Below are 282,580 nucleotides of genomic sequence, written 5' to 3' on the forward strand. Positions count from 1 at the left end.
ATCCGTAACGACTGAGGGAACGACTCCAGTAGTATTGAGTCGGTGCTTTAATGAGTTTTAGGAGCATTTTATTGGCGACACAATAGGAGTTAGGCAATTTTGCCAGTTTTTCATGTGTATTAGCCCACGGATTTTTTAGGTGTCGGGGATTGGGTCAAATTTTCTTGGTTTTTCCATAGTAGCATCTGTAGCGACCTAGGGAATGACTTTAGTAGCCCCGGAGGTGATTTAGAGGGTTTAGGAACATTTTATTGGTGATGAAAATAGGAATTAGGCGATTTTGACTCTTTTTCGTGTGGGTTAGCCCAGGATTTTTAAGGTGCTTGAGGTCCAGGTCGCATTTTCTTGGATTTTTCCATAGTAGCATTCGTAACGACCTTGGGAACGACTATAGTAGCCCTGTCGGTGCTTTAGAGGAGTTTAGGAACATTTTATTGGTGATGAAATAGGAATTAGACGATTTTGTCAGTTTTTCGTTTATGTTAGCCCATGAATGTTTTAGGTGCCGAGGGTCCAAGTCAAATTTTCTTTAATTCTTCCATAGAATCGTCTGTATCGACCTGGGGAACGACTCCAGTAGCCTCGGTGGTGCTTTAGAGTAGTTTAAGAGTATTTTATTGGCGACGCAATAGGAATTAGGAAATTTTGCCAGTTTTTCGTGTGTGTTAGCCCACGGATTTTTTAGGTGCCGTGGGTTTGGGTTGAATTTTCTTAGATTCTTCCATAGTAGCATCCGTAATGACTTAGGGAACGACTCTAGTAGCACTGAGTCGGTGCTTTAAAGAGTTTTAGGAGCATTTTATTGGCGACGCAATAGGAGTTAGGCGATTTTGCTAGTTTTTCGTGTGTAGTAGCCCACAGATTTTTTAGGTGCTGGGGTCTGGGTTGAATTTTCTTGGTTCTTCTATAGTATCATCCGTAACGACCTAGGGAACGACTTCAGTAGCCACGACGAAGCTTTATAGGGGTTTAGGAGTATTTTATTAATGACGAAATAGGAATTATGTGATTTTTCCACTTTTTCGTTTGTGTTAGCCCACAGATTTTATAGGTGCCGAGGGTCTAAGTCGAATTTTCTTGGATTCTCCCATAATATCATACGTAATGACCTGGGTAATGACTCTAGTAGACCTGACGGCGCTTTAGAGGGGTTTAGTAGCATTTTATTGGCGACACAATAGGAATTAGGCAATTTTGCTAGTTTTTCGTGTGTGTTAGCCCATAGAGTTTTTAGGTGCCGGAGGTACGGGTTGAATTTTCTTGGATTCTTCCATACTAGTGTCCGTAACGACCTAGGGAACAACTCCTGTAGCCCTGACGGTGCTTTAAAGGGGTTTAGGAGCATTTTATTGGCGACGCAATAGGAATTAGGCGATTTTGCCAGTTTTTCATGTGTTAGCCCACAGATATTTTAGGTGCCGGGAGTCCGGGTCAAATTTTCATGGATTCTTCCATAGTAGCATCTGTAACACTTGGGGAACGACTCCAGTAGCCCTGGCGGTGCTTTAGAGGGATTTAGGAGCATTTTATTGGTGACAAAATAGGAATTAGGTAATTTTGCCAGTTTTTCGTGTATGTTAGCCAACAGATATTTTAGGTGCCAGGAGGTCAGGGTTGAATTTTCTTGGATTCATCCATAGTAGCATCCTTAATGACCTGGAGAATGACTCCAGTAGCTCCGGCGGTGCTTTAGAGGGGTTTAGGAGTATTTTATTAGCAACGCAATAGGATTAGACGATTTTGCCAATTTTTCATGTGTGTTAGCACACGAATATTTTGGGTGCCAGGGGTCCAGATCTAATTTTCTTGGATTCTTTAATAGTAGCGTCTGTAACCAACTAGGAAATGACTCCAGTTTCCCCGGCAGTGCTTTAGAGGGGTTTAGGGTCATTTTATTAGGGACGCAATGGGAATTAGGCAATTTTGCCAGTTTTTTGTGTGTGTTAGCCCATGAATTTTTTAGGTTCCAGGGGGTCTGGGTCGAATTTTCTTGGTTCTTCTATAGTAGCATCCGTAACGACCTAGGGAATAACTCCAGTAGCCTCGGCGAAGCTTTAGAGGGGTTTAGGAGTATTTTATTAGTGACGAAATAGGAATTATGTGATTTTGCTAGTTTTTCGTTTGTGTTAGCCCACAAATTTTATAGGTGCCGAGGTTCCAGGTCGAATTTTCTTAGATTCTCCCATAGTATCGTACGTAACGACCTGGGTAACAACTCCATTAGCCCTGACGGCACTTTAGAGGGGTTTAGGAGCATTTTATTGGCGACGCAATAGGAGTTAGGCAATTTTGCAAATTTTTCGTGTGTGTTAGCCCATAGATTTTTTAGAGGCCGGGAGTCCGGATCAAATTTTTATAGATTCTTCCATAGTAACGTCCGTAAAAACCTGGGGAGCGACTCCAGGAGCCCTGGCGGTGCTTTAAAGGGGTTTAGGAGCATTTTATTGGTGAATAAATAGGAATTAGGCGATTTTGCTAGTTTTTCATTTGTGTTAGCCCACAGATTTTTTTGGTGTCGGGGGTCCAGGTCGAATTTTTTTGGATTCTTGCATAATATCATACGTAACAACCTGGGGAATGACTCCAGTAGCCCCGATGGCGCTTTAGAGGAGTTTAGGAATATTTTATTGGCGACGCAATAGAAATTAGAAAATTTTGTCAGTTTGTCGTGTGTGCTAGCCTACGGATTTTTTAGGTAACGGGGGTCCGGGTTGAATTTTCTTGGATTCTTACATAGTAGTATCCGTAATGACCTGGGAGTGGTTCCAGTAACTCTAGCGGTGCCCCATAAGGATTTAGGATCATTTGATTGGCGACGCAATAGGTATTAGGCGATTTTGTCAATTTTTCATGTGTGTTAGCCCATAGATTTTTTAGGTTCCCCGGGTCCGGTTCGATTTTTTTTGGATTCTTCCATAGTAGCGTCCGTAACGACCTAGGAAATGGATCCAGTTGCCCTTGCAGCGCTTGAAAGGGGTTTAGGAGCATTTTATTGGCGACACAATAGGAATTAGGAGATTTTGCCAGTTTTTCGTGTGTGTTATCCCACAGATTTTTTAGTTGCCAGGGGTCTGGGTAAACATTTCTAGTATTCTTCCATAGTAGTATCCGTAATGACCTAAGGAACGACTCCAGTAGCCCCGGTGGTGCTTTAGAAAGATTTAGGAGCATTTTATTGGCGACGCAATAGGAATGAGGCAATTTTGCCAGTTTTTTGTGTATGTTAGCCCACAAATATTTTAGGTGCCGGAGGTTCGGGTCAAATTTTCGTGGATTCTTCCATAGTAGCATCCGTAACGACCAAGGGAATGACTCCTGTAGCTCCGGTGGCGCTTTAGAGGGGTTTAGAAACATTTTATTGGCGACGCAATAGGAATTAAGCAATTTTGCCAGTTTTTCGTGTGTGTTAGCTTACGGATTTTTTAGGTGCCGGGGTCTAGGTCGAATTTTCATGGATTATTTCATAATATAGTACGTAACGACCTAGGAAAGACTCTAGTAGTTCCGACGGTGCTTTAGAGGGGTTTAAGAGCATTTTATTGCCGACGCAATAGAAATTAGACAATTTTGCCAATTTTTCGTGTGTGTTAGATTTTTTAGGTGCCAAGGGTCAGTGTAAAATTTTCTTGGATTCTTCTACATTAGCATCGGTAACGACCTGGGGAACGACTCTCGTATCCCCGGCGGTGCTTTACAGGGGTTTAGGAGAATTTTATTGGCAACGCAATAGAAATTAGACAATTTTGTCAGTCTTTCATGTATGTTAGCCAATAAATATTTAAGGAGCCAAGGGGTCCGGGTCGAATTTTCTTGGATTCTTCCATAGTAGCATCCGTAAAGAATTAGGGAATGACTCCAGTTGCCCCGGCGGTGCTTTAGAGGGGTTTAGGATCATTTTATTGGCGACACAATAGAAATTAAGGGATTTTGCTAGTTTTTTGTGTGTATTAACCCACCGATTTTTTAAATGCAGGGGTTTTAGGTTGAATTTTCTTGGATTCTACCATTGTAGCATCCGTAACAACCTAGGAATGAATGAAGTAGCCCTGACGTCACTTTAGTGGGGTTTAAGACCATTTTATTGGCGATGCAATAGGAATTATTTGATTTTTCTAGTTTTTCGTGTGTGTGAGCCCACAGATTTTTTAGATACTAGAAATTTGAGTCAAATTTTCTTGGATTCTTGCATAATAGCATCCGTAACGACCTAGGGACAACTTTTGTAGCCTTGATGGCGCTTTAGAGGGGTTTAGGAGCATTTTATTGGCGACGCAATTAGAATTATGAGATTTTGCCAGTTTTTCGTGTGTGTTAGCCACAGATTTTTTAGGTGCCGGAGATCCAGGTCGAATGTTCTTGGATTTTTCTATAGTAGCCCCGACATCGCTTTAGAGGGGTTTAGGTGTATTTTATTGGCGACGCAATAGAAATTAGGCGATTTTGCCAGTTTTTCGTATGTGTTAGCCCACAGATTTTTTATGTGCTAGGGGTCCGGATAAAAGTTTCTAGTATTCTTCCATAGTAGCATCCGTAACACCTAAGGAACGACTCCAGTAGCTCCGACGGTGCTTTAGAGGGGTTTAGGAGCATTTTATTGGTGACGGAATAGGAATTAAGCAATTTTGCCAGTTTTTCGGGTGTTAACGCCCAAAGCATTTTTTGGTGCCGGGGGTTCGGGTCGAATTTTTTTAGATTTTTCCATTGTAGCATCCGTAATCACCTTGGGAATGACTCCAGTAGACCAGAGGCACTTTAGAGGGGTTTAGGAACATTTTATTGGTGACGAAATAGAAATTAGGCAATTTTGCTAGTTTTTCGTGTATGTTAGCCAACAGATATTTTAGATGCTGGTGGTCAGGATCGAATTTTCTTGGATTCTTCCATAGTAGAATCCGTAACGACCTGGGTAATGAATCCAGTAGCCTTGGCGGTGCTTTAGAGGGATGTAGGAGTATTTTATTAGGGATGTAATAGGAATTAGGTGATATTGCCAGTTTTTCGTGTGTGTTAGCCCACGGATTTTTTAGGTGCCGGGGATCCGAGTCGAATTTTCTAGGATTCTTCTATAGTAGCATCCGTAACGACCTAGGGAATGACTTCAGTATACACGGCGGCGCTTTAGAGGGGTTTAGAAGCATTTTATTGGGGACGCAATAGGAATTAGCCAATTTTGCCAATTTTTAGTGTGTTTTATCCCACGGATTTTTTAGGTGCCAGGGGTTTGGGTCGAATTTTCTTGGATTCTTCTATTCTAGCATCTGTAACGACCTAGGGAACGACTCCAGTAGCCCCGGTGGTGTATTAGAGGGGTTTAGGAGTATTTTATTGGCGATGCAATAGGAACTAGAACTAGGCGAGTTTTCTTGTTTTTTGTGTGTGTTAGCCCACAGATATTTTAAGGGCCGGGGGTTCGGGTCGAATTTTCTTGGATTCTTCCATAGTAGCGTATGTAACGACCTAGGGAATGACTCTACTAACCCTCACGACGCTTTAAAGGGGCTTAGAAGGATTTTATTGGCGACACAATTGGAATTAGGTAATTTTGCCAGTTTTTTAGATGTGTTAGCTCACGGATTTTTTAGGTGCCAGGGGTCCAGGTCAAATTTTCTTGGATTATTTCATAATAGTATCCGTAACGATCTAGAAAATGACTCCAATAGCCCCGGTGGTACTTTAGAGGGGTTTAGGAGCATTTTATTGGCGACGCAATAGGAATTAGACGATTTTGCCTGTTTTTCGTGTGTCTTAGCCCACGGATATTTTAGGAGCCGGGGGTACGGGTCGAATTTTCTTGGATTCTTCCATAGTAGCGTCCGTAACGACCTAGGGAACGATTCTAGTAGCTCCGGCGGTGCTTTAGAGGGGTTTTGGGGCATTTTATTGATGATGCAATAGGAATTAGGCGTTTTGCTAGTTTTTCGTATGTTTTAGCCCACGTATTTTTTAGGTGCCAGAGGTTCGGGTCGAATTTTCTTGGATTCTTCCATAGTAGCATTCATAACAACCTGGGGAATGACTCCAATAGCCCCGGTGGTGCTTTAAAGGGTTTTAGGAGAATTTTATTGTCGATGCAATTGGAGTGAGGCGATTTTACCAGTTTTTCATGTGTGTTTGCCCATGGATTTTTTAGCTGCCGGGGGTCTAGGTTAAATTTTCTTGAACTCTTCCATAGTAGCATCCGTAACGACCTAGGAAACGACTCTTGTAGCCCTGGTGGCACTTTAGAGGGGTTTTGGAGCATTTTATTGGCGACGCAATAGGAATTAGTCAATTTTGCCAGTTTTTCAGATGTGTTAGCCCACGGATTTTTTGGGTGTCAGGGGGTCCGGGTCGAATTTTCTTGGATTCTTCTATAGTAGCATCCGTAACGACCTGGGGAACGACTCCAGTAGCACTGGCGCTGCTTTAGAGTGATGTAGGAGCATTTTATTGGCGACGCAATAGGAATTAGGCAATTTTGCCTATTTTTCGTGTGTGTTAGCCCACAGATTTTTTAGGTGCCGGGGGTCTAGGTCGAAATTTCTTGGATTATTTCATAATATAGTACATAACGACCTAAGGAACAACTCCAGTAGCCCCGATGGTGCTTTAAAGGGGTTTAGAAGCATTTTATTAACGACGCAATAGGAATTAGGCAATTTTGCTATTTTTTCGTGTGTGTTAGCTCACAAATTTTTTAGATGTCGGGGGTCTGGGTCAAATTTCTTGAATTATTCCATAGAGAATCCGTAATGAAATAGAGAATGACTCCAGTTGCCCCGGCGGCACTTTAGAAGGGTTTATGATCATTTTATTGGCGACACAATAGAAATTAAGGGATTTTGCTAGTTTTTCGTGTGTGTTAGCTCATGGATTTTTTTGGATTCTTCAAAAGTAGCGTCCGTAACTACCTGAGGAACGACTTCAGTAGCTCTGGCGGTGCTTTAGAGGCGTTTAGGAGAATTTTTTTGCGATGCAATATGAATTAGAAGATTTTGCCAGGTTTTCGTGTATGTTAGCCCACGGATCTTTTAGGAGCCGTGGGTCCGGGTCGAAGTTTTTTGGTTCTTCCATATTAGAATCCGTAACGACTTGGAAAACAACTCCAGTAGCCCCAACGGCAATTTAGAGGGGTTTAGAAGCATTTTATTAGTGACGCATATAAGTTAGTCGATTTTGCCAATTTTTGGTGTGTGTTAGCCTACGGATATTTTAGGTGCCGGGGGTTCGGGTCGAATTTTCTTAGTTCTTCCATAGTAGTGTCCGTAACGATCTGTAGAATGACTCCAGTAGCACCGGCGGTGCTTTAGAGGGGTTTAGGAGCATTTTATTGGCGATGCAATAGGAATTAGGCAATTTTGCCAGTTTTTCGTATGTGTTAGCCCACGAATTTTTTAGGTGCAAGGGCTTCAAGTTGAATTTTCTTGGATTCTTCCATAGTAGCATGCGTAACAACCTAGGGAATGACTCCAGTAGCCCTGACGACACTTTAGAGGGGTTTAGGAGCATTTTATTGGCGACGCAATAGGAATTAGGCAATTTTGCCAGTTTTTCATATGTGTTAGCCCACAGATTTTTTAGGTGCCGGAGGTTTAGGTCGAATTTTCTTTTATTCTTCCATAGTAACGTCCATAACGACCTAGGAAATGACTTCAGTTGCCATGGAGGCGTTTTACAAGGGTTTAAGAGCATTTTATTGGTGACAAAATAGGAATTAGGCAATTTTGCCAATTTTTTGTGTATGTTAGCCAACACATATTTTTTGTGTCGGGGTACGGGTTGAATTTTCTTGTATTTTTCAATAATAGCATCCGTAATAACCTGGAAAATGACTGCAGTAGCCCCGGAGGTGTTTTGAGGGGTTTAGGAGCATTTTATTGGTGATGAAATAGGAATTAGGCAATTTTGCGAGTTTTTCGTGTGTGTTATCCCACAGATTTTTTAGGTGTTGGTGGTCCAGGTCGAATTTTCTTGGATTCTTCCATAGTAGCGTCCGTAACGACCTGTGGAACGACTCCAGTAGCCCCGGCAGCGCTTTAGAGATATTTAGGAGTATTTTAATGGTGACGAAATAGGAATTAGGCAATTTTGCTAGTTTTTTGTGTGTGTTAACCCACAAATTTTTGAGGTGCCGGGGGTCCGGGTCGAATTTTCTAGAATTCTTCTATAGTAGCATCCGTAACAACCTAGGCAACGACTTCAGTATCCACGGCGGTACTTTAGAGAAGTTTAGAAGCATTTTATTGGAGACGCAATAGGAACTAGGCAATTTTTCCAGTTTTTCGTGTGTGTTAGCCTAGAAATTTTTTAGGTGCCAGGGGTTCGGGTTGAATTTTCTTGGTTCTTCCATAGTAGCATTCGTAACGACCTAGAGAATAACTCCAGTAGCCCTAGCAGCGATTTAGGGGGGTTAGGAGCATTTTGTTGGTGACGAAATAGGAATTAGGTGATTTTGACTGTTTTTCATGTGTGTTAGCCCACGAATTTTATAGGTGATGGGGTACAGGTCAAATTCTCTTTTATTATTCCATAGAATCGTGTGTATTTACCTTTAGACTGCAGTAGCCTCAGTGGTACTTTAGAGGGGTTTAGGAGCATGTTATTGGCGACGTAATAGGAATTAGGCGATTTTGCCAGTTTTTCGTGTGTGTTAGCCCTCAGATTTTTTAAGTGTTGGGGGTATGGGTCGAATTTTCTTTGATTCTTCTATAGTAGCATCCGTAATGACCTGGAGAACGACTTCAGTAGCCCGGCGGCACTTTAGAAGGGTTTAGGAGCATTTTGTTGGTGACAAAATAGGAATTAGGCAATTTTACCAGTTTTTCTTGTGTGTTAGCCCACAGATTTTTTAGGTGCCAGGGGTCTGGGTCGAATTTTATTGGTTCTTCTATAGTAGCATTTGTAACGACCTAGAGAATAATCCAGTAGCCCCGGAAGTGATTTAGAGGGGTTTAGGAGCATTTTATTGGTGATGAAATGGGAAGTAGGCGATTTTGATTGTTTTTCGTGTGTGTTAGCCCAGAATTTTTAAGGTGCTGGACGTCCAGGTCGAATTTTCTTAGATTCTTCCATTGTAATGTTCGTAACGACCTGGGGAACGACTACAGTAGCTCCAGCGGTGCTTTAGAGGGGTTTAGAAGCATTTTATTGGTGACGAAATAGGAATAAGGTGATTTTACCAGTTTTTGGTGTGTGTTAGCCCACGAATTTTTTAGGTGATAGGGTCCAGGTCAAATATTCTTTTATTCTTCCATAGAATCGTCTGTATCGACTTGGGGAATGACTCCAATATCCCCGTTGGGGCTTTAGAGGGGTTTAGGAGCATGTTATTGGTGACGCAATAGAAATTAGGCAATTTTGCAAGTTTTTCATGTGTGTTAGCCCACGGATTTTTTAGGTGTCGGGGGTCTGGGTCGAATTTTCTCTGATTTTTCAATAGTAGTGTCCGTAACGACTTGGGAAATGACTCTAGTAGCCCCGGCGGCGCTTTAGAGGGGTTTAGAAGCATTTTATTGGCGATGAAATAGGGAATTAAGCGAAGTTACCAGTTTGTTTTGTGTTTTAGCCCACAGATTTTTTAGGTACTGGGAGTACGGGTCAAATTTTCATGGATTCTTCTATAGTAGCATCCGTAACGACCTGGGGAACGACTCCAGTATCCCTGACGGTGCTTTAGAGGAGTTTAGGAACATTTTATTGGCGACAAAATAGGAATTAGGGAATTTTGCCAGTTTTTCGTGTGTGTTAGCCCACGGATTTTTAGGTGCCGGGGGTCTGAGTCGAATTTTCTCTGATTCTTCAATAGTAGTGTCCGTAAAAACTTGGGGAATGACTCCAGTAGCTCCGGTGGCGCTTTAAAGGGGTTTAGGAGCATTTTATTGGAGACGCAATAGGAATTAGGCGATTTTGTCAGTTTTTCGTGTGTGTTAGCCCATAGATTTTTTAGGTGCCGGGAGTATGGGTCAAATTTTTATGGAGTCTTCCATAGTAGCGTCTATAACGACCTAGGGGACGACTTCTGTAGCCTCGGCGATGCTTTAGAGGGTTTTAAGAGAATTTTATTGGTAACACAATAGGAATTAGGCAATTTTGCTAATTTTTCGTGTGTATTAGCCCACGGATTTTTTAGGTGCCGGGGGTCCGGGTCGAATTTTCTTGGATTCTTCCATAGAGCGTCCGTAATGAATTAGGGAATGACTCCAGTTGCCACGGCGGTGCTTTAGAGGTATTTAGGATTATTTTTTGGCGACACAATAGGAATTAGGGGATTTTGCTAGTTTTTCGTGTGCGTGTCCCCATTGAATTTTTTAGGTGTCGGGGTTTCGGGTCGAATTCTCTTGGATTCTACCATTTTAGCATTCGTAACAACCTAGGGAATGACTGCAGTAGCCCTGACGTCGTTTTAGTTGGGTTTAAGAGCATTTTATTTGCGATGCAATAGGAATTAGTTCATTTTTTCTAGTTTTTCGTGTATGTTAGCCCATAAATTTTTTAGGTACCGTGAATTGGGTCAAATTTTCTTGGATTCCACTATAATAGCATCCGTAACAACCTAGAGAATGACTTCTGTAGCCCCGGTGGTGCTTTAGAGGGGTTTAGGAGCATTTTATTGGTTACACAATAGGAATTAGGCAATTTTGCCAGTTTTTTGTGTGTTAGACCACAAAGTTTTTAAGTGCCGGGGGTCTGGGTCAAATTTTTCTTGGATTCTTCCATAGAGCGTCCATAATGAACTAAGGAATGACTCTAGTTGCTGAGGCGACGCTTTAGAGGGTTTAGGATCATTTTATTGGCGACATAATAGGAATTAGGGTATTTTGCTAGTTTTTTGTGTGTGTTAGTGCACATATATTTTTTGGATTCTTCCATAGTAGCATCCGTAACGACCTAGGAAACGGATCCAGTTGCCCTGGTGGCGCTTTAAAGGGGTTTAGGAGCATTTTATTGGCGATGTAATAGGAATTAGGAGATTTTGCCAGTTTTTCGTGTGTGTTAGCCCACGGATTTTTTAGGTGCCAGGCCTCTGGGTTGAATTTTCTTGGTTCTTCCATAGTTGCGTCCGTAACTACCTGGAGAACAACTCCAGTAGCTCCGGCGGCGATTTTGCCAGTTTTTCATTTGTGTTACCCCACAGATTTTTTAGGTGTCGGGGGTCGAGGTCGAATTTTCTTGGATTCTTCCATAATATCGTACGTAACGACCTGGTAAATGACTCCAGTAGCCCCGGTGGCGCTTTAGAGGAGTTTAGGAGTATTTTATTAGCGACGCAATAGGAATTAGGAAATTTTGCCAGTTTTTCGTGTGTTAGCCCACGGATTTTTTAGGTTCGGGGGGTCCAGGTCGAATTTTCTTGGATTCTTCCATAGTAGCGTCCGTAATGACATAGGGAATGGATCCAGTTGCCCCGACGGCTCTTTAAAGGGGTTTAAGAGCATTTTATTGGCGACGCAATAGAAGTTAGGCGATTTTGCTAGTTTTCATGTGTGTTAGCCAATGGAACTTTTAGGTTCCAAGGGTCCGGTTTGAATTTTCTTAGATTCTTCCATAGTAGAGTCCGTAATGACCTAGGGAACGGATTTAGTTGCCCCGACGGATCTTTAAAGGGGTTTAGGAGTATTTTATTGGCAAAGCAATAGAAATTAGGAGATTTGCCCAGTTTTTCGTGTGTGTTAGCCTACGGATTTTTTAGGTGCTGGGGATCTGGGTCAAATATTCTTGGATTCTACCATAGTAGCGTCTGTAACGACCTGGGGAACCACTCCAGTAGACCCGACGGCACTTTAGAGGGGTTTAGGAGCATTTTATTGGCGATGCAATAGGAATTAGGCAATTTTGCCAGTTTATCGTGTGTGTTAGCCCACAGATTTTTTAGGTGCTGGGGTTTGGGTCAAATTTTCTTGAATTCTTCCATAGAGCGTCCGTAATGAACTAGGGAATGAATTCGGTTGCCTCGGCGGCGATTTAGAGAGGTTTAGGATTATTTTATTAGTGACACAATAGGAATTAAGGGATTTTTCTAGTTTTTCGTGTGTCTTAGCCCATTGATTTCTTTTGGATTCTTCCATAGTGCATCCGTAACAACCTAGGGAATGGATCTAGTTGCCCTGGCGGCACTTTAACGGGGTTTAGGAGCATTTTATTGGCGACGCAATAGGAATTAGGAGATTTTGCTAGTTTTTCGTGTATGTTAGCCCACGGAGTTTTTAGGTGCCGGGGGTCCGGGTTGAATTTTCTTTATTCTTCCATAGTAGCATCTATAACGACCTGTAAAACAACTCCAGTAGCACCGGCGGCAATTTAGAGGGGTTTAGGAGCATTTTATTGGCGATGCAATAGGAATTAGGCGATTTTGCCAGTTTTTCGTGTGTGTTAGCCCACAGAATATTTAGTTGCTAGGGGTTCAAGTCGAATTTTCTTGGATTCTTCCATAGTAGCATGCGTAAAAACCTAGGGAATGACTCCAGTAGCCCTGACTGCACTTTAGAGGGGTTTAGGAGCATTTTATTGGCGACGCAATAGGAATTAGGCAATTTTACCAGTTTTTCGTGTGTGTTAGCCCACAGATTTTTTAAGTGCCGGAGTTTCGGGTCGAATTTTCTTTGATTCTTCAATTGTAGCATCCATAACGACCTAGGGAATGACTTCAGCAGCCATGGAGGTGCTTTACAAGGGTTTATGAGCATTTTATTAGCTATGTAATAGGAATTAGGCGATTTTGCCAGATTTCCGTATGTGTTAGCCCATGGATTTTTTAGGTGTCGGGGGTCCGGGTCGAATTTTCTTGGATTCTATAATAGAAGCATCTGTAATGACCTAGGAAATGACTCCAATAGCCCCGGCGGCGTTTACAGAAGTTTAGGAGTATTTTATTGGTGATGAAATAGGAATTAGGCGACTTTGCGAGTTTTTCGTGTGTGTTAGCCCACAGATTTTTTAGGTGTTGGTGGTCTAGGTTGAATTTTCTTGAATTCTTCCATAGTAGCGTTTGTAATGACCTAGGGAACGACTCCAGTAACCACGGCAGTGCTTTAGAGATATTTAGGAGTATTTTATTGGTGTCGAAATAGGAATTAGGCAATTTTGCCAATTTTTTGTGTGTGTTAGCCCACAGATGTTTTAGGTGCCGGGGGTCTAGGTTGAATTTTCTAGGATTCTTTAATAGTAGCATCTGTAACAACCTAGGGAACGACTTTAGTAGCCACAGAAGCACTTTAGATGGGGTTTAGAAAAATTTTATTGGAGACGCAATAGGAATTAGGCGATTTTTCCAGTTTTTTGTGTGTGTTAACCATAGATTTTTTAGGTGCCAGGGGTCTATGTCGCATTTTCTTGGTTCTTTCATAGTAGCGTCCGTAATGACTTGTAAAACAACTCCAATAGCCCTGGCGGCGATTTAGAGGGGTTTAGGAGCATTTTATTGGTGGTGAAATAGGAATTAGGCGATTTTGACTATTTTTCGTGTGTTAGCCCAGGATTTTTAAGATGTTGGAGGTCCAGGTCAAATTTTCTTAGATTCTTCCATCGTAACATTGGTAACGACCTTGGGAATAACTACAGTAGCCCCGACGACACTTTAGAAGGGTTTAGGAGCATTTTATTGGTGACGAAATAGAAATTAGGTGATTTTGCCAGTTTTTTGTGTATGTTAGCCCACAAAATTTTTAAGTGATGGGGTCCAGGTCAAATTTTCTTTTATTCTTCCATAGAATCGTCTGTATCGACCTGGGGAATAACTGCAGTAGCCCCGGCGGTGCTTTAGAGGGGTTTAGGAGCATGTTATTGGCGACGCAATAGGAATTAGGCGATTTTGCCAATTTTTCGTATGTGTTAGCCAACAGAATTTTTAAGTGTTGGGGGTCCGGGTCGAATTTTCTCTGATTCTTCAATAGTAGCATCCGTAACGACCAGAGAAATGACTCTAGTAGCCCCGGGGGCATTTTAGAGGGGTTTAGGAGATTTTGTTGGTGACGAAATAGGAATTAGGCGATTTTACCAGTTTTTCGTGTGTGTTAGCCCGCGGACTTTTTAGGTTCTACGGTTCCAAGTCGAATTTTCTTGGATTATTCAATAGTATCGTATGTAACGACCTGGGTAACAACTCTAGTAGCCCCGACAGCGCTTTAGAGGGATTTAGGAGCACTTTATTTGCGACACAATAGGAGTTAGGCAATTTTGCCAGTTTTTCGTGTGTGTTAGCCCACGGATTTTTTAGGTGCCGGGGGTCCGGGTCGAATTTTCTTGGTTCTTCCATAGTAGCGTCCGTAACGACCTGGAGAACAACTCCAGTAGCCCCAGAGGTTATATAGAGGGGTTTAGGAGCATTTTATTGGTGACGAAATAGGAATTAGGCGATTTTGACTATTTTTTCATGTGTGTAAGCCAAAAGATATTTTAGGTGCTTGGAGTCCGGGTCAAATTTTCTTGGATTCTTCTATAGTAGCATCCGTAACGACCTGGGGAACAACTCCAGTAGCCCCGGCGATGCTTTAAAGGGGTTTTGGGAGCATTTTATTGGCGATGCAATAAGAATTAGGCAATTTTGCCAGTTTTTCGTGTGTATTAGCCTAGGGAGTTTTTAGGTGCCAGGGGTTCAGGACGAATTTTCTTAGATTCTTCTATAGTAGAATCTGTAACGACCTAGGGAACGACTCCAGTAGCCCTGACGGTGCTTTAGAAGGGTTTAAGAGTATTTTATTGGCGACGAAATAGGAATTAGGCAATTTTGCTAGTTTTACCTGTGTGTTAGCTCACAGATTTTTTAGGTACCGAAGATTAGGATCAAATTTTCTTGGATTCTTCCATAATAGCATCCGTAACGACCTATGGAACGACTCTTGTAGCCCCGGTGGTGATTTAGAGGGGTTTTGGAGCATTTTATTGGCGACACAATAGGAATTAGGCAATTTTGCCAGTTTTTCGTATATGTTAGCCACAGATTTTTTAGATGCCGAAGGTCTAGGTAAAATTTTCTTGGATTCTTCCATAGAGCGTCCGTAATGAACTAGGGAATGACTCTAGTTGGCCCGACGATGCTTTAGAGAAGTTTAGGAATTATTTTATTAGCGACACAATAGGAATTAGGGGATTTTGCTAGTTTTTCGTTTGTGTTAGCCTATGGATATTTTTTGGATTCTTCCATAGTAGCGTCCGTAAAGACCTAGGGAACGGATCCAATTGCCCTAGAGGCGCTTTAAAGGAATTTAGGAGCATTTTATTGGCGAGCAATAGGAATTAGGAGATTTTACCAATTTTTCATGTTTGTTAACCCACGGATTTTTTAGGTGTCGGGGGTCCAGGTCGAATTTTTTTGGTTCTTCCATAGTAGCGTCCGTAATGACCTGGAGAACAACTACAGTAGCCCCGGCGACGATTTAGAGGGGTTTAGGAGCATTTTATTGGTGATGCATAGTAGTTAGTCAATTTTGCCAGTTTTCGTGTGTATTAGCCCACGAATTTTCTTGGTTATTCCATAATAGTGTCCGTAATGATCTGGAGAATGACTACAGTAGCACCGGCGGTGCTTTAGAGGGATTTACGAGCATTTTATTGGTGATACAATAGGAATTAGACGATTTTGCTAGTTTTTCGTGTGTGATAACCCACGGATTTTTTAGATGCCGGAGCTCCGGGTCGAATTTTCATGGATTATTCAATAGTAGCATCGGTAACCACCTTGGGAATGACTCCAATAGCCCCGGCGGCGCTTTAGAGGGTTTAGGAGCATTTTACTGGCGACGTAACACGAATTAGGCTATATTGCCAGTTTTTCGTGTGTGTTAGCCCACAGATTTTTTAGGTGCCGAGGGTCTAGGTCAAATTTTCTTAGATTATTTTATAATATAGTACGTAAAGACCTAAGGAACGATTCTAGTAGCCCCAGTGGTGCTTTAGAGGGGTTTAGGATAATTTTATTGGCGACGCAATAGGAATTATGCAATTTTGCCAGTTTTTCGTATGTGTTAGCCCACATATTTTTTAGGTGCCAGGGGTTCAGGTTAAATTTTCATGGATTCTTCCATAGTAGCGTCTGTAACGACTTGGGGAACGACTTTAGTAACCTCGACGACTTCAGAGGGGTTTAGGAGCATTTTATTGGCGATGCAATAGAAGTTAGACGATTTTGCTAGTTTTTCATGTGTGTTAGCCCACAGATTGTTTAGGTGCCGAGGGTATGAGTTGAATTTTCGTATAATCTTCCATAGTAGCGTCCGTAAAAATATGGAAAACAACTCCAGTAGCTCCAGCGGTGCTTTGGAGGGGTTTAGGAGCATTTTACTAGCAACCCAATAGGCATTATGAGATTTTGCCAGTTTTTCGTGTGTGTTAGCCCACAGATTTTTTAGGTGCCGGGGATTCGAGTCAAATTTTCTTGGATTCTACCATTGTAGAGTCCGTAACGACCTGGGGAACGACTCCAATAGCCCCGACAGCACTTTCGAGGGGTTTAGAAGCATTTTATTAGCGACACAATAGGAATTAGGCAATTTTGCCAGTTTTTCATGTGTGTTAGCCCACAGATTTTTTAGGTGCCGGGGGTGCGAGTTGCATTTTCTTATATTCTTCCATAGTATCACCCGTAACAACCTGGGAATGACTCAACTAGCTCCGGCAGTGCTTTAGAAGGGTTTAGAAGCATTTTATTGGCGACACAATAGGAATTAGGCGATTTTGACAGTTTTTCATGTGTGTTAGCCCACGGAATTTTTAGGTATCGGGGGTCCGAGTTGAATTTTCTTGTATTCTTCCATAGTTTCGTCCTTAACTACTTGGGGAACGACTCAAGTAGCTCCGACTATGCTTTAGAGGGGTTTAGGAGCATTTTATTGGCGACACAATAGGAATTAGACGATTTTGACAGTTTTTCGTGTGTGTTAGCCCACGGATTTTTTAGGTGCCAGGGGTCTGGGTTGAATTTTCTTGGTTCTTCCATAGTAGCATCCGTAACGACCTAGAGAACGACTTTAGTAGCAATGGAGGCGCTTTACAAGGGTTTAGGAGCATTTTATTAGCGACGCAATAAGAATTAGGTGATTTTGCCAGATTTTCGTGTGTGTTAGCCCATGGTTTTTTTAGGTGCCAGGGGTCCGTGTCGAATATTCCTGGATTCTTCAATAGTAGAATCCGTAATGATCTGGGGAACGACTCTAGTAGCGCAGCAGCGTTTAGAGGGGTTTAGGAGCATTTTATTGGTGATGAAATAGGAATTATGCAATTTTGCGAGTTTTTTATGTGTGTTAGCCCACAGAATTTTTAGGTGTTGGTGGTCCAGCTCGAATTTTCTTGGATTCTTCTATAGTAGCATCCGTAACAACCTAGGGACTGACTCTAGTAGCCCTGGCAGTGCGTTAGAGATATTTAGGAGTATTTTATTGGTGACGAAATGTGAATTAGGCAATATTGCCAGTTTTTCGTGTGTATTAGCCCACAGATTTTTTAGGTGCCGAGGGTTTGGGTCGAAGTTTTTTGGATTTTTCCATAGTAATGTCTGTAACGACTTAGGGAATGGCTCCAATAACCCCGGAGGTGCATTAGAGGGGTTTAGAAGTATTTTATTAGCCACACAATAGGAATTAGGCAATTTTGCAAGTTTTTCGTGTGTGTTAGCCCATAGATTTTTTAGGTATCAAAAATTCGGGTCGAATTTCCTTGGATTCTTCAATAGTAGCAGCCGTAACGACCTAGAAATCGATTTTTGTATCCCCGGTGGCGCTTTAGAGGGGTTTAGGATTATTTTATTGGCGACACAATAGCAATTATGCAATTTTGCCAATTTTTCGTGTGTGTTAGCCCACAAATTTTTTAGGTTCCAGAGATTTGGGTCGTATTTTCTTGGATTCTTCCATGGAGCGTCCATAATGAACTAAGGAATGACTCCAGTTGCCCCGGCGGCGCTTTAGAGGTGTTTAGGATAATTTTATGGACGACACAATAGGAATTAGGGGATTTTGCTAGTTTTTCGTGTTTGTTAGCGCACGGATATTTTTTGGATTCTTCCATAGTAGCGTCTGTAACGACCTAGGGAACAAATCCAGTTACCCTGGCGGCACTTTAAAGGGATTTAGGAGCGTTTTATTGACGACGCAATAGTAATTAGGAGATTTTGCTAGTTTTTAGTGTGTGTTAGCCCACGGATTTTTTAGGTGCCGGGGTTCGGGTCAAATTTTTATGATTCTTCTATAGTAGCATCCGTAACGATCTAGGGAACGACTTCAGTTGCACTGATGGCACTTTAGAGGGTTTTAGGAGCATTTTATTGGCGACGCAATAGGAATTAGGCAATTTTGCCAGTTGTTCGTGTGTGTTAGCCTACAGATTTTTTAGGTGCCGGGAGTTCGGTTCAAATTTTCTTGGATTCTTCCATAGTAGCGTCCGTAACAACCTGAGGAACGACTCCAGTAGCCCCACGTTGCTTTAGAGGGATTTATGAGCATTTTTTTGATGATAAAATAGGAATTAAGCGATTTTGTCAGTTTTTCGTTTGTGTTAGCCTACAGAGTTTTTAGCTGCCAGGGGTCCAGGTCGAATTTTCTTGGATTCTTCCATAGTATCGTATGTAACGACCTGGGGAAGGACTCCAGTAGCCCCTGTGGCACTTTAGAGAAGTTTAGGAGTATTTTATTGGCGACGCAATAGGAATTAGGAATTTTTGCCAGTTTTTCGTGTGTTAGCCCACGGATTTTTTAGGTTCCGGGGGTCCGGGTCGAATTTTCTTGGATTCTTCCATAGTAGCGTCCGTAATGACCTAGGGAACGGATCCAGTTGCCCCGGTGGGTCTTTAAAGGGGTTTATGAGCATTTTATTGGAAACGCAATAGAAAATAGGAGATTTGCCTAATTTTTCGTGTGTGTTAGCCCATGGATTTTTTAGGTGCCAGGGGTCCGTGTCGAATATTCTTGGATTCTTCAATAGTAGCATCCGTAATGACCTGGGGAACGACTCCAGTAGCCCCAGCGGCGTTTAGAGGGGTTTAGGAGCATTTTATTGGTGATGAAATAGGAATTACAGAATTTTACGAGTTTGTTGTGTATGTTAGCCCACAGAGTTTTTAGGTGTTGGTGGTCCAGGTGGAATTTTTTTGGATTCTTTCATAGTAGAGTCCGTAACGACCTAGGGAATGACTCTAGTTGCCTCGGCAGTGCTTTAGAGATATTTAGGAGTATTTTATTGGTGACGAAATAGGAATTAGACAATTTTACCAGTTTTTCGTGTGTATTAGCCCATAGATTTTTTAGGTGCTGGGGATTTAGGTAAAAGTTTCTTGAATTCTTCCATAGTAGTATCCGTAACGACCTGGGAACGACTTCAGTTTTCACGGTGGCGCTTTAGAGGGGTTTAGAAGCATTTTATTGGCGACGCAATTGTAATCAGGCGATATTTCCAATTTTTCGTGTGTGTTAGCCATGGATTTTTTAGATGCCAGGGGTCCGGGTTGAATTTTCTAGGAGTTTTCCATAATAGCATCCATAACAACCTAGGGAACGATTTCAGTAGCCACGGCGGCGCTTTATAGGGGTTTAGAAGCATTTTATTGGCACCGCAATAGGAATTACGCAATTTTTCCAGTTTTTTGTGTGTGTTAGCCCACGGATTTTTTAGGTGCTGGGGTTCCGGGTCGAATTTTCTAGGATTATTCCATAGTAGCATTCGTAACAACCTAGGGAAAAATTTCAGTAGCCACGGCGGTGCTTTAGAGGGGTTTAGAAGCATTTTATTGGTGACGCAATAGGAATTAGGCGATTTTTCCAGTTTTTCGTGTGTGTTAGCCCACAGATTTTTTAGGTTCTAGGGGTCCGGGTCGAATTTTATTGGTTATTCCATAGTATCATCCGTAACGACCTGGGAAATGACTCCAATAACCCCGGAGGTGCATTAGAGGGGTTTAGAAGCATTTTATTGGCCACACAATAGGAAATAGGCAATTTTGCAAGTTTTTCGTGTGTGTTAGCTCATAGATTTTTTAGGTGCTGGGGGTCCAGGTAAAATTTTCTTGGATTCTTCAATAGTAGTATCCGTAACGACTTGGGAATTACTTCAGTTGCCACGGTGGCGCTTTAGAAGGGTTTAGAAGCATTTTATTAGCGACGCAATAGGAATTAGTTGATTTTTCCAATTCTTTTTGTGTGTTAGCCACAAATTTTTTTGGTACCGAAAATTCAGGTCGAATTTCCCTGGATTCTTCCATAGTAGCAGCCATAACGACCTAGGGATCAACTCTTGTATCCCCGACGGCGCTTTAGAGGGGTTTAGGAGCATTTTATTGGCGACACAATAGCAATTGGGCAATTTTGCCAGTTTTTCGTGTGTGTTAGCCCACAGATTTTTTAGTTGCCGGGGATTTGGGTCGAATTTTCTTGGATTCTTCCATAGAGCGTCCGTAATGAACTAAAGAATGACTCCAGTTGCCCCGATTGCGCTTTAGAGGGGTTTAGGATTATTTTATTGACGACACAATAGGAATTAGGGGATTTTGCTAGTTTTTCATTTTTGTTAGCGCATGGATTTTTTTTGTATTCTTCTATAGTAGCGTCTGTAACGACCTAGGGAACAGATCCAGTTGCCCTGGCGGCACTTTAAAGAGATTTAGGAGCATTTTATTGGCGACGCAATAGTAATTAGGAGATTTTGCCAATTTTTAGTGTGTGTTAGCCCACGGATTTTTTAGGTGCCGGGGTTCGGGTCAAATTTTCATGATTCTTCCATAGTAGCATCCGTAACGACCTAGGGAACGACTCCAGTAGCACTGATGGCACTTTAGAGGGGTTTAGGAGCATTTTATTGGCGAAGCAATAGGAATTAGGCGATTTTGCCAGTTTTTCGTGTGTGTTAGCCCACAGATTTTTTAGGTGCCAGGGGTCTATGTCGAATTTTCTTGGTTCTTTCATAATAGCGTCCGTAATGACTTGGAAAACAACTCCAATAGCCCTGGCGGCGATTTAGAGGGGTTTAGGAGCATTTTATTAGTGATGAAATAGGAATTAGGCGATTTTGACTGTTTTTCGTGTGTTAACGCCCAGGATTCTTAAGGTGTTGGAGGTCCAGGTCAAATTTTCTTGGATTCTTTCATAGTATCGTACGTAACGACCTGGGGAACGACTCTAGTAGCTCGGTGGCAATTTATAGGAGTTTAAGAGTATTTTATTGGCGACGCAATAGGAATTAGGAAATTTTGCTAGTTTTTCGTGTGTTAGCCCACGGACTTTTTAGGTTCCGGGGGTCCGGGTCGAATTTTCTTGGATTCTTCTATAATAGCATCCGTAATGACCTAGGAAACGGATCTAGTTGCCCCGGCGGGTCTTTAAAGGGATTTAGAAGCATTTTATTGGCAACGCAGTAGGAATTAGGAGATTTGCCTAGTTTTTCGTGTGTATTAGCCCACAGATTTTTTAGGTGATGGGGATCTGGGTCGAATTTTCTTGAATTATTCCATAGTAGCATCCGTAATGACCTAGGGAACGGATCCAGTTGCCCTGGCGGCCATTTAAAGGGGATTAGGAGCATTTTATTGGCAACACAATAGAACTTAGGAGATTTGCCCAGTTTTTCGTGTGTGTTAGCCCACAGATTTTTTAGGTGCCGGGGATCTGGGTCGAATTTTCTTGGATTCTTCCATAGTAGCATCTGTAACGACCTGTGGAACGACTCCAGTAACCCGTACGACGCTTTATAGGGGTTTAGGAGCATTTTATTGGCGACACAATAGAAATTAGGCGATTTTGACAGTTTTTCGTATGTGTTAGCCCACGGATTTTTTAAGTGCCGGGGGTTCGAGTCGAATTTTTTTGGATTTTCCGGTAATAGCGTCTGTAGCGAACTAGGGAACGACTCTAATAGCTTTGGCGGTGCTTTAGAGGGGTTTAGGAGCATTTTATTGGCGACACAATAGAAATTAGGCGATTTTGACAGTTTTTCGTATGTGTTAGCCCACGGATTTTTTAAGTGCCGGGGGTTCGAGTCGAATTTTTTTGGATTTTTCCGTAATAGCGTCTGTAGCGAACTAGGGAATTACTCCAGTTGCCCCAGCAGCGCTTTAGAGGGGTTTAGGAGCATTTTATTAGCAATACAATAGGAATAAGGCAATTTTGGCAGTTTTTCGTGTGTTAGCCCACAGTTTTTTTAGGTGCAAGGAGTTCGGGTTAAATTTTCTTGGATTTTTCCATAGTAGCATCTGTAACGACCTAGGGAATGACTCCAGTAGCCCCAGTGGCGCTTTAGAGGGATTTAGGAGCATTTTATTAGCAACGCAATAAGAATTAGGCAATTTTACCAGTTTTTCGTATGTGTTAGCCCATGGATTTTTTAGATTCGGGGGGTCTGGGTTGAATTTTCTTGGATTCTTCTATAGTAGCATCCGTAACAACATGGGGAACGACTCTAGTTGCCCCGGCGCTGCTTTAGAGGGTTTTAGGAGCATTTTATTAGCGACGCAATAAAAATTAGGCGATTTTACTAGTTTTTCGTATATGTTAGCCCACGGATTTTTTAGGTGTCGGGGGGTCGGGTCGAATTTTATTGGAATCTTCCATATTAGCATCCATAAAAACCTAGGAATTGACTCCAATAGCCCTGACAAAAATTTAGAGGGGTTTAGGACCATTCTATTGGCGATGCAATAGGAATTAGGCAATTTTGTCAGTTTTTCGTGTGTGTTAGCTCACGGATTTTTTAGGTGTCAGAGGTTCGGGTTGAATTTTCTTGGATTCTTCCATAGTAGCATCCGTAACGACCTAAGGAATTACTCCAGCAGCCCCGGTGGTGCTTTAGAAGGGTAAAGGAGCATGTTCTTGGCGACACAATAGAAATTAGGCGATTTTGCCAGTTTTTTATGCATGTTAGCCCACAGATTTTTAGGTGCCAGAGGTTCGGGACGAATTTTCTTGGATTCTTCCCTTGTAGCATCCGTAACGATCTAGGGATTGACTCCAGTAGCCCCGGCGGCGCTTTAGAGGGGTTTAGGAGCATTTTATTGGTGATGCAATAGAAATTAGGCAATTTTGCCAGTTTTTCGTGTGTGTTAGCTCACGGATTTTTTAGGTGTCAGAGGTTCGGGTTGAATTTTCTTGGATTCTTCCATAGTAGCATCCGTAACGACCTAAGGAATTACTCCAGCAGCCCCGGTGGTGCTTTAGAAGGGTAAAGGAGCATGTTCTTGGCGACACAATAGAAATTAGGCGATTTTGCCAGTTTTTTATGTATGTTAGCCCACAGATTTTTAGGTGCCAGAGGTTCGGGACGAATTTTCTTGGATTCTTCCCTTGTAGCATCCGTAACGATCTAGGGATTGACTCCAGTAGCCCCGGCGGCGCTTTAGAGGGGTTTAGGAGCATTTTATTGGTGATGCAATAGAAATTAGGCAATTTTGCCAGTTTTTCGTGTGTGTTAGCCCACGGATTTTTTAGGTGTCGGGGGTCCAGGTCAAATTTTATTGTATTCTTCCTTAGTATAGTACGTAACAACCTCGGAACGACTCTAGTAGTCTCGAAGATGCTTTAGAGGGGTTTTGGAGCATTTTATTGGTGACGCACTAGGAATTATGCAATTTTGCCAGTTTTTTCATGTGTATTAGATTTTTTAGGTGCCGGGGGTCCGGGTTAAATTTTTTTGGATTCTTCAATAGTAGCATACGTAACGACGTAGGGAACGACTTTAGTAGCCATACCGGCGCTTTAGAAGGGTTTAAGAGCATTTTATTAGCGATGCAATAGAAATTAGAGAATTTTACAAGTTTTTCGTGTGTGTTAGCCTACGGATTTTTTAGGTGCCGGGGTCTGGGTCGAATTTTCTTAGATTCTTCCATATTAGCATCCGTAATGACCTGGGGAACGAGTCCAGTAGCCCAGAGGCACTTTAGAGGGGTTTAGGAGCATTTTATTGATGATGAAATAGGAATTAGGTCGAATTTTCTTGGATTCTTCCTTAGTAGCATCCGTAACGACCTAGGAAACAACTTCAGTTGCCCCGGCGGCGCTTTAGAGCGGTTTAGGAGCATTTTATTGGCAATACAATAGGAATTAGGTGATTTTGCCAATTTTTCGTGTGTGTTAGCCCACGGATTTTTTAGGTGCCGGGGGTCCGGGTCAAATTTTCATGATTCTTCCATAGTAGCATCCGTAATGATCTAGGGAACGACTCCAGTAGAACTGATGGCGCTTTAGAGGATTTTGGAGCATTTTATTGGCGACGCAATAGGAATTAGGCAATTTTGCCAATTTTTTGTGTGTGTTAGCCCACAGATTTTTTAGGTGTCGGGAGTTCGGTTCAAATTTTCTTGTATTCTTCCATAGTAGCATCTGGAACAACCTAGGGAACGACTCCAGCAGCCCCGGCGACGATTTAGAGGGGTTATGATCATTTTATTTGTGACGAAATAGGAATTAGGCGATTTTGCTAGTTTTTCGTGTATGTAAGCCAAAAGATATTTTGGGTGCCTGGGGTCCAGGTTAAAGTTTCTTGGATTCTTTCATAGTAGCGTCCGTAAAGACCTGGGGAACGACTCTAGTAGCCCCGGTGGTCCTTTAGAGGGGTTTAGGAGTATTTTATTGGCGATGCAATAGTAATTAGACAATTTTACCAGTTTTTCGTGTGTGCTAGCCTAGGGATTTTTTAGGTGCCAGGGGTTCAGGACGAATTTTCTTGAATACTTCTATAGTAGCATCCGTAATAACCTAGGGAACGACTTCAGTAGCCCTAACAGCGCTTTAGAGGGGTTTAGTAGCATTTTATTGACGACCAAATAGGAATTAGGCAATTTTGCAAGTTTTTCGTGTGTGTTAGCCCACAGATTTTTTAGGTACCAGAGATTCGGATCAAATTTTCTTAGATTCTTCCATAATAGCATCCGTAATGACCTAGGGAACAACTCCTATAGCCTCGGCAGTGCTTTAGAGAGGTTTAGGAGCATTTTATTTGCGACACAATAGAAATTAGGCAATTTTGCCAATTTTTCGTGTGTGTTAGCCCACAGATTTTTTAGATGCTGGAGGTCTAGGTAAAAGTTTCTTGGATTCTTCCATAGAGCGTCCGTAATGAACTAGGGAATGACACCAGTTGCCCCAACGGTGCTTTAGAGAGGTTTAGGATTATTTTATTAGCGATACAATAGGAATTAGGGGCTTTTGCTAGTTTTTCGTGTGTGTTAGCCCATGGATCTTTTTTGGATTCTTCCATAGTAGCGTCCATAACGACCTAGGGAACGGATCTAGTTGCCCTGGCGGTGCTTTAAAGGAGTTTAGGAGCATTTTATTGGCGACGCAATAGGAATTAAGAGATTTTGCCAGTTTTTTGTGTTTGTTAGCCCACGGATTTTTTAGGTGCCGGGCATCCAGGTCGATTTTTTTTGTTTCTTCCACAGTAACATCCGTAACGACCTGGAGAACAACTCCAGTAGCCCCAGCGACGATTTAGAGGGGTTTAGGAGCATTTTATTGGTGACGCATAGTAGTTAGTCGATTTTGCCAATTTTTCATGTGTGTTAGCCCCCAAATTTTCTTGGTTCTTCCATAGTAGCATCCGTAATGATCTGGAGAACGACTCCAGTATTACCAGCGGTGCTTTAGAGGGATTTACGAGCATTTTATTAGCGATGCAATAGGAATTAGGCGATTTTGCCAGTTTTTTGTGTCTGTTAGCCCACGGATTTTTTAGATACCGAAGCTCCGGGTCGAATTTTCATGGATTATTCAATAGTAGCATCGGTAACCACCTTGGGAACGACTCTAGTAGACCCGGTGGCACTTTAGAGAAGTGTAGGAGCATTTTATTAGCAACGCAATTATAATTAGGCAATTTTGCCAATTTTTCGTGTGTTTTAGCCCACAGATTTTTTAGATGCCGGAGGTTCGGGTCGAATTTTCTTGGATTCTTCCATATTAGCATCCGTAACGACCTAGGGAACGACTCTTATAGCCCCGGCGGTGCTTTAGAGGGGTTTAGGCTATATTGCCAGTTTTTCGTGTGTGTTAGCCCACGGATTTTTTAGGTGCCGGGGGTCTAGGTCGAATTTTCTTGGATTATTTTATAATATAGTACGTAACGATCTAAGGAACGATTCCAGTAACCCCGATGGCTTTAGAGGAGTTTAGGAGCATTTTATTGGCGACGCAATAGAAGTTAGACGATTTTTCCAATTTTTCATGTGTGTTAGCCCACGGATTTTTTAGGTGCTGGGGGTCTGAGTTGAATTTTCGTGTATTCTTTAATAGTAGCGTCCGTAACAACATGGGGAACGACTCTAGTAGCTCCAGCGGTGCTTTAGAGGGGTTTAGGAGCATTTTACTGGGAATGCAATAGGCATTATGAGATTTTGCCAGTTTTTCGTGTGTGTTAGCCACAGATATTTTAGGTGCCGGAGATCCGAGTCAAATTTTCCTGGATTTTACCATAGTAACATCCGTAACGACCTGGGGAATGACTCTAGTAGCCCCGACGGCACTTTTGAGGGATTTAGAAGCATTTTATTAGCGACTCAATAAGAATTAGGCAATTTTGCCAGTTTTTCGTGTGTGTTAGCCCACAGATTTTTTAGGTGCCGGGGTCTGAGTTGAATTTTCTTATATTCTTCCATAGTAGCATCCGTAACAACTTGGGAAACGACTCAAGTAGCTCCTGTGGTGCTTTAGAGGGGTTTAGGAGCATTTTATTGGCGACACAATAGGAATTAGGCGATTTTGATAGTTTTTCGTGTGTGTTAGCCCACGGATTTTTTAGGTGTCAGGGGTCCGGGTTGAATTTTCTTCGTTCTTTCATAGTAGAGTCGGTAACAACCTAGGGAACGACTTCAGTAGCCATGGAGGCACTTTACAAGGGTTTATGAGCATTTTATTAGCGATGCAATAGAAATTAGGTGATTTTGTCAGATATTTGTGTGTGTTAGCCCATGGATTTTTTTGGTGCCATGGGTCTGGGTCCAATTTGTTTGGATTCTTCAATAGTAGCATCCGTAATGAACTGGGGAATGACTCCAGCAGCCCCAACGGCGTTTAGAGGTATTTAGAAGTATTTTATTGGTGATGAAATAGAAATTACGCAATTTTGTGGGTTTTTTTTGTGTGTTAACCGACAGACTTTTTAGGTGTTGGTGGTCCAGGTAAAATGACTCTAGTAGCCCTGGCAGTGCTTTAGAGATATTTATGAGTATTTTATTGGTGACGAAATAGGAATTAGGCAATTTTGCCAGTTTTTCGTATGTGTTAGCCCACAGAATTTTTAGGTGCCAGGGGTTCAAGTTTAATTTTCTTGGATTCTTCCATAGTAGCATGCATAACAACCTAGGGAATGACTCCAGTAGCCCTGACGACACTTTAGAGGGGTTTAGGAGCATTTTATTGGCCACACAATGGAAATTAGGCAATTTTGCAAGTTTTTCGTGTGTGTTAGCCCATAGATTTTTTAGGTGCTGGGGGTCAAGGTAAAATATTCTTGGATTCTTCCATAGTAGTATCCGTAATGACCTGGGGAATGACTTCAGTTGCCACGGTGGCGCTTTAGAGGGGTTTAGAAGCATTTTATTGGCGACACAATAGGAATTAGTTGATTTTTCCAGTTTTTCGTGTGTGTTAGCCCACAGATTTTTTAGGTATCGAAAATTCAAGTCGAATTTCCTTGGATTCTTCCATAGTAGCAGCCGTAACGACCTAGGGATTGACTTTTGTATCTCCGGTGGCGCTTTAGAGAGGTTTAGGAGCATTTTATTGGCGACACAATAGCAATTAGGCAATTTTGCTAATTTTTCGTGTGTGTTAGCCCACAGATTTTTTAGGTACCGGAGATTTGGGTCGAATTTTCTTGGATTCTTCCATAGAGCGTCCGTAATGAACTAAGGAATGACTCCAGTTGCCTCGGCGGCGCTTTAGAGGGGTTTAGGATCAGTTTATTGACGACACAATAGGAATTAGGGGATTTAGCTAGTTTTTCGTGTTTGTTAGCGCACGGATTGTTTTTGGATTCTTCCATAGTAGGGTCTTTAACGACCTAGGGAACAGATCCAGTTGCCTTGGCGGCACTTTAAAGGGATTTAGGAGCATTTTATTGGCGACGCAATAGTAATTAGGAGATTTTGCCAGTTTTTAGTGTGTGTTAGCCCACTGATCTTTTAGGTGCCGAGGTCCGGGTCAAATTTTCATGATTCTTCCATAGTAGTATCCGTAACAACCTAGGGAACGACTCCAGTAGCACTAATGGCACTTTAGAGGGGTTTAGAAGCATTTTATTGGCGATGCAATAGGAATTAGGCGATTTTGCCAGTTTCTCGTGTGTGTTAGCCCACAAATTTTTTAGGTGCCGGGAGTTTGGTTCAAATTTTCTTGCATTCATCCATAGTAGCGTCCGTAACAACCTGGGGAACGACTCTAGTAGCCCTGGCGTTGCATTAGAGAGATTTATGAGCATTTTATTGATGATAAAATGGGAATTAAGCGATTTTGCCAATTTTTCATTTGTGTTAGCCTACAGATTTTTTAGGTGCCGGGGGTCCAGGTTGAATTTTCTTGGATTCTTGCATAGTAGCATCCGTAACGACCTAGGGAACGACTCTAGTAGCCCCTATGGCGCTTTAGAGGAGTTTAGAAGTATTTTATTGGCGACGCAATAGGAATTAGGAAATTTTGCTAGTTTTTCGTGTGTTAGCCCACAGATTTTTTAGGTTCCAGGGGTCCGGGTCGAGTTTTCTTGGATTCTTCCATAGTAGCGTCCGTAATGACCTAGGGAACAAATCCAGTTGCCCCGGCGGCTCTTTAAAGGCGTTTAGGAGCATTTTATTGGCAACGCAATAGAACTTAGGAAATTTGCCCAATTTTTCGTATGTGTTAGCCCACGGATTTTTTAGGTGCAGGGGATCTGGGTTGAATTTTCTTGGATTCTACCATAGTAGCATCCGTAACCACTTGGGGAACGACTCTAGTAACCCGGACGGCACTTTAGAGGGGCTTAGGAGCATTTTATTGGCGACGTAACAGGAATTAGGCAATTTTGCCGATTTTCATGTGTGTTAGCCCACAAATATTTTAGGTGCCGGAGGTCCGAGTGAAATTTTCTTATATTCTTCAATAGTAGCATCCGTAACTACCTGGTAAACGACTCTAATAGCTGTGGAGGTGCTTTAGAGGGGTTTAGGAGTATTTTATTAGCGACGCAATAGGAATTAGGCGATTTTGACAGTTTTTCGTATGTGTTAGCCCACGGATTTTTTAGGTGCCGGGGGTCCGGGTCGAATTTTCTTGGATTCTTCCATAATAGCTACTGTAACAAACTAGGGAATTACTCCAGTTGCCCCGGCAGCGCTTTAGAGGGGTTTAGGAGCATTTTATTGGTGACACAATAGGAATTAGGCAATTTTGGTAGTTTTTCGTGTGTTAGACCACAGATTTTTTAGGTGCCAGGGGTTCAGGTTAAATTTTCTTAGATTCTTCCATAGTAGCATCCGTAACGACCTAGGAAATGACTCTAGTAGCCCCAGTGGCGCTTTAGAGGAATTTAGCAGTATTTTATTGGCGACGCAATAAAAATTAGGTGATTTTGCTAGTTTTTCGTGTATGTTAGCCCATTGATTTTTTAGATACAGGGGATCTGGGTCGAATTTTCTTGGATTCTTCCATAGTAGCGTCCGTAACAACCTTGCAAATGACTCTGGTAGCCCCGGCGCTGCTTTAGAGGGTTTTAGGAGCATTTTATTGGCGACGCAATAAAAATTAGGTGATTTTGCCAGTTTTTCGTGTATGTTAGCCCACAGATTTTTTAGGTGTTGGGGGTTTGGGTCGAATTTTATTGGATTCTTCCTTAGTAGCGTCCGTAACGACCTAGGGAACAACTTCAGTTGCCTCGGCGGCACTTTAGAGCGGTTTAGGAGCATTTTATTAACGACACAATAGGAATTAGGTGATTTTGCCAATTTTTCGTCTGTGTTAGCCCATGGATTTTTTTGGTGCCGGGGGTCCGGGTCGAATTTTCTAGGATTCTTCAATAGTATCATCCGTAACGACCTACATAACGACTTCAGTAGCCACGGCAGCGCTTTAGAGGATTTTAGAATTATTTTATTGGCGACGCAATAGGAATTAGGCAATTTTTCCAGTTTTTCGTGTGTGTTAGCCCACAGATTTTTAGGTGCCGGGGGTCCGGGTCGAATTTTCTTGGTTCTTCCATAGTAGCATCCGTAACGACCATGAGAACAACTCCAGTAGCTCCGGCGGCGATTTAGAGGGGTTTAGGATCATTTTATTGTTGACGAAATAGGAATTAGGCGATTTTGCCAGTTTTTCGGGTATGTAAGTCAAAAGATATTTTAGGTGCCTGGGGTCCAGTTCGAATTTTCTTGGATTCTTCCATAATAGCGTCCGCAACGACTTGGGAAACGAATCCAGTAGCCTCGGCCATGCTTTAGAGGGGTTTAGGAACATTTTATTGGCGATGCAATAGGAATTAGGCAATTTTGCCAGTTTTTCATGTGTGTTAGCCCACATTTATTTTAGGTGCCAGGGGTTCAGGACGAATTTTTTTGGATTCTTCTATAGTAGCATCCGTAACGACCTAGGGAATGACTCCAGTAGCCCTGACGGCGCTTTAGAGTGGTTTAGGAGCATTTTATTGGCGACGAAATAGGAATTAGGCAATTTTGCGATTTTTTCATGTATGTTAGCCCACATATTTTTTAGGTACCAGAGATTCGGATCAAAATTTCTTGGATTATTCAATAATAGCATTTGTAACGATCTAGGGAATGACTCATTTAGCCTCGGTAGTGGTTTAGAGAGGTTAAGGAGCATTTTATTAGCGATACATTAGGAATTAGGCAATTTTACCAGTTTTTCGTGTGTGTTAGCCCACAGATTTTTTAGATACCGGAGGTCTAGGTAACATTTTCTTGGATTCTTCTATAGAGTGTCCGTAATGAACTAGGGATTAACTCCAGTTGACCCGATGGCGCATTAGAGGTTTAGGATTATTTTATTAGCAACACAATAGGAATTAGGGGATTTTGCTAGTTTTTCGTGTGTCTTAGCCCATGAATTGTTTTTGAATTCTTCCATAGTAGCGTCCGTAACGACCTAGGGAACAGATCCAGTTGCCCTGGCGGCGCTTTAAAGGAGTTTAGGAGCATTTTATTGGCGATTCAATAGGAATTAGGAGATTTTGCCAGTTTTTCGTTTGTGTTAGCCTACAGATTTTTTAGGTGCCGGGGTCCAGGTTGAATTTTTTTGGATTCTTCTATAGTATCGTAAGTAACGACCTGGGGAACGACTCCAGTAGCCCCGATGGTGCTTTAGAGGAGCTTAGGAGTATTTTATTGGCGACGCAATAGGAATTACGAAATTTTGCCAGTTTTTCATGTGTTAGCCCAGGGATTTTTTAGGTTCTGGGGTCCAGGTCGAATTTTCTTGGATTCTTCGAAAGTAGCATTCATAATGACATAGGGAATGGATCTAGTTGCCCCGGCGGCTCTTTAAAGGGATTTAGGAGAATTTTTTGGCGACGCAATAGAAATTAGGCAATTTTACCAGTTTTTTATGTATGTTAGCCCACGGATTTTTTAGGTGTCGAGGGTTCGGGTTGAATTTTCTTGGATTCTTCCTTTGTATCATCTATAACGACTTAGGGATTGACTCTAGTAGCCCCGGTGGCACTTTAGAGGGGTTTAGGAGTATTTTATTGGTGACGCAATAGAAATTAGGCGATTTTGCCAATTTTTTATGTATGTTAACCCACGAATTTTTTAGGTGCCGGGGGTTCGGGTCGAATTTTCTTGGATTCTTCCCTTGTAGCATCTATAATGACCTAAGTATTGACTCCAATAGCCCGACGGCACTTTAGAGGGGTTTAGGAGCATTTTATTGGCGATGCAATAGAAATTAGGCGATTTTGCCAGTTTTTTATGTATGTTAGCCCACGGATTTTTTAGGTGCCGGGGGTTCGGGTCGAATTTTCTTGGATTCTTCCCTTGTAGCATTTGTAACGACCTAGGGATTGACTCTAGTAGCCCGACGGCACTTTATAGGGGTTTAGGAGCATTTTATTGGCGATGCAATAGAAATTAGGCAATTTTGCAAGTTTTTTGTGTGTGTTAGCCCACGGATTTTTTGGGTGTCGAGGGTCCAGGTCAAATTTTCTTGGATTCTTCCTTAGTATAGTACGTAACGACCTGGGGAATGACTCTAGTAATCCCAGCGACGCTTTAGATGGGTTTTGGAGCATTTTATTGGCGACGCACTAGCATTTATGCAATTTTGCCAGTTTTTTCATGTGTGTTAGATATTTTAGGTGCCGGGGTTCCGGGTTAAATTTTTTTGGATTCTTCCATAGTAGCGTCCGTAACGACGTAGGAAATGACTTCAGTAGCCATATCAGCGCTTTATAGGGGTTTAGGTGCATTTTATTAGCGACACAATAGAAATTAGACAATTTTAAAAGTTTTTCGTGTGTGTTAGCCTACGAAATTTTTAGGTGCCGGGGATCTGGGTCGAAGTTTTTGGATTCTTCCATACTAGCATCCGTAATGACCTGGGGAACGAGTCCAGTAGCCCAGAGGCACTTTAGAGGGGTTTAGGAGCATTTTATTGGTGATGAAATAAGAATTAGGCAATTTTGCCAATTTTTCGTGTATGTTAGCCCACGGATTTTTTAGGTGTCGGAGGTCCAGGTCGAATTTTTTTGGATTCTTCCTTAGTAGTGTCCGTAACGACCTAGGGAACAACTTCAGTTTCCCAGGGGCTTTAGAATGGTTTAGGATCATTTTATTGGCAACACAATAGGAATTAGGTGATTTTGCCAATTTTTCGTGTGTTAGCCCACGGATGTTTTAGGTACCGGGGGTTCGGGTCGAATTTTCTAGGATTCTTCAATAGTATAATACATAACGATCTACAGAATGACTTAAGTAGTCACAACAGTGCTTTAGAGGTGTTTAGAATCATTTTATTGGCGACGCAATAGGAATTAGGCAATTTTCAGTAGTCACAGCAGTGCTCTAGGTCGAATTTTCTTGGATTATTTTATAATATAGTACGTAAAGACGAAAGGAATGATTCCAGTATCCCTGGTGGTGCTTTAGATGGGTTTAGGAGAATATTATTGGCGACGCAATAGGAATTATGTAATTTTTCCAGTTTTTCGTGTGTGTTAGCCCACATATTTTTTAGGTGCCGGGAGTTCGGGTTGAATTTTGTTGGATTCTTCCATAGTAGCGTCCGTAACGACCTGGGGAATGACTTCAGTAACTCCGACGGTTTTAGAGGGGTTTAGGAGCATTTTATTAGTGATACAATAGAAGTTAGACGATTTTGCCAGTTTTTCATGTGTGTTAGCACACGGATTTTTTAGGTGTCGGAAGGTATGAGTTGAATTTTCTTATATTCTTCCATAGTAGCGTCCGTAACAACATGGGGAATGACTCCAGTAGCTCCAGCGGTGCTCTAGAGGGGTTTAGGAGCATTTTACTAGCAACGCAATAGGCATTATGAGATTTTGCCAGTTTTTCGTGTGTGTTAGCCCACAGATTTTTTAGGTGCCAAGGATTAGAGTCAAATTTTCCTGGATTCTACTATAGTAGCATTCGTAACAACCTGAGGAACAACTCTAGTAGCCCCGACGGCACTTTAGAGGGTTTTAGAAGAATTTTATTGGCGACGCAATAGGAATTAGGCAATTTTGCCAGTTTTTCGTGTGTGTTAGCCCACAGATTTTTTAGGTGTCGGGGGTCTGAGTTGAATTTTCTTGTATTCTTCTATAGTAGCATCCGTAACAACCTGAGGAACGACTCAAGTAGCTCCGGCGGTGCTTTAGAGGGGTTTGGGAGCATTTTATTGGCGACACAATAGGAATTAGGCGATTTTGACAGTTTTTCGTGTGTGTTAGCCCACGGATTTTTTAGGTGCTAGGGTTCCAGGTTGAATTTTCTTGGTTCTTCCATAGTAGCGTCCGTAACGCCCTAGGGAACGACTTCAGTAGCCATGGAGGCGCTTTACAAGGGTTTAGGAGCATTTTATTAGTGACGCAATAAGAATTAGATGATTTTGCTAGATTTTCGTGTGTGTTAGCCCATGGATTTTTTAGGTGCCAGGGGTACGGGTCGAATTTTCTTAGATTCTTCAATAGTAGCATCCGTAATGACCTAGGGAACGACTCCAGTAGCCCCAGTGGCGTTTAGGGGGGTTTAGGAGTAGTTTATTGGTGATGAAATAGGAATTACGCAATTTTACGAGTTTTGTGTGTTAGCTTATAGATTTTTTAGGTGTTGGTGGTCCAGGTCAAATTTTCTTGGATTCGTCCATAGTAGCGTCCGTAACGACCTAGGGAATGACTCTAGTAGCCCCGACAGTGCTTTACAGAATTTTATGAGTATTTTATTGGTGACAAAATAGGAATTAGGCAATTTTGCCAGTTTTTTGTGTGTGTTAGCCCACAGATGTTTTAGGTGCCGAGGGTCCGGGTCGAATTTTCTTGGATTTTTCTATAGTAGCGTCTGTAACGACTTAGGGAATAGCTCCAATAACCCTGGAGGTGCATTAGAGGGGTTTAGAAGCATTTTATTGGCCAAACAATAGGAATTAGGCAATTTTGCAAGTTTTTTGTGTGTGTTAGCCAATAGATTTTTTAGGTGCTGGGAGTCCAGGTAAAATTTTCTTGGATTCTTCCATAGTAGTATCCGTAACGACCTGGGGAACGACTTCAGTTGCCACGGTGGCGCTTTAGAGGGGTTTGGAAGCATTTTATTGGCGACGCAATAGGAATTAGTTGATTTTTCCAATTTTTTGTGTGTGTTAGCCACAGATTTTTTTGGTACCGGAAATTTAGGTCGACTTTCCTTGGATTCTTCTATAGTAGCAGCTATAACGACCTAGAGATCAACTCTTGTATCCTCGACAGCGTTTTAGAAGGGTTTAGGAGCATTTTATTGGCGACACAATAGCAATTAGGCAATTTTGCCAGTTTTTCGTGTGTGTTAAATCACGGATTTTCTAGGTCCCGAGGGTCCGATTTGAATTTTCTTGGATTCTTCAATAGTAGCATCCGTAATGACCTGGGGAACGATTTCAGTAGCCACGACAGCGCTTTAAGGGGGTTTAGAAGCATTTTATTGGCAACACAATAGGAATTAGGCGATTTTGCCAGTTTTTCGTGTGTGTTAGCCCACGGATTTTTTAGGTGCCGGAGGTTCGGGTCGAATTTTCTTGGATTCTTCCATACTAGCATCCGTAACAACCTAGGGAAAAATTTCAGTAGCCACGGCGCCCTTTAGAGGGGTTTAGAAGCATTTTATTAGCGATGCAATAGGAATTAAGCCATTTTTCTAGTTTTTCGTCTGTGTTACCCCATGGATTTTTTAGGTGTCAGGGGTCCGGGTCGAATTTTGTTGGTTCTTCCATAGTAGCGTTCGTAACATCTGGGGAACGACTCTTGTAGCCCCGGGGACGCTTTAGATGGATTTAGGAGCATTTTATTTGTGACACAATAGAAGTTAGGCAATTTTGCTAGTTTTTCATGTGTGTTAGCCCACAGATTTTTAAGGTGCCGAGGGTTTGGGTCGAATTTTCTTGTATTTTTCTATAGTAACGTCTGTAACGACTTAGGGAATGGCTCCAATAGCCCCGGAGGTGCATTAGAGGGGTTTAGGAGCATTTTATTGGCCACACAATAGGAATTAGGATATTTTGCCTGTTTTTCGTATGTGTTAGCCCATAGATTTTTTAGCTGCCGGAGGTCTAGGTTGAATTTTCTTGGATTCTTCGATAGTAGTATCTGTAAAGACCTGGGGAACGACTTTAGTTGCCACAACGACGCTTTAGAGGGGTTTAGAAGCATTTTATTGGCGACGCAATAGGAATTAGGCGACTTTTCCAATTTTTCGTGTGTGTTAGCCCATAGATTTTTTAGGTGCCGGAGGTCCAGGTTGAATTTTCTTGGATTCTTCGATAGTAGTATCCGTAACGACCTGGGGAACGACTTTAGTTGCCACAGCGGCGCTTTAGAGGGGTTTAGAAGCATTTTATTGGTGACGCAATAGGAATTAGGTAATTTTTCCTGTTTTTCGTGTGTGTTAGCCCACGGATTTTTTAGGTGCCAGGGGTCTGGGTCGAATTTTCTTGGTTCTTCCATAGTAGCGTCCATAACGAATTGGAGGATAACTCCAGTAGCCTCGGCGGCGATTTAGAGGAGTTTAGGAGCATTTTATTGGTGACGAAATAGGAATTAGGCGATTTTGCAAGTTTTTCATGTGTGTTATCCACGGATTTTTAAGGTGCTGGAGGTCCTAGTCAAATTTTGTTGGATTCTTGCATTGTAACGTTCGTAACGACCTGGTGAGCGACTACAGTAGCCCTGGTGGCGCTTTAGAGGGGTTTAGAAGCATTTTATTGGTGGGGAAATAGGAATTAAGCGATTTTGCCAGTTTTTTATTTGTGTTAGCCCATGAATTTTTTAGGTACCGGGGTCCAGGTAAAATTTTCTTTGATTCTTCCATAGAATCGTCTTTATTGACCTGGGGAATGACTCCAATAGCCCCGGCGGCGCTTTAGGGCAGTTTAGGAGCATGTTATTGGCGACGCAATAGGAATTAGGCAATTGTTTTCCAGTTTTTCATGTGTGTTAGCCCACAGATATTTTAGGTCTCAGAGGTTCGGGTCGAATTTTCTTTGATTCTTCCAAAGTTGCGTCCGTAATGACCTAGAGAACGACTCCAGTAGCTTTGACGGTGCTATAGAGGGGTTTAGGAGATTTTTATTGGCGATGCAATAGGAATTAGGTGATTTTGCTAGATTTTCGTATGTGTTAGACCACAGATATTTTTAGGTGCAGGGGGTCCGGGTCGAATTTTCTTAGATTCTTCCATAGTAGAGTCCGTAACGACCTAGGGAACTACTCTAGTAGCCCCGACGATGCTTTTGAGGGGTTTAAGAGTATTATATTGGCGATGCAATAGAAATTAGGAAATTTTGCCAGTTTTTTGTGTGTTTGCCTATAGGTTTTTTTTATTCTTCCATAATAGCATCCGTAACGACCTAGAGAATAACTCCAGTAGCCCCGGAGGTGCATTAGAGGGTTTTAGAAGTATTTTATTGGCAACACAATAGGAATTAGAAAATTTTGCTAGTTTTTTTATGTGTTAGCCCACAGATTTTTTAGGTGTCGGAGGTCTAGGTCAAATTTTCTTGGATTATTCTATTGTAGCATCCGCAACGACCTAGGGAATGACTCCAGTAGCCTTGGCGGCGCTTTGGAGGGGTTTAAGAGTATTTTATTAGCAACGCAATAGCAATTAGGCAATTTTGTCAATTTTGTGTGTGTTAGCCCACGGATTTTTTAGGTGCCGGAGGTTCGGCTCGAATTTTCTTAAATTCTTCCATAGTAGCGTCTGTAACGACTTAGAGAACGACTCCAATAGCCTCGGCGACGCTTTAGAGGGATTTAGGAGCATTTTATTGGCGACGCAATAGGAATTAGGTGATTTTACCAGTTTTTCGTGTGTGTTAAATCACGGATTTTCTAGGTCCCGATGGTCTGGTTTGAAATTTCTTGGATTCTTCAATAGTAGCATCCGTAACGACCTGGGGAACAACTCCAGTAGCTTCGGCGGTGCTTTAGAAGGGGTTTAGAAGCATTTTATAGGTGACGAAATAGGAATTTGACGATTTTGCCAGATTTTCAAGTGTGTTAGCCCATGGATTTTTTAGGTGCCGGGGGTCCAGGTCGAATTTTCTTATATTCTTCCATAGTATCATACGTAACAACCAGGGAACGACTCTAGTAGCCCCGGCGGTGCTTTAGAGGGGTTTTGGAGCATTTTAGTGGAGACGCAATAGGAGTTAGTTGATTTTGCTAGTTTTTCGTGTGTGTTAGCTCATGTATTTTTAAGGCGTCGTGGGTCCGGGTCGAATTTTCTTGGATTAATGTATAGAAGCGTCTGTAATGACCCGTGCAACGACTCCAGTAGCCTCGGAGGCGCATTAGAGGGGTTTAGGAGCATATTATTGACGACGCAACTAGAATGAGGCAATTTTGTCAGTTTTTTGTGTGTGTTAGCCCACAGATTTTTTATGTATCGGGGGTCCAGGTCGAATTTTCTTAGATTATTCTATAATAGCATCCGTAACGACCTGAGAATAATTCCAGTAGCCCAGTGGCGCTTTCGAGGGGTTTAGGAGCATTTTATTAGCAACGCAATAGGAATTAGACGATTTTGCCAGTTTTCGTGTGTGTTAACCAACAGAATTTTTAGGTGCTAGGGTTCGGGTCAAATTTTCTTAGATTTTTCTGTAGTAGAATCTGTAATGACCTGAGAACGACTCCAGTAGCCTTAACGACGCTTTAGAGGGGTTTAGGAGCATTTTATTGGTAACGAAATAGGAATTAGGCGATTTTGCCAGTTTTCGTGTGTGTTAGCCAACAGATTTTTTTGATGCAGGGGGTCTGGGTTGAATTTTCTCGGATTCTTCAATACTAGCATCCGTAATAACCTAGAGAATGACACCAATAGCCCCGGAGGCGCATTAGAGGGGTTTAGAAGTATTTTATTGGCGATACAATAGGAATTAAGATGTTTTTGCAGTTTTTCGTGTGTGTTAGCCGACAGATTTTTTAGGTGTCGGGGTCTAGATCGAATTTTCTTAAATTCTTTCATTGTAGCATCTGTAATGACCTAGGGAACAATACCAGTAGCCTCGGTGGCACTTTAGAGAGGTTTAAGAGCATTTTATTGGCGACGCAACAGGAATGAGGCGATTTTGTCAGTTTTTCGTGTGTGTTAGCCCACAGATTTTTTACGTACCGGGGGTCTAGTTCTAATTTTCTTGGATTATTCTATAGTAGCATCCGCAATGACCTGGGGAACAATTCCAGTAGCCCAGTGGCACTTTCGAGGGATTTAGGAGCATTTTATTAGCAATGCAATAGGAATTAGATGATTTTGCCAGTTTTTCGTTTGTGTTAGCCCACAGATTTTTTAGGTGCAAGTGGTCCGTGTCAAACTTTCTTGAATTTTTCCATAGTAGAATCTGTAATGACCTGGGAACGACTCCAGTAGCCACGGCAGCGCTTTAGAGGGGTTTAGGAGTATTTTATTGGTGACGAAATAGGAATTAGGTGATTTTGCCAGTTTTTCGTGTGTGTTAGCCCACAAATTTTTTTGATGCAGGGGGTCCGGGTCGAATATTCTCGGATTCTTCAATACTAGCGTCCGTAATGACCTAGATAACAACTCCAGTAGCCCTGGAGGTACATTAGAGGGGTTAAGGAGTATTTTATTAGCGATGCAACAGAAATTAGGCAATTTTGTCAATTTTTCGTGTGTGTTAGCCCACAGATTTTTTAAGTGCCGGGGGTCCAGGTCGAATTTTCTTGGATTATTCAATAGTAGCATCGGTAACCACCTTGGTAATGACTCCAATAGCCCCAGCGGTGCTTTAGAGGGGTTCTTGAGCATTTTAGTGGCGACGCAATAGGAATTAGTCAATTTTGCCAGTTTTTCGTGTGTGTTAGCCCACAGATTTTTTAGGTGTCGGTGGTCCAGATTGAATTATCTTGAATTCTTCCATTATAGAATCTGTAACGACGTAGGGAACAATACCAGTAGCCTCGGTGGCACTTTAGAGAGGTTTAGAAGCATTTTATTGGCGACGCAACAGGAATGAGGCGATTTTGTCAGTTTTTCGTGTGTGTTAGCCCACAGATTTTTTCGTACCGGGGGTCTAGGTCTAATTTTCTTGGATTATTCTATAGTAGCATCCGTAATGACCTGGGTAACAATTCCAGTAGCCTAGTGGCACTTTCGAGGGATTTAGGAGCATTTTATTAGCAATGCAATAGGAATTAGACGATTTTGCCAGTTTTTCATGTGTGTTAGCCCACAGCTTTTTTAGATGTCAGGGGTCCGTGTCAAAATTTCTTGAATTTTTCCATAGTAGAATTTGTAATGACCTGGGAACGACTCCAGTAGCCACGGCGGCGCTTTAGAGGGGTTTAGGAGCATTTTATTGTTGACGAAATAGGAATTGGGCGATTTTGCCAGTTTTTCGTGTGTGTCAGCCCACAGATTTTTTTGATGTAGGAGGTCCGGGTCGAATATTCTCGGATTCTTCAATACTAGCGTCCGTAATGACCTAGAGAACGACTCCAGTAGCCCTGGAGGTGCATTAGAGGAGTTTAGGAGTATTTTATTAGCGACGCAATAGAAATTAGACAATTTTGCCAATTTTTCGTGTGTGTTAGCCCACAGATTTTTTAGGTGTCGGGGGTCCAGGTCGAATTTTCTTGGATTATTCAATAGTAGCATCGGTAACCACCTTGGTAATGACTCCAATAGCCCCAACGGTGCTTTAGAGGGGTTCTTGAGCATTTTAGTGGCGACGCAATAGGAATTAGTCAATTTTTCGTGTGTTAGCCCACGGATTTTTTAGATGCCGGGGGTACGGGTCAAAGTTTCTTGGATTCTTCCATAATAGCGTCTGTAACAACCTAGGGAACAACTTTAATATCCCCGGTGGTGCATTAGAAGAGTTTAGGAGCATTTTGTTGGCGACGCAGCAGGAATTAGGCGATTTTGCTAGTTTTTTGTGTGTGTTAGACCACAGATTTTTTAGATGCCGGAGCTCCGGGTCGTATTTTCTTGGATTATTCAATAGTAGCATCGGTAACCACCTTGGGATTGACTCCAATAGCCCCAGCGGTGCTTTAGAGGGGTTCTTGAGCATTTTAGTGGCGACGCAATAGGAATTAGTCAATTTTACCAGTTTTTCGTGTGTGTTAGCCCATGTATTTTTTAGACGCCGGGGGTCCGAGTCGAATTTTCTTGGATTATTCTATAGAAGCATCCGTAACGACCTGGGGAACGACTCTAGTAGCCCCGGAGGCGCATTAGAAGAGTTTAGGAGCATTTTATTGGCAACGCAACTATAATTAGGCAATTTTGACAGTTTTTCGTGTGTGTTAGCCCATAGATTTTTTAGTTGCCAAGGGTCCATGTCGAATTTTCTTGGATTCTTCCATAGTAGCATCTTTAATGACCTAGAGAACAATATCAGTAGCCCAGTGGCACTTTAGAGGGGTTTAGAAGTATTTTATTGGCGACGCAACAGAAATTAGGCGATTTTGCCAGTTTTTCGTGTGTGTTAGCCCATAGATTTTTTAGATGCCGGGGTTCTAGGTCAAATTTTCTTGGATTCATCTATAGTAGCGTCCGTAATGACCTGGTAAATGACTCCAGTAGCAACGACGGCACTTTAGAGGGGTTTGGAGCATTTTATTGGTGACGAAATAGGAATTAGGTGATTTTGTGAGTTTTTCATGTGTGTTAGCCCAAAGATTTTTTTGATACAGGGGGTCCGTGTTGAATATTCTCGGATTCTTCAATACTAGAGTCCGTAATGACCTAGAGAATGACTCCAGTATCCCCGGAGGTGTATTAGAGGGGTTTAGGAGTATTTTATTAGCGACGTAACAAGAATTAGGCAATTTTGTTAGTTTTTCGTGTGTGTTAGCCCACAGATTTTTTAGGTGTCGGGGTCCAAGTCGCATTTTCTTGGATTATTCTATAAATTGATCCATAACGACCTGGGAACGAATCCAATAGCCCCGGCGGCACTTTAGAGTGGTTTAGGAGTATTTTATTGGTGACACAATAGAAATTAGATAATTTTGCCAGTTTTTTGTGTGTGTTAGCGCACGAATTTCTTAGGTGCCGGAGGTTCGGGTCAAATTTTCTTGGATTCTTCCATAATAGCGTTCGTAACAACCTAGGAAAAGACTCCAGTAGCCCCGACGGCGATTTAGAGGGGTTTAGGAGCATTTTATTGGAGACGCAATAGGAATTAGGAGATTTTGCCAGTTTTTCGTATGTGTTAGCCCATGAATTTTTTAGGTGCCGGGGATCCGGGTCGAATATTTTTGGATTATTCCATAGTAGCATCCGTAATGACCTGGGGAACGACTCCAGTAGCCACGGCGGCGCTTTAGAGGTATTTAGGAGCATTTTATTTGTGATGAAATAGGAATTAGGCAATTTTGCGAGTTTTTAGTGTGTGTTAGCCCGCGGATTTTTTTGGTGCAGGGGTCGGGGTCGAATTTTATTGGATTCTTCAATAGTAGAATCCGTAACGACTTAGGCAACGGCTCTAGTAGCCCCGGAGGCGCATTAGAGGGGTTTAGGAGCATTTTATTGGCGATGCAATAGGAATTAGACAATTTGGCCAATTTTTCGTATGTGTTAGCCCACAGATTTTTTAGGTGCCGGGGGTCTAGGTTGGATTTACTATAATTCTTCGATAGTAGCATCTGTAATGACCTAGTGAACAACTTTAGTAGTCCCAGCGGCACTTTGGAAGGGTTTAGGAGTATTTTATTAGCGACGCAACAATAATTTGGCAATTTTACCAGTTTTTAGTGTGTCTTAGCCCACAGATTTTTTAGGTGCTGGGTTTAGGTCAAATTTTCTTCGATTCTTCCATAGTAGCGTTCGCAACAAACTAGAGAACGAATCCAGTAGCCATTGTGGCGCTTTAGAGGGGTTTGGAGTATTTTATTGATGATGAAATAGGAATTAGCTAATTTTGACAGTTTTTCGTGTGTGTTAGCCCACAAAATTTTTTGGTGCAGGGGTTTCGGGTTGAATTTTCTTAGATTCTTCAATACTAGCGTCTGTAACGATCTGGAGAACAAATCCAGTAGCCCCGGAGGCGCATTAGAGGGGTTTAAGAGTCATTTTATTAGCGATGCAATAGAAATTAGGACGTTTTGACAGTTTTTCGTGTGTGTTAGCCCATAGATTTTTTAGTTGCCAAGGGTCCATGTCGAATTTTCTTGGATTCTTCCATAGTAGCATCTTTAATGACCTAGAGAACAATATCAGTAGCCCAGTGGCACTTTAGAGGGGTTTAGAAGTATTTTATTGGCGACGCAACAGAAATTAGGCGATTTTGCCAGTTTTTCGTGTGTGTTAGCCCATAGATTTTTTAGATGCCGGGGTTCTAGGTCAAATTTTCTTGGATTCATCTATAGTAGCGTCCGTAATGACCTGGTAAATGACTCCAGTAGCAACGACGGCACTTTAGAGGGGTTTGGAGCATTTTATTGGTGACGAAATAGGAATTAGGTGATTTTGTGAGTTTTTCATGTGTGTTAGCCCAAAGATTTTTTTGATACAGGGGGTCCGTGTTGAATATTCTCGGATTCTTCAATACTAGAGTCCGTAATGACCTAGAGAATGACTCCAGTATCCCCGGAGGTGTATTAGAGGGGTTTAGGAGTATTTTATTAGCGACGTAACAAGAATTAGGCAATTTTGTTAGTTTTTCGTGTGTGTTAGCCCACAGATTTTTTAGGTGTCGGGGTCCAAGTCGCATTTTCTTGGATTATTCTATAAATTGATCCATAACGACCTGGGAACGAATCCAATAGCCCCGGCGGCACTTTAGAGTGGTTTAGGAGTATTTTATTGGTGACACAATAGAAATTAGATAATTTTGCCAGTTTTTTGTGTGTGTTAGCGCACGAATTTCTTAGGTGCCGGAGGTTCGGGTCAAATTTTCTTGGATTCTTCCATAATAGCGTTCGTAACAACCTAGGAAAAGACTCCAGTAGCCCCGACGGCGATTTAGAGGGGTTTAGGAGCATTTTATTGGAGACGCAATAGGAATTAGGAGATTTTGCCAGTTTTTCGTATGTGTTAGCCCATGAATTTTTTAGGTGCCGGGGATCCGGGTCGAATATTTTTGGATTATTCCATAGTAGCATCCGTAATGACCTGGGGAACGACTCCAGTAGCCACGGCGGCGCTTTAGAGGTATTTAGGAGCATTTTATTTGTGATGAAATAGGAATTAGGCAATTTTGCGAGTTTTTAGTGTGTGTTAGCCCGCGGATTTTTTTGGTGCAGGGGTCGGGGTCGAATTTTATTGGATTCTTCAATAGTAGAATCCGTAACGACTTAGGCAACGGCTCTAGTAGCCCCGGAGGCGCATTAGAGGAGTTTAGGAGCATTTTATTGGCGACGCAATAGGAATTAGACAATTTGGCCAATTTTTCGTATGTGTTAGCCCACAGATTTTTTAGGTGCCGGGGGTCTAGGTTGGATTTACTATAATTCTTCGATAGTAGCATCTGTAATGACCTAGTGAACAACTTTAGTAGTCCCAGCGGCACTTTGGAAGGGTTTAGGAGTATTTTATTAGCGACGCAACAATAATTTGGCAATTTTACCAGTTTTTAGTGTGTCTTAGCCCACAGATTTTTTAGGTGCTGGGTTTAGGTCAAATTTTCTTCGATTCTTCCATAGTAGCGTTCGCAACAAACTAGAGAACGAATCCAGTAGCCATTGTGGCGCTTTAGAGGGGTTTGGAGTATTTTATTGATGATGAAATAGGAATTAGCTAATTTTGACAGTTTTTCGTGTGTGTTAGCCCACAAAATTTTTTGGTGCAGGGGTTTCGGGTTGAATTTTCTTAGATTCTTCAATACTAGCGTCTGTAACGATCTGGAGAACAAATCCAGTAGCCCCGGAGGCGCATTAGAGGGGTTTAAGAGTCATTTTATTAGCGATGCAATAGAAATTAGGACGTTTTGACAGTTTTTCGTGTGTGTTAGCCCATAGATTTTTTAGTTGCCAAGGGTCCATGTCGAATTTTCTTGGATTCTTCCATAGTAGCATCTTTAATGACCTAGAGAACAATATCAGTAGCCCAGTGGCACTTTAGAGGGGTTTAGAAGTATTTTATTGGCGACGCAACAGAAATTAGGCGATTTTGCCAGTTTTTCGTGTGTGTTAGCCCATAGATTTTTTAGATGCCGGGGTTCTAGGTCAAATTTTCTTGGATTCATCTATAGTAGCGTCCGTAATGACCTGGTAAATGACTCCAGTAGCAACGACGGCACTTTAGAGGGGTTTGGAGCATTTTATTGGTGACGAAATAGGAATTAGGTGATTTTGTGAGTTTTTCATGTGTGTTAGCCCAAAGATTTTTTTGATACAGGGGGTCCGTGTTGAATATTCTCGGATTCTTCAATACTAGAGTCCGTAATGACCTAGAGAATGACTCCAGTATCCCCGGAGGTGTATTAGAGGGGTTTAGGAGTATTTTATTAGCGACGTAACAAGAATTAGGCAATTTTGTTAGTTTTTCGTGTGTGTTAGCCCACAGATTTTTTAGGTGTCGGGGTCCAAGTCGCATTTTCTTGGATTATTCTATAAATTGATCCATAACGACCTGGGAACGAATCCAATAGCCCCGGCGGCACTTTAGAGTGGTTTAGGAGTATTTTATTGGTGACACAATAGAAATTAGATAATTTTGCCAGTTTTTTGTGTGTGTTAGCGCACGAATTTCTTAGGTGCCGGAGGTTCGGGTCAAATTTTCTTGGATTCTTCCATAATAGCGTTCGTAACAACCTAGGAAAAGACTCCAGTAGCCCCGACGGCGATTTAGAGGGGTTTAGGAGCATTTTATTGGAGACGCAATAGGAATTAGGAGATTTTGCCAGTTTTTCGTATGTGTTAGCCCATGAATTTTTTAGGTGCCGGGGATCCGGGTCGAATATTTTTGGATTATTCCATAGTAGCATCCGTAATGACCTGGGGAACGACTCCAGTAGCCACGGCGGCGCTTTAGAGGTATTTAGGAGCATTTTATTTGTGATGAAATAGGAATTAGGCAATTTTGCGAGTTTTTAGTGTGTGTTAGCCCGCGGATTTTTTTGGTGCAGGGGTCGGGGTCGAATTTTATTGGATTCTTCAATAGTAGAATCCGTAACGACTTAGGCAACGGCTCTAGTAGCCCCGGAGGCGCATTAGAGGAGTTTAGGAGCATTTTATTGGCGACGCAATAGGAATTAGACAATTTGGCCAATTTTTCGTATGTGTTAGCCCACAGATTTTTTAGGTGCCGGGGGTCTAGGTTGGATTTACTATAATTCTTCGATAGTAGCATCTGTAATGACCTAGTGAACAACTTTAGTAGTCCCAGCGGCACTTTGGAAGGGTTTAGGAGTATTTTATTAGCGACGCAACAATAATTTGGCAATTTTACCAGTTTTTAGTGTGTCTTAGCCCACAGATTTTTTAGGTGCTGGGTTTAGGTCAAATTTTCTTCGATTCTTCCATAGTAGCGTTCGCAACAAACTAGAGAACGAATCCAGTAGCCATTGTGGCGCTTTAGAGGGGTTTGGAGTATTTTATTGATGATGAAATAGGAATTAGCTAATTTTGACAGTTTTTCGTGTGTGTTAGCCCACAAAATTTTTTGGTGCAGGGGTTTCGGGTTGAATTTTCTTAGATTCTTCAATACTAGCGTCTGTAACGATCTGGAGAACAAATCCAGTAGCCCCGGAGGCGCATTAGAGGGGTTTAAGAGTCATTTTATTAGCGATGCAATAGAAATTAGGACGTTTTGACAGTTTTTCGTGTGTGTTAGCCCATAGATTTTTTAGTTGCCAAGGGTCCATGTCGAATTTTCTTGGATTCTTCCATAGTAGCATCTTTAATGACCTAGAGAACAATATCAGTAGCCCAGTGGCACTTTAGAGGGGTTTAGAAGTATTTTATTGGCGACGCAACAGAAATTAGGCGATTTTGCCAGTTTTTCGTGTGTGTTAGCCCATAGATTTTTTAGATGCCGGGGTTCTAGGTCAAATTTTCTTGGATTCATCTATAGTAGCGTCCGTAATGACCTGGTAAATGACTCCAGTAGCAACGACGGCACTTTAGAGGGGTTTGGAGCATTTTATTGGTGACGAAATAGGAATTAGGTGATTTTGTGAGTTTTTCATGTGTGTTAGCCCAAAGATTTTTTTTGTGTGGGTGGTCCGGGTTGCATTTTCTTGGATAATTCTATAGAATCATCCATAACGACCTGGGGAACGACTCTAGTAGCCCCAGCGGCACTTTAGAGGGGTTTAGGAGTGTTTTATTGGCGACAAAACAGGAATTAGGCAATTTTGATACTTTTTCGTGTGTGTTAGCCCACGGATTTCTTAGGTGCTAGAGGTTCGGGTCGAATTTTTTTGAATTCTTCCATAGTAGCATCCGTAACAACCTAGATAAGACTCTAGTAGCCCCGATGGTACTTTAGAGGAGATTAGGAGCATTTTATTGGCGACACAATAGGAATTAGGAGATTTTGCCAGTTTTTCATGTGTGTTAGCCCATGGATGTTTTAGGTACCGGGGTCCGGGTTCAATTTTCTTGGAATCTTTCATAGTAGCATCCGTAAGACCTAGGGAATGACTTCAGTAGCCACGGCGGTGCTTTAGAGGGGTTTAGGAGTATTTTATTTGTGACAAAATAGGAATTAGGCCTTTTTGTGAGTTTTTAGTGTGTGTTTGCCAATGGATTTTTTTGGTGCAGGGGTCTAGGTCGAATTTTCTTGCATTCTTCAATAGTAGAGTCCGTAACGATCTAGGGAATGACTCTAGTAGCCCCGGAGGTGCATTAGAGAGGTTTAAAAATATTTTATTGGCGACGCAATAAGAATTAAACAATTTTGCCAGTTTTTCGTACGTGTTAGCCCACAGATTGTTTAGGTGCCGGAGATCCAGGTCGAATTTTCTTGGATTCTTCGATATTGGCATCTGTAATGACCTAGTGAAAAACTCCAGTAGTCCCGGTGGCACTTAGAAGGATTTAGGAGCATTTTATTGGCGATGCAATAATAATTTGGCGATTTTGCCAATTTTTCGTGTGTGTTAGCCCACTGATTTTTTAAGTGCCGGGGGTTCAGGTCAAATTTTCTTGGATTCGTCTATAGTAGCATTCGTAATAAACTAGGGAACGACTCCAGTAGCCACGGCGGCCCTTTAGAGGGGTTTAGGAACATTTTATTAGTGACGAAATAGGAATTAGGCGATTTTGCGAGTTTTTTGTGTGTGTTAGCCCACAGATTTTTTTGGTGCAGGGGGTCCGGGTTGAATTTTCTTAGATTCTTCAATACTAGCGTCCATAATAACTTAGGAAACGACTCTAGTAGCCTCGGAGGCGCATTAGAGGGGTTTAGGAGCATTTTATTGGCGACGCAACAAGAATTAGGACATTTTGGCAGTTTTTCGTGTGTGTTAGCCCATAGATTTTTTAGGTGCCGGGGGTCTAGGTCGAATTTTCTTAGATTCTTCCAATCGCATCTATAACGACCTAAGGAACAATACCAGTAGCCCCGGCGGCCCTTTAGAAGGGTTTAGGAATATTTTATTGGCGACGCAACAGGAATTAGGCGATTTTGCGAGTTTTTCGTGTGTGTTAGCCACAGATGTTTTTGATGCAGGGGGTCCGGATTGAATTTTCTTAGATTCTTCAATACTAGCGTCCGTAATAACCTAGGGAATGACTCTAGTAGCCCCGGAGGCGCATTAGAGCTGTTTATGAGCATTTTATTGGCTACGCAACAAGAATTAGGACATTTTGGCAGTTTTTCGTGTGTGTTAGCCCATAGATGTTTTAGGTGCCGGGAGTCCAGGTCGAATTTTCTTGGATTCTTCCTGTAGCATCTATAACGACCTAAGGAACAATACCAGTAGCCCCGGTGGCATTTTAGAGGGGTTTAGGAACATTTTATTGGCAACGCAACAGGAATTAGGCGATTTTACCAGTTTTTCGTGTGTGTTAGCTCACAGATTTTTTTGGTGCAGAGGGTCCGGGTTGAATTTTCTTAGATTCTTCAATAGTAGCATCCGTAATGACCTAGGGAACGACTCCAGTAGCCCCGGAGGCGCAATAGAGGGGTTTAAGAGCATTTTATTAGCGACGCAACAGGAATTAGGACATTTTGACAGTTTTTCGTATGTGTTAGCCCACAGATTTTTTAGGTGTCGGGGGTCCAGGTCGAATTTTTTTGGATTCTTCCATAGTAGCATCTGTAACTACCTAAGAAACAATAACAGTAGCTCCGGTGGCATTTTAGAGGGGTTTAGGAGCATTTTATTAGCGACGCAATAGGAATTAGGCGATTTTGCCAATTTTTCGTGTATGTTAGACCACAGATTTTTTACATGTCGGGGGTCCGAGTCAAATTTTCTTGGATTCATCTATAGTAGCATCCTTAATGACCTGGAGAATGACTCCAGTAGCTATGGCGGCACTTTAGAGGGGTTTAGAAGCATTTTATTGGTGACGAAATAGGAATTAGGCGATTTAGTGAGTTTTTCGTGTGTGTTAGCCCACATATTTTTTTGGTGCAGGGGGGCCTGGTTGAATTTTCTTGGATTTTTCAATACTAGCGTCCGTAATTTCCTAAGGAACGACTCCAATAGCCCCAGAGGCACATTAAAGGGGTTTAGGAGCATTTTATTGGCGACGCAACAGGAATTAGATAATTTTGACGATTTTTCGTGTGTGTTAGCCCATAGATTTTTTAGGTGCCAGTGGTCCAGGTCGAATTTTCGTAGATTCTTCCATAGTAGCGTCTGTAATGACCTAGACAACAATACCAGGAGTCTTGGTGGCACTTTATAAGGGTTTAGGAGCATTTTATTGGCGACGCAACTATAATTAGGCTATTTTGCCAGTTTTTCGTGTGTGTTAGCCCACATATTTTTTAGGTGCCGGGGGTCCAGGTCGAATTTTCTTGGATGATTCTATAGTAGTATCCGTAACGAACTGGAAAACAATTCCAGTAGCCCAGTAGCTCTTTTGAGGGGTTTAGGAGCATTTTATTGGCAACGCAATAGGACTTAAGCGATTTTGCCAGTTTTTCGTGTGTGTTAGCCCACGACTTTTTTAGGTATCGGGGGTTCGAGTCGAATTTTATTGGATTTTTCCATAATAGCATCCGTAAAGACCTGGGGAACGACTCCAGTAGCCCCGGCGGCGCTTTAGAGGGGTTTAGAAGCATTCTATTGGTGACACAATAGAAATTAGGAGATTTTGCCAATTTTTCGTGAGTGTTAGCCGACATAATTTTTAGGTGTCGGGGCTCCGGGTCGAATTTTCTTGGATTCTTCCATAGTAGCGTCCATAACGACCTTGGGAACGATTCCAGTAGCCTCGGCGTCGCTTTAGAGGGATTTTGGAGTATTTTATTGGCGAAGCAATTGGAGTTAGTCAATTTTGCCAGTTTTTCGTGTGTGTTAGCCCACAGATATTTTAGGCATCGGTGGTCTGGGTCGCATTTTCTTGGATTATTCTATAGAATCATCGATTACGACCTGAGGAACGACTCTAATAGCTCTGGCGGCACTTTAGACGGTTTTAGGAGTATTTTATTGGCGACACAATAGGAATTAAGCAATTTTGCTAGTTTTTGTGTGTGTTAGCCCACAAATTTCTTAGGTGTCGAAGGTTCGGGTTGAATTTTCTTAAATTCTTCCATAGTAGCATCCGTAACGACCTAGAAAAAGACTCCAGTAGCCCCGATGGTGCTTTAGAGGGGTTTAGGAGCATTTTATTGGCGACGCAATAGGTATTATGAGATTTTGCTAATTTTTTGTGTGTGTTAGCTCATGGATTTTTTAGGTGTCAGGGGTCCGGGTCGAATTTTCTTGAATTCTTCCATAGTAGCGTCCGTAACGACCTGGGGAACGACTCCAGTAGCAAAGAGGCACTTTAGAGGGGTTTAGGAGCATTTTATTTGTGATGAAATAGGAATTAGGTGATTTTGCGAGTTTTTAGTGTGTTAGCTCACGGATTTTTTTGGTGCAGGGGTCTGGATCGAATTTTATTGGATTCTTCAATAGTAGAGTCCGTAACAACCTAGGGAACGACTCTAGTAGCCCCGGAGGCGCATTAGAGGGGTTTAGGGGAATTTTATTGGCGACGCAATAGGAATTAGGTAATTTTGCTAGTTTTTCGTGTGTGTTAGCTAGCCCACAGATGTTTTAGGTGTCGGGGGTGCGAGTTGAATTTTCTTGGATTCTTCCATAGTAGCATCCGTAACGACCTGACAAACTACTCCAGTAGCCCCGGCGGTGCTTTAGAGAGGTTTAGGAGAATTTTTTGTGCGACGCAACAGGAATTAGGCAATTTTGTCAGTTTTTTGTGTGTGTTAGCCCACAGATTTTTTAGATGCCGGGGGTCCGGGCTGAATTTTCTTGGATTCTTCCATAGTAGCGTCCGTAACAAGCTAGGAAAGGACTCTAGTATCCCCGATGGTTCTTTAGAGAGGTTATAGGGAATTTTATTGGCAATGCAATAGGAATTAGGCGACTTTTCCAGTTTTTCGTGTGTGATAGCCCACAAAATTTTTAGGTGCCGGGGGTCCGTGTTGAATTTTATTTGATTCTTTCATCGTAGCGTCCATAACGACCTGGGAATAACTCCAATAGCCCCGGCGATGCTTCAGAGAGGTTTAGGAGCATTTTATAAGCGACGCAACAAGAAGAATATTTTTGGTGAATATCACTTCCTTATGTAATTTGATTATTTGTTTGAATTTTCTTTGATAAAAAATTACATTATTTATATTTCATTAAAAACGATTCAAATTTGATGGCAACCTTATTGCATGGAATATTAGAATCCATTAAAGAAACAAAAGTAATATAGGGGGAAAAAGGCGCCAAATTTAACTAACTCTTGAGCAAGTTTAGATAGGAGTTGTTCATTTCATTCTTTTAATTAGAGTATAAGGTAACAAAAGGTTCTAATCCAATTCAACTCATAATAAAGTATTTCAATTAGATGCTTTTGAGTTAAATTTCAAAAAAAAAAAAACTTTTAATCGTAGTTTATTCACTTATCAGGTAGTTAAGATAATCACATCAAATATATCATCCCTTTTAATTATATATACACATCAACCTTAAGTTGAAAATGTCACGATCCAAATACGGGTGTGATGGCACTTATCTCAACCCACCGAGATAAGTCAGCCTAAAACACAACGGAAAGTGAATGCGGAAGTAATTGAGATAAAACGAGGTTTAACTTATTCAAAGACAAATAAATAATATCAAATTCTCCAAGACTGGTTGTCACGTATACAAGCCACTAATACATTATCGAAGTATGAAAGAAAATATAGTCTCAATGTCTTTGTCTCTAGAATAGGACTAAAACATAATAAAAGAGTAAGAGGTGTCCGCTAGATGGATGTAATAGCTACCTCAACACTCGGAATGATAGCCTCGGATGTAGTAGAAAACAGTAGGAGATCACGTAGGTCCGGGCTCACAACCTACACAAGTGTAGAAGTAAGGGGTGAGTACCAAACAACACGGTACTCAGCAAGTGGACAACTAAAACTAAGAAAAGCTCAATAGATACAAGTACTCCTGTCCTCCCAACCGAACCTCCTTAACTACAACCTACATAAAACCAGCTCAACTCTACACTTGTACAATAATAACAGTAATACAGTCCACGAATACTCATCAATAGTCTCATCAATGAATCATATCAAGTCAAGTTCAGCATATATAGAGAGCAATAAAGGGGTAAACACGAATTCACAAATATCAACAAAATGTGATGCAATGCAATGAGATGATGCATGTATGTCCTATCGGTACACATCCACTGAATTACAGTTCGGAACCCATGGGGGACATTTCTGTCCATGTAACCTGCCACGAAGCGTGTGGCCCATCCCCTCAATATATATATATCCTGCCACAGAGCGTATGGACCAACCCCTTTATTTTATAAAATCTGTCACAGAGCGTGTGCCCGGCCCCTTTGTTTCATAATACCTGCCACGAAGTGTGTGACCCGACTCCTTTATTTCATAATACCTGCCACGGAGCGTGTGGCCCGACCCTTTTTATTTCATATCATTTTTAGTCTCAATACAATATGTCAGAATCAATACAATCAATTCATGTTCATATAATTCACGATAATAACATGACAACAATAATAATTTTCCTATCTCACATCAACATAGTCATTTCACATGTCCAAAATAAATTCATAATCACAACATGTCAATTCCACCAATACATGTCATTAGATCACCATTTTATACCCCTCATCTCCATTTTTAAGGCCAATCATACAGCCAATAACCCAGTCCAATTCTCATTACTCCCCAGTACACATAACATGGAAATACAAGCATCTGCAAGCTTAAACTGAGGTTTAGAAATTCACTTGCCTCCAATAATCAAGCAATTACTCGGGACTTGAGCCTTCCCTTTTCGTTAGGCCTCCAAATAAGTATAATCTAATCAAATAAATAACCACAATAAAATTTTGAAACTAACAATACCCATGTCCAGCCTAGACCCAAAACTCACACAAATCTACAATCAAGTTTTCAAATCTTGATGTCAATTAATAAATCAAATATTATATTTTCTAAATTTTAAGCCTAGGATTAAGTCTCAAATTCTCTAAATACACCAATATATATATATATATATATTCACCATGGATAAATAAATTCGGAGTACCTACACAATTTATATATATATATATATATATATATTCACCATGGATAAATAAATTCGGAGTACCTACACAATTTTGACCCCATTCCAAATTATGAGAGAAAAATAAAGAGATTTCAAAACCAATAACCTGTATAAATTTGCATAAACCTAAAATTTCTCCAATTCTTTGTTTGGGGTGGCATAGCATTAGGAGAAAGTAATCCCAATATTTAATTTAAAATGAGTAGGGAACAAAGAAGTGAAAAAGAAAGACTCAAAACTTATAATTTTCCTATAAGAATGTCAACTTTATCAATCATTACCTACACGGATTGCCTAGTCATGAAACTTCTACCCATTAATATACCACTACTAATTTCTAAAAAAAAATTATAGGAAGAGATATCCTAGGTACCTGAAGCTATTTTCTCAACGAAACCCTTATGGCTTTGCTTCCGTAACTGTTTCTATCGGTTTCTTACTCATTTTTTTTCTCAAATTATATTCTAAATCAATGTTAAATTCACCAACTTAACTTAGTTTATATGAGCAAAATAGAATAGGGTCTTAAAAAAAATTATCAATTTAGCCCATCAACTAAATTAATTATCTAAAATCACTCATCAACTAATTAACTATAATAAAAAAAAACAAATATTCCCAATTTAAATTTACAGAAAGGTATTTTATTAAAGTTTGAGGACTCGTTCTCAAAATGACCTAACGGGTCATTACAAAAAATTCTGGGGTTCTACAACTTATTGAGACGAATGTGTATAATTAAAGAAGATGATATATTTTATGTGGATATAACTACATAATAGACGAATAAAAATACACACAAAAAATCTAAACTTTGAAACAAAAGTGTCTAATTGAAACATTTTATTAGGAATTAAGATATTCAATTGAAACAAACTTAGTTAGAATATCTAAATTAAATATCCGGACAAGTTAAAAGGGGATTAGATTAAATCTACAAAATACTTATCACCATTTTATTTAAACTTATTTGATTGAGCACAAGTTTAAAAAATAAATAAAAGAAAAACTTTCGAAATTTATGATTTTAAATAAATCATTACATCCTTGTGTTTAGAAAATATATATTAAAATTATTTTTAAAAAAAACTAAAAAATATTTTTCAGGTAAAATGGAAGAAAGAGAATGAAAATGCAATAGGGGTTTAGGGTTTAAGGCTGTCAATAATCCATTGGTTGTCCCCAAATCAAGAATTGTGAAAATCAGTATGTGGGCGCTTCGTCGATCATCTTCTTCCCTCAAGTAATCTTTCTCCTTTTACATATTTTGCTGCATTTTGGGGTTTGTTCCAATAGTTTTTTTTTGTTAGTTTTTTTATCTCGATGGATCCAATACTTGTGTTGGTTAAAAAAGAAAGATGTTCTTTGTGCTTTTTTTAATTGCATTGTAGATTCCGTCTGTTCTCCAAGTGATCTTTCTCCTTTTCTCCATTTACATATTTTGCTGCATTTTGGGGTTCTATACAATTTTTGTTCCTTGTGATTAAAAGCCTCTATCTTTCACTACTAGAAACGTTATTTGTGCTTCCCATTTGTCCGAGCATTGGTGGATAGTACTTGTGCTCGTGGGAGCTAGCAGGTCGGGCAAGCTGCCCCGACACCATAACTGTGGGAAAAAAAGGTTCTTTGTACTTTATTTTATTGGAGATTCTTTTGGAGAATCACATTAACATATGCAATCACCTTTTCGGGTAACTATTTATATGGGAGGGGAGAGGATTTTTATGGAAGTATTTAGAATGCTCTACTTGAAGTGTCCTGTAAGAAAATGTAGGTTGGAATTGGTGAAATGAATTTGTATTCTAAGTAGGAAATGCAAGTTACAGTGTCTAGGGAAAGTGAATCGTCTTGTTTCATTAGTGTCATAATTTGGTGATACAAACAGGAAAGAAATTCTTGTGTATTTTCCACTTTTAATTGGAAATTTCATCGCAGAAACATGTCGTAAGAAAGCTATAACATATTAAAATTTGTGTAGGACATAAATTGGCCTCGAGATTTTATATTTGCTCGGTTCTGTGATCTGTATGTATTTTTTGTCTCTCAATAGAAAGCTTTTCTGACTTAAATTATGGAAAAGTAATGGATGAATTGTTCATGTATTCCAGGAAACAAGGATTTATATCAAGATCTTCTCGAATTAGTTGTACGACGAACAAAGTAACTGATAGATATTCAGAAGGAAACAGTGAAGGGATTTCAAATGAAATATCGAATCGATATCTTTCTTTTAGGGGATTCCGCAAGACGGCACATGATTCTTCCAAATTGTTCTTGGGTTGTCAAAAACTTCTCTCTTCTTTGGTTGGCAGAAAGAGCAGTAGTGAGAAAGATAGTAACTTGGACGATGAGTTCTCAGAGCTCATGGGTCCTACTGTAACCGAAGGCATGCTAGAGACAAATGTAGAGGCTGAGCTCTCTGAGGCTGACGTTGATGGTGAAGATGTGGAAATGCCTCACGACAAATTAGAGTTGTCTGACAGCGAGTCTGATGATAGACAAGCAGAATCTCTGAGAAAAAAAGTTACCATGGAATTGTTAAAAGCTATTACAGCTGCACCTGCTCTATCTCTTGATAGAGTTATGGATGAATGGATTGAAAAGGGAGATGATTTGACAAGAACAGAAATAAGTTTCATGATGAGATATCTTCGTAGAGGACACATGTATAAGAGGGCGTTGCAGGTATTCTTTTTGGTTTTATGTTTGATCAGACATGTCATTTGACCTTTATTTCCTGTTCATTTATAGTGTCACTATTTACAAGTTCACTTGTATTCCAGTTTGAACAATGCTTAGGCAAATAAAATTAATGAAGCTTGGAGACTTGACAACATAAATGGTTATCCTATAATTCAGTATATGGCACAAGCTGCATCTCCCTTTAGATAGAGATATTACAACTAGTTTGAGGTGGTACATATAAGCAAATCTTCCCTAATTACTACTGGCATTCTATCCTGAATCATTCTGTTTTAATTAATGGTTTTAAATCTTTTTTGGTCATAATAAGATCTGAAACCTTTTTTTGATGGTCTTCTTTCTTGAGAAGCCTGGAGACAGAAGGATCTTTACAAACTACATGCTAAATGAACAAAATTGCTCCAGAACTCTTTGCTGGTTGTGTTTTTTTTTTTTGGTTTTGGGCGTCTTATTTATCAAATCACGTTTCATTGTGAGTCTTTTCTCTTTGGACTAGATTCTTTGGATACGATATGGAAAATTAAAATGTTGATTTTAACTATTTGTTGTTACATCAGACGAGTGAATCATTCACTTGCCTTGACGTACCCTGTAGAACGGGTGAGATAAAGGTGTGGGTAATTCATGTGGGTCTTTCAAATTCACTAAAAAATAGCTTAAAGCACGACCACCTGCTTTGGATACTTATACACCTAAGTACCTTGTAAATAGACAACAACATACCGAGTATGATCCCACAAGTGGGGTCTGGAGAGGGTGGGGTATACATATACCTTTTCCTCCACCTTTGTGGGGTTGAGAGGTTGTTTCCGATAAGACCCTCAGCTCAAGAAAATTGTTTTTCAGAACAGGTTTGAAAGAAATGCAAGAGTCAAAAGCTATGACTTCAATATTTTCATCATAACTTCTTTTTTTTTAATTTTCTTTCTCAAAGGAAAACGCTATGATGAAAATATTGAAGATAAGAAAAGTACTGATAATAAAAACAGTAAAGCTAACCAAAGTACAAGACACAGCAGTATCAATACAATTGAAAAATAGGATAATGCTAGCATGATAATACTAATATCGGTAAGGGCCGTAAGTACCTGTAAATGAGTTGACATTATGTTTTCTTGTCTTTTTAAAGGACAGAGTCGAGAAAGATGAGAGATATAGTCATTTGGACGATTTTTTAAAAACGTTTTGTGAAAACTATTTGGGAAAAACTTTGTGCAAGAAGAAAGCGTGTTTGGGTAATTGTAAGTTTTTTGAAAGATTTTTGCAAGTGTGTCGAGAGTGGAAGAAGAGTTTTTCTTGAAAATAATTGAATTTCTTTTGGAAAGCCTGTTTGGGAGATCGAAAAATATTTTCATGGTAAAAGCCACTTACTGGTTTCTACTTAGTTCTTACTTCTTTATTGCATCTGCTGATAGTTTTATATCTGGCCTCTTTGTTGGATACTTCCTGGTCTATGCACTTTAACATAGGTTGTTTTGGGCTTTTCCTTCTTGTCCTCTTGGCTATATTGAAGATTTTGTGTAGTAGATCTTTTGTTTCTTTTGAGTTGCCATTTCGGTTTATGTTTGCAAATGAATTTGTTAGAAATGACTTATATGAGAAAGATTAAGTATTATGGTTAGGAGAGCAAAATTTCCAATAACTCATGTTTATTACTCATCGGATTTGGTTTTGGAGTGATGCACTTGTTTGAGCTTCATGTAACAATAATTCAATAAGAGCTGTAGCATTTGATTAGTCTATTGATTTGCTATGTCGCTGTTAACTATGTTAATTTCCTTCTCTTGGCAGCTCTCTGAGTGGTTGGAGTTGAAAGGCAATTTTACTGATAAAGAATATGCTTCTCGTGTTGATTTAATTGCCAAAGTCCATGGTCTACACAAGGCAGAAACTTATGTGGAGAGAGTACCGAAGTCTTTCAGATCTGAAATTGTTTATCTAAGTCTATTGGCCAATTGTGCTTCTAAAGGTTACATGAAGAAATCTGAGGAGATATTTAACAAAATGAGGGACCTTGGATTCCCACTCACAAGCTTTGCTTGCAGTCACTTGCTCCTTCTATATAATAAGCAGAATGATAAAAAGAAGATTGCGGATGTTCTCTTGCTAATGGAAAAAGAAAACGTTAAGCCAACTGACTTCATTTACCAAATACTTATAGATGCTAAGGGTCAATCTAACGATATTGCTGGAATGGAGCAAATTGTTGAGACCATGAAGGCTGAAGGGATGGAACCTAAAATGTATACAAAAAGCATCATTGCAAAGCATTATATCTTTGGTGGTCTTGTAGGAAAGGCGGAAAATGTACTCAAACAAATGGAAGGAGAGATAGAGGAAAACCATATGGTCTGTCGTCATGTGCTTGCTCTTTATGCAGATCTTAAAAAGGTTGATGATGTGCGCAGAATCTGGCAACTATGTGAGCCTAATGCACGGACTGTTGATTGCATGACTGCTATTGAAGCTTTTGGAAAGCTGCATAAAATTGAGGAAGCAGAAGCTGTCTTTGATAAGATGTTAAAAGAAGGAAAATATCTTACATCGAAGCATTATTATCCTCTATTGTGTATTTATGCAAGTCATAAGATGTTGGCCAAAGGAAAAGATCTCGTCAAGCGGATGTCAGAGAGTGGCTGCCCGGTCGGGCCATTAACTTGGGATGGCCTTATAAGACTTTATATTAAAGCAGGAGAAGTGGAGAAAGCAGACTCCACTTTGCAAATAGCTACACAACATACTTACTTGAAACCAAAATTTACTTCTTATATGGTTGTGATGGAAGAATATGCAAAGAGAGGGGACGTTCATAATTCTGAGAAGATATTTTACAAAATGAGACAAGCTAGATATGTTTGTCGAAGTCGCCAGTTCGAGTGTCTTATTCAAGCCTATATCAATGCCAAAGCTCCTTGTTATGGAATTGTTGATAGAATGAAAGCTGACAATGTATTTCCAAATAGAACATTGGAAAACATGTTGTTAATGTCTGATCCATTTCGGAAGACATTTCTGTCTGACTTGTTAGAGTAGATGATATCTTTATTCTTCAAGCATTCAAATTATGCATTAGTTGCAGGATGAATACTTGACAGATATCATCAATTTCCTCTCTTTAACTGGGTTTTCCATGATGCTATTCTTGCTCTTCATGGATTTAAGGTGTATCAATGTCATTATTGTAACTTGGTGTAAACTGTGTTTCGAAAAAAAGGGGTTTATATGAACCCAATTTTTCGGAAATTTCCTTAGCTTCTTTATATGCTGAAATCCCTTTTAGGATCCATCACTATATCTGTGTCAAGTGCAATTTCCATCACAAAACCAACGACGACATACTCGGTGTAATCCCCCTAGTGGGGCCTGAGGAAGGTAATGTGTACGTGGCCTTACCCATACCTTGAGAAATACCTTCAGAAATAGAGAGGTTGTTTACAATTTATCAAAGATCAATATGAACTTTATGCAATATTTTTCATATGGATAAGAAATCTTCTAACTTTATCTGTTACAGAGAAAGATAAAGTGGAAACTAGATTGGCACCCAGGTTCAACACATCTCTTTTACTAATCAGAAAAAAGAGTAAAAACGAAATTGTGATTAAACTAAAATGAAGAGGGTTATGCTAAGTATGAAAGCCTTCCAATTTCTTGTAAGATTAATAAGTACAATGAACGTTGTCAATAGCCTTGCATCAAAGCAAAAGAGCACTAATCAGTCTCGAAAACGATCTAGCACTATGCTCTACGCCTCTAAATACATGGTAAGCATCAAGATTAAGAAATGTGGAACAACCCAAGATCTTTCAGTTCTCTTACTTCCAAATTCAGACAGCCAAACACTCACCAATATAGATGGAACAACAATGGTTTCCTCAAAAAAAAAAAAAAAAAAAGTATGCTAGTAAGATGCATAGTCTTGATCTTTCTTTCATAAGCCAGCTCAATACTTGCTCAACTTGAAATTGTGACTCCATATGAACTAGGGGAAACACAAAAACTTGTGTGCAGCAAAAAACCCAGAAGCACGTGTAGGGCTCCAACTTAACTTCCTCCGTTTCTTTAAATACTTTATCTTAATATAAGTCGGTTTTCTCCCGTGACCAAGTTAAATTAAGATAATCTGCTATACAGAATCTCCGACCTTGATATCAGACTCAAGCAGATGTTGAACTTCTCAAAGCTGCTTCACGTTCCTGACGCCGATGCTCTCTCTGAAATAGATTTAGAAAATAAGTTATCAGTAATATGGGAGAAAGAGGACAAAGACAAAGTAAAACACTGAAATTAGAGCATTTAATTTGAATTAGAGTTCAGGTAGTGAGGAAAAGTTCAGAGAAATTGAAATCTACTTCAAATTATCAAATCTTAAAGAGAACCCTCTGCTAAACCTACTCACACTCAAAGGTGTTGGTTTACTAAAAGCAACTTAATCAGTAACATAATCAACTGCTGCACTAAAGCTGCAGCAACTTGGAACATGTAGATGATAATTGTATGATTCATGCAAAGAAGGCAAAAATACTTACGAGTGCTATGAACATTTACACCAATAAATGTCTCATCACGGGAAATAACTTGGCCAGAGAATTATAAACAAGGAAGAAACGGAAAAGCACTAATACAAGCCTATGAGTGCTGAAACAAAGAATAGTTTTCAGTTTGATTGTCGATATGATGATAACAAGTCTTACTCTTCTTTCCCAATATGGATGGAAGCATACGAAATCATAGACAGGAGTTATTGTTGAGACCAAAACAACATTAAGTCCAGTAAACAGCAGGAGACCTGTCATAGGCCGAGCTCTGTGAGGCATTGCTGATATATGATGACTTTGAACTCTGTAAGACACAAAAGCCCACATTCAGCATACAAAACTGAAACTCAAGTCCGAAAAATGAAGCTATCTAAATCACATTTCACAAATAAATGCATCTATATACAAAAGTGGACAGGGCATTGAATATTATAGGAGCTTAAGCACATTAATCAAGATGTACCAAATGAAATATCTATACACAAACAACTTTCAAAAGAAACAAAGTAAGAACAAAAGATAAAATATAAAAAAACAACGGATGTCAACAAAAGTGCCTCCATAGATTTTATAGTTTATATCCAATTAAGTTCTTACAGATAGGGCTCGGAGTTCGGTCGGTTTGGTTTACAAAATTCGGTTCGGCTTTTCGATTTTCGGTCCGAACCAAACTAATAGGGCTGGGCATTCGGTATTCGGTTCGGTATTTTCAAAGTTTGAGTTCGATAATTCGGTAATTGATAATTCAAAGTATATACCAAATACCGAACTTTCAAACTTCGGTTCGGTAATTCGGTAATCAAATCAAAATTCGGTTCGGTACGTTATTCGGTAATCCCATATTGAAGTTGAAGTCCACACGGAATATGTTACTACATCATATTCACATTAGCAACAATAAAAGATGTGAAGATTTTATTTAAAAGCATGAGAAAAATTGTAATGTACCAACTTTTAGCTACTGGAATGTACCAACTTTTAGCTACTTTTAGCTATTGTAATGTACCAAATTGTAATTGCAATGTACCAACTAAGTGAAAGCTAAAGAGAGTAGAGCCTAAGAGTTGATACAGTGATCTCTGCTTCAACATAACTCCAGAGTGGAAGTTCCAAAGATTGGCTTGTCAAATGCACCAACTTTTAGCTACTGGAAACATACAACTTACTTTTACAAAAACTCAATACACGATGTCCACTGTAGTTGATGTATGGGAAGGAATACAACAGGACAGCAAATATGTCAATACAACAAATATGTGTCTTGGTTCAGAAAATGTCAATACAACAAATATGTGAGTCTTGGTTCAGAACACACAAGTCAGTGTGGTATTTTGCTGAGTGAGAAGCAATTCGTATATGGGTTCAGATTTCAGAACACACAAGTCAGAAATCGTGGTGTATAGATATATTTGTCCACTTTTTTCAACTAAACTCAAAAAAGGACAAATTTTTCATAATCTATTTGAAATGGAATTTAGGGTACGCGTATTATTTGGGGGGAAAATAGAGACAGAATGTGAAGGAAGACTGGAAGAGGAAGAGGAAGAGAAGAAGAAAAGAGAACTTACCTTCAAGTGAAGCGGATGGCGGCGTGAAGCGGTGAAGGTGAAGGCGGCGTGAAGCAGTGAAGCATGATTGAGGCGTGAAGCGGTGAAGGCGTGAAGCTGAAGGGCTGAGTTGGAAAGTCACCGTGCTGTTACTCTTAACTTGCAATGGAAGCAACTTGAAGAACACTTTCATGGGCTTCAGAAGTCCTTGAAGAGGCGTTTCACTGAACTGGAAGACCAAGAGAAGGAGTTTGAGACAAAAATTGTTCAATCTACAGAGATGTTGGAGAAGCGTCAAGCAGCTGTTATTGCTAAAGAGCAAGCTTCACTTCAGAGGCTCCAGGAGAAAAGAGATGCAGCAGTTTCTGCCATTTCTATTGCTCTAGAGAAGCATAGGAACCCTTGTTCAATTGGGCTTACTGAAATTGGATGTAGTGAATGAAAAACATACTAAATTACAGGAATGGGCCAATAGCGCTTTTATGTTTAAAAGTCATAAGGCCCAACAGAAATAATTTTGGTATTTGGTAAATACCGAATATCGAACGAAAAAATTATAAATATTGAAATCGAAACCAAAATACCAAAATGTTAAATTTCGATATTGAATACTGAATCGAAGTATCGAATATCGAAATACCGAAATAGCCGATTCGATTCGATAATTCCGTATTTTATGCCCACCCCTATAAAACACTACAATAATAACACAAAAGCACTAACAAAAGCCTGTTGAAATGCTTACAAACAAAGAAAGGAAAAAGCTAATTCGTTGTTTCTCACACAACGATGGATGACATGCAATGGATATGTTGAGATTAAGTAAACTATCAGAAGACATACAATTTAAATGACATCAATAAATCAACCATTTCTTAAATGATTAAAACAGTCACGTCGAAATCATGATTTTTCTAATATATAGTTTAAATTTACTAAAATGCCTCAATAGCAACATAAAAACACTTCTGATACGTAGAAATGGAAGAAACACTTCTTCAAAAGTACAAATAAACAAAGAAAAACTAATGTGTTGTTTGTACAAAACGCTGAATGACATGCAATGGACACATAGAAATACAAGTAAACTATTAAAAGACACGCAATGTAACCAATATCGATAAATCAATCATTTCTTAAATAACTTAAGCAGTCACGTGAAAATCATAATTTTTCTAATATATAGAAAAATAAACAACAACAATAAATGCATACCCAATGAATTTTCATAGATGAAATCCTGAAAATGCTAGAGCGTATACAAATTCTATTCTTACATGATAGAAATAGAAAAGTTATTTCTAAAAAACTTTTTGACTCAAATAACACATAACAAGTGCTGAAAAATATATCTTGAATTTATTTATTTTTTGAAAAAGCCAAAACTTTAAATGGAAAAATAATAAATTCTTCAGAAGACCTGGACTTAATTCCCTCCTTCCTCAAGCTCGAAACAAACTATTCTCCCTGCCGCCTTTGTATGATCAAGAATCCTGCTAAACCTTCAAAAACAAAAACAAAAACAAAATCCATTCATGAAAGCCTCAGATATTAAATTTTTAGCTTAATTTTCATTGGGTTTCTGTCAAATTTGTTAATTTTTCATGTGCTTGGAAAACCCAGAATTCTCTTTTTGTCAGGTTTCTCATTTGGGTTATCAAGATTCAAGTTTTTCTTGTAAATTTTTTCACTTTTTGCTAGGATTGTTAGTAATTCAAGCAAATTCCATCTGGGTCAAGTGTAGATTGGCCATTTATTGGCAATGTTGAATAATTTCGAGGATGGGGGAAAGAATCCTTCAGAGGTTTCAAGAGGGGGTAATGGTAGAGGGGGTGGGGGTACAAGGTCATGGGGAACTACTGTTTCGGGTCAATCGGTTTCTACTAGTAGCAGTATTGGGTCTCCATCGAGCAGAAGTGAAGCAGCCATGGCGACTCCTGCCAGTGACAACACTTTTCTTAGGCTAAACAATCTTGATATTCATGCTGATGATGCAGGATCTCAAGGGACAGCTGGGTGAGTCTTTTGTTGATGTTTTAATGGTATCTGTTTGGTTTCATAAAAGGGCAGCCCGGTGCACTAAGCTCCCGCTATGCGCGGGTCCGGGAAGTGCCTGACCACAAGGGTTATTTTACGCAGTCTTGCCTTGCATTTCTGCCAGAGGCTGTTTCCAAGGCTTGAACCGTGACCTCCTGGTCACGTGGCAGCAACTCTACCAGTTACTCCAACGCTCCCCTTCTATCTGTTTGGTTTCATAATGAAAGAAAAATGATATCTTTATTGCTTGAACTTTTTGAAGATGGGAACTCTATTTTGTGTAGAAGTTGATTCAGGATATATGTATCCGACGGTATATGTGTGCATGATGAAAATTTGAAGAGAAATGCTAAGAATATGGATAGGCAATAAGTGGCACGCAGACTAAATCATGGATTAGCCTAATATTCTGTTGTTTTTACTAGTCTATCCGATAAGTAAATGAAATGCTAGTCTAGAGGAATGACGGTGAATTGCTAAACCGTGAGATAATGGAACTTGGATTAGCTAGTTATCTTGAGTTTAAGAAGCGTTGACATGGCGTAAAGACCTATGTTGCTTGGACTCTTCAAAATTGCAACGGATGTGTGTCGGATTCTCTAAAAGTAGTGTATTTTTGAACAATCCGACACGTGTGTGGCATCAGTTTTGGAGGGCCTGAGCAACATAGTTAAAGACTGAGCTAATGGATAACATGGACTCGTGGAAATTGATAATGCTAGAACATTAGGAGAAATACACTAGAAGAAGTAAGTGCAAAAAGCTTATAGGAATGCAGTGCTATAGTGACACACGATATGTCTTTTCAACTCCACAGCAATTTGATCTGTGACTATGCAAGCTTCATGTTACTGGATCAGGGTGTGCAGACATTTTTTATGTAAACCTGTTAGAATATTTGCTATCAAGGTGATGGTCCTACTGAGTTATGGAAGGACCCTTTAATATTGTCTAAGAAACAATAAGTGTTCATTGTTGTGGTTTAGACATCATAGGCGGTGATGTTACACTGTTCTTCACATTTGATGATTTGCTAGATTACAATGTCATTATGCTGTTTAACATGGAGCTCACAATGGAGTTGTTAAAAGTGTATGTCAATAGTTTCTCTTACAGTAATGTTTCCTTACATATACTTACCTAAGTTCCTGTCAGTAACAGGAAAAAGAAAAGAGCTCAGCGCGCTACTGGAGGGGATAAGAGTGGTAGAGGACTCAGACAGTTTAGCATGAAAGGTTTTTTCTCTTAATCAGTTTTCATCTTCTTTTGAGTATTATACGTTGGAGAAATGTTTAAACTTTTGCCACAGGGGTTGCTTTTATTTCACATATCATTTATTTCTTTTGTGTTGCAACTTGCAAGTATCTCTTATTTATTTGAGCTCTGGTATCACACAGCTTCCTACTAATTACTAAGCTATTGTTTTCTATCTACAGTTTGTGAAAAAGTGGAAAGCAAAGGACGAACTACGTATAATGAGGTAAGCTGGCTTGAGAAAATTCATAATGTTCTCAACATTAGGTGATTTATAAATTTCTGGTGTTTTCTTTATCTGTATCTCTGTTTCACAAATAGATGCTATGATTCAGCGAACTCAATTTAATAGTTGTGCCTTTAACTTGTCCAATTTCTATTATATATTCAAAACCCTTTCTCGTCTGTACAATGTATTTGTGGGCGTCTCACTTAGATTTTTTCTATTATGATGACTCTGTATAATGATGATTTTTTATTTTGATGACTTGATGTTTGGTATCTGGTTCTGACAACACCTAGCGAGCAAACTACAAAGGAATATGCTAACTTCTATATATATTTTGAGATAACATTTTTATTCTGATTCTTCCATCTAACATTTTTTATCTGACCCTCCCATCCTTTCTAACTCGTGTCATGCTAGTATTGTTTTCCTTATGTAATACCACACTATCAGCATTGAAAATCAAACTTAGAGTTGATTCCATTTTTCACGTCTTATACAAACACATAGGTGTACACATTTTGACCTTTAGGATGAATTTATGGTATCAAAAGCTCCCATTCAATAGGATTTCTCATCTGAGAAATGTGTCATGTTAAGTGGAGGTATTGTATGTCAAGTTTTGTTTTTCCTTCAGTGGATATATTTAGGGTAATTTGGAGGTTCCATGGTCATGCGTTTTTAACCCTTGAAACATTGTGCATATTCCCTTGTTTGCTGTTTGGCACTTCACTTTTCTCTTACGGTAAGGCATTTCATTATGCTAGAGCTACAGATAGGAGACGTTAACTTTGTAATTCTTATTTAATGTACAAAAAAATTGATAGTAACTTCTACTACATTTTGGGAAGGGGAGCAAGGAGCGAAGTCTTAGTCGTTGAGAAGTCGACTAAGTTGTGAATAATTGGGTGGATGGCTGTTTTATTGATAGCTTGTCACTTTGAGATGAGTTTGGTTCCTTTTTCTGGCATTCAGTTATATCTACATAACTTGTCTTGGGTGTGGCTACTTGTTACGGGTGTTGATTTAGATGTCGGATTCTTTATCACATAAATTTAGGCTTCGGGGCTATAGATCCAAGTGCCTATATAGGTTCTCAGATACAACAAATAAATTTATATTTTCACGAGATATATAAGTATATATGTCGATAATTAATGCTATTGAACTAAAATTAATAAAATTTAATTCTTTATAAGCATCTGAAATTTTATTCATAAGATATCTCGTATGTATATATGACATAAACCAAATGATCGAATCAATAAAATACTTCTTGGTCATAGATGTAGTCGAAGCACCCAAGGTAAACTTACAAAATTCGGTGGTGATCCTGCACCCACGCCGAAATCCTTTCGGTCGATATAGGCTGGTTTGCAAGAGTTTTGGCTTTCCCAATTGAACATAACTTCCAAGGGATATAAATCATTTAGAATCCCCTAGTATATTTACATGTGGTCCCAGGCGCAACAAGGACTATGAAGGGTCCGAGCCTCATAGGATTTCCTAACTAATACTTTTAACCGTTCTCCAATTGCCTTTCCCTCTCTATGGTAAGAAAATTTTAGAGGTAAATGTATGTAATAGTTACTCCCTCCGTTTCATTTTGTTTTTCCTGCTTTGGCTTAACATGTAGTTTAAGAAAGTAAAGACTACTTTTGAATCTTGTGGTTTTAAATTAAAGATATGTCAACTGTACCAAAATCCCTTTAATCTTGTGGTTTAAACATGTCATGTGGATAGTTGGAATTAAAGAGTTGCCAAAAAAAAGTAGGAAAGAGGCATTCTTTTTTACACAGAGCTACAAAAGAAAGTAGGACAAACAAATTGAAATGGAGGGGGTATTAATTATGTGATGATTCACTAAATGGCTTTTGGGTATCAAAGTAATGTCTCACAAGGGCATAGAATTTATAGTCTTTCTTCCTTAGAACTAGTAATGAGGTTTAGAACTAGTTATGAAGTTGTTTTCTGTCTTCAGGATATATATTGTTATTAATAATATCCATGACATGGGCATTGAGATGTGGATTATATAATTAATAGATTTATGATCAAACCTATAGTTATTGTTCAAGAAATTGGTGTATCGATTTTCTGTAACTTAATCTCAGGAAAAAAATAATCTTAAGGACATCCTTATACACAAAAAGCTGAAATACTTCAACCGTGATTCTTTAAGCAAGTGCATCACTCAATATAGCCTCATATTGCATATTCAAAGTAGAAGAGGGTATTTTAATGAATGCCCACCTTACTTTAACATATTATATCAGTTAAGAAACTCTTTGAGCAGGGTTCTTGTTTTTAGCTTGTAAACTCCAGACTCATTGGACTGTTATCTATTTTTGGCCCGAAATTCTGTAGATGTTAGGGAATGTAATTTTCAAAGAGTTATCCCCGTACGACCTATAGGAGTGACCTTCGTGGTGGAAGATGATGGAAGCGAGACTGTGATAGTTTGGGCATGTGAAGAGGAGATACGCAGATGCTCCAGTGAAGAGGTGCGAGAGGTTGGATATAGTGGGTATAGGAGAGGTAGAGGTAGGTCGAAGAAGTATTGGGAGAGGTGATTAGATAGGATATGATGCAACTTCAGCTCACCAAGGACATGATCTTAGATAGGAGGGCATGGAGGTCGCAGATGAGAGTAGAAGGTTAGTAGGTAGTTGAGTTTTGTCTCACTTTTCGGTGGGATTAGGCTTGGTGAGAGTCTGCCGTCTGAAAGCACCGTGATGGTCGTAGTATTAGCCTTATACATCTAGTATCTTGCTTTTGATATCTGTTACCATCTAGTTTCTATTGTATTTCAATTATCACATTATTTTGTTGTTATTGTTCTTTTTTCTAAATCCTTTGTACTGTTTTCTTGACTGTCGTATTTCCTTTTTATAACTATTTTGATTTGTTGCACTTTAGTCAAGGGTCTTTCGAAAGCCTATGTTGCTCGGACTATCCAAAATTGATGCCACACTCATGTTGGATTCTTCAAATATACACTATTTTTGGAAAATCCGACACACACACACAATTTATAGAGAGTCCGAGCAACATAGCCGGAAACAGCTTCTCCACCTCCATGAGGTAGGGGTTTACACCACTTGTGGGATTACATTGAGTATGTTGTTGTTATCCCCACATCACCTGTCCCCAGAGACTTGACTATACAAGGGTAGTTGTACTTCTGTTGTTGGCTTCTAAGGATTTATTTTGCACTTTAATTATACTCCAGCATTTTTTGTAGTTTTCTGCGGTTGATTTCTGCTTGCTACATTCTCCTGTGTTGAACAATATGCTTTTCAAGGGATTTCTGATCTCAGAAGTTAATGTCTTGCTTAGGTTGCAGATGAACTTGTAGCTGAGTTTTCTGATGCTACCAATAGTGTTGCATGCCCAGATCAGGTTTTTCTCCATCCTCGTGGTTCATAAATTTTGAACTTCCTTGTTTTCAACAATAACATCAGTTTGAACCTTTTATTATGACAGAAACAATATGATGAGAAGAACATCAGACGACGAGTATATGATGCTCTGAACGTACTTATGGCTATGGATATCATATCTAAAGATAAAAAGGAAATACAGTGGAAGGGTTTACCACGAACTGATGCAAATGATATTGAGGAGCTAAAGGTTTGATTTTAAAATTTTCAATTTCATATTTACCCCTCTCTCTGTCTTTCTGTTTCCTCTTATTTTATTGCATTCAATGAGCCATCAAATTTGGCACACATCAGTTGATCTATGTTTAATCTAATCTCATGTTTATTTTAACTGCAGACTGAGCGTCTTAGCTTGAGAAATAGGATTGAAAAGAAAGCAGCCTATTTAGAAGAACTAGAAGATCAAGTGTGAATTCTCTCTAAGCACCATCTTTAGTTCAATGTTGATAATAAGTTTGATAGTCTTTCACAATGCTGATATGCATGATACCATGGTCCTGTAATCCTTGTTCTTCTTTTTACTGAAGTATTTTCTTTTCCATAGTATGTAGGGCTTCAAAACCTCATAAAACGCAATGAACAGTTGTATGGCTCAGGCAATGCTCCTAGTGGTGGGGTGGCTTTACCGTTTATTTTAGTGCAGGTAAATGCTCAACAATCATCAATTGTTATTGGTATTGTTTAGCAAATTACTAAATATCTGATACAAGTCATTACATTCTTTAATATGTCATCTCATGATTCTTTTGTTGGAATTAGTTAAGCTACAAGCGAGGCAAGTAAGCTTGGGGCAATATGCTTTCCTCAACTTGTCTTAGCTGTACTTGAGCTCGAGTGAATTTTTTGACCTTGCTCAGGTCAAACAAATTTGATATTAATTAAAGCTGATTGCTTTTCACCTACATTTGAGCATAACCCTTCTTTCTAATAAAAATCAGAAGGATAACTTTTTTATAAGAATGAGAAGACAGATACAGAATAACTTTCTCTGAATGAGGAGAAGAGTGGAGGTTTTCCCTATTTGTAATTTCTTTTCACAAGATCATATTCGTACAGAAGAGAACATGTAAAATACTCTTTTTCAAAATCAATTTCACAATACCATTTTTATCAACTTAAATGAAATATTGTCCTGCAATGAAGAGGTGTGAGGTGTGAAAGGTTGGCTATGGTGGGCGTGAGGAGAGGGAGAGGGAGAGGTAGGCTGAAGGAGTGACACACTTGCAACTTACCAAGGACATGACCCTAGATAGGAAGATATGGGGGTCGAGGATTAGGGTAGAAGGTTAGTATGTAGTTTAGCGTTGCCTAGTTTCCTTATCAATATTATTATTATTATTCTCCTAATATCTTAGTCTTTGATTTTATAATTACCCGTCGTTTCCTTTGTTCCAGTTATCGTATTATATGTTGTTGCTACTGTTTTTTTCCCCATTATTTTCGACATGGCATCTTCCTTACTGTGTTTCCTTTTCATTCCAATTCTGATATGCTTTACTTGAGCCGAGGGTCTATTGGAAACAACCTCTCTACCTTCACAAGGTAGGGGTAAGGCTGTATACACACTAACTCCCCACTTGTGAGATTACACTGGGTATGTTGGTCTTGTTCAACGAAATATTGTCCCAACGCCTACTCAAGATTAGCTTAGTTACTGAAAATGTTATAACATGTGAATTTTTACCTGAATAGTTTTTTGTTTTGTTTTGTTTTGTTTTTACTAGTGTTGGATTTTATAGTATCAGTAAAACTCCAAGATAAGATGCAAGAGTAGTGCTAGTCTTAGGTGAGTAGAGCTTTTGTGCATCTAAAAGAATAGAACCTATCAAGAATTTTGATTGAAGCTTGAAACGAAGATGAATTTCTGTATATATTCTCACATATTGAGTTTATAGCCACACAATATTTCTTAAAGAAAAAACTTTTGTGGTTAAGTTAGATTCCTTATGTCCATATTCTATTAGTTTCTTTTCCTCCATATCTGCATGCCTTGTTTTCACTTGGCGCTAACCTTAGCAGGGCTTATGGGGTTCTACTATTGAATTAGTACAAAAGGAGGCATCTGTCCATGACATTTAGCTTTTCCTCTTTGCATATTTTGGTTTAAGCCTTATCTCCGTTATATTTTTTCTTGAGCTGAGGGACTATCAAAAACAACCTCTTTACCTCTCAAGGTAGGGGTAAGGTCTGCGTACGCACTACCCTCATCAGACCCCACTTGTGGCATTATACTGTGTATGTTGTTATTGTTGTTGCTCATAAGGAATCATCTGTTGGGAGTGTGGATCATTGCTTTTTCGTTAATGTCCTCTTGCGGCATTTTATAATTTGTGTGCATCTGCAAATTTCAGCAATAGAATTGAATAGAAAATAGAGATTGTAATGCTGTTGTCGTAGCATTTTGTTGTTATAATGCCCCTTATGTTTCTTGTGGTGCTTTAGACCCGTCCTCATGCTACAGTCGAAGTGGAAATATCAGAAGATATGCAGCTGGTGCATTTCGATTTCAACAGGTTAGTGGCCTTGGAACGTCTATACTCTTTTTGGTTCAATGGAAGTGTGGATTGACTCGGCTGAGTCCTATATATTGGTTATACATACTTCTGTCTCTCCCACTGTTTCTTGCAATGTCAAATCATGTTTTTAACCTATGACATTCCAAGAACATCATTGACATTCATTAACTCATTCAATTGTGGTTTGCCAATTCCCAGCACTCCGTTTGAGCTTCATGACGATAATTATATCCTGAAAGCAATGAATTTTTGCGGAAGACCAAATGACGGTGCTGTTCCACAGAATGTATCTGCTGATGGAGGTGAAGGTCCGAGTTCCAGTATGGCCAACATGTTTCAGCATCAAATCCCTCATCCATCGGTGCCAAACTCATCAGGCAGGTTGCCGACCTCACCTCCTCTCCCCGGAATACTAAAGGCTCGCGTCAAGCATGAGCATTAGTGTACTGGTTTCTTTCTAGATCAATTACTGTACTCGTTAAGGCATAGTATGTCTGTACATTATGTAAAGTATTTTTACTGGAAGCAGCCTCCTCTGTTGACTAAATACTTCTTTTGATCCTTTTGTCTCAATTGGAAGGAGGATAGTAGTTGAGCTTTTGATTTTTTGCTAAGTATCAATTGTTTCATCAAATTGGTATCTGTTTTGGCAAATGAAAAACTATTAGACTGTTTGGGCATACAACTTTTTTTTTTTTTTTTGCTTTTTCTCTCAGAATATTGTTTAGTTATACGTTATTGTTGATTTTTTCACTCCAACTAGAAGTTGAATTTTTCAAGTTTGAAAAGCTAGTTCTAACCACTTTATCAAAATAAGTTTACTTTGCAACATTTTTTCAGGTGAAGCACATCTCTCCATTTTCAAAATATCTTTTTTTTCCAGATATCACCAAATTCATGTCCAAACGATATGGATTGTTTGAGTGAGTTTTGGGAAGTAACTAATCGTTGTGCGACAAGTGATCATGCTATTGGGTTACACACCGGCCTATAATCATAGCATTATCTTATAGAGGGTTTTTAATGATTTGATTTATTGATAATGCTTATGATTGCACGAATATTGAATAGATTTCCAAACACATATTAGTCAATTGATTGATTGATTTATATTATATTATATATAATAAGTTAAGGCTTACGTGAAAACCTTTTCTTTTCCATAATTCCATCGTTACTGGATCTTGCTTCCTTGATAGTATAATAATATATTGGAAATTGAAAGCACCCTATCAGTATAAGGATGTGTCGGGGATTCAAAATTTGAAATTTAAGATTTTTTATAACTCAAAATCCATGGTACATGTTGTCCGCTTTGACCCAATAAATCTCATAAATTTGTCTTTTGGTATACGAACATATATTATGTCTCATAACAGTATTTTCTTTCTTCTCTCATTTCCATATCAGAAACTTATTAGCCCAAAAAAGCCTATCAATCTTTCTATGTGATCAGTCCTCTTTCATAAGCGTCACAGCAGTCAATTATTTATAAATATCCAATGAATTTCTTATTACAATTTTAACAAAACTTCTCAACTCATAGAAGGGGGGCCATATATACGCAGTAGTATATATTCTTGTTGAGTTGTTCCACAAATGTGGGGCCTCCCAGCACTAAGGTCAATATCGTGTCTGAACAAAATCCTTTTATTTTTTCTAAAATGTCAAAGCACGTGCGATGTAATAGTTTCTTTCTATATCAGTCGTGTTTCAATACAATAATCACGTAGATAATTAATTAAGTATGTCTTGTTTTTTAATTATACATATTAGTCTCAATTAAAATAAGTGTGGAGTTTTTATTATAACTTATTGAGACTAATATATATATAATTAAATAATGCAATATATTTTACGTGATTAACTTATTTACGTAATGAAGAACATTTTATCATGTGTTCAATTAGAATAGACCATAGTTTGAGTATCTAAGTGATATATATATATATTAGCATGTTTAAGAGATCGTCGATGTATTCCCTGAAAGTTTAAATATAAACTTGAATACGTTACTTTATTTGAGTCCTTGTTTATTCTTAAGTAGGGGTGTACAAAAATCGAACCGACCAATAAATTGAACTAAAAAAAAATGTTATTGGGTTATTTCTATTGGGTTATTGGATTAATAGGTTCTTCGTGATTTTATAAAAAAAATAATTATTGGGTTATCAGTTCATTATCGATTTTTAGTATTGGATTATTGGATAAATTGATAACTCATTAAGACAGTAGTATTATACTACTTTACTCTTCATAAATATTAAATATTAGTAATAATTTAACATAATAGTATGCTTACAGTCTTCACAGTACTTCTACTTTACACTAGGCTGCTTTAGTCTTTACACAAAACCTAAAAATTAAAATAAGAACTAAGATTGTTCAAGATTGTCTTGTTTGACTGTTTGGTTTTAATTTTAGTTTTACTTTGTAATTGTAACTTTTGCAAGTTCGCAAACGTATGTAATTTGATTAACATCAGAAATTCCATATTATGTTTTGGTTGTAACATGTAGTTATAGCCTTCGTACTACATGTGCTCTTATTGATGCAATTTCTCATTATCTTTTTTGTTTCAGTATATCAAAGCATTTACTGGCTTACCGAAAAATATTAGAGAAGTGTGAAGTCATATATTTATTTTATGAGCATTTTCTTATTGGGTAAACCGAAAACCGAACCATTAACGACCGAAAATCGAAAATCGATAAAAAATATCTTATTGATTTGTTATTGGTTTAGCCTATTTAAAAACCAAAAACCGATAAACCGAATCGATAATACATAATGTCAAATAGTATATTTTTTGCCAAGAATAACTTTGCATATATACTAATAATAAAACAATATAATTACAGATAATTTACAATATTATTGGCATAAAAAATATATCTAATTGAATTTTTATCGAATATAGGTATAAAAAATAACTCCAAAGTTTTTTGATGTATCTAAATCTTGCTATTCTAGTAGAATACGATAAGCTCTTATTGAAGTTGATTGAATAGAAATATCCAAAAATATCAAACAGATTCTGTTACTGCGATCATTGTTGTTAATTTTATTCTATTTATTGACAAAAAATCAAGTGATTGAAAACTTTTCTAGTGAATTACGTGACCAAAATGACTAAAGTTATGGAATTTTTTTCCTCATAAAAAATTGACAGTTTTTCACTATTGAATTGCAAGCCGTTGTGGGAAAAAAAGAAGTCAAGTACTATATAATGTTACCTTCTTTTTTTTTTTTTTTTTTAGGTAGTTTGGTATTTGAAATTTACTAGTTCGGTTCTCAAAAATTATAAACTTTAAATTATGAATCCATAAATTTATTCAAACGTGTTGATCATACTTAATTATCTGAATTTTCATTCAAAGTCTTCGAGTAATATACTTCCTTCGTCCCATATTAGATGGACACTTTCAACTTTGCACGGTGATTAAGAAATCATTAATACATTGGAAGACTTTACTATTTTGCCCTTTGTTTATATCAATGTAATATACATAGAGTATAGAAATAACTAGTATTGAGAATTGTTTACATTCAAAAAGCCATATTAATTGTAGGGGTAAAATAGGAAAAAATTAATTAATTCTATCTTGATTTAATAAGTGATCAAGTACCCTTAACCAGAGGTCTCGGGTTCGATTCCTGAGAATGGAAAAAATCCAGTTGGGAGCGTCACCATCAAATGGGCCTTGCAGTGCGCGATCCCAATTTAGTCGGGACTCCACGGACTCCGGACACCGGATGGGAAACCAAAAAAAAGAAGTGATCAAGTAAATATGGGACAAATATTTTTAATAAGATACAACAACAACAACAACAACAACAACAACAACAACAACAACCCAGTGAAATTCCACAACATGGGGTCTGGGGAGGGTAGAATGTACGCAGACCTTACTCCTACCAAGGTAGGACGGCTGTTTCCTGGAGACCCTCGGCTCAGTAAAAGCATAAGTGCATAAAAAAATATTAGATAAGAATAGAAAATTAAAAGCTTTATGAGAAAAACAACAAACAAATAACGAATAGATAACAAATAAATACAAATAAATAAATACAAATAACAAATAACGATTAAATAAATAATGAAAGCGTCACAGGTAAAAATGAGTAATCAAAGCATAGAAAGCAATAAATAATAATAGAAATAACAGAAATTAGAAGTCAAAGCGCAAGAGATCGTAATGCACTACTACGCCTATGAATAGAGAAGAATAAAGAGACTATGAACTAGCCTTCTACCCTAATGTGGGTCCTCCACACCCTCCTATCTAAGGTCATGTCCTCCGTAAGTTGTAACTGCGCCATGTCCTGTCTAATCACCTCTCCCCAATACTTCTTCGGCCTACCCCTACCTCTTCTGTAACCATCCATGGCCAGGCTCTCACACCTCCGCACTGGGGCATCTGTGTCTCTCCTCTTCACATGTCCATACCAACTCAGTCGCATTTCCCGCATCTTGTCTTCCACCGAGGCCACTCCTACCTTGTCCCGAATAGCCTCATTTCTAATCCTGTCTCTCCTGGTGTGCCCACACATCCATCTCAGCATTCTCATCTCAGCAACTTTTATCTTTTGAATGTGAGAAGTCTTAACTGGCCAACACTCCGCCCCATACAGCATAGCCGGTCTAACCACCACTATGTAGAACTTGCCCTTAAGTTTTGGTGGCACATTCTTGTCACATAGCACTCCGGAAGCGAGTCTCCATTTCATCCACCCTACCCCAATACGATGTGTGACATCATCGTCAATCTCCCCGTTGCCTTGCATGATAGACCCAAGATACTTGCAACTACTTCTCTTTTGGATGGCCTGAGCACCAAGCCTAACTTCAACGCCAACCTCCTGAGGTGTCTCACTGAACTTGCACTCTAAGTACTCTGTCTTTGTCCTACTCAACTTAAACCCTTTAGACTCCAAGGTATGTCTCCAATCCTCCAGCTTAGCGTTAACTCCGCGGCGAGTCTCATCGATCAGTACTATGTCATCCGCGAAAAGCATACACCATGGCACCGCACCTTGAATTTGTCGCGTCAATCCATCTATCACCAAGGCAAATAAAAAAGGACTAAGAGCTGATCCTTGATGCAACCCCATCACCACTGGAAATTGCTGTGAGTCCCCTCCTACTGTCCTTACCCTGGTTTTGGCTCCCTCGTACATGTCCTTGATCACCCTAATGTATGCCATAGGTACACCTTTAGCCTCCAAACATGTCCATAGTATTTCTCTTGGGACTTTGTCATAAGCCTTTTCTAGGTCGATGAATACCATATGCAAGTCCCTCTTCCTCTCCCTATGCTGCTCCACGAGTCTCCTCATAAGATGGATGGCTTCTGTAGTTGAGCGTCCCGGCATAAATCCAAACTGGTTCTCTGAAATAGACACGTCTCTCCTCACCCTCATCTCTACCACTCTTTCCCACAGCTTCATAGTATGGCTTAGTAGCTTAATACCTCTATAGTTGTTGCAACTCTGGATATCCCCTTTGTTTTTGTATAGAGGGATCATTATGCTCGACCTCCATTCTTCGGGCATCGTTGCCATTTTAAAGATGACATTAAATAACCTAGTCAACCACTCCAAACCTACCGAGCTCGTGCTCTTCCAAAATTCCCCAGGAACCTCGTCAGGTCCTGTTGCTCTTCCCCAGCGCATCCTACGAACGACACTCTTAACCTCTTCGACCTTAATACTCCTGCAATACCCAAAATCGCAATGTCTCCCTGTATGTTCTAAATCTCCCAACACAAAGTCTCTGTCCCCTTCCTCATTCAAGAGTTTATGGAAATAGGACTGCCATCTCTGTTTAATGAGGGTCTCGTCTACCAATACTTTTCCATGCTCGTCCTTAATGCACTTCACTTGGTCCACATCACGTGCCCTTCTCTCCCGCGCCCTGGCTAGCCTAAACAATTTTCTATCCCCACCTTTCTCTTCTAGTTCAGCATAAAAGCGTTCAAAAGCTGTTGTTTTTGCCGTCGAAACCGCCGACTTCGCCTCCTTTCTCGCTATCTTATAAAGTTCCCTATTCGTCCACTTCTCCACCTCATCTGTGCTTTCTATCAACTTTGCGTACGCCATCTTCTTTGCTTCCACCTTTTCTTGCACTTCTCCATTCCACCACCAGTCTCCTCGATGCCGACTACGACTACCAATCGAGACTCCCAACACTTTCCTTGCCACAGTCCTAATACAACTAGCCGTCCTATCCCACATACTAGTCGCATCCCCATTACTATCCCAGGCCCCCATGGCCTTCAATTTCTCTCCCATCTCCAGGGCATTTGCAGTGGTCAAACTCCTCCATCTGATCTTAGATCGATCATCCCCGACCCTCTTGTTCCTCATCATCTTGATCCCTAAATCCATCACCAAAAGCTTATGTCGGGTCGTAAGATTGTCTATCGGAATGACCTTACAGTCTTTGCACAGACCTCTATCGACCTTCCTCAGGAGTAAAAAGTCTATCTGAGTCTTAGCCACCGAACTATGGAATGTTACCAAGTGGTCTTCCTTCTTTGGGAAACTCGAATTGGCTATGACCAACCCAAAAGCTCTTGCGAATTCCAAAAGTGAAAGGCCTCCTACATTTCTGACCCCGTAGCCAAAGCCTCCATGCACATCACCATACCCTCCTGAAATAGACCCGATGTGCCCATTGAAATCCCCTCCCACGAAAAGCTTCTCAGTAGGTGGTATACCTCCCACTAACTCGTCCAAATCCTCCCAAAAGCGCCTCTTATCCTCCTCTCTTAAGCCCGCTTGTGGCGCATAAGCACTAATAATGTTGAATGTGCTCCCTTCAACGACCACCTTAATTGACATCATCCTATCGTTGACTCTCCTAACCTCCACTACCTGATCCCTTAGATCATTGTCTACTAAAATGCCTACCCCATTCCTATATTTCGATCTACCTGAAAACCAAAGCTTATACCCGTCTACCTCCCTAGCTTTAGAACCTACCCATTTGGTCTCTTGGACACAAGCTATATTAATCTTTCTCTTCTTTAGAATTTTAACTAGCTCTATGGATTTGCCCTAATATGGGACAGAGGGAGTACCATTAAAGCAATGTTTGTTTTTTTAAAATAATGAGGGTTGGGACGGAGAAATAAGGGAAGAGACTACAATGTGAAAAATTAAACTATCATCAGCAATGTGAAAGTTCAGGTAGTCAATCAACTAAGCAATTAAATTTTTTCACTAAAGCTATGATTCAAATCTCAATAGAAATAAATACAGTAGCTGATTTTTATGTCTCATCTATCCAAGCGTTAATCATACACTGCATTACTCCATATTTGTATTGACAAAAATTATAACAAATATTCCGTAAAATAAATTAAGGTGAGAAATCAATTATAGCATCTATATCCTGGCCAACTAAGCTAGTAAATTAGGGGTCCCTTGGTGCCGCATATCATTAACTCCCTCAACTTGGTACTTACGTGTTGTGAACAGTAGGATTCACGAAAATGATTAATTCCTTTTCAATGTCAAAGATATTTTAAAAACAAAAAGTATGTTACTTGTTATTTAATTGTTATTATTACCTTGAGTATATACTATATTATATAATATAATATAATATAATATAATCATACAAGGTTGATTTGCGAACACGTTGCCAACTGCTTTTCTAGTGTAGAAAATATTAAATATGGCAAGAACGTAACTTCCATTTTTGTATTAAATTTGTTTTTATATAATTTTGTCTAAACATGATTATCATACCATAAAAATCATTATATATTATCCAAAATATATTACGTAAACTAAAACTTAAATATTTTAGAAGTTTATTACCTAACATATTTTGAATCATCAACATAAATTATGATGAGATGATTGAGATCTCTCCATTCTTAATTAATGATTTTGAATTCGTTATTGTCACACTACAACGAAACATGCTTTTTACATACGTTTTTTGAGGAATTTCGCAGCAGCTTACACACCATGTACACGATAGATTTAATCTTTAAAATTATTAGTATTGAACTAATTATCACTGACAAGTGGCAAAGTCTAATTAGTTGAAGAAGAAAAAAATGTTAACAAATGATTTAGGTAAAAGATGGAGTAAATTGTATGGCAATATAATCATACTGTTTTACTGGTTAATTTTTTTTTTGGCTCTAAAAGAAAAAAAATGATATATATATATATAGTAATCTTTCGTTATGTACGAGATTTGGAGAAAGCTCGAATTGCGAGGATTTATTATGCATAGCTTTATTTTACATTACTTTAAGAATTATTTAAATTTGTGACTTCTTTATAAAAAAAAAGCAATAAGTTTATTAGTTACTCTCAAACTATACCCTCCAAATGGTTACTAATTAACTTTAGATATCAATATCTAGATGTTTGAATTAATTAATAGTAATATAATAATGCTAACACTTTTGAACTTGACTTTGAACCATATAACGTTGCTATCAGTGGTGGATTAATTATCTGTGTTAAAACACAGATTCAACTTTTTATATTATGCGACAAATCATCAAGTTGATGTAAAGTGATGCCGGTGGCTGGCTAGCTAGTACTTGACGGATTTAAAGAAAATAAAAAAATTGATTAATTTTAAATTTTAAATTTTAAATATATTAAATATATAAAATATCATTTAATTTTATGATTTTAAATATATTATATGAAAATTGAAATTAAAAAATTATCAATATATATATATACTATTCCGTTCTTAATTAAAAATTTTCAATTCAAGTTTTTAATATGAAGTTATTTTTATTAAGAAATACTTTATTCTTTAATATAGGACCATTCAACATGAATTTTAATTCTTTAAGTTAAATTTAAAATTAATAATTTATACATATCACATAATATGTTTAAAATGGACAGGCTAGTCATGTTAAGGAAGAAAATAGAATTTAGGACATTTCTGCGAATATCTCCAATTTGCTTGACATATAGCAATTCATGCATTTGGGACCATCACAATAAGTTGTATTACGAGATGATAAATATTTCTTCATTTTTAATCAAATATGTTAAATTTAAATGTTTGATATGAAGTCGATTTTGAATAAGAAGAGTAAACCAACAAATATGAATTCAAATCAATCCGACCTCGACAGAAATATCAAATACCAAGTGAAAAATAATAATAATAAATATATATATATATAGGACCATTTGTTGTTGTATCTTGAACCGTGGACTTAAAACCCGACCCGAATAGTGAAGTCGTGATCGATACTTGAGTCAGTGACGCCAGCTATTGGCTAACGTATGACGTCATAGACATTGCGTACGCCACGTGTCAGAATATTGGGGCCTGATGGCTGTTCTACTACAACTACGGTCCACGCTCCTTCCAAATGCGGGGGTGACAAACTGCACAAATATTTTTATTTTCCCCAATTAATTTTTTTTTTCAACTAAGTCGAAATCTATTATATGAATTTCACTTTTTCATTTAAGCATTGACTTAAAGGTCCAAATTTGTTTCCATTACTCATTTGGTTTTATGCCGTTAATTAGTCATTTCATATTTGAGTAAAAGAAGACTCAAATGATTTTAACACGTGAAAAGTAAATATTTGAATGTCTCAATAAGGTGAGGTTAAATATAGTGGGCTCGAGCAGAGTTAAAAGTAGGCCGAAAAAATATCCAAGAGAAGTGATTTATAAGCAGGATATGACCTGAACTTAAGGGCATGACCTTAAATATAAGGATATGAAGGTCGCGAATAAGAATGGTTATAGGTAGTTGAGAGTTATCTTATTACTAGTCTATTCATGTTTTTGGCTGGGTAGAAGTATAGATCTCTATGTCGGTTATAGTATTAACATATTCATATTATTTTTGACTTGTAATATCTGATATCATCTGTGGTTTACTATGTTTAGATAACCTCATCATCTGCACTACAAAAAATTAAAACAATTGCAACGGTTTTAATACGTAGATTATTTTTTTCGTGCCTATGTAGTGAACACAACGCTCTATAAAATGAGCTTGGGGATAATTTAGTTTTCCTTTTCTCTCTTTAACTCCCTCTCTATCTACTACTTGTACTACACTTCCGTGTCCATTTACCATCCACTTGGCTCTTTCCCTTTCTTTACTCCAATTTTTCTCTTTTCCTTTCCATCTTCCTAGAAAAAACCCCACTTCTCCAGTTCCCTAAATAGCCCAAAACCAAGCACAAAAAAAAAGGAAAAAAAAAGCAAGCAATGGATAAAATGATTAGTGTACATTCAAAAAAGGCAAAGAAACATCCCAAAAACACCAAGAAAAAACCAGTTAAAGTTGTTTATATTTCAAATCCAATGAAGGTCAACACAAGTGCTGAAGAATTCAGATCTTTAGTCCAACAACTCACTGGCCAACACGCGAACTACCCGATAACAGAAACTGTCGGTAGTACTGAAAGAGAGAAAAAAGAATTTTATTATTCAGAGTCGCCACCATCTGGCGATGATCAACAAGTTGTTGAAGGAGATAGTACTACTCATCAACTAGTAGTGAATAATACTCATCATGAAGCAACGATGACCGATAATTCAGATCTATCGTTTGAAGATTATGTCGGAGAAGATTATGTTCCAGAGTTGTTGGAGAATTTGCCTACATATATGTGGTATGACTAAATGAATTTTATTAATTTTACTTTTGTTTAAATCTAGTTATATAACTTCAACAAAAAACGGCCTTGAAGGCAAATGTAAATTACAAATTAGCTATATCTATTGGTGTATGCCTTCATATATATTAACTGTAATATAGTTTTTGGCATATATATACTACTACTAGGTGATATTATGTAGTAGTATTATGAGTAGCTAGCTAGCCATGTCGAACTTGCTTTAATTTGATACTTTTGTATTTAGTGGCTAGTGTTGCAACTTGGAGATACAAAAATAAAATTGATTTGGGTACTAGTTAACTATTCATTCAAGATTTACTTTGAATTAGCAAAAAGGATTATCTTATTCTTCTATTCAATTATTATTATTATTTATCATTATTAGCTGTTGTTGTTACTGTTCACTCCATTAATTTCTATATGGTTCGGTTACTACTGTATTTCTTTTTCTTACTGATAATTATTATGTTTTACTTAAAGCGGTCTATTAAAAATAATATTTTTAACTTTGTTAGATAAAGATAAAACTGCATACACATTATATTGCCCTTTCCTGACTTAACTTGTAAAATTAATATGCAGTTGTTGTTTAACATAATGAATGGAGTAGTATCTCATTGTTTCTTTTTCATTCTCATCCTGTTCTTGCCAAAATTAGGGGAGCTTTGATGTAATTGCTGAAGTTATTGTCATATGATTAAGAAGTAACGGATTCGAGCCGTGAAAACAATATCTTGAATAAATGTAGGGTAAGACTACGTGTAATAGACCCTTATATATTGTTCGACTTTTTTCCGAATCCTGCACATAGAGGAAGCTTAATGCATTGGGCTAAAGTTGTTGTAATTGCTAAAGTTGTTGTCATATGATTAAAAAGTAACGAGTTCGAGCTGTGAAAATAATTTCTTGCATAAATGTAGGGTAAGACTACGTGCAATAAACTCTTATATATAGTTCGACTTTTCCCTAGATCCTGCACATAGAGGAAGCTTAATGCATTGGGCTGTCCTTTTATTCTTCCGAGGAAAATTCACTACGAAAAGATGAAAATTAACTATACAATTCGGTGTTAATCTATTGCTAAATAACTTAGCTTATAGCTTTAGATAATCCGTTGTTAAATAAAATTAGCATTAACTCTTTTATGTTTAGCGTTAAAAATTATTCGTTGTTAATTCCTGTTTTTTCTTGTAGCGTCCATCAAAATAATCTTGGTGAGAAACTTCAGAAAGAAAAGAAAATGGATAACCTTGTAGATGAATATTGCTTTATAAGACATTGCATATATATGGCGTTTGTTTCATTTTTCTGCTTATTAAAAATTATAGTGAAGAAATCTATTTCATTGTTTGAAACATTAGTAATTAAATACTAATAACTTAATTTACCAACAGAAAAACAAAATAGTTAGATGATCGCCTAACAAAATATGAGCCAAGGATTTATTGAAAACAACAACAGCAACATACCCAATGAAACAATCTCTTTATTCTGTAAAGGTAGATATAAGGTTTGCATACACCTTATTTTCTCCGGACTTTACTTGTAAAATTACACTGAATATGTTGTTATTGATCACATAACAAATACAAATTAAAAAATAAGAGAAAATGGATAACAATAAAATGATTTCTCGAGTTATAAATCTTATTAAACTGAGAACTTCTAATTTCAGCCTTGATATACTAACAGAAGCTAAATAATTAGCATCACTGTTCATTACATTACAAACTTCTTGAATTTTCATTATTATATAATAGTGATGCTTTCCTGTTTGCTGTTCCCCTTTAGAGTATTACTTCTTTCTTTTTTTTTTCTAATTTAATCCGTCCTTCTAGGCTTTCACCTCTCGTGGTGAGGGGGTTTGGCCTGAATCCCTACCTAACCTATTCCTTTCTTGTGTGTTCTATCACTATTATTATTTGTTAATATGGTAAAAAGAAATATCTTCACATATTGATCAAGGTTCGTGTAATTTGAACTTCCAAAAGCAAAACATAACAAATATATTTTGAGACTGGGAGAGTTTATTTTAAAGAATTGTGAGTAAATTTCTACAAGTTGATAAAAATTAGGCAAGTGTAGAATTATTGTAGTGTAGGGTGGATTTTCAATTTTCAGTAAAGGTGTGCTGAAGGGATCTGAGGACCAAAATCATTTCTGCAAAAAGTACTTGGTACTAACTCTAATTACTATATCTACCTATTTAATTATCTATTACCTATGTTACTTGGATTATAAATTTCTTTTGTTATGTGTATGGATGAATATTTTAAAAATAGTGCATTTTTAGAGGAAATATTTTCTCTGGAGACTTTAAACGTTGAATTCACTTGACTTTGACTAGAAGAAAAAGTGTAGTAAAATTATAACAGGGTTTCAAAATTATTTTAGGTCATAAATTCAAATTGGAAGGAAGACTGAAACAAACAGTAACATCCATTATTCACATATTTGTCACTTCAACTTGCATCAGGTTCGTGCTCCAAGTCATGGGTTAATGTGTTAGAAATGGAGGATTATCTTATCTGAAAATTTAAGTCGTTAGCGACATTATTAGAAAAAAGAGCATTCTCACTAAAACAAATAATAGAAATTAGCTTTCTAATTTTTTCCAAATGAAAGCACTATGATTTTTATTTTTTATCACCAATTCAATTAATATATTTGTGGGATTAATCATTGAACATATTTCAGTGAAAAATTTCAGTGAAAAAATAATAATCTTGTAGTGATGGGAGAGATATTCTTATTTACTTAATTATGTTCCCATCAACACACCGTCTCGTATGAGGAATGCTTGATTCATTTTTATGAGTCAAGCACGTGAAAATTGAATGATGGCTTAGAATAATCTAAAGCAAAACCCTTTATTTGCTCCGCATATACCATATTAAAATATACGATCAACTCATATAAAAATTTAAATAGTGAAAAGGAGCACATATTTATTTATTTAAATATGTTATTAACATGATTCATTCCATAATTTCGATATAATAGCACTTGGAACCCTTATAATATTCACTGCCATAGCTTTAACAAACAATATTTACAGTTGTTATTACAAGCAACATATTATACCATTACATTTTTAAAAAATAAGAAAAATTACGAAAGTTGCTCTTTTCTTACCACTTGATGTCAGAGATATTTGTATGAAAATCTGATTAATCCGAATTTATGGATTGTAAAGCTCATTTTTAAAGTGGCGCCTTCAAATTAAGGGTGAAAAGATTCCAATTATTCCACCACAATTGGATAAATTATTCATATAATAATCTTATTTGAAAAATCACAAAGATAAGTAATTGGTGTACGTATTATTCTCACATTAATAACCATAGCATATAGTAAAGTATTGTCAAAATCAAAAGAGGTACACACGTTTAGTTCAAGTAGCTATTGTGATCTGTACAGTTGACAACTTGTTGCTTGGATAATAGCCAAGAAGATAAGTTTATATATAACAACTAACAAAATAATAATATATTTAAAGTAATTTTATAAGTGGAATTTAAATACGCTAGAGTGTATGTAGTCCTATTTTATCTTATGAAGGTAAAAAAAATGTTTTTGAGAAATCTTTGACTTCAGTAAAATATATTAAAAATTAAATATATAAAACAAATACAATGTGTATATATATAAAATTTATTTTTTCTCTCCAGTTGGGAATATTCATTTGCTAGGGTTTTGTCATTTATGATGATGAGAGAAAATCTGATGGCTAAGCCTTACCCTACTGGACGATAAATAAATGCCTGTCCTGTTGTTTGTAAATAAATTATGGGCTTAACTCATGTGCGGCCATTTAAAATTATCCACGTAATTTTATTCAGACACCTCAATTAATACTGATACTTAATGAACACTTGAAGCATTTCAAATTTAAACCATTTAAATATTTTTTGCCTACATGGCATATTGATTGCAATTCACGCTGAAGGGGCGCGTGAGAGTATTTTTTTAAAACAAAAAAATCCATTCTTCTTCCTTATCTCTTTGCCATAATTTCCTTCGCCGTCGCTACTACATGCCTTATCTTCCTCTTATTTTTACAGTCACTTCACCTCCTCTATTACCATTTTTTTTCAGATCCGTCATTATTGCTGCTAACACGCCCTTTTCTGCCTCCTCTTTCAAACAACGCCACCATTAATGCTCCGCCTTATTTTTTTTCTCCTCAAGAGTTAGAACACTGGTTAACTATTAAAATTTTCTTTCTTTTTTATTTTTGAATCTAAATCTGCCATTGTTGATTTATGATAAAGAAGAAGCAAAAAAAAAAAAGGGAAAGAGATACATCGATTTCGATGAATACCAGGGAAGGATTTGGGTTGTGGGTGAGTTGGGTTAGATTGCTACTATTAATGTTTTCTTTCTTTTTCTATCTTTAATCTAATCTTCCATTGTTTATGGTAAAGAAAAAAAAAGAAGAGAAAGAGTAGTGGCGGACGATGGGTAGCAAGCAAGGGAAGGGTTGGGGTAGGGTAGCGTAGGGGTTGCATGATTTTTATTTTTTTAATTTAAAATATTTTTTATCTTCACTCATATTATAATATATATTTTTAATATAATTATATGGACCTAAATGATACATTCATAATATAATTCGTTATTATGCCATGTCATTGTAAGTATATCTCACACTTAATATTTTTGGTTGATTGTCAAATAGATATCAATTTGAAGTGTTTGAGGTGTTCAATAGTTACAAGTCTTAGTTATGATGTCTAAGTGAAATATGCGAATAATTTTAAGTGGCGATCAATAACTTAAGCCTAAATTATGAGCTAGTTGATGCCCATATCTATGTGCATGATCGACAATATACCCATTTTTATCATTATAGAATGTTTATATATATTAGAATTTGGATGCAAATGACATTTTTAATTATCAATAGATTTTGCATAAAACTAATGCCTGATTAAAACATATCATAGATAATAAAGTGAAAATTTAATAATCATAAAAAACCTGAGACTTGAGAGGCGATGAGGTTCATATGGTGTTTGGTTTACAATTTAAAAAATCGTATTACTAATACTTCATGTATAAGTTATGAAGCTCTAACCAGCCACTAAATGACTCCTAAAGAATGGGGTAAATAATACCAAAAAAATTACATTATCACTCACCTAAAAGAATTACTACTAATAAAAAGTGAGATTATAAATGTAAAAATGAATAAAAGTCTATTTCGATTGGCTTATTTTTAGTGCTTTTAAGTCAAAATACCCTTTAAGTATTTTTTAAAATGTTTAGATAAATTAAAAAATATTTGTAAGTACTTAAATTTAAGCTAAAATGATAAAAATAAGTCAAAAGTCATAAGTTAACATTGCTAACTTACAACGTTTGACTGATAAATCAAAGTCAATCCAACAGGCTTTAAATAAGTTACTTGCTACATTATATTAAAATGCACCGATTGTACAAATTCACGGTATATATCAAAATATATTATATAATTTTGACTTAGAATGGAAAATTTTAAAAAAACGTGAATTATCATATTTTACATGAAATTCACAAGTAAAATTTTGTTTGCCATTATAACAGTACTATTTTTTTCCCAATAAAAGTACCGACATTGCCTTTTAAATTATGGAAGCTCTCGAAACTGAGCTTTCAAAAATCAAATCAATATATCCACTTGCTCGATCATTGTATGATATTTATAAATAGTTGGTCATTTTACTTTTATTTATCACACTTTAAATTTAATGTAATTATTAAGAAAATAATAATTGACATAACTATTTTATGATATTATTATTATTAAAGAATTACTTAATATAATGTCTGATATTTAAACAATGACTCGAAATATTATCTTTTATCTCTTCTTAGTTAGAAAATGTATATATACCTTAGGACAAAGTTTCATCTTCTTTAGATGATAATGGAAAAGCTAAACGTTGAATTTCGAAATTATCATAAAAATGAGATAATACTATTCTACTTTAAATTATAACTCAAACAAAGATGCACAACACTTTTAACCCTTTGAAACGAAGTGTTCAGTTTGATTCTGACGGAGCATTATAGTAAACACTCATTTAATATGATTCAAATGCAGATACATTTGCGTACAAAAATAAATATTTATATTTATACCATTTTTTATATTATAGAAATTCCACATATATGTCTAGTTTTTTTTTTAAAATTTAAACACTTAACATGCTAGTAAAATGAAAAATTATTCAAATTAATATTTGTTTTAACATTTTCATAATATAATGAGCGTAAGTGTCTGATTTTGAAATACATGAAGTGGAGTATCTTTTTTGTAATTTCGATGTCCAGACTATATAGCGCGCACCTAAGCTAATTTTATAGATATCTACTATTTCTCACTAGCAAATACATGTACCAAAATAACTCTATTCATCGAAATTTGCGTAGATAAAAAGATTTACGAGCTATAGTTAAAGTTGAATAATATTATAAAACTATTTAGATATTGAGAATTCATACAATCAATCTCAAGCTAACTTAGGATTAATGAATCGTAGTTGTTGTTTGACTATGTTTATAAAGAAATACATTAAAATATTTATCGTAATAATCAAGTTCAAATCTCAACAATAAAAATAACATTTCATCGGTCCTATCCGTGAAATCAATTGAGGTGTGAATAAATTTGATATGAACATGACAAACAACACCCAAAAGTTTAGGGGTCAATTATACAATACTCAAATCTTTTTAGACTGTAAAGAGTCTTCAATAAAACCCCTCATATATAGACCCAATAACAAATCACTACTCACCAGGAAAACAAGAATTCAAAACCCTAGTTCCGCATAGAATCCCTCCTCTCTTCAAAGTTTCTCTATTCTGTAACGTTTTCACCTTTGCTAAGAATCATTCTTTGAGGTATGTTTTCGATAAGATTTGTTTTAGTTCTTTTGATGTGTATAAATATGTTTCTTTTTTCTCTTAACTTTACCCAATTGTGATGTTTTTCTTGCACTTGTTCTCTTCCGATTGCTGTAATATGCTTCAATATACAAAACCCATGTTGCAATCTGTGTTTCTGATTTGGGTTTCGTGTTCCATATTTTTTACTTAAGTAAAAACACAAGAATTCTTTGTTTATTGCTCTTTTTTTTTTAAAAAAAAAATGAAGCTTTGTTAATTTTCACAGAAATGGAGGGTTAATTGAGCTGGGTTTACTCTGTTTTTATAGAATATGGTTAACAATACAAAACCCATATTGCATTAGGAGCTTCTAATTTGGGTAAGAAAGTTGGACTTTGCAAGTTTGGCGCAACGTTAAAAAGAACGACTTCTACACGAAAGTGCTAAATCTTGGTTCTTGACAGTTTGAAAAATGCAAATCCTGCTTTGCAATACGAGCCTTTTTCTCAGTTAAAGGAATGTTTTATTTTAATTGAGGAGAAATCCTGGTTTGAAGTATTGATTTGTGACTGATGGGAGGACAAAAAATTGAATTTAGAGATACATGAGCTGAGAAAACTCACAACCAATTATGAAGATATTTTTTTAAGGTCAAGGATGGTCATAAATTGTACTCCTATGACTTGATGTTTGGAAAACCCTGTTTATCATATGTAGAAAAAAAAGGTTTATCGAACATCAGATTCTTTTGTAGTGATTTTTATGTTGTATTTACTTCTGAAGCTGCAACTTATTTATTTATATTACTAGTATTCCAGTAGTCGAGGTATGTATATGTGCAACCTCCTAATGTGCTATCTTTGTATAATTTTTTTTTTATTTGGACAAATCGGTTGGAGTTCATATGGTTTGAATTTACTTGTAGTTCTGGTGGTTCAAGTTTTCAATTATAATGACTGTTGTGATTTGATGTTCCAGGGGCAATTTTTTTTCCCCATGATGCATTTATTTGAGTTTTGTGATTAAATTGATGAATTCTGTGATGCTAAGATTTGGCAATATGTGCCATTATTTGTTATGTTTCTTTAACTACCTCAAGTATTTTTTTCTTCTAATTGGACTTATATTTGTTTACAAGATTTGAAATGACATTGTTTATACCTATCTGGCCTTGAGTTTAGGTTAAGGCTCTCTCTAGATGATTATCATTTGGTTTACACACTTGAAAGTTATTTGTGCTCCTGTTTTAGGCTGATGTTGTCATCATATAAAGTATGTCCTAAGACTATTTTGAGCTAGTTTGAGCCTTATTAGATCTAAGTTGTTGGGATCTTATGAAATGACTTTCCTACAATTAATCTCCCTGCAACGTTAATTGAGTTGTTATCGACCCGAAAATTCAAAGCCTTGTAACTGGGAAGTCTTTGTATTGTGACATATCCACTCCAAGATGGTATATGCCTTTAGGTCTCACTTTAAGTCACTTTGAGTTACTGGTCAGAAGATAAGTCCATTTCTAAATATTATCTTCTTGTTAACATGGGTTTGTAAAGTCGTTTGAAGTCCATAGTCCCTACCTATATAAAGTGCTTTTTTGTTTCTTTGTAATGAGTAGCGGAACACATTTAGAGTTTTCATAGGAAAAAACGCTCGTTCCATACCTCATGATCTACTAAAGTAGATCTTTAGTTCCTTGGAAATCTCTTAGAGCCTTGTTAGATTTATCTACTACTTCCTTCTTCAGTCATTAGCTGTGCTCTAGAGTTGTCTCTTAGTGAGATATGTATATCAGAAAAATGCAAGCTCATGAAGCTTTGATCTTCTGCTACGGTATTTGTAGTTGTTTAAAATATAACATGTCTTGAAACTACTAAAAACGAAAAGACTTGTCCAGAATTTGCTGATGTGCAGCAGGGACTTTGGGTTTTGATGGCTGAGCTTGAACAGATTTTAGATTCCAAAAAAATCTTAAAGTCTAGGGCTTACATCCTTTCTTGCAAAAGTTAAACAACTCCAAATCTGGAGCATGATGGATAGGCCTGACAAGGACGTAGCCAGTAAATCAGTTTATGGTCTATTACTGAACATAATACTCACCACACTTCGCATGTGAAGTATTTTTAACTCTCGTGAGTTCAGATTTGAACTCTGAATAACATGATATCTTTGTGGCTCTGATACCGATCAAGTTGAAAAGTATATCTTATCAAAGTAATGTGCCCGAAGCCCATTTATGTACTCAATGGCAGGCCTTAAAAAATGCTTTGAAATGCAATTATCTTAATAGTTGAATTACAACACCTATAAACTGAAAAGTAAATGTGTGTCTCTAGGAAACAATTGGAATGTGTCAATTTGTTGCGATCAGATTTCAGTTTTGAGCCCTTCCTTAAATCATGAAAATGTATTCCCCCCTTTAAAATAATTGCAGGGGAAAAAAACTGGTGGCAGGTGCCTAGGTGGTGGCTGCATTCTGATGCATCAATTTTCTTTACAATGCATACACTGTAAACTGCAGTCCTTTATGTCAAACTTCCTACTGTTGCTTGCGCTGTATGGTTGTATACTGGTTTTGTAAGTTGTATCCTGATAATTAGCTGCTTTTGAGATGCTACAGAGTAAGTAATTGAAAATGAGTGGAGCAGGAGAGAAAGGATCAACAACCACCAAGACGCCAGCAGATTTTCTCAAGTCTATTCGTGGACGACCTGTTGTTGTTAAATTGAACTCTGGTGTTGACTATCGAGGTTAGTACTCTGATTTGCATTTTCTTTCTTTTGGTTCTTTTAAACATACTGTTCTCTTGCCTTATGCATTTTGTGTTTATATAGTTTTGTATTCAGTAACCAGACAAAACTCTAGTTTCATGTATTCGAGTGACAAATGTACTGACCAATGCCTATTTTCTCACCTCAAGCTTGATTGTTTGTTGTGTGCATATATATTGACTAAAGTAAGCACTCCTCAGACCAATCTAAATGTGTAATAGACATCTAAATGCTGGTCTTGATTTAGTTATACATGCTTTATGGGAGATAAATTAAGAGTGTTTTTTCATCTGACGTTCTCTTATTCTTGGAGCAAAAAAAAAGCGGGCATTGCCAAGCGATAACTGTTCTTGGGAAACCAAAAGGGCTACCCAAGGGCTTGTTGCCCTGAAATCAATGCATGTATAATATGAAATTTAATCCACCTATTTATCCAAGCCACCACTGCCATAAAACTTGCTCATGACCCACAACTTCTTTTTTTACCTGCATGCCTGCATCTGTAGGTGGAAGTTTTTGTGAGAAAGTAAATGCACTCTACCTAAAACCTCTGTACTAGCCTTCAATTTCTTTGCAATTCGGTTATGATTTTGTTAAAGTGGTAGTAGTTGATTTTTAAAAAATGCAGGAGGAAAATCAGCTCAATTACATTCTAAGTTTGTTATTGCACGGTGCAGGTATCCTTGCCTGTTTAGATGGATACATGAATATAGCAATGGAGCAAACCGAAGAATATGTTAATGGGCAGTTGAAGAACAAATATGGTGACGCCTTCATACGAGGAAATAACGGTAAAGCAAACAAACTAGTTGCCAGACAACTATTAATTAGTGTGTCTATGTCTATATAATGATCAGAATGTAATATTAAGAGTTTCTCTGCTTGCAGTGCTTTACATCAGCACTTCGAAGAGAACACTAGGGGAGGGAGCTTAAATCGCGCACAAGTGACTGGCCCTAGTTATCCTGGCTGCTTTGATTATGTAACTGGCCTTTCTTCAACATGCCCATGAAGTTTCCTCTTAGTGTTGTAATTTGTGTAGGTTTTGGTAGATCATGGATGTTACATTAAGTGCTATTTCTTTAGTGAGTCAATGACATTTTTTGCATTGCCAAGATTAAGAAATAGCAAATTTTCATGGTGGATTTCAGTTTTTGTTAAGCAATTTGATGCTTACTTTATTTTGGATAATAGATGCATATAAAATTCACTTGTCTTGAGTTCTGCAAGAGTTAAATTCTTCTTCTCTACCATGAGATATCTCAAGGGCAATACATTTTAGCAAATTGGAATATTTACATTCTATATAGAATTTAGAATGTAGGATAGTTGCTACATCAAGATATTATATTCTTTCTTTTTAGAAATAAAAAAGTATCAAAATGGTTCTCTTTGTATAAGAGGAAAGTATTTACATTGTTTAATTCCTCAAGTTTATTGATGGTGGTTTAACTTGCACCTAAGTACACAATTCTACTAATCCATTGACCAATAATAGATCTCTTTAAATTGTTTTGGATTATTTTTTTGTTGATGATCTATCGAAAACATCTCTCTAATCTACGTTCCCGGACCTCACTTTTTGAAAAGTTTTACCCATAGCTTAAGGAATATATCTATACTATTCCTAACTTCCAAGTCTCATTTCACATCCAAATAGATCTCTTTCTAACTATAAATCTATTATAATACATGAAGCTTTTCCTCTTGAGCTTTCTCCGCCATTGTTACCTTATTTTTTCATTATCTTCAAATTATGGTGTTCAAGAAAATTGGTCAAGGAGTTCTCCATATTTTGGGTGGAGCCATTAACATAATTGGTCAACCTTTCCATGGTCTGGTCTTTATTTCCTTTATTAATACAAACAATCAAGATTTCTTGTAATGTATTCATCATGTTATGTAGAGTTATCATATATAATATGTTATTATTATAATTTTTTCTATTTTTTTTGTAATTTATTCGCAGGAAAAGACGAGGAAATTGAACATAAAATAATAGAAGTATGTTATGACAAGTATTTTAGAACGACAGTGGCTGATTTTTACCATTCGCTTTGCGATGCGGTCCAGTAAATATAGTTATTCATATTACTTAAATTCAATTTAATGTGATTTATTATTGTCTAATATTGTTTTTAACCAATCACAAGGTTAAATAAACTAACTTTTTATTTTATTTTTTAGAGAAATTAATAGAATGAAGGGACGTACACAACTCAAGATTCCAAGCACTGCAGCTATAAAACGAGTATATTGGGTAAGTTATTTTGTGATTTTACTGTTATAGAGGATAAACTTCAATTATTTTAATGGCATGAAAAATAATAGTGATTAACAGTAGTAGAAACAATTATCATTACTCAAAAATAATTCATAAACCATAACTTAATTAATTAGAATCCATTTGGTGACTCTTTTTTTATAAATTTTTTTTGGCAGAAGTACAAAGTGGAAGGAAGAAAAATGTCAAAGGAAGAATTTGGAAAATGTTTGAATGAACTATATGGTGAAAGTGGAATTACTGGATTTGGAGCAACAGATACATTATTTTATTTATTTGGAGTACCAGCCACAGCATTATTTATAAAGAATAGAATAAAACCACAAGCAATTTCTGATAATGATTTTATTCCTGCTGTTACTTCTGCTACTGTACTTATTCTTTCTAAATTCAATAAGATCTAAGAAATTAATTAATTCAAGAAAACAATTAATTTCTTGAAATTTTTAATGATCCAAAATGTGTAGATACAATTGCAATGAATTAATTTGACTCTTGTTAGTTCTTGTTATTCGATCTGACTGATTATCCGTTTAAGTTGTATGCACTGACGATATACGTAAATCATATTTCACACAATCATGTTATATATACTATAGTTAAAGGTAAATATCTATGATATTACCAAGAGTCGTAGAGGCGGATCAAGAATTTTTAGTTTATGTGTTTTGAATTTTAGAAAATGCAGCTTATGACAAAGTTCTTTTAATAAATTATTTATACAATTAAGTGGATTTTTAAATACAAATTTGATCCAAAGGCGCTGCTGAAACTCTAGTCCCGCCCTTGCCAAGAAATGTGGAGAGATAGATAGGAATATGATCACTCCATCCTTAATTAGAATTTTCAGATTTAAATCGTTATGGCAGAAAAAGCTTTTTAATGGACCTTACACGATACAAATTTGGATTAGTCGAAATGCTATTGCGATTTGCGAGTATTAAACACCGAATAAGAAATTAAAAAAACAAATCTGTATAATAAATATAAATTGGTAACTTTATAAAATCTGCTATTATAGGTTAAACCAAAAACCTTTATAATACAATATATATAACTTAAATCTTAGCCTGTTTGATAAAGGGTTAATTAGATAGTTTCAAGAGAAGTTAATGATCTTCAAATATGGAAAAATTAGATAACACTAAACTCTCTCATCCCTCCAAATGTCATAAAGCCTCAATTTCTTAGCTGTTTTAACGTTAATTTTAGCTGAAAAAGTCTTACATTTGAACCATCGAAATAATACAAAAAATGAAAATAATAATAATAATAATAATATTGTTGACCCAAAATTTATACAAAAAAAAATTGTTCATACATACATGTATATGATGTCCAACTTTTTTTATTTTTCTTCTCGGTGTTCGATGTCTGCATTGGAATCTGTCTAAATCCAAATCGCCCATTGCAGGGCCCATTATGGAGTGACACGTCCATATTTAGAATTCAAACCTGAAACGCAGATAACGCAACGGATGATCCGTACTTGAAAATAAGCATATCATAAATAAGGTTTTTCATGCCTCGACACTCCCACGGTTCGTTCGGATCTGATTATGATGTCCAACTTATTCTTATAATTTTTTCAATCCATCCACTAGTTGATTGTTCTTCCAATTACATAGTATTTTTTCTAATTAATTAGACTATACTAGGCCCCATTTTGACCTGCATTCTCACATGTTTAAGTCCTCATTATCCCAAGTAGACTATTTTCTATTCCATGAATCATAATTATTAAACACCACCCCCCACCCCCCCCACCCCAAAAAAAAGAAGACATAAAACTATATTTCTTTGTTTGGGAAAAAATGGTCAAAATATGGACAAAGAATGTGAATGTAATTTCTAATTTTGTTGTCTCCTTCATTACATCAAAAACTAGGAACATAGAAAGAGAGCTAACAAATAGGAGCAAATAGAGAGAAAGAAAGAAAAAAAAAGAGATTAATTTTCTATCTAATTTGCATGACCTTGCATGATTATAAACAACATAACATTTTTTCAATGAAAAAAACAGATCAAATCAATCAATTATTTCACTAGTTCTTAATTAATCACACGGAAAAAAAATGTCGAAAACCATGTCAAGATCAAGAAGAAATTGAAAAGGGAGATACATTATATATATATATGTATATATCATGAAGGCTTGGGAGGCAACTATAAGGATAACACAAGCTGCAACAAGGAAACGTGCCAACACGATTTTCGGTACACAAGGTCCATCACCAACAGAGGAAGAAAATGAGCCAGAGGAACAAGAACAGGTAGATGATCACGCGAATGGTGAAATCTTTCATGCTGAGAGGTTTCTTCCGAATGGTGATTACTATAGTGGTTATTGGCTTGACAATTTCCCTCATGGACAAGGGAAATATTGGTGGACGGATGGATGTATGTACGTTGGAGATTGGTTTGGTGGCAAAACAATGGGGAAAGGTATGTTTAGTTGGCCCTCGGGGGCAATGTACGAGGGGAATTTCAAGAGTGGATTTATGGATGGAGAGGGTACCTATACGGGGCCTAATGGTGATACGTATAGGGGTTGTTGGGTGATGAATTTGAAACATGGACACGGGGTTAAGGAGTACGTAAATGGGGATTGTTATGATGGTGAATGGTGTAGGGGATTACAAGAAGGGAAGGGGAGGTATACATGGAAAAATGGGAATTATTATGCTGGTGAATGGAAAAATGGAACAATGTTTGGTAAAGGGAAAATGTATTGGACTAATGGGAATGTTTATGAAGGGAATTGGGAAGATGGATTTCCTAAAGGAAATGGTATATTTAGATGGACTGATGGAAGTTTTTATGTTGGAAATTGGAGTAAAGATCCAAATGAACAAAATGGTACATTTTATCCATCTGGTTCATTGTTACAAGGTGGAAATCTTGAATGGGATCCTCAACAAGTTTTCAACGTCGATTTGGTAGAATGTACTATATGTCCACCTGAAAAAGTTCCAATTTTGCCGTCACAGAAGAAACTCGCGTTGTGGAGGTCATCTAAGGCTGTGGACAGCAATATTAAGCCTAGGAGAATGTCGTTGGATGGGAGAATAGATGCACCACCTGTTGATAGGGAGTTTGGTAGAAGTCGTTTATCAGATGTTGCAGGAACTTCTGCCAGTACTTCTTATTATTTGGACGATTCCATCGTTGGCTTGCAGGATCCTGCTGGATATTTAAGAGGAAGTCCTATAAGAATTCCTAAAGTTGTTAAGAGACAAGGCCAAACTATTTCCAAAGGGCATAAGAATTATGAGCTTATGCTTAATTTGCAATTGGGAATCAGGTAGTAAATTTAACTCGTTTTTCGTCTAATTTTCTTGTATATATAGAAAATGTACAAGTTACTTTGTGTTTGTTGTGCATTTTCAGAGCTCAAAGTTGTGACTTTTCTTGTCTGATTTTGTAAATTTATCGATAGGGTATCAGTGGGACGGCCTGGTCCTCCACCATCACTAGATCTCAAGCCATCAGCATTTGATCCTCGAGAGAAGTATTGGACTAGATTTCCAACTGAAGGATCCAAGATCACGCCTCCTCATCCGTCTTGTGAATTCAGATGGAAAGATTATTGTCCAAAAGTTTTCAGGTAAGACTTCATTTCTCTTACTTGTTGAAAATGATGATTTTAGAACACGTTGACACTAGTGATGATCGATTGTAATGTTCCTCAGGGCATTACGGATGTTATTCAAAGTGGATGCAGCTGATTATATGATATCAATTTGTGGTAATGATGCCCTCCGGGAGCTTTGTTCCCCTGGAAAAAGTGGAAGTTTTTTCTACTTGACAAACGATGATCGATATATGATCAAGACAATGAAGAAGGCAGAAACAAAAGTAAGTCTCTAAATAACTGCAATTTGTTTTCTGCAAAGATTAGTATTTTCCCTTCTGATTTTACTTGCCAATGGATTTGTTAGGTGCTATTAAGGATGCTTAGCGCGTATTTCAATCATGTTCGCGCTTTTGAGAACACCCTGGTGACTAAGTACTATGGCCTGCATTGTGTGAAGCTAAGTGGACCAGCACAGAAGAAGGTATTAGACATAAAGTACCATAACAAAAGTCTAATACAGTGAAATCTCTCTATAACGACGTCATTTATCTTAGCATTTTTTGGCTGCTATAGCGAAATGTTGGGATATGAAAAACGGTTGGTCATTATTATGAAATAGAAGATGACTGTTATAGGGAGGTCTAACTGTAGTAGTTCAATATGAACAATTTTAATATCTTTATCAATGGTTTTAGGTACGTTTCGTTATCATGGGGAACCTCTTTTGCACAAATTACTCAATTCATAGACGATTCGACTTGAAAGGATCAACATTCGGGAGAATGACGGATAAACCAGAATCCGAGATTGAAGCAACAACAACCCTTAAAGATCTTGATCTCAACTTCATCCTCAGGTTACAAAAGACATGGTTTCAAGAATTCCAAAGGTAAAATTTTGCCTTGGCATTTTCATGTCGAATAATATCACTATTCTCTGACATTTGAAACTCTGAACGTTTCATTTCAAGCGTAAAACAGATGTCATTTAATGATTTTCGCGACATTTTGCAGGCAAGTTGATAGAGATTGTGATTTCTTGGAACAAGAGGGAGTGATGGACTACAGCCTTTTAGTTGGTATTCATTTTAGAGAAGCAGATAGTACTGAAGATCAGACACCTTCTGGTTCTGGAACACCAATTGGTTGGTTCTAATTTTATAAAATACTTGAATTTTTACCTTATTAACTGAATTATGGTGATAACTTGAGGTTATCATTTATGGTCAAAAATACACCTAAAGTATCCTGGTTATCCGAGTGTCATACCTGAACTATCGGGTATGCGAGTTTCCTACCTGAACTATCACCAACTATTTATCAAAACACACTTTCCTACTTGAATGAGGGTTGATGTGTGTTTTGATAAATATTCGGCAATAGTTCCGGCAGGAAACTCAGTTATGAAACTCGAAAACAGAGATACTCTATGTATGTTTTTGATCCTTCACTAGTGATAACTTCATTTCAATCACGACAACTAGTATGTCCTAGCTAGTCATAGAAGAACATTCATTTTGGTGAATTCGCGTCTTTTTGTTGCATTTACTGTCAACTCCCCTCAAAATTTACACTTGACCAGTTTCAGATCAATCAATCAAGCATCACTTCTCTTTGTTGCAGATAATGGAAGCTCGGAAAATGAAACAGTTGCTCGCCTCTCTCGAGCTGATATGGATCAATTGCTTCTTGATCAAGCAGGGTAAGTCCTAGACTTGCTCTTTGTAACACTCTTAAGTCACAAAAACTGTATTTTTTGAAACAGTAAAGTCACTAAAGTAACTATTTGTAACACTATTCGCTGTTTGTTGATCTTTGTGTCGAAAATTGCAGGTGGGCTAGCATAAAACTAGGAATAAACATGCCTGCAAGAGTCGAAAGGACAGAGAGGAAAGTTACTGAAGGGGAAATTCAGCTAATCGGAGAACCAACAGGAGAGTTGTATGATGTGATACTGTTTTTCGGGGTCATAGACATACTTCAAGACTATGACATTACAAAGAAGCTAGAGCACGCGTACAAGTCTATGCAGTGTGATCCAAACTCGATATCAGCAGTTGATCCAAAGGCATACTCAAGGCGTTTTCGCGATTACATATTCAAAGTTTTTATACAAGATACTTAATTCACATGAAATTTATAAAGAGGACTTCAAGCTACCATAGGACTAAACTACTATTTGTTTGTTGTTTTCGGAAATTATTTGCAGTTGAAGCTTACAAGGAGAGAAGAACATACATCTATATATACTCTTCCTTCACTGCATTTTATAGGTATACACAATATACAGGATGAGTTACTATTGTATAGAAAAAGTTGTAACAGATATGTTGCTCGGAGTGTCCGGAAATGTTGTCGGATCCTTCAAAAATGCACTTTTTTTAACATAGGTAACAGAAGCAACACAAATGTGACTTATAAGTTACAGTACATACATATATGAAAATTGTTGTTTCAAGGTATTTGCAGGGAATTAAGGATGGATTTTAATGTAGAATATATTTGAATTTATCAAAGTTCCATTTACTAATTCATTTGGGCTCCTTAACCCTTCAGGTTTAGTATGATTCATGAACAGGTTTTGCTGGTATTATTATTATCCTCTACAAATGTGTGAAGATATGCCCATTTACAGTTTGATTAGGAAAAAAAAACATTGTAAGATCATATCCCATGTGTCATTTTTCACTAAGTTCGTGTTGATAGATATAGCACCTGGGCCTAACTCCATATAAGGAGACCAAAGGACCCCATCGCCCACCGATGTGGGAGACTTAACACGTGTCGGGTTGCCAGGGTCATAATCTCCATACTTACAAAGCCACAATTTGACTTTTCGAAGGTTGATATTTCATACTGCTGACACCCACGTGATATACAGAGTCGTCTCCTCGTAAGATGTGCATAGCTAGCTCAAATATGTTGCCTTACTAGGGCAAACTAACATAATGGGCAACCCAATGTAGCCACCATGATCCAGCATGTAGTGGCAAGAGCCAAGATGCATCTGTTACAACAAAAGAATGAGAACTATACAAGCTTTCTTGATTCAAATCTTTCAAATTTACTTAGTAGTCTCCATAGAACCTTCAAGAATCAGGAAAATTACATGCATATCAATGGTGCAAGTCTAGCAGAGAAGTACAATATCTAATGCCAAATGGCTAGAATAATAGCAATGACGAAAAGTAGTAGCAGCGCGCCAGCTCCTCCTGGTAAGATGCCTAACCTGTAGAAAAATTAACACAAGATATAATGTTAGTAGAATTTCATGCTATTGTTTTGCAGTTTATTAGACAACATCATAATTGGTTTCTTATTTCTTTACCATAAGTCTCTTATCTTTGTATAATTACTAGTGGTACTATTGGCTTACCTGAGCTTTCTCCTGGACTGATAAATGTACGTCATCACCGGAGGAAGGATGCCAAACAGAAAACAGTTGGCGTAAATCCCAGCAAAATCAAGAGCTCTTGAAAATGTAGAGGGAAAGAAAGAGCCAATGAGAACTGGCAAAGCTAGAACAAAAGGAATCACAAGGCTTTGCAAAGATTTGAAACCAGAGTCCACTCTATTTTCTGAAGCATTATCATTCTTGATTCCCTTATAAGAAACTTTCCCTGCATTTCCAAAATTTTTCCTCAACCTAAATGCGGCTGAACCAACGTTGCCTACTTCATCACGAGTTGTTACTCCTCTAGATGGACTGGGACTGGAACTACTAAAGATCAAATCCAAGGTATCGACAACCTGTTTCGGAAAGCTAACAGCATATCCTATCAAGCTAGTGGCTAGTGCTGAAAATGCAAAACCTTGAACTGCTGGTAGAGCAGAGGAATTGACAGAGAGCAAGAGTGAGATCGGATCGCTTGAGACAGATGAAGCATTGTGACCAGAAAGTCCCAAAACAATCAAATTCCATGATACTACCATGACTAGAGGAATGGTCCCACCTACAATTATTGCTTTTCTAGCATCATGTACAGTGTTTCCAGCAATTTTACAAATGAAAGGTGTGATTACATGGAACCCCATTGTAAGCACAGCCACAGGAATAGCAGGCAAAACTGATGAAAATCTCCAAGAAGCAAATCCAAAAGAATCAAGAATACTCATTCTCCCAACAATTATTCCAATTACAACTAATGCTGTAATGGAGAAAAGCATTGTAATGCATAGACACCTATTGGCTACATCAATAACCTTAAAAGGCAACAAACATAGAACTATCCCCACTAGTGATGGAAACAGCCCATTAGCAAGAACATGATTAATCTTGGGAAACCACTGAGAAATAATTGAACCAATACCTGAAACACAGGCTACCAACAAAGCAAAAGTTAGTGAACCATAAACCAAAGCAACAAAAGACCCAAGTTTACTTCCTAATGCCTTGGTTGCAAGACTAGTGAAACTAACTTCATCTACCCCATCTTCCTCCATAGCTGCAAAACTAAGCTCTGCTACAAGAATGATAGAGGAAATAACATAAACCCAAGTCAACAAAAGAGATATGGTTGATGGAATTGGACCAGATTTTACAGTTGCTGCAGGTAATCCCAACATTCCTGGACCTACAGCAGTACCAACAATCAACCCCACAGCACCCCAAAAGCTTTTTTCTTGAACCACTTCAATCTTTTCTTCAAGATTGCAACTTTCATCTGAAACACTAGGTTCATCTACATCCAAAGAAACAGCTAAAGATTTGTGCTTTACACATAGAATGGGCTTATAGAGTACTTGCTTAAAGGTTGGAACTTTTAAGCTTTTACCATGAGCTAGAAACTTAGTATGAGAACTAGGGTGGCTGAAAAATTGAACCTTGAACTGCTGTGAAAGAAGCATTTTCAGATACCAAAATATTCTTTTTTTCAAGATTCCTTAAAAGTCTCCTCTACATTGGGTTAAAAAAGAACAATCTTATCCCTTATTTATCAGTGTAAAAATGAGTTCTTGTTGGCATTTGACAAGACCATAGAAAGAAGAAGAAATTTCAATGGATTTTTTTTTCTCAGTTACAAAATACAACAAATGAGGTTGTTAAAAAGAGGGATAAGAATTGAAAAGTTTGCAGAAAATGAAAAAGTGTTAGAACTGAATACTGACGAATTTACAGCTTCCAGAAGCAGCAAGGGGCCCTTGAGCTGAATATTCAGGCGGCCGTGACAAATCTATGTGAGGGTTTCATTCTTGCCTTACCACGTGCCTAACATTACTTGGAGAATCTTGTATGATTCCTAGACCCTACCAAACTACTCCCCAATTCGTTTTTATTTGTCAAATTTTGATTTGATATATTTATTAAAAAATCAATGATTGGTATAATAGATTTACCATTTTATTCCTATTAATTGATAAAATTTTAAACATACTTACTCACTGCATTTTTCAAAGATATTAACTCAATGTTAATAAATTGAGGGTATAATAGAAAGAAAAAAATTGTCCTTTCTTGATTTATCAAAATTGACAAGTAAAAAGAGAAATCAAATTAGGAAATATTTGACAAGTAAATAGGAACGGAGGGAGTACTAAACAAATTCAATGATTGGTCGAACTTCTAAAGGATAATTTAGTAAAATCAACCATTTTATATATGATTTTTGAACTCTGCATAAAATGGAAAGTGATCAACTAATATGGGATCGAGGAAATACTGTTTACTCTCTCTATTTTGCAAATAGTGAACAAGTAAAAATGATGGGAGAAAATATTTACTCGTTGCTTCTTTTGGACATGTCATTCCTACTCAATCATTTGGAGTTCTCTTTGTAATTGTTTCTATGAAATGACAAATCCTTAAACATCACTGGGTTTGTTGACAAATCCTTACAGAAACTAAGAAGGCTACTGGAACTTTATTAGAAGTATACCAATATTAAATTTTAATTAATTTCAACTAGTTGATGTCGCCTATATCGACCGTATAAGTCCGTTATGTTTTAATTATTGTTATTCTGCTTGAATTGTGAGACATTATACGATATCTATAACTTATGGTTAAGTGTTCAAATCTGTTATTTCTCTCCTTTTTTGGTTCAAACAACACAAAAACGTCGTAAAGCAACCCCCCAATGTATATCGTTGTTAAACTACTAAGAGAGGTAAAAGGCAAGTGAAACCTCAATAGTGTTACGGCCACTTCTAAAGCTGTACAACTTCAGTTCTCAGAAAACCCAAATCAGAAATCTGTGACTAATGATCCTAATAGAGCCGCAAAAATTGGTTTCTCTGTGGAGCCTGGGAGGGGGAAGGGGAGGAGGAGAGTAGCAGGGACCCCCGGCTTGCAGTGTGACACAAGGTGAGCATATAATTTCCAAAATTCCTCAGATCTGTGAGGTAGTTGACATCGGAGTTCTGAGACCTTTGCTTCAAAATCAGCTCGAGTTGTCAAAAATAACCTGCATAATGCATGGCGTGTTTAGATGCTATCTAAATACATGATATCCAAAAAAGGCATTTGCAACACAACGAAAAAGACATCTTACTTAGAAGAAGGGAAAAAAGAGATGCAGAAAGCTACTTGCCTTGGATATTAAGGGTTTGGCGTTTGCTTCCCACTCTGTTGCCCAATTAACAGAAGATCTGCTTGCCAATACTCCCTGTCTCAGCGACTTCAACTCATCACATTCACCTGGGAATCCCTTAAACAGCATCTGTCCAGGTTTCCACAGTTCAGAAAATAAGATAGAATATTCTTAGGAAGTAAGCTCACCGGTTAACTCTAAGGAATTGCTAATTGCTAGAATAAGGTATATAACAAGTTCAGACATGCAAGTATGAAGCATAAAGTGTTCGAGGAGATTGATTCTTGATAATGGTTATTATGGCAATATTATGAACTACTGAATCTAATAAAATCTATAATGTAAAACAAACATAAAAGAACAAAGAAAGAGGAGATAAAAGGTCCATTTTTGTCAAATTTGGAGTTTACCATAAATTGATCAGCCAGTTCTGATGATGAAGAGAAGAGTAGGCCATTCTTGTCAACTTCGACCAGTTCATTGATACTTGACAAAGGGCAGTGAAGAAGGGTCAACATGCAACTTCTCATAGTATGTAATTTTTTAAGACATTCAAATGTTGAGGCCATGGGAAATGAAAATGAAAAGGGGGAATACATGCATCTCACCAAGAGTAGGAAACAGCACAGACCGGTAATCCACAGCCAAACATATCCACAACCTAAAAGGCATTTACAAGAATGAAGCCTAATAAGAAGTTTTAAACATACATGGGAAAAAAATGACTTGTGCTCTTTAAGAATGTAGAAACAAAACCTTCATAGGAAGATCCAACCCTGAAGAGGACGTGTGCAAGCAAACACCAAGATCTGCTGATCCTATACAAGGGAAGAAAGGATTTGAGACAATTTTAAGGTGAACACAAGAAGATGACAACAGATAGGTAGCTCATACCAAGAAGCAATGGGTAATCCTCTGGCTCTAACCACATAGTACGAAATGCTACACGTTTAAGGTTGAGCTTTGCTATCTTCTGTTCATATTTTTCCTTTTCAGGCCCTTTGCCTTCAAAAGAATCCAAAGTAAGAAAAACATATGTCTGTCAAAGTTAACCAACAAAATAAGAAGTAAAATCCCTCTTTGACACATGTGCAGCAGTTACCTGTAATTATAAATAATAATCTCGGGTATTGCTTCCCACCCTTGATTTCTTGCCAGAAAACATCCTCCCTCTTCAAGTCATCCTCATTCAGCAATGCAGAAACCCTTCTATCATACATTAGTGCTGCTTCTAAAAGAATGCTAAAATCTTCGTCCGGAGTCCTAAAAATACAGTACTATAATGTCATGTAGCTGTCACCGAAGCCAAAACTGTTTTACCATCTTTGCATTTTAAATAGGAGCATGAACACATGATTCAAATAAGACACAGAACTTTTTCGGCACATGGTGCAAATAAGAGAGAACTCTTCCATTGTTCGTTTGATTTTTGTTTTGTCCAATCATCTTTTGCCCATAGTTTCTTGATATTCACAAACACTGAACCGATAGTGATAAGTTTACAGTATTTAAAGAAATGGACCTTGGGCCTAATTCAATCCCAAAAGCTAGCTCATGAGGTGAGGATTGCCCATGACCATATAAGAAGGCCAACTCCACATCCCATAACTGATGTGAGACAACTTAACACTAGAGATCACCACTACCAAGTTTGGAATTTCTGAAAACCAGGATGAAGATTACGGCAAAAGATATCAGAGAAGAATGGTTATGCTCGCGATATATGAGGATAAAATGTGTGATGAAAAAAATGTTCACTGTGCCAGAACACAATAGAATGTTAAGTTAAGTTTGCAAACAACTCACCAGCTTGTACTGCTTACAATGAGCGCTGGTCTGTTCCACTTCAAGGAAATATCTGTGCCAGTCTGAGTTGTAAATAGAGTTACATTAGGATTGTCATCGTCTGTTGTTGGTACCTCTGCAAATATGCCATATTCATATCAATTCTTCATCTGAAACAGTTCATCACATGTAAATGCTCATTATAGTACCATTGCTAAGACAGTCTTGAAGGCTGTAAGGCGTTCTCAGACTCTTATCAATCCCACAAAACAACTGCAATTGACACTTGAAGGTTAAAATTATTTAGTAAATTAGGTAAGCTTTGTCGTAGACTAGAAAATTCACCTTGTGCTTCTCCTCAAGGGAAGCAGGTTGAAAAAATTCAGGAGGTTGATCATATAGAACAGCGGCACTGAGAATCCAGAAAGTATACAGGATGATGCACCAGTCAGTAAACAAAGAAAATCAGATTGTTAGATATTCCAAGTAGCTCAATGGCTTACCTAATTCCCCAGTTTTGAGCCAATTCATGTTGCATTGCCCTTGTCACACATAAGGAACCATTAGCCATTTTCCCAAAATGCTTCTCGATCCTATCCAAATTTTGTTTTACTTGCACAGTCACAAACCAGATGCTAAACCCAAATGGAGGTTTATAACTTACGAGGATGAACAAATTACCAATGATACAATGCCACAAACCGACTATTTCTCCCGAGAGACAATGCTAGAAGAGTATATCCGAAGTTATGCCAATCTATAATGAATGCGGAACGTCTAATCCAGCTGGCCAATTTTACTGCAACCAGTGTAGGAACAGATGGTGGATTCTGGCAAAGGAGTAATACTACCATTAGTTGATATCATTAAAGCTCAAGCATACCAAATCAAGCGACAAAACATCTCACTGAACAAAACGGTCATGAAGACTTTAGTTTTGTGCCCGATGAATCCTTGACTACTTCAAACAAGCAAGAAAGGGCCTTTCTATCTTATTAGTTAAGTGTGCTAGCTGCAATCAAAAAACAGCGCTAACGAGCAAGAAAAGGGATGCGCGACTTTCATCAATCATAACTCAATTCTCGTCTTCTCTAGTGGAAATTCTGATCCCAAATAACTAAATAGCGCCAGTGAGGATGCCCTAATTGGACATGCCTTAAGTACTTGGGTGACTCATAACAAAAATCCAAGTTCAGCACCCACTAGATAGAACATGTTAGAGAAATATGGAAGAACCAGCAGTTCAAGCACCAATGAGAAAGCAACCTCAGTGTTGACAGGGGTTCTGGTTAATTTTGAGGAGAAAAAAAAAAGGCTTGTCCTAATGCATGGCTCTCAAAAATATCAAAAAAAAAATAAGTAGAAACATATGCTCACTTGCAAAACGTAGAATGGAAAATATGAAACATGCATGGATTTATGGCAAGTCAAATACATAAAAGAATTAACTGGTAGCTTTTACTTCAAAAACAGTATGCGTCAAGGTTGTTATGAGGAGATTGTTTCCTAATCCACTATTTTGCTTCAAGGACACATGCATACACGCATACAGAACTCTCCGAGTAATAGTAACAATTTGGAACTCCAACCTATTCATTATTCTCTTTAGTTTTCCTTTTCGTTCCTTTTTCTTCTTCTTTTTTGTATTTTTAAATATAAAATACACTAGATGATGACCAGCAGTTATCACTAAGATCTACATATTTAATAGTTGTAAGAAGATACGTAAAAGTAGCTAACTACAGATTCATAGCTCACCTGAACAATGAAAACATCCGGTGCTGGAATTTTAACACACAGATAGCATAGAAGCATAAAAAACTGAACCAATGGCTTAAGTATGAGCAAAAAAGGGTGGAGTATCTTTGGAAAACTTCTAGGGTTTGATGGCCACTGTGTCTGCATGATGGCAAAATAGTCGAAGTCAAATAACACAAACTCAACCAAAGAGGATGACTTTGAGCTTTCCACTCCAGAAAGACAGCTAGATCATCCAGTAATTACCATTTCATGGATGTGAACAGACTTATGCTCTTTTACAGCAGAATGAGGGTCCGAACCTACTCAAGATTAAAAACTGAAAATCAGAACGACCAGACAGAATAAAGTTAAAAGAAAAATTAGAACATTTAGATGGGATTATTACACCAAGAACTTATGCCAAGTGGTACAAAATTACTATGCACAAAGTCTGGAATTTAAGTTTCACGTCTTTTCAAACTGTTCTAGATGCCAATGATAGAAGAATAGTAAATCTGAAGAAAGATTGAACAGGTAGAGTCAGTGATGTTACAATATTTAGGACAGTAATATGGAAGAAAAATAAACATATAATTCATTCATCTTCTCTAATAAAGCCTCTAATAGTTCTTCTTTACTTCCCTAGATCCTGCATGAAGATGCTTCGTGCACCGGGCTAGCCTTTTTTCCTTGAAAATCTTCTGAATTGGAGGTGTGGTTGCCCCAACGGAGGGAAGGGTGTGTGGAGATTAACAATTGTGGAATCTTACAGGAAGGCTTCAAATCAAATAGAGTATGAATTAAATACTCAACCTCTCCCACCCAAATTGTGCCTCCCTCCACTTCCATCCTTAAGTCCTTAACTAACGACGCACAACCTCTGCCTCCATTTTACCCCCACCGTTCTATCTGCAGACTCCCTACCCTTGTCTTTTCTCCCTCTCACAGTCACAGCCATTTCCTTTAAACCTACCGAAGTCTATCTTTGTCCCCGTCTCACCCCTTTTCCCCACTGTCGAAGTGCCTGAGTTGTATCCCCTTCAACCTTCATCATCATCTTATTCCGCTCCATTCAACCATGTTCCACAAACAGATTTAACCCATTAACTTGTTTCAAATTTGTTGACAATTTTTTCCTGTATCTAAAAATTGACACAAAATGTTGGTATCATGCTCTTTTATTTCATTTTAAAAATTGAAACGTAAACAGAAACAATCTTGTGTTCTTCCCAAAATAGACGTGAAACATGGTTTGGTTATTAGAAACATTCATATATTCAATGCTTATCAATATCCAGACATACACAGCTAAAAACATTTTTTTAACTGGGTTGTTACATGATACTTACCTCCATATGCAACAATGTCGACCTCTAGATGAGCCTGCATAAGGTATAAGCATAAACATAAGAATATAAAGGGTCTGGATCAATGAAAAGTATCAACCACAAATTTTGAAACATTAAAGTGGTTTTCTCATCATCACTTGTATATATAATCACTTAAAATAGAAAAGATATATTACTATTCTCTCTTACAAATAACAAATATGCATCCATCATACTAAATAACAATAGTAATTAATGGTAACATATACGACAGCACAATTTTAGTCTACAAATAAATAAGATTAGAAGTCTGAAACAAAAAACAAATGTCAACACAGAAGATTTTTACAACTCTCACTAATGACATGTTCTAGAGTATGTCAAAGATAGTCTTTTTAAGACCAAAAAGAAATCATCAACCAAAATACAGCTCAAATCAATGGCCGCACATTCAACTAAAGAAAATTCACATCTTTACACATTTCTTCTGATCTATCTATTTCCAAGATTAACAACCTAATAAGGTCATCAAACAGATAGCAAACCATGTTGCGACAAGGAATAGCACTGAAAGTTTATTTAAAATAGTAGAATCTGACATTTTTTCTTTAATCTAAAAATGCTGTTCCTATATCATAATTCAAATGAACAGTTATCATTCTAGCTAACTACACTGTGAACCTAGCCACAAGCCAGAAACGATTAACCTCCCTTACAGAGATTAATGCTAAAACTTATACCCAGATTATTCATAACAGAACCTCAAAAATGTGTAAAAATGCACTAATTTGGATGGATCATCTGCATAGACTCCACCACTATCTCAAATTCTGACTCAAACAAAAAAAAAAAAGGTAGAAGTATGTGTGTGTATATTGAAAGGTTCATCCACTTCCTTTAATTCATGGATTCGGGAAAATCTCATTAGCTAAGTTGGTTGTCTATCTAAACTTTTACCTTGTTCGTGAGTGTTCATTCCCACCTTGTACTCCCCAGTCCCCTCCCCCATTTCACCTTCCCCTACCCCTACCCCTGTCTAATAATAATTACAAAATATTTAAAATATGAACTTTCACCTAATTGGTGAGAGTTCGATTCTCCACCTTATAACCCCCTACCCCTATGTAACTAAAAATAATCATGGATTGGGGTACCTGACGAGCAAGGGAAAGAGCATGGTATTGCATACGAGGGCTACGTCCAATATCGCCGAGAACCACTACAGCTGCTCTACCGCTGGGACGGATCCTCGATTCATTTTGTCCTAAATTCATCAAATTTGATCAGTTTCAATGCATCAAAAAAATTGGGAAATTGTCGAAAATTAATTGAATATCGTACCTGACATGATTGCAAAACAAAAATTCTTACTTCAGAAACAGAATTGAATTAAAAAATCATTCCAGTGATAGTGAGAGTACTCGGTTAAATACAGCAAAAATCCACAGAGATGAAGGAGATCCGAAGAGAGAGATGAAGAAATTAGGGACGTGTTTGGTAAAATGGGAGCTGAAAAGTCAATTTTTATTCTTTTTTCAATGAAACGCTAGTTTGATTTGTTAATATTGTTATTAAGTTCTAATATATATTTCTCAAAACATATTTTTCACTCACTAATTAAACCTATTAAACGAGAGATGATTCGATATGACATAGTGTAATTGTAGCTTATCGAGAATATGACGTTAAATAGAAGATTGTGAAGAACACAAATAAAAGTTAAAGAATAATAGGTAGTAAAACGTTGTCTCGCTTATCTTATCATACTAGTAGTCGTACTATTTCTTCGGTAGAATTTCTTGTCCATCATTTCTATCGCTATTTACTGTCTCTTGTGCTTTAATATATATTATTTTGAGCCGAAAGTCTATCGAAAACAACATATCTACCTCTCAAGTAGAGATAATATTTGTGTGTATTCTACCCTTTTCAAACTCCACTTGTGGAATTACATCCGATATGTTGTTGCTGTAGTACTTGGTAAAGCGATTGAGTATATGCTTCCCAAGACCTAGGTGATATGTGTATATTAGATCATCTTTTGCCACCTTATGAATAATACAACGTTACTCTTCTTCCCATTTGCCATTTCCTTTTAAAGCTGTTCATTCTTCAACCCAAGATGTGATGACCTGTTCTATCTTAACTTTAGCTACTCAGAAACTTAAACAATGGATTTTTTTTCCGTCCTCCCAAACCAATTACCTATTTGAGATGTCTCTGTGTGGCGTAATTAGATAACAACCACTAAGGGCAAAATTTTGGATATATTGTTCCAACTATCACCAGACTGAACTTAGTCCAAGGCCAAAAGGCCAGATCACATGATCATTGTTAGACTTGACAAAATATGCTGAGTACTAATAAAAGAATCAACCAATTTAATTCACAAGCACCATTAAAACAGCACAAAGGAAGCATCTAAAGAAGCATATAAGAACATATTCAAGGGCATCCAACTTTGGACAACTAAATTTTTTGCACTAATAGTTGGTTGAATTTGGATCAATGTTGAAAGGGGGTTTATTAACAATTCCAACAAATGGCAAAGGGAATCTGTTATGATCCCGTATTTGAAGTTAAGAATTGCTTTCAACTTTATCAGGTTACTTCAACCACAGCGCAACCTAGATTAATGAAGTAATTGAAGCACAACAGTCTATCTCAATTTCGCTTTTTCTTCTGAGGCTGCTTCTTCTTCACTGGAGCTGGAAAGATAGCACGAAAAGTCCATGCAGCCATTATTGCTCCTATGAAGGGACAGATCCAGTAGACGTAAAACTGCTCCCATGTGTTGTGCATGTTGTTTATGTAAGCCCAACCAAATGCCTGCAAATGTATAGCAGACAATCAGCTCACTTGTGGAGTCATTAAGAACTTGTGCAGGCAAGAAAGGAAAACAAAAAAATTGCTACAGCAGTGTGTATATATATAGTAGCATGCATTCAATAAGAAAATATCACTATCCTAAGGACTTGACAGAAATAGTCTCCGTTTTGGGATACTCCAAAATATTTGACAACACTTTGAATTCCTTTTCAAGAATTCAATTTCTCGTTTGATATATAATTACACAAAAAGTTTCAGAATTGGGTATAATTACGCCCCGTCTGAGAAACTAAATTTGCTACGAATATGGATAGCAGTCTGTTTATTAAGGAATTAAGCCAACACGGTTTTGATCCTTAACATAAAAGCTATATTGCCACTGCCCACGTACCACCTTTTCTGCTCATAGAATAGACTTGTTACCAGGTCCTCTCTGTAATCAAGAGGGCAACGTCTAGTCCTCCTTCATATGTATCTTTTGGCAGTGGCAATAGAATCATTCATGACTCAGTTTGAATTAAAAAAAAAAAAAGTAAACTAACAAGTGACAGCATTTCATCAGACAGACACCAAGTGTTATCGTGTTTAGAGTACCAAAATTAGTACAAAAAGGATATTTTTTATGTTTGCTTTCATATGACATTAATGTTGAGGAAAAGAGAAACCTCATACCTTGTGAAAGCCAATCTCTACAAATCCAGTCCCCTACAACTAGTCGTCAAGCTACACAATTTAACATGCAAAATACTATGCGCAAGGAGAACTATGTTAGGTTGAAGGTGAGACATAAAGTACCCTATAAGAAAACTAGCAGTTAATAACAGAAAATACAGGGATATGCTTGGCTTGGTTGATCATCTTAATTAGATTCTTGATATGAAACTCATTTCCAATCTGACACCCAAAGAGAGAAGTGTCATTTGGGAATTGCAACTGCAGATATGACTGCAACTAGTTGTTACCCGGTAGAATTAATGCAAATACAGATCTATGATTCGTGTGACACAGCTAACTATGAAAGGCAACAGCAACTCACTGTGAAGGTACAGCCAAGAAATATGATTTCTTTTTTCTTACAAGTAAAATCCAAGAAATATGATTTGCTCAGATTGGCAGATGTCATAGTTTGAATTTAAGGACAGATGGAATATAATGTTTGTCTAAAACCATTTTGTCGTTATCTTATTCCATTTTGCCATTATCTTATTCCATTTTGCCGTTATCTTATTCCATTTCACTGTTATCTTATTCCATTTTTGTCATTTTCTTATTCCATTAGATGAGGGAAAATATCAGGGTTCAAATAGGTAATGTTCCATAAATTAAAATAGTTCAGATTGAAAGGCATATATTCCTAATATGTCGTAGTTTGGGACTACAACCAAAGAAGCCATTCTTGTCAATGTAAAAGAATTTATTTTTCATGTGACTGGTCATCTTAAGCCTCTCTTTGTAAGACTAAGAATTACAGCAATTAAGAAAGGCATAATGGAAAGAGCAAGTTACATTATAGTTGAGTTAAATGATTGCATCTTAAAGACGACTTTCTGCTCTAGTTGAAGGCTATTCAACCAAATAGGGGGAGATAAACCTGAAGAAAATAGAAAGCAACTTTACTACTATGCAAAAAAATCAATGCATCACTCTCTAACCAAAGGATAAGGAAACCATTACTAAATCCAATGGAGTAAATCTCCACAAATCATCCCATTGTTAGGTATAACTCGCATTCTCAGTGTTAAGATAACGAAAGTTCACCAAATATAGATGCTAAAATGGTGTGTTATTCAGATAACAAAGCAAATCAAAAACCCGAGTTTACACCAAGAAATGAATTTAAGTGGTTGAACTATATATTAAGCTCCAAGATCTAAGAACAGTAAGAAAAGCTAGTACTTACATTGGCTGGATTCATAGAAGGTCCAGTGTACTTTGAACCTGCAACTACCATGGTAACAGTTGACATTGCAAGTAACCAATTCTTGAGAAGTGCACTTTTAGGACCCTTCAGTACAATCATAAAGACCAGAAACGTCATTACGAAAGTTAAGATGCCCTCAGCAATGGCCCCATTGTGCAAGTCAACTTTCAACAAAGGCCCACCTAGCATGTGCTTGTACTGTGTAGGAATAACCTCCAATATTGCTACTGCACCAGCAACTGCGCCAGCGGCCTGTGCAGTTTGAAGACGATATAGAAATATTTTCAAGATATAAAGACTTAGAGATTATTGAATTGTAAGTTCTAGCAATTATTTTGAGGAACTCTTCAACTTTACTTCTTTTGATAACCAGAAAAACCATGTAAAACTTGCCATGAAAATTGAACTTTAGGTGATCTATCTTGGATTTTATAGATAAATTTGTGTCTTATGGGAAAAAGAGAACAGCTAATGTGAGCTTAGGATGGTTGGTCTACAGCCTGGAGAAAAGAGGAGGGAAGGCGTAGTTTAACGTCAACTTAAAATAATTACGAGATAATGAACTTTCTAAACAAACAGATTTTTTGGCATCATCTATTTGTCCAATAGCACACTGCCATAATAATAGTCATCCCACCATGACAAATGTAAGCAAAATGTATAGACAGCGGGCTACACCTCGCTTAGCCTATCCGATATCAGATTCAACAAGAGTTATTTCTGCTGATATTCTCCTCTCTTCTAAAAGGAATTTTTCACTCCATACGGTATGGCAAGTTAACAGGCGACAACCAAAATGAAGCAGTCCGAAGCAGCTCATATTGCCTATTTCTATCTGTCGAGAAAAATGGACTCAGCCTCTAAACACAAACCAAAAACAAAAAGGGAATCAACTAGAAAAGACAGAAGCATATCTTTTTACAGTTTCATATAGCCAAACCCAACTAATTTCGGACTTTGGGATTAAAACTCTACTTCCATTAAACCCAAAATTCAACCAAACTAAACAACAGCCGCGCCTCAGTCCCAAACAAGTTGAGGTCCCCTATATGAATATTCACTAACCATAATTCTCCATTTAAGCTCGACTCAAAATTCACGCAAGATCAACCATATAAATACCTAACAACTGGACCCAGAAAAGGTTTTAAAAAGTCACTTTAAAAAGTGGAAATACCACAAATGCTATTATGATAGGTTGATTTTTCAGAAAATTAAAACTCTACTTCCATTATTCCTCAAAATTCAAGGAAAAAAAAAACAACAGCTACACCTCAGTCATAAACAAGCTAAGATCGACTATATGAATCCTCACTCACTGATCATATTTCTCCATTCAAGAAAAATTGAACTGGACCCAGAAAGGGTTTTTCTTTTTTTTTTAAAAGTGTAAAACCGCAATTCATCGAAAAATATGAAACGAAATCAAAAACCTGAGCAGGAAATCGTGTGGCAACGGAAAAAAGAGAATCTTTTCCAACCCCAGCAGCATAAAACGCCGCCGTACCAGCAGGATTAAAAGCGGCACCACCCAAAGCATCTCCGATAATCCCAAACACAAAGAAGAGCATAAAAAGAAGGACAGTAGTAATAAATAGCGAAGCCATTCCTTGAGCAATCCCAAAAGCAGTAGCAATAAGGTAAGTGAAAATCCCAAGAGTCGAAGAACAGAAAACCCACATCAATGTCAAAACAAAATCACCCACAGCTGCTTTTACAGCACCCATTTTCAACCAAAACGAAGATTGAATACAAAATCTTTGGAATTTCTACTGAAAAATGAAAATCTCTCCCACTGGCTGAAAGAGAGGAAGGAGAAGAATGATAGTGAGATGATCAACCTAATAGAGATTGATTAGAAGTATATTTGGTTGGGAATTTGGAATTAATTATTGGTTGTCATAAAAATAATTAATTACTGACTTGTAAATAATTAGTTGTGATGTATTAAAATTAAAATTACTCCACTTTTCCTTTTTACTTGTTAAAAAAAATTTAATTTGATTTTTCTTTTTATTTGTCAAATTTAACAAATCAAGAAAGTACAATTTTTTTTTTTACCTATTATACCCTCAATTTATTGAGAGAGTTAATATCTTTGGTATCAAAATGTTTTGAAATTTGAATTATGACTTTAGTGATTAATAAGAGTAAAATGGTAAACTCATCATATCAATAATTAATTTTTTAATATATGTGTCAAGTCAAAAATTAATAAGTAAAAGGGAATGAAAGAAGTATTATTTTATTTAGAGATAAAAAAATAACACGTGAAGCTAAAAAAAATCGCAAATTTTACACTTTAATTATCAATTATTTACTTAAAATGTCAATGTGTAGTGTTAGAATGGGGTGAAGCACAACTTAATTAGCTAAAATTTTGATTTGTCTGAATTTCTAATAAATATATTATAATAGGCCTAATCAATATGAATCAACTAATATAAATCGAAGTAAGTATACATATAAATGAATAAGAGTAACTAAAGATAAAATTGAATATCGAATGATACGTATACAAATTTGGATCTGAACATGTCTTCTCCAAGATCTCAGGAAAATGAAAATAATTTCTCAAAGATTCATAAACATATCTGTAAAGTTGTCTATAAATGTAAAATCATAAATAATCCCTTATTTTGAGGCAACTATTCCGTAGCCTTTTAGACTGGCTTGACCTTGAGCCCCTATTGTAAGAGGCTGGTGAAAGGTGTGAGATCCAAATCACTGTTTTAGCTTGCTTCTTGTTCGAATGTATCACCGACTTTATTGGAAGAGTTCTATTCGTCAACGGGAGCAAGGAAAGACTTTCTTATTTCCTATTGGACTCTTATTTTATGAGGTTTAGATGTTTAATTAATTGTGAAATATAGTGAATGAATCTGTGACTATGTAAACTATAAGGGATCGTTTGGTTGGAAACAAGTTTTTTAGGATTAATTATTTTAAGATTAATTATTTCACGATAAGTTATCCCATCATGTATATGAGATAACTTATCCCAAATTATTTTATCACTATGATATAAATTGTGAGATAAGTTATTCCAAATATAACAATCAAATAAGTCACCAAAATTTTATTCTTATATTATTTTTTTTATTTTATGACTATTTATTTTTATTCATCAGCCAAACAACACCTAAATAGGTGAGTATTTGGTAAGGATCAGGACAATAGCATGGGATTGGCTGCTTTTAGTTGTTTAATAGACTATTCTTTGAATTCTAATTTGTTTGGTGATGTTCATTATATTCGTTGACTTGACGCCATCAACCATCTTATCATCTTAGTGGGACTTTCTCTACGTATAAAAAAAAGTAATGGTTTTTCATTACCCATATGAATTGTGCTTTAGTGATCGGTAGATATTTTGGATTTGAATTTTGAATATGGAAAAAAATCTATTGAGAGCACCACTTCCGAATGAATTCTGCAATGCGAGATTCGAATTTAGTCGAACCTCCACAGATATCGGACATAGAGTGGAAAAAAAAATCCATTGGAAGTTGTTATTTATTTTGAGGTCTCATTAGTTTGAATTTGCCTTAGAAAGTTTCTAAATAAAGTGTGCACTATTAAAAACGATTTATAGCCAAAACTTGAATGAAAAAAATCTGATTAAAATTAAAAATAAATAAATTATTTTATCACAATCTTTGATGATATCTATTTCTTACATACACATATATGTTTATCTCGAGTTTTGACCCCTAGTATTTTTTTTCATTGACTATTAAGTCACCTCTAATATACAACATTGTTCTATTAACAATTAAGCCGCTCCCGAATACTACATTGTTCAGGAAATTAAAACTCTAAGAGTTCGTCTGATTGGAGAAACAAGTTATCTCCGAACTATTACAACTTCAAAATAATTAATCTATGAATAAGTTATCTAACAATTTTATTCAAAACACTTTAAAATTAATTTTAAAATTAGTTATCCCTCGTACCAATCGAGGCTAACTATAATTACGAAGTAGTACTTAAAATTCAAGCAAAAATCAATACCTGAGCAGGAAATCTGGCGGCAACAGAGAAGAGCGAGTCCTTTCCGACACCGGCAGCATAAAACGCCGCCGTATCAGCAGGATTAAAGGCGGCGCCACCCAAAGCTTCAGCTATGACACCAAACACTAAGAACAACAGGAAAACAATGACAATAGTGATGAACAGAGAGGCCGATCCATGAGCAATTCCAAATACAGATCCAATGATGTAAGTGAGAACTCCAATCGTTGAAGTAGAAAATATCACAATAAATGTCATAACAAAATCAGCTACTGCTGCTTTTACAACACCCATCTTCTTCCTCAATTGAAACGTGAACAATTCAGATCGATGCCAATCAATGGAGTTTATGAATTATGCGTATATATAAGGGAAGTGAAAATTGGGATAGAAATTAGAAGTATTGTTAGTAGGAAATTGGGATTATATTGTTGTTAATTGGGGAAGGTGTGCTCCAGGAAGAAAACATGTTAATTTGGGAATTTTGTGATTGAGTTTGTTAAAATAATACAGTATCATACAAATTACAAAAAAATACAATATACATTATAAAATAATACGTAATAATCATCTAAATGGAGTGTCAGTATGTTTATAAGCCACAGATTTCAGGTATTTTGAATCTTTAAACGGCTTGGTAATTTAGAAAATTCAAATTTCGAGGTTGCAAAAACTTATATTGTATGTATATATGTATATATTTTAGGGGAAAGATATAAATTCTCATATGAGGTTGTACCGAAAAATCAGTTACACACTTAAATTATCATGGCTATCTATTATATATTTAAACTATCTAAAAGTAAATTTATTACCTCTCTAAACGCATAACACCACTTTCATACTGTGTGGTGTATTACACTCTTTGCCATGTTGCGAAATTATAATTTTTATATTCTTTTCTTTTCTTTTCTTTATTAATTAAATTTTCTTTTATTAATTATATTCTATACTAATTAACTTCTAATTGATTATTAATTATTCATCTGATTTTTTATATTTTTTTTCTTTTCTTTTCTTTATTAGTTAATTTTTCTTTTATTAACTATATTTTATACTAATTAGCTCCTAATTAATTATTAACCATTCATCCAATTTTTTATATTTATTTCTTTATTAGTTAACTTTTCTTTTATTAACTATTTTTTATACTAATTAAATCCTAATTAATTATTAACTACCCATTCGATTTTTTATATATTTTTTTCTTTATTAATTAACTTTTCTTTTATTAACTATATTTTATACTAATTAACTCCTAATTAATTATTAACCACCCATCCGATCTCCTCCCAAACCCCAATCGTCTTCTCCACCAAAATGGGAGAATAATTCTTCTTCTTCTAAATAGGTTTTGAAAGAAAAAAAAATCAAGATTCAAAATAATGATTAAATAAAGGTGAGTGTAAAGAAGAGGAGGATAGGTTGTGTGAAGAAGAAAGGACGTGGGGTGGGGTGATTTTGTTTTTTAAAATTTTTTTACTTTAATGGGTTTTAAAAGAAAAAAAATTAAGATTCAAAATGGAAGTAAATGGAAGTGGATGTGAAGAAGAAGAGAGTAGATGAGTGTGAAGAAGAAAGGATATAGGGATGGAGTAATTTTATTTTTTTAACTTTTTTTTACTTTGCAAAATTTCAGACGCGCTACTCTTTTTTTTTTTGGGTAGGTCAACTTGTCATATATATATCGCGACGACACGAGCAAGTATTAGAGGGTCGTGCAAGAAGAGCACATATGCAAGGGATGACCAATAATATTGAATAGTTAAAATAGCTTTTCTTAAATATCTATTCTCATATTTTTTTATAGCTGTCATCCTTCATAATAATATTATTTTATTATACTGGTTAAAAAAATTAAAATTTATTTTCTTATACTAATATTTTTTAGAGTGGAAGGTCTAGGATTGAAAGAAGAGAAGAACAAAACTAGTGAAATACAAATGTTTCACTGGGATTGACGACTTTTGGATTGAAAAAAAAAACATATAAAAAAGTCAAAAAAAAATTAATATCTAATATATATATACGTAAAAAATAATTTTCATCTTAAATAAATAATATAATTTTTTTGAAATTCCGATGAACTCCTCAAGTCCTATTTGGCTTAAGTCCCTATTTGATACTATACATGAAATAAGAATAAAATCACAAGATAAATTTTGGGTTGACTTGATCTCATCATGTTAAGATTACTATACCATAAAAAGTGGGATAAAATAATCTCATAAAATATCTCAGCCTATAAAATATCATAATTTATCCAATCCCAAGCAAACGACCCCTAAAAGCTAGCTAGGCGCCTCATACAAATGTACTCCCTTGATCTCAATTTATATGACATATTTTCCTTTCGGTCTGTCCCAAAAATAAATTTCACTTTTTCTATAATTAAAAATAATCTAATTTTAAATTTTTTCTTTTGTTCTTAATGATATGATTTATAACCACAGAGCTTAACATACGAATAAGTGGGAACTGGGGAGAGACTGACTTTGGTGCAGGACGAACCTTAAGCTTTATATATACTCCTTCCGTTTCAATTTGATTGTCTTACTCTTTTTTTTAGTTCGTTTTAAAAAGAATCTCTTTTCTTAGTTGGCAATTCCTTGATTCTAAAATCACAAGACTAAGAGCCCATTTGGATTGACTTATAAGTTATTTATAAGTTGTTTTCAATTTTTTTGAGTGTTTGGCTGGCCAACTTAAAGTCATTGTATGCTTTAAATTAGCCCCAGTAAATAATTGGGTTTGGTTGGATGGATTTTATTTTAAGCAGCTTATAAGTTAAAAAATAGCTTATAAGTCAAAAAAAAAAGTTAGGCTGCATCTACTTATTTTTTTTAAAACTTATAAGCAATTTTCAACTTATAAACTGTTTAAAATAAAATCCATCCAAACAAGCTCTAAAGAGAACTTAGATATACTCTACGTATCTTTAATTTAATATCACAAAATTTAAAAAATATATTATTTTCTTAAATTCTGTGCTAATATAAAATGAGACGAACAAATGAAAACGATAGAGTATATAATAATGACAAATATAGTGAGGTCGGCTACCGACTTGCTATTTCCCATAATTTTGCACCTTCTGTTTGAGGTGATGTGATCCATTATGGGCGCCTTCAAACTCGTTACTCTTCTTCATCACTACCCTACTCCTTTTGACTCTACTTCAGATACTTTAGCCATCAATTTCACAAGAGGTGTCCTTTCATCTCTCTCAAAATGACCACTAATCAAAGAGTTTAATATCTCTAATTATGAATTCAAGCGGTAAAATCATCTACTTATAATTATGTTGGGATGTAACAATCTACATTATATCTCTTTGGAGAGTCTGACCCTTTTTCGAATCATGTATAAGTGTGGACACGAATTATAATAAAATGTTTGGAATTGTAATTGTATCAATAATTAGATCATTAAGATAAGTTGCCTATGTCACATTGTCTTGATATACAACCTTTGGGTATAAAAACGAGATATTTATGCCGACTCTTCAAATATGGTAATGAGAAAACAGCAACCACTCTATTTCCACCCACTTTCACATATACTCAAATCACCTCTTATTTATTGATTCTTATATACCCTTTTTAATTTATCATCATCTCAATTCCCTTATCAAAATTCCTATCTTTTTTCTTTCTTCTCTTTGATCAGAACATCATTTTTTTGCATCAATAGGTCACTTGAATTTCCAAGATTCTGCTTACCCATCAACCAAATTTTCTATCTTTTTCAATAAAGATCTTTTTTTTAGTGAAAAGATTGAAACTTTGCACTCTGAAAACATCTTTTTTTCCTCACTTTGTTCAAATTACCATCTTTTTTCAACAATAAGTCATTTTGTATTTCCAAGAATACACTGATCATCACCCAAAATCCATTTTTTTTCCATAAAAAATCTTTCTTTTAGTGAAAACATTGAATCTTTTTCTTGTGAGAATATTGACAAACATGTTGAAACATGGGGTTTTAGTAGTATTAGTTTTTGTGGGGTATTGGGTTCATCATACTATATGTGTTGAAGGCTTTGGAGTAAATTGGGGAACGATGGCAACACACAAGTTGGAGCCTAAAATAGTTGTGCAAATGTTGAAGGACAATGGTATTAAGAAAGTGAAGTTGTTTGATGCAGATAAATCCATCATGGATGCACTTGCAGGTACTGTAGTACAAACAACTCTGTCAACGAGTTCGGTAAAATCCAATAGCTTTATTAAATTCAGAATCTATAAACTCCAAATTCTTACTCCGCTACTGTCCACAGGTAATGGTATGGAAGTTATGGTTGCGATTCCCAATGATCAACTTCTTAGTATGACTGTTTATGATCGAGCTAAAGATTGGGTCAGACGCAATGTCACTCGTTACAATTTCAAAAATGGTGTCAACATCAAGTAAAGATTACATCTTTCTTTATTTTATCGAACATTTTTTAATTTCTATCAACACAGGTATATTAACATGTGACAGAATGCAGTAATTTTAACTCAAATCTTGTATTTATGTCAAAGTTTTATTTAATACGTATAAAATAATTCAGAACCCAGTAAGTAAAAAAAAATTGATTCAAATCCTGGCTCCGTCTAATTTGTCCGGCAAGACTAAGGCAAATAAGAAGATATTATGTAGTGTCTTTTATATCTATTGAGATTTGAATTTTGCTCTCATATGATTTTTATTAACTTCGTTAACTACTAGGATACACCGGTAACTAACATTTTACCATTCATTTTACTTGCATGATTGCAATTACATATCCTTCAAGTCAAATTACTTCATCTTTTGATCTTGCAATCCTGTTATTAATGCTATGTTTATTTTGATATTGTAACTTTGTTCTTGTTCTGCGCTACTTTCATGTGATCTATGCTGACAGTTTATTTAGAGTCAGCGATTCAAAATGCACGTGATCTTATTATATTGTCTTCTTTTTCCACTCTCTAGAAGTATCTCCATGTGCTGTGTTCCAGCTTGCTTAGCGTTTGAAAAGTAAATGCAAGATACTTGGATCTGTGCATAGAGTTGGAGTCTTTTTTTTTAACTTGGTCCAGCTCTTTAATTTATTATTCCAATGGTCCAATTTGCCTTAAATGCCGTGTCTGTAGTTTAAACCCCACTCGTGTGATTACATTGGGTATGTTGTTGTTGTTGAGTCGTCAGTTGACAAAATGTATTAAAGAAGCTCAATCATTGTTTGCATATGCTGAAGTCTGAACTTCCATATTCGAAATAGTGATGAAATATTGAAAAAACTTTATTTGAAGAGCTATTTCTAGTGAAATCATAGTTTTCGTTCAACTTATTTTAACGTGAAATTAATGTCCAAATACTTGTTGTTTCAACTTCAACCAAATATTGGCTGAACGCGTACTGAGTCTCGTGCATTTTACTCTGTCTGCAGATATGTGGCAGTTGGTAATGAGCCTTTTTTGACAGCTTACAACAACTCCTTTTTGAACATAACCTTCCCAGCTCTACAAAACATCCAAAATGCACTGAACGAAGCCGGAGTTGGGGAATTCGTAAAAGCAACTGTGCCGCTGAATGCTGATGTCTATTTCTCACCAGAGTCTAATCCCGTACCTTCTGCTGGTAGATTCCGGACCGATATTGCTGAACTAATGACACAGATTGTTCAATTCATGAGCAAGAATCAAGCACCCTTTACAGTGAACATTTACCCCTTTCTAAGCCTTTATGCCAATGAACATTTTCCAATGGACTTTGCTTTCTTTGATGGTACTCCCAACCCTGTTCTTGATAATGGGGTTGAGTACACCAATGTATTCGATGCCAACTTTGATACCCTGTACTCAGCCTTAAAAGCAGTTGGTTATGGGAACATGGCCATTCTAGTCGGAGAAGTCGGTTGGCCTACGGATGGGGACAAGAACGCTAACTTAAACAACGCATATCGGTTCTACAAAGGACTATTCGCGAAACTTGCATCCAACAGAGGTAGGTTGTTTCTCTCAATATTTTATAGGCGTAATACATAAACAGACGCTCAAACTTCGTCTCAGCTAGCAAAGTAAGCACTCCAACTATGAGAATACACATCTAGACAACTCAACTTGGTATCAACTGCAACTAAACACTATTAACTCGTCCTCACTGTATTTTGTGGATACTTGAAGCTGACATGATACATAAATTTTGGAGGTCTCTAGATGATCATTTTATAAGTTGGAGTGTTCAACTGACATAGTGAAGACCAGTTGAAGTGTCTAGATTTGCATACTCAAAGTCGGAGTGTTTGCTTACCAACTGAAGCCAAGTTTGAGTGTATGTTTATGTATTATGCCTATTTTATACTCTCTTTAAATAGTGGATTGTTCATCCACGTTAAATTATTGTGTCCTTTTGTTGTCTGATTTAGCGTCTATCATGAAACCTGATTATTTTGATCTTAACAGGAACGCCCCTTAGACCGGGATACATTGAAGTGTACTTGTTTGGTCTCATTGATGAGGATGCTAAAAGCATTGCTCCTGGTAGTTTCGAACGACACTGGGGAATTTTTCGATACGATGGACAACCAAAATTTCCTATGGTTATTTCAGGACAAGGACAAGAAAAACATCTTGCTGCTGCTAAAAATGTGCAATATCTACCCAAAAGATGGTGTGTGTTGAATCCAAATGCTAAAAATTTGAGCAAACTTGCTGACAATATTGATTATGCTTGTACACATTCAGATTGTACATCATTAGGATATGGTTCTTCTTGCAATAATTTGGATGCTAATGGAAATGCATCATATGCATTTAATATGTATTATCAAGTTCAAAATCAATTGGATTTGAGTTGTGATTTTGAAGGACTTGCAATGGTGACCGACAAGAATTTATCTCAAGGGACTTGTAATTTTATTATTCAGACAGGTGAATACTCTTTTTCTCACGAGGTTTTGCCTGAAATTATTGTATTATTAAGTGGCTTCATGTTTCTTTTAATGTAGATATATATGTGTATACGGAATTGTATCTTAAGACTATTATTGGGTATTTCACCGTTCAATAAAAGTTTCATCGAATTTGTGTTTTTTTGTTCCATTTCCCAAGTTTGAGACTCTACCATTCAGAAAAAAGGGAAATTTTGTCCTCCGTTGTACTATCGGGACAAAAGAGGCATTCAACATTTACCTAAAGGATCCAAAAAACTCCTCTCTAAATCACTCTTGACAAGTTTTTCACATGGCATGCTACTTTGTCAAATGTTCGCCAAAATTTACTTTGCTTTTTGATAGTCGAAAATAGAGTCAGGTTCGTGTGATTCAATTGAAATTGATATAATAAGAATATTTTTATTTATTAAGGAGAATTCCCCGATCACTAAAGATCAAACATGTTACTATTGAAATATCGTTTTTAGTGTTTACACTAAGAGTCCGTTTGGATTGGGTTAAAAGTTGGTCAAATTTATTTTTTAAGTCAGCTTTTAACTTCTGAAAGTGTTTGAATATAAATAACTTAAAATAAATTTAAAAGGATTTTAAAAAGTTATAAATCAAAAGTAGACCTCCCCCTACTTTTTTATTATTTTGACTAAAAAGTCATTTAAGTTTGACTTAAAAACTATTTTTTTAAGTCAATCTAAACGGGCTCTAAATCAAATAATTTAACCTAAGAGTTACAAATCAAATTAAAATATAGTATATGATAGTGCTTGATATCGAAAATTGGTAACAAATGATATATAATATTAACAAATAAAATATAGTAACTTTTTTTTACTTAAACTATAATTCATCATAAATTCACAGCATTAACAAAATTTTAAAATTGGCGGACTTTTTTTCTAACTATAAATTTCATTATTAATGATATTTACGATGTAAAACGGGACATCAAAAAATATGAGCAGGTTGCATGACGCAAATTGACATTCGGCACTACCTCATTTGGACAGAAATAATATAACAGGCCATAAAATAAATACTATATAATAAACGGTGTCGTAATTCAATATCCGAAATTATCTTCCCTCTTCTTCTTCCTTAGCGCTCTGTGAAACCCTAGATCGTAATTCAATTTCCGACGACCATGGCGATCGCCAGAACCGGAGTTTTTGTCGATGATTACTTGGAATGTAATTTTAGTTTTTGGAATTAATCCTTTTTTCGATTTAATTTTGCTTCTTTTTTTTTTTTACCATGTGAAGTTTTGTAATTTGAATTTCAACGTTACATCATTAGATTCGAGCACTTTGCCTGCTGAGCTTCAGAGGCTTCTTAACACTATTAGAGAGCTCGATGAGCGTTCACAAGGTATTTCCTTTTTTTTTCATAACTATTTTGATTTGTTGCATTTGAGTTGAGGATCCTTCAGAAACAGTCTCTTTATCTCCACGAGGTAAGTGTAAGGTTTACATACGCTCTACACTCTCGAGACTTGATGGGAGGGATTACCAACTTATAGGGAATTATGTATTGCCTGTCAATAATATACGATAAACCCAAATGGATGAATACTCCCATTTTCTCAATTTTGCTTAGCGAATTTTGACTGGACATAGAGGTTAATGCAGAAGGAAGAATAATGATAGCTTAATATGCATAAAATGCTAAAAAAGTATCCTTTTTGTATGAAATGTTTTGTTTGTTTCTGTGAGGCTAACAACAGTCAACAAGTTATGTTAGTTCCTATAAGAGTATCTCAGGGAAGGGTAAAATGGGATTGTAAGAATTACTCCCTTTGTTCACTTTTACTTGTCCACAATGGACTTTGCACACCTCGTAAAGAATAATAAATGAAGTGCATATTTTATCATGATATATAGTCTTTATTGGACTTGAGAAATGATTTGGAATGAGTAGTTAATGCTAAGGGCAAAACATGAAAAAAAAATTGTCTTTCTCTTGATATGCTAAAGTGGACATGTAAAAGTGGAAATTTATTTTTAGTATAGTGGGCAAGTAAATTCTAAAATTAGAATGTGTTGATCTTTTTGGGACAGGAAAAACAAAGAAAGAATCCTTATATGATTTCTTAGTTGGAGTTTTTTTTTTTTTTGAAGTTTCTAAGTTTAGTAGTGTATGGGTGTACAATCTGTAATATGAAATGGAAAATGAAGGAATAATAAATCAGACTAGGCAGCAGACCAATTACTGCCTAGGATTAGCATCTCAGAGTCAGGGATCAAGGAAATATAATTATGATGATGATGAGGCTTTTGAGAAGTTGAGGAAGGAGATTGAAGGAAACCAGGACAATGCCTTAAGCCTTTGCACTGAAAAGGTTTTACTTGCTCGTCAAGCTCATGATATTGTAAGCTTCTTATCTTATTCGGCTTCTCACTGATCTGTTTAATTCCTCAAAGTTTTCTTGTCCCTGTTTCTTTTATCTTGCAGTTTTACTGCACTTCATAGTGATTCTGTAACTATCGTGCTCATCTTTTTGCTTTTCTATGATGAATCTTCTTGAACTCTCTGCTAACAAGCACCAAGCAAGCATAATAGGAATTTTTTCTCCTTAGTTTTATTCGTGCTATTTGGCATGTTCAAGTCTATCTTCATTTTGCAGATGTATAAAAAATATTGTGATGGTTTAGTTGAAGGTTACGACTTCTAGCATTTTAGCTATGATTGTTTTTCTTCTTCTTTCTCTGGCATAATTAAGAATCAAGTTATCTTGAAAAGAAAAATGATAACCTCTTGCTGGCTCAGTAGCTTGTCATTGTGAAATTTATTATGATTGTATTGACATTTGTTTCAGTTTTCATTGCTAAACTTAATAGTTGAATAATTTGATCATCCTTTTAACCAAAATTCTTTCTTTTGGATGGTAAGACTGCTCATAACTTCTTCTGGTTTCTTATTTCAGATAGATAGCCACATCAAGCGCTTAGATGAAGATCTTACTAACTTCTCTGAAGATCTTAAGCAAGGTGCACTAAATGTTCTGGACTATTAGCATGTGCTCCAATATTCTTAGGAAGTAATCGATGCATTTCATCAAAATTTGATGCGTCTCTGAAGCTTTACTTTAATAAAGGACTCTTCATAAAGAAAACTTTTGCTCTAATAATGCACTCTTCATTAGGGCAAAGCTTCGCAGACTCATCAATTTTGCTCTATGGGTTTCATTAAAATTCGATGCGTCGCAGCTTTGCTGTATTAAAGCACTCTTCATTAGAGTAAGCACTTCTTCTTTTTTTTTGTGCCTCAGACAGCACCATGGATTTACCTTCCATGCTCTTAAACATAGTAAATGTAATGTTTGGTATAATAACTGATAACCTCTTAGAATTTTGATTTCCTAGCAATACAAGGTTCATTCCTTCTTTATTAATAGTTGAATGTAAGGCTCAACATCTCTTTCTTTTTTGATTTAGTTTTTCTTTTGACTTTTGGACTTTTGCAGAGGGAAAGCTACCTGCTGATGAACCTCCTATCCTTCCTCCATTACCTTTGGTCCTTAAGACAGAGAAGCGCAAAGCACCATATGTAACACCCCAATCAAAGAAGTTTGAGTACAGGGACTGGGATTGGGACCGAGAACGTGACAGAGATTATGATCTTATGCCGCCTCCTGGAAGTCATAAGAAAGATTTTGCTTCTCCTGTTGATGTTGAACAACCCATTGATCCAAATGAACCCACCTACTGTGTGTGCCATCAGGTCTCAATTTGCTTTTATGTGCTAAATTAGCTGATGTATGATTATATATCTTCAATTATCAGTCATTGTATTATTGTGGACAAATGTTTGCTCACTTTTGACTTGTTGATTCAGGTATCATTTGGAGATATGATTGCCTGCGACAATGAAAATGTAGGTCCCCTTTGTGCAATGGTTATTGTTTGTTTTCTTTCAATGGAAACATTTTGCTTTTCTTCCCTACACACCTCTATCATTATGGATTATGATGAACCTTATTACTTTTTTACTCGAAGACAAAGCTAGTTAATGCCTGTTGGCTCATTTCAAAATATAACGAACATGACTAGTATCTCAGAACTAGTATTGCTGATGAAATTATTTGAAGACAAGTAGAGCAGATGATAAAAAAGAAGATTTTATGTAATGACATTAAGAGACTGTTTTAATGGCAAGTAAGAATAATCTTACACCTCAGGATCAATTCATGTTTTGGCCTCTATGAATTCCGTCATGAACAAGTTTAGGTCAGCGTCAATGTCATGTTACCCAAATCCTAGTCTACTGTAACCTGGAGCATTTCCCTGTAAACATGCTTCAAAAGGCCTTTTCATGAGTGTGATTAATGCACTGTATGTATAGGTTTCATAGACCTGCATTATATAGAAAGTTATTACATAGTATACAATTGCAGAACCTTACATTTGAAGTAGATCCCTGTTCAATTTCCTTATAGGGGACGTCTGTTGATTTGCAAATTCATAAATTTAACACTGGTGGTGCTAAATGCTATGCTTGTTCATGTTATTGGATGAGTTACTTCTTGCTTTAACTATAACACTTACCTTTGCATTTACGACATCTGAGTTTGGTTTTTTTTCGACAGTGCCAAGGAGGTGAATGGTTTCATTATACATGTGTTGGACTCACACCAGAGACGAGATTTAAAGGGAAGTGGTACTGTCCGACATGTAGACAATTACCACATTGATTACTACAAGTACACCGCCTTCTATTTGTGCTGCAACTCCTTCCACATACATTTTTTGAAGGGATCTTTTGTATGTTAAGCACCCTTGGTGTCATGTTTCGATTAAGAAATGTACCATGTACCTATTTGGGTACTGGTCATTTTTGGTGCCTTAGATATGTGAAAAAGGAGAGAGCAGAAAAAAAGGGTGGTCGGAGAAATGTGTTGTCTGTTTGGTAATATCTCATGATCCCTGTTTTGTATTTACAGGATGAAACTGTTTTGTACATGTACAAGTATATATCAGAGGGATCATATTTTCTAGAAACTGCATAACGAACCATTTACAAGTTTTAATTCTATGTTGCTTGGACTATTAAAAATATTGTCACATTTCGGCATGCACCCATAGGCATATTTTTAAGAGTGCGGGCAATACTTTGGTGATATCACTTAACAATGGTTAATGATATGTTTTTTAGCCATAATATGTTACAGAAATATAGGAAAATGACTTGGTTTATAACATGTATCTGGTTCTGTTCGTATCACTCGATAAATCCATTCACAGACAGACTCAAGGAGCCACCTCCATTATCAATTTAATGGATTTCCAGTGCCTTATGGAAGACAGATGATAATGTACGAACGCGTTTAATACTGCTGAAAAAAATACCAAGTGTTGTAATATGGAAGAAGACATTTGAAAGGTCGACCAACTATCTTATAGGCATTCTGGTGATAAAATGGATGACTACACAACTATAATATCAAGCCATAAGCTATATAAAAGCAAACCCGCCATCTATACAAGAAGGGAGGAATGCATAGCCATGTTATAGCAGATAAAACCATACTGATAATATAAAAATTTCTTATATATCAACGCATATAAGTTAATTCATCTAGAAAAGGCCAAATATATAGACGGCCAGACTTTAGTTGAGGTGTCTGAATGGAAATTGAAGCCAACTTTAAGAGGCTATACATGTATTTGACCTCTAGAAAATGTGATCTTAAATTTAGCAGGATTTGTCTAGATCAATTAAATATCTATAAATATATGATTGTGTACTATATATTAATTTGAGATCGTTATAGGAATTTATAAACTTTAGATCCTGAATTTATCAATTGAAAACGTATTAGAAAAATCCCACTATATATAAGTGTATGTATATGGACAACACGAGTGGGGGTTGGCTTCAACTCTGGAGTGCCAAATATTGGTCCACTGTGAAAAAATGGTGGCCAATTTTTCAAATTCAATGCCTCATTGATTCATGAAGAAGCAATATATATAATATATTTTATTATTATTATTATTATTATTATTTTGAGAGTTGTGACCACTCTCTTTTTTTTTACCTTAATTTAAAATCGATAATATAAATGAAGTCACCTATACAAATTATGTTACATACATAATTAATATATGTACAAAATATCACATCTACTAGTGCCCCCACCCAAATTGAGAAAGTGAATTGAAGTAAATTTACAAAACACCGACAGAAAAACTTAAATTGAACATGTGGAGACACATATCAATTCTAAATATTAATAAAGCTGACCCATTTCTCTTTGCACTGTCAACTTCCATCTCCTTTTTTTTTCACAAAATCTGTACATTTGTAATTTTCTGTCCACACATATTTTTCTCTTCTGTCTGCACTCTCCGTCCTGGGGCGGACCTAGCTTAGACATTGATCAATTCACGTAAATTCAATAATTTAAATTTAATTTTTTAATTTATACGTCTATCTATTTCTTTTTAATTGGTTGAAGAAAGCGATTTTGATAAAACTGTTCCGCAAAGAGTATGGCTAAATACTTCTTCACCTTTCGGTTTAAAGTTTTTCTCATCTTTTGGAAATAAAGACAGCGTAAATCAAGCAATTATATATTGGATTCAAGCATGTCAACACAAAATTTCCGTTAAATCAGGTAAGTCGTGCGTGTAATTAACTTTTTTCCACCTAGAAGCATGAGACAATTAGTCAAAGTGTCATGATATTAAATTAATTGATCAATTGTGGATAGTAAGAGATAATTAGTCAAAGTGTCATTTTAAACTTGTGGAGTGATTAAAGTTAATAATTCACCAAGTTTCACGCTTCAACATCAGGAACACTCTGTGTTAAGAAAATTTCAATAATTTTTGTTCTTTCTAACCTTTAGACACATCAAATACAAGATGGTCAATTATAATTATGTGTAGCAATAATAAAATTACCACGCCACAGAATCCGGTGACATGGATAGGATTCCTCTAGCTTGATTTATATGTTTGAGTCTTGAAAATAAAGAAATTGTTAGTATAAAATACATTTTTATTAATTGAATTTTATATAAATTAATCGAGCCACTAAATTCTGAATATTGAATGGTTAAACTGAAAAATAAAAACTCGGTTAGTTACAATTAAATCCCTCTCATGTCTCGAATGAGCAATCCATTCTATATAAATAAATCTAAATTAATCGAGCAGTAAATTTTTAATATTGAATGGTTAAACTGAAAAACAAAAACTCGATTAGGAGCCCGTTTGGATGGGCTTGAAGTTGATCAAAACCAACTTAAAACCTCTTTTTAACTTTTGGACGTGTTTGTCTAGCTAACTTTAAGCCATAAAGTTCTTAAAATCAGTCAAAAATGAAAAGTTAGGATTCCTAACTTTTTTTTTCTAAGTGCTTAAAGTCATTTTCTTTGACCATGAAAATTACTTTTATATCCCTTATATTTTAACTAAATTCCCAAACTACCCTTTTTATTCTTTTAACCCTAAAATTCACATCATTTTTCTCATTTAAGCACTTTTATCCAAACACTCAACTGCTTATTTATAAAAATAACTTTCAGCACTTCAAAGTTTTAAAAACACTTCATACATAAAAATTACTTTTTTTAAGCCCATCCAAACGGGCTCTAGTTAACAATTAAATCCCTTTCATGTCTCGGATGAACAATCCATTCTATATAAATAAATCTAAATTAATCGAGCGAATATTGAAGGGTTAAATTGAAAAACAAAAACTCAGTTATAAGTTAACAATTAAATCCCTCTCGTGTCATGTCTAGAATGAGCAATCCATTCATATTACTAGAATACATTCATCATCAAGATTCATTTCTAAATATACATTTTAACTACAAATCAAGCCAAGAATCAAAACAAAAATAAATAAAAAATAGAAAAGGATAAACAAAAAAAATTGTTGGGCTATTTTAGCAGCTCAGCTCGATCAAACTCGAACATATGAGTACATCACGAGTGGCATCAAGCCCATATTTCACATCTAATTTAACTCAACTCAAACTCAAACTCTGACTCAACTAAACTTAATTCCCATTTCCCTACGCTAATAATCACTAGTCCTTTTTTTTTCAAGACTAATATGTGCACACTTTAACTATTTCATCAGATAATTACTGATACTTTTGAATTTAACACGATGAAACTGAGGACAAAGTTGTTGCGGACGATGTTCTAGGGGATGGTGATGCATGTTTCAAAACCACAGGGGACAAAATGTTAGTTTTTCTCCTTTCTTGTTCTTTGATCAATTCACATGCAATTATCTTCAATTTGTCCAAATTTGAATTGTCAACCAATTTCTTCCCTTGAAATAATACACATTCAACATTTTTTTGCCCTAACATTTCCTCAGCAACTACCACCATTTTCTTCATTCTCTCAATTTTGTTCATATTTTCATCTTTAAATAATTGGTATTTTTTCCCAACAATACCATTTCCTTGAATTCTTACATAGTTATTACCCCTTGTTGGTCCAAATGCCATTGATACAGCTTGATCTACCTGCATTTATTGAAGATTAAAAAAAAACATTAATCTTTGTCCATATATAGAATATCATGTCAAGACAAAAAATAATTTATTAAAAGATTCTAAATTAAAGTTCCTAGTTTGATAATATATATAGATAGGTGACTGTATCTTCATTATTTACCACTTATTAAATAATAAAAGACCTTGTTGGAACATTTAATGTGTGCTACTACTTTTCTTCTAATAACACTAAATAAATATGAGGAGGTCCCATTTAAAAAAGAAAGGTTTCTTATTAATAAATCTCATTAACTCTAAGTACCAACTACTCTAATTAGGAAATAATTTAAAATCAACAATTATTATTACGACTCCTTCAATCTATCTTTAATTAAAATACAATAACAATTAGAAGGTTAATCAAATATGTATTCACATTGCATATTCTGAATCAAATAATTAAGTGATAGTTATGCATATTTAAACACATATCATAAGTCTATTGATTTAATACTAAGGAACCAAGTGTACGTACCATGTCAGCAGTTCCATCACCGGCAATCTTAACGAACGCCGCCGGCGATGACGTCACATTTCCGGTGCCGGAATCTGAATCTCCATTTCCTAATGAAACAACCAATAAATCTTCAACTCCATTAGCAAATGGGAACTCTTGTTTATTATTGAGGACATGTGTAATCGCCGCAGCCGTTGGATTAGCCATCGCTACTCCACCACCAACGGCTGTGATCTTCGAACGACCATCAATTGACTTCAAATCAACCGCACGATCAGCCATCGTGGCACCACAGACATCCGACATGGAGAAATCACAGCCGTCCATTTCCCACGCATCAGCGCGGGAAAAAACAAACGGTGCACCTGTTGTGAGGTCGTAGCAGGGGATCAAAACCGCTTTAATCGTATCTTTTAACGTTAAATCCCCGAAAACTTTCTTAAACACCTTCGCCGGTCGGAAAACTTGCCGGAAAAATCCAGTCTTGAAACTCCGGGAAATTTTCTGACCATTCTCAACGATGAATTTCAGAGCTTCCTCGGATGTAAACATAGGAACCCCATCACTGCCACGTGTGAAAAGAAGACCGGCGAGAACACCTCCGGCGCCGGAGCCGGCGACAACATCGAAGAAATCAGCGATATGGGCATCGGATTTTCCTGATTTCCGGCGAAGGGTGGATTCCAAATGGGTTAAAGATTTTGCTGCAAGGACACCATCAGTAGACCCACCAGCATCAATTGACAAAATTCTGACTTTTCCGGCGCCGATATTCTTGTTTCCGGCGTATTGAGCTGATAAGTTGTTCTCTTTTCCGGTGACAGATTTTTTTGGGTCATCGTAACCGAAGAGGAATTTGTTTTCAAGAATTGAGAAGATTTCATTTGTTAGCTTATCAACTTCCATGTTGGAATCAAGCATTGAGATTGTATTAACTGAAGTAGCTGCCATTTCTTGATTTTGGGTGTTATAAAAATCGTTTCTTTGAGCTTAAAATATGATTTTTTTTTTGCAAATTTGGAAAGATTGTTATGAACAGAGAGTAAATTGGGAAGAGAAGAATGAGGAATAGAGTAGATATACATGTGTATATATAGAGATATACAGACGAATGTAAGCGTGGGGGTATGTGGGGTATACTTGGGGGGGTGTACTTATGAGTATCGAAGAACATTCCTTGAGGCTAGTGACTAGGAGATTAAATTATATAATGGGGTTAGTTTGAAATAAAATAACTATAACGTATGCGTCAATTTCATATAGAACTCTCAGATTATTAAGATTGATTTTTGTTCAAGTAGAATTTAAGTTTTAGTTTGCCACCTAGGTATGTGTTAGGAGGCACTCTCTTAGATAAACTATCCATATCGGAGTGTCGTATCTTCACTCTAATGATTGGTGCGGTAATTAGGCACCCTGAGACGAAAGAGTGATCTTTTAAAATTGATCATGTGTATTGTCCATATTAATTCTTATTTTTTTAGCCTCCTACTTAACTATTTAAACTAAAAATAGTTTGTGAATTATAAAAGGCACATAAAATATATGTATATCAATTAAAAAAAAGCGAGTAAACAGTAGATTCCCCTAGTTATTTAGGTAAAGATATCCATCTTTAACCTTTAAGTAAGTTTGAAAAATGATTCGTTGGTTTGAAAGAGAAGAGAGGGGAGAATGGAATTTGGCGGCGAAATGTTTTAAAGATTAAAGAAAGGCTTTTTTGATTGCATATTTAACTATAGTCTAAAATATACTGGCTAGTAATAGTACTAGTTTTGTTTAAACTATAGGTGTAGTATGGACCATATGTTATAACCTTTTCTAACCTTCAATTCAAATTTCTCAACACCTTTACTAGACTTTAAGTGAGATAAAGAATAATAAGTAGAGTTCCACAAAGATTGAATAATAATATAGTATGGGGAAAAGTTTAAATTTGCCTCTATATTATGTTCAAATTTATCTTTAACAGTTTGGATCCATTTATATTTTTGCAATTACTAAATCAACTCGTATTTACTGTTAACACTGTTGGAGCTTTAACATATGTGAAATAAATTTATGTGTCAAAAATAGCCGCTCTATCTCTTAAGCTTACGTATGTCATTATACCTTCTTAAAGTTCTAGATTATTATTGTTGTTTTTAAGTAAATGAGGAAAAGGAAATAGTAGTTATTTTTCACACACTAATTGGTCAAAGTTTTAAAAAGACGGTAAATAAGGTGTAATCATTAGAAATGGAATGATTCAAGATTTAGCAAGACTAATAATTTTACCTTGGAAAATTTTACTAGTTTAATTTACTAGAAGTAAAAGGAAATAAACAGAGAAGGGTGAAAAATATACTAGTCAATGCAAAATCTAGTGGTAGGGACTTAAAAGATGTTGTGGGTCGTGGCAAGATGTATCCTCTTTTAGAATTCGATCTATTTAGATTCACGTTGAAGAATTTAATTTGGGAAGTCAAGACACTTCTTAATAAAAATAGCTTCATTATGAAGATTCAAACTCGAGATTTTGTAGTCAAGAATAAAAGAATATTTGTCATTCCATCATAATCTTTCGAAGGCACATTATAAATATTTTTTATTAATTTTTTATCTAATATCCGATATTTATAATAAGGTCCAATTAAATTCAAATTCATTTCAGAAAGTACCACATAAACAAAAAAAAAATTATCTAAGAAAACTAGATAATATATAATTTTAAGGTTCTTAAACATTTTCAGTACTTGGTCTTCGTTACTGCTCGTTTCTCTACCCCATAAAGATAAATATATGATCTATGTATACTTCTTTTTTTCTAGTCAATCTTTTACTAGTAGTGATTATTATTTATTTTATTTTTAATTTTAAAAAATTGCCTGGATGTTAGTTGTACGGTTCATGTACCGACATGTGTATCTGTTTATATACTCCAATTACTGCTCTACATATATTTTGTCGATTTATAGTACTTATATACTGTACGTTTATTTTATTTTTTTTTGTTTTTATTCTGCAATTGTACAGCTAGCTAAGTTAAAGCTAAATTAGTCTAAGATTCGACCTTACTTCATTGAATGTTTTTTGATATTTTCCCAACAATAATAGTACACCTTCCATAAATATATAAATGACCTAGGACCCCGTCAATTAATGTCCACCAGATATTGTACTTCAACATTCTTTCACTGTTTCTATGTCAAAAATAAAACTGATCTCGAAATTTTAACGGGTAAAACATCCGTTGATGTTGACATCTTCTTCTGAATTCCTTATTTTACAAACCAGAACTCGAAGAAGGAGAGATAAGATGAGGGCTCTATGAAGAATGTGATAGATTACAACATAGTCGGTCAGGGGCGGCTCAATGGATCTCGAAATTTTGTGTTCATGCACTTTCAAAGAAGATTGAAAAGAAAATTCATTATGTTATCGATGTATTATGTATATAACTCAGTTTCTGTATAAAAATAATAACCATTAAAATTGAAGGGTGAAACAAATATATCAAGTAATGTGTTAAAGAAAATTATCATGATTTGTAAACTTATTGGTATAAAAAAATCTCAAAGAAATAACAATAATAAAATATTATAACAATTTTATTTATATACATTATATGATATATAATAATAATAATTTAGGTAAATTTGGGGCCTCCAATTTTTTAGGGGTCTCAGGCAATGGCCTCAGGCTAAGCCTTAGAGCCACCCTTGATGCCAGTCTAATTGAGCTAATTGTGTCGTAAAATGCTCCTTGTGAGAGATTTTATCGTTCTTCATAAGAAATGACTGCATTCTCAAGACTCAATTAAAAAAAAAGGCATTATGTTATGGGTGGAGGAATGTTAACGGAATATTTACTATTTTATCGCACCTTTTTATATGCTACTTTTAACAAATATAGTCTATAGTCGATCGAATTGAACTGATTATGCCAATGAATCAAAGGTGTCTATTTATGAATACAAAACATAAACAACAAGAGAACAATCGTTTTGAGCTCTATTATCCACGTCGAGTTTCTTTCGTTCGTCTTTACTAAATTTTTATATTAACTTGGTATCGTTGGAAAAATAAATAAAGATAAATATTTTGAGACGGATATGAAAGGAATAAGAAAATTATCTTTTATGATGTTTAGTAGGAAAAAAACAAACTCTATGCATTAATATTGTAATGTCCACGTAGATAATAAACTCAGTTCGGAATTTATTTGAGCCAAAAAAAATAAAATTAACGCAAATAAGCCATATTTTATGATGTAACTAAAATAAGCTTAGTGTAGATTTTTTTTCCGTTTTATAAAAAGAAATTAGCTGCAGACGTTAAATTTTAACAACTAGATTTTATTGTAAAACGGAACTTTTTCTTACACTTTATAAAGTGTAACTATTTCTTACACTTTATAAAAGAAATTTCAATTTACCAAAAACTTTACACTTGCCTTTTTCACAGGTTTATTTTATTTATTTTGAAATATTTTTATATTTTTATTATTTATTAACGCTTTAAGTTTATATTAAAATAACTTTTATTTTTACTTTTAGATTCAGGGGCCTTCATTCACCGTGGACACTAGCCCCACGACGATTATAGAAGATGCCGTTTTGGCATTTACCGAGGATCCCTATGTGACACAAATTTATTTTATTTGTTTTAAAATATTTTTATTATTTATTAATGGTTTAAGTTAATATTAAATTAACTTTTAAATCTATTTTTAGATTCATACTACGGGGCCTTCATCCACCGCGAACACTAGCCCCACGACGATCATACAGGATGCCGTTTTGGCACTTACTGAGGATCCCGATGTGACACAAATTTATTTTAATTTTTAAAAATATTTTTATATTTTTATTATTTATTAATGTTTTAAGTTTATATTAAATTAACTTTTAAATCTATTTTTAGATTCATACTACGGGGCCTTCATCCACCGCGAACACTAGCCCCACGACGATCATACAGGATGCCGTTTTGACATTTACTGAGGATTCCGAAAGTGAAAAAAGCAAGTGTAAAGTTTTTAGTAAAGTTTTTGGTAAAGTCAAATTTCTTTTATAAAGTGTAAGAAATAGTCACATTTCATAAAGTGTAAGAAAAAATTACACTTTTTAAAATGTAAGAATAAAATCGAAGAAAAATTTACATTAAACCTATTTTAATTATATTTTGTAAATATGGTTTATTAATTATTCATGTCAATTTTATCTTTTTGTAGCTCAAATAGGTTCCGAACTCATAGTAAACTAATGGTACGTGCATGGGGACCAGAGACAGTCATAACTAAAGTACTGCCCAGGCGAACGACCAAATATAACTATCCATCATAATTTAATTGTCATATTTTATTTTCCGTGTTAAATTATATGAATTTTGATTAACACTTCAAAGTATATTTTTTCACAACACTAACATGAGAAAAATTACAATTTGTAATATACACTTTTTATATATATTTTTAAATATTTATAAGTAGATTTAATCAAATTTTAAATTTAAATATTAATCAAATTAATTTTGGGAAAGCAAATTATGTCAATTAATTTGAAGGGAGGGATCAAAAAGTAAGTTGGAGAAATTGTGACCTTTCGTCTTCTTCTTGAAAGAAAAACGACTAATGCATTGACTATGATTTGTGAGCCCATATATATGTGTATATATTTGCCCATCTTTGATCTATAGATATTCTCTATATATATTTTTTGGTTAAATATTCTATACATTTTGTACTTTTAGTTGATTTTTTTCTTTAGTAATCCCTTGTGATATCGACTTAACTTAATTTAGTACATATCTTGCACATGTTCTTTAGAACACAGCTTTGAGTTAGGGACTGAGCTATAATATTAGATGCATAATCAGAAGAATTTAATAACTTTTTTTACGGTCATTATATTTGTAGAGTTAGAAGAAGATATTTCAAGGAGACAAGGACGATATATGCATGTCATATACAATTAGTTTTGAGTTTACTAACATGTGGTATATATGGTGTTTGTCTATATGAATATCTTTTTCTTCTATTATTGTGTGTTATTTTACTCTAAATTTGCATGCATTGCGAGATATAGGGCTATAGGCATTGCAAGACAATTTATTTTCATGTAATTTTTTGTCTACATCAACATTTTTTAATATCATTATGTATCTGTTGATGTTGGATTGAAGCATCTGTAGGCTGTCAAATGTCGGATAAGATCAAACTATCTCAAACGCCCTAATATTTAATCTTTGCTGTGTCTAACCATATAGAATGTGCTTGTATGAGCTTACTCATATCATTAACTTCAACTTCGAATAAAAGAATAAGAATATGATAAAACGATTATCATAAAATTAATCAAGATACAGCAATAGTAGCTAGCTTTAGTACTCATATCATTTAGATCACCGACGGTTTCACACACAATTGGTCAAATAAGCCAAAAGCATAAAAATCCAAAATGGACACTTACATAAATTATAAAAAAGAAAAGAGAACAAATCAAAGATGATATTTTATGTTGTACCAAATGGGGACACCGCCAAATTAGGAATTGATAAGCTAAGAGACCTACGATATAATAATTTAACTCTAGAATATATCAAAACATTTTAATATACTATTTCTTTATTACTACTATTCATTCACTTTTTCTTAAATTAGTTAAAAAAAATAAACGGATACACGAATCAATTGATTTTGATTGAATAAAGAAGAGAACAAAATTTCGTACATCAAAAAAATATGCCATCCACACATTGCTGTCGGACCACGACAATTTGATTATATTAAAAGAGGTGGTGAAGATTAATTAAGTTAATAATATTAATAACTTTGAAAAAAATATTTTCTTTACAATATATTTCATCCATCTTATATCGTCCAAAACTTTTAAAACTTATATATGATATTAAACATATCATGATATTTATGTGATTATAAAATTGTGTCACTAATTAGGTACAATGAAAAAATTAAGTTAAATTATTTTAAAATATATTAAAGTATCATTCTTTTCGTAATAAAGCTGCTATAAAGATGATTGAAGTGAGCGATGGATAATTGTTATGGTTAAATAATTAAAATTCGTTGTTGATTTTGTTTAATGATGCATTATCGAATAAAATTTTAACAAAAAAATCAACAACAAATTCGTAGCTAATTCATGTTTTTTGAAGTGAACATACTAAAAACTAAATAACTGTCACATAATTAAAATGAAACAGATAAAATTATATATTTTTAACAAATGTATACCACTAAATAGAGTGTCTAGCAATTTTTATTAAAAACACAAAAATCCTCAATCGAGATAAATACTGGGAAGGGGGGCGACTTTATCTTACCAATTTTAACGAGGAGCAGAGAAAGTAATATATATAATACTGGTGTATTTTTATTTTCATATTAAAAAATTCAGACTAACCATTTTTCAGAGGTCAACATGCCAAATTTCCGACAATAAAACTTATACTAAAGTAAAAAAATTATCTCACATCTAACACCCCCTTTTACTCAACAAATTGGTATCTTAATAATGTCTTTAGCTCTTTAATAATGATTAGTGTCTGTTAGTTAAATTGATCATTAATTTAATTAATTTTTTTTGTCCAAAACAGTTTAGATTTTAATCATACTAAATAGTCATCTTTGTCCGATCACTAATGGCGTGTTCAACTAATGGATAGAAGGGAATAATCCTCTTGTAGTCTTGCTTAATGATTGCTAATTAAATTTTCTTTTCTTTCATTTTTACAATATTTAATTCTTGTATGAGGACATAAATTGTTACGCTTTTAGTGGACATGAAATTACTTAAATAAGAATCTAGTGGTTTGTCTTTGGCTCTATCCTCTCGCATAAAGTCTTACGCTCATGCATTGTTAATCTTCTTGACTTTTTAATTGGCTCATTTGATCTTACTATTTTAGACGCTCAGAATTTAATTTTTATAAATTGATCTATTTTAAAGATTTTCTTGTACTGAATTTAGATGCAGATTTAAAAATTTTGATTTAATGAGTTTACTTTTTATGGTTTCCAATACTAAGCTCATTGTGCTATTAAAATTATAAGTTTAAATCTATTTTTTGTTAAGATTTTAGTCAAGCATATATTCCAAAGAAAGTTATGTGTTGAGATGAACCTGTAGCCAAAAGATACATCCGCCATGATTGAATTTAATTATTACTATATTTTAAGAGTAATTACTTTATTTTTTTATTACTTAAATATCATTTTAATAAATTTTTATATATAAATTTTATGCTTCACGTAGAAATTATTGAACACGATAAGTTAAAGCCGCATCCGCCTCTGGTTGGATGGTGACATGAAATTTCCTACGATGAACAAAAATTGTTGTAAATTACACGTGTGATGAATTTAAAAGTCAAAATATATACGACATATACATTCACTAAAAAAAAAATTAATTGGAGGGTGGGGGGGGGGGTAACGAGGGGTGGGGTGTTGATTGTTAGCGTGATTTGTGGTTGTGGGGGTGTTGGTGACGGAGGAGGTCCACCACCCGCCGGACATGAGTAGGTATAACACCTAGCCGACAATAATATATGTATTAACGATATAATTTCACGAGTGGAATTTGGGGATAATAGAATATATGTAGATTTTATTTTTATTTTTGTGAGTAAAGAAACTGTTTTCGAAAAAATCTCCACCTTAAAACAAACGAGGGTAGGAAAGTAAGGAAGAAAAAGAAAGAACAAGAAGATAATCAGCAAAACATGAATAGCAATAAATATCAATGCACATTGAAGAAAAAGAAAATACTCGATACCCAAATTATACTATAAATAAACTAATAATATTCTACTATCTACTAACCTTCTGTATTAATGCGAGTGTCCATATTTTTTTTATCTGACGTCATATCCTCATTTAGGTAATACCATTTTGGCAATAATTAGCGCAATTATGTTATGATGGAAGAAATATTGTACTCGTGATGTGAGGTAAAAAAATAAATTAGGAAAGGTTAATAGTGTTTTCTGTTCCTTGATTATTGGTAAAATTAGATGTTAGTCCTTGTGATAGTTTATAAATATATTCGATTAATTGAAATATGTATTTTAAATCCATTTACTTGTGAATATTCAAAAATTAAATAGTTACTAAATTTTATTATTTAATTATCGTGTTAAATTTATGAGTAAAGTATCAAAAATACGCCTAAGCTATCTCATTTTTTGAAGTGATAGTTTAAATATGAAATTCAAAAATAAAAATAATTTAAATGTGTTTTTAATACTTTATTCCAAATTTATATTATTATATCGATTTGAGCGTGATAGTTTTCAAAAGTAACCAAAATATACCATAATTTTTACATTTAATGACCAAAACACACATTTTATTTAATTAAAATTAATAATACTGAGTCATAAAATTACAAACAAAACAAAAAAAAAAGGATTATGTACCTGTGTCAAAATATAATATACATCCACACTGACCATAATATAATTATCCTGTTTGTTACATTGCACTTTTAAAAAAATTAAAAAATTCTCGTTATCTTTTTTTTCTTTTTTAATTTAACTAATGTTGTACGGTAAAGGCAACCCACAAACACAATATTTATTTATTATATCATAAATTATGAAATGACTTGGTGGCTGAAGCTCATTTTGTCGTCTTCCTTTTTTGTATTTGGATAAATTGAATTCTAAGAATTAAGTTTGACAAAAGAATTATTAGAATACGATTATACTAACGCTTAATTAGTTATAAATTATAAGCCAGGTGGAGGTTGATTTTTTTTTAAAAAAAAAAATAAATAATTAATTAGTAGATTATCTTTAAATAGCAAAGCAAAAAAAGGCGCAATTCAAGTTTGACAAAGCTTAGAAGCTATTAAATCATCATTTATTATTATGCATATTGTATCGCTTTCTTCTAAAGTCATATTTTTGTGTAATCATATAATCAATAGTTGATTAATGTAATCCTAGTCTAGGTAGTTAGATTTCTGTATATTCAAATTCTATTGGCACGATTAATTTAAATTTTCAACATGTCAGACTTTCTAAGAGGATACTTTTTACAAGAGATTTCTCCATTCTCAAAAGTTTAAAGCTACGATCAATGAATATCATCTATTACGTCACTTATAATCAATCATTTAAACAACAAATCAAGAAAATAATATTTTTCCCTCTCACATTGAGCTTGCATAGTAAGAGAAGAATGAAAACGACAATATTGACCATACATCTTAATTCTAAATTATTTGAAATGGAGATTATTTAATACTGTTTTCTGGAGAAATTTTAGAACATCCTTAGAATAATGCGGTGGATGTCATAGCTAATTAAGAATTTGAGGTAAATAATTGAGTAGCTCTAAAAGCATATGTACAAACTCGTGATCTTACTCAAAAAGATAATTACATTATTCACCAGGCTAGCGAATGGAGAATAAAACCTAGATTATATGAATCATTATTGACCATTTTGGTGATCTATTTGAACCTGCTTCATAGGTTAAAAATAATTGTGACAAAATATTGATTAGGCTTAAAAACAACAAGGCTTTAACACATTGGGATATAAATTAAAAAATATTTATAATTTTTCTCCTCTATATTATCCCTTTGACTCCAAGGGGATACCAAGAACTTTAAAAGACATGATCTTTTAGTGGTGCAAAAGAAATTAATAAGAAAGAGTAACAAGAAAGAATTAAAAAGCAAACAAAATATTCTTTAAGCGTGCAATCACGACAATGAAGCATTTCAATATTGGTGTTCAAAATTGTGTCCACAATTAAAGTGACTAATAAAAAGTACTTTCTTAACGTGCAACTAATCTCATCTTCTTGTTAGCTTCCTAATAAAAAAGGTCTTGGCTATAAACTAGTTAGTATTAGTTTCATTGTATAAATGTATTATATATATTATTCAACTACCTTATAATATTACGCAAAAACTACTTATGTTCGATGTTTTTTGTCGAAATTTGGTTTAATGGATTTTACTGTGTTTTTTAAAATAGAAAATTTCATACTGATCAGCCAAATTTTAATGAAAATCTATCAAATATTAGCGATTCGATTTTCTGAGATTGCAATATTCTACTCATGGTAAGTCCACATTATGTAACCTAGCTAGTTATTATAGGAGAGAGCCAAAGGAGTTTTCCGTTGACCGTACATGCTTCGTTTAAATATTTTTAATTGTTAATTTTTATAATTTTAATAATATTTTTTTTATATAATTTTAAATATGAAATTTGTTTTTTACATAATTGTTTTTAAATAACTTGACCCTCGTAGGCGGAATCAAATCAATTAGAAAACGTAGAAACGCCAAAAATGAGTTGTATAATATTTGTCTCAATCAAATGAAAATGGCTTGAGAATCCTCTCGTTTAATTTGACTATAATTTTTTGTTTTATGTTAATCTAAAGTCCAAAATTTGATCGTTAAGTTGTACTTAGTATATATTATCCACATGATTCTTATCCTCAAAATAGAGAAACTAAACATTTGACATAAAATAGGTCTAATCAATCCTTGTTATAAACCAATTATTTGTTTAGTGATGTTAGTCACTACTCACTAAGCCCACTAATTAATGGGAAGTCACATTGACATCATTTAATTTCCAATTAATAAGATGCCTTTCGTTTTCTTATTAATTTTTTTCTATTTAAACATTATAAAACAAGCTGGAATAATTAGTTAATTACTGACATATATCATTATCGCATATTTAAAATAAGTGTGACAGCTTAACCATAAGTACATTTCGTCACTAAAAATCTATGTGAAAAGACTATCATGATTTCTTTATATATATATTTATAATGATAGTGTTCGAGTTAATTTTTTTTTTCATATTTGATTTTATTATATTTTATTTGAGTCAAGAGTTTATCAAAAATAATTTTTTAATCTACACAACATGATACCGCTTTATTTTGTTTTTTTTACTAAATATGTTAATATAGATAATAAGCAAATTAACAATTAAAATGTAAAAATTATGATATTTTTTCACTTTTTAAAATATTCATACAGTTCGCAAAATATTTTTGCACATCCTAAATTCCTAATAAATCCTTGAAATTTCACACTACTGATTAAATAATCTTTATGTTATTGTCATATATCATGCACGCACGAAGGCATATTCTTATGACAAAAAATTTAAAAAATCTTTAATGAATATCTTGGAAAGCGTGCAATTTTGCATTCAAGAATCATCGAGATATTTGTTTTTGTAAAAAACAAAAACTTAGTTGTCATGGAGCCAGAATTTTTATTAAGAGATTTAAAATATAAAAAATAAATATAATTTTTTTTTAATATTTATTATATATACGTAAAAGATAGATTTAATTAATTATATATAAATTATCAAAAAAAAATTGAATGAACTCCTTAATCTTATCTGACTCCGCCCATTATTATGAAAAAACATTAGGACAGAGAAATATGGGCAGACACTATTGGGATGTCAACAATGTGGGCCGACAGTTAATAGACACTGTATTTTGAGCCCACGTTTGGTATCCTTCGCTTTGCTGTCCTATATTGCACCAATAACTACGTGGTAAATGCTTCCATATATATGTCTATTGATATGCGAGTAAAATAAATTAAAAATTGGATTTAATTAGTTTATTATGTAAAAATTGTCTAAAATTATATAAAAAGATAAAATTCTTCTTCCACAATCCATGTGTAAATCTAATACCCATTGCTCGTTCATGATCGTCAATTAAAGTGTGAATAACATAACATGAGATCTAATGTCGAGTGAACCAATAATTGAGATAAATCTGATAAGAAAATGAATATTAAATTTACTTAATCTTAAAAGCTAACTCATGATATAAAAAGATTGAATTTTTCATTCACAATCGATGTAAGAAATCTGACACGCCTCGAAGCAAAATAAGCCAACTTTAACGAAATTCTTGATTTCACTGTTGCGATCCATGGGGCTCCTATTAAATCAGTCTCGATCCAATATTACATTAGAATAAGTGAAAATATATTTTTTCTAACACTAGTGATTTTTATTTATAATAATATATTCAATGTAATCTCAAATATGAAGAGAGTGGTATGTATGCAAATCTTACAACTTACTCTATGTATATTTTGGAGATATAAAAGTTGTTTCCGCTAGTAAATATTGAACATATATACAGTAAAAATAAATCAATATTTCAGTAGGTACAGAAGTTTATAACATATATATTACAACTGTCCAATAATGAATTTATCTATCTATATTCCAGTACGTACTGAAGTTCTGTTGTTCTCTTTCTATCTTATATATTTAATAATTTCTCTCTGTCTGTTGGGGATAGAACTATTCTGACTTTGCTGAGTTGTTCTTCATCAAACTTATTCAACAAATATTGGCTACCATTATATTTTTAATTTTTTTAAAAATATCTATCAATATAAATTCCATGAAAATCATGAGATTGATACAAAAATAAAATAATAAAGTTTTGGAGGATTCTAGGAAGAGGGGTCATGTACTCTTGTTTCCTTATTTTGGTAAGGAAGCAGTACAATATGTCAATATAATATAGATATTTTAATTTTGACAGCTAAGAGAAAATGTTTATTTTAGAATGTTACAAATTATGCTTAAGCGAACGCACGAAAAGTTGGGACTTTTGGGATAGTGGAACATTTTTTTTTAGAGAATTAATAATTAATTAGCATGTGTAATATTGCAATTCTTATGATTTGATTAATGAGATGCATGCTTTTTTTTCAATAATGGTTAAGTTCCCCTACAAATCAAGCTCACATCTTTGTATAAGTTGTCAAATAAGAATTTTTTGCCGTTTGTCCCTTATTGGTGTAACTATTTGTAAATGATCATTTTTTTTCCTTGCATCTTATAAGCAACGTTTAAGACCATTATCTATAATCTGGTAGACGTTAGACAATAATCTAATATTTTATCAGTCTAATAACTATATTTACATAACTTTTATAAGTATGGATATAATCTAAACGGTAACCTAAAAAGGAGACATTAGCGTAAATCGGGCTTACCAAAGCTTACAAATTTGATTGGGTTGGGGTTAGGGGGCTTAGACATAACCCATGAAGATTTTGAGCGTAGTATTTCAGGCCCTATAGTACCTTCAAGGCTTCAATTCCTGTAAAGCCCATTACTTCAGAAGAGTGAACTATAGCCTAAATATAGAGAAAGCCCAAAATCTGGCCCAAATTGCCATCCCTTCCTGGACTCTGGTGTTATAAATCTGAGCCCAAAATAAAAAGAACATGGACTCTCCTCTAATCATTTGCACCTTTAATTTTTGTCCTTGAGATAAGTAATTTTCTTGCAGGGTATAAAGTTCTATTTTTGCATTAATATCTAATAAGTTATGCCTCCATCCCTTAAATAACTTATGTTCCACTAGACATAAGTTCGATATCTAAAGATAAATATTTGATGAAGGATTACACAAATTCTATAGTGCTAAGAGCTACTTACATCATATTTCAATTTGTTTTCAAATTACAAAACAATCTTAATTTTAGTAGAATTCAGATACATCTCAAAACGTCCTGATACATCGCGTAAAGTGATGTATTTGACCGATACATCGTATAAAGTGATGTATTCGATATCACTACACATCACGTAAAGTGATGTATCAGATAGATACGATGCGTAAAGTGATGTATTTAAGAATATGAGAGAGTAAAGATTTTTGTAATTTTTTCAAATGGTATGAAATTTTAAAGAATATGATACAATAAGTTGTGTATTTAATTAATTTTTCCAAAATTTAAAATTAGCTTATTTGAAAATCAAATTGTGCAATTAACTACTCTCCTCTTTCTAGACAAATGGATCAAATATATGCTATATTAGTATTAATAAATACTCCCCATTTTTTTAAATTTAAAATAAAATAATTGGAAAAGAAATTAGTGTATGACTAGGGTCAAAATTGGAAAAGCAAAATACTTGTCTCCTTCTTAAAACCCTTAAAACCCTAAACCCATTTTCATAAAGGCCGCTTAAGAGTATTGAAGCATGAGACCTCCAAGAGGACGTGGTGGTGGCGGATTTAGGGGCGGCAGAGATGGCGGCGGCCGTGGTTTCCGAGGTGGCGGTGGTGGCCGTGGCGGTGGTCGCTTTCCTCCTCGCGATGAAGGTCCCCCTCCAGAAGTAGTTGGTATGTTGAATGCCCTTCGGCTTCTTGGCGTGTTTACTTTTTCATATTTTGAATCATTAGTGAAATTTCGAGCTCCGCGATTTGATATAACATAAAATTAAAATAGATTTCAAAGAAAACTTGGCCGTTGCAGTGAAATATTGTTACAGAGATGTCTGACTGTATAAGCTATTATCTAAGTTGCTCGGACTCTTCAAAATTGTTGCTGCAGCTGTGTCTGATCCTTCAAAAATGCATTACTTTTGGAGGGCCCGTACACATTTTTGAAGAGTTTGAGCATTATAGGATATAATTTGTATGGGTAAAGATATGATTTTGATTGGTAATATTTTGCAGAGGTGTCTTCTTTTGTGCACGCATGTGAAGGAGATGCAGTGACAAAGCTGACAAATGAAAAAATCCCTTATTTTAATGCACCAATTTATCTTCAGAACAAGACACAGATTGGGAAAGTTGATGAGATTTTTGGTCCTATTAATGAATCCGTAAGTAATCTCATTTCGTGCTGTAATTTTGTTTACTTTTTACTGATGCTATATGTAGCTTTTAATTGTTGTGGTGGTTTTTCGATTAAAATGCTGGAGGGGGATTTTAGGTACTTTAGCCTTTTGGTAAAGGTTTAATATGCTAATTTGACTTAAATATTGGTGTTAGTGGAAGATATATTTGAAATGAATGGTTGAAAAGTTAAGCTGATTGAGAAATCATCACATCATTGTTTAAAAATTGAATATTTAGTGAATTTGAAATCTTTGATAGTTGTGCAGTTGTATAGAAGTGAAATGATGTCAAACGTTTCGGAACATTACAAAATATGAAGTGTCACAAGTAGTTTCCTTCTTCGTAATGCTTCAGGAGTTAAAGAGGAAACATGGAAATGAATTTCTTGTTGAAAAGAAAGGAAAGTTGTTACCTTTTTAACTAAATAGTGAGCTGTAACTAGAGAGACTTTTTTAGTGGTGTCATGAACTTGTTTCTGACATGTACAATAGAACAGGTTCTCGTAGTTTTATGCTACATTTTACCTCTTGAGCAGCACCTTGATAAAAAAAGTTGGGGACTTTGGTCCTACCTTGTTGCTTTCTTTGGGATCGAATTGGTTGTTTTTAAATGCTGAATGTGATGATATTTGGCTATGATTCGTGCAGCTTTTTTCAATTAAAATGATGGAGGGAATCATTGCAACTTCATATTCAGCTGGAGATAAGTTCTACATCGACCCAGCTAAGCTTTTGCCACTGGCCAGATTTCTTCCACAGCCTAAGTATGTTTTCTTTGCTTTACTTCATGCTTCGTTCCTCTGGCTATTCTTGTATGCCACATGTTCTAAACTATTGATTAACAATGACGATGGTTTATGTTCAAGAACAACTTGTAAAAGAAAAGTGTGTGAGATAAAGATGGTAAGTAACTTGGTGATACCTTTTAGCTAAGAGAGGAGATGCAACTTGTATAATTTTTGGAATCAAATGCCTTTACATACAAATACTGTGTTGTGATTCCAAATAGCCGCGAACTCAAGGATGTACCTGCACTATAACTGCAGTTTCATTTAGATAGCAAGATAACAAACTATCCCTTTAAATCCTAAAGTAAAGTTGTGTAACTGTTAAAATGTTGAAGTTTGGACTTGTGCTCAAGAAATGAATTGATTTTCGGGGGCATTGATCTATAACACTTCCCGCACCCTTCCATATATATATATATTTTTGATGTTTGATCAAATGCTAAACAGTTTTGTGTTTACTTTGCAGGGGAGCACAACAAGCTTTTAGAGGTGGTGGACGGGGTGGAGGAAGAGGTGGGAGAGGTGGACGTGGAGGTGGTGGTGGTTTTCGTGGTGGTAGAGGTGGAGGTGGTGGTTTTCGTGGGGGTAGAGGACCGCCACGAGGTGGTCGTGGAGGCGGTTTTAGGGGTAGAGGGAGATTTTAAAAAGAAATATGATGTACTTTTGATTTCTCTATTTTAGTTTGTAATTCTCTATGCTCTGAACTCAATTGGGAGAATGCTATCATTAGTTTCTTTTTCGTTGATAATGAAATTAGCCCTCCTTTATCTTCATCTTTTTTCAATTTAGAAGGGAATTTTGTTTGTTTTTCAATTTATTACTGCATCATGATTTAAATGCTAACTATTACTTTAATTAACGGCATTCCTCCATTTGTTCTTGTTGAGTAAAGTTGGCCTTTGTTTGTATGTGAATTTTATTTTGTGTTTGATCTTTTTGGAGTAATTGTTTCATGATTAAAAGTAGCAGTTATGTGGGAAATCATTCAATTTGTCCTTTTGATATGTAATGTCGAGGATCGGGACCTGGTAGATATGTTGTACGGGTAGAGTGTTGTCTGGTTAAGAACTCGTACATTCAGAATTTATGAGAGTAGAGTAAATGAAGATATTGAAATGGATGTGCAAGTAAACCAGGAGAGATAGGATCCTGAAAGAAGTTATCAGGGACAAGGTGGGAGTGACTTTCGTTATGAACAAGATGAGGGGGCAAGGTTGAGATGGTACATGCATGTGAAGAGACCATGCATATATGTCTAGGAGGTGTGAGAGGTAGGCTATAGTGGGTATTAGGAGAATAGAGGTAGGCCGAAATATTGGAGAGAGGTGATTAGATATGAAATGACACACGTACAATTTATCGAGGATATGACTTTAGATAAAAAGATATAAGGGTCAGATTAGTTTTAGGTAGTCAAGCTTTTTCTAGTTTCCTTCCCAATATTCTTTTTACTTCCTTGCTAGTTTATTTTTCGATGTTAGTGCTACTTCTTGTTTCCCTTGCCTCAGTTATTATTTTATTTATTATTATTACTGTTTTCTTCTTCATTGCTTTCAACATGACTTATTCACTATTGTAATTTCTTTACGCACCTATTTTTTATGTCTTAACTAATGGCCTACTGAAAACAACTTCTACCTTTATGAGGTAGAAGTAAGGCGGCTATTGCCACCCTCATCAGTCCTTACTTGTGATATGACATGAGTATATTGCTATTGTTACAATGAGTTGTCTAAAGTGACAAAAGTATTCTTAGGAAAAGTATGTTTTACTGCTTACAACACCTTCATTAACTCGTCCTTTGGATATATGGAGTCCAGGGGCGGAGCTATCCTTGGCCGAGGGTGTCATTGTATTATTAGTTATTATATATTACACCCAGTCTCGATTAACCAAAAACAACCAGCACAAAATGTAATAATATTCAGAGACAGTTAAAGACAAGTACACAGAAAACAAGTTTAACTGATAAATATGGAAAAGATTATATTAAGTAAAGTGCCTCTTTCAATGCTTTGTATTACAAGAACTATTTAGAAGCCACTTTGTCCATGGGCATACCTTTCAGTTCACAAGATTTAGAAGAAAAAAAAACCGAAAAACGAATATTTAGGTCCATGCCAGAACATCAAATGGATAAACCTTCTGCCAAAATGTGTTGAGTGCAGAAAGTAATATGGAGAAGTGAGGGAACTCCATGCTTTTCATAGTTTTATTTGGAAAAAACAACAACAAAGATATCAGGCGTCTCATTCTCAGGCCTCCCATCCCCGAAGAACGGTTGCTCTAGCTACACGGTTAACACCTAAGGTGAAGGCGCCCATTCGGAGATCACAGTTATGAGTCTTGCACATTTCCTTGACATCTTTAAAACCTCTTGTCATGTATGTCTTCAACTCAGCATTCACTTTCTTCTCATCCCACATAAAGCCTTGGATGTTCTAGCATTACAAAATTTATCGTATAAGTTGATTAGCTAACTGAATAATATGAGCTCTTGGAATTTTAACATGTTCTTCTAGTGCATAACAGAGAAAACAACAGAACAAAAAACACGCAGAGGTATTATACCTGGACCCACTCAAAATAACTGACGGTCACACCACCTGAGTTAGCGTATATATCTGGTAGAATGGTAACTCCTTTCTTTGATAAAATCTGCATAGGATTAGAATTAGTTAAGATGCTGCAGGTATCTTGCGCGTCTCAAATAACTAATCCACTAGCTTATACTCGTTTTTTAGCTTTTGCTTAGGAAGCAAACCTTACCTGAGAGGCTGTTTCCAAAGGACCCTCAACTCAAGTCCAACAAATTAAGGTAGTTATGAAAAGGAAAAACGCCAAGCAATTAATAAGGAAAGGAAAGAATTATTGCACTGACCTCATCGGCTTCTGGATCAGTTGGATGGTTAGCAGCCTCAATAATATATTTGGCTTTGATTTCATTTGCATTATCCCTTCAAAAAGAAGTTCAAAGATATCACAAATATGACACAAAATGGCCTCTCAATAACTAGTAATTCTATGCAAAATCATGAAACGTACTTGTTGATTACTCCACCGAGGGCAGCTGGGATAAGAACATCACAGTCTTCTACCAGTATTGAATTTGCATCAATTGAGTGTGCATCATGGAAACCTTTAACTCCACGATTTTCCTTCACGTGTTTGAATAGGCTTTCTATGTCGATTCCCTTCTCATTCTTTATGGCACCTGTTATGTCACTCACTGCAATAACTTTCCCACCTTGCTCATGGATGAGTTTTGCAGCCCAAGAACCAACATTCCCGAATCCCTGAGATGAAGAAAACGGTTATCAAAATTCGTCTGCTTGTCCACAGACAACTAACAACAGAACTTTCTCAACCAACCAATCTAACAGCCTAGAAGTAGTCGTTATTTAAAACAAAAATGTGTGCTTTTGTGGTATGGACTTTATCCATGCTTGGATATATAATCATCGTAGAAGAAAAGTGAACATTTTGACTGTTCTAACCTGTATAACAAAACGCTGACCAGCAATACTCTTGCCGTGCTCATTAAGCAGGGCTTCTGCAGCAAAGAGAGCACCCCTTCCGGTAGCTGCATCTCTGCCTAGCGATCCACCGAGATCCTGTCATAAAGTATTATATCATACTCCTCTCTTACTACAACCTTTGTGCATATCTAAACTAGGACCAAAATATGCAACGGACACAAAAATTAGAAGTCCGGTTCACCTAATGAACATTCAACACCAATTGGATCGTGTAAAATGAATTATAAGATTGTAGAAACACGTAAATTGAAAAAGGGAAATACAAACTCCATTTTTCAGCATACTTACAATAGGTTTTCCAGTTACCACGGCAGGTGAATAACCATGAAATTTTGAGTACTCGTCTAGAATCCATGCCATTGTCTGCATAAATCAATTAGCAGTCTAGTTAGATGAATGACATCTTTTTCCATCAACTGAAATGCTAGTCCCCCGAAATAATTTTTCCACGTACCTGAGGATTTGTTCCCATATCTGGTGCAGGAACATCGGTGTGAATTCCGATTAGGTCATGTATTTTTTGAGTAAATACTCGAGTAAGTCGTTCCAACTCAGAGATACTCAGGTCACTAGGACTACATCCTATGCCTCCTTTAGCCCCACCATATGGTATATTGGCAACTGCTGTCTTCCATGTCATTAGCTGTGCTAAGGCATTTACCTCATCCGGATCAACCTACATTAGACACCAATGATTAAGATAAGCTATATCAATCAACTATGTTGCTTGGATCCACCCGGGTTAGATCCTCCAAAAGGAAGTAACTTTTGGAGGATCTGACACACACGTGGCGGCAATTTTTGAAGGATCCGCACAACAGTCGATAAATGGATAACATCATAAATACAATATTGAATAGAACTATTCAGACTGCAACATATCAATATATTATTCGTGTTACAAACAGCATTAATGAGTAATAATCTATCATAGACAAGAAAAACAACCTCTGGATGGTATCTGATTCCGCCTTTCATAGGCCCTCGAGCATTGTCGTGTTGAACCCTGAATCCAACGAAAGATGCCAATGTGCCATCATCCTTCGGTATAGTACATTCCACCTACAAGTTTTGCACAAAATCAGTCTATTTTCTTTAATAAAACTGTAAAAAAAAAAAAACACACAAAATCAGTCTGCTAAGCACAATAATATGACCACCTAAAAAAACACACGACTGATTCTGAATAGACCAACAGAACTCTCAAAAGTTCAACTCAAACTCAGTATGCTAAACACGAAAACCAAAACCATGTTACTCGGACTCTTCAAAAAAGTCAACAGGTGCACATTAGATCCTCCAAAAGGCTGCATTTTAGAATAATCAAACACAGTTGCAGCAAGATTTTTGAAGAATCCGAGCAACATAGAAAACCAGAACAAACTTCTGTTAAGTTCCCAAATTGGACAAAAACCTCAACTTTGCATCAAAGATTAAAGCCCCTTGACATCAAAGCATAATTAGGCAAAGCATGATCTTTAAACCATTTTCAAGATCCTAGCACCAAATCAAGGGGGTGGGGTGGGGGGGTCATCTTCTATTTGAAGAATCCCTTTTTACACCCCCAAACAAAAAAAAGAACCCCCTTTTGCACCCAAACAAGAAAAGAACCTTTTTTTGCACTTAAAAGATTATCTTTTTTTTTGCACCCAAAAAAATCATATTTTTTTTGAAAAATTCAGCAAAAAAGAACCCTTTTTATTTTTCTTCTTTTGATGAATTCAGACACAGAAAATAAAGTTACCTTAATTTCTCTGAAGGGGATTAGCAGACTTTGTTCCAACTTTGAGTCTAAACCAAGAAGCCTAGCTGCCAGCTTAAAATTTCTATTAGTTGCTGCTAAAGCATTCATGATTTCTCCCAAAAGGGTACCTAAAAATATCCAAAAATATCAAAATTAAGGAGGAAAAAAAATATCAAATCAATCAAAGATCAGATTTTTAACAAGAAAAAAAGGGTCAATCAAGAAGTATTTATACTTGGTTTTCAGCTAGATCTCAGTAAACATAAATATTTATTTAATTTTCCATGTGGAAAAAATGGACAGCTTATTACTACTAAATTTCAAACATTTGTGTCATCAGCACGTCTTAATCCTTATCCAAGAATTTTTTTCTTACCAAAAATAATAATAATCAAGAAGTCAATCGACAGAGGCTGCAGCAAATGATCAAAAAAATAAAATATTAAGTATTATTTTCAAGAACATGTATCGGCCACTATATATAATACTCAATTGTCAAGTATTAATTTTAAAAAAATAGAACATGCACATTGAGTAATGACTCCTCTTCTATTTTTGCATTTTCGAGTCTCTTTCCTTCTTTTTTTTTCTACGATGATGGTCTTTTTTTATTTAATCGGATATTATCAGTGTAATTTAACATGTTATAATATATTATTTAACCCAAATACTAATTCAAAAGAATTTGATTGTGTAAATTTTACTTAAACATTTAAATTATATAGATTGATGGTGTACTTTTTTTATTATTATTTTCAATTTTACTTGCTATAGGCTTGTAACATATTATTATTATGTTAAACGAAAAAAGAGGATTTTTAGTGACATAAAAGTTGTGGCTAATGCTATCTTTTCTATTTCACTTTTTTAAGTGGTCTTTCTTTTTTTTGTTTGTTAGATGATTACGAAACATGATAAAGATTATTATTCTCAATTTCTGGTCAATTTATACATGTTAGAAGATTTATTTCAGCCCGCCTAAAAAGGAGAGGAGGAAGACTAATAATAGTCTATTATGTTCGAATCTTTGCTACACAGTTATATAGCTAATCTATTTTTCATATTATTATATTAGGTTTTTAATGAATAGTTAAAAGTTATTTATTATTGTAGGCCAATTCAAATTTGAGTTTCTAAATGAAGCCCACACCAATTGAGTCTATACCAATTTTTAGGTGCAACTGGTTGCTAAATCTGACCCCCAAAAAAGGAGAAGCCATTTCAAACTTGAAGTAATTAATATGGTTAGGGGGCAATAAAAAGACCATGTTTTTATGTAATAATTTAAAATACAACATGTAAAGGGTAAGGCTAAAAATAAAAAATAAAAAGTTCTTTGTGCTCTTTCTTTAATTGTCTCTTTTCTTATACTATCTTATTATTAGTTTGTTTAACTTTTTATATATAAGGTATTTTAACATGTTTTAGGATGTAACTTGCTTTATTTTTTCCTACATAGGACAAGCAAAAAAAAAGCATCTCCTAAATTTAATATTGAGAACTACTAGAGTAGTAGTGACTCTCACTATTAAAATAACTAATATAACAGAGAGAACTAAATAAAAGGAATTAATTAGCATCATATATATAATATTGGAAATTAGAAAAAAAGATGTTTATAAACTATCAAATCATGCAAACAAGAAATTAACTAAGCCAATTTGAAGAATTCAAGACAAAACCTTAGTGTAGCTCAAAAAGAAGAAGAGAAGGCAACAGAATTATGGAGTAGATATGCAATTAATTAATCTAAGTTCTAAACTCCAATTTCTATCAATTTATTTATATCCATGAAAAAGAATAAATATAGAATCAGATTCAATATTATCCCTTCACATTATTAATTCTATGAATGATAGTGCAAAAAAATATTCACATCATTATGTTATTTTATTATCTTTAGCACAACTTATAGATGTGTTAAATTAGCAGGTAAATATAAGTTCTAGTTTAAGTACCACTTTTATTTTTCTTTTCTTTTCCTTTTAAATTAGGGAGACGAGCTTTTTCCATCTTGAAAATCAACTATTCAAAATAAGGCGAAGCTACATTTATACAATATTAACTACTAGTTTATATCAACCCACTAACTTTTGCTTCTATATATTCTATATTTGTATTAGAAAAATTCATTAAATATATATAAATATTTAATTACAAATTCAGTAACTAATGAACTATAACTAGCTAAGTTAAGAACCTCATAAACTTTAACTCTCGATTTTGCCTTTACGAGCGAAACTAGTTTTCAAGATACAAATTTAGTCGAACTCAATAATTTTGACCCGTTCTAATTATCAGGATATATATAACTTAATTGTATTCTACTTGAATAGGAATATGTGCTCTTGTTACATATGACGTATTGATACTTATTTACATAAACCAATAACATCAACCATCAGTGCTATATAAATTAATTTCATAGGAGAATCTAGGGTTTCATCATCATATTCCATTAACACCCAAAAAAAATAAATTGTTTCATAAAGAGGGAAAAATAAAAAAGAACAATATCCCTATCAAACGTGGAACCAAATATACTTTTGTCCTCACGAATAACACTAATATTATGTGAATCCGATGCAATTCCCATATATGTTCCACTTTTTTCATAATATTAACTATACTTTCTTCATATAGAATTTTCCTTCATTATTAGTAATTGAGTGCAAAATAACTAACTCCAGTTATATGAACCCGTTCACGTTATCGGTCTCAAATTTGAATAAAAGAGGAGGATTGTCGAGCGTCAATCAGAAATAATCTTTCTACTATATAATATATCTGGATTTAATATGACTATGTAACTTTATGTAATATACAAAAAAAGGCCCGCATTGGATGATCACAATCTGAATATATTTACTACACCAGGTGTTTATACCAAATAATATAAATTTACTATAGCTAAGTTATTTTTCATGAGGTGAGCATGCATGTAAATCACTCATCCCCAACAAATAACAAGCAAAAAAAACATAAAAAAGAAAAAAGAAAAAATTACCTTAAAAAAGTTTTCCAACCTCACAAAATTGCTTGTAATCACAATACACAAAGTAGAGGTACCAAATATTTTATAGCTATTACAATTGGAAAAAGAAAACAAATCCCAATTCTAACCAAGACAGGAGAAACTAAAACAAGGAAAGTCCTTACTAGAAAAGGAAAATAATTATGGAACGTAAAAGTTTATTACAATAGGAAACTAAATATCTATCCCTTCTTGGAAATAAATAACAAACAAATAGTCTTATAAACGAAATATTTAACTAAGAAAAATCTAGTCGTTAAAAGTCTTAATCCAATTGTTATTGGAAATCTTTTGGGCCAATAGAATTTTTTCACTTTATTCAAAAAAAAATAGTATTTAGTTATGAAAATTACATACAACTTCAAAACATCAAAACCTTGTTTTCACTTTTACTTTTTTTTTTACTTTTCAATAGCCTAAATTTTTTATTTTTATAAAAATAACCCCATTTAAATTATATTCATGTTTTATAAGAAAAGTAGACTCAAACAACCAAATATAATTTGCAAAAATTATAACCAAACATAACTTCAATTTCAAAAATTCAAATAAAGTGAAAAAATATTTGTAATAATATGTAATATCTCACATATAAGATTTAATCTATCATATATGTGATTATCTATTTGAGATATTTAAAAAGAATGATTATCTGTTTGAGATATTACTCTTTTTAAAGCAAATTTAATTATATACTTCAAATAAATTAGTTAAGTTGGATGATTTTTCTAGTTTTTAGAAATTAGGGTTGCAAAAAGTATAGCCAAAAACAATTTCCAACTACAAAATTCCAAAGAAAGTGTATTTTTTTTTTCATAATCAAATGCCCCCCACTAATTATATTTATAACGATCTGATTCGTCTGCCTCATTAAAAATGGTTAAAAGTTAAGTTTCTTGCAGTGAGTGTAATTTTTTTTTTTTGTGCACCTATTTTAAGTGACAACTGACAAAGGGTGACATTGCTTTTAAAAATACACCATTCACAATCAGAAAGGTCACAGCTCACATGTTACACCATTAATGAAGAAGTGTCCCTTGAACAGAATATAGTTCTTCTAGGTATTGGATAGTGCTTCTTTTTTATTTCTTCTTTTAACTCCTTTTAATTTTAAAACTTTTATGTTAATGAAGGTCAAAATCAAAGTTGAGACCAAAAAAATATATATAAAAAAATTGAAACACCCTTCACTGATTCATGTGATAGAAAAGGCACAATACGTGTAGTAAAAAGAATTTATTTTTTTTACATTGGATCTCATCTATGTAATTTTATCTTACATTTCTATAATTTTTATGACTTGAACCTGTGAATTTTTTATCACACGAGGATAACTTTTACTAACACCCAGGCTTCCTTTTATGTGATAGAAAACAAAATCAACATAAATCACCCACCTCAATAATGAAGAAAGTATTATATTTGGAAATTTAGTGCACATTTATGTAAATGTAGATAGTAAAACAAAAACATATGTTTTAGGCCAATCAGAAGAAGGAAAAAAAAGAAGGATGGGGATGTGATAAGAGATGAAAAAGATAGTTCCAATGGGGAGGGAATCTTGAGATGGAAATCCTCTTCAGAATCTATTAAATTCCACACAACAACACATTATCCAATGAAGATTCCTTTTTCCATTGGATTTGGAGGTTGATTTTGTGCTACTCTAATGTCTTTTTGGCATTTGATAGTACCGCGCATCTAGAGCAAAGTTTATTCACATTTTGTGTTAATGTAATGTAATATTATTATTCATCATGAATTAACAAATTTTACATTGATTATAAGAGTACCGCAACCTTCCTCCTTTATCAAGATAAATGTGAAATGATGAAGTAGAAAGTCATACAGTGGAATCCAACTTTTTTGGGACTGAAGCATTGTTATTATAATACTAATATTTCTGCAACATCCAAGAGAGAAGCTTCTCAAATGGTTTCTGTGTAGCATTTGGACAGAGAAATTTAAAAGAGGAACTATGATCAGAAATTTAAACAATCACAACAAGACAGTGTTACCAGTCATTGTTTTTTGTAATTAATTGACACTAAGCATACATTCTTTTCTCCTTCTCACTTCTTTTCTTTTCGCGAGCCGAGGATCTATCGAAAACAACTTCTCTATCCTCAATGGTAAGGTTAAGGTCTCCATGCAGGTACCTTTTCCAAACCCCATTTACCTCACCTTTTCCAAACCCCATTTATAGGACTATACTGGATATGTTATTTTCCACAGCTTGGCAATTGAACCGATACTTACTATCTGCCAACACAGGTGTCGAGTAATCTGTCCACCAACGCTCAGGAAAGTGGGATCACCAATTTTTTTTTTTTAATAGTTGGGATTTGAACATGAAACAACATGATTCTCCTCCCACTTGCTAGATCACGAAAGGCCACAACTCGGGTGCTTTAGAGAACTAATTAAATGGAAAATGAAATTTAGGGACTAGTAACTTAACTTTCAATCCTGCTGGTTAAAGATGAATATGAACAAGTTGTAGAACATATAAAAAATTTGATTGTGCAATTTATATTCAGAAACTATTATTGACTATACTAATAGAAACATAACTAAAAGTTATATTGGAGAAAATTTACAGACAGAAAGAGTGGCATCTTCAGTAAGTGATCACTCTGTTGTAAAAGCTTTAGTTCAGATCAACTTGTAACTTGATTGACATGTATAACAGTGTAAGAATGGCACCTTGTGGGAATGGAGCATATCTAGCAACATTGGATCCGACCCACACGGCTATAACCACCAATGCGACTATGCTACTGCTGGTTTTGCCACAAAGCCAACTTGCAAACGAAAGGCATAATGCAAGTAGAACACCACCTCTGCCTCCCAAAATCCATGCAACTAGGTAACCAATCTTGTATCCAGCGTCCAACTTTCGATCAAGCAAGGCCATGAGGCTACTAAATGTCAAAGATAGACGAACACCTACGGTGTACATTAGGAATAAAGAGAGGAAGGCAGATCTGAGCACTTCCGCGAATGGACCTCTTTCTTCATCTGGAGTTTCTTCTTGAGACTCCTCAACTTTATCATAATAAGACGAGAAATTTTCCCAGTATCTCTCTCTTTGCATTTTTCGTTTGAGATCAGCCCACCTATAGGTCCGTATGCCATTGTCATATTCAAAGTCATATTCCCAATATCCTCCCGAAGAGCTGTCGCTATAATCCTGATGTAGAAGAGACTGATCATACTGATTTCTTGATGATTCATTAGATAATACCTGACAAAGCCAGACTCAGCCCTTATAACACAAAAACTGCTGCGAAAGCAAAGTATTAACATTTGAGACAGCTAAACGTGTCAAGTTCAAATAATATATAGCTAGAGAAAAAAATACAATGTTAAGTTTAATGCATAGATGCAAATGCCATATTTTTTAAACAAGTAGGGAAAACACGTGCAACTTTTATTTTTACAACCAACATTCTATAGGGATATTCTTAAAACATATATGCATAAATCATCTAACAAAATAGCACGCAAACATTTTATCCCCTAGGTGGCATCTAGGCAAAAATTCATCAATTACTTGGTGCATTAGTTTGCACTCCATTTTAGGAAAAAGAGTTAACAGAATATCGAACTTTGAGACCAATTCAATTTCCAGATATTTTCTTCCATATCCAAGAAATGAAAACGCAATATGACAAAGAGAAATTCAATAAAATAGTTGATCTGTGATCACTTAAGTGTTGTCAAACGCGTGCTTAAGCCAAGAACAGTGGTGGAATTAGGATTTTCACTAAGGGGTCCAAAATATGAAAAGTCAATGCACGAAGAAGTTAAAGGGGATTCAGCATCTACTATATCCCCGCCCCTGACCATGAAGTGCGGCGCAAAATATGTTGAGCGTTTCGCCTCACTTAGTGGGTGCTTCAGTGTCGTTTTAACTTTTAAGGCTCTATGACATATTTTCCCTCAGCCAATGAGCTAATCCCGAAGAGGCGACACTAAACATTTGATATTTCACTTTCTCATGATTTGTTTGTCCATATATCTATAATTATTAATCTTGGACTACACAAACATATTTGTTTTTTTCTTCATTAAAGCCCACACTTTATTTGCGCTTAAAGCCCCAATGGACCTTAGAAGTTAGACCTTTTTTTACGTTTTTTGCCTTTGATATCATTATCTGTGATAGCTCACTATTGTGTAATAAACCGGTAACTGAAGCCATTATTTTGTCTGCAATATAATAGATACGAACTTCTTCCTTAATGATTACTATTTCTTAGGATGCTTGTGATACCTAGTATCAGGAAAACCTTTAGAAACTATTGTGTGAAATTACACTAACATGAATTGCTACATCAATCTCCTGCAGTGTTCGAAAGTTGATCTTATCAGCATAGAGAATAAAAGTTACACAACCAGTGGCTGGAAATTGTCAATGAGACATGACTATGTTCAATCCAAATTATGTATCTATCTTTCGGTGTGTGTGTGAGAGAGAGAAGGGGAGTGGGGTGGGTGGGGGAGGAGAGCATTACAAAAATATGTATTAGTATAAAAGTACCTCCACTTGCATTTACCCCTCTCCTATTCATCCCCCACCCCAGGTAACGGCGCAAACCCACCTTTCTCACTCTCAAGCGGGTTTAAATGACAGTGTCAAAATATACAATAGCTTAAATATGAATTCTAAGTTCAATAAATAAGAGATAAATATACCGGAAGCCAAGAAGGAGTGACTCACATCATATGCAAGATGGATTTTCTTGAAAACCTCATCAGCTCCTGAATCCTTGCTAACATCAGGATGATACTGCATTTATGATGTATGAACAATTGTTTTGAGAATGAAAGTCAGTAACTTTTCAACGGGGAATTTATAGTCTAAGACAAAGCTTTTCAGATCACAAATGAAGGGAAAGGAAATACGTATTTCTTCACATCATTCGGAAAGAAACATGCGCGCAACCTTACCTGGAAAAGATCCAATCTTTTACAGAAGAAGATTGTACTTGAGAACAGCATTGACATGTAACCATACAAGAAGGCAATCCTTTTCTATGCCAACAGAAGTTCAAGACAATAGAGCCAACCATATTAACAATGAACATGAAATATATTTATCCATGCCTTTTTACCCTGAACAAAAAAAATTCCATAGCTCCGCATTCTTCAAAAGATATTTTGGCAGATAAGCAAGACGACACATCACACAACAACCACCACAATAACCTCCTAGGAATGTTTGTATGACTAGTCGGAAAGTAACAGACTTACATCCTACTTTCTGTCACATCCCCTAACAACAACATACCCAATATAGTCCCACAGGTGGTCTGGGGAGGGTGAGGTGGCGCATTCCCTAACAATTTCTTGAAATATAAAGGAAAATGTACTATATGTGAAACCTTCACATTGTTTATTACCATATTTCTGCTTCAGAAGTTTCTCGTAATGATAAAGCTTTACCCAATTAAAGTGTGAAGCACTTCATCTGAAACTCTTACTCACGGTTGCCTTAAGTAATTCTCAGTTACAATTCTTTCTAAAAAGAAGAACTAGAGGAACACATCAATTACATTATTATTATTTTTTCATTATAGCATTCTGTCACTAATCAGTATTGTCAAACAACAAAGGCAATTAAATAAAGCAACAAAAATTGCTAGTCAGTTATCCAAAAGTCAAAGGTTCAATTGTGTTATAACATCCAATAACCGCCTAAAATGCCTTGTTCTTTCCTCCTCCTTGTATATTTCTATGAAAAATCTATGCCAAAAGGGTATTTTGGTACCTTGAGAGCAAGAAGGCGATAGGCCTTTTTTATATCAACAGAAGTAGCATTGTGTGGAACACCAAGCACGCTATAGTGGCTCTGCTGCCCGCCACCAATAGCAGATGCTGAAACTTGGGAACGAGGGTGAAAAATACCTATGCGCTTGTTAGGCCATGCCCATGGTCCAAAAGATAAGTTCTGGTTTGAGCTACCGCCTTTATCAATGGAAGTGGGAGCCAAAAAGAGATAGGTCTGCATGTTATAAACTGCTCTTATTTAATCTTCCATTGCTACCTTGAGTTCTTTGTTACCTGCGGAAACCGAAAAATACAAAAGACTCAATTAAAGAAACTTCTATGAGCATCTTGTTGGATAAATTGTTTCCATCTTATTTCTTTATAAAAGAATCATTCTTTATCTTACAACTAGCATCAGTGTGTGTTAAAGATTGCTTCTGAGGTTCTCAAAGTGACCACTTTTAGCAATTCTGGCAAAGATCCTCAGCTACCTCACACAGAGACTGAGCTAGAGTACTGCTTATAGGTTCAGCCGAACCAAGTAGTTTTGATTCAAAACTTGTGTTTGTCTTGAAACACCCATTGAATACGTAAATTTTACATTGTAATACTACAAGTGGGGTCTTGAGAGTGTAAAGTGTAGTCAGACCTTACCCTGCCTCATGGAGGTAGATAAAAGAACTAGAATCCCGATAGCATAAAAATCAAATCTTGGCTCGGCCTCTAGGACTACATATCTAAGAGATTACTGTAGTAATCATTCTTCTAAACCCCATTTTAAGGATAAATCTGGATTGCAATTTAAAACCTTTTCTAAAACCCATTTTAAAAATAAACTAGACAGAGATTATAAAACCTAAAGGTCCTCATTTTGAATACTCCACCATAGAATTCAGCAGTAATTACAGTAAATGTCATAACTTTACCTCGATAAACAAAAAATATACAGAAAAACACTACTACTAACAACAACAACAACATAATACGCAGTGATCCCACAAGTGGGGTCTCGACTTTATCGTGCCTTACCAACCAATTTAAACTGCCATTATAAAACCTAAAGGTCCTCATTTGAATACTCAAACTGTCGAATTCAGTAGTAATTACAAGAAAGATGATAACTTTAACACAATTAACCAAAAATATACAGACAACACAACAAAATTACAGTAAAATTTATGGGCAAAATACCCAAATAAGTTTCAGACCAGTGAAGAAAGATATACAACATAATCAATAATCAAATTCATAAAAGAGGAAAATAGAAAATAGCTTAAAAATTACCAGTTGAAATCTGAAACAGGTGAAAATTGAGAGATTGAAGAAACCCCAAAAGAGAAGAGAGGGAGCAGTAGTCTGATGAGCTAGATGAAAAAAATTCTTCTTTTGTCATAATAATAAAAAACAAATTGAAAATATAAATAAATTAGAGTGATTGTGGACAAAGTTAAGTGAATTTGTGAGGTAATATACCCATATTAAAAAAAATAAGGACATAATTTGAACCTTATTTTCTATTATTGTCATTTGTAAAATTATAAATATAATTTTGTAAGTAGTGTGATTTATCTCCTAAAAATTATAAAACTTCAATAAATGAAAGGATAAATATGAAAAAAGTTTCAAATATTTATCATGAACTTTGAACAATTCAATTATTTTGAATAATAAAAAATTCCTCAAAAATTCACTTATAAAATGAAGTATTTTTTAGCAATAACACTGATATTTTGCTTGAGTACAATGTCAAAGTCATTCCTTTGATTTGTGGACAAAGTTATTTCCAAATTATAATTTCTACATTAATGTTTCCACCTTATAGGTAGAATAAAATGACATTTAATTTGCGGAGTAAATTTATTTTAGAATTAAGTTATATCTTTAATCAAATAAAAGTAAATTTAATTCTAAACTTAATTTTGAGATATTTCGCCAATCCAAAGAACCAGTCCTAAGAGCTCAACTTTTTTGTGCTCTTCCACAAATACGTGATCTCATTTTCTCATATTTCTTAACTTGATCATTAAATTTCTTACTGAGTAATACAATTATTGATGGAAAAACTATATGTACAGCGGAAACATATCAGAATTATATATTGCTTACATAAATAATATATAACATATACTATTATGCTAGAATACACAAACCTTTTGAAATTTAATTCGATAAATATCTTTTTATGTGTGAGTAAATACGTTCAAGCAGTTCTATGGTCTTCTACAATAATCCCAAATTCACAGCCGAACTTTCTCAATACTTGGATGGACAAGTATCGCATAGAAAACCGTATATCTATCATTTTTTAGATTAGGAGAATCCTTATTTATAGGAACTTTTTCCCAATCCAAACATGAAACTGAAAACATGTATTCTCCTTTTCTCCCGAGCATAGGATTTTGAGTTCTAATTAAATATGGGTACTTTAGGGACCACATAATTAATTACTCAGGCTCCCTATTATGGAAATAATTCAAATAATTAATTTGAATTATTCTTACCATAATAAATTACAAATCATTCCACTAGAAATTCGTAATTGCACTCCTCTATTTATATTTTAAATTTCTCCATTAAACACTTATGTAATTCCATGTTAAGATTATAAATACTAATTAATAAATTAAATTACTGACAAATTTAACTTAAAGATTAATTTCCTTTAGATCACTGCTTATCTTATTTCATGTGTCTGATTCATAAATCCACTTGCAAAGTTTGACACAATGAAAACTTATAAGCTTCTCAAAAAGGCATATCATCAATCTCTATATCGAAACATTGATTCCATCAACTAACTTATTATTTCACTAATATATATTATTATCATCTAATCTATCAGACATATTGATCCATCTCAGAATCTCACATTTTAATTAATCAAAACGACAATTAATATATACAGATCATAATAGTTATATCAAGATTGAGAATATAAGTATATTTAACAGTTTAGAGAACATATTTTTGTCAGTCAGTCTAAAACAACTATTCTATTCATTGAGAATATAAGTATATTTAACAGTTTAGAGAACATATTTTTGTCAGTCAGTCTAAAACAACTACTCTATTCGGTCCCGTTCATTACATACAAAATGCATTAGCACAAGAAGTTGGAACTATACCATTCCTATAATCAAGATAAATTATATATAATCTTGTGCTACAATCATATCGATGACTTGTCCAATTTTCATCTTAGATTGTAAACAAAATATTTTATATTTATAAGAATCGATGATTTAATCCTCTGTGCATAAGCTAAAACTCTATACATTAAATCATCTACTATATAAGTAAATTGACACATAAATGAATATATAATCTATTAAAACTTTTATTAAAATTGAATAAACAATTATCCTATAATAAATACTATATCTAAACTCATAATTAATAATATATATTTCATAATTAATAGTACATATCCCAACAATTATATGTTTTAGGACTCTAACTTGTGAAGACGTAAGAGATTTGTGTTTGTGTGATGGCTATGTATTGACTGGTAATTGGCCTTGGGAAATAGAGATAATTTTTTTAAAGAGAATAATAATTACGTCTCAATTTTAAACAAATCAAAGTCAATTACATAATTTTTTATTAAATGCTATTGTTCAAGTTATCTATCTAGAGACACCACAATAGGTCTACCATTAGCATAGAACTAGTCAAATTATGACCTCTTAGAAGTAAATGAATATTATGAGACATATTTCATTCATTTCAATACATAGTTTAAGGAAAAAGTATATTTTTTATAACTTATAATTTTAAATATGTTTGTAGTATTTATATGTGAGTGAAACTTTTTCGAACTTATGAATTGAACATGTTATAACTAACAATTATATGGTTATACAAAATTATCATAAAAAGTAAAATAAAAAAATTAACTTATCTCTAAAATTGACAAAAATATATTCTTTTTAATGAATTAATTTGAAAATAATGTTGTTCTTTTTGGAACAGAGGAAGCAATTTAAAATCCCTCTGTTAAAGCATTTTCAAAATTTCCTCTTCTTTTTTTCTAGTTTACTTGGTACGAGGAAAATAGAAAAGAGTAAAAAATGCTCCTACAATATATAAAATTCATAATATTTCCCTTTAATTAATAATTTAGCCCGAATATGTCTTTATCATAATTTATTTTAGCTAAAATTGTCAATTAAGATTTATCTGAAATAATTTGCTCACTAAAGATCTTCGCTTATTTTGCATACTTTATTGTATTTTACCTTTTTCTAAAAGAAAAATAAATACAATGATGCAATAACATCTACTTCCTTTCTTTTTTAAAGCCCACAAATTTAATTTAAGGAGAAAAAAAAAATATTTACTATTTCTAGCCTTTCTTGTTTTTTATTTCCTTCCTAATATATTACTTCCTAAAACATGAACTAATTTTCCTTTTAAATTTTGTTTTTTTCCCTTTTTTTTCTCTCTCTTTCTCCTATCCGTAGGTAGTCTCCAAACAAAACAAAACAAGAAAAAACACTAACACGGGAAACATCTTCATGTCAATCCATTGAAACCTACTAAATCTTGCAAAATTTTACAGTATAAAAAGTGAAGAACCAAAGAGAGAGAAATTTCAGAAAGCAAAAGAAAAAAAAGAGTTAGAAAAAATGGTGTTCAATAGTCCAATAATTGTTGGCGTGGCTAATGTATCTGCAGATTTGTGTCAATACATAGCTTGTAATCCAGAAAGACTCAGCAGTGATGAAGTTCTTTATCTTCTTTTTTGTTTTCCATGTCAACAACTTAGGAGATTTGCTATTTGTTTTTGGACCTTTTTTTGCTTCCCTTTACCAAACCCTTATATCTCTTTTCCATCTTTTTCATCATCATCCTCTTTGTCTTCAGATTCTGATTTGGATCTTGAAGATTCACACCCACATGCCTATTGATGCTTAATTTGTAGTCAAAGTTATATAGTAGTTTCAATTTTTGTATATTTTCTTCCCTGCTCAGAAGAAGAAAAAACATGTAATTTTGATGGTTTGATTGTTAATTTTGTTGTAGTTCTTGGTTGATTATAATGGAAAAAGGCCTTTAGGCTGACTTTGGTGTCTTTATTTAGTTAAAGATTTCAACTTTGGATCTTTTTGTGAATGCCCACATGCCAAGTTTCAATTTTTTTTTTGGTTCAGGTTGATTTGGATCTTGAAGATTCATACTCACATGTCAATTGATGCCTAATTTGTTGTAAAAGTTATATAGTAGTTTCAAGCTTTGTCTATTTCCCCTGCTCAGAAGGAAAAACAAACATGTAATTTTGATGGTTTGATTCTTAGTTTGTTGTAGTTCTTCATTGGTTATATGGGAAGAAGGCCTTTAGGCTGATTTTGGTATCTTTAATTGGTTAAAGATTTCAACTTTGGATCTTTTTGTGAATGCCCACATGCCAAGTTTCAATTTTTTTGTTCAGATTGATGGTTTGATTCTTAGTTTGTTGTAGTTCTTCATTGGTTTTATGGGAAGAAGGCCTTTAGGCTGATCTTGGTATCTTTATTTGGTTAAAGATTTCAACTTTGGATCTTTTTGTGAATGTCCACATGCCAAGTTTCAATTTTTTTGTTCAGGTTGATTTGGATCTTGAAGATTCACACCCAAATGCCAACTAAATAGTCTAAGTTTGTTGGTTTTGGTTACCCAGAAAAAAAAATATGTATGGTTTGATTGTTAGTTTGTTGCAGTTCTTTCATTGATTTTATGGGGAAAATGGCCTATAGGCTGATTTTGGTAAGCTTTAATTGGTTAAAGATTTCATTTTTGGATCTTTTTGTGGGTACTCACATGCCAAGTTTCAATATTTATTCATCTTCTTCTTCTTGGTCTTCAGATTCTTCCTTTGGATCTTGAAGATTCACACCCACGTGCCAATTGATGTCTAATAGTATTGTGTATGCACAATTGTATTATAGTTTCAATTTTTGTCTATTTTCCTTGCCCGGAGAAAAAATTGTGTAAGTTTGATTTCTTAGTTTTGTTGTAGTTCTTCATTACTTATATGGGGGAAAACCTTTAGGCTGACTGGTATTTTTAACTGTTTAAAGATTTAATCTTCACATGCCAAGTTTCAATTTTTCATTTTCCTATCAAAAATTACTTTTGATTGTCTGATTGCTATCTGCTGTGTTATACTTTCCTTGAGCCGAGGATCTAATCGGAAACAACCTCTCTACTTGCATAAGGTAGGGGTAATATCTACGTACACACTTGTCACGATCCGATTCCTCAGGTCATGATGTCACGTACTATAACCCACCAGTAGGTAAGCCAATCCATAAACCCGGAACTTCAAGTAATGGATTTAAGGATAGAAACTAAACAAGAGTGACAAATAGTAAAAAAGAACAGCAGAAAGAGTAAGCGAAAGTAAATCAAAACATGATATAAACAACTAAAAATTCCTCTCAGAACCTGAAAACCACAAGTACAGAGCTGCTACAAAATAAAAGAAGAGTACAAGTTCCGAAAGTATATATACAATTGGCTAGTCTCAAAGGCAAAAGATGGGCCATTCATACTGAAAGAGACAAAAATGATCCAAAACGCCAAGTGCTCACCCTAGTCTTCGAAGCTGACTGTAAGAGGCTCGATCTATCCACGACGGTAGCTGGTGCTCGGTCCTGCATCATGAAAGTAGATGCAGAGTGTAGTATGAGTACCAAGACAACAAGTACCCAATAGGCATCATAGGCCGACTGAGCAGAAAAGGTAAAAACAATACGAAAAAGAGGAATAAGCCTAAATAAGAATCAACATAAGCATCTAAAGTGAAAAGAGTAATATCTACGAGAACTACATCTAACTATACCGAACTGAGCCCCCATAAGCCCAGCAGGGACACTCGCGCGCAAGTTAAATAAAAATTCGGACGAACCTCCATAAGTCCGTTGAGTACACAGAATATTTATAACTACCAAGGCTAGAAACCTAGAATCTGCAATGTCAGAAACCAAAGTACTGCATCATTTCCAAACCCAGAATCTCCAAAAGTTAACGAACAAGGGGGGTGCCTTAGGGGTCGAGGTCGGGATTGGGATCCAGATGCTCCCCCGAATGTCCAACATATACATCAGTGCGGTCGAGGTCGGGACTAGGTACCCGGATGCTCGCCGTAACATATTGATACGATCGAGGCCAAGACTAGGTACCCAGATGCTCGTCATACTAGCAAGCCGACAGGGGCCGATGCTGGGTACACAGCTACTCCCCAATAATTCAAAATGTAGGTCAAAACTCGATACCCGGATGCTCAGAGATGATTCATCCTATGGTACTGAATATTCTCATTTCCGACTACACAACAGTAGAATCGAGGATCTCCTCCCCAATGTGCCAACTGATATGCCGTTAAAACTTGAATCGGACCCGAAGCCAAACGATCAAGAAATATGGTATTGCCGACGTATCTCGTGGTCATGATTATACCGAATTATGGATGAGGGTGTTATTAAGAGCAAGGGTATCGCCTAGCTAAGGCCAACTACCAGGCACTAGCCCACTACTCCATTCTACAAGAATCTAAGTCCGCTGGAGAGATGCCGGGGCAACTAAAGCAGGTCTACAATTTTTACTAAGGCCAACATGCTCCACAATATCAATAACATGCTCATTCAACTCTCCTAACAATACCGACGAATAACAACAAGATATACATGATTTCATATACCCAAAAATCTGATAAAAAGCCTAAACATGATGTCTAACACCTAAGATATACAGATAAGCTACCCAACCTAAATTCTATCAATCTCAACATGATTTCACACATTCCGACTCAATCTAAAGAAAGAAAAGCCGTAACCTACCTGTAGGCTGAACATACGAGCTTCAAATCACTATGTCAGAGCTTTTTCCTTTCGAACGGCCTTGGAACACTGCCACGCTGCCAAAAACAGAATCACGTATTTACGGTTGTTTAGACACTAATTTCATGATTTTCAGAGACGAATCAATTTCGAGGTCTAAAATGGAAAATGTAGGACCCGCATTCAGAATTTTGAATTTGACTCCGAAAATAGGTTCTAAACGTCAACCCATGCTCACAAATCAACAATATAACACAATTCGGGGTGAAAAACTACGCGAGATGAGCATGCAATCATAATTCGCAAAATTCGAATAAAAGGTCAAAAATGACAGCTTGTCGATTATCTAATTTCGAAAACTCGAGACCCTTCCAACCCCAAAAAATTACACTTTGACGATCCTTACGAAAAATCCCACAATATAGCCTAAAAAATCACTCAAATCGGGTTTAAATTGATCAAGTTACAACCTCCATAATTTTAATAAAATACAATTCCAAAAATCACTAGAGCGGTAGCTAAATTCGATTTCTTACCTCACACGAAGCTTCTCCTCACTTTTCCGAACTCACCACTATATTCCCCACAAAAATCTCTTGAATTTGGAAATTTAGATCATCAAATTTGAGTTTGAAACGAAGGAGTTACCTCACACGAAGCTTCTTCTCGCTTTTCCGAACTCACCACTAGATTCCCCACAAAAATCTCTTGAATTTGGAAATTTAGATCGTCAAATTTGAGCTTGAAACGAAGGAGAAATCGAGGTATGAAGTGAAGCTAATTTTCAAGGAAATGTTGAAATTGGTTACTTTAATAGAGGCGAGGGTGCACCAGTGCACCACAAGATTTCAGCAATTACCAAATCCTTGGTTCCGACGCTCCGCACTTATCTAGAGTTGAAAAAGCACAAACAGTATATGTAATCTAATTGAAAATGATGTTTTGGACTCGATGGTGCAGTCAAAATTCTCATCAGAGATCGTTACAATCAAATGTGGATTCCACCTCCGAATATCGAAATTCACCGAGGGAGTCAAAATGAACCCGAAAGTCTTGAGAACTGAACCAAAGGTTGTCCTAGAATAAAATCGATGTTCTAGAGCTAAACTCGCTGTCAAAATTTCCATCCGAGTGCGTTTTTCAAGAATGTTGACCAAAATCATTTATAGGCTAACTTTTAAAGTCAAAAGAGCCAAATTGCCCCAAACTCATATAGATTGCTTTGAAATTCATGGAAACCATGCTCCTCGCCTAATTTGGCCATTCTGGAGCTAATGGAACCGTCAGACTTCCGTTCTGAGGTCGTTTTTCTGAAGTTATGACCGAAGTCAATTTTTCAAATTATAAAAGCTCTGAAATAGGAAAACGGGTCTAAAACCCAAACGAACGATCAGGCGGCCGTGCTACAGGCGCCAGCAAGTCATAAATGACCTGGGATCTCTATAGGAATGCTCTAAACGACGAAACAGAAGCAGTATTAGAAAAATGACCTGGAGGGTCATTACAACACTATCCTCTCCAGATCTCACTTGTGGCATTACAATGGGTATGTTATCGTTGTTGTTGATGATAGTCTGATTGTTCCTTGTTGTAGTTTAAGCTTCCCAGATTGGTTACTATATAGCAATTGGTTAAATATTCTATTTTTGGCTCTTTTTTTCAAATGAAAGGGTTAACTTTTGGATGGTGGATTTGAGGATTGTGTTGTTGCTTTTGCTGCTTGAGTTCTGGTTGTTAATCCTGTGGGCATATTTTGGGAATCAATAAAGATGGTTTAAATGTGGAAACACTGGAAACAATATATTTGGTTGGATTACCTCTTTTATACTGTGGATATTGTGGTTTAGCAATGATGAATAAATAGGTTGTTCGGATTCTTCAAAAATGTTGATAGGTGCGTGTCGTAGGACCCTCCAAAAGTAAAGCATATTCGAAGAATCCAACATTGTGCGACAATATTTTAGGAGAGTCCGAACAAAATAGATTTTGAGTGATCTGATTAGGAATTATTCTTCATGTCCATTTTGTCATTTTGAAGGACCACATTTTTAAGGACCACTGCAGTTGATAGTTATATTCTTGATATTATCCCTTTAGTCCCCCTTCTCATCTTCCTTAATTGAATTACACTTATTGAGGTACCTATATGTCTTCTCTAGTAGTTTACTCATTGCATTTTCTATATTTTTGAGCGTGGTTTAGATTCGCTTATCAGTAATATTATTAGTAACTCTGCTACTATAGTATTCTTTGATTTTATAATTACCTGTTGTTTTCTTTATTTCATTTATAGTACTATTTGTGGTTGTTATTATTTTTTCCTCTATTATTCTTTATATACTTCACTTGAGTAGTAGGTCTATTAGAAACAACTTCTAAATGAAATTCCTAGTTGCTGCTTTACTTTAAGGTGCCAAAGCTTTGATAAATCTGCTAATTTGTTTTACAATACTTTACACCAGCAGGATATCTGTCCATTCTCCATTGTTTTTCATATTTCAATGATTGTTTCTTTGGGCTGTAGTTCTGAGAATATATGTTGTATAAGTTTTTAGGTGAAATTCTCTTGGTAAAATGTATTGGATGGATTATATTTAATGTGGGGTTTGTTTAAATTGGATTAAATTGTTCGTTATTGCAAGGATTGCCATATTGCCTTTGAATTGCTTTTCCTCAGGCTGATGGTCTATAGGAAATAGCTTTTCTACCTATTTCCGATGATAGAGATAAAGCATGTATATATTCTACTCTCAATGGATCCTACTCATGAATTACATTGGATATTTTGTTTTTGTTGTTGTAGATTGATTCTTCATGCTTGATTCTACTTGAAAAAGTTGGCATTTTATTGTTCCAAGTAAAGGGAGTGAAAATAAGAATCGAGTTCAGGATTTTAACTTGACGAATTAAAGACAACCAACAAGAATTGTGATAGAGTAATAAGTACTCCATTTTTAATCAACAGTTTCAGATTTGATCTTGGGTATGAAAAGTAAAACTTCTTAATGTGAGTACACATTTAATTGAGTTCTAATACCAATAATCAAACAACGTAGAAAGTGCACATGATCGAAGATTATCTCCATTTATGTTTGATCATAATCAACTAAAATTTAAAATTTCATTATACAAATTTCTTTTGTATATTATGTTATAGTATTATTAAGTGTCCATATAGAAAATAAAAAGAAATACCAAATAATAAAGTGAACCTCCCCTAGCCTTCGGCCATAATTTGACAGCAAAGAAAATCATCCACAAAATCCCCACAGCTCAATACACCTCTCCTCCACCCAATAACTCCAATATTTTAATTCACAAAATGAAAGAACTTTCAAATTTTATCCTCTGAAATGTCATTCTTTTTTTTTTAACTCAGTGTTTGATATCTATAATAGAGCTCGATTCAATATAAATTCATGTCAAAAAATATAATATTGTAAAATAAATCGCCTCTTAACAAAGCCAATTCAATATTTATGACTTGAAGTTAAAACATCTGATTAAAGATAAAGGTACTGACCACTCCATCACAACTCTTACGATAAGAAATAGAAATATAATTTTTGAATATGACACATTTAAGATTATAAATTTTAGAAGTCTTTATTTCTTTTTATAATAAAATGAGGCGAAAAAAACTTTTGAAATAAAAATCATATATTTAATTGTATAATTAATAAATATCAAGTGAACCCCACAAATAAGCCAATATACCGTTGGCTACAGCTGTATGACATCCCAAAGACAATAAGCCATCCTGTCAGCTAACGGGCAGCTTCCAGGGCAGCATATAAGCCTCAAAAATCAATAGTTCAAAACAATTGACAAGTTATAAGTTGAGCGATTAAAAATAATTACATTCGCAAGTTAAATAAAGTATATATATATACCATTAGGTTAAAAATATGTGTATCTTATATATTATGCATTAAAAATGTAAAAAGAGGTATATTTTTCCAATTATTATTTTGATGAACGAAAATATATCGTATGCAAATTTTAAATATTTTGAGGCATATAATGTAGTTGGACTAACGCAGCACTGCCCGTAATATTATACACACATCATTTTGCCTATAAATTCTTGTATTTTTCTTTCTTTCATTGTGATATTTTTTCTCTCAAAAAATAGTTTCATTTCTTAAAAATTTGCTAGCAATGAAGGCAATGAAAATGAATGTTTTGTTGGTGGTTGTGATGGTCGTGGTGGTAGCCATGTCCGGAATTCAAAACGTAGTTGCAGTTGATGCGCCTGCTCCTGCTCCTGCCTCGGATGCTACCCTATTTGTACCGACCATTTTCGCTTCTCTCATAGCTCTTGCATTTGGAATTCTCTTCTGATTGAACTAGCTTGAGTGGACGTTGACTAATGAAGTGTAGTTCTTTATATAGTCCAATTATATGTGATTTGTGTAGATTTTTTTTTTGTTATTTCAACTCAATGTGTTAGATCATTGAGATGATGAGTTTGAGGTTCATTTCTTTGTATTATTATTTGTGATATTGTCACCTTGCACATATACTCTCTTTTTCAACTCAATGTGTTAGATCATTGAGATGATGAGTTTGAGGTTCATTTCTTTGTATTATTATTTGTGATATTGTCACCTTGCACATATACTCTCTTTTTCAACTCAGTGTGTTAGATCATTGAGATGATGAGTTTGAGGTTCATTTCTTTGTATTATTATTTGTGATATTGTCACCTTGCACATATACTCATGTTCTTAATATTCTTATGTTGTTATGAATTTATAATATGTGATTTTCTACTCTTTAATTTCTCTTTTTCCATCAAATAAAAGCACAATTTACAACAACAACATACCCATCAAGTTAAATCCCGCTAAGTAAGAGCACTATCTCATGCTAATAAATAGACAATTAGTTTTTTTTCCCCACAAATAAGAGTTGAGGAAAAAAAACATTATGATGTAGCATTTGAATTCTTCTCAAGGTTATATATAGCAACAACACTATATCACAAAAAGAGGAAAAAGATGATTCAAATTCTAAGGCTTTTTGTGAGCTCAAAGGATAATTACATGTAAATATATCATAAGAAGTAGAATAATTATTAATAGGAAAAATAAAACAAATAACTTGCGATAATAATTTGAAATACATAAAAAATATATTATATTCTACATTGTGCTTATAAATGAGATTTTTTTGTAAGAAAAATGGGACTATGATTGGAAAGCAATTTGGATATTGCATTCTTCTGCGCCTCACATTTTGTCGGTGGAGTAGTTCGAAGCATGTGTGATTACCTCTCTTTTTTCTTTTTCTATTTAGTTTTGGTTGGAACTTTGTATTTTTTCTTTTTATTCTACGAGCGTCTTGTCAAAATCAGTCTCTCCTCCACAAAAGCAAAAATAAAATTTGCATATATATCTTAATCTTTTTAAATTTCACTTCTAAGTGTTATTGTTGTAAGGAATGTACTATAGGGTGGGGGTGGGGTGTACAATATTTGGGGGTTGAGGGCATTGGAGGGTGGAAAGGAGGGTGAAAATTCTTTTTTTTAAAAAATAATTTGACCAATTAAACATGAGAAAATTGAAAAATTCATGTCAAAACACACCTGTAGAATTGAAGTCGAAGTGCATAGATACGTGATTTGAGGATCACTATTTAAGCCATGTTTGTAGTGCAAAATAATTCGCAAGTCTATTCATTTCGCATGTGGTGTTTGCAGTTTTATATGATTGTCTTTCAACAAGATATTTTTGCGTTAATTTCATATTAATTATTTTGCTTGAACTTCAATTATATGTAACTCATAAATATTTCTATTTGAAATTACATTTTTGTAAATCCTAACTCCAAACATTATATCTCTGAACTAATCCCGAAATGAAAAAACATGCAAAATTTTATTTAAAATGTTTACATGTTAAATAGCGACGTCCGAATAACATAGAACTTGAGTCTTTTCCTATTCTTCTATTGGCCCAAAATTCAGTCCATATAGGCAGTGTCGTTGGGCCAACCCAATTGCTGGATTTTACTCTATGAAACCCTAAACCCTCCCCATAAAATCAAACATATTGTACTCATTATTCAGCAGCAATATCACAATACTTCACCAATTCACCTTTGCCTTCTTTTTCTTGTTCTTCATTTGTAGTATGTTTTATGAACTAATTATTTTTACCAATTGCCTCTTTGAGTAGCCATATGGACTAATTTTAGTTTCATATTTTGGCTTAGTTAGGAGGCAGACAATAAATCTTTTGATGCTTTCAATTAAGGCCTATTGAAAGAACTCTTTTTTGTTCTTCTTCATCAATTGTCCTCCTAGCATCTTTTGGACACCCCCTTCTGCAAATTTTCTCTATGCTTATATAAAAAAATGATTTTTTTGTCAAATAAATTTAGAAATCCAAAAGGGTATTAGAATTGATTATTAGTGATTAGTTTTTGCCTCAAAGATTCAATCTTTGGTTCTTCATCAATTGTTCAAATATATTATGTATGTTTTAAAAAATTTCATTTTTTAAAAATCCAATGAGGATGGTGTTTATGATATCCAAAAGGGTATATGAATTGATTGTTAGTTATTAAGTTTCTCCTCAAAAGATTCAATCTTTGAATCTTTTTAAAGGTTTATCAGTTGTTTAAAAGACTTCTCTCTGTATTTGTACCAAAAAAATAGTTTTTTTTGCTTCTAATGTAGATGGTGTTTGTGAAATCCAAAAGGGTATATTAATTGATTGTTAGTGATTAATTTTTGCCTCAAGAATTCCCAAATGAGTTATTGATAAATTCATTAGGTTCAGACAGAGGCATATAGTAATATATAGAGAATTAAATCTTGAGCTGAAAAGTTTCAAGATTTATTCTTTAATGAATTTAAGTTTGAGAGGTTTGAATTGTTTCTTTCCTCTCTTCTGTTCCTTCTCTATAGGTTCTTTCAAACATTCAATGTATGTTAATCCATCAAATTAAAGTTTGGATCTTGATAATATATTTGTTGATATTTTAAGAATGTTTTGCTTTGATGAGGCAGATGATGATTTATTATTATTTGGACTGATATAACTTTGATGATCCAAATTCGAGCTTTTTAAAACTGATGCCTCTAATTTTTATTGACAACTAAGATTTTAAGTTACTTTTGTTTGATGTAAATATTTGGTGAGTTGTTAGAATAGTAAGCATATTAATAAAAAAGATTAAAATTTAAGTAAATATCGAGTGCGGTTTAATATTTATTCTTCTTAAAGAGGTGGTCTAATCAATCAAAGTATATATATACTGAGGCAGTTGATGATTTATTATTATTTTGGACTGATTAAATTGTGATGTTCCAAATTCGAGCTTTTTAAAACTGATGCCTCCAATTTGCCTTTTATTAGCTTCTGCAGAACTATATTATTGGTACTGAATTAAGCAGCCATTTGAATTTAGTTTTTGCTTGTTTACCACCATACAAGTAAACAGTAATGGAGGACATACAAAAGCCCTTGAGTGTTATTTTTGAGTACTAGAACGAAATTTATTTAAACCACAAGCTTTTAATAATATGGAAAAGGGCCTAAAATATTTCTTAATTATTTGAATTGGTACAAAATTATTTTTCGTCCATCTTTTGACTTTCAAATACCTTTAATCATTTGGCTCAAAATACTCTTATTTCTAAAGTACACACTCATTAGGTGGATGAAAGGGCAATATTGTATCAAATTTCATAATTTATGGGTATTTTAGACTCTAATCTGTTAAAATTATTTGAAATTACTTAATATTTGAAATATATGTTAATAAAAAATAATATATTTTTTTAATTAGATAGATATTTAGATGCGAATATTAGATGGATCTTCAGTTATGAGTTTGGTTATAATAAGTTGGGTTTAATTTAAAATACGTCAATAGAAAAATATCATGAAATTAATATTTTTTTGAATATTATTTTCAAGTGTATCAAGTCAAAACATGATTTATATGTGATTTGTATTATTTATTTGAGAATGGTTTAAATTTGGACCAATTAGATTAGGCAACCTAGTAAATAAATATTTAATAATTTTACTTTAGGGAAGTTGTTAAAAATCATGAGGGCAAATATGAGCCAAAAGGTTAACATCGAGGATATTTTTGAGCCAAAAAATTGATGTTAGGGATATTTGGGAGCCGAAAGGTGGATGAACGATATTATTTTACCAATTCGAATAGTTAAGAGAAATTTTAGACTCTTCTCCGTTAATAATATCAAGTGTTTAAATGCCTATTTGAAGTTGACTTATTTTAAGTACTTTTAGGTCGAAATAGTGTTTAAGTAATTTTTGAAATTTAAGTACCCATTTTAAGCTAAAATATAAAAAATATATCAAAGTCATAAGTTAGAGTCCCGAAAAAATGTTGTTTTGATAGTTCCACCAATGTTTGCTAACAAACATGCCTGGCCAAATATCGGAGGAAATATGTTTAGTAGAAAAATGTGTATTAATGACAATATTTTGAATGGTCAATTTTGAGACCATAGGTGTAACAATGACACGGGAAGTGATATCCTCCCCTTTTTCCAGACTAATTATATATATAAAAACTTATGCCCTAACAGGTTCTAAGATTGTCAACGATTGAATCTATCAATTCAAAATTACCAAACTTGGGCTATGAGTTGAATTCAGATGGAAATGACTGTTAACAAACAAATTGGTTCAAAAAAGAGTAATACTTATGAAAATATGTTTTTAATCCAGTGAACAAATAAAAGTGAATGAATGGAGTATATGTTAATGTTGAAAAGAGTGTTTGGGAGAGTCAACAACTTAATTTTTTTTGGAACCTTAAGATCATCACTATAAATAGTTTGTAAACTACACAAGAAAGGTAAATCACATACAAGAGATGTAAATTGTACTAGATAAGCCCTGTGTGATAGGCTCAATTCAGAATGCATTGAAGGAGAATCGATTTTGGATCTCAATTCAGAAGGTATATTAAAGGAGAATTGATCCTCGATCATCCGTATGGATAATCATCATCCAAATCAATTGAGTTATTCCGAAGGATTTGCGCAAGTTGTGTTATTACAACATTATATCCCTATTTTTGTGATATTACAACGTCATATCCTTAGTTTTTGAAGCTCGAGACTCGGTTACAGTGTATCAACTTTTGTTATTACAACCTGTCTTTATTTCCCCGTCGAACATATAATATGCTTAAAACTTATACCTTCTGTGATAATTTTCTAATAGTTATGGTTAAGTTACTTAAGTTGGTGTCTATAAACATTGAATATGGTTTAAGTATTTAGTTGACTTAGAGGAAGTTTGATTAAAGCTAAATGATTTGCCTACAATCATTTAATTGGTAGGTCACAAGTCATTATTCAAATATATATCATTTTATAGTGAATTTGTTTGACTAGTTCAATCAGTCCCTTTCTCTACTTCTAGTGAATTAGTAACAAAAATAAAATATCTACCCAACTTGTTTGACTATCAGTTTATCCTTAATATGATTTTCTCAGTCTCCACTAATAGTAGCAATTGTTTACTAATTTTTTTATTATTATTGTTGGAAATGAAAAATACTCCATCATCACGAACACGAATACTTCGTTACGAACACTTGTAAGGAATTCACATTGTTTGAGACGTGCTTTTGTCGCTGTCTTTAAGGATATTTCACCCGATGTGAATGTATCTCCCAAGATTCAATAAGCTCTTCTAGTATAAATCAGGAGTCAGAAACTAACAAAGATTCTACAAAATAAAAGGCACAATAGATATAGAAAAATAGAATTTATGTTGGAATCTATATTTCTGTCTCTCCTCCAAGAGAAAGCCTTTTGAGTCTATATATAAGATCACAATATGATAAAAAATGGTTGAAAACCTCCAACCCTCAAACGTCCATATAATCTCTTAAATGCCAATAAAAGAGACTAATTTAATAGCAATAAAGATAGTACTAAATGGGTAAAATAACGTTGGGCAACTGCCACAGTTTTACCAAAATTAATGTTTATTTTAGAAATAATTAAAAAGATATTAAGACCCATTTAATAGAATAAATATAGATAATAATATGAATACTTCTTTTTGAGATACTACAACTATTTTTCCAACAATTATTATATTCTATGTTCTTCAAAAACGAATTTAAGTACTTCAGACTATCAATGCATAGAGCTTAAATCCCATGCTGAACAAAGCCAAGTGCCAACAACATTCGAAAAAACACATGAAATTCACCACAAAATCTTACATTCATGGAATGGTACTAATTTATATGAACCATAAACCAAATTTCTTTATAATAGATGACTTTACTATAAGCTCAGTAGAATCTTGAAATTATATATGCACAACATATGTATAATAAAAATCCTATATTTATGTACTATAATGTGATAGTACAAAGTTAACCAATGCTTATTCACCGGATATCGTCATTGCTTCTTTTCCGAAAAAAAGTAGTAGTTAATGAACCATGGGCCGAACATTTAAAGAGCATCATAATAACCTCCAACTGTAATGTGTGCTCTTGTAACAGGAACTCCTCTCACTGCTGAAATTGCTTCATTCAATCTTGTTGCATGTTGAACTACTTGCTTGATCCTCTACATTAATCCCACAAAAAAAAACAAGGTTTCTTAGGCCAGATCCATCAAATATTAGCGACAACAACAATAACATACCTAGTGATGTTGGAATAATCATTATAATATGATGATAACACCTGATTAGCAAGAAATTTCATGCTCTCCTCTTGAGGACTTTGGAAGGTATAGAGGTTGTTTTCAATCTACGGAATACTAATTTTACAAAAGAAGTATAAGAGTAAGGGAAATGATAACTTGATAAGAATGTTTAGACGTGATTCCGTTTTATGGATCGATCACGAATAGGGAGCAGAATCGTATCTGTGAGTAATTTTTCAAGGATTGGGGTTAGGAAGTGTGCAGGAACCCCTTCTGGACCTAAATCTGCCTTGGGGATCAGGGGTCAGGAAGTGAAGGGGAACCACTTCCACCTTCTAGTCCAGAGTTGCCCGATAAGTAGTCTATTAGATTGTCCGATTTGGGCGAGAGCCCAAACAAGTGAGGCAAAAAATTCTTGATCGAGAGCTTCCCTATTTTGAATATTGAGAAAATAAAATTCAATCAAATCAGTCGAGAATATCATCATATATTAGGTGGGCTAAGCAAATACGAATAGAAGGTTTGATTTGTATTATAGCAGAAGTCTAAGGTTCAAGTCTCTCTACACACTTATTTGGGTTCAGGACCTCTGCTTACTCTAAAAGGAAAACTTAAACGATAAGAAAATATTCTACAATATCAAGCAAGATAATGATTTATAATTGAAAATATGTCAAACCTTGTCATCAGTAAAGATTTGGAACCTAATCTTCTGATTCTGCTTATGTTTTTGGTGATTACCAATGAATATGATGCAAATAGTAGCAGCAGCAGCAACCCCAAAAGAACAAATAGCACCAATTCCATTTAAACTCTTGTTCAACAAGTTCAATCCACTATTACCATTTTCTTCAATTTTCTCGATCACCATCTCTTGTTCAACCTCAAAATCCTCTGTTTTCTCCTCAAATTGGGACAAAGGGGTCTTGTTAATAGACTTTGGTGAGTCCATTTTCATGTTTTCAAATTCATTATCCTTCATTTTCTTGAAGAAAACCTGTGAGAATTGATCATGATGCTCACCAAAGTTTGGAACTTTAATCTCAAGAGGGACTTTAGTGATGACTTCTTTGGGAATAATTTCTTCTTGATCATTTGGGGTTTCTTGAAAAGTTGGATCCAAAGGGACTAATTGATTTGGCACTCTTGGTGTAGGGTGCTGTGTTATGTCAACAAATTGAGATGATTTTGGAGATGGGCAAATGAAATAATTCATGTTGAATTCATTCTTGGAATCAGATGCATATTTTCTTGAAAATATCATTTTGCCTCCATCATCATGGATTTGAAGGAATCCATCATCAGGAAGAATCTCCCACTCTTCAAGATCCATTTTTTAATTTTGTAAAATCTAAGGAAGAAAAGGGATAGAAGAGTGAGGTGCTATAGTTTTGAGATTTTGATTCTTTTGGTGCTGAATTATTGGAGTAATTAAAGAAGGGGAAGGGTTGGTTTGGGGGGAGGGGGTGTCATAACATAAAGTGGAATTGTATGCAATAAGACGCACACCATTTAGAAGATGTCTTTCTTGCTCTTTGGAGAGTGTTAGATTTTTTCCCCTTGTCTTTATCATCTCGTATTACTTAACTGACTAATTTAGATTTACGTTTAACAGAATTTAGTTTCCTAATGGTATATATCGAGAAAAACATTTTTTATTAATAATAGTGTTTCAGTCTTAAATAAATTGACGTTTTATTATATGAATTTTCACATCTTCATTATAGTTAATCTTGTATTATTATTATATAAATATTGTGAGAATTCATCTTGAATTGATAAGTTTTACATTGATCGTCATTGTACTATAGTTCTCCTCCTTTATTCAAGTTTTAGACCGTAATGTTTTTTATGAATATTTTTTTCTACTTTTTAAATTCAATTTAAAAATATTTATTTAAGGATATAGAGGAATCTAATGTACTTATCGGAATAATGAAACCATATAGATGGAAGTTTCTCAGCCAGACGTGTGACAAATATAGTGATGGTCCATAGGGGCCCATATAGAAGGAATCCTCTTTTGTTTGTCTACTGGATATTTCTTTAGATTATTAATTGAATATTTTTATATATATTGATTTGATTACTTGAATAGTTTATTGTCACTTTGGATAAAAGAAAAATACTTCTCAAATTCCTTCTATTCAATCCATTCTGATGTACACTTTTTGAGTAAAAAAGTCATAGCCAAAGAAATTCATTTCTAGTGTAACCCTCACTCATAGAACTTTGTATTTTTTGTTCCAAATAGCAAAATTTAAGAGATATTTTTAAAATTTACTCTTTTTCAATTAAGAAAATAAAGAAAAGTAGAGAAAGAAGAAAAAGAAAAAGTACAGATTGCTTGTTGGAGTTCCCTTTGAATGAGCATTGATCATGACATCTCGCCACTCCCATAAAGAGTTTTTTTCATTTTTACGCGATATTCAGAATCCATTTTGAAATTTGATTAATTTAAATTTACATCGAATTTTTTTAGCTTAACGGTAAAGTATTTTTTATTAATGGCAATTTCAATATCCACGAGTGAAATTTAAGATATTTAATTCAAAATGAAAAAGCGCTTATTATTTCATCACAAGCAACATCACCATAGAGAATTGTATTGAAAGTTGAAACACTATAGAAGAATCCAATTTTAGGTATATATCTAGATTGGAATTTAATCTTCTACAAATTCAATTTTTCTAACATTAAAGAAACTTCTTAGCCAAACCCCTCGGTTTACGTATGAGTTTAAATTTTGCAAAAATAAGTGAGAACCAAATTCATAGTAAGAATTCTCTCTTTATAAACAATAGTAACGGCGGCGGATTCAAAATTTTCATTAAAAAAATTTAAAAAATAAAATATAGTTGTTATATTTACAATATCTTTTTTTGAGAAAATTCGGATGAACACATTCGCCCTCTCCTAGATCCGCTCTTGATAGTGATACCTTGGTGCTTCCTCACTAGGATGGTCGATCCATTCATCCATCATGATTCCTACATACAAGGAGCAAACTACAAGAAATAATCTCTTAGGTTCACTTATTATTAGAATAAAAGAAAATATTAAATCAGAAGAAATTGAAATAAATATTTAATTCCAATGGAGATGGAAGAGCAAAATAGAAGTATGCACATTTAATGCCATCACATTCAAAATGAAGTAGCTAGTAATTCTTTTTTGTCATCACACAAAAAGCTATCGAAGAGTTCCAAAAGGAGATAAAATTGACGTGTATTCTAACTTATTATTAGTTCATGTACATACATATAATAAAATTATGAAATGGGAAACGAATAAGTTGTCAAGGATAGGCAACTAATAAACTTGGACCAAAAGGAAAAGAGGAAAACAGTGTTTAAAGCATGGACATTTGTCATTGAGATAGATGGCAAGCAATTCATTCACGGCAAGAAAATAATCTCTTATGTTTACTTATTATTCGAATAAAAAAAAATTAATCTCATAAATTTATAAAAATAAAAATAAATCTTGTTTTGTTATTATTTCTTGATTTCATGAGGAAAAGGTGTTGTATAACTAACTAAAATAATATTCTTAATGCACTATAAAATTAAAACTCCCCAATATCATAGTGAAACGTTCAAATCACAAGCTTAACAATGGAATCATGTGTCATTCAACTACCAACTAATTGTTCTAACACTGTTGTTGATATTGCTAACGCTACTATTGGTGTGAAATGAATCATGTATAGTGTCAGAAGAGAAACACTACATTGAATTTTTCATTCAAAAATGTTCGGTTGCTATTTTTATAGATATTTCGATATCGGATTTTTTTTTATGCAGTACCTCTCTTTGCTAAATACTAAAAAAGGGCAGCCCGGTGCACTTAAGCTCCCGCTATGCGCAGGAATTCTTTGCTAAATACTTCAACTATTGAAATCAAGAAGTTACAATTGGTCAAATAATATGAAAGGAATTATTTCCGGTGCCATTATTCCCATTTCTGCAGCTATAGTTTACATTTTTACCCAATCTGGAAAGCGGCGTCCCGTGATGAATAAATATACAACAATGATCCTTATGGACTAATTGTTCTACACTTCTTACTTGGGATAGCTTGTTACATGGCGTCGTGAGTAGGACCTTAGCTTCCATCTGGGCATGAATTAGTGTGAAAAAAAAAAAAATAGTAATTGTTCTGGTGTAAAAATTAGGAAGCTTCTCACTATTTCAGAGAAAATCTATTTTTCATCGTGCATTTTTCCAATAAACTGGTTAGGTGGTAAATGAATTGAAAATTCATGTTCTAGCGCAATCTTTTCACTGATTACTTCCCCATCATGTTCTTCAAGATCAAATCAAGTTAAAACATTTTCATCAAAATCCAAATATTATTACAAAATACTTAATTTATTCACTCTCACACACACAACTTGCAAGTCAAATTAATAAGAAGATGCTTCTTAGATTCTTCCACAACAAAACTTATTGGTCCTGTTCTGGTTTTTGACTTTTCTTTATTCAAAAACATGAAATAAGTATTAAACTTTACTGGAACATTTTCTTAAGAGGATTCTTGGAAGTTCTTTGATTGCCCAACCAATGTTGCATATGCACTCCAATTGCATCCAAATACATTCCACTCCTCCCATGAAATCCCACAACTTTTCCTTCTGTTGTTGATGATGTGAAATATGTTCCTAGTTCCTCTCCAAATGGGCCAAATTTCCTTCTAGTTGTGTGAAAAGTCAATGATTTTATTACTTTCAATCCCATATCCTTACTTATAGGACCATAGAATCCAGTAATACATGTTAGGACTTCATGAGGATACTCTAATTTGACCTGCAAAAGATTTGCTATACTTTGTTATAAGGGAAATTCACGTATTCTTCCAACTGTCGTTCAATGTTAAATGAGTAAAGAATCAAAAATAAACCTAAAGTATCCAAATTATTTGAGTTTCATACCTGAACTATCAGGTGTGTGAGGTGTGTGAGTTTTCTATCTGAACTATCACCAGCTTTTTATCAAAACACACCTCGACTATCCATTGAACGATGATCATATTTCAGGTAAGAAACTTGCACGCCTGATAGTTAAGGTGTGTTTTGATAAACTGTTGGTTATAGTCCAGGTAGAAAACTCGTACACCTGATAGTATTATGTATGAAACTAAAAAAACTGGAATGTTTTAGCTGTATTTTTGACCTTTAACTGCAGTTAAAAACTGAGAAGTAATTGTTTGTGTACCCTATTTGTGAATTTCCCAGCATTTGCACCATGTCTTACTGACCAAACAGATTGTCCATTTCGATCGTACTCAATTTCGATACAAGAAATGGCCTCTGATGATTGTGTTAGGATTATCTGTTTAATCCCAGTGAAAACTCCATCATCCCATGGCTTCCCACCTTCTCCACCCCATGGACCAGGTCCATATGGTGCTGGATCTTTCACTACCTTTTGGACTCCCTGACATTAAACCAAAAACATGAAAAAAATGATCACCTTAGTATTAATTTTTTTCATTTTCCTTTTTTCTATGTGGGATTGACGTGTGTTACTCACTCCGTTCCATATTATCGTTCTCTTTCCTTTTTTGGTTTGTTCCAAAAAAAAATGATACATTTCCAAAAGTCAGGAACTTTTTAATTAAACCATTCCAACTCTCTACTTCATGATGACATGCTCTTGAAGAAATGACACGATATGTTAAAGACTACAAGATTCTAAAGGTACTTTTTACATGTTATATTTTTAGCCACGGACGTATTAGCAAATATCAGGGCACATAATTCCATACCTCATCAGTTAGTCCTTTTCTTCCTAGTTTAAAGGACCACTGTGTACCGTCATCAACCTCAGTGACAGATGTTGCTTTTGGTTTGGCAGGTTTCGGCTGAGCTGAAGGAGTTAAAGATGGGATAATTGCTGCAACTTGTTTGATAGATTTGGGAGGAGCTGGGGAAGGTAAGGATGGGACAGACGATGCTGCATTTGGTTTAACGGAGTTAGGAGCTGGAGATAAACATGGGACAACTTTTCCTTCCAACACGTGAACACCGAGTGCATCAAGAAACAATCCTTTCCTCCCATGAAAGCCAACAATCATCCCATCTTTCAATTTTGTTGAGAATTGTTGTCCTTTTTCTTCTCCATAAGGTCCATGTTTTCCTTTCGTGGTATGAAAAGTTAGTGATTGTATAATGTTCGGTCCCATAATCATTGTTGGTCCATAGTAGCCTGTAATGTGAGTCAAAATCTCTGATGGATAATCAATTATTATCTGAAAATGAAAGGAAGATACATGTGAATTAGAAAGAACTAAGAAGAATAAGCCTAAATTTGATTCTAGTAGATCATAACAGGAACTTATACCTTTTCGGTTTTAAATCCTCCAGTACCACCATTTTTACTTCCCCATATCGGTTGTCCATTTTTGTCGTAGCAAGCTCTTATCGAAACAATTCCCACGTTACGTGACAAGTAAACTTGCTTAACACCATCATAAATGCCATCATCAAAGACATTCCCTCCACTTCCACCCCATGGACAATAAGTGACAACACCTTTGACAGTTTTCGAGGGAACTCTCTCAATAGGGGCTATAGTTGCCACCTGAAACATTATTTCAGAATACAGTATTTGGATAAACAATTTGATGAATAGAAAATTACTAGATATTTCCTTACCTTTTTATTTGGTTCGGTAGAGCTAGAATCGTGATCAGAACTAGAAGTTTGTCTTGAAAGTGTACTTGGAGGTAAAATGTTGTTGTGCTTCTCCTTGTGTCTAACTGCAACAATAAGATCAAAATTTTTACCAAGAGTTCCTTGTATCATTGAGTATTCATAAGTTTCCATCCCTTGGACAATGCTTTGTTGGGAATGAGCGATAGAATGGAGTTGCTGAGATTGAACTACAGAATTAGTCGGTAAAGACTTATGAATAGGCTCTATGTATACTCCAATAGCATCAAGATACCAGCCAGATTTTCCATGAAAGCCAACAATTTTCCTCCCAGTGTTTGGTAGAGTGAAATATGTTCCTTGCTCGACACCATATGGTCCATACGTCCTTTTGTTGCTTTCAAATGTAAGTGATCGCACAAAAACTGACCCCCTTTCGTACAAGCTACCATAATATCCGCGCATAGAAGTTAGAAACTCATCTGGATAATTTAGTCTTATCTGCAAGAAAAGCACAAGAAGAATATCAAATAGCCTTAAAAACAAATTTATGAAGCTCACAAATCAGGGGGACACTATTTATACATAGTTAAAATTACTTTTACTTTTGATTACTTTTCATATTTTGAAACCTTTTAGTGAAAATTCTAGTTCCGCGACTGTCACCAATAGTCTCAGTAATTCAGTGAAATAAAAAGTTTCGCAAAATAAATGTGCTAAGAACATATAGTACAAGACACAAGTGATCCCAACCTTGTCTGTTTTAGCACCTCCACCGCCACCATGCTTCTCTGAGAATACTGAGGTTCCATTTTTGTCATACTCAACCTTAAGAGAATCAACTCCTGTTCCATGAACTATTTCCAGTTGCCTTATGGTGGAATAAACTCCATCATCCCAGTGCAATCCATTTTCACCTCCCCATGGTCCGACGGAAATGGTCTGTTTCCCTTGATCCTCGAAATTCTACAAAAGATGATTCACTCTCATGTTCAATCAAATCACAAACACTAGTACTAATTGTTCAAAGCAATCAATATATCAATACAATCAATCTATCAATCTTCCCACATGTTCTAGCCTTAGTGAACAGAGTTACTTGGCATCAACAGCTGTTGCTGGTGGATCCCGTGGATTAGTCAAGGTGCGCTCAAGCTGGCCTCGACACCACGGTTATCAATAGAAAAAAAGAGCAAATAAGACATATACTTGCTTACCATATTGAAGGATACAAATCAAGGATGCTCGAGGAGGAGACTCAGATAGTTTAGTGTTTCACAGGAGAGTTATATATACATGATTTTGTTGACAAGAGTAGAGAATATATCGGGGAAGAAGCAAATTCTAGTTTCCACTTTGTAGAGAAAGCAATGAAAAGAAAAGAACATGATTCTCCACACTCCATAATATGCTTTTGGTACTTTTGACTAAACCCCATACACATACAGGTGTTTAGAAATTCTCATACAGTGCAAAATGTAATTGTCCAACGACAACTTTCTATGAGATTGGACAAAATAAAAGGGGGAGGGGGAATCATATCATCAAGAAAACTAGAACATTTTTTCTGAATATGAATTTGGCCCTTTCTGATAATGGCATAGCATCTATGATTGATTAATGATAAATTTACAGATTCTGAGGAAGTGCTTGGCCTCTCGTCGTTACATTGAATTGCACATTAGTGCAGTCGACATTTTCCAAATAGAAAGATATATATTCCAAGAAGCACCAAGCATCGATCAGCTTTTTATAGAAAAATTCGACATGTGCCTCGAGCTTATATTTGTTGATTTGTACCCTACTGTTGTGGATGAAGTAAGGACTGGGGCATACCGATAACTATTCCATCTCGAGCAACTTTGCTAGAGGACATTATACAGGTACTTTCTTTTTTCATTTTCAAAGACTCAATCAGTGTTATTCTGTTGTCGAATTCTTTTAATTTTGTCTATTGACTTCTTTTAGTGAAATGCTCCACAGTAAGAAAGTTAGTCGATAACTGCACTGGTTTGCAAGACTTTTTGGTATTTGATGGCGACTCTCTGTGGATTATGGAAAGAAGAGTTGAAACTTGGCTTTTCTATATATCCATCTTCTAAGATAATATTTGTGTACTATGAGTTTTGAACTTTTGTCTTCGTGTGTAATATCCTCATTGCTAATCTTAGCACCTTTATACTTGGACTATGGCCTACATTTGCTCCTATGTTAAATTTTGTGCTATATTAATATCAAATTCCCAGTGAGAATGAAAATCTTTTTTTCCACTTCTCGCCTGAAAGGATCAGTAGTGTTTTCACTTATCCTTCAGCATGACTCGATTAACCTACCAGTAGTGTGGAGTGTACCACCACTTGAACAAGTCTCTCACTTGTCAAGATTCAAGAATGACATCAGGGTGGATGGATTTAATAAATAAATTAAAAAAAAGCATTTGTCAATGATGTATTGTGTTTTCTATACAAATAATTATTTTTCTGTTAACAAAAAAATATCTGAATAAAACCGAAGCAGTTAAATAAAAGAGAACTCAACATTAGAGTGGCGCAGCGAAAGCGTGGTGGGCCCATAATCCACAGGTCCCCCAGGATCGAAACCTGGCTCTGATATAATTCTTTTTTATAAGGTATTGTATTTTCCTCTTATAATGGACGATGGTGAATTCTATGGCATCGTTAGACACTCAAGAGATCTTCACAAGACAGTGTAAAATAAAAGACTAAGAGGCACTCCAAGCGAGGAGACATAGCAAATATAGAACTTAACAAATACAAAACAAGAAATAATAGTTGGTAACAAGTGAATTTTTAGGATAACAAAGAACATAAATTTTTAGGATAACAAAGAACATAAAGGGGGAAGATCCCAAAGAGATAAATCATCAACATCATGAACATTCTCCATGTATTCTTGTACACCATTCACAGCATAAAGTGATGCTGATATCTGCCTTTCCACTTTCATTCTCTCAAATTCTGTACATCCCATTTCACTTATACTCTCATCCATAATAGGAAAATCAAACAATTCTTGAGCAAATTCAAACCCCCATGACACTTCAGCCTGTGAAGTACACGAACTCGAGCAACTCATCATATCAGGCTTATAAAAGTCGTCGTTATTGTTATCCTCAGATGAATTTAAATGAAGACACGTAGTCAGTGAGGATTCATATAGCCTATCACAACTTGTTTGAGACTGATCCATAGTAGTCGGGATTGTTGTAGGCTTATATAAGTTGTTATCATCACAAGAATTAAGTACTTTTTCATGACTTTCTTGAATTTTCTCACTAGAAACTGAATCAACTATACTACAAGTTGAAGCAAAAACAGCAGAGTTCCCCTGCTTGTTCTGTTTTGCAATTTTCTTACTATCAAGAAGATTTCTGATCCTGTAAGCAAGTTGAGAATCTGCTGAAACACGAGTAGTAACAAAGTTCGTTCGTGTGTTTGATCCACGAAGGAGACAAGCAGCTTCATCGTAAGCACGAGCTGCATCCTCAGCAGTTTCGAAAGTTCCAAGCCACATTCTTATTTTCTTATGTGTTGTGTCTTTAATCTCAGCTATCCATTTTCCTGAAGACCTTTGCCTTACACCAACAAACTTGTTACTATTACTATTCCTACTATTGCTTCTTTTTCTTCCCTTGATGAATTTGGTTACTTTCTTCATTGAGAATTCTTCTTTATGATGATGATGTGTTTGAAAGTTAATTTCCATTGGAAACAAAGTTTATGTAAGAAGAAGAGGTAATTTGGAGTTTTGAGGATGTTTAGAGTTGAGAGCTGTTAAAAGGTTTTGTAGAAAGTTGCCTACATGTCTTTGTTTTTGTCGTCACTACAATAAAAATATTTTTAGCGGCAATAAATATGCACATTAACAAAGAGTGCTAAAATCTTTACCGGCATAAGTTAATTGCCATTAAATCCAATGTCGCTATAGGCTTTAGCGACATTTACAAAAAAATGCCTTTAAAAAGACATTTTTAGTGGCAATTAAGTTATTGCCGTTAATTAATTGCTGCTAAAAATCATTTATTTACACAAATAAAGCTTTGAGACAAAGGCAGAGCTAGAATTTTGTGTTTATGACAAGGTCTAGGTGAAAGTCGCACTGGGGCTCCGCCCCTATTTTGAGAAATGGAAAAAACACTAGTAGGGAATGCTTCTTCTATGCCATGCAAATTTGAATTAGTCGAGTCAGTGAATATGAATGGTTCTTTTAAAATTTAAAAAATAAAAATTTGAGGTATCTATAGTTCAGAAGTTGTCTTATTTTATGTTGTTTTATTTTGTTTGTTTGGTATTAGGTAATATTGTTCCTTTTTTCTTCTTAGAAAATTGAAGATTTATTATTATATCTTAAAAGATGACTCATTCCTCACTATTTTGTGTACTATTTTTTCTCTTAAATTTGATTAATGTTTGTGATTGATTTTCTCCAAGATTTTGGCTTTCAAGTTTCAATCCAAAATTCAATTAAATTCTGATTGACATGTTTACATTCTCAAGAACACTAATAACGACAATATATTTAGTGTAATTTCGTAAGTGAAGTTTGAGAAAGATAAGATATATACATATATTATCCCTACTTTTGAGTGGAACGAAATTGTTTCTGATAGACCTCCGACTCAAAAAAAGTGTAGTCAAAGCAAGATCCTCAAGATCATCAAAAAATCAAGTTATAGGTACTTTTAAATTCCCATATTAGCCGTCATGCAAACTTTGTCAAGTTAAAATTATGAAGATAAACAATTCAGATGAAAAGGTATTATTAAATTATATTGATGGGAATTTTTTTTATTCTAAACATAAAATAAGGAAGATATTTTAATATGAAAGTTCTATTGGTTTATCATAGTTGGACTTGGTAAAAGGTTAGCATTATTTAAGTTGAATTAAATAATGAGAGGAAATTGCAAAGAATATGGAAATACTGCCACTTGGAGGCAAAATAGAGAGCTTCTTAAACAGTCCAAATAACAAAGGGTTAAAATTGATTTAGAGAAAATTCCTTAATTTTCTTATTTGGATCGCATTATTAATTGATGCAAAGATAATGACCTAGCCATTATCTATTTGTAAATAAGTTGTACTATTCCAATTACCATCTTGCAATTTTTTTGTGTCAAAAAACGTCAAATTTGAACTTTTGGTTGGAATGTTAACTTCAAATTGAGTGACAAGGACAAGAAGGCTGCTAATATGAAAGAGTGATAATTTTCTCTAAATTTTCTCATATGATTAGATTACTTATAAATAATCACAAGTTAATCATTATAATAAAAAAAAATTACTAAATTACACATTATTAATTATCATATTTGCTAAAAGTCTCAACCATTTAAATTTTTTATCAAAATCCCTTATTTTTAGTTAGTTCTACATGTTACAAAATCACTCTCTCTCCTCTAGAACCCTTTTCTCTCATACTCTCTATCCTCTAAAACCCTTTTCTATTAGTCTCTATCAATTTCAGATTCAAAAATACACGCAAATCACTGAGTATATTTTTAATTTATCGCCTAAAATCACTCATACGACTTAGAGGTTACAATCTATCATCTCATTTTGATTCTCAACTGCATTTTCTCTCTATTTTCATAGTTTTTAGTTATTAAAGAGTTCGAGTCTTGTTTTTCAACGATTGCCAACTGCATTTTCTCTCTAATTGTTTAATGTTCAAATTTTTTTAATTCAAAATCATCTTAAGTTTTCTGATATCTATGAAAAAGATCCAAATCATTTAGTATTGGACTTACCCAACTAATTTTTCAAAATAATTTAGCTATAATACCCTTTGTTTCTGATGTTGATGTTCATGGGTTTCAAGAAAATAGGTTAAATCAGAGGAATGAATCATTGAAGACAATGAATCTGCAAATGGCGAAGAGAAAGAATGATTAATCTTCGAATTTTGGGTCGGACTCTGAAGAGGCTTCTGAAAAAGCTTCTAAGAAAAGGGGAAAAAAGCTTTATCTGTAACTATAAGCCCAAAGCTTCAAAAGGTTCAATTTTTTGTTATATATCTATTTATTTTTGATTTAAATATTATGTATCTTGAATAATAGATTTATTTTGTTATTATGATTCATAACCAAATGTATCATCATCAAACCAATGTATCAGTACCTGTTTTATCATGAATCTTCTTAAAATTATTTTAAATACAATGTATCTAGACTTATTAAGATGTATCAAAAAACAAACCAATGTATCATAATACATCTAATGTATCAATTGTATTCAAAGTATCATTCTCATACTAATGTATCACTCATACCATGACTGATAATTTGTAGTTTTAGTCAGTTATATTTATGTATCACTATATTATTATGTATCAGTTGTAGTTAAGATGAATATTAGTCTTCAATTCCATGTCCTAATACATAAGTTTATTGTTGTGTATCATATTCATTATTTTTTATTTGATACACAAATTTACAAAATCTTAATCTTTTATCGTGTTCACAAGTATATATTGAATACATAATTATGTCAAATTTGCTAGTTTACGATGTATCATGCGAGTGAATGCTTTCTAATGAATTGATGATAATGTGTCGCATGCCATGATACATAAGATTGTTTTTATGTATCATGTCAATTATTTTGTTTTTGATACATAAGTTTACAAAACCCTGCTCTTTGATCATATTCATAGGTATATATTTGATAATTATGTCAAATTATCTATTTTACTATGTATCATGTAAATCGTCAGTTTGCTTGTACCACATTACCCTTTTCAGGTTGAATACGCTTAAGGCATTTCTCAACAAGGAAGTGACAACTTGTAAGTATTTACCATTATGTATCAAGAATTCATTATTTTTATTTCTCGTGTTAATGTAATATAATTTTTTATACAAGAATTGCGTTGTTTTTATGGCTGCTTTTGTCGAATATCTTAGCGATGAAATTTTGATCCCATCTACTGGACTCCAAGCTGATTACCTCTGTGCAAGATACATATCTCTCTTATGTAAATATAGCAGTGAAAACGCAAAGGAATGATATGTTAGTGAAAATGACGATCCATACTAGTGAACTTTAGAGTAGTTCTGAATCTCTATTGTCTTTAAATTTGATTATTTTCTGTTAATTGTTTCTTGTTGTTGAATTTAAGTTATACTTTCAATGTGTCCCTCTTTATTATTTCACATGATTTTTTGTGCATGTGATACATAACATATATCTTGTATCAAACACATTTCAGTGATACACATTTTTATATATCAATTTTAAATTACACTTAAATAAATTTTGTGCTAAATTTGCTCATTTTACAATTAAGTATATGACACATCAGCAAACATAATGCAATTTATGTTATGTATCAGATACCAAAAACTAGGTATTATGTACTGTCATTTAGTTAAAGACATACAACCTAATATATTCGATACATATTCTAATGACTTTAAGCTAGCTATGTATCAACTGTAATTTATACTAATAGAAGCGGGACTCAACATATAAATTTGTTACACAACACGAGTAGTTAAATCAAGTAATACTCAAATTAAATATATCAAAAATCACAAAGAGAAGGGCTATTATGTGAAAAATTTTCAATAACGCATTGTCTTGATATAGAGATACGTAAAAATACAACAACAACAACAACCCAGTGAAATCCCACTACATAGGGTCTGGGGAGGGTAGAATGTACGCAGACCTTACTCCTACCAATAATGAAAATTTATTCAACTGGAAGCTGAATGTATTTTCAAAATGCATGTATCACTTCTCTTTGAAAAAGAAATGATAAGATCTTCTATTGTGACCTTCATGTCCACAACAGATTGTGCTCGTAGTTAGCTTCTCGTTACAGTTCTTTTTTCTTTCTTTTCAGGCATCTTTTTGTATCTTGAAACATCATTGTTTGACAACCAAACTAAGAGTGAGAATAGATTTTTTTGATTAGAATTGATATAGCATAAGTATCAAATAACTATAAGATTTGTTCATGATACATTACAGAACTTATGTATCATGAACATGGCCAAGCATATTTACTATACAATATACAAAAAATAGTTATATATATTCTGATATGAGATATATTGATTGAACTCCACATACCACACATAAGAACTTATGTATCTTGAACAACACACACCATGAACATAATACATATAATGCTTATGTATCATAATATTAAATACATTCATGTAGGACCACATATAATATATATCACCTTATGTATCATGAACAGAGCCAACAATTAACATTATAAACAGAAAACATATGTATCATGATATGATACATCCAGTAAGAAGAAAATAAGGCCGTGAGTTATGTATCAACAGTTTTAATACTGACATGATACATGCTCAATTTTGTATTAATGAATTAGGGTTATATATCAAGGAAGATTTGTAAACATGATACATAATATAATGATTATTCATTAAATTTAAAATAAAAAATCACAAGATACATTAGAAAATGCATACCTTGGACAAAGAAGAGTGTATTGTAACGTGCTCAATTTTTTTCAAATTGAACGCTAAATACTCTTCATGTAATTTCTCCATAACTAAAGGATCATTGCGGTGTTTGGATCTAATTTCATCATAACCATCACTACTTGAGTCAGATCCCGGAGAAACAATGTTTTGTTGTTAAGGATTTAATTGGGTAAAATCAACAATAAAAGACGGAATAGAATCCATATGTATCAGGAATTAGAGATGAAGAACACAAAATTTAAGAAGAAAATCAATCGAAAACTGAAGAAGAAGAAGAAGTAGTTCAGCAGAAACACTGAGATGGAGAAATTCTATTACCTTTTTAAGAAATTGAAATTGAAGAAGAAGAATAGACTATCATGATGGAAATCGAAAATTTTGATTCAGAATTGAAAAAAATTCGATGCTCTGCTAGAAGGAATTTGATATTTGAAATTGATGAAGTTGTTAGGAGACGGGGCGGGGGGGGGGGGGGTTGATTACCCATTTGAATTATGTGATTGCGTGAATGATGGAATCTTAATTAGATTTATGTTTCTTTTCCTTAAATAACTCAACTATATTAATTAGATTTATATATTCGAAAGTGGGCAAAAAAAGGAATTTTGGATAATTATTAAAAAAGTAGGAATAGAATATAATTGAGAAGAATCACTATGGGATTTAGGTAAAATACACTTATAATAAATATTACGAATTGGTAATCTAGTTAAAAAAATAGAAATGATTAAACTATTATAACAAGTTAAAATACATTGATGTATATATAACTCAAATCTGATTAGCCATAGTGATTAATAGAGAAGGTTAATGTCTTTTTCAAGTATAGTCATTCTATATAATTTAAAAATGCCTCCTTTGGGTTCAGGTTACTAAAACAATCACCTTTGGTTGTTTCTTGAAGTTGACCTCAACTTTATGCTTATCTCATGTATTTGCTTGTTTAATGAACGATGCGTTCAAACCTTGTCGACTTAACTTAATTGATAATGTTTTTTTTTTTTTGTGAAATTGAACATATTGCATTACAACAAGTTTTGAATCTTAATGCAAGCAACATATTATTTCGCAATTTTTACTTGATGAGTCTAAACGTAGATGAGCAAACAAAAACAAAGAAAAATGAAGACCCATAATAAAACAGCCAACTAAAAGTAGAAGACTTGTTGTCCAGGACTCCTAAAAGTGCCTAGAGGACAGGCCAGATGCAGCAGAAGAATGAATTCTTCTTTCATCGATCAACACTTTCATCGTCTGAACACTCAGTTCAAGAGTAGAGGACACGATACTTAAACATCTAAAACAACTCATAGCATACCATGTGTTTAACAAAACTCTACTGAAAACCCAAATAAAGGAACTTCAGAATTTAGAATTTATAACAATACCAAGCATAAACCCTCCAAGAAACTAAATCCATAAGGAGTAGCAGATCTATAATGCCTACATGAAAACAGAAATGAGAAAACAGCATAACCAAAAAGTCTCTTGTAAAAGTTGCTCCAACATCAATCTCTTAACGATTGGCCTTGGCAACCCTTTCAATCTCATCCTTCTTCTTAATGGCATAGCTGCAGAAACAGAAACCATCGACAGTAGTAGACAATAAAGTTTCACATATGCAAAAAAAAGGTATTGCAACAATCATGTATATGTTATCACAAAGCAATCAGACGGGAATTTAAGTGAACATCAATCTCTAGCCCATAACCTATTTGAAGAACCCTTGGCAGCATTGATGAGTTCATCAGCAAGCACTCTGCTATGGTCTTGATGTTCCTGAAAGCACTCTCACGTGCACCAGTTGTCAGCAAATAAATTGCCTGGTTAACACGGTGAAGTGGAGAAATATCAAAGGCTTGACGTCTGACAACACCAGCTGAATCAATACGCGTAGCGTTTTCCCTTGGCCCACTAAATGATTAAATGGAGAAAATAAGCAATCAATGAGACAGATATAGACATATTTGGGTGAAGTTGACAAAAATAAATTGGAAGATTTATGGTGTTTAGATGAAGTCTGAGCTCAGTATTGGCAAAAATAAACCATTCTTTTACAGATACTGAAAGAAGAATTCATTCCAAGACAAACAACAGTCACCTTCCCGGAAGAAAATGAATAAAGAGTTCATCATCTGATCTCACCTGTTGATTACAGCATCAACAATGACTTGGATTGGGTTTTGGTCTGTCAACAAATGAATGATCTCCACTGCATGCTTAATAATGCGAACAGCCATCAGCTTCTTTCCATTGTTCCTTGCATGGATTGCATAAATTTTAAGAACAAATTGTTTGTTTATAAAAATACCCTTCACTTTATTTAGTTTTTTGTATTTTCTTTGCAAGCTTAGTTATTCATTCTTAAAAATAAAATTTTCATCTTATTTAGCTTAAATATTTTTGTGTGTGCATTTCCATGATGGTACCATATGTATTTAAAATAAAATATTAATCTTATTTAGTTTAAAAATAGAATTCTCATCTTAAATTTGTTAAAGTAAAAGAGGATTTATTATTTGTATCATTTCATTTAAGCACATGTCACTCTTAAATTGTAAAATACTAAAGTTTTCATTTTATTTGATATATAAAATACAAGCTTTCAAGTGACTAAAAAAATATATAATTAAAAATATGTAATTTAGTAGTAGAGAAATCAAAACATAAATAAACACAAGAATTAGTCAAATAAATTAATAAATAAAAATTGTATTTGTATAGACTATTTTTTTAATAAAAAAATAAAGAATTATCATAAAAATAAGGAGTAATAAAGATTGTAAATTTTATTATACATAGTATTAAAAATAATGTGAATATACATGGATGTGAAAAGTGATATATAAAAAGAATATAAAGGGATATTTTTGTTATTTTCTCTACTTTATCCTGAGATAAGTTATCCCGGAATTACTATGCTACCCAAGAGGAGGGATAACTTATCTCGGTACTAATTATTAATTACGAGATAAGTTATCCCGAACTTGCCAACCAAACGACAAATTAAGTGTCACTATAATTTAATTCCAGAACTATTTGATGTTATACTTCGCACCAAACGACCCCTCAGTCTTTTATTCTAAATAATCTTCAAAAGAATGTGTTAAAACATAATTTACATCTTTCTGTACATACCTATACAAGGAAAATGATTCAAGAGGGAAAAAAAAGAGACAAAAACAACCAAAACTGGAACAATGCTAGCAGAAACTAGTTTTCCTCTCTGGAATTACTAATTAATCAACCAAAAATTGCATCTCTTTTTACTAATGGAGTATCTGATTCAGAGAATACCACTAGTTCAAAATTAGGTCTTTTGCCTTGATCATTTGCTTCTCTAGAAAAGATTGTTGGCGTGTAACGACGAGTAAATTTCGAGGAAGTTGGAAATGCAGTTCTTGGAGACAATTGAATTTCCTCCATAACGCGAAATTGGAGCTCGGATGGATAGTCCCTCATGCACCCGATACGAGGTCCAGCTCCCGTTGTCCATCTACATGAAGACAATTGATGAGCCAAATGATTTGACTTCATACCTATATGTGAATGTATTCTTTTGATTATCTTTTCTTCAGGAACAGGTTCTTTGCTATCCTCTTCGGTTTCATGATCGAATAAATTCTTCTTCAAAACTGAAAACTCTGTATCTGATAAGTACTCGTCCGGTGTTTCGTATCCGCCTGCTGGAGTTTCCACAGGCTGCATCTGTTGAGCTGTCTCCTTAAACAACTCGAAAATGCCCTCCTTTTCCGGTATTTCAACAGCGATTTTGGGTCGTACTCCTCGGGACTGTCTTGAAAAATGTGGTACTGAAAACTCTTCATCGCCACAATCCTTGTTTGTAGAATCAATCTTCTTTGTGTCTGAGCTTTTGAGGCTGCTCTCTTTGTTTGATTGGCTGAAATCCAGGATTGATAAGTTATTACGTATGTTGGTACAACATTCCTTCCTGATAGAGGGCACTTCCTCCTCATAATTGGTAAATTTCTGCAACATCAGGATTGAAGTTTAACAATTATTCATAGCTCATCTTGCCACAGAGATCAAGGTAGTAATAGAGGCGAATTCAGAATTGAAGTTAGTGATCAACATAGAGTATCATTGATCAACTAATCCTTTGTGACAGGGAGTACAAATTTAGCAAATACATATTATTTCTTTGAACTTTTTTAATTTTTTAATAAAAAGCTCTATAGGCAATTCCCAACGACATGTATTAGTGTAATTTCATAAGTAGGGTAGAGAAGGTAGGATGTGCGTAGACCTTATCTCTATCTTTGTGGGATAAAGAGGTTGTTCCTAATAGACGTCCGGCTCAAAAGAAATGTAACTAATGCAGCAAAGTAAGAAAGAAAAGGGACAACAAAATAAAAAATCATGTACAAAGCAAATGTAGCAACATTATATAATACACAGTGGGAAAAAGTGGACTACATTATACCTAAATCTTACTACTAGAAGTACAATAACATTCGACGACCTACTAACTTTTTACCCTAATCCTTGACCTTCAGATATTGCAAAATATCAATTTTGTTTGAAATAACAGTTCTTGCGTTAAAAGGACTATCTGTTAGCAAATGCTTATACCTGGACAACGGCGATATCAACATGATGTTGCTTAAGAAATGACATGAATGCTTCAAAATTCTCCTCTGTGGGGAGATAATGTCCACTCTGAGGCCAGACCGCCTATTTCTTGCAAGAATTTAGATACATCAACAACCTGCAGGTTATTTCGGAGAAAAAAAAACACACAACTTGTTGGCAAAATCATGGCAGTTCTTTACCTTTATAATACCATCTTCCGCCACTAATCTCCCAGCTGACAACGCAGCACCACCTGCCAGGAAACTTGAATGCTGAAATGTGCCTTTTTGCTTCATCCCAACATACAAGATTTTGGACACGCTTAGCACAAATATCCACTTTGCCTCTGGAGGGCATCCTCTCGTATCGAGAAGCCTTCTACTCTGCTTGTATAAGAATTTTCCTCCCACAATGATAATTTCATATGCCTCCCTCTCTATCTGTGATTATTCATAGCTCGTGAGTTGCAATTAACGTTTGCTCTCGAACATTTTTTCCTACTTTGTTCAGCTTAGAGTAGTTCAATGTATCTAGAAGTGGAAGTATTTATCCTCAAATTTACCAATAAAAAAGGTTACAGATCAATAGAAGATAACACTCACCGGTCCAAGATACTTGATGCAGTCTTGTTGAAGTTTCGGTCTAGGACACCTCTCAAGATTTATTTCTTTACCTTCACCTATGTCCAACCTGTAACGCGACATACAAGGGGAAAATGTCATATATAGTTTACTAAATTAATTCTGAAGTTTCTTTGTTCGCTTGAATTTCTTGCTGATCAAAGAAAATCTAACCAATAGAAGAAGGGTTGTTTACTGTCAGCTTGAAGCCACTTGGTGTAATAAAATCGAAGGTTGTGGCCATAACGATGTCGAGGATCAATCTGTTCACCAAAAAATTTATAAAGAACATAAATAAAAATCCCCCCCCCCAAACAAAAAATATATAAATTTGGCATTGTTGAACTTTGCTCTTGAGAAGTGAACTCACTGCTTCAAGCCAATGCTGCAAAGCAAGTTTACGTGCTTTCCCGTCTTTGGACAGACCTTTACCGACCTACCAACACACAAGTAAAGTCCTAAAATCAGAACATAACCAACCAAAAAAAGAAGGAAAAAACAAGAAATGAATCTGGCAGGGAGTTAGCATAAATGTAAGGTTAATTCATACCTTTGCAGCTCTAGTTAATGCTCGTGACCAACGAGAAACAGCAGTTTGAGGTTTCTTGGTGTCAAAGTATGATATAGAACTGTGCTTGAGTTCAACAGAATCCAGTAGCTTCCACCTGAAAATTACACCAAAAGTTCCATAGTCAATGTAACATACGTGAAGGTGTGAAATGACACGACAAATATCCACAACAAAAGCTCCCTAACTACTCCCTCCATCTCAATTTATTTGTCCGATTATGACTTGGTACGGACTCTTGAATCTAGTGGTTTTAAACATGCCATGTTGAAACTGAAGAGTTACAAAAAACAAGAGGAAAGAGACATTTTTTTTAACGGATTAAAAAGGAAAGTAAGACAAACAAATTAAAACTGGTGGAGTATCATTTATAAACTATTATACCATCTGTGCTCAACAAGAACAGCACAATCAGCTAGCTGTCTTCGTGTACGAAAACTTTTATATGTCTTCTGCAACTTTACAGCAGCCTGATCTCTATGTTTTCTGTACTCTGCTGGTAGCATCCTAGTATCTTTATCGGAGATACTTTGCAATTTCGGAGAAACTTCAGCCCTGTTCCACAAGTTGTCTGATCTAGTGATCTTCTTATCCTCCTTATCGGAAATAAGAGTCCTCAATGCAATCTTGGCCTCAAATTCCCTCCTTTTATAGGTAAGAGTTCCCTCAAGGATCATATTTCCAGAACCAAATGACTTCAAGATTTTCGACTTTCTAGTAATTTGGTCATTGAAATTCCTGGGCTGTAATGCATTCCTCATATCGTTGCTTCCTAAACTTAATGTTCTCACCAAATATGATTCAACCCGACTATCCAAATCCTCGAAATTGGCAAATGGACAGGAAAATGTTATTCCCATCTTCCCTGAAAAAATTTTACTAGGATATTATTGCCTCAGAAATATGAACATCTGCAAAATCAAAAAAGTCATATGTTATTAATTTCACTGATAATTTTGCAAGTTTATGATACTGAACAAATCTAACAAGAGGAACCATTATCTATAGCTATATAACAAAAAAGCCAAAATAACACTATGCTTAAGTTTACAACAATTGCCAAACTTAGTAAAAGAACAACAATAACGCCTTAGTCCTAGACAAATCGGTGTCATATATATGAATCATTTCTGACCATGTTTCACATTTAAATTGATCTTACGCCAATATTATACAATATAAAAATAAAAGTACTAGAAGTTCTCCACATTTTCTATTGGCGTGAATATATTTTTACATGGAATTTCATCATAAAACCATTTGCCAATCTTGAAAACAACATGAAACAATGTTTAAAAATCTACTACTTTTTTTTACACATCACAATATATATAAAAAAGGCATGAAAATGATACATCTTTTTACCTTAACAATACCTATGAGAATGACAATTTGTGAAATTTGAATATAAAAGGTTGAATCTTTGGAATGCAATGGGAAATAAGAGAAAAAAGAAAGAAAAAATGAGAGGAAACCAGAAAGAGAAAGAAAATGTTAGATGAAAACCAATTTGAGATATACCGCAAAATGTGAGTTTTTTTTTAAGGGAAAATGAAAGAATTTGGGTTTCCTTCTATTCAGAGTTACGTTCTAACCGAAACCAAGCAAACTTCAGTCACTCTCATGTTTACGTCAAACAAATGAATGCATAATATATATCAGCAAAAACTTATCCGCATTCAATATTCATGTCACATTAATGATAACGCGACATCACTACTAAAAATAGGTACTAAATTAAATTTGCGATGAATTTTTTTTGAGGGAGATATATTTAATTTGTTGGAAATATATAGGATTTCTAGTGGAATGTATGTCGGAAAAGCTTCCAACTAGCCAATTTCAGATGGACCTCATTGGAAATTCGCGCATTTTTAGTAGTGGTTTATATTCTCCCCATGCTCTTTTATCACCTAACTATGGTTAATTAATGTGTATTTTCACTTCATTTATTATAACTTAACTATCATAAAATACATTGGTTTGGTACAAGTTTTTACCAATATCTATTTTTCATATACATATTTATGACTTTACTATGGTTAAATAGTATGCATGTTTTCACTTTAACTTATAATTTCTAAGGTTAAATTGAGTGTTTACATGTAAACATCGAGTACATATAAGTATTTATCTACATGCGTTGATATTTGTATCTTTATGCGTGCACTCTTCCCTACAAACTTACTAATTTGTACTAACTAGCACTCGATAATATGAGTAAGTGGCGATGTATGATAGATGTTCTTCGATTTTGTACCATTACATTACAATTGTAAATACAAATATCAAGAATATCATTTTAAACGAGTGAATTCATATACTTGAATGGATTATTATACATATGAACAAACAAAAAACAAAAAGAAATCGAATGAAGTTATGTCTGACGTAAGCGAATTCGATCAAATGATCTTAGTTGAAAATGAGATTGCACGTATTTATGGAGTGAACGGGTAGTAAAAGGCCATTTTAATGTCTAGATAATAGACCTTGTTGAGTTGTTTGGCTATACATTGTCTAGGTATAATGTATGTTCGTTTGTCTTATTTTCAATTAGGTAATAAACTATAGCAACCGTGTTTTACGGGGTACAAGCATCAAACAAGACGCTTTTACTTAATACAAAACAAAAAGGAAGGTGTTAATGACCTTTCACGACAAAGTACTATCCGATGGCATAAAATGTCTAGTTTTGGTCCTTATCTACTTATTTTTTGAGAATGAGAAGTTGTGTACCACCAAAATGGAAATCGAGCGTTTCCTAGTTCAAAAATGCCAAATATTATCCAAATCATCATTTGTCAGGATTCTTTGGCGTATGTTCCTTGACTTGGACATGACATTTAGTCCATGTTGCTATTCATGCATCCAAAGGAGAGTACGTTTGGTGGAATTGTGTGAATTTAATTCAAATATTTTATGTTCTTTTGTTAGCTAATTTAACGTGTTTTTGTCCTTAATATCATCATAAGAGCTTCTTCAATACCATTAAGTTACAAATGTTTTAATCCTAATCCTAATCAATTACATGTGTTATAACTTACAGCCTTCAAATCGTGCGTTTTATAATTCGACCAAACATTAATATATGGTAGCATACGAGGTGATTTTGGTGAATCAAATATAATGTAGTTGTGCTTCTTTTTTTCGAGATACAGTTCTTGAAATTCTAAATTTAAATTTTTATGATCATGTACAATTTTGTTATAGTTTGCAAATTTGTAATTTCATCAGTATTATGACATTATTTTTTCTAATTAACCAAAAAGAATAAATCAAAAATAGCATTTGATACACTCATTATCATATACCATCATATATACAATATATATATTATTATATTAAAAGTGAAAAGATCCTAACTTCAAAATTGAATTACTATTTTGCCCTTCTACTTAATTAAAAATGTTATAAAATATGTAATAAGTTAAATATTAATTAATCAAAATATGTTCCCAACCTTTTCACCTCCTAACTTAATTGCAACCTAAAGAGTCATAAAGAGACCATATTCATCTGTAAGTTACAAAGTGGCCAGTTAATAACATATGATTAATACGTAAAAAACTTTTGAGATGAATATGATCAATTTATTGGTTAACGTTTGAATAAAATCATTTTATTGTGAGCTGAATTTTTTCTTTTAACGTATTGCTTTCCAGCATACATTTGGTTTGCACTAATAATAAGAATGATATTGATTAATAACATGCAAAACTTTTCACATTTCTGATGAATATAGGTAATTTAAAGATTAATTAGTAGTTATGTAACTTAGTGAAATTCTATTATATAAATATTAAATAATTTCTAGCTGTTGTAACCTTTTGTTTTCCATCATTTAGTATCAATTAACAAATGATGAATTTATATTGAATTTTGCTCATTAAACATCTTATATAAATGGATATCAATTATGTGTCTAACATTAATTATTGGAGGACACAAATTCACCAGGTATGTAACAATTTATTCTTGATCTGTCAGTCTACTTTTATTTTCTTTGCTCATTTTCCCCTCAAACCATTAAGTAATATGGTGAAGCTTTTTCATATTCTATGTAAATTTTATGCGATCACATTTTGTTGTTTATTATGTGAAACATAAAACAACTTCTAAACTTAATTACAATGCATTTTAATGTACCAATGATATCTTACATAGGATTGTGCTTCAAGTTCTTAGTTGAATCATGAATAGTCAATTCCTTTTTATTCTATGTGACAAAATTGACAGAAACATGATCACTCATATGGTTTATCTGATTTTATAAATTTTATGATTTGTTTTATATCTGAATAAAGTTATAAAAGATAGAATTAGTTTGTTGGGGGAAAACGAGAGCAAGTTTGAGGATTACGAGCTTTTCTTTGTTCCTAATTTGTTGTTTTAAATTTTCTTCTCTTTTCAAGTTAAATATTGCATATTTTTTTTGATAATTATATCCTATAATATATTGTACCAAATTTATCATTTACGATATGTTTAAATTAAGTTTTTGGGATAAACATATAATGCACGTTTCCATAACTAATATATAATTATACACATATTAATCATTACATACAAATTACATATCCATCAACTATTTTTAATTTAAATAATTAAATTAACGACTATTTAAGTTAATTCTTCCGTTCAGTTATACGAGTGTACTCTACTTTTATAGAAAGTGAAATAAAGTAGGATTTTATAATGATGTCTAAAATAAATTGACTGCAAACAGAAAAGAAAAATGATTATGGACTAAAATATCTATTGTTAAGAAATATAGGACTGCAAGTGTAATTTTTTCATAAAAATTCTAAACCCTCAGGCCTCAACCCTATATATTCCGCCCTTTCTTGTCGCAGTGGTCAGCCAGTTGCTCCGCTGTCAACTACCGTGCAGCTGCTCCGCCGTCGCCGGTATCTATCTTCCTTCTGGATGCTCCGACTTAGTTTTGTTGCCTTGCTCTTTTTCTGCTTAATTTTGTTGTTGCTGCTGCCGCCCCTGCGGTTTCCCAGAAATTCCTCAATAGTTGAGCTGAAATTTTTATTGGGTCAATGATTTTTGCTATAAAGATTTGATCTTGGTGTAGAGCTCTAGTGTTTCTTATTGAATCAATTGGTCCTTGTTAGTGTTTTGGTTTTTATTTAATACTGCATTTTTTATGGTACAGAGTGAATTAGGCAATATAACAGGACGACAGAATGAGATTGGAAAAATGTTGGTTTTGTTCCTCAACTGTATATCCAGGCCATGGTATTCAATTTGTTCGAAACGACGCAAAGGTAGACTATTAAGCTTTCTTGCCTTGTTGATTTTAGTCAGTTAAATTTGGTTTCCATTAGTTGTGTATGTTATATGATTGCCATAGTTACGACTTAAGAAAATGGTACTATACTTAATATGCTGGACTCATTGTTTTCTGTGACGAAATCACAAGATAAGTATCCCCGTAAATCTTGGACTGTTTAATATCAAGCTATAATGCATACTTACTTGTTTGAGCAGGGCTAACAATAATCTTTTTACGCAAGTGATCCATAAATTGAGCTAACCATTTCAATGTGCTATTACGCAGGGTGAGCTCTTGGTTAGGATAGCTTGAGAATTGAAAAAAAAATGTATCTTCTTTGTGCTAAAATTATTAGGGAAAATCCTGATTACTAGGGGGAAACTGATTCATATAAGTTTCAACGGTTCACTCCATCTAGCCTAGTCCATAACTCTATAGATCAGACATAAGTACCATAGATATTTAGATTTTTTTTGATGAAATAATAATTTATCAAATAAGCAAATTATATGAAGGAAAAGAGGGCAAACTATGATTCAGGCTTGTCTTCTAAGAAGTTAAAAATTCATATACTGTAATCATAAGTTTTTTTTTGAGAAAGAAATCATAGTAAACAAACTACACGATTTTCACTGTTTGTGCACATAATGGAGAACTTAATCAAGAAAACGTATCTGACTCGAATAGGTTCTCTTTATCTTTGATGATCCTAGAAGCCTTTGTTTTTTAAGTTGTAAGGGATTCTGATTTCTCTTCCTTTTCTCTTTCAATTTGCGTTCGTTAGTAGTGAAAAATGGACAGAACAGAGAGAAGTGTTAGGAACAAGAGATGAAATATTGGTTGCGAGCTTCCACCTTTGAGAACTCACCTGCTATGGGTCCTTTAGTGATTCTTTTCCACACCTCCCCTCCCCTTATAATAAGGATTTAAACAATTATTTTTTAGACAATACTCTCTCTTACCTTGAGTAAAGTGGTGTACTTCATTCAAAGCAAACTAAACAACTGTTCATTTATTAATTGAGTCGCATGCAATAATAGGTATAATTAAACTCTTTCACCTAATGCTCAATTGCAATTGAGTTCAAGAGTGGATAAGTCGTTGATTTTTGATCTTTCTGGTTGTCTCTTTTATGGCACACAATGTTATCGAGCCACAATGCAGATACGGTGTAGTTTTTAGGTCTTATTTTTCTCATTGTTTTTCTCTGCCTTTTCTTTTCTTTCCAGTTTTGTGTGGTTATCATGAAAAGAGTGGGGTGGGGGGTTGAATCTTTGCAAGGAAATGAATTGTTCTGAGTTCTTGGCTGTTCATCAAGTAAAGGAAAGGCTTTCTGTGTTTTCTCTCTGTGCAGATCTTTCGGTTCTGTAGGTCTAAGTGCCATAAGAACTTTAAGATGAAGAGGAATCCTCGTAAAGTTAAATGGACTAAAGCATATAGACGGCTGCATGGAAAGGACATGACTCAGGTAAACAATGTTGTGTTGATACAATTAATAAGCTTTTTGTTGGATTAAATTTTATCTACTGACTTTCTTCTTTTTTGTTTTATTTTACTTTTTATACTGAAAATTCCTTTCCTGCTGCTAATTTTCATTTGAAGGACTCAACATTTGAATTCGAGAGGAAGCGTAATAGGCCAGAGAGATATGACAGGAATGTAACTGAGAACACTTTGAAGGCCATCAAGAAAATTGATAAAATCAGAGTCGACAGGGAGGAGAGACATATTACAAAGAGGTTCCTTAGACCGTGCTTCACTAATTTCCGTTTCTTCTAATTTATCATGTGCCTGTTCTTGCTATTAACATGAGTTGGCAAATCATACAGGATGAAAGGAAAGAAAGCCAAGGAGCAGAGAGAAGCAACAAAGGAGCTCGAGCAGAGCATTCACATGGTCAAAGCTCCTTCTGTGCTCGACAAAGAGCCATCACTTACACTGCCTACCAAGGTCAAGGTTTCGCAAAAGCAGTCAGAGGAAACTCGCATGGAGGAGTGAACATTTTGCTTCCCATATTCTATATTTTCAAACTAAAAACACTAAATCAGTTCATGCTTATTTTTGCAGTATGTATAACGTTTTGATTACATTGACATGCTAAGCTTTCCCTTACCTTCAGAATAGTAATGGTTTGTCAACTTAGTCTTGTGTGTATTGAAATACTTGCATATTATATTGATCAAAAAGTAGAAACTTTGAACTTCTAGTATGAGTATTTTGATGAGGAACCAAAGGCCAGATAATTATTTTTCACAAGGTTCCTAGTTTGTCTTGGCTGGAATTATTATTGTGTTGGGGCGTTGTGTCGCCCTTCTCCTCTGTCATCAGTCACTTTTATGTCCTTGTTTTGATTAAAAACTATGTTGTTTTATGGTGGTTTAGTATCTACTATTGGCTCTTTGTTTATGCATCTTCTGCATATTAATCAAACACACGAGCCAACAAATTCAGAATAAGAGAACTTGTAAATTGAAGAAAATGATAGAATCTCACACGTCTATGGCATTTCAAATAAGAAATTCTGAGAACTTGTAAATTGAAGAAAATGATAGAATCTCACACGTCTATGGCATTTCAAATAAGAATTTAACTTGTATACACCAACAACGTAAACAACTTTTACATTATTAGTGTATTTTAGTGTAAAACTTTACATCAAGTTTTACATAGGCACCATGGCAATAGTCTTCAGCAGACAATGGTTTGGTCTAAGGCTTACCTTTTCCAGACATGTTTGGCTTATTGGAAAACATGATAGATGGCTTACCTTTTGATTGTCCTCTTATGTGTAAGTTGTCTTTCTTCAAATATAAAAACGGATAAATTAATTCATTACATTTGAGAGTAACTTATGAAATGCTTCTTTCTTAGTTTAACTTTCGTTTGTCCAGATTTTTAGAAAAAAACTGAAATTTTTAAAGAATTTCTAATAAAAGATATAAGAAGTAATTAATAAAGACGAGTTTCAGAAATGTGTGATCATTTCATTTAAAGGCACATGAAAGTCTTGAACTAGGACTTCTCTGCTCCAATACCATTTTTAAAAAACGAAAATCCTCAACTAATGTGGGATGCTTTTAACACCCTCCACACGTCAAAGAAAATATTATTAAGGAAATTATACAAATTAACTCTAGTGCTCTTCTGAGTTCACATCGTGGCTTACCATGAAGTTATGCTCTCCCTCAGACGCAATACTTATAGCCATAGCATGGACCACATCATGCATTTTGACATATTTTTTGTTTGAACCTTGGGATAACAAGAAACCATCTTCCAATGTTTCTAACAGAGAACACACCTTATCTCTTGCTTGTTCTAAATTTGCGATTTCCGGAAAGATGCGAAGCCCCCTTTCATAGCTAAGTAATTCTTCAGGACAGATATTACTATCTTCCTCGAACAAGGAACAAAGCAAAAAGAGGTACTTGGCTTCATTACTTCCCAAGTAATCATAGCTTAGCCTCAGAGGTTTATACAACTCTGTGGGCACGTCAGGGATACTTATTGTTACTGCACCACGTAATTCTTCAAGGGTACAGTTACATGAACGCTTGTTTTTATGCTTTTTTAGTGCTCCTGCAACTGTAATAATTGCAAGCGGCAGCCCCTTGCATTCTTTGGCAACCTCTTTTGCTGTGCCATGAAGAGAAGAATCGTCGACAAAATCACCGACTTTCTGCCTGAAAAGCATCCATGCTTCATCTTCAGATAACGTTCCAACTTCTATTATCTTCTGAGCTCCCATTGCTTCACAAACAGATCGGAAACGCGTTGTGAATGTCACTTTGCACCGATGGTTGTGGTTGGGAATTTCCATTAACCTTGTATGCAGCCGATCTCCACGACTCCACAAATCATCGGCCTCTGGTAATGTCAGCCCGACTCCTCCAGCGATCTCACCCTGAATATTTTTCAAGTGTGGTTGTTGACTGACAATTACCATGACAACATCATCGAACAACCTTTCTTGTTTCGCCTTTTGTCTGATTTTCTCAGCCAGTGTTGTCTTACCAACACCGCCCAGACCACATATCCCAATCATAGTGACCCCGTCATCTCTCAAAGCTGCCATGACCTCATCCTCTTGCAATTTTCTGGAGTCAAACTCCTCACCATTGTTAGCCTGATCAGTTTGAACTGGAAGTTCAACAAAGGAGATAACCATAGGATTGTTGCCTTCTTTTTGAAGTTGAATCAACTCCAGTGTTGCTTTCTTAGCTCTCCTGCTCAGCGCAAGTTTGGACACCAACCATATCTTTCAACCTCAATTCTACCTCGTTGCGTTACATCTTCCACTTCTTCAATAGTGGTATTAACACTACTTAACCAATCCTCGCCATTGCGTGAAATGCGTTGTAAGTTTCTTCGGGCAGCCACCTCTCTTTCCTGCACCTCACTTCTGATATTCTTCAGCTTCTCAGATTCATTTTCCATAGATCTGATGTTACTCTTGTAGTAAAATAAATACCCAAACCCTCGCGCAACTGGCTGCATCAAGCAATCTGTGACTTTTTCCAAAAAAATAGATAAGAATTCCATAGCTAGTATAGTTTAGTAATAAGCCTTTTTTCAACTATGAAGTCTGAACTCTGGTATTGTTTTTTTTTTTTTTTTTTTGCTTTCTGATTCTCTCCTTTGACTGATTCTACTGGGAAGTAAAGGAGTGAAAAATGAAAGCTATAGGAGCAGCAATATAGAATTTTGTATGAAAAAATGAAATATCAGAAAGCGGAATTAGAGAATGTTATGAAAATGAAAGCTAAAAGAACAGCAATGTATAATTTGGTATGAAAATGAAATATCAGAGAGCGGAAATTAAGAATTTGGTATGAAAATCAAAGAGTAGCAATGTTGGAGAATTTGGGATGAGAGAACGAGATTGGAGAATTTGGTATGAAATTCAAAGAGTAGCAATATTGGAGAATTTGGTGTGATAACAAAAGATCAGAGAGCGGAATTGGTGAATTTTGTATGAAACTCAAAGAATAAGCGATGTTGGAGAATTTGGAGAATTTTGTATGAAACTCAAGCAATAAATTCACAGAGATTTGTAAGCTGTGCATTCAGGCTTGAGAATAAGAAGAATGGGGTCAAAATAATATCTTTAAAGTGAGAATGTTGATTAGCTAACATTATAAAGTAGTGAATATCTGATTCCATATTGTCCTTCACTCAAACTCATGTTAGGACTTTCCCAATTATATGCTTTCTTGCAATTGCAGACACTATAAAGAGAAAAAAAGGAAAAAGTAATTGTTGCTTTTCAGAATTTTCCACTTGCTTGCCAAGTACTCAAACATCACACTTTGTCCATACATTCTCTCCAATTTTTGACAAAGTATTTCCTTTCCAGTTTCTTTCGATTTATCTAAACTTTGATGTACAAAGTTATCTGTGTTCAGAACATAGAAGGCACCCAACGGAATAGTCTAGATGACTCATGACTTCTTCCCTTCTGTTTCAGAATTAGATGAATGACAAGTTATTCAACCAGTATAAGGTTTACATTTGGCAAGAATAAAATGGATTTTGCATTAATAAACATGATCATTAGCTAATCTATTTGAAATAATTGTGTTTAGAATGGATGGACTTTATCCCATTCTGATAGTCGCTTTAAGGAGCCTGTACATGGTAAACTGGCCGCTTAATTGTTTTGTTCCTTTTTTTATGACTGCTAACCAGAGGTCTTTCAAAAATCGTTTTTCTATTTTCATGGGATAAAGGTAAGATTTGATACTTTACGCTTACTAGACTCCATCTACACCTTGACCCTTCACACATCCATGTCAATTTTTACACAATCAGGTCATTTTTACTTGTGGCGTGTAATATGTAAGCATGTATTAGATTACAAATCTCACATTTAACGAGATTTAACAACTTAAATTTCAATAAATGTTTTAATAAATGGAATTCATCGAGCAATAACTCGGCAACACATTCTTAGAGCCATTTTCTATCGAGCGTACAAGTTCGCTCTACCTCAACAGATGGCGGATTCAATCATCCAATGAGTTGGTCTCAGTGACCTCGAAAACTAATCTTGTCATAATTACTCATGAGCGACCTATCAACTTATTGATAGATGCTTAAAGTGTATCTTGTCAACTTGGAGGAAAGGTCCAAATTAATGTATATCACATTTCTGAAACATTTAACTAATATAAGCAGTGGCGGAGCCACATAGACCTGAGAGGTGTCGACCGACACCCCTTCATCAAAAAATTACACTGTTTAGCTAGGTAGAAATATTTTTTTATGTATTTATATTACATATTGACACTTCTTGACTTCTACGCGATTCTACTTCTTTAAATTTTGACATCCCTTAATTGAAATTCTGAATTCGCCACTGAATATCAGTTGATAGTAATTCCAGGTCCATCAAAATGAATTAACAATGTTCTAGTCCTAATAAGACATTGTAATTTTTTACCAACGGCCTTGGGGAGAACACCCTCCAGTTACGGATATACGATCTAGGGTGTAAATTTTTGATTTTAAAATACAGGAGGTCTATTCGTAATTGAGTCATAATACATTGGTGTTTAGTGTAATTAAGTTTTTTTTTTTTTTTTTGGGGGGGGGGGGGTGAGGGGAGGGGTTGGGCGCTTTTCCACAACTTGCCTTGTAAACCTAGAAGGAAACTTGATTAAGCTCTGGTTTTCCGATGATGGAGAAATTCTTACCGGTTGGACGATTTGATGATTTTCGCTGCAGTGGTGACTCAATTCTCCTTCTTTCTGGCCCTCCCTCATCGTAAGTTAATTTTGTCATTTTTATTCAATGAAGTTTAAAATTGTTTTCTTCGGGTTAATGATGAATTGATTGATTGTAAGAGGGAAGACCTCTTTAGCTTTCCAATTCGCAATTAATTCTGCAATTGCTGGTGACCGTAATGTTGTCTTCATTTGCAACCGTCGGAAGTTGGAGAGTAAACCCCCCTATTTAGCTCAGGTAAATTTTTACCATTTTTTTCTTCGTAATTTTAGCTATAAAATAATATTTTTCCAGGAAAAAATGCGTGATGAGATGATTTTCAGGGAATTGATCCGTGTTCTGATGTTATTAACCGTATTCAGATGAAGTAAGTATGTATTTATACTGATAATTTGACAGAAAATTGTCATCGGGTTTTGTTTCCAATGTGACGATGTAAGTTAATGATGTAGGTATATAGACGACGAGGAAGGAATTAAGAAATACTTTGCTGCATTTCATATGCATGATCCTTCTCCAGTTTCAGTTATTATTGATGATTTTGCTGATTTTTTTGATCAAGGGTACTTACTTCATTTCTTGTCAATCCCGAAACAATGTGTCAGTATCAGTTTTATGTCTAAATCTTTTTTCAGAAACTGCCAAGAGAGATACAATAATACTCGAGGAAGGGATTTGGCGATGGTTCGAGTATTAGCCTTATGTCATAATGCGATTATGTATGCTAAGTGAGTGAGTAAACGTTCCTTGAGTATTAGTAATTTGATGTACCTTTTCTAGTGCTGGTTTTGAAATCAGCATATCTTCCTTAATTAGTGAAAAGGGGCCATGTCAGCTTCTACTCTCCGATACTCATAATGGTGACTCTCCAAGGTTGCTATACCTTTACAAGAGATGGGTCTCTTCAATCTACACAATCAAAGGTAACTTGCTACTCTTCTTGTTGGTTTTTTAGCTAATGCTTGTGTTTTATTTGTTGGAGTTGCTTTCTCTTCACCGTAGTTTTACTGTCTTTGAAATATTTGATTCTTCATATGGAAGGGGATGGCTTTGGATCATATCTTATTAGGAGTTTGGGTGTTGCCAAATCTGCAACAACTAAACTTGCAAAATACTCCATAGCTCTTCAGTATTTGGTTTATGAAGGTATTACAGAAGATGAAGAGCAATCAGATGAATGAGTATTTTCTCTCATAGAGGGATTTGGTATGTCTATCTTCAAATTTTTCATCATGTTAGCTCTTATATAAATATCTCTGGAGATCCAAAGATAATTATATTTTATTGAGTTTTAATGCTGAGCAGTGTCTTTTCAGAAAAAGATAATGTCGTCTTTATTCATCTATGATTCTATTACTAGTCTCAGCCAAATATATTTTGCCATGTTAATTGAAATTTGGTGAATGTCAAGAGGGTTTGAGCAATTTTGGAGGAAGGATTAACACTCATGTTGAAGTTCTGTAACTTGTATGTGTTTTAGAACAATGGTAGTTTAAATATCAAAGGTCACTCATAGGGATTCAGTGATGTTCATCCATTGTCTGCTTGTAAATGATTGGTAGGTAGCACTGTCATTCAAATACAATGGTATACTGTTCAATGGACGAAAAGAGAAGACCAAGTGACACAAATTTAGATGATAATAGACATTGAATTTACTGGTTGCTGTGTAGTAAACTCACTCTGAAAATACACTGTACATTCAAATGAAAAATCAACGTACTCACTGTCTACCCTGAAGCAGTTCTGTTGCTTTTTGGTGATGGTTTGAGTTTGACTTCTAAGATACATTTCAACTTCACAAGAATCTACTCCTATTGTATCACAGGCTTCGTCTGGAAAGATACCAAACACAAGTAGCATATAATATGGTTTAGTTCAAGCATAAACCTGGGAAAAGCTAGTGCTGGAATAAGAAACCCGAAGTAGATGATAAGCTGCCTTACGAGGTCATGGAACTATTAGTCAGCTCTTTGAGCTTCATGTGCTCCCCGTAGCTACTCTGTTATGTGAACGTGGGGAAATTCTTTGGGTCGAAATGGAGCTTGGGTGATTGAGCAAAGATCTTGGATGGTATCATTAGCAAGAACATACTCACTGTAAATCTGGTATCAGATTATGAGGAGTCACAATCAAAAGAGAACCAGGATCATTGTTCCTGGCCAAGAAACATATATTGGAGGAATAAGGGGAAGAATATGACCACTTTTCTGTAAGTCTATGTATCCAAAATCCTACTACGAATGAAAATGATTCTTTTTCTTTCTGTAGAAATAGAGAATTATTGAAGAGGAAGAAGTTGATTAAAAAGTTCATCTAGCAATGTGTGTATGCAGTTGACATTAAGTTGCTTTCTGCGCATGAATAATAGTAATTCAACGCTCTTTCCCATTTCCAGTATTAGACATTTCAACAAAAGAAGAGTTAAATTAAGCCTAACCATAAAAATAAGGACAACAGAGTTTTCATTCCAAGATAACACAACACACACAGCAGTCACATTACCAAAATCACACAGCAGATAAACAAGCACACCAGCTGGAAACAACAAAAGAAAAAGTAAAGAAACAAACACACATCAAGACATAACACACTGCCAAAAACAAACACCTACATACTGCAACTTTGCAAAACTTCCAGTCTTGCGGAGGAACTAATTTCCGTTTACTCAGCTATCCTCACTTCATTTAACCGTTGAATTGATAACATATCCATCTTCGTCTTATTGTTGTTGGATTCTTTTGTGAGGGCACAACAAACGTGCAAAACTTCATCATGCTCTAGATTATAGTACAACAGTCCGCCTTTGGTAACCACTTTCTTGGAACAAATGTTGCACTTGATCTCTGCATTCTCATGCTTAAAGGGGAATTCAAAGAAGAGCTTGTACGAGACACTGTCTGCCAGCGTCAAGGTCTTTGGAGCTCCAGCACACTGGCGATTCATAAAGAATTTGCATGGAGCGCAATAGTAGGCCCTGCTAGGAACATTTTTGATTTTAGCCTCGCAGCCCGGGCAATCGACATTCTCATTTTGAAAATCCAAGTAGCAAGTTAGCTTGAGAGGGTGTTGGGGATGAGACATATGTTGAATCATGGATGGAACCGAGAAGCAAATCTTGTCGATAAAGTAATTGCACCTACTGCAAAAGTACCCTGTCAAATAACTAAGGTAGCACAAGCTGCAGGCCAGGGGTTTGGCCAAGTTATATTCCTTGAGAGCATGTCGGTGAGAGAAATGTGTAACGTCCCCAGACGGTTGACCTGCAAGTGTAGTAGGAGGGCGATTTGTTGTTGCCAGAGTTTGCAGCCGCTTTTGAAGTTTACCCATGGAATGATTCTCCATTCCGTATTCTGATACAGCAGTACAACTGAAGTGACAGAGGTAATCATGCTCATGGTTGTAAAATAGCCAGCATCCGGAAGTGGGAACAACTTTAGCACAAATTAAGCAGAAAAGAGTAGCAGTCTCACTGGTTATTGGGAAAGAAAGGAACAGATGAAGCGGATATTTCACTTTTTGGTCCAAAGTTATGGGTATAGAAGCGCATTCAACATGAAGATTGAAATTGCACGACTTGCAGCCATAGTATGACTGGAACAGAGGATGAACAGAATCATCATGTCCACACGCAGCACAATGAAACTGCTCTCGATTTGTGTCCCTAAAGGGGTGGAGCATAAGAGTGTGGTCAGAGCCAGGATGAAAATCATGGCGAATTTCTCTGGGGAAATTACTACACACATCATGAAGGTAATAATCACAATGTTTATTGCAGGCATAACCTGGACCAGAGATGACGATGTTGCAAAAGCTGCATTGGATTCCTTCACTCTCTCGAAGGTGCAATCGAAGCAATGGATGACGATGGTTGAAATGATTCAAGGCACCCTCACGATCTGAGGCATCAGAAAAAGCAGCTCGTAGTATCTGACTCATTCGCACTGATTCCTCTTCTATGCAGATATTGGGCTTAGTTTCCTTGTCAATGAAATCATTCATTTTTTGCTCTGTTTCTCTGGGAAATTCTCAACAACTAGTCTATCCTTTGAAGAAGTAAAAGTAAATACTGTTTTTGTACTGTGAACAAATAAAAGCGGAGGAAGTATAAGATAAGATCGACTCAAAACGCCAATCATGGCAAAGATTCTTCACAAAAGGACACTCTCCACTTCAAAAAGTTTCACCAGTACACATGTTCCTTTTTAGCTTTTTGAATAAACTACTGTTCTTGTCTAACTCACAATGCCACTCAATGTGGCTGAGTTAAACTTTTCACTGAGAGAGCTTCAGAATAGGATGAAGTAAATATCAAAACAAGTCGAGAGGAATCAACATTAACTATGTAGTATATATTTTGGAACAATCTCAAACACCTCCTCTCAGGTTTGACCTCGTTTCACGGAATGGTTTCAGATATTACACTTTTCTTATTATTATTGATATAAAAGTTGTAACCAGACTAATTTGCCCCTTCTAATTTTTTTTTAGTTTAATTAAATTTATAAATACGGATATAACAGATCCCCATCTTTAATTGATGATGTACTCAACTTTGATTTGATGAATAATTAAACAAAATGCCTGTTACAAAATAAATAAATAAATAAGGATATTATAAGCCAAAGTTAATTCCTGAACGAATTGAAATTGGCCTCTTGAAAAAAAAGAAAGGAAAATTAATAGCCTACTTCACCATTATCATCTCCCATTTGTTCCTCAACGATACAATGCCACCTAAGTCCAGTAAAAATGTTAAGAAAACATGAAGGAAAAGGTAAAGAAACAAACACACTAAAACCTAACACACTGCCAAAAACAAACACTTTAATACTGAAACTTTACTAAACTTCCAGTCTTGGAGGTACTAATTTCGGCGCAAAGCTTCATCACTCTCTAGATTATAGTACAACAGTCTGCCTTTGGTCACCACTTTCTCGGAACAAATGTTGCACTTGATCTCTGCATTCTCATTCTTAAAGGGGAATTCAAAGAAGAGCTCGTACGAGACATTGTCAGTCGATTCATAATAAATTTTACATGGAGCACAATAGTAGGCCCTGCTACGACCACTTTTGAATTTAGTCTGGCAGCTGGGGCAATTGATTTTCTCATTTTGATAATCCAGGTAGCAAGTTAGCTTGAGAGGGTGTTGAAGATGAGACACATGTTGTATCATGGATGGAACCGAGAAGCAAGTCTGGTCAATAAAGTAATTGCAACTGCTACGATTCTACATGTTGCACAAGCTGCAATTCAGGGTAGTGGCCGAGTTATATTCCTCCAGAGCATGGTGGTTTACCTGCAAGTGTAGTAGGAGGGCGATTTGTTGTTGCAAGAGTTTGCAGCCGGTTTTGAAGTTTACCCATGGAATCATTCTCCTTACGGTATTCTGATACAGCAGCACAATCAAAGTGACAGAGGTAATCATGCTCATGGTTGTAAAATAGCCAGCATCCGGAATTGGGAACAACTTTAGCACAAATTGAACAGAAGAGAGTAGCAGCCTCACTGGTTATTGGCATTAAAACGAACAGATGAATATTTCACATTACGAGATAAATCTATAGGTACGGAACCACATTATTGAAATTGCACGAGTCGCAGCCATAGTATGACTGGAGCAGAGAATGAGCAGAATCATCATGTCCACACGCAGCGCAATGAAACTGCCCTAGGCTTGTGTCCCTAAAGAGCTTGAGCATAAGAGTGTGAGCAGAGCCGGGATAAAAATCATGGTGAAATTTCTATAGGGAAGTTACTACACAGCTCATGAAGGTAATAATCACAATGCTTCTCGCAGGCATAAGCCCAGCCAGTGATGACGATATTGCAAAAGCTGGCATTTGATTCCTTCACTCTCTCCAAGGTGCAATCGAAGCAATGAATGACGATGGCTGAAGTGATTTAAGACAACGTCACGGGGAGGAGGACGATCAGATACATTAGCCAAAGCAACTCATAGTAACTGACTCATTCGCAATGACTGCCCTCCTCTGCAGACATTGGGCTTAGTTTTATTGTCAACGAAATCATTCATTTTCTGCTATGTTTCTCGTAAATTTTCAATTTTAGTGCACACTTAGATAGGGACCTAAGTACACAGGTATATATATACACACACACTCCCTCTTTCATTTTGTTTTGGGAAGATTAACAGTCCTCATCCATGAATTCTTGACCAGTTCTGATAAGTAAATAGGAATGGAGGCAGTATATGATAATTACGTTAATCAAAGTCATAATACATAAATGTGCCCTTTAACTTGATTTCATTTGACATCTACGCCTTCCAATTTTGGATATACACAAGTAGACGCTTAAACTTGTATAGAGTTAAACAATTAGACATCCACATCCAACGCGACATCCGATGTGTATCATGTTATATAGAACGTGTGTACCTACTTGTTCAACTTTATTCAAATTTCAGTGCATACTTGTGCATACCCAAAGTTGGAGGAAATAGATGTCACGCGAGTTCAAATTAAAGGACATATTTATGTATTATCACGCTTCCTGTGACTAATCAAAGACTATTATTTTTGCTTGTAAGTATGCGTCAGCCTTGTGATTATCAAATGACATAGATTATTACATGCAATCGGTCATGATATCACGACTATCAGTATTTAGAACTAATCAATAATTTATGATATAAAACTGTTTAATCTTCCCAAGAGAGAGTTGTATCTGTATATGATAGCTTTGCACAAGTCCATCACTGTGTCAATGGACCTGGTCCCTTGACTAAATTATAAACGATAAGACAAACATAAAAGTAAAAGTAGTGCACACTTGTTTTACATGGAAAACCTCCTTGTTCAAAGGAGGAAAAACCACGACCTGACCCTCAGGGTTTAACTGCCCATTTTCACTAAGATGCAAGAGCGAAGTAAACTCTAGTTGATATCTCTATTGCCCACTACCCCAACTTACTCTAGTTGATGTAGACTTTAGAAACTACTTCAAAGCTAACTCTAGCAATGAAGTCACAACCATGCAATACAAAGAGAAATAATCAAGATTCCTTTATACAACAAGAACTGATTTTACAATGTTACACATAAGACTTAACACAACAACAAAGCTATAAAGAAGAACATCTTGTGAACAACTCTATCAGGTCACGTGCAGCTTTGTAGAAGTTTTTCTTTTCTTGAGAGAACAAAAACAAAGCTTTTTTTATTGTTGATTCTTTCAGTCGAAAAGCAACAAACTTTGTTGTCCAAGGTTTGAGTATTAACGTTGGAGATACTCATCATAGGATTCATCTGATTGGCTATTAGGTTTGCTGCCTCTGCTGGTTCTACCAACCACAGTAGAGGATGACAGCTTTACAGCTGGCTAGTCTGTCTTGCAACTTGACTTACTTATAGGATCAGGTCCGTGTATCATGTCCCATAGTTTGTTGATCATCAAAACTAAATAACAGTATATATACACATTTCACACCACTTATCCTTTATTCCATTACAAAGCAACTACACAACAGAAGAAAAAAAAATTAGCGATGTATACTGCTGACAATAAGCAATTGGCCTCCCACAATGAAAAAACAGCAAAGTTGGAGCTGACAATGAATGATGATGACAAAATACAAAATGTCCGCGGAGGGGGTAAGCCAGTACGAATGAATCAGTTTCTAAGAGCTGCTTTTGTTGATGCCTTAGATCATCCTACTCGTGACGATACCTTAAATCAATTCAGTCATTGTCATCTGTTGCTTCATTGTCTCTTGAGTGGAATCAAGTACAACTTTTGCAATATAATAATCTCCGTTTGAGGTTATGCTTGCCTTCATTGTTATTATTAACTTCATAATGTGTGTTGTAATTTCCCTAAAGAAATTCGCCATGATTTTCATCCTGGCTATGACCACACTCTTATTCTGAAGCCCTTTAAGTTAGCCAATTCAAATTATTACACAAAATGCGATTTTATTATTGATCGGTTTTGTGGTAGCACTCCCAAGACCTTGACATTGGTAGATGTCAACTATGAGCTCTTATTTTCATTCCCATTCAAACATGAGAAGGCGATTATCAAATGCAATATTTGTTCTACGAAAGTAGTGACAAAAGACTATGTTATACTATAACATGGAGCGCGATGAGGTGCTGCATGTATCTTGTGCCCTCAATAGAGTATCTAGAAGCAACGAGGAGACGGAAAACAGTTTGTCTATTCAGCGTTTAAACGATGTGAGGATAGCAGATTAGACAGTTGTTATTTGCCTTTGCAAGGCTGAATTTTGTCCATGTTGCAGGCTCAATGCTCGTGTGTTTCGTCCTTTATTTCCTTTTCGTTGTTTATTTCCTATTAGCATGCTTGATTTTGGGTTGTGATCTTCGAAGTTTGTTGCAAATGTCAGTTTTTTCGTAGAGTTCGGCCTTCAAATAGATATATGTAATTCTTGTTAATCTTTTGTTGGCACTTTTATTGTGCAAAAGTAAAGTGCGTGAACAAGAATTTACATAAAATTCACATAGGCACTCGTTGACATTTTTGAAAAATTCGAGCATGATAGAATGTGATTGTATCAATTCTATTAATCAGGACATAAAAAAGTGTATTTATCTGCACATTATATTAAATTCTCTGCAATAGACACCAGTATACAAGTGAATGATACACTAAAACAACAGTGTTTTTTTTCTAGGCTTATTTTCGAACAGTGCAATGCCAAAAACAGCGGCGTAGCCAAGATTTTCACAAAAGCTTTTAAATATGAGAAAGTAAACACATGAACTAATCAAAGAGGTTTAACCTCTACTATATAAATATATAAAAAAAATAAAAAATTAACCATGTATAAATAGTGTAAAGCGTGACCTCATCATCCCCACAGCAATAGTATAACTGGAACATGAGATCATCATCAGATTCATCATTGTCACAAGCAGAGCAATGAAACTGCTGTCCTGAGCCGAAGGGCGTAAGAATAAGAGTGTGGTCTACCTCTTCGGCCTACCTCTGCCTAGCCTTGTCCCAACTATATCCGACCTTTCATACTTGCTCACTGGGACATCTGTACATCTCTTCGCATGTCCAAACCATCTTAGCCGCCATTCCCTCATCTTATCCTCATTCCTAATCCTATATATATATATATATATATATATATATATATATATATATATATATATATATAGTATGCCACACATCTATTTCAACATCCTCATTTTCGCCCACTTGCATTTTCTGATCATGAACATTCTTGACTGGCTAACACTCTACCCCATATAACAAAACCGTCTAACCACTTCTCCATAGAACTAATCTAAGTTTGATGATACATTTTTATCATACGAGCCTCAGGATACAAGCCTCCGCTTCATCCATGTTGATTTAACTTTAACAAGAATTTAATTATTATTTTTTGTGAGATCTCTCCATAATCAATGTTAAGAAGAAGAAAAAATACATAATTATTGAAATGAGATCATGAAGTTCTACTTTCATAATTTTACACTAGTAATTTCTTTTGTTTGTCTATAGATCTCTAGGGTTAAAGGAAAATATAAAAATAACAAAACAAAAAAAAAGATTAATTTTAGGGGAAGTATATTAAGGACCTATAGAAACTAACATGGCTAGCTAGCTAATTAAAAGTTTTTAGTTATTCCTGTCGAGGCCGCGCCACCCAAAGAGAGCTGAGAGCTCTAAGCCTGTGGAAATATTCAGCAATTGCCAAAAAACACCTTGCAGCTTGACGGCTTGTCAAGATTTGATGAAGTCGATGAATTGTCTGATGTCTCAAATTATCCGCCTGTAATTAAAAAATAGTCATTAACATATATATTTTTATAGATAATTAAGTAAGAAGTACACTTCATGTTAATTTGACTTTGAAGGAATTTTTGTTTAATTAATGTCTTTAATCGCCATCAGTATAAAAAAAAATACTATGTGGAAATCCCAATAGTTATTGTCACTAGGGTAGTTATTGACTTAATGTAAGATTTTATTAAAACTTCAGAATGTGAAAAGACAACTAATATTAGCTGGTGGAACTATAAAATTTTAATATCATAGAACATGTACACAATGAACTACTCAATATTCATGAGCAAACCTGCTAAATTTTAATTTAACGGGATTCTGAATTTTAGAACAACGATTTCAATTATTCAAGTGTTAATATTTATGATTTTAATTTATATGTATACATATATAATGAATTCTTAACAATATGTTTTAACATAAATATATTATTTGTAAAAGTTATTAGGCTTAGTCGAACCGTATATAATTGTTTTCTAAGTCGATAGGTTTATGACTACGATCAAGAGCCTAAACTTATATATTTTTTGGGTCCCTCCCCTATATATATAGTTGGTAGTGTTAGTTTTACAAGTTTGTACTCTTGTGTTGTTTTGCACTAAAATTCATGCAAAAATGACATTTAAACATACTCTACAAAGTTAGGGTTTTAAGCTCCTAAGCTCCTACTTCTGATGACATGAAAACTTATCTTGTACCAAAACATAGATGGAACTCATATAACATTTGGTACTTGAACCATAATATGTTAGTGGTAAGTACTTCAATTAATAGTTTCTAGAATAGGAATAGACCGATTGAGTGTTTTTATTCAAGTGACGGTATAAGAAGAGCTAAGTGAAAGAAGTGAAAATCCGAGGACAGGTAAAAAAATAGAACAATTCGAGAGTTTCACCTTTTGAAGAGTCAGTTGCGTAGAGCAACCGAGCCAGGCCGAGTCGAAAAGGCTTAAATTTTTTAGAAACTTTGTACAAGTGTTACCTTTGCAAACACCAAGAGTTCAAGGCCATTTCTTGTAGGTAAATATTGGTGTCACACTGATTAAATGAAGTCTATATGTGGAAATGAGCTGGAGAGAATAGGTCATACATGATGGAGTAGGTTTTCCAACTAAACTAGGAGTAGATATATTACTTCTATCTTGGCCCTACCAATCTATCAAAATCACTTAATTTTGACTCTATCTCAACTACTAATGTGAAGATATTTACTTTTAGTATTAAATAAATAGTAGTAAGAGTTTTTATGTATTTTTACACTATCAAGATCACTTAAAAAAACTACAACGGATAACCATTCATAGAAAATAGGGATCAGTATGTGACCTAAAATAAGGCAAGTTACCCATTACAACATGCATGTTAAAGTACATACACTAAGAATATATATATTTTACTGTTAGGGTATAATAAAATCCAAGAAATTAAAAAAAAAAAAAAGTTAAGTTATTCATACAATACTGTCATTCTAGAAGTTATTTTATTCTATCATGTCGTCTAAAGAATATCTATAGATAAGTCTCTTTGAAATATGATCAGATTTATAGTCATACAATATTAGGTGTATATAAAAGAACTTCTCATTTTTAGATTTCGCAGCGGTTTGATATATTTTACTTGATAAGTCTTTTTGAAATATGATCAGATTTATAATCATATAATATTAGGTGTATATAAAAGAACTTCTCATTTTTAGATTTCGCAGCGGTTTAATATATTTTACTTGATAAGTTAAGGTAAGATCTACGTACATGTCACCCTGTATATTACTATATGAGTTTATAATAAATAGTTGTATATGAGGGACTATATATATGTACCTGTCTAACAAAGCCTTCAATAGTGGAGAGTTTGTTGATGGCAAGAGCCATTTGTCCCATATAATTGGCCATGTTTTGAGGGCAATTAGCCAATAATGCATCAGAGACAATTGTGTCTAAAACTGATTGATTCAAATTTTCCAGCCCTTGTGAGAGAGCTTCCTCAGCTTCTTGTGTTGATTGTTGTAATCCACATATTCCCACAAATTGTTGTTCTGTTAATGGCTCTATCTGACTCAGGATTATCTATTAATCATTCATCATTAGAAAAAAATAACAAAAATTAGCTTATCCCAATATTACATAAATACTTGCATAAAAACTCCCAAATATACGACTAATGTTCAGCCATAATATAAGGATATGACACATAAAGTGGAGAAATTAGAATCAATTTATGTGACGATGTTTGAGTATTTGCACGGAGTTTATGAAAGAAAAAAGATGTTTAAAACTTGTGATCTAAAATAAGTCATAGACATTTATATACGATTTTAAATCATTTCGTTAAAGGTAAAATAATACTCCCTCTGTCTCATACTAGTTGTCATGTTTCGCTTTTCGATAGTCAAGTTATATGAATTTTAATTTGAATAGCATTATAAAATATATTTTTTCATCAAATTAACATAAGAAAAGTTGCAATATGTATTACTCCTCATATAGTTTTTGAATATCTATATTTTAAATATAAAATATTAAGTTGATCTAATCTAATTTAATGTAAAAAATGAGTCAATTTGACTTTTGAAAAACAAAACATGACACCTAATTTGGTCAAAGGAGAAGAGCATTTTAAAGTTAATTTTTTCAACTAGTAGAAAGACATCATTTTTTTTCGACCAGATTTTTTAAAAAAAAACACAAATTGAGTACTATTTATATTATAGGCAAATTAGGGTTTTGTATTGGGATTTAAGCAACATATATGCATTACGTCAATTTTTTAATGTTACCGATGCATTAAGTCTGTTGTAATTAACATGCAATTGACTTTATTTTCCAAGTTATCAATTTCACATATCAGAAATATATACTTAACTGTAATTATCTTTTAGGTGATCTGATTGTACCTTGATGAGCTCGGATGGACGGAAATCTCCCATCCAAATGAAACAACGCTCCGCCGGAGTTTTCCACATGCCGGAAATAAGATGAAACACATCTGATTTTACAAGCATGCTCTTGAGATTCATGATTTCATCGTAATGTGTCACACAATTTTCGACGTAAATTCGAAGATCGTTCTCTGGAAAATGTTCGGTCACTGCATTTCGTAGCTCGCACATAAGACGATGATGTTCCTCCAGCCACCTTGAGTATTCCATATCAAACACTGCAGCATCTACAAATATTAATGCATAAATGAGACCGTGAAAATTCACTTTGTATGTTCAGATACCATATTGAAATTTGCGATCATTTAATGTAAAAGTTTCCACGGTTAGAGAGAGCACTTTTACTAAATTATGTTCGCAACTAAAGCAAAAAATATTAGCAATTACTCATTGAGAGTGTGTTTTGTAGGACATGGAAAATTTTCTCTTAGTAGATGTTTCAATGGAACTATTTTCCTAGAATTAAAACGTTTTTTATATATTTGGTCGGTAAGTGAAAAATATGTTTCGAAAAAAAATGCAATATTAAAGATTAATAATAATATGATCGATCGAATAGATCAGGATCATGTACTTGATAAAAAAATTTGAATACGAAAGATCAATAAGAATGTCTAAGTTTTAGTAGGAATATGTAATATGTAATTAAATTATAGATAAGACAATTGTAGAAGCGGGATAGAGTAGAAGGTAGTATCAATAACTTTGGCCAACCGTGTATATATCTTTTAATATATTTTTTTTAATATGTACAAATTCTTAATTTAGAATTCCTTAACTTCGATGCACTAAAATTCAGAATTTGTAAACTTCAAATTGTAGATCAATTCAGGATAATTGAAATAGTACCTGAGGTCATGTTTCCAATGTTACTAGGAAGTCCTTGGTCTCCTCCTAATAGAGCATTACCCGCAAAATGAAAACCCTACAAATATTTTTGGGGACATTTTTTCAATATAGATTTTTTTGTGTAAGAATATAGAAGCAAATTAAGACTTAATAATTCTATAGATAAAATAAAAGAAATTTTATTACTTGAGATCTAGCCCTTTGTAGCTCTTGCTCTAGCTGGGCAAGCCTTATTCTACTAGACTCTAGTTGTTGAATATAAGCCTGCAATAGAAAAATAATTAGATAAACAACAACATATATAATCCCACCCACACGAAGGGTTCGGAAGGATAAAGTGTACGCAGATCATATCCCTATTTTATATATGTTAGGTAGAAAGGTTGTTTTCGACAGACCCTCGACTCTAACTCGATGAACAAATTTCTATAAATAGTAAATTATGATGCTCTTGTTTTAATGGTAAAACCAATGATAATTAATCAAAGAATTACTAGTATATAATTAAGTACCTTTTTCCTAATTCTGCTTTTTCTAGCTGCCTCTCTATTCTGAGCAAGTCTCCTCAATGTCTGCAAGGAAAAACAATTAACTAAAATTCCTAATTAAGAAAAAAAATTGCATCAAAAAGTCATACTGGTTTCCTCAAATAAGAAAATCAACGGCCGATTCGAGCCGTCTTGCATTAAGATAGACTATTTACATAACACCTTTTAAAGCGCGACTCTTCTAAATATTATGCGTAAATATGAGATATTTTATACATCGAACTAGAAATCTTACCTTATGATCTGTTGATTTAGGTGCATTTTGCTCTGAACCTGAATTTTGACCTTTTCTGTTCCACTCTCGCTGCCACCAACCAATGAAAAAAATTATAGGGGCAACGATTTTTTTTTTTAAAATCGCGCAAAATTGAAGAACGGGTAACCTTCCGATATCCTTGAGTAATAAATCACTTTGTGTCAATTTATGTGATATATCTAAAAAATAATAATTTGATCCCGAGTGTCTTAAATATTTTTTTTTATCTTTTGAATTATTAGTTATTATCACTTATACAATAATTTTTATATAATTTTTGAACATGTAAATTTAATTCCAAATTAATTATATGGGAAGTTCTTATCGAAATTACGTAATTTGACCATCGTACCTCTACGAAAATTGGAATGAAGGGAGTAGTATATATTTTGGTAAATAATAAATAAATCATTAGAAATTAGTTAAAAGTAAACAATACCTTAGCAATTTTAGGTTCAGGTCCAGAAGAAGTAGAAAGTATATTATTTTTGGACTTTGATAACTCCATTATGGACGGCTCAGATGATTTCTCAGAACCACTAGAAACAAATCCAGCATTTCCCTACCAAAAACAGAAATTAATTAATAACAATTCATTAAAACTTAATTAATTAGAAAAAAAGTAGTTAAGGACAAGAAAATGAAACATTATTATTTGTATTATATATACTTCTTTTGTATACACATTAAATTACACTTTGAGCCCTTCTTCTGACTCTGTTAATTAAGACAAGATATTTTATGCATCTAACTTGTTTTTTTTACCTTTGTGGATGATGGCTCAACATGCATGGGTTGTGATGGAAAAATGTTGAGAGTTGGTGGTCTCATCATCTCTGAATTATTTTCTGCAAAATTATAACCGAAAATTTTAAAAAGCTGGCAATAAAGAGACAAAAATCTAGAGAGATCTACTTTTTTATTTTTTGTTGGAGAAATTTCTTCTGTCACAATTTATGTGTTAAAAGTTTGAATTTCGAGAGCCAATTATAAAAATCACAAAAAAGAATTTGTTTGACTCTCAAAATTTAAGGGAAACAGAAGATTTTCAATGTTTCTGAAAAAAACTAAAACAATTCATTTTCCTTTCTGATTTAAAGAGAAATTAAAAGATCAAATGTTTATGTGAGGATCTGGTCAAAAAGAACAAAAATCATAGAGAAATAAACCTTTTGCAACAAAAGTACAATTTTATAGAATCAAGAGCTAAGAATATGAGAAAAGTAACAGTAGAACAGAATTTTTACTAAGGAGATTCAAAATATAAAAAATAAGCAGACTTACGTATTTGATCGTGATTTGAAGAAGGATCTTGAGCATCAAGGTAAAGGAAAAGTGCTTGATCATCTAGTTCACCTAAATCATAACCTCCAGTACTGCTACTCTCTTTGTTTCTGCACAAAATATTAATAATTGATTAGAAAGAAAAACTATTTTTCTCGAATTTGGATTTAGTAAACACAAAATAAATTACATGAAGTTTTCTGGTATGACAGAAGATGCCTGATGTAACATTCCAAAAGAAATCTGATCAGCGTTATTTCGTTGATCAGTATTATTTTGGAATAATAGTTGTTGGTGTTGATGTTGATGATGCTGAGGTTGTTGATGAAATTGATGATGATTATGACTTCCAAAAGAAATTTGATTTTCATGACTTTGAAGACCCATTATTTTTTGATAATTAAATTTACTAAAAACTGATGATAGCAAACTCTTTATGTTTACTCTTTTCTTGTGTTATATATAGAGAGACGCAAGATGCTTTATGCACTGTGCTATTCTTTATAGAGAGAGAACAAAGGTAAGACAGCTAGCATTAGTCGGTGTACGGTACAAGAGATAGAGAGAAATAAAATGTTTTTTCCTCCTTTTTTTGATGGAGAGAGGATAAGGAAACGCGAATTGAATGCTAACGAAGCAAAAAGACAAATCTATTTTTAAGTTGAAGGAGAAGGAGGAGAAGAAGAAAAGGAAGACGACGACAATTTCATTTGAATTTAAAAAGAAAATTTTATTTTGAAGGATATCTAGATTGATCTCTAATATGGAAACGGACGCTTTTGAACTTCCTTGTTCGACCATCTTAGTTTTTGAAATGACATATATGACCTCTTCTTCTTTGTGGTTATTACCTTTGACATTTTCATGCAACTACCAACTCGTACTAGCTACCTCTTTTACGGTTAAACTTAAAACTTTTTATTTTGTTTACTGTTGGATAACGCTAATAACCTGTCTGTGACGAGATTCAGGTGATGGGCCGGGAGTGGTTCAGATTGGAGTCATGATCAAAAATGACGTTAATTGCTTGCTTAGCTTGGTTGAGAAATAAAGTTGTGGTGCGTCAGCATCGTTGCTATCAGGTATAGCTTTTGACATGATAGTAAGCATTTGATTCTAACGAGTGAGAATTGTTGGGTGTACCCTATAGCGAGACTTAGGTGATGTGGGTTGGAGATTGCCCTGGTCAACGTCATGATCGAATATGATGGTAATTATTGTTTGATCGATGAATTTGGCTAAGAAATCAAGTTGTGGTGCTCTTGCTATTAGCTATAGTTTTTTTTATCATAATAAGTGTTTGATCCTAATAATTACAAGTGGAGGGTGTTGTTGTGTAACACCAACATCCTGCATTTAGTGAGGCCTAGGTGATGTGGGTAGGGGATGACTTACGATGGAATCATGATCGAATATGGTATTTGCTTGATGGACTTGATTAAAAAAGAAAATTGTGATGTCCTTGTTATTAGCTATACGTACCTTTTGGCATTACGGTAAACGCTAAATCATAACACCTTTACTTACAAGTTTTTATAACCAAATATTTCTGGTAAAATCGAATTAGGAGTTCTATACTAGTGTTCCTTCTATGCAGAAATTATGGCTCTCTAATATGATTCATCAGAGCTTTAGGTAATTGAAATGATATTTTTTTTTTTAAATGATAAATATGAGAATTACACTATTCTTGAACTTAGGTCCTCATAAATGTGTGCTTCACTTCTCTGCATGCGTTTAATCTTTTATATTTTGACACTCAATGTTCATTCCGCTACGGCTCGAAATATGTCAAAAGTTTGTGATCATATAAATATCTAAAATCATAAATTTTAAAAGTGTGCAACTCTTTCTTAAACTCCGTTAAGTTTGAAAAGTTAATACAATTAATGTATAATTATATCAATTGAATCACATTATGGAGTTAGCACTTGTACATGTGATGATCGTTAGATAGTCACAATATAGGTGAAATTACTTTGACTTAGATTGTGTGAATAACAATATATTAATTGGTCACTAATCACTAAAACACAATGAGAGGGACAGAGATTGGCATGCTTCCCCACATTTTTTTAAAAACAAATATTTACAGTAAGAAAATAAAAATATTTTGATTAACTTGAATAGTAGATGTTTATATTCACACATTTAATAAATAAATAAAAAACAGCGATGAACTTAACTCACAAAACTTGATACATACAAATAGAAAGATATGCGTCAGTAAAAAAAAATATGTTCTTATAATTAAGTCCACCCTAATTTTTTAATTGAAACATCATTGTCAATAAAGTTTGAGAGTATATATGCACACAAAAGAATATACATTTCTCATTTAGTTTTATAAGAGAGTATTAATTAATTAATCAAATTAAAGTACTTATTTTTCAATCACTTTCATCTAATTGGCTAGGTCAAACCCTTCCAACCATAAAATGGTCAACCATTGCATCTCAAAACACAATGAAAACAAAATATTTATATCTTGTCTTTGTTTCTCTCTCTATTTTTATTTTTATATTTTGCAACTCATAATAATAATTACAACAACTATAACATATTCAGTATAATCTCATAAGTGAGGTCTGAAAAGGATAGTGTATACATAGCATTATCCTTATGAAGGTAGAAAGGTTGTTTTTGATTAAAAAAACAAACGGCTCAAGTAAAGCATAATATAATCAAGTATAAAAAAAATGACACATTCAACAAAGCAATCATGATGAACATAATGGAGAAGAGAACAGTAGCAATCACGCATAATACGACAATCGAAGCGAAGAGAAAACAACAAGTAATAAAAAAAATTGAAGAACAAAGATAGTATGTGATTAGTAGTAGTAATAATAATAATAATCTCGACAAAGAAAATAAACAAAGTTCGACTGCCTACTAATCTTTTATTTTAATTCTTTATCTCCATATCCTCCTATGTAGGGCTATATCTTCGATAAACTGTAAATTTATTATATCTTGTCTAATTACCTCTACTCGATACTTTTTTGATCTATCTGTACCGTTGCTCATACCCCATAGTCACCTCATTGATACTAAAGAGTACGTGCTATCTAAATAGAAGGTTCTCTCTGCTAATTCATTTATATAAGTTTTTCTCTTGAATTAATTCACGCATGTTGCTCTTTGAAGTTTAGGTCACCAAATCTTGCTTTCATTCCCTTTAATTTAACAATACTTACTATTTTATAATATTGAATATACTATCCAAGAGACGTACAAAATAGAACTAAAAGATATTAATATAATTATTCAGTCATACATATAAATGCTAAGAGAACAGTACAAGTCATGACCAATTAATTAAAATAACTAATCTAAAGACTTTGTTTTTAGTTTTTTTTTCTTCGATTCCTATTTCGATTGAGAAAATGAATTTTAAGAAGCTTATGAATCATGTGCTAACAATTTTCTGAATTAGTACTTCCTTCGATCCAAAATAAATGATTTTTTGTGGTATGATAAAATTCTTAAGAAAGATAATTAATTAATGACACTAATTAAAAAGTAATTTTGGAAATATTATCTTTTTACCTCTTTTTAAACTCTTCTTAAAATTAAAAGATAGTTGGAAAAACTCATTCAAACTAAACGAATAATTTAAGGGAAAAATAACTTTAAAATCTTTAATTAGACTTTGAAAAATTAATTCATTTCGAACTATTATTAAAAAAAAGTATCAGCAATCTATTTATTTTAGACGGAAGAGAGTACGTTTTTTTCATAAATGTTACATTAATTACCATAGTGAATTATACAAACATTAAAGCATATCACTTGTGTCAGTTTGAAACCTAAAAAATATGTGTAAAATATTGGAAGGTATAGAAATAAAAAAAGAAATTATCTTGTTTCTGAAGACAACAGATACAACCGTTGACAAAAGATTAATTTAAACAATTACAAGAGGATTAAACTATAGTAATAATTAGGTGACACATCCGTAGCTCTTTTTTGACAAGAAGATTAATTTAGACTTAAGTTCAAATGTGATAATTTTAGCTCATGAAAGTGTAATATCTTCAATTACTTGTTTATATTTGGACGAGTTATTGATTCGTTCAATTTATTTTAGCTCAATTTATTTTGGCTCATCAAAAATTAAACTGATATGTAGTTCAAATTAAGTCATGCGAAATCTTGATAAAATATTTTTTAAAAATATTTTTATATTTGATATATTTTATATAATCATAATAAAGGAAAAAATAATTTTATTAGGTACTAAATAAACATAAAAATAACAAATAAAACAATTAAGTATAACTTAGTAAAAACTGATCGGGTTGGATTATAACCAAGATGTTATCTCATTTCAGCTTAATTAACTTTTGAGCGGGGTAATAATCTACCCGTTTAATTTATCTTATTTGACTTCCTCAAATTCAGTCCAACCTGCTCATTTTACACATCTACATCCAAATAAGTTCATTCAAAAAATAAAACACTCTTTATTAGAAAGTAGACTTTGATCTTTTTCTCCAAATTCACTTTTTATTGCTATTTTCAAAATATAGCAAAGTATAATAAACATATTACGTCTTTTTTTATTAGAATTATTGTTTGTTCCAAATTTAATAGATAAAGGTGTTGCAATAATTCAGTTAGTTGACTATCTGAGATTTTACTTTATTAATGAAATAGAGACTATCTATTTTATAATCCCCTTCCTTCTGTATAATAACATAAATAAATTGACACTTGAAATGTATAATAACATAATTAGATACAATGTATCTCTGATCAATTATTTGATTCAAAATACTTTCTTCTCATTAGTTTGCACTATTCTTTCTATCACAAGCTACCTTTTATTTTATTTAATTTTTTTCTTTGACAATCATCATTGGCTTATTGTCAACCAATTAAAAAAAATATTATTTTCTTTTTCTTAGACTTTTTGAGTCTTTCTTGTAAATGAAAGTCAATAGAAGAAGAGCTAGCATCCTCATAGGAGTTATAAATATGACTGTCAGAAGGTTAGGAACTTTCTTGGATATGCTGGATTTTTTTTGTTTGGTTCGATTTGGAGTTTGATATTAGTATTATTAGAATTTCAAATTATTCGTGGGATGGCAATATAAACTTTTTATATGGTCTTCAACAATTCATTTTTCACGACCCATCTGGGGTTAAGCTAAATCCTAAATTCATTTTTGTATCATTATATCAGAGTAATATCCATTCAAATTAATTCATTAAGGTTCTGTTTGGAAAGACACCTGGTAATTATAATTAATGTAATTACTAGGGTGGTAATTACACAATTTAATAATTACAATGACTTGTTTGTTTGCCACAATGTAATTACAATTGTTTTGCTTGGTTGCACAAGTGTAATTACAAGGTTATATTAAATTTTAAAAATAAAAGTTAATTTTCTAAATTTAAAATTTATATTAGACAAATAAGGGTCTTTATAAATAATATTAAATTAAATATTAATTAATAAACATATGTTCTTAACTAATATTATAAAAAAATAATTTATTTATATTTTTTTAAATTAGTATATTTTAAATAATTTAATCAAATAAACTAAAGGTATAAGATTTTTATGAACATCATGAAATGTATGTTTGACAAAAATGTTAATATTATAAATATAATGTCATAAGATTATTAAAACATTTGACAAAAAAATAATCTATCAAGTTTAACTAAAAAATAAATGTTTTGCAATGTGAACTATCAAGTCAATAGTACTAAAACAAATGAAATTGAAAATATGACATAAATCCTAAATTCATAACAAAAAATTTAACATAATACTCTTATATCAAATTTTAACACAACATACATAAATATGATTTTAAAAATTTGAATACTAACAAAATTATTTTTAAAAAGAAATAGAATAATAAATAAATAAATAATTTGAAAAATTGCATGAAATGAAAAGCTAAAGGTTGGGAGTGAGAATGAAATGAAATATAAATTAAAAAAAATAAAAAATATATATTTAGAAAATATTAGAATAATAAAAATAGTTTTTAAAAAATAATAGAAATAAAAAATATAAATATAAATAAAAGAAGAATTTTAAAAAGCTTCATGTAATTATATGATGTAATTATATCAATTCTTTATTCTCTATTGAGAATTGAAAAGTGTAATTACTCCCCTTCAATTACATCAATTTTTCTCTTACCAAGTAATTACTTGGTCTACCAAATATACCAAATCTCAATTACATTATAGCTTTCCAAATATGCTCTAATTGTTTCCAATATTGAACTCCATCTTATATTATCCAATATCCAGTCCTAGCTAGGGAAGGGATAGAGGGGGTAGTTGAAATCTCACAATATTATATAGTCTTTGGTTATAATTTTTCTCTCATAAATTAACTTTTGTGTTGGATTAGATTCAAAATTTATTTCTTTATCATATATCGAGATGCAATATAAAATATTTACATCAAATTAACCATGTAAACTTATTATAATTAAGTAATTTAGTGTAGTAATAATATATATTAACGAATCATAGTTAAATAATAAAAGTTTATGTACAAAATTACAAATACATGTCATACAGTTATTTGTTTTATATAAATATTGAATGTGAACAAGTTTTTACTCTGTTTTTAATTAGTTTTCAAGCAATTAAGGGGGGGGGGGGGATTATGATAAATCATATAAAGTTGTAATGATAAGAAAAAAGAATTATGCATTGAGTGGGGAAAATTAAATAGAGATCTCACAAATGGGATTCGAAGCGGATAAAATGGTAGAAAAATTATTTTCGATTAGCCCTTGACTTTAAAAAATTACTTTCTTCATTTTTTTTTTATTTGTCAATTTTTGACTTGACACACTTATTAAGAAATCAATTATTGATATGGTGAGTTTATCATTTTATCCTTATTAATTACTAAAGCCATAATCTAAATTCCAAAATATTTTGATACCAAAAATATTAACTCTCTCAATAAATTGAGGATATAAAAGATAAAAAAAGATTATACTTTTTTGATTTATTAAATTTGACAAGTAAAATAAAAAATCAAATTAGAATTTTTTTTTACAAATAAAAGGAAACAGAGGGAGTAAATAACAAATTCCATTAATGAAAAATTTCCAATTTCCCATGTTAGGGTCTATCCATTATTTTGTCCATAAAAAGCAAAAATCTGTTATGCTAAACGACTTGAGACTTTAAAGAAGGGGGTTGGGAACTTGCTTGAAGGAATGGAAAACTACAATTTAAAAACCTTAAAAGATAAACTTAATTAATAAAGTCAAATAAATAATATTCCTTTTGTTCAATAATAGTTGTCCACTATTTACTTGACATAAGAATTAAGAAGCAGTAAATAATAAGGTAATTTTATCAAATCACCCTTGTAAAATACAAGTCAGCTAAACATTTAAAAATGAATTGTATTTAATAGCAAGGATAAAATAGACATATCATGATAAATTATTCATTAATTTTATAAACTGGACAATTATTGAAGAGTAAAAATCAATCTATATATTTTTTTTGGTGCTTTCACCTCATATTATTTTACAATATCTTATCAATTATTAAGAAAGGCATTTTGAATTCAGAAGAATTTTTTTAAAAGAATAGTAATACATACTTCTTTTTCCTGATAAAATGTTAATATATTAAAGAATCTCAGTTTGTCAAAATAACAAATATAATCAAACATTTTTATAATAGCATGTTTCCTTAGATATTTTTGGCTGTTAATTATAGCAAAATGATGTCATAAAAAATATATAATGTAATATAATATAATATGAAAAATTAATTTTAAGAAAAGTTGATCGTTATAATAAATTGTTATAATAGAAGATAGCTATAATCGAGAGGCATGTCGATAGACGAATGAAAATACATCCTTTTAAGTTTAAGGGTGGGAAGAGAAAAGTTTTAAGTCACAAGATGTGTTTGGTATGAATATTTCTAATTTACCCATTATCAGTTAGTTCTTACGTATCGAATACAAGAAAATAAGAATATCGAGAAAAATATTTTCCAATATGGACCAAGTAAATCTTTTTTGTGATTTGGGGCTCTTAGATCACAGATGGATATAGTTGCCCGCATGTGGATTCAATTAAATTCAGTAGATTTTGTTCAAACGGTGTATTTATATTAATAAATTTATTAAATATGAATTAATATTTAGAACTCAATTACTATTATTTAAAATCGTCATCATAAAATTCAGATGTCATAAAGTTGAAATTTTATCTTCGCATCCGCCTTAGATGGACCAAGTAACCAACATAGAACTTATTAATTTTTCTAACAAACTACTTCCTACTCTCTCCGAACAACAACATTAATCTTGGTCCAAATCTACAATTAGGTCAATGAATGTGCCATTTTTTTTCTGCTTTCTAAAAATAGAAAACTGTTGATAACTTTTTGAAGTAGGTTTTATTTCTGTCTGAAATTGTTTTTCTTTGCCTTGACTTAGTATTCTCACTTACTGTCTTCCAAATTTACATTCAATTCATATACAATTTTTCCTTCTGATTATTCAAAGGAAAAAAAATTTGTTTGTGGGGCGGAGAAATGGAATATCTACAACGCGGAGACAAATTTAAAATTTAAAATTTATGAATTTTAAGTTATAATAAAGGCGGTTTATGAGATTTCGAATAAATAATTTATACATATTTAATAAATTTTATAATATAAATATAAAATTTTGATAAAAATTACTAAATTCTATCGAACTCATAATTAGCTTGAACTCTAGCCCCGCCTATGCAAGAGGCACAACCCTTAAAAAGAAAAGAAGGCAAACTCTATTTTGATTAAAACAAAAGAGGCAAAACCCTTTGATTATATTGATGTTGTAACTTGATCTTCAGTCAAAAAAAAATTATAAATGTGTCATTTGTTTGGATATTTCATGATTGCTATAGTTAAATATCGTTACAAAGAATAGATAATATTGCATAACATATTAAGACAATTGAAAAAAAAAATAAAAATATTATTATAGAGAATGATTGTTATAGAGAAGTCTGATTGTTTTAATCGTTATTTAAATAAATAAAAGGATTACAAATTTATGCAAACGTTTGGATTCTTCTTTGGTTCAATTTTTTACAAGCCTTTTTGGGTACAAAATCACCTGCATTTGAAAATTATTGATTCAATTAATTCGCATTTGAAATTTATTGATTCAATTAATTAGAATTTATATTGTTTAGGATTCATTAAATAGTGGTTAATTTTATTTTTTACCCAGTGTTTTGATATATATTTTTGTGGTCTCATCAATTTGAATTTGCGTCGGAAAGTCGCATTTTAGAAGGTAAAGAAAGCATTTTCTATCAAAAGTGACTTTCTATTTAGTGTTCGAACCTAAAATCGTTGATAAAAATAGAAGAGTATTTATCATTCCATCAAGAATAATGGTGATGCATTCTCTACATCAGTTTAAGCAAATTATACTCTATCTTCTTAATAGTGTTCAATTTTTAAGAGACATTTTTTAAATAGAAATAATTTAACAAATTACACATTTTATTTATTAATTTCATAATGAACATAATTTTTATTAAGATAACACTAATTTTGAGACGAACAGATTAATCGGAGCTATTGTCTATGTTAGGACAATTTGGAACTAACAAACAGAGTCTAAATATGGCTTAAAGACAAATGACGACTTGTTCTTGATTTTTGCTGCTAAGTCCTTGTTACGTTTCACACTGAACCTTCTGCTCCAATTATCTCTTCTCTCTTTTTAATTTGTGTCACAATAATCATGTCATTCGATCATAAAAATTTCTCATTTTGATACAAGATCATGTGGTTCGATTTTGATTAAAGTCAAAATCAAATTAACTTGATTGATTTGGGTTAGTTTATTCGATTAAAATAAATATATACTCTTTCCTATTTTTTTATATCGTTATTATTTCTTGATGTTAAATAAACAAATAAACAACAACAACAACAAACCCAGTATAGTCTCACCATGTGGGGTCTAGGGTTAAACAAACAAATAAAGTGGGAAAAACATTATTAGGTAAATGTAATATCATTTTGTTAAAATATACTTAGATTGATTCAAATATATTTAGAATTGAAGACTTTCAATTTGAATGTATCGAGTATATGATAATCTTGTATAAGCTACAACACTTTAAAAAAAATGAAGATTCTTAAAATTTCATCTTCCTTGTGACACAAGAAAGATTGAGTGATCCTTATGGAAGAAAAAAATGTAATTAAACTTCATAAATTTCATTGTAATTTTGATGTACTTTAAAAAGCTATAAATAAGTTAAAGCCAAAAATAAACTTGCAAGCACTGATTCAAGAAAGTTAGAACATCGGTACAAATTAATAAATCACTACTTAAACACCAATCCAAGCTTCATTTTAGAAATGACAGCACAATCAAATCAAATAGTGTTGGTTTTTAAAGGAAAAATTTTCAAAAATTGCAAAGATTTGAAACATAATAAGGTTATTTAGCTACAGTTTGTCTAATTACGTTTTATAGCAATAATTTTAGTTGTTATGCATTTTCGTTTGTATATCTCGTTGCATTATACAAATTGAATTTTTTCGTTTGTATATTTCGCTGCATTATACAAATTAAGCTTTCAAAGAGATTATATATATAAATACAAATTTGCTTTAGTAATTTGTATATGAGCCCCTAAATTCTTTTTGTATACAAATACAAATTTTAGATATTTGTATATGAGCCCTGAAATATACAAATACAAAAAAAATATACAAATTTTTCTTTAGAGATCTGTATATGAGCCCTAAATTCGCTTTCAGATTTGTATAATAGCAAATTTCATCAAACAGTAGCCGCTATTCTTAATTATGTGAAACTATAGTTATATTAAATAATAAACTAGCAATGTTTGTCAATTCGTGTAGTTTTTCCTTTTAAAAATTGAAACCAATCAAACTAAACCCAGAAAATATCGATTTATTTAATCGATTTGATTTGATTTCGATCCTGTTTGTCCAAATCACCCAAAAATATCATATAGAAGGCCCAATCAATTTTCACTCGAGCCCATAGAGGAAGTCTGCAAGTAATTAGGGCTAATGAGCCCATATCTTAGTGTCCATTTGGGCCCTTCGTCACCAAAGCAAGGAAGCCCATTGTTACTTTACACAGCTTTATTAAAGGGGAAAACAAACAAAAAAATAGAAAAAGACAGAATATTCCATTAAAAAAAAGTCGGTCATTTACTTCTTTTTTTGGAAATATTTTGTGGTCCCTGGCATATGTTTCTACCTCTTCTGACATACTCTTTTGCTTTTTTTTATAATATAATTTTTATTGGACTAAATAATCTTATATGTCACTTCTTTATTTTTTTTCAGCTATCAATATAAAATTTTATTCACATGGTTGATAATTTCCACCTCGAACTAAGTAATGCATGACCCATCACTTCATAATGAGCTTATTTAGAGATTGATTATGTTTCATCTATATTAATCGAGTATTTATGACCAGTAAAACTCATGGACTTTTTATTACGCCACCTAGTCATTTCGTAGACAAGCAAAGATACTAAGGCAGGCCCCAAACCCTCTTGCCAAGCCAGTGGCTTGGTTATCATTTGTTAGGCTAAATCAGCTAAAAGATACACCAATCAATATCTGTTTTGGGTCAAATTCGCACCGTTTTCACCATACAAGCTAGTTCTTTTAATAGAATCATATAAAACGTACAGATTTTGTCTTCTTAAGTTGACAAAAGCCACCAACAAAAATATCTTCAAGTTGCATTAATACACAAGTACAATTAAACACTTATAAACAACAAGAAGTAGCTATTTGCAGAATAATACAATAGTACATGTTTTCTAAACCGTAATGCCCTACAACAGATCTAGTGTTTAAGAAAAAAAAATGGTTTAGCATCAACATAAGAAAGGCTTCATCCCTAAGTAAACTAATGATTTATCAACCAAATCAAACATGACTTAGAATTTGTGTGCTATGTAAATGCTTTTAGTCTAGGGTAAGAGTGCAACATGTAATGTGGATTAAATGCATGTCATAGGTTCGAGCGTGTGGTGTGTGAATTAGATTCATGTCATGGGTTCAAACTTCATTGCAGACAAAAGTTCATATCGTGACCACTTAGCCTCATGATTTTTTGGGTTGTCCAAGAAAACCCAAATGGTGGATATCAATATACAACCACATTATGTCAACAAAAAAAACACATCCAAATTGAATAGGGAGTACTTTTGAATTGAGCATTGGGGCTTGTTCAAAACAAAATAACTTGCAAGCTACATGATTACATATGCCAACTTTTTGAAAAACTGGAACAAATAGAAAGCAAACTCACTAGACCTAACAGTTTCACCAGGATCTTACGCAAAATACTAGGACAGCCCCCACAAATTTCTACATAATTTTCGACGATTTAACAGGAAAAAACATAAGGTAGGACAGAGATGATAGCTGTTGAAGGCATGGCTCATAGCATGCAGTCTGTTCTAGCAGGTAACCTTCTGAAGAAACTAAGCGGCACAGATGGAAGCTTGTAGCGGAACCTTGGATGTCTTAATACATAAAATCCGGTCAAGAGCCCCACGGCTTGGAATGGAGTGACATAGAGCACAACGGCAGCAACCAAGCAGAAAATCACGAACAATGATGTTGCTCTAGGGTCCCTCCAGCTCAGCAAAGACTGCAGCCTCTCCCCTTGAGTAGCCAAGTCGCCAACCACGGTCTGAATCCTCCCTGCAATACTTCTTATGCGGTCATACCTCATCCTAATAATATCAGGAGGACGTGAAGTAGGGAAAGTATCAAACTCCTCATCCAACTCATCGGGATGCGCAGTATCAGCACAAGAAAGGCGAGTATCCATGTGAGGAGGATGCCTTGGCCTCCATCTGTAGTACCAAATTCCGATCAGGAAGAGATAGAGGAAAATGGTAGGTAGAATAAGCTCTGGATAAAGAACCAGTATCAAGAACAGGATATGGATCAGAACGGTCGTAATGGGGTTTTTCCAATTGCATATTTGATCAAACCATTTTCCGACAGAAATTACCACACCTAAAACACCCATAATCCTGAAAAAGTTAGCCTTGCTTCTCCTCATGCTCCACATATGAGAAGTAACATCCAACATATACTCTACTATCTCTTTCCTCAAGGGTGGCTCAGCACGACTCAGCCTCAAGGAGACAATCTGAGTGGCTTGGTGCCTCAAGTTGTCCAGCTGACTAACAGTTAACGGATGAAGATAGTGCATTTTGGGTAACAATGGCTGAGAGTACATATGCATCATATTCACCAATGATGAGCAAGTAAATCTCACAGCCAAGTGAATTTCACCCATCTTCTTCACCCCAGTAGGATGCAAGACCAGCAGTGGGTATGAATGTGTGTAGACACGATCAGTTTCAAGAGTCGAAAGACGGATCCTGACCTTTCCAATCCTTGAGTCCCTTGCCCCTCCGGATTTATCTCCTCCTTGCAGATGACAATTATCAAACACACCAATAGTTATAACAGTGCAAGGATCAAATACTTCCCAGGTGTATTGCTCGTTCCACCTAGGAGCAAAGCTATCTATAATTGTCCTTGTCCGCACCCACTTCTGCCCATACTTTGCTACACAATAGGCATCTGTCGTTGCCCGCCCATCCTTCGTTTTCATTGGTGACAGGCCCTGAGCGCTCAGAACACCTACTTCAAGAACACCAATGCTAGATTTCCACAGCTGTTTTGCAGTTGGCCTGAGATCACTACTGTAATGGGTTGACTCATCCAGAACATGGTAGCCTCCTTCCAAACATACTCTCATGTGAATCCGGCTAGCAAACTTGATTTCCTTCTTTTCTCCCTCAACAATAACATGCTTCTCAAGATTAAACCACCTCGTGTTCACAGGTCTATGGTCCAACCTCCTATCCACATACTGCAAAGGAATAGCACACCTCCCAAGGACTTCATCCTTGTTTGGTGCAACTCTGTCTTCCACACTCAAAATCAATGGCTCCTCAAACGGTTCCGCTGCTACAAACATCAGATCCTCATTCCACAAGGGATTGATAGTCTTGCTCATGGAAACTCTGGTCCTCAATGCTTGATTTCCAAGGATGGCCTTGACATAAACTTCTGGAAACCTGCTTTTGTCATTTGGAATCAAGTCTTGAGCCTCGATCACGTTAACTCTTAGGTACCACAATTTTGGCGAGAGGTACACCTTAGACCTTATATTTGCAAGACCATCAGCCCCACTAACAGCTGCAGCATCCGAATGCCAAGCTTCAGGAAAGGCTTCATCAGCTTGATTTCCCATCCAAACAGCCAACATCAACTCACCTTTGACTTTGTTACCATTCCTCTCCTCCAATCTATACCACTGTGGAGCGAGAGGACTGTCTGGGGGAACCCTTTTTGGGATATCATTCAAATCAAACAGAACACGACCCACAAAGTCATCCTTAACAAAATCCTTATCTTTCACAATCACTTCAAGTACAGAAGCCTGAATCCTATCTTTTGAGAAAGCAAACACCTGACTCCACTCAGGATTCGACTTCTTCTCAAAATGACGAGTCGTACCCTTATAGTTCCCGAGCTTAACCTCAACGTAAGGATCAAGACTACCCGTAACATCCTTCGCAGGTAAATCCTTAGCTTTCACCACCCGGACATAAAGATACTGCATTTGCTCAACAAGGTCATATGTGCTAGTGAGCTTATCACCAGTGATCTTCCCTCCACCAAGGTGGGGTTTGGTCTCCTTGAGTGAGAAATCTTCTTGTGGGGGCCTCTGCATTTTCGAGGTCGACGCAACAACACTTGACGCAAAACCTTTGTCAAAAGAACACTCAACACAAAACCCGTTTAGTTCTCCACCAGAATGTAAGACAGTGATCAACAGAAGAAAGACCTCAGCACAGACAACCAGTTACCAGCAAAGAAAACTCCAGAATTATGTTACTGCACCAAAATAATGAACCCAAACAGAGTGTTAAACAAATGTATCCAAAAAGATGAGATGGCAAAATCTTAAGAATGTCGACTATTAGATCTTTGTCACATGAATAACTTAAGAGTTAAAAGTGGGGAAAAGAACCTCTCTAAGGACAATCAGAATAATGCCAAAACCATTCACAGCCAGATCTGAATGCTTCAAACCTTCACAACATCAAAAAAGAAAATAAAAATCAGTTATTTATCCATACGAAACAACAACAACAACAACAACATACCCAGTGTAATCCCTCAAGTGGGGTCTAGGGAGGACCTCGGGTAGGGGGAGAGGTTGTTTCCAAAAAAAAACTCAGCTCAAGTGCAGCACATCAAACTAGTTATAAAAGTAGGAAAAAACAACAACATCGAAATAGCGGAACAATGTGCTATCCGAAACAACAGAAGATAACCAGATATCAAAAGCACGAACTAGACTAATAGAGCAGCGGAAAAAAAACATCTTTAATCAATGCTATGACAAACTGTATACAAAAACTACTCTTACCCACATAAAGAGAAAGTTAACAAAAGCAAAGGCAAAACAAAACCAGTCATTTTAAAGCCAAAAATCTAACCACATTATGCTCAACAGACACCAACAACTACACACCATCCTAGCATTCAACACACAAAACCCAAAAAGCAGGAAAAAGGAAATCATTTTTTTTTATAAAATCCACCTAGTTATACATCAAAAACAAAAACCTATAAAGAAAAAGTGAATGTACCTTGAGGGTTCATACCATCTAAAGGGGAAAGATTGGATTTTTACTGATAAGGTTATCAAGAATGGAGCCTTAAGGAGGAAAAAAGCAAAAGGGGTTTGAGTTTTTGCTCTTTCTTGAACCAAAGTGAAGTAGAAATAGTGTAGTGAGCCACAAAAAAAAAGTGAAAAAGGTAACAAGGTACACAACACAAGAAAGAAAGAAGAAAACAGTGAAGAGGGTATAAGAGAGCTCTGTGTTCTGTCTGATTCCAATGGGGGTAGGGTGGGCGTGGGGGTGGGGGTGGCGTGGGGGGTGGGTGAATCTGCTGAGTTTTTCTCACTTTGTGTGTGTGAATATTTGTGTTTCTGTCTCTATAATTTTAAAAAGTTTTTCATTTGAATTCTCTTTATTTGGGGTGCTATTTGTCTTGTGTTGCTTGACCAGAGGAACCGGGTCGCGCGTGCGAAGAGTATGTCGGGACTTCACACGTGCCAGTCTCATAGTGATTAAATATTTATTCACATCGAATTATTTTTTATAATAATTAAAAAATTATGGAAAAAATGCACTATAACACTTAATCATGATAAATGTGTGTATATGATACATATTTGTATTTATTGTATATAATATTGAGTTTGAATAAACTCTACCGTTTTACAAAGAGATTACTTTGGTTATTGAATTGATTATCATTTTCCTAGTTCATTAATAATAGAAGATATGGTAGATTCTAGCTAATTGTTGTGTTGTCGCTTTTCTTTCATATTTGAATAATTTGTCATAAACTTTCTCTTTTCATCCTTGTTATTTTCTTCAAATATCTTGTCATGAAAATATAAAACGTAAAAGTTCAATAGCGTGAAATTCGAGACATTTATGATTATGATGTAAGAATAAGATTCGATAGTGTCTGACACATAGTTTAGTATCACGTTTATTGTACTACCTCTAATTTGTTTTAAATATTGTTTTTTCCTTACAAATTTGATTCAAAATAAGTGTCTATTAAAAAATTCATCAGTTTTTCTTCAAATATTCTATCATGGAGAATATAAAACGTGAAAGTTCAATCGCGTTAAACTCGAGACATTTATGATTATGATGTAAGAATAAGATTTAGTAGTGTTTGACACATAGGCTAGCATCACGTTTATTGTACTACCTCTGATTCATTTTAATTGTCGTTTTTTCCTAACAAATTTGATTCAAAATTAGCGTCTATTTAAAAATTCATCCTTTTTTCTTCAAATATCTTATCATGGAGTATATAAAACGTGAAAGTTCAATATTGTTAAACTCGAGACATTTATGATTATGATGCAAGAATAAGATTCAATAGTATCTGACACATAATCTAGCATCACATTTATTATACTACCTCTAATTCATTTTAATTGTCGTTTTTCCTTACTAATTTGATTCAAAATAAACGTCTATTTAAAAAAATCAGATGAGTAATAATTACTTTTCTTGAAATTCTCATCTGGATTGAATAACGATTCACGTTATTTTTCAAGAACCCTCTCAAGGATTATTACTCATTTTGATGAAAAATAAAGGGTAATTTAATGAAAGAACTTTTATAATTATTGTTATTAACGGATGCCTTAGACAATATGAGGGAGTATCAATTTAGCATTATTTGGTCAAAATTTTCTTTTTTAAAGTACGAGTGAGCACTTTCTCTTCTATGAATAAATGACCTCTTCATTTATTTTTGTTTAAGAAGTGTTCCATGAAAGCAAGAACATTACCAAGAAAAAAATGAAATAAAATTAAACGAAAGAAAAAGTTTAATTCATTGTCACTACAATAATATTGCTCAGACTCTCAAAAATGGTGTGGCAATGTGTTATATCCTTCAAAAAGGATTGCTTTTGACGGATCCAACACACGCCCAACAATATTTTTGAGAAAGCAAGCATGAGAAGATGCCAGCAATCTCTTCTACGGGATAGCAGTCCACAATAATTTCTTCAGCTACCAAAGGTTCACTTGCAGGCAAATCTAATTTTCCTAATATACAGCAAAACAAAACGAACATTGTGCTTTATTTAATAAGCTTCATTTTGCAAACCATAATTGTCTTATAACAAATCAGAACAACTCTTAAACTGAAATAGAGAAGCCAAAGAGCGTCATAATATCGAACAACATATAGCCCATTAATACATCTGGTCAGGTATTCAAACTCAGTCAAAAATCACCTGTGATGCTAGAAATAGAGTACATAGCATGCTTATTTGCATCATCCTTTCAGGTTAAAGAAAAAAGATAACAACATAAAACAAGAAGGTGCAGTCACATCATTCATAGTGAGCTTTCACCAAGTTGGACTAATTCTGTTCAACTACCAGTCATTCAGCAGCAATTCTTTTCTTCCTAGTGTAAGGATAGTACTCCTTGCCATTGTCAGTTCTTGTGGTCGCGCCTAGTCCATCAATTATACTGGAAGTGACTGCAAGTGCAGCTCCAGCAGAGAGAGCAGTTGGAATACTCCTTCCTACAAGGGTAACAGTCAAATCAGCAAAAATATTTCCCTTGGTATTGCAGTAACATTTGGGTTAGCCTGTTACCAGAGGCAAGGGTATAGAACACCATCAATGAATAATGTACTTAATCCGCATAATTGCCTTTTGCAACTCATGAGATTGTACGCTCACTAAATTCTAAAATTTTGGTTCATGAAAAGTTCATTCTGCACAGGGACATCTATTTATCTGTTCACAAATGCCTGTAGCAGCGGCTGAGTCAAGGGATTACTGCTCTCCGTAGCAAGAGCTGCATAACTATTCTGTGACAGGTCTTAAAAAAGACTCACCCCTGTTTCTTTCAGGAACTAAATAAAATGCCAAGCAAAATGGTTGTGGTCATGTTTAAGAAATCTGTCCATACAGCACATACAAATCCTATGAGAATCAGATTAATGGGAAAAAATAATCTATTTATTGTTTGTGGAGTTAAAAATCTTAATAAGGCATCTAAATAGAGAGGATAAAGGAATTAAAATTAACCAAAACCTTCACTGCAAACCAAGAATACCAGGGCGGGAAATGATGAGAATTAAATAGATGCACCTGTCACAATGCCAATTGAATGCCAGCACTGAAAATAGGCACTACGCTGGATGTGCACCGAGAACAAACCCTTTTTTGTTATAAGAAATCATTCCACAAACACTTTCTCTGATGAAAGGATGTTGTTGGGTGGAGGGAAGGGGATTACCTTTGTAACCCAGCACAGAAGCACCAGCAACGAATCCACCAACTGCTCCATTAATAAAATCTCTTTTCATCCTATAGTTCTGCACCAGCTGTTCTACACCAATATAGACTCCACCAATAGCAGCAAAGGTAAGCCCATGGTTTCCCATCATTTTCAATGTCCGGATCAAACCAGGAAGAGCAACATTTCTCTCAACACGGGGCACATCATGCCAAGTGGCAATAATGGCACCCCAAAGAGTACCAGCAACTAGACCTGAGGTTGCACCTTTCAGTGTTTTCATCCCTGGTGTATCCTCCTCTTCATAATACCTTAGCTCTGCAGCTTCATCCATGATTTTACTAGTTCCTTTACCAAAACACCAGCAAAAAATGTGAAAACAAGATATGCTTGAACTAACAACCAGATACTAAAGGCAAGAGACAGCGAGAAATAGTGTGTGGCGAACACAAATATTTGAAGCAAGAAAACATCTTAGTCCATAAGAAGCAAATGATGAGAAAAACAATGCTCACATAAATTTAGTTCGGTCGTGACCTTATATGCTTACCCAATCCCATATATAATAGAAATCATAAGATTGTGTCTGCGTGTAGGTCCATAGCTACTCATTCTTCCTCAATTTTTCTTACCTGCTACTTGAATTACAAAGTTCTCTATCTGAACAATTCAAATAGATGCACAACGAAACTACTTAATAGCTATGTTGTTCAGACTCTTTAACAATACTGCCTTGGTGCGTGTTGGATCCTCCAAAAGCAGTGCATATTTGGAGGATCCAGTAAGGGCAGTGTTATCAAAGGCGAAAAACGCAAAAAAGCTCTAAGGTCCATTGGGGCTTCAAGCAGAAAGCGCAAATAAAGCATGGCCTTTAATGAAAAAAGGCGCAAAGGGAGAACAAATACAAATATATATGTTTTGTCCAAGACTAATAATTATAAACATGAATGACAAATATATGACCAAAGAAATTGAAAACAAATTATGATAAAGTGAAATATCAATTGCTTAGTATCACTTTTTAGGCTCATTGGCAAGGAAAAGTTAGCCTTAGAACCTTGATGACGACACTGAAACGCACATAAAGCGAGGCAAAGCGCTCAACACGTTTTGAGCCTCGCTTCAGGGCTTAAGCGCGCCTTTGGCTACAATGGGTAAGGGTGTGGCACCTGCCACTATATTTTGGAGAGTCTGAGCAACATACATTAATAGTATTTGGAACTAATCTTACAGCTTTTTTACTTGCGATTAACAGATATCTTTGGAATAAGGAACCTGTTTGCATTCATTTTAACTATTAATCATTCTCAAAAAAGGGCTCGGATGTAATACACTATTCAAGCATTCTTTTAATAGTCTCTAACCAAATCAAGTAGGTTCAACAAAAATGGACAAAGAAGCAGTAGAAGTTCGTGAAAAGCAATGTGACCTTCACATTAAGAAAAGCATCAAAAATCTAAGGCTAGACAATGCTCATTTGATTTTTCAAGACACACGCTATCCATTGGTCACCAAGTTAAGAAATATGCCACTAACCACGCATGATGTACATAGAAACGTATGATAGTTAGAGATAAGCAAAAGAATATGAAGACAACCTATAAGTACATGCTCAAGGAAAGGCAGTGTTCTCTTTTCCTCAAATTGTAACATTTAAGATATGACAGAGACTTATCATTTGAAGCACCTAGTTACTTCAAATTCCATTTTAAAAACATTTATCCAAACAGAGAAATTGAATTAACACATCTTTTCTTCTAAATGCATAATCTCAACTAAAGGATACCATGTCTGTTACATAGGAACCTTTAAAGACAAATAAGGGTTGTATCTTATCTAAATCACCAATCGAAAAATAGAAAACACTCTAGTTCCTTTCAAATGGAGCACATCCTTAGATGCTATATTAGTCCCAAATTAGTTGGAATAGGCCATTTGAATCCTTTGTATTCATTTCACTCCGATAGGGTTCATTTTATTCCAATAATAAATACTTTATCTCTTCTAGGGAAAATTAGGGTACCTACCTCTAAAGCTCCCATTTTATACCAATACTAAATAATTTATCTCTGCTCCTTCTTTTTTTTTGAGAAGGTAACATTTGTGTATATTGACAGGTCAGTACATGGGTTGCACTGAAAGCATATTTACAACAAAATCAAAAGACTGAAAAACTGGCTCACAATCCTAACAAGATCCTAGGATGTCTGTAATTGAGTCAGTATCCTCTAAGTATATTTGTTTGCACCAGAAACAAAAAATTCTAATGCAATTTAGTTTGAACATCTGTAGATTACAATTTTTGCTCTCAAAACATCTTGCGTTCCTTTCCTTCCATATTGTACACAAGATGCAAGCTGGGACAATTCTTCATTTGACTCTGTCTGCAGCCCCTACCCCTGCTTCCTCCAAACTGTATAACAAGTGACTTATTTTGTAGGCATGACCCAGCTAATGCCCCTAAGGCTAACAAAAATCCTCCATAGCTGTGTCGTTATCCTGCATTATAGAAATTGATGACTAACTGCTTCCTCCTACTCTTCGCTCCTTTTTTCAGACTGGTTTGTCATGCTCTCTATAGTATTTTGCTATAGCTTCTCCACTTCGTCATTTCTTTTTTGATCTGCTTTGCATTGCTTTTCCTTGAGCCGAAGTTCTATCGAAAACAATCCCTCTACCTCCCAAGGTAGGGGTAAGATTTGCATACATTATCATCCCTAGACCCCAATCGTGAGATTACACTAGTTATGTTGTTGTTGTTGTACTAGTCACCCTCCTAAAGCTCGAGCTTCTTCAAAGCTCACACTCAGGAATTATATACCTAATTACCTACACCAATATACAAGTTTTTGTGACCAGAACAAAAGGGCTATAGGCAAACAATGAACCTAAAAATAGAAACAATTCCGCTTTAATCTTAACAAGTTAATATCATCCATATGCTAGATTCTATACGAATACAAACTTAGCTCATCAAACAAAAATGCCGAAAGTAAAGAAAATCAAGCGCCAACTAAATAAACTGAAAAACCGCGATCCATTACACAATCCATATAATAAAATGAAGTTCATATTCCATTCAACTGACAAATTGTCTACCACTTCTATGAACCCTAAAATCGAATTACATTACTGAATTTCTCTATTAAATTTTTTTTAAAAAAAGTATAAAATTGAATACAAATAATTCATGTGCTTAATTACAATAAAATTAGCATAGGATTTGTATAGATAGAGAGAGTGAAGCTCAGAGAACTCACCAAGCTGGAAATGGCACTGATCTGTTTCGCGATTTTTGTGGAGAGAAAAGGAAGCGAAGAAGATGGCCTGTGTGCAATATGGGTAATATAATGATCCAATGGATCAATATTGAGACTTCGGCCCAATAAACAATTCTAATGGGCCCATTGTTATTTTGCAATCTAACCCACTTTGATTAGTAGAAATAGCGTTCACTTGCCACTTGTCTTTGGGGTAGTCAAAATCAATCATAGATTTTAAAGTAGAAAAATTGAAAATCTTGAGCTTTGAGAATTACATTTAAACATATATTTTGCTTGTAATAATGACTATTCTTTTTAATTTGAGGATGAAAAGCGGCTATGTAAGAAGTTTAGTTGAATTATTTGCACCATATTGGCCTTTTTAGGCCACTTTTTAAATTATGTCCCCTTAAATTTCTCTAGATTGATTTTCTCCCCACATTGGCATATTGCCAGTAATAATGTTTTTTTTCACATGTAAAAAGGATCATATTCCAATTGGCTTTTTTTTTAAGATTCAACAACGTTCCCTGGAGTGTGATAGGATAGGACGAAATTCTTCCACCCTAAATCAAGGTGTCAGGTTTCAAGCCCTAGAAATTAGAGACTCCTCATAGGGTGTGTTCCCCCCTATAGTGGATCCTATGCAGCACAAATCCGAATCAGTCAAGCCAACGTGTTTCACATACCAAATGACTAAACCAAATAAAAGGCTTAGTAACAACCAACTGTAAGTGTAGAAAGTAAAAATTAGCAAGAGGCATGACTATGGGCGTCATAATGAAGCCTATTTATTGATAAATGTTCAAACTTCATTTACCCCCTTGAATATCATTTAGCAAGAGGAAAAAATCGAAGCAAGTCATCGAACAGTTCAAGAAGAAAACGATAGTCATCTTGAGTCTAGCTAAACATAAATGCACAGAAGTTGCATGATAATAAAGGTCATTCGTCATCAGACAGCCCCGTAGACATCAAACTAGTTAATGAGCAAAATGATCTTACAACCATGATCATAAACGAAGGTTAGGACAATCAAAGAGTCCAGTGCACATTCTGAACAGAAGGATGATAACCCTTAGACTGGTCCAGTTCCATGTATTGTCTTCCATCACCATGCTGAGCCATCCCAAGCTCGCCACAGTAAGGATTATCAGAAGCTTGTAACATTTGACCCAAACCGAGATCAGGAGGCATCTCATGCGAACTGCTGCTAGCTTCATTTCCTTTAAAACCCAATGAAGAGCTTGAGAAGTGATTGGTAGGTGCACCATGGGAACCTGAAGGTTGAATGGTGTGTATCCCATCAATGTGAACTTGGCTGTTAACCCCAAGACTTGGGGATCGATTCCTTGATCCCCAGGACCGATTTGACAGAAGAGAGAGAGCACCACTTGAATCTGAGACTCCAGGAAAATAGTCTCCTGAAGGAACACCAGGATAACTGGTCCTGGTAGCTGAACCTTGCAAAACAAGCTCACTAGCAGCATTTTCAGAGTTATTCAGCCAAGGACGTTGGAGGAACTTCCCTGATGCAGTTGATTGATGATCCCATCCTTGTTCAGAGGCTCTAGTATTTGGCCATGAACTCTCATTGACACTTTGGTGTGAGCTGAAGTCTACCAGAAAGCTTCCGGATCTGCTGCTATTATTTTCTACAAGTTCAAACAAATATTACGAAAGTCAGCCTTAAGTTCTTTCTTTCTAAGAAAGCTTAAATTTTCAAGTATCAACACAAACAAAGAGAGAGAGAGAGAGAGAGAGAGAGAGAGAGGAGCTATCAAACCAAAAATTGATGAAGAAAGATTCCCATAGTGTGTAGAGAAAAGAGATCCAGATGGAGGCTTTCTACGGCGCTCATTATGGCATGCCAATCTCCTGCGGCAACTCCTTTTCCCTTGGTCAAATTCAGGCAATTGATGGAACCTGAACCAAGTACCGAGCAGCTATTAATATCATGAACAAAGGAAGCTATCGAAAAGCCACAAGTTATCTGAGAAGATGAGCTTGCTGACCTCATATAAGACAATTTGGGCTAGTCATTTATCTTGATTCTCAAATCTCTCATTACAAGTATTAAAAAATCCCATTCTAAAAGGTAGAAAAGCTTACTGAAACCCCCCATTCACGATAAATACCTAGCCATACCCGTACATTGATCAAACCAAGCAATTTAACCTTAGAAGTTAAAAATTAAACTGAGAATACACAATACTTTAACCATGGTTAAGTAATAAATGTCTATATGAAAGACACACACCTTGCATTCAGTGGTTTGCTGTAAATATCCGGCACAACTAAATTTCATCACCCAAAACCCATTCAAATAGGTAACATCTAAAACCACGATATCCTAAAATTGTGGAACACAGCTCTAGACACTAACAAGTTTTTCTGCTGTCACAGTAGAAAGTCTACTTCAAAGTCGGCTTTTTCACATAGGCATGACGACGGATTATGAGGTTTCCACAACACAAGCTATACGGCTACCACAAAATTGTCTCAGAATATACAAAGATACATTTATTGATAGTCCTCTCAGTTAATCTTTTGTAATAAAAAATATGACAGTAACTAGTAATGCTTGGTGGTTCAAGTACACTTGTATTATGTTTTGAGTCTAACAAACACACATGAATTGTTTTTTTAAGGCAAGAACAAGTATACAACATACGTGGCGTTTTCTAGTATTGAAGGAAAACAAAAACATAGACACACATATATGTGTAAGACTGACAGACATGAAAGTGTTTTCAAATAGCAATCCATCGCGTCGGTTATAAGACTTAGAGTAAACGAACGATTCAAGCTCCTTACAGAAGGCAGTTCAGCTTATTATCAGAGTTACACTAATGACTGCATTTTGCATACCTACTCAGAATTTCTCAAATTTCAGATATTAGAGTCCTTACATGCTATCAAGACCAAATTATTGACCTTATATGAGTTGATGGGATTTATGAACTACAAAACTTTTTACATCAAAAAGGTGCATAGCTCGAAAATTTCATGACTAATATCACTTACTAAATATCACCTAATAAATATTGTGAGAGATGCCTATAGTAGGGACCAAAATTTTGATTTGAGACCATTGCCAATGGCAAATTAGTACCTCGACAGTTATTAAACACCACAGTTATATCTAACAACCATATATGCAAATTTCAGGTATTCATAGGATTCTCACACCATCAATGCACCACAGAGGGACTTCAGTACTTCTGTTAGGGCAAAAAATTCGTATTACATGGACAGACATAGAAACATGTTTATTTTTTTGACAGATAACATAGAACATATTAATTTGGTGCCATTCTTGGTGGTTCTAATCTTTTTGTTGTTCAATGCACTTTATTCTAGTGTTCAGCTCAATATTTTGTTTAAGAAATCTTTAGCATGTGAATGAAGTTAACCAAATCGAAAAGGATTATACAATTTTTATTTCCGTAGTATAGTGGACATAATGTGCTTAACAACCATAGAGACCAGAGTAAGAAATTCAACATTAGCAAGCGGCTTTAAGTCACCAAGGAGAAAAATATAACTCTAAAATAGTACCCAATATTCTTATCTGAAAAGCTAGCGAGGCATGACATAATGGCAACTAATATAGCAGTGAATCTGCTTCCGACAATATGCTGCCCTTTATCTTCTAGCAAAAATTAACTCAACAGGATAAACATGGAACTCGTGATAACAATTACCAATGTTTCTGTATAGATAGTAGTAAGACCCCGGAATTCCCGAGCACATCTTTGATGTGACTTGAAACGTATTATAAACTTGAAATGGTAAAAGGGTTGTGTTAAAACATTGGTTTATAGTGATGGTGATTGAAGAAGTCCATGGGGAGTAAGAAAGATTAACAACTAAAGAGAAGGACCAAAAAAAAAAATTAAACGAATGAGACATGACTTCAGAAGGTATCCATTCTTTAATGATCCTTGAATCACAGTTTCCCATCTTTGATGTATAATTTTGCGAACAATGGAAGTTGAAGCCAAGAAGATAAGCAGAGTCAAATAAAAATCAGAAACTGAGGATACGCTATGCCTTTAGATTTAGTAAAGGCAAAAGCTTAAAGAAGATGAGGAACTTTTCTCTTACTTGCCTCCACTAGAGAAGAAGGGAAGTTTCAGTCCTCATGGCAGTTACAAGCATCCCCGGCCTTCCTGAAAACTAAAAAGCAAGAGAAAGAGGACAGATAAAGGTTGGTCGGAAAGAAAGAGAATGCTTTCCTTTGCAGATTGTCTGCCACTATACCTACTACCATGTCTAGAGAAGAAAGACATCAACCTTCTTTTCCAACTCAAACACAATGCTCTCAAACATACTCCCTCCAAATTTAATTTGTTTGTCTTCCTTTCCTTGTTAGTCCATTTTAAAAAGAATGTCCTTAACTTTTTGGCAATCTTTACTTCTATCTTCCCACATGGCATGTTTAAAATCTCAAAATTAAAGGACATTTTGGTACATTCTACATATCTTTAGTTTAAAACCACAAGATTCAAAAGTTTAAGCTCCGTGTCAGGTCAAAACCAGACAAACAAAATTGAAACGAAGAGAGTAAAACCTTTTGAAGTTGACAAATGCAGTTGATTTGTTGATATACACCAAATGACAAAGAGATACATGATTCTTCAAGTTCTTGAATAATCTCCTATTATTTGTTTCCTCTTCCTTTCCTTAAATGTAAGAAAACAAACACACATTGCTTCTGCAAAGTCATCTAGATGAAGCAGAAAAGCGCCAAGAAATCTTAAAATCCAAACTCAGTCAATAATATAAACAAGAAGCTATAACAGAACATTCACAAAATCCATTGTCATATTTAAGTACAGTATCTCAGATTAATAAGTTTCAAAATGTTATTGGATTTAGGGGATAAGGAATGAATGACACCAGAATTAGCCAAAAACCACCTCTACTTTAACTAGCCCAACCAACTAAATTATAACTAATAGTCAGAACAATCCTTACAGCAAACAATCAGCACAATGATTTAACAAACCCACAATAGTCAACTCTTTCCACCAAACAAGTATATAAACAACTATATGCACAAGAACCACTAGTCCATAAGTCATACATACAAAAACAAAATTGCCAGCATAACTCATACTATATAAAAATATAAGGCAAGTTCATCAGGCAAGTATTGTCCAAGTCCATATAAGTAGACCATTGGTCCATCTAGACTCTAACACACTCTAACACTATAAAAAGTGAGTTATACACACCTGTTGTGCATGTTCTGTATCTGCCTATTGACACAGGCACACAGCTATATATATAACCAGTTCATAAATACTTCTCTAAAAACAGTTTAGTATTATAGCAAATATGGAAAATTAAGCTGACCTGCTACACTGTTGACAAAACCTCTGTTCAAGACCAGCAACAACAACAGTAGGAGACTTAGAGTGCATACCACAAACTTTATGCCTAGAATAGTAAGCCTTAGCATCACTCAGATCTGCCTGACAACCTTCAACTTGACACCTAGGTGGCTGACCACCCTGCACCAACCCACCCCTCCCCCTCTTAGTCGTAGCCGGAGCCGGTGACAGGTTCCCATCTCCGGTCACCGGCGATGACCCACTTCCATTCTTGACCTGAACTCCAACACCCACATTACCAAAGTAGATTTTCTTACCAAACTTCAAACCATTCAAAGAATCAGATGAGCTTGAATTACTAGAAGAAGAAACTGAACCCAGTTCCATTATTGGGTCAAAATCATACTAATAGAAACTGTACCCATATGAAGGAAAAACAAGATATTTTTGAAAAAGATCACTTTTTTTTGTTTCTTTATTTGTATATTTGGGGTTATCTCGATATGGTTATTGTTAAATTTTGTGCATTTTTGAGTATATAGAGGTAGTAAAGAAAAGAAAAGAAAGAAGGAGAAAGAAAGGGTAGTAGTGAGATTTTCTTTTTTTGCTTTCTTTGTTTGGGGCATTGTGAAAAGTAGCCACCTGACAATGGGCCATGATGCCAGCTTGGGAGGTTGTGCAGGTACCCCATTTGCTCTGAAGAGACTGTCAAATAATGGAGGTGAGAGCAGAGCAAAGAAAAGAAAGAAAGAAAGAGGGAAGAGAGAGCTTTTGAGGAGTTCACAGCAGCTTTACAACTCTGCTGCTTTTTGGGGTCACTAACTCCCAACTGCCATGTTATATAAAACACAATTTTCAGGATTTTCTTCATATGAACTCGAGTTCTCATTAAGAATCAAATACAGATATTATTAAATTCATTAGAATTCAAAATTTCTAGTATTACTATATCATGACCCATATTAATAATAAATTCAAATTTCACTGCATAAAATTTATTCTAATTCAAAACTTCTAGTTAAGAATACAGGATCTTGTATATCTAGCAATTTTTAGTGGTCATTTTTTTAGGATTGGCATTCGATTCTTTAGTTCGATTTGATTATTCGATTTTGAAAAAGTGTGCACTGAATATCGAATCGGACTAATTTAATTCATTCGATTTTTTCAATTTCGATTCAATTTGGTTCGATATTTTTAAAATAATTTTTTTGGTGCGAATGAAAAATAAAATAAGAACAAAATCAAAGTATAAGACAATTAAAAAAATTAAAATCATACTAAGTAATGATGTGTCTTATCATGAAACACTTACTGTGCTTGAAAGACAATATTATCTTTGTCAACAACACTCTACCTTCAACTATTACTTGAGTACAATAAGGATGAAGACGTGTTCCTTTACACGGTGTACATTGACAAAAATATGTTTGGATTTCTTTTAGAAATTAATATTTGAAGTTAGCTATTTGAATTGTAAATTTGTTGTTACTTTGTTCATGAATAATTTAATTGCTTGTTGACTTTTGTTTTTTGATTAACGAAATGTTCATATATATACTTATATAATTTAAATGTGCACTGAGAACAATTTGATGATAGTTTGCAAACTTTCAATATTTTTCTCCAAAGTTTCTCTGATTTTCTCTTGGCTTGCTTCATGATGTTATGATATTTTTTTTGGTCACATAGAAGCTCCTTATTTATAGTGATAAGAATAAAAACGTTTATGATAACAATAAAAACATTTAGTATGAGTTGATCATTGTTTGAATTACAAATTTATATAATAAATTTTCATTCGATTAATTAAAATATCATTTATATACTTAACAAGCTGATTTGACTTGATATGCCACATGACTCGACTTTAGACATATTTGTATTGCCTACTTAATTTATCTTGAAGTCACATATTTTATTTGGCATGAATTTAAGATGGACTAATAGCCACTTATACAATAATTTTAGAGCTTCTAAATTTTTTTGAGTAGAAATTTGAATTAGTTTTTCACACAACACATGTATATGAAATAAAATTGGGGCCCTTTTGCTTTTCTTTCATTTATTATTTCCATCTGTCATCTTGATGTAAATGTTATTGATGGAATTTGTTTCACACTTTTGCCCAAACACTTCTCTCTCCAAAAGATACTTTGCATTTTTAATCCCCATTTATTTCTTGTAATCCCAATTTTCCCCTAAAGTTTTGGGAGAGGAAAAGGAATACCTTTAGCCTTCTTTTTTTTTCCCAAGTCCAATAAGCATTTTCCAGCAAGGAAAATCATGTCAGTAATTTTTTTGGACCAAACTTTAACAGGGGATATTTTTAACTTTTTTTCATAATTTCTAAGAGAAGTTGGTTGTTTATAATTATACCAATACTCATCTTATTTAGTAGGAAAAAAGTTAAAAGGACCTCAAGGTTATTTTTGTTGTTTTCAATGTTTTATCCGAAAATAACTAATTTGTATTATTATTTAAACCATCCGAAAGAAATAACTTATTTCGATATCAATTACTAATTCTAATTTAATATATCTCAAAATTAGTAGCCATATAAACAATAAATCAATACTAAATCTTCATCTCAAAACTATTTAGGGTTTGTCAGCATACAAAACGATCACTTCCAATGACACAATTGCCAGTAAGTAAAAAAGTTGAAGTTGGAAAAAAGCTATAAAATTATTTGCTACTGTTGTTTTATCTTTTTAATAGACAAATTACCCTCAAGTAGAGGCCAATAATGCAAATAAGGTGAAATAAAGTGCCATGTGCTTTGGGCAAAAACTAAAAGGATATTTGTGCATCCAAAATATACTATTCATGATTAAACCATTTGATTTATACATTTATTTGTTTCTTATAATTAAAAAATTTATGAAAACAAAACACCTGTATGGGTGAGACCAACAGGTAGGAATTGAGGTTTAATGAAAATAAAAGACCTAAAACTGTTTTGTTTAATTTTAAAAATGCCACGTAATTTTAAAAGTCACCTCACACATTTTTTTCCCTCTAATTTACGTCAATCATATGTTGTTAAGAGCTAATTACATTATTTTTTTATTTTTTTTAAATTATAAAAATTCCTTAAAATTTATAAATTTTGGATAGTACTTTCGGATACATCAATAGTCGTCCGAATACATAGGGGAGGAATGTATCCGAGAGAGGAGGGGTGCATCCGAGAGGGGGATATATATGTATCAGCGAGAGGGGAGTGATGTATCTAAAAAGGGATTTTGATTTTTTTTAAAATGATTAAAAAAAATTAAAATTATGATAAAATAAGATATGTATTTAAATAATTTTTTTTTTCTGCTCCACCCAAGTAAAAAAAACAATCTCTCTTTTATTTAGACCCAACCAAAACTCATTTTATAATAGAATAGAAAAGGATTGTTTTTTTTTTCATTTGGATCGGATTTGAAGGGGTTAAAAAAAAAAAAGAATGAGGTGGTGGTATCACACCTTCTCAAAGAAATCGTACGTGACACTTTTGCATCATACGGAGCTATTCCGAAAACAAAATCCTTCCCTTTCCTTTAACCAATGGTTAGATTCGCTTTACAGTTAAAATGAGACGGAGAAAATAGTAAATTTTAAAGATCTAACTCCAAAATTAACTTTTTATAACAGAATCCTAGAACTTTTTTCTTTTTTGAAAAGAAAAGACGGGGAATAAGTCTTTTGGGGACACCAAATCACAAGGCAGAAGCAAAAAAAATCTGAGTAGTGGAAAAAGCATGTGTTTATATAGTAAAACATACATATTCACTGTGGACTCATTTCATAGTTTCAAGTGCTTTTCTGGGAAATTGATGCTGTAAAACGTGTGTGTCTGGGTATCTGTGTGCAGGCCTCCAAAGCACACACCAATTTTATTTACTTTTTATAATCGTGATGTTTGAGTCAATTTATTTGTATTTCGATTAATTTCGCGAAATATTTTCCATTAACAATAAATATCAGATAATTCAGTCTTCCAACCCTAGAACAATAGAAAGTAATCACCAAATGTTTTTTTCTACTGTGATTATACCAAAAACCTCATGATATTAAACACACGTCATCGTTAATCACCACCCTACACTATTGGGTGTCACACACCAAACAATTATATTTGCCCTTTTATTATTAAGAAAATAAATAAATTATTTTATTGATTCATATACGTCCTAGACGTTATATAACTGGATCGAATTTGCTTTTTCTCCGTTGACGTTATACTTAGTGTCAGGAGACCTTGTGAACTGTTATTACTGTTCCATTCTTTTAGTATATATGCTATGTGTATGTGGTGTTGGATTCTTCACTTTCGTATTTTGTGTTTACAATTGCTTTGAATTGCTTCCTTTTCTATATTTGAGTCAACTCCATACTCCATTGAGTTTCGAAGCTAGAAACAACAGATTTCTAGATTATCAAATTAACGAAAAACGACTAATCAAGTTTCAGAAACCTAACAGGAAGAGCAAAACTGAATCAAGCAGTTACAATACTCTACTTAGTCCAGGTTCTTTTCAGAAAGAAAGTAACTTGGCCCAAGTTCTTGATCATGTAACTCCTATCTTTTTCAAACACAAAACGAGGAGAACAGCTATACAAGAACATCACAATCACCTCGCAAACCCAAACAACAACATACCCAATGTGATCTCGCGAGTAAGGTCCGGAGAGAGTAGAGCATGCGCAGACCTTACTGATACCTTGTAGAGGTAGAGGTAGAGATATTACCACAAGTGCTTCTGCTAAGTAGCATATCGCGAATTACTTACAAAAACACCTGATTGCTGCAGTAAATCACAACTAGTCCTCTAACTAGGACATTCTCATAGAACAGTAGAACATGCAGAGACACTAACACTAAAATTCAGCTCATGAGAAATTGACAGTGTCATCTTAGTTTCATGAGCCAATTCACGTCGTCTCTGATCCTTGCATTAAAATTCAACTCAAGAAGCATTCTCTAGAGCTCTCGCCCTCAAAATTTCTTTCTTCCTCTAATACAACATCACAAAAATAAATAAATGAAGATGAGAGTATCATCTTAGTTTTCCAGTAAAGGAGCAACTGCTTCACGTCATCTCTGATGCAAAGGCCGGAAAAGGGAGAAACAAATACAAAGTAAATAAAAAGTTTTAGAGCAAGTATGTGCTGTGTTTAGATTTGAGTAGGACCAAATTTATATTTTAGCTGAGCCATATCCATCAACAGTCAGAAAGACTAGCTAGAGATCAGCAGAATATCAGTTGTCCCGAGAGTATTTGTTCCTCAAATAGAGTTATGTTTTACATACTTCAAGCAGAACCATGATCCCGCAAGTTGAAGTGCTTCAGCACAAAGGCTTTGACATGAGGTATGAATGAAAAATTAGATACTCACGAGTCATATCTTACAAACAGAAGCTTGTTTTCACTGGTTGAGGAACTGCTGTTAGAGAGTACATATATTAGGCAATCGAAAGTGCATAAGACTGCATGAAGCAAAGCCATAGTATCAAAGAGATAAGCAAGATGGTATTCACAATTGTATCAGGTAAAACAGCTTCCAGTTTTATGTACGATAAAGTTGATGGGATTAAATGTCAGTGAGAAAAGTAAAAGGTTATAATGATACTAACTCAAGTTCCAATAAGCCCGTCCTCTTTGATTCTGCACATCAAAAAGTGGCCTTCTTCCAGCTTCATTCACCAGCTCAGTCATTGGCTGCAGGAGTTCTTTCTGGTCATTAGCAGTTATACACCAAGAGGCCTACTCATGCTTGTTGAGTATATGCATTCAAATGATAGATAAAGAACTTCTAAGTCAAACAAGCGCACCATACATGGAGAAATATCATACTGGATATTGATGACACATGCAAAATGAGAGAATTGTCAAAGGGATTTAGCAGCAATACATTCAACAAAACTAAACTTGCTGCAGAAATCATCACAAAATTTAAGTTGAAATTTCCAAAAAGAAGAAATTATAACAGGACTAAAATAGATAAGCACATGTAAATAATCATAAAGTCAGTTCTCAATCACAAAGAGGACCCTTCATCTGCACTCAACACCAACTTCGGCAGCCCGTCTAGGCTTGTTTTTCCTTCTGCTTCCATTCGGTCTGAATCCAACCGACTTTATTAAGTCATTAGAGTTAGTTTTAGTTCCAACTCCATTTTCCTCTTTCACAGAATCCATATTTTCCATGACTTGGGAAGGTCTCTTCCTCTTCTTTCCATCTTCAGCTACTTGGTTCTTGATATCTTTATTCAAGACGGAACCTTTTGTATTCTCGCTATCATCTTCATCATCCACTACCTTCTCAACTCCTTCCTCCTCCTCTATTTCATCCTTTGGTTTCTGTGGTCTTCCCCTTCTCCTCGCTGGTATCTTCTCTTCTTCACCACTCACAAGATCCTCACGAACAGATTGCTTCTTTGTCTTTCCTCTTCCTCTACCCATTTTTCAAATAAGAAAACTTTGCTGGTGAAGATTCCTGCAATAAATCTGAGTTTCAGAGGTATTAAACTCAAACACACCAATAGAAACTGAAAGTTTTTCTGAATAAAATGAAATAAACACCAATGGATTAGAGAGAACCAACACAATTTTACATATGGGAGGATGGAGTTAGGCACATTAAACGAGTTCTGGTGAAGAGGATCCCGGATGAAATCATTCACCAATAACAACAACAAAGACACAACTTTATCTTCTACATTATCCTATACTCAAAATTAAAGTGAAAACGTAGCGAAATACAAACAAACAAAAGTATGTCTTCACACTCAGTAGTTCGGCTCATTAGAACTGTTCTGTTGAAGAGGATCCCAGATGAAATCATTCGCTAATAAGAACAATAAAGATTACAACTACTACAGCATCCTATTCTCAACTAAACCAAATACAAACAATATGAGAAATGAGATTTGTCCCAAACGAACAAAATTACGTATTCACACTCACCCTCAAGTGAAAACAGGACAAAAAATACTGAGAACGATTTCAAACAAGAATCCTTCACAAATTACTCATATACAACAACTCAAGCAAACTAAAGCCACTAGTGAAAGAAAAGAAACTGATCTGTATTCCAGATAAACTTACAATAAACAAAAGAAAATAAAATCATTAAAAAAACACAAACTTTCACCATATCAGACATTCAGTAAACAACCAAAACAAAACATGCTTGAAGCTATTAACAACACAAGAAGAGCAAGTGTGTAACTGTAACCCCATGATAGCTTCACACACATCAACAAACAGATAGATATCTCCCCACAGATATATTTGTTGAACAAAAAAAAAGATACTAATTCATAAAAAGACTGAATCGATTAACCCACAAACAAGAAACTATAAAGCTATTTGTTCTGATGCTTTCTTTGGTAATAGAAACATTTCAGAAAAACTCAAACTTTCACCATATCAGACACTTTGTAAACAACCAAAACAAAACATGCTTAAACCTATTAACAATACAAGAAGAGCAAGTGGGTAACATCATGATAGCTTCACACATATAAACATACAGATAGATATCTCCCCACAATATATTTGTTGAACCAAAAAAAGACACTAAATCATAAAAAGATTGAATCTTCTGATTAACCCACAAACAAGAAACTATAAAGCTATTTGTTCTGATGCTTAGGGGATAGAAACATTACAGAAAAACACAAACATTCACTCGGCAAACAACCAGAACAAAACATGCTTGAAGCTATTAACAATATAAGAAGATTAAAAGAGTAACCCCGTGATAGTTTCACACACATCAACAACAGATAGATATTCATAAAAAGATTGATTCTTTAGATAAACCCACAAACAAGAAACCAAAAAGCTATTTGTTCTGATACTTTGGGAATAGAAACATTAAAGAAAAACACAAACATTCACCATACCAGACATTCAGTAAACAACCAAAACAAAACATGCTTGAAGCTATTAGCAATACAAGAAGAGTAACTGAGTAACTCCATGATAGCTTCACACATATCAACAAACAGATAGATATCTCCCCACAAATATATTTATTGAACAAAAAAAAAAGACACCAAATCATAAAAAGATTGAATCTTTCGATTAACCCTCAAACAAGAAACTATAAAGCTATTTATTCTGATGCTTTGGGAATAGAAACCTACCAAAATGAAAATGATTTTTCAAGAAACAGACACCATTCCCATCCTTAACCAAACCACATCCTTTAAAAAACTATCAAACCAATACAACATAACCCCAATACTCAGAAGAGTCTTTTTGTATTAAAGGGTAAAAAGTTCTTGAAACTGAGGAACCTAAAGAAAAAAAATTGATCTGAGAGAAAATATTGGAAATTCAGATCAGAAAAAAATAGAAAGTACTGAAAAGTTTAACATGTGAGTAGAGTTACGAGGAGAAGAATCTCTGCCATTAGAGGTTCAGAGCAGTGGGGAAAATAAGCTGAGGCAGAAGAGGCAAAGCCAAAGAAGACTGAAGAAGTGAAAGAGAGAAAAATGGGACAGTAGTAGTAATAGTTGAAAATGTAGAAAAACTAATATTTGTATTGTCAAGATGGGCTTTTTGGGAAATTAGGGTAAAGTAGAGAGTAGGGAATTTGATGGTAAAAAAAATATTTACAACAAATCAATACTTTAGTAGAAATTTATTTGTATTTATCTCTATGATATTGATGTAGATAATTACAATAACAATAATAATAATATATTTAGTGTAATTTTATAAATAAAATCTAAAAAAATATGAATAATTTGTTTGAATAGTAAACATTTCTCATTTTTAATCCTAAAATTATGAATTCAAATTATCAAAAAAAATGAAAATTAATAAAAAATAAGAATCTAAAAAAATCAATGTGAACGCAATCTTATTGGTACCTGTTTTATAAGGGACTAGTGGTCAATGGAAAAATGGATGGACGTTAGTATATTTAAGATAATGAAAATTTTGAATCAATTAATAGGTATAGTTAGTTGGGTAGGAAAGAATTGAAGACTTCAAGTATGTAATTATTTGAGGAAACATGTTAATGAATATCTCGTGGCTTTAAATAATACAATTTGACAAGTGGTAAACCTACTTAAGTTAAATTAAGATGAACAATTAATGAATTGAATACAATAAACCCTTGTGTACATTAAAAAAAATTTGCATGAAAGACGATCAATAATGCAAAACTCGAACTAATTGTTAATTTGTGATACTCTTGCCTTGGAGGAAATGCACACATGTTACATGTTATGTGTTAAACTACATTCAATTTTTTTTTAATTCTTTTTAATGTATATAATAGATATCGAATTATATTAATTCTTATGTGAGTTCACTTTTTTATATTTTTAAATTCTCAGTGTATGTATTGGCAGTGTAAAGTTTATTATATTTTTACAAGTTATTAATTTTTTCCTTCAATTTTTGTTACTATCTTTTATTTTTTATACTTTGATTAGCCTATCATTTTGTTGTAGTTTCGGTCAATTTTTATTTTTCCAGCATATTTTGTCCTTTTTTTAAATTATTTTCTTCAATCGAGCATCTATCAAAAGTTATTTCTCTACGTCATAAAATTTACGTACACTCTAATCTTTTCAAATTTTACTTATATATTTCTACTTGGTACGTTATTTTATTTTATTTTTAGTTTCCCATCTGATGTTCAGAGCCCATGGAGCCCCGTCTAAATTCTGATCGCGCACTGCAGGGCCCATTTGGGGGTGGCGCTCCCAACCGAAATTTTTCCATTCTCACATTTGACAAGTTCTTGCAGAGTTTTTAAAAAATTGTGGAGGGTATTTTTGTCTTTTTCACGATGAATCAGAAGTAACCACTTTATGTAAAGATTAAATTATGATCAGCCGTAAATATTCCTTAGTTAGCTGAATCCGAGAATCCAATTGAGTTGTACTAGGGTTAATTAATTAATCTAAAAATAAAATGACCGAAAAGCCCCTCTTGTTTTTGGGTTATTTGTCTGCGACTTTTCGTCGCTTCTTGCCCAGGTCCCACGTGTTGTGTTGGTTACTATTAGTTCAAAACAAAACTGATGATGATTGGGACACTATCATGGGTCTACATAATCAAAATCATAAATTGGGCTTAAGCCCAGTCCATTTATTACATGACCCAAAGTTCCAACACAGGCCTCTTTCCACTCTTTTATGGATGAAGCCCGTGAAGGTATGAAAAAAATGTTTTCATAAAAATTAGTATGTGGTTTTTTAATTTATTTTCTAATGTTTGGTTAGGAAGAATCATTTAGATATAATTTGCGCAAATATTATAACACCGAACTTGAATCACACCCTTTAAGGCTTTAACAAGGACTTGGACCCTTGCCCGACCCCGATTCAAGACCCGAACTGACCCCAATATCAACTCAACCCCCACTTAGATCTTGATCCTCGACTTGAACTAATCCTAACTCGATACCTGACAAATGAACCCAACCACGACTTGGGATCTGACGTTGATTGCAAACTGAGCTGGGAGAAAAGATTCTGAGCGAGGACACTACCTTGACCCCAAGTCGGGGTTGGGTTTAGGTTAAGCTCTGAGTCAGGGTCAGGAAGTTGGGTCCTTAGTTGGGGTTGGGTTACGAGTCGAGTCTAGTGCTCAAGATTAGAAGTCCATTGGTGAGGTTGAAAGAGAGTTTTGAAAAATGTTTTTCTTAATTTACCTAGGAAATTGTTTTTCTTAAATTGAAGAAAAATAAATCCATTTGAAAAATATTTAAGTTAACCCAACATGAGAAAATTAGAAATTTGCTTCATACCAAACACACCGTTTATTATTTAGCTACTACTTGTGTAGTGACCATCCATAATTTTTATATAACAAGAAAGCTCGGATTAAATCGGCACTTGATATGTTGATTCAACCGAGCTCTTGGAATTGAAATAAATTTTGCATTGGATCACCGTATCTTGGTGATCTTCTTTATCTAATGAATGAGGAGTTCATTTTAAAATCATCCGCGCTACACCCACCCCATGTGAAAGCCTAGAAGCACAAAGGTCTCATATGTCATATGCATTAACTCACACACACACACAAATTTGAGTAGTATATACAAGCATATCACAATTTAAAGATTACCTAATTTGATAACTATATCATTAGTCAAATTTATCTTTATGCACAGCAGAGAACCATTGAATATATAGCATGAATGAAGTACTTTAAGTTTTTGCATGATATTTGTGTCTTCCCTTAGTACTATACATTTTTTGTGTAGTTTAATTGCTTGGGAGGCTAAATTAGCTAAAAGAAGTGCTAACATGATCAACTTTCCTTCAAAGACCATCTGTTAACTGAAAAAAATGTCAAATTGATGTTGTTTCCATGTCATTATAACTTATTTTAGATTGGAAATGAGTATTATCGAAGCTTTCTGCAAAGAAAACTTCATCTTCGTGAGGTGTGAATGGATCAGCAGGAGACGAAATGCTTGAATTTCGAGTCTACAAGAGGCTCCTCCTTGTAGTTTCTTGTTGTTGTTCAAATGTCTTTTTCAATTTCTCCCCTTGTTCTTCGATCCTCAATTGTAACTTTTGGTGATACTAACAACAGAAACACAATAGGATTGAGAAAGATTGCCTTGATACTGTTTCAGATCTAAGCATGCTACAAGTGTCTAATGTTACATCTTTTCATGTACTAAATGTACTTCTAGTTGCTTGTGAAGACGCCTTTGGACTTCTAGCTGCATATGTAGTGCTTCCTTGATTTGCAATCCACTGGAAAGAAATCCAGATTAAGGTAATTTTCCAGCTAAAATAATCAAGAAAATTGGTTAAGACAGTTGCAAAGAACATACGTTTTGCTGTCAATCTGTGTCACATTATTCGGGCTATCCATTTTTTCAGATTTCAACTATAGTGGTGCAATGTCCTTGTACTACTCTTTTGTTAATGTAGTGTACAGTAGTGTGGATGCTAAAATCCTGCCTTCACAAAGCAGATTTATAGGAGGAGAAAAAGAAAACAATGTATAATTCCTTTTCAACTTGGAAATGCCTAAGAAGTGAGATGAAAATGTTGTTTCAATCTTCTGAGGTTCCAAAGATCTCAATAGATTTTATAATTAGAATTGTGTAAGGAAATTGTCTCTCCTTGTGTTCTTCATCATATTGTTGCTTCTAAGTTTTTGTTTTTTATGTAGATGGACAGATGGACAACATAAGGAACCAATGTAGAGCAAAGGATGGAAAATTGCTCTCTATTACCAAGTCTAGCTATAGGAGGTATCTCGTTGCATACAATGCTCTCACAAAATGGTATAACTCGAATAAAACGATGTGAAGAAGAAGGGTAAAGATGAAATTTGAACATCAGACTCAAAGGTCTTAGACATTTTTATATGAAGTTAGGCTTAACTAGTTTCCAATTTTCAGAACTTATAAGTCATTTCAGTAAACGTTAAAGCTTGAAGCGCGAAGTTCTCATATACATTGTGTCACACTTGAGGGCAAACTACAGAGAAGTTAAGACAATTTAGTGTATACAAGCATATACAACATACAAGATCACCTTATTAAATAACTATCATTAGTCAAATTTCTTCTTATGCACACCAGAGAACCATTGAACATATAGCTTGAATGAAGTACTTAAAGTTTTTGCATGATATTTATGTCTGCACTTTGTACTGTACATTTTTTGTGTAGTTTGCTTGGGAGGCAAGTTAGCTCTACAGAAATGCTAACGTCGACTCTCTTTCAAAAACTAGGTGAAAAAATGTCAAACTAATGTTGTTTACATGTCATTGTAACTTATATTAGATTGGAAATGACTATTATTGAAGCTTTCTGCAGCAAAAACTTCATCTTCATGCGGGGTGAACTGATCAGCAGGAGACGAAATGCTTGAATTTCGCGTCTCCAAGAGACTCCTGGTTGTTTGTTGTTGTTGTTCAAATATCTTCTTCAATTGCTCTCCTTGTTCTTCGATCCTCAATTGTAACTTTCGCTGAATCTAACAAAAGAAAGACAATAGGATTCAGAAAGATTGCCTTGATACTGTTTCAGCTCTAAGCATGCTACAAGTGTCTAAATTTATATCTTTTCATGTACTAAATGTACCTCTAGTTGCTCGTGAAGACGCCTCTGGACTTCTAGCTGCATATGCAGTGCTTCTTTGATTTGCATTCCACTGAAAGGAAATTTGGATTGAGGTAACTTTCGAGCTAAAATAGTCACAAATTTTAGTTAAGGTAGTTGCAAAGAACATACGTTTTGCTGTCGATCTGTGTCACACTATTTGGGCTGTCTGTTTTTCCGGATCTCCCTGCATCATAGGAAGGAGGAAACTCTCATTTCCAGAAAGAGATGGAAACTTTAAGATTAAGTACTTAGCCTGTAATGACAAATTTAGTACATCTCATAGAGCATTTTTCCACAAGCAAAGTCAAAATTAACAATGAGGGGGATTTAAAGAAGGTTTAAAGTTTGTACTTTGCTGTAAATATCAGCTTTAAACAACAACTACGCCTCAGTCTCAAACAAGTTGGGTGTCCGCTTTACGAATCCCTCCTACTTCATTTAAAGCTCATTTTGTAATATCATCATACTAAATAAAATTAACGTGGAATGTCTAAGAAGTAAGATGAAAATGTGTTTCAATCTTCTGAAGTTCCAAAGTCCAAAACTGATTTTAGGATTACCATATTTGTGCAAGGAAATAGTCTCTCATTGTGTTTTTCATCATCTTGAATCCACTTGTTGCATAAATGACCACAACTTAAAGGCAGAGAAGATTTTTCGAAGATGGTCTTGAACATGGTTTATGAGGATTCATATAACGGACTCCAACTTGTTTGGGATTGAGGTGTAGTAGTTGTTGGTCAAGACGAGGATACTTCTATGTGGTTGAATGGCCATGTTAAGGATCTCGTATTTGGAGAAACATATTTGACTTTTTTGCTCAGAAATTAACACAAAAAAGCATAAAACAAGCAGCATGAATATAGTACTGATGCTTGCTAATGAAGAGAGCCTTGGAGCACCTATAAAGTTGTCACTATGTGAACTACAAGTCACAGGTTCGAGCTGTGGGATGAATATGTCTTTCATAATAAACATGAATCTTATTTCGGACAATACATACCTTCTGTCGATTCAGGGATGAACTTTGCATTTCGATATTTCTAATCAAAACAAGAAGAAAAGAACATTTGCTTCAGAATTTTGCCTAAATACAAAAAGGTGTTCCAAGAAAGTATTTCTTCCATATTAACAGGTACCTGTAAATGACTTTTTACATGAAAAATTGTTAAGCCTTCCGAGTCCATCAGCTTTAGTATTGCCTTTGGAGTTGCCTCTGGCAGATGAAGTGAAAAACAATTAATCCATAGCCAAAATGATCACCTCCGAAGAATAAAAAATGGAAAAGATCGATTAGAGACGTGTAAAATTACTTACTGTCAGCTCCTCCAAGACGATTTACACACTCAACGAATCGATCATGGAGATCCTGAGTCCACCTGATTCGCGTCTTACTCGATAAAGATCCTCCAGAACATGCAGAGTTGTTAAAACTATTTGCTGATTGATTTCCAGATTGTTCCCTTTTATGTACCAAGTTAAAACCACATGTATTATTTGAGACCTGTGGGAACATAACTCGAGTCAAGGAAAAAACTTGGGAAACAATACTACAGTCACACCTCTCTACAACGGCCAAGTTTTCTTTGGAACAGACTCTCATATTATGCTATATTAGATAGTTCTCAATAACAATATCTCGATGTAGCAACCAAAACATATCAGGACAAACGATGTTGGTATAGAGATGTTTGACTGTATTATGTAGACAACAATCAATTGAAAGTACTTAAATTTAAATACTTGAAAAACAATACTACAGTCAAACCTCCCTATAACGACCAAGTTTTCTTTGGAACGGGCTTTCATATTACGTTATATTAGATGTTCTAGATAACAACATCTCGCTAAAGCAGCAAAAACATATTAAGACAAACGACGTTGTTATAGAGAGATTTGCTTGTATTATGTAGACAAGAATCAATTGAAAGTACTTACACCATAGTCTTGATTTCCTTGAAAAGGGATTGAAGCAGGCTGCCTGTTTGAAGAATCAATTTCTCTAAACAACTTACTCTTAAGAAGCAAAATCCTCTCTTTCTCTGATAGATTACTAAAAGGATTTCCATAGAGTCCTTCAGGACCAAATGGTTGACTACTTGAGAATTGTGATCTGATGAATGATGGCATTGAAATCTTTGGAAAATCGGTGTCAACTCGTGCTGATGAACTTTCCAAGAATCCATTTCCACATTGCTGAGTAAACGGCAGAGTTTGAGGATCAAGATTCTTGGACAGTTGAGAACAACTATTGTTGTCTGGGTATTCATATTGTGTTAATCCAAGGTATCTCTCTGTAGCAAAAAAAGCTGAAGGTGATGATCCTATTCGACTTATGATGGTTCTTGATGATGATGAATCAGTACTAGGCCAAAAATTTTGTTGTTGCTGTTGCTGTTGCTGTTGCTGTTGACAACCATTTTCTGCAGAATTTTCTGGCTGGAAACAAAATCCCATCTGAGGGAATTCTAAGTTGCAATCACTTGCTAATTCATAGTTCTGAATACTCATTTTTTTCGACAAAATGACTAGTCGATCAAGATCAAGAAATTACAAGTACAATCAAAATATACAGACAAAGGCAATTCTGTTTTCAACTTTTCAACAAACAAACTGCATTTTCTTGGATCAATGTCTTAATTAAAACGCGAAAAATGAAGAAACTAAAAGGATGAAGATTCTTGGAAAATTAAAATTGAATCTTGCTCCTAATTTCTTCTTTTTTTTTGTTTTTATATGCTGAATGACTCCATACACATGATATAAGAATATGAATATGTCAACATGTAAGTGCCAAATGCCAACTATTTTAAATATTCTATAATGTAGATAAGGAATGAACAAATGATAAGACCAAGGCAATAACATTTTACAAGGTGAACTATTTACTATTACATACATATAACTGGATTTTGTCCCTTCCAACAAGTAATAAGGTCAACAACCTTGTTATAACAACATTTCACTATAACAATCGGATGTTCTCTAGAACTGATTTTCAAGTTATATTTTAGGCATAATACAAAAAATGTGACATTTAACTTAGCTTTAGCTGGCAACTATGACATCTAACTTTATTAATGTATAAGTAAGCACTTTAACTATCCAAAATTTAAACAAATAGACACATTCATCCTACATGGTATCCTACATTAAAATGAAAAGTGAAAAAATACAGAATTTTCTTAAAAAGAGGAATATAAGGTTAAACAATTCATTTTAGCATCATTTAGATGATAAAAGAATATAGTTTATGGGTGCATCTGTCAACATAATAATTTTATGAGGAATGGTATATATCCACTAATACTCTATCTCAAGCTTAATTATTCTGAGTAGCCTATAGTGGGTTCATGTCTAGAAACATCCTTATACAAATACATTCCTTTTATTTTAAATCCAAAAGTTTAGTTAATCGACATCTTTTTTTATTTCTCTTGTAATTTACTGTCTAAATTTTTGTAGAATATTTTATCAATCTCAGAGACTATATTTATACAATTTTTTAAAATAAAAATAAAATCTAAATAATAACCTAAAAAAGAGATATTTGGATAAATTAGCCTCCCTCTTATTGGTGCATTAATAATAATACATGTTTATTTTTTCGTTTTTCTTCTTCCTTTTCTTATGTGAAAAATGGAAAGGGGAGGAATTTACGCCCAAAATAGTAATTTTATTTGCTCGAATTCTTTAAAAATGTTGCGGGCTTGTTAGATTCTCTAAAATAGTGTACTTTGAATGATCTGATACTTATATAATAACATTTTTGAAAAAACAAAATAACATAACTTGAACACTACTGCGTACTAAAAAAAAGATAAATTTATTAATTACGTAATAGAAACTAGAAAACCAATTACATGTGACTTATACAACTTTAAAAAATGGTAAATGATATGCTATAACACATAAAACGATATTAATTTCTTTATTTTATATTATTATTACGTATAACTTGAATCCTAAACAATTTGCATGCATAAATACCAATTTTTCCTTTTTTAGCTGAAGCAATGGAAGAACATATAGTGTAACTGTGTAAGTCGAAGACTTTGACAGGTGTTAATAGACACGCCTTTAATAAGGTCTCGATCTTAAGAATCAATCCCAATTGAATCTATCAAAAGGAGGTTCAAGATTAATTTGTTCTAAGCTGTTTATTGTACCAGCAAGAAGTAGACAAAAAGTGAATCCTCAAATTGATATTCCACATAGTATCAAACAAAAACTAAAAAACAAGAAACCACCTTGGTTATCTCATAATTTTTCTAAATCTTAATTAATTAGTATCTGACATTTACAGTAACAAAATATTCAATCCTCCAGCATAAATTGCTTCTTTTTTTTCTTTTTTTTTTCTGGTGGGGTTAAAAGGTTAGAGAGAATCTTGAAGTAATGATAAAATTATTTTTGTGTAATTTATAAATTATGAGTTAGTTATGAAAACAGTCCTTAATATTTGCATCATGTATTGTACGTTAGATTGCCTTTGGAGATGAGCTAGCGAGCACTTCGATCCAATAGCTTTGATCTATAATTTCATTCGTATTTGTATTAAAAAATCTATTGAATCTACATAAATTATTGATTTAGAACTCAAAATGGCCGGTCATTCCACTGTGTTCTAGTAGCCAAGTAGCCAATAAATAAACAAACAAATAAATAAAATGCAACAACATTGGTTTCTTTGGGGTTTCTATTTGGAACTTGTTTTTATATCTTTAATTTATCGATCTAATTATAAGTGGACTTTTATGATTGACTATTTTTTATTATGAGAATATTGATTAACAGAATAATCAACTACAATTATTTGGTGAAGCACATGAATGATCTATATTCTAATCAGTTTAGCTTATAATTATATATAGCTTAAACAATTTAAAAGAGAAATACAATCAATTATTTGTTAGTTAATTATATTTAGGTGTAACCCCTTGCCAATTATATCCTTGATATTTTTTCTTCCTCTATATATGCTTTTGGAATTATTGGCTCTCTAAGTTATTACGAAAAGTCTATTTTTATTTTTAAGTATTAGTAGATTAAATTTTCACCTAATGAAAAATGTTAATCAATAATTCCACTAAAAAAGAGGTAATTAGAAGAAAACCTCAAAGGTGGAATATTTGATTCTAACTTGTTATTAATTATCTTTTCCTTTAATTACGTACATTCTTGATCTAGTGGCTAATCTTTATATTTATCTTTTATTTAATCAACTCAATTTTTAAAGGGAAAAAAAGAATGAAAACTATCTTACACAAAATATGAAAGAAAAAAATGATTTCTTCGTTAACTTTTATATTCTACGATTATTAGGGTGATATTTCCAATTTGGGACAAAAAGAGCATGTCACAATTGGTAAGTACCAAAAATGATTAATTCCCCTAAATTAATGGGATGTTAATTGACTAACTTGTATTTGCTATATCCTCTTATAAGTTTTGTATTATTTTTTTAAAAACTGTTTAGATATCGTTATTTGAATTGAGAGTCTTTCGAAAAAAGTTTTTGTACCTTTATATACGAGGTAATAATATAGTCTGTTTACGCTCGATTTTTTTCAGATCTTACATGTATAATTATACTAAGTATGGTGTTGTTTGTTATTTGTCCACTTGGTGAATTAGATTCATACTCAAAAATCATATTTTTGGATGCTTTTGGCATTAAAAATTTATTAAAGGAAAAGAGCAAAAAGAGATATACTTAATATTTATAGAATTATGAAAAGGACCTTTTTTTTTGGATGAACATTACATATCTATTTTGCCTCTTAAATTGTTCAAAGGACACCTTATAGAAACCTTCAACACATTGGCCAGTTGGTATTGATCAATAGGCAAATTAAAACTATGACACTTCTATAATAAGTATATAATATATTTGATCTTAGCCAAAGAATTTGGCTTCTCATTTTGCAGAATCTTGTCGTCGTTTGGATAAGATATTTATTTTTTTGAGAAAATAATTGTTTTTTCTTAAATCTCATTGTTGAAACATATAAAGAGCTGAAAGGATAAATTGATTTTTTTCACATATATTCAGTACTCTCTCGGTTTTATATTAGTTGATCACTTTTCATTTTATACAGTATTTGAAAAATTATAAATAAGAAGATAATTTTACTAATTTATCCCTTAAAAAGTTTCTTAGGATTGTTACAAACAAATGTGAACACTATCAAAAAGAATTAATTGCAAGGATAAGGTGGACAACTAATATGGATAACTATTTTTAGTATAATGATCAACTGATATAAGACGGAGGGAGTAAAAGATTTGTGTCGGTAATTGAACTCAATGAGAGTGAATTCACTACCATATGCAGGCTCCAAAGTAGTTATCGAATATCGAATGAAAAAATAAAATAAATAAAAAATCCACTAGTATAGGAGGTCACGGGTTCAAACCTTGAAAACAGTCTCTGGCAGAAATGCAAGGTAAGGCTGCGTACAATAGACCCTTGTGGTCAGGTCCTTCCCCGAACTCTGCGCATAGCGGGAACTTTAGTGCACCGGGCTGCCCTATTTTTTATAGAATTAAAGGGCAGCCCGGTGCACTAAAGTTTCCGCTATGCGCAGGGTTCGGGGAAGGGCCCGACCTCAAGGATCTATTATATAGAATTATAAAATATTAATTACTTCATGTTCGAATTTATCTGAAGATATTTGATTACGGACTAAGTTTAACAATTGAAAAAAAAAACATCTTTAAAAACTCGTGATCTCAAATATATATGTATAAGACTATAAACTCACATCTTTTAATGATGAAATGAATCGTCTTTAAATATAAAAAAGATATCATTTTTATTAAAATACCCCGTATCTAAAAAAAAATACTTATGTCATACAAATATCAAGTACTCTATGGTGTGTATTATCCGATTTGGCTTAATAGATCTTTACAAATTTCTCTTTTGGGTCACATTTATCCGTCATCATTGAGGTCAAAAGTTCATGCCCTAGGTGAATTTGCATTACACTTTATAAATTTATCTACTTTTTGTAAAATAACAAAAATAGAATGGGTAACATATACTTAACCCTAATACCCAATAATGGAAATTGGTATTTCATATATACATTTGGAACTTCTTCTCCTCAAACATTACGTTACATTAACAAATAATAAAATTGCAATAAGTGGATATTATATAGTCATTAATAATAATATAAATGCAGACTAGAGAGAGATGTGAATGAAGTGATCTTTTGTTCTTTTTAATTATCAGATACCATCCAGCTGATTTTTTTTTCTTTTTTACACGTGTTTTAAAATAATGATTCCTTTAATTAAAAATACTTTTTAAATATTTAATTATAATTTATAAAGATTCCATCTCCACATAGGGTTCTAAAAATAGTTTTATAACAAAGGAATTATTCAATCTTTTAACCAAGCATTTCATAAGTTAGGAAAAAACAGTAAATGAAATTAAAGAAGAAAGACTTTAGCATAACACCATTGTTCATATAAAGAAATATCATTCATATTTTTCTTTTTTTAGGAATTACAAGTTTTTCAAGATCCAATAGAATTTAATATAATGCAAAATATTACTTACGTTATCTTAAGAAAGTCCTTATATATAGAGAGAGAAGAGAGAGAGCTCTTTATGAAAAGTCAATACTTTTTAACGAACCCTATGTCCATTCAATTTTAAAATATGAAATATTACAAATTAATTCAATATTTTATAACTCGCAAAAAGAAAAAGACATCCCAAAAGGTCAAAATCTCGTAAGAATGAATAAAATCTAACAAACAAAGAAATCCTAAAAATAAATTCAATTGAAAAAAGAATTATTAATCTTCTTTGATTTCTTTATAATATAATGTTTGGCATCAAATTATAAACAATATGACAACAAGAAAACTACAGATGAGCCTTAGATTCTGTATTTAAATTCTCAAAACTCTCCAAACATGGCCTTATTATTTTTAAATAATTTAATTTCACAAAAAAATTTGAACCCTTCGCAAATCACTATCATAAAATTCATTTCATACCTTTAGTGTAAGCCACGTCTATTGACTAATTTTAATCGTCCTTCACTAAGGGTGTGTTTGGGAGGAAGAAATATATGTTTTCTATGATTTTTTATTTTTTGAAAATAATTTTCTTACTTAGGTTTAGGTGTTTGATGAGTAATTAAACAAAATAATATTATTATCTAAAGAGCATTTATTTAGAAAAATATTATGATTGTTGGAGTGGACTTGCCTCATTCTAGTAGGTGTTTGTACCATTAAGTCAACTAAACTTGCTCTGATCTAATGTGTGTTTGGCTCAATACTCAATAGAAAATTAACTCTCTTCTCTTGACAAACTCTGCCATGGCCACGAGGTAATCAACGGGTGCGGAGATAACACATTGAATTTGAAATGTCATTTATAAAATTTATTTTTTCATAAATCACAATATTTTAATCAATCATATAAATTTTTTAAAATTTCATTTTAAACACACTAAGGCCTCACTTGTTTGCACTTAATGAAGGTCTTAATCTTAACCATTCAGATCTTAGTCATTAAGTCTGTTTGTTTTCAAGGTCTGAATCTTAATTATTCAGATGTCAATAACTAAGTATGTTTGTTTTCAAGATCTGAATCTTAATCATTATGTGTGTTTGTTTTTCTTATTTTATAACCACTTAATAAGTCAGAATAGGTCTAAATGAATAAGATTTATAACAAAGTCTTAATATCGTTAAGATATCTATATAAAAAATTCTATAAATATGACAGTTTACAGTCACTTCATCCACTTTTACCACCACACACAATCACTATTACTCACCACCACCTACTATCCGCAATCACTATCCGCAATCCAATTATCACCAATCACTACCATCTATCATCCACAACCACCTCACTCACCACTAATAACAATCATCACCACCAACCATTATTACATTCACTAATCACTGTTGATAATTACCACCATTAGTCATTATTATATAACGTTACTCTTCATCATCATTCACTACTGTCATTAGTTATCAGTATCGTTTCACTATTAATTATCAATTGCTACCAACAATAATCATGTTAATCACTAGCACCAACCACTATATCATAATATTTCCCATAACTACCATCATTAGTGAACACCATCCCAAATTAAAACATACAATCACAATCATTAGTCGTCACCACCACTAATTGCCATATAAAAAATTTAAAATATTTTATCTATATAATATTAGATTAATTCAGTATTTTATTTATTATTTTTTAAATAAAGACAATTTTTATACATTCAGATGTTTAGAAAACAAACAGTGTTAACTATTTAATATTCAGATCTCAACGTAACATCTTAATATTCAGATGTGTAGATTCAGACCTCTAAATTTTAATACACACCTTAATATTCAGATGTGCATTCAAATTCAGACGTCTTAATCTTAATATTCAGATGTACAGACATCTTAATCTTAATGAAAACAAATGAGGCCTAAGACTACACTTGTCATGATAGAAAATAGCATCAATTGGTGACCACTAATTTTTAAGAATTCTCATCGCATTTTAAGATCAAAATCATAACTTGCCTAAGCAATAAGAGATAAAGTTAAAAATTATTCTTATGGAATGTTTTTAGAATAGGATTTCCACGGTTCATGGATGATAGAGATTGCATCTCATTTGATGTTCATTAATTGTGCTTGAGGAAGGTTTGGATCTCAATAAATATATCTCAATATGTTTTATTTATTAAGATCTTATACAGAATTTGAAAGTTGTTAATATGTTTACTTAATGAATACTATGAAAATTCATCCCACATTTTATATACACACGAGCTACTATTATAGAGACAAAAACAAAATCATCTCCGCTACACAAATACTATCACTTTTGGCAATCGGTACACCAATCATACTATTAGATATCAATTCAGGATTCAAATTTATAGTTTTTCATAGTGATTCTAAATTAATAATTGGGTTTACTATTAAATATTTATAGATATTTAATAAATTTGATAATTTATATATATAAGATTTGGACCAGAAAAATATTGAATTCTAATAAACACATAGATAATGATCAAATTTAAATGTTGTTAAGCTCGACTCGAGGTTACAATTAGTATAACTTATACAAATCACATAGTGTAAGGAGCAAATTGCATTTTATCCTCATCCTTTACCAATTTATAAAAATTCCTTAAAATTTGTCCCATCCGGATACATAATAATCACCCGGATGCATAAATTGTGATACATTCGGATATATTAATTAACAAATCAATTGAGCTAAAAAAGGAATTATGTATTCGGACACATCCTGTGGTATCCGGATACATTAATTCGGAAAATAGTCCATCCGGATAAATCCTATGATATCCGGATACATTAATCCGGATAAAGCGAATAACAATTATGTATTCGGATACATTAATTCGGAAAAATATTCTATCCAGATACATGATATGGTATCCGGATACATTAATTCGGATAAAGACAGTAGCAATTATGCATCCGAAAAAATTAATTCGGATACATTAATTCGGAAAAATATTCCATTCGGATACATGATGTGGTATCCGGATATATTAATTC

At 34.5% G+C, this 282,580-nt stretch overlaps 29 protein-coding genes, 3 non-coding genes and 2 pseudogenes across 49 annotated transcripts; 14 read left to right on the forward strand and 20 right to left on the reverse strand.

Moving 5' to 3' along the window:
* The first annotated feature begins 54,395 nt into the window (after window positions 1–54,395).
* LOC129877556 (pentatricopeptide repeat-containing protein At1g80270, mitochondrial-like) lies at window positions 54,396–59,274 on the forward strand. The gene is made up of 3 exons (XM_055953072.1): window positions 54,396–54,525; window positions 55,391–55,967; window positions 57,777–59,274. Exons 1-3 carry the CDS (start codon window positions 54,491–54,493, stop codon window positions 59,016–59,018), a joined length of 1,854 nt encoding a protein of 617 aa, XP_055809047.1. The 5' UTR covers window positions 54,396–54,490; the 3' UTR covers window positions 59,019–59,274.
* A 332-nt stretch (window positions 59,275–59,606) lies between these two features.
* On the reverse strand, window positions 59,607–62,502 carry LOC129877628 (uncharacterized). The gene is made up of 3 exons (XM_055953153.1): window positions 62,092–62,502; window positions 60,680–60,827; window positions 59,607–60,199 (listed from the first exon to the last, which is right to left on the reverse strand). Exons 2-3 carry the CDS (start codon window positions 60,800–60,802, stop codon window positions 60,143–60,145), a joined length of 180 nt encoding a protein of 59 aa, XP_055809128.1. The 5' UTR covers window positions 60,803–60,827; window positions 62,092–62,502; the 3' UTR covers window positions 59,607–60,142.
* A 920-nt stretch (window positions 62,503–63,422) lies between these two features.
* On the forward strand, window positions 63,423–72,243 carry LOC129877218 (transcription factor-like protein DPB). 2 transcript variants are annotated; one of them, XM_055952704.1, is made up of 9 exons: window positions 63,423–64,086; window positions 65,263–65,342; window positions 65,544–65,587; window positions 68,927–68,989; window positions 69,074–69,220; window positions 69,368–69,436; window positions 69,575–69,673; window positions 71,473–71,543; window positions 71,745–72,243. In XM_055952704.1, exons 1-9 carry the CDS (start codon window positions 63,833–63,835, stop codon window positions 71,986–71,988), a joined length of 1,071 nt encoding a protein of 356 aa, XP_055808679.1. In that variant the 5' UTR covers window positions 63,423–63,832; the 3' UTR covers window positions 71,989–72,243. The 2 variants fall into 2 exon arrangements, with proteins under 2 accessions (XP_055808679.1, XP_055808680.1); XM_055952705.1 differs by having other exon boundaries at window positions 63,428–64,086; window positions 65,269–65,342.
* A 9,362-nt stretch (window positions 72,244–81,605) lies between these two features.
* Window positions 81,606–83,281, forward strand: LOC129876413 (uncharacterized). Of its 3 annotated transcripts, none has more exons than XM_055951851.1 (2): window positions 81,606–82,183; window positions 82,772–83,091. In XM_055951851.1, exons 1-2 carry the CDS (start codon window positions 81,777–81,779, stop codon window positions 82,785–82,787), a joined length of 423 nt encoding a protein of 140 aa, XP_055807826.1. In that variant the 5' UTR covers window positions 81,606–81,776; the 3' UTR covers window positions 82,788–83,091. The 3 variants fall into 3 exon arrangements, with proteins under 3 accessions (XP_055807826.1, XP_055807825.1, XP_055807827.1); XM_055951850.1 differs by having other exon boundaries at window positions 82,848–83,091; XM_055951852.1 differs by lacking the exon at window positions 82,772–83,091 and adding an exon at window positions 83,160–83,281 and having other exon boundaries at window positions 81,607–82,183.
* Window positions 83,282–88,949: 5,668 nt separating this feature from the next.
* Window positions 88,950–93,083, forward strand: LOC129877166 (sm-like protein LSM36B). Its single transcript, XM_055952651.1, has 4 exons — window positions 88,950–89,080; window positions 91,683–91,812; window positions 92,511–92,624; window positions 92,722–93,083. The coding sequence occupies exons 2-4, from the start codon at window positions 91,698–91,700 to the stop codon at window positions 92,766–92,768; spliced, it is 276 nt and encodes a 91-aa protein (XP_055808626.1). The 5' UTR covers window positions 88,950–89,080; window positions 91,683–91,697; the 3' UTR covers window positions 92,769–93,083.
* Window positions 93,084–93,205: 122 nt separating this feature from the next.
* On the forward strand, window positions 93,206–99,835 carry LOC129877164 (phosphatidylinositol 4-phosphate 5-kinase 6-like). The gene is made up of 12 exons (XM_055952650.1): window positions 93,206–93,668; window positions 93,803–93,905; window positions 94,021–94,093; window positions 94,276–94,319; window positions 96,261–97,421; window positions 97,557–97,724; window positions 97,810–97,975; window positions 98,059–98,175; window positions 98,390–98,574; window positions 98,699–98,820; window positions 99,296–99,395; window positions 99,527–99,835. Exons 1-12 carry the CDS (start codon window positions 93,590–93,592, stop codon window positions 99,816–99,818), a joined length of 2,610 nt encoding a protein of 869 aa, XP_055808625.1. The 5' UTR covers window positions 93,206–93,589; the 3' UTR covers window positions 99,819–99,835.
* A 396-nt stretch (window positions 99,836–100,231) lies between these two features.
* Window positions 100,232–103,064, reverse strand: LOC129876365 (uncharacterized). Its single transcript, XM_055951779.1, has 2 exons — window positions 101,070–103,064; window positions 100,232–100,922 (listed from the first exon to the last, which is right to left on the reverse strand). The coding sequence occupies exons 1-2, from the start codon at window positions 102,539–102,541 to the stop codon at window positions 100,844–100,846; spliced, it is 1,551 nt and encodes a 516-aa protein (XP_055807754.1). The 5' UTR covers window positions 102,542–103,064; the 3' UTR covers window positions 100,232–100,843.
* A 709-nt stretch (window positions 103,065–103,773) lies between these two features.
* On the reverse strand, window positions 103,774–110,583 carry LOC129876610 (UDP-glycosyltransferase TURAN). Of its 3 annotated transcripts, none has more exons than XM_055952086.1 (17): window positions 110,418–110,581; window positions 110,231–110,340; window positions 109,098–109,131; window positions 108,013–108,068; window positions 107,767–107,907; window positions 106,690–106,838; window positions 106,512–106,601; window positions 106,354–106,420; window positions 106,218–106,281; window positions 106,030–106,144; window positions 105,326–105,486; window positions 105,118–105,228; window positions 104,980–105,041; window positions 104,832–104,884; window positions 104,634–104,709; window positions 104,224–104,352; window positions 103,774–104,097 (listed from the first exon to the last, which is right to left on the reverse strand). In XM_055952086.1, the coding sequence occupies exons 1-17, from the start codon at window positions 110,422–110,424 to the stop codon at window positions 104,074–104,076; spliced, it is 1,449 nt and encodes a 482-aa protein (XP_055808061.1). In that variant the 5' UTR covers window positions 110,425–110,581; the 3' UTR covers window positions 103,774–104,073. The 3 variants fall into 3 exon arrangements, 2 of the variants coding, with proteins under 2 accessions (XP_055808061.1, XP_055808062.1); XM_055952087.1 differs by lacking the exon at window positions 110,418–110,581 and adding an exon at window positions 108,155–108,890 and having other exon boundaries at window positions 110,231–110,296; XR_008763390.1 differs by lacking the exon at window positions 103,774–104,097 and having other exon boundaries at window positions 104,297–104,352; window positions 104,821–104,884; window positions 110,418–110,583.
* A 937-nt stretch (window positions 110,584–111,520) lies between these two features.
* LOC129876647 (aquaporin SIP1-2-like) lies at window positions 111,521–118,304 on the reverse strand. 2 transcript variants are annotated; one of them, XM_055952135.1, is made up of 3 exons: window positions 117,841–118,304; window positions 113,806–114,078; window positions 111,521–111,905 (listed from the first exon to the last, which is right to left on the reverse strand). In XM_055952135.1, the coding sequence occupies exons 1-3, from the start codon at window positions 118,132–118,134 to the stop codon at window positions 111,741–111,743; spliced, it is 732 nt and encodes a 243-aa protein (XP_055808110.1). In that variant the 5' UTR covers window positions 118,135–118,304; the 3' UTR covers window positions 111,521–111,740. The 2 variants fall into 2 exon arrangements, with proteins under 2 accessions (XP_055808110.1, XP_055808111.1); XM_055952136.1 differs by lacking the exon at window positions 117,841–118,304 and adding an exon at window positions 115,260–115,692.
* A 3,081-nt stretch (window positions 118,305–121,385) lies between these two features.
* On the forward strand, window positions 121,386–124,901 carry LOC129877454 (glucan endo-1,3-beta-glucosidase 8-like). Its single transcript, XM_055952956.1, has 4 exons — window positions 121,386–122,014; window positions 122,120–122,249; window positions 123,257–123,813; window positions 124,272–124,901. Exons 1-4 carry the CDS (start codon window positions 121,807–121,809, stop codon window positions 124,814–124,816), a joined length of 1,440 nt encoding a protein of 479 aa, XP_055808931.1. The 5' UTR covers window positions 121,386–121,806; the 3' UTR covers window positions 124,817–124,901.
* A 911-nt stretch (window positions 124,902–125,812) lies between these two features.
* On the forward strand, window positions 125,813–129,761 carry LOC129877206 (PHD finger protein ING2). Its single transcript, XM_055952692.1, has 7 exons — window positions 125,813–125,946; window positions 126,053–126,124; window positions 126,931–127,124; window positions 127,680–127,743; window positions 128,220–128,476; window positions 128,591–128,629; window positions 129,342–129,761. The coding sequence occupies exons 1-7, from the start codon at window positions 125,901–125,903 to the stop codon at window positions 129,444–129,446; spliced, it is 777 nt and encodes a 258-aa protein (XP_055808667.1). The 5' UTR covers window positions 125,813–125,900; the 3' UTR covers window positions 129,447–129,761.
* Window positions 129,762–132,501: 2,740 nt separating this feature from the next.
* LOC129877303 (patatin-like protein 3) lies at window positions 132,502–134,797 on the reverse strand. The gene is made up of 2 exons (XM_055952786.1): window positions 133,753–134,797; window positions 132,502–133,247 (listed from the first exon to the last, which is right to left on the reverse strand). The coding sequence occupies exons 1-2, from the start codon at window positions 134,683–134,685 to the stop codon at window positions 132,873–132,875; spliced, it is 1,308 nt and encodes a 435-aa protein (XP_055808761.1). The 5' UTR covers window positions 134,686–134,797; the 3' UTR covers window positions 132,502–132,872.
* Window positions 134,798–148,703: 13,906 nt separating this feature from the next.
* Window positions 148,704–150,963, forward strand: LOC129877710 (putative H/ACA ribonucleoprotein complex subunit 1-like protein 1). The gene is made up of 4 exons (XM_055953239.1): window positions 148,704–148,902; window positions 149,239–149,387; window positions 150,051–150,166; window positions 150,657–150,963. Exons 1-4 carry the CDS (start codon window positions 148,761–148,763, stop codon window positions 150,832–150,834), a joined length of 585 nt encoding a protein of 194 aa, XP_055809214.1. The 5' UTR covers window positions 148,704–148,760; the 3' UTR covers window positions 150,835–150,963.
* A 1,187-nt stretch (window positions 150,964–152,150) lies between these two features.
* On the reverse strand, window positions 152,151–158,497 carry LOC129876296 (glutamate dehydrogenase). 6 transcript variants are annotated; one of them, XM_055951689.1, is made up of 10 exons: window positions 158,481–158,497; window positions 155,474–155,601; window positions 154,678–154,791; window positions 154,184–154,405; window positions 154,018–154,092; window positions 153,688–153,804; window positions 153,236–153,486; window positions 153,072–153,147; window positions 152,762–152,848; window positions 152,151–152,631 (listed from the first exon to the last, which is right to left on the reverse strand). In XM_055951689.1, exons 2-10 carry the CDS (start codon window positions 155,579–155,581, stop codon window positions 152,446–152,448), a joined length of 1,236 nt encoding a protein of 411 aa, XP_055807664.1. In that variant the 5' UTR covers window positions 155,582–155,601; window positions 158,481–158,497; the 3' UTR covers window positions 152,151–152,445. The 6 variants fall into 6 exon arrangements, with proteins under 6 accessions (XP_055807664.1, XP_055807662.1, XP_055807661.1 ...); XM_055951687.1 differs by lacking the exon at window positions 158,481–158,497 and adding an exon at window positions 157,156–157,203; XM_055951686.1 differs by lacking the exon at window positions 158,481–158,497 and adding an exon at window positions 155,850–155,946.
* A 2,459-nt stretch (window positions 158,498–160,956) lies between these two features.
* LOC129877240 (uncharacterized) lies at window positions 160,957–165,686 on the reverse strand. Of its 2 annotated transcripts, none has more exons than XM_055952729.1 (4): window positions 165,567–165,686; window positions 164,284–164,576; window positions 163,234–163,302; window positions 160,957–161,754 (listed from the first exon to the last, which is right to left on the reverse strand). In XM_055952729.1, exons 2-4 carry the CDS (start codon window positions 164,521–164,523, stop codon window positions 161,158–161,160), a joined length of 906 nt encoding a protein of 301 aa, XP_055808704.1. In that variant the 5' UTR covers window positions 164,524–164,576; window positions 165,567–165,686; the 3' UTR covers window positions 160,957–161,157. The 2 variants fall into 2 exon arrangements, with proteins under 2 accessions (XP_055808704.1, XP_055808706.1); XM_055952731.1 differs by lacking the exon at window positions 165,567–165,686 and adding an exon at window positions 164,689–164,779.
* A 10,511-nt stretch (window positions 165,687–176,197) lies between these two features.
* On the forward strand, window positions 176,198–176,885 carry LOC129876587 (arabinogalactan protein 14-like). The gene has a single exon (XM_055952057.1). It carries the CDS (start codon window positions 176,264–176,266, stop codon window positions 176,444–176,446), a length of 183 nt encoding a protein of 60 aa, XP_055808032.1. The 5' UTR covers window positions 176,198–176,263; the 3' UTR covers window positions 176,447–176,885.
* Window positions 176,886–178,310: 1,425 nt separating this feature from the next.
* Window positions 178,311–178,428, forward strand: LOC129878003 (small nucleolar RNA U19). Its single transcript, XR_008763706.1, has one exon. It is a non-coding gene; the product is annotated as a small nucleolar RNA U19 (small nucleolar RNA).
* Window positions 178,429–179,114: 686 nt separating this feature from the next.
* Window positions 179,115–179,193, forward strand: LOC129877981 (small nucleolar RNA SNORD36). The gene has a single exon (XR_008763687.1). It is a non-coding gene; the product is annotated as a small nucleolar RNA SNORD36 (small nucleolar RNA).
* Window positions 179,194–179,371: 178 nt separating this feature from the next.
* On the forward strand, window positions 179,372–179,451 carry LOC129877982 (small nucleolar RNA SNORD36). Its single transcript, XR_008763688.1, has one exon. It is a non-coding gene; the product is annotated as a small nucleolar RNA SNORD36 (small nucleolar RNA).
* A 2,807-nt stretch (window positions 179,452–182,258) lies between these two features.
* LOC129876976 (uncharacterized) lies at window positions 182,259–184,248 on the reverse strand. The gene is made up of 2 exons (XM_055952449.1): window positions 183,451–184,248; window positions 182,259–182,690 (listed from the first exon to the last, which is right to left on the reverse strand). Exons 1-2 carry the CDS (start codon window positions 184,102–184,104, stop codon window positions 182,574–182,576), a joined length of 771 nt encoding a protein of 256 aa, XP_055808424.1. The 5' UTR covers window positions 184,105–184,248; the 3' UTR covers window positions 182,259–182,573.
* A 2,839-nt stretch (window positions 184,249–187,087) lies between these two features.
* Window positions 187,088–190,733, reverse strand: LOC129876486 (jacalin-related lectin 3). The gene is made up of 7 exons (XM_055951935.1): window positions 190,644–190,733; window positions 190,180–190,392; window positions 189,430–189,927; window positions 189,116–189,355; window positions 188,541–189,023; window positions 187,988–188,209; window positions 187,088–187,579 (listed from the first exon to the last, which is right to left on the reverse strand). Exons 1-7 carry the CDS (start codon window positions 190,644–190,646, stop codon window positions 187,283–187,285), a joined length of 1,956 nt encoding a protein of 651 aa, XP_055807910.1. The 5' UTR covers window positions 190,647–190,733; the 3' UTR covers window positions 187,088–187,282.
* Window positions 190,734–192,261: 1,528 nt separating this feature from the next.
* Window positions 192,262–193,152, reverse strand: LOC129875869 (ethylene-responsive transcription factor ERN1-like). Its single transcript, XM_055951088.1, has one exon. The coding sequence runs from the start codon at window positions 193,150–193,152 to the stop codon at window positions 192,262–192,264; it is 891 nt and encodes a 296-aa protein (XP_055807063.1).
* A 6,121-nt stretch (window positions 193,153–199,273) lies between these two features.
* On the reverse strand, window positions 199,274–200,335 carry LOC129876766 (40S ribosomal protein S5-like; annotated as a pseudogene).
* An 822-nt stretch (window positions 200,336–201,157) lies between these two features.
* LOC129876548 (IQ domain-containing protein IQM6-like) lies at window positions 201,158–204,555 on the reverse strand. The gene is made up of 8 exons (XM_055952009.1): window positions 204,080–204,555; window positions 203,678–203,792; window positions 203,498–203,563; window positions 203,302–203,390; window positions 203,110–203,197; window positions 202,708–202,947; window positions 202,508–202,609; window positions 201,158–201,904 (listed from the first exon to the last, which is right to left on the reverse strand). The coding sequence occupies exons 1-8, from the start codon at window positions 204,553–204,555 to the stop codon at window positions 201,158–201,160; spliced, it is 1,923 nt and encodes a 640-aa protein (XP_055807984.1).
* Window positions 204,556–208,498: 3,943 nt separating this feature from the next.
* LOC129877543 (probable ribosome biogenesis protein RLP24) lies at window positions 208,499–211,185 on the forward strand. Its single transcript, XM_055953061.1, has 5 exons — window positions 208,499–208,605; window positions 208,860–208,971; window positions 210,334–210,447; window positions 210,582–210,718; window positions 210,809–211,185. The coding sequence occupies exons 2-5, from the start codon at window positions 208,891–208,893 to the stop codon at window positions 210,975–210,977; spliced, it is 501 nt and encodes a 166-aa protein (XP_055809036.1). The 5' UTR covers window positions 208,499–208,605; window positions 208,860–208,890; the 3' UTR covers window positions 210,978–211,185.
* Window positions 211,186–212,097: 912 nt separating this feature from the next.
* On the reverse strand, window positions 212,098–213,671 carry LOC129876581 (disease resistance protein UNI-like; annotated as a pseudogene). The gene has a single exon (XR_008763387.1). The product of XR_008763387.1 is annotated as a disease resistance protein UNI-like (transcript).
* Window positions 213,672–215,597: 1,926 nt separating this feature from the next.
* On the forward strand, window positions 215,598–218,089 carry LOC129876427 (uncharacterized). 3 transcript variants are annotated; one of them, XM_055951873.1, is made up of 8 exons: window positions 215,598–215,744; window positions 215,825–215,942; window positions 216,029–216,072; window positions 216,158–216,268; window positions 216,341–216,433; window positions 216,522–216,628; window positions 216,747–216,911; window positions 217,534–218,089. In XM_055951873.1, the coding sequence occupies exons 1-7, from the start codon at window positions 215,656–215,658 to the stop codon at window positions 216,884–216,886; spliced, it is 702 nt and encodes a 233-aa protein (XP_055807848.1). In that variant the 5' UTR covers window positions 215,598–215,655; the 3' UTR covers window positions 216,887–216,911; window positions 217,534–218,089. The 3 variants fall into 3 exon arrangements, with proteins under 3 accessions (XP_055807848.1, XP_055807847.1, XP_055807849.1); XM_055951872.1 differs by having other exon boundaries at window positions 216,158–216,433; XM_055951874.1 differs by lacking the exon at window positions 216,158–216,268.
* A 96-nt stretch (window positions 218,090–218,185) lies between these two features.
* On the reverse strand, window positions 218,186–219,719 carry LOC129876426 (uncharacterized). The gene has a single exon (XM_055951871.1). The coding sequence runs from the start codon at window positions 219,705–219,707 to the stop codon at window positions 218,370–218,372; it is 1,338 nt and encodes a 445-aa protein (XP_055807846.1). The 5' UTR covers window positions 219,708–219,719; the 3' UTR covers window positions 218,186–218,369.
* Window positions 219,720–225,134: 5,415 nt separating this feature from the next.
* LOC129876591 (bZIP transcription factor TGA10-like) lies at window positions 225,135–232,067 on the reverse strand. The gene is made up of 11 exons (XM_055952063.1): window positions 231,556–232,067; window positions 231,366–231,475; window positions 230,847–230,929; window positions 230,521–230,643; window positions 230,061–230,129; window positions 229,790–229,849; window positions 229,464–229,541; window positions 229,278–229,353; window positions 228,384–228,655; window positions 227,311–227,556; window positions 225,135–225,477 (listed from the first exon to the last, which is right to left on the reverse strand). Exons 1-11 carry the CDS (start codon window positions 231,750–231,752, stop codon window positions 225,328–225,330), a joined length of 1,464 nt encoding a protein of 487 aa, XP_055808038.1. The 5' UTR covers window positions 231,753–232,067; the 3' UTR covers window positions 225,135–225,327.
* An 11,511-nt stretch (window positions 232,068–243,578) lies between these two features.
* Window positions 243,579–247,341, reverse strand: LOC129875893 (FT-interacting protein 3). Of its 2 annotated transcripts, none has more exons than XM_055951126.1 (3): window positions 247,094–247,341; window positions 246,454–246,515; window positions 243,579–246,317 (listed from the first exon to the last, which is right to left on the reverse strand). In XM_055951126.1, exon 3 carries the CDS (start codon window positions 246,151–246,153, stop codon window positions 243,832–243,834), a length of 2,322 nt encoding a protein of 773 aa, XP_055807101.1. In that variant the 5' UTR covers window positions 246,154–246,317; window positions 246,454–246,515; window positions 247,094–247,341; the 3' UTR covers window positions 243,579–243,831. The 2 variants fall into 2 exon arrangements, with proteins under 2 accessions (XP_055807101.1, XP_055807100.1); XM_055951125.1 differs by having other exon boundaries at window positions 247,079–247,341.
* A 1,826-nt stretch (window positions 247,342–249,167) lies between these two features.
* On the reverse strand, window positions 249,168–253,641 carry LOC129875895 (outer envelope pore protein 16-3, chloroplastic/mitochondrial). Its single transcript, XM_055951128.1, has 3 exons — window positions 253,546–253,641; window positions 250,286–250,633; window positions 249,168–249,563 (listed from the first exon to the last, which is right to left on the reverse strand). The coding sequence occupies exons 2-3, from the start codon at window positions 250,617–250,619 to the stop codon at window positions 249,418–249,420; spliced, it is 480 nt and encodes a 159-aa protein (XP_055807103.1). The 5' UTR covers window positions 250,620–250,633; window positions 253,546–253,641; the 3' UTR covers window positions 249,168–249,417.
* Window positions 253,642–254,317: 676 nt separating this feature from the next.
* LOC129875894 (squamosa promoter-binding-like protein 9) lies at window positions 254,318–259,726 on the reverse strand. Its single transcript, XM_055951127.1, has 3 exons — window positions 258,913–259,726; window positions 255,335–255,474; window positions 254,318–255,203 (listed from the first exon to the last, which is right to left on the reverse strand). The coding sequence occupies exons 1-3, from the start codon at window positions 259,275–259,277 to the stop codon at window positions 254,584–254,586; spliced, it is 1,125 nt and encodes a 374-aa protein (XP_055807102.1). The 5' UTR covers window positions 259,278–259,726; the 3' UTR covers window positions 254,318–254,583.
* Window positions 259,727–264,723: 4,997 nt separating this feature from the next.
* Window positions 264,724–267,408, reverse strand: LOC129875896 (uncharacterized). Of its 2 annotated transcripts, none has more exons than XM_055951130.1 (2): window positions 267,039–267,408; window positions 264,724–265,381 (listed from the first exon to the last, which is right to left on the reverse strand). In XM_055951130.1, the coding sequence occupies exon 2, from the start codon at window positions 265,345–265,347 to the stop codon at window positions 264,940–264,942; it is 408 nt and encodes a 135-aa protein (XP_055807105.1). In that variant the 5' UTR covers window positions 265,348–265,381; window positions 267,039–267,408; the 3' UTR covers window positions 264,724–264,939. The 2 variants fall into 2 exon arrangements, with proteins under 2 accessions (XP_055807105.1, XP_055807104.1); XM_055951129.1 differs by having other exon boundaries at window positions 264,724–265,392.
* Window positions 267,409–271,424: 4,016 nt separating this feature from the next.
* Window positions 271,425–274,798, reverse strand: LOC129876488 (myb family transcription factor PHL5). Its single transcript, XM_055951938.1, has 7 exons — window positions 273,932–274,798; window positions 273,311–273,497; window positions 273,133–273,209; window positions 272,997–273,036; window positions 272,123–272,177; window positions 271,973–272,042; window positions 271,425–271,865 (listed from the first exon to the last, which is right to left on the reverse strand). The coding sequence occupies exons 1-7, from the start codon at window positions 274,502–274,504 to the stop codon at window positions 271,647–271,649; spliced, it is 1,221 nt and encodes a 406-aa protein (XP_055807913.1). The 5' UTR covers window positions 274,505–274,798; the 3' UTR covers window positions 271,425–271,646.
* Window positions 274,799–282,580: the final 7,782 nt, after the last annotated feature.

Source organism: Solanum dulcamara, chromosome 12 (assembly GCF_947179165.1).
Source record: "Solanum dulcamara chromosome 12, daSolDulc1.2, whole genome shotgun sequence".
Lineage (NCBI taxonomy): Eukaryota > Viridiplantae > Streptophyta > Magnoliopsida > Solanales > Solanaceae > Solanum > Solanum dulcamara.

What these genes read in the sequence shown, in the direction of transcription:
- LOC129877206 (XM_055952692.1), top strand. Translation starts at nt 125,901, where the DNA reads ATGGCGATCGCCAGAACCGGAGTTTTTGTCGATGATTACTTGGAAT. An exon ending in CTCTGAAGATCTTAAGCAAG is followed by an intron (nt 127,744 to 128,219) that starts GTGCACTAAATG and finishes GGACTTTTGCAG; the next exon opens with AGGGAAAGCTACCTGCTGAT. An exon ending in CCTACTGTGTGTGCCATCAG is followed by an intron (nt 128,477 to 128,590) that starts GTCTCAATTTGC and finishes TTGTTGATTCAG; the next exon opens with GTATCATTTGGAGATATGAT.
- LOC129876610 (XM_055952086.1), bottom strand. An exon ending in ATTGTAAGCAGTACAAGCTG is followed by an intron (nt 105,487 to 106,029) that starts GTGAGTTGTTTG and finishes CTGTATTTTTAG; the next exon opens with GACTCCGGACGAAGATTTTA. An exon ending in ATTATTATTTATAATTACAG is followed by an intron (nt 105,229 to 105,325) that starts GTAACTGCTGCA and finishes ATTCTTTTGAAG; the next exon opens with GCAAAGGGCCTGAAAAGGAA.
- LOC129876426 (XM_055951871.1), bottom strand. Translation starts at nt 219,707, where the DNA reads ATGAATGATTTCATTGACAAGGAAACTAAGCCCAATATCTGCATAGAA.
- LOC129876976 (XM_055952449.1), bottom strand. Translation starts at nt 184,104, where the DNA reads ATGGATCTTGAAGAGTGGGAGATTCTTCCTGATGATGGATTCCTTCAA. An exon ending in AAATCTTTACTGATGACAAG is followed by an intron (nt 182,691 to 183,450) that starts GTTTGACATATT and finishes GGATTAATGTAG; the next exon opens with AGGATCAAGCAAGTAGTTCA.
- LOC129876296 (XM_055951689.1), bottom strand. Translation starts at nt 155,581, where the DNA reads ATGAATGCTTTAGCAGCAACTAATAGAAATTTTAAGCTGGCAGCTAGG. An exon ending in TGGTAACTGGAAAACCTATT is followed by an intron (nt 153,805 to 154,017) that starts GTAAGTATGCTG and finishes ACTTTATGACAG; the next exon opens with GATCTCGGTGGATCGCTAGG. An exon ending in CTGATCCAGAAGCCGATGAG is followed by an intron (nt 152,849 to 153,071) that starts GTCAGTGCAATA and finishes AATCCTATGCAG; the next exon opens with ATTTTATCAAAGAAAGGAGT.
- LOC129877710 (XM_055953239.1), top strand. Translation starts at nt 148,761, where the DNA reads ATGAGACCTCCAAGAGGACGTGGTGGTGGCGGATTTAGGGGCGGCAGA. An exon ending in TCCCCCTCCAGAAGTAGTTG is followed by an intron (nt 148,903 to 149,238) that starts GTATGTTGAATG and finishes AATATTTTGCAG; the next exon opens with AGGTGTCTTCTTTTGTGCAC. An exon ending in TTGGTCCTATTAATGAATCC is followed by an intron (nt 149,388 to 150,050) that starts GTAAGTAATCTC and finishes TGATTCGTGCAG; the next exon opens with CTTTTTTCAATTAAAATGAT.
- LOC129875894 (XM_055951127.1), bottom strand. Translation starts at nt 259,277, where the DNA reads ATGGAACTGGGTTCAGTTTCTTCTTCTAGTAATTCAAGCTCATCTGAT. An exon ending in TTTTGTCAACAGTGTAGCAG is followed by an intron (nt 255,475 to 258,912) that starts GTCAGCTTAATT and finishes TACTTGGTTCAG; the next exon opens with GTTCCATCAATTGCCTGAAT. An exon ending in TCTTTCTTCATCAATTTTTG is followed by an intron (nt 255,204 to 255,334) that starts GTTTGATAGCTC and finishes TTGAACTTGTAG; the next exon opens with AAAATAATAGCAGCAGATCC.
- LOC129876365 (XM_055951779.1), bottom strand. Translation starts at nt 102,541, where the DNA reads ATGCTTCTTTCACAGCAGTTCAAGGTTCAATTTTTCAGCCACCCTAGT. An exon ending in CAGTCCAGGAGAAAGCTCAG is followed by an intron (nt 100,923 to 101,069) that starts GTAAGCCAATAG and finishes ATTTTTCTACAG; the next exon opens with GTTAGGCATCTTACCAGGAG.
- LOC129877240 (XM_055952729.1), bottom strand. Translation starts at nt 164,523, where the DNA reads ATGCAGACCTATCTCTTTTTGGCTCCCACTTCCATTGATAAAGGCGGT. An exon ending in ATCGCCTTCTTGCTCTCAAG is followed by an intron (nt 163,303 to 164,283) that starts GTACCAAAATAC and finishes TCATAAATGCAG; the next exon opens with TATCATCCTGATGTTAGCAA. An exon ending in AAATCCATCTTGCATATGAT is followed by an intron (nt 161,755 to 163,233) that starts GTGAGTCACTCC and finishes TGGCTTTGTCAG; the next exon opens with GTATTATCTAATGAATCATC.
- LOC129876647 (XM_055952135.1), bottom strand. Translation starts at nt 118,134, where the DNA reads ATGGGTGTTGTAAAAGCAGCAGTAGCTGATTTTGTTATGACATTTATT. An exon ending in CCGCCAGATTTCCTGCTCAG is followed by an intron (nt 114,079 to 117,840) that starts GTATTGATTTTT and finishes CAAACTGCACAG; the next exon opens with GCCGCTGGCGCAGTTGCTGG. An exon ending in CTTCTATGAATCCAGCCAAT is followed by an intron (nt 111,906 to 113,805) that starts GTAAGTACTAGC and finishes ATACATTTGCAG; the next exon opens with GCATTTGGTTGGGCTTACAT.
- LOC129877166 (XM_055952651.1), top strand. Translation starts at nt 91,698, where the DNA reads ATGAGTGGAGCAGGAGAGAAAGGATCAACAACCACCAAGACGCCAGCA. An exon ending in CTCTGGTGTTGACTATCGAG is followed by an intron (nt 91,813 to 92,510) that starts GTTAGTACTCTG and finishes TGCACGGTGCAG; the next exon opens with GTATCCTTGCCTGTTTAGAT. An exon ending in CTTCATACGAGGAAATAACG is followed by an intron (nt 92,625 to 92,721) that starts GTAAAGCAAACA and finishes CTCTGCTTGCAG; the next exon opens with TGCTTTACATCAGCACTTCG.
- LOC129875896 (XM_055951130.1), bottom strand. Translation starts at nt 265,347, where the DNA reads ATGGGTAGAGGAAGAGGAAAGACAAAGAAGCAATCTGTTCGTGAGGAT.
- LOC129876413 (XM_055951851.1), top strand. Translation starts at nt 81,777, where the DNA reads ATGGATAAAATGATTAGTGTACATTCAAAAAAGGCAAAGAAACATCCC.
- LOC129876427 (XM_055951872.1), top strand. Translation starts at nt 215,656, where the DNA reads ATGATGGAGAAATTCTTACCGGTTGGACGATTTGATGATTTTCGCTGC. An exon ending in AACCCCCCTATTTAGCTCAG is followed by an intron (nt 215,943 to 216,028) that starts GTAAATTTTTAC and finishes GATGATTTTCAG; the next exon opens with GGAATTGATCCGTGTTCTGA. An exon ending in TTCAATCTACACAATCAAAG is followed by an intron (nt 216,629 to 216,746) that starts GTAACTTGCTAC and finishes TTCATATGGAAG; the next exon opens with GGGATGGCTTTGGATCATAT.
- LOC129876591 (XM_055952063.1), bottom strand. Translation starts at nt 231,752, where the DNA reads ATGGGTCTTCAAAGTCATGAAAATCAAATTTCTTTTGGAAGTCATAAT. An exon ending in TTGAGCCATCATCCACAAAG is followed by an intron (nt 230,644 to 230,846) that starts GTAAAAAAAACA and finishes TGTTTTTGGTAG; the next exon opens with GGAAATGCTGGATTTGTTTC. An exon ending in TTGAAGGCTTTGTTAGACAG is followed by an intron (nt 225,478 to 227,310) that starts GTACATATATAT and finishes TTTTAATTACAG; the next exon opens with GCGGATAATTTGAGACATCA.
- LOC129877543 (XM_055953061.1), top strand. Translation starts at nt 208,891, where the DNA reads ATGAGATTGGAAAAATGTTGGTTTTGTTCCTCAACTGTATATCCAGGC. An exon ending in ATGGAAAGGACATGACTCAG is followed by an intron (nt 210,448 to 210,581) that starts GTAAACAATGTT and finishes TTTCATTTGAAG; the next exon opens with GACTCAACATTTGAATTCGA. An exon ending in GAGAGACATATTACAAAGAG is followed by an intron (nt 210,719 to 210,808) that starts GTTCCTTAGACC and finishes CAAATCATACAG; the next exon opens with GATGAAAGGAAAGAAAGCCA.
- LOC129877628 (XM_055953153.1), bottom strand. Translation starts at nt 60,802, where the DNA reads ATGCCTCACAGAGCTCGGCCTATGACAGGTCTCCTGCTGTTTACTGGA. An exon ending in ATCCATATTGGGAAAGAAGA is followed by an intron (nt 60,200 to 60,679) that starts GTAAGACTTGTT and finishes AATCTATTTCAG; the next exon opens with AGAGAGCATCGGCGTCAGGA.
- LOC129877556 (XM_055953072.1), top strand. Translation starts at nt 54,491, where the DNA reads ATGTGGGCGCTTCGTCGATCATCTTCTTCCCTCAA. An exon ending in CGATCATCTTCTTCCCTCAA is followed by an intron (nt 54,526 to 55,390) that starts GTAATCTTTCTC and finishes CATGTATTCCAG; the next exon opens with GAAACAAGGATTTATATCAA. An exon ending in TGTATAAGAGGGCGTTGCAG is followed by an intron (nt 55,968 to 57,776) that starts GTATTCTTTTTG and finishes TTCTCTTGGCAG; the next exon opens with CTCTCTGAGTGGTTGGAGTT.
- LOC129876488 (XM_055951938.1), bottom strand. Translation starts at nt 274,504, where the DNA reads ATGAGTATTCAGAACTATGAATTAGCAAGTGATTGCAACTTAGAATTC. An exon ending in AAGGAAATCAAGACTATGGT is followed by an intron (nt 273,498 to 273,931) that starts GTAAGTACTTTC and finishes ATGTTCCCACAG; the next exon opens with GTCTCAAATAATACATGTGG. An exon ending in ACACAGATCGACAGCAAAAC is followed by an intron (nt 272,043 to 272,122) that starts GTATGTTCTTTG and finishes ATTTCCTTTCAG; the next exon opens with TGGAATGCAAATCAAAGAAG.
- LOC129876548 (XM_055952009.1), bottom strand. Translation starts at nt 204,555, where the DNA reads ATGGGAATAACATTTTCCTGTCCATTTGCCAATTTCGAGGATTTGGAT. An exon ending in GCATCAAGTATCTTGGACCG is followed by an intron (nt 202,948 to 203,109) that starts GTGAGTGTTATC and finishes GAATAATCACAG; the next exon opens with ATAGAGAGGGAGGCATATGA. An exon ending in TTGATATCGCCGTTGTCCAG is followed by an intron (nt 201,905 to 202,507) that starts GTATAAGCATTT and finishes CTGATGTTGCAG; the next exon opens with AAATTTACCAATTATGAGGA.
- LOC129877164 (XM_055952650.1), top strand. Translation starts at nt 93,590, where the DNA reads ATGGTGTTCAAGAAAATTGGTCAAGGAGTTCTCCATATTTTGGGTGGA. An exon ending in ATGTCAAAGGAAGAATTTGG is followed by an intron (nt 94,320 to 96,260) that starts AAAATGTTTGAA and finishes TATATATGTATA; the next exon opens with TATCATGAAGGCTTGGGAGG. An exon ending in TATTGTCCAAAAGTTTTCAG is followed by an intron (nt 97,725 to 97,809) that starts GTAAGACTTCAT and finishes AATGTTCCTCAG; the next exon opens with GGCATTACGGATGTTATTCA.
- LOC129877218 (XM_055952704.1), top strand. Translation starts at nt 63,833, where the DNA reads ATGTTGAATAATTTCGAGGATGGGGGAAAGAATCCTTCAGAGGTTTCA. An exon ending in GGATCTCAAGGGACAGCTGG is followed by an intron (nt 64,087 to 65,262) that starts GTGAGTCTTTTG and finishes AGTTCCTGTCAG; the next exon opens with TAACAGGAAAAAGAAAAGAG. An exon ending in ATGATATTGAGGAGCTAAAG is followed by an intron (nt 69,221 to 69,367) that starts GTTTGATTTTAA and finishes TTTTAACTGCAG; the next exon opens with ACTGAGCGTCTTAGCTTGAG.
- LOC129876587 (XM_055952057.1), top strand. Translation starts at nt 176,264, where the DNA reads ATGAAGGCAATGAAAATGAATGTTTTGTTGGTGGTTGTGATGGTCGTG.
- LOC129875893 (XM_055951126.1), bottom strand. Translation starts at nt 246,153, where the DNA reads ATGCAGAGGCCCCCACAAGAAGATTTCTCACTCAAGGAGACCAAACCC.
- LOC129877303 (XM_055952786.1), bottom strand. Translation starts at nt 134,685, where the DNA reads ATGGCAGCTACTTCAGTTAATACAATCTCAATGCTTGATTCCAACATG. An exon ending in GTGATGGAACTGCTGACATG is followed by an intron (nt 133,248 to 133,752) that starts GTACGTACACTT and finishes CAATAAATGCAG; the next exon opens with GTAGATCAAGCTGTATCAAT.
- LOC129876486 (XM_055951935.1), bottom strand. An exon ending in CTACCGAACCAAATAAAAAG is followed by an intron (nt 189,356 to 189,429) that starts GTAAGGAAATAT and finishes ATAATGTTTCAG; the next exon opens with GTGGCAACTATAGCCCCTAT. An exon ending in GAGGATTTAAAACCGAAAAG is followed by an intron (nt 189,024 to 189,115) that starts GTATAAGTTCCT and finishes TTTCATTTTCAG; the next exon opens with ATAATAATTGATTATCCATC.
- LOC129875895 (XM_055951128.1), bottom strand. Translation starts at nt 250,619, where the DNA reads ATGGATGAAGCTGCAGAGCTAAGGTATTATGAAGAGGAGGATACACCA. An exon ending in TTCTGTGCTGGGTTACAAAG is followed by an intron (nt 249,564 to 250,285) that starts GTAATCCCCTTC and finishes TTACCCTTGTAG; the next exon opens with GAAGGAGTATTCCAACTGCT.
- LOC129875869 (XM_055951088.1), bottom strand. Translation starts at nt 193,152, where the DNA reads ATGGAAATTAACTTTCAAACACATCATCATCATAAAGAAGAATTCTCA.
- LOC129877454 (XM_055952956.1), top strand. Translation starts at nt 121,807, where the DNA reads ATGTTGAAACATGGGGTTTTAGTAGTATTAGTTTTTGTGGGGTATTGG. An exon ending in CATCATGGATGCACTTGCAG is followed by an intron (nt 122,015 to 122,119) that starts GTACTGTAGTAC and finishes TACTGTCCACAG; the next exon opens with GTAATGGTATGGAAGTTATG. An exon ending in GAAACTTGCATCCAACAGAG is followed by an intron (nt 123,814 to 124,271) that starts GTAGGTTGTTTC and finishes TGATCTTAACAG; the next exon opens with GAACGCCCCTTAGACCGGGA.